General features: G+C 44.5%; 1 protein-coding gene, 1 long non-coding RNA gene and 1 pseudogene across 3 annotated transcripts; 1 reads left to right on the top strand and 2 right to left on the bottom strand.

Moving 5' to 3' along the window:
- Positions 1–2,334: 2,334 nt before the first annotated feature.
- LOC134937119 (5S ribosomal RNA) lies at positions 2,335–2,453 on the bottom strand (annotated as a pseudogene).
- Positions 2,454–74,769: 72,316 nt separating this feature from the next.
- Positions 74,770–283,921, top strand: SLC38A4 (solute carrier family 38 member 4). Of its 2 annotated transcripts, none has more exons than XM_063927359.1 (16): positions 74,770–74,853; positions 197,177–197,405; positions 198,544–198,637; positions 200,600–200,715; positions 211,208–211,281; positions 211,491–211,583; positions 213,916–213,997; positions 214,088–214,170; positions 214,613–214,671; positions 218,157–218,426; positions 219,946–220,025; positions 221,536–221,636; positions 240,177–240,301; positions 276,519–276,663; positions 278,590–278,687; positions 279,949–283,921. In XM_063927359.1, exons 2-16 carry the CDS (start codon positions 197,287–197,289, stop codon positions 280,048–280,050), a joined length of 1,641 nt encoding a protein of 546 aa, XP_063783429.1. In that variant the 5' UTR covers positions 74,770–74,853; positions 197,177–197,286; the 3' UTR covers positions 280,051–283,921. The 2 variants fall into 2 exon arrangements, with proteins under 2 accessions (XP_063783429.1, XP_063783428.1); XM_063927358.1 differs by lacking the exon at positions 74,770–74,853 and adding an exon at positions 194,134–194,217.
- Positions 214,559–216,363, bottom strand: LOC134932707 (uncharacterized). Its single transcript, XR_010179457.1, has 3 exons — positions 216,203–216,363; positions 215,763–215,869; positions 214,559–214,736 (listed from the first exon to the last, which is right to left on the bottom strand). It is a non-coding gene; the product is annotated as an uncharacterized LOC134932707 (long non-coding RNA).
- Positions 283,922–288,358: the final 4,437 nt, after the last annotated feature.

Genomic DNA, 288,358 nt, shown 5'->3' with positions numbered 1-288,358 from the left:
CCTGTGTTTGCCGCACCACTCCCAGAAAATGGTCAGTTGACACCCCGGAACACCTTCCTTCTGTCAGTCTTCTTGCTGTCTTCAGTCTTCTTGTCGTTACCCAGCGACGGCCGCCGCTGGGCAAAAAGCGCTTGCGCATTGCAGCCGCCGCGCATGCGCAGAACCAACCCATTCGCACCGCTGTGAAAAACAGCAGCGAGCGAACGGGTCGGAATGACCCATTATGCGCACGCACGTGTACACATACACACGACACAGTGTATAGGGACACAACTGTATTTCATAAGATATAAGTATTTTGGCTGCATTACTTTTAAATGTTATGCTATTGGTGTTTTATTTTTTAAGTAGTGCAGTGGGATGACTACACAGTTATCTAAAATGTTTTCTGTAAAGTATATGACATAATTCAAAGGGAGAAGAAAACCCACAGAGCTGAAGTGTATTCCCTAATGTGAAGTGTCTAGTAAGCTAGTATATATATATATATATATATATATATATATACATACAGAATCTGAGGGCGCTAGTCACTTAATTCAGACAATCAGTATAATTTAAAATTTATTCTTAAAAATCGATCTATATCATTACTTCATCTTTTCCAATACCATTGTTAACATACAAGATGGATACAACATCAAAAGATTTCGATATACACCAATCAGGTTTTTTGCTCAGTTACAATACCCAATTCAAATATAAACCAATCAGGTTTTAATCAGATGTAGAACCCAACGCGTTTCGTCCCTTGGGACTTCTTCAGGGGTATTAGATCGACATAAGTCTGAGGCTAATAACTCCAGACGGTATCCATAATAGTGAGATCAAAAAGAGCCTACACCAAGATCAGACCCAATAGACTCATTAGATTGGAACCAGAGAGAATTCCTTTGACTGATATTTATAAAAACAGTCAAATAATGGTGAAGTAAGTCTATAAAATTAGATCAGACCCATATACTAGGTGCTTTGTACACCACTGGATAGATAAAAGATTTTAGTTGGCCTCAAATCATGTAGTTTGAGTGCTTCAGTACTGCCACCTCTCACAAAATCCAGTGCATATATATATATCCTATGATGCAACATTCGCGGCTTTTTCTCTTACTTACACACTTATACATACAAACACATATACATACACACACATATAAATACACAAAACACATACACACACACACATTACATATACATACATACATACACTTTCTCTCACTTTCTTTCCATCCACTTACCACAGTCTGGTTAGCTCCGCCCCTTTTTGGGTGTGTGACTCCACCCCATTTGTCCGCATGACTCCGTCCGTTCCTGCACATGTAGCTCCGCCCCCTTTCATCTGGTGACTGTCACTGGAGGAGGGGATGGGGGAGGGCAACAAGCTGTCGGTGCTACTGCCTGTCATACAGTGACAGGCACAGCAGCCGGCAGCAGCAGACTCAGAGGGGACAGGGCGGCGCAGCAGCAGGGATGCAAAGCAGGGAGAGTGCCTCACCAGCCAGGCGCCTACCTGCTTTGCATCCCTTTGCTGAGCGGGTAGTGCCGGGCCTTACTGTGACTATATTATTGATAGAGTTAATACTCAAGTGCAAAAAATTGCATAAATCAGTGTATAGGGTCAAACAGATTTGACCGTCACATAGGACCCCAGGCCACGTCCGTATCCTGCTTGTTCACACTAGGAAAATCCTAAATTTGTCTTAAATCCTGTGCAAATAATGAAAATTATTCCATTGTGCAATATGGATTATGGATTAGGCCAATAAGTGGAAATAAAAGTTTTGGTGCATACACACGGTGAGATTCGGGCTAACCCCGATTCTCACTATGCGACAGGGGCTAGGTCGGCATCGCAAGCACATAATGAGTGTGCTTGTGATACTGACTATGTGCGATTTTGGCTGTCAGTTTTGACTATCTTTTATACTAGATAGTCAAAATTGACTTGCCTGCACAGTCTATCTAGGCTTGTGATGCCGACCGCGCGGGACCACGCATCGGCATCGAATCGAGATCGCAAGGTGACTTTCACCTTGCGATCTGCCCTAACTTTTCTTACGATTTTGACTATATAGTCAAAATCGTAAGAAAATATCTCGCCATGTGTACACACCATTTGAAGGAAGTTGTAGAGGGAGGATCTGCTGTTAGTGTTAAGGGGTGTACTCACGGAGCGATATTCTAAGCAATCTGACTAGATTGCTTAGAATTTGAGCAGTATCGCTCTGTGTGTACCCCCTACAGCGATAGCGATGCTCAGCCCCGCGCATCGCTATCGCTGATGCTAGATTGGCCTGCATGCAGGCCAATCGGCACAAATTCAAACGAATATCAAATCTACAACTCTCAGTATTCCCTGGAGGTCTCCCATTCAAGTACTAACCGAGCCCAACACTGTTTAGTTTCCAAGGTCAGATGGTATTGGGTGTTGACAGTGTGGTATGATAGTAGTAATGATCAAAATCTGACTTAGGGATTACTAATGAGAGTCCTCCTTGCTCTGAAGAAGTGCTGAAACTGGAGTGGTGTCAATAGATATACTCTGGATAACAATAGGCAAGGAATAGTTGGAAAAAAGTATTAGAGCGGAATCTGCTGTCTCTGTTAGACACGGGGTCCCGCACTGCATATTATGCCCCTGAATCAGAGATGAGAGTCTGTAATGATTAGAGGAATATAGGTTAAAACAGATATATGCAATATTAATTTTTGCCTATTTGTGATTTAAAGCTGGGTATTATCTCAAGGTTTGAGGAGGATATAAACCTCCAGAATTAGCACTTTCTGGAGAGATAGTTCATATGAAAACCAGAATAAGGTACAATTAAAAAGATCACATCCACTTTGAATATACCGAATGATGACAAGACATTCACTTGTAACATCCACACGTGCTAATGTTACTATGTAATCAGGCTGCAGCTTTGTATATTGTCATTGTTACCAGAAAGATTGGATACTAACAGAATCAACACGTTCTAAAGAAAGGTTACAAGAACCCAATAAAAAATCAATATTAGATCCACATTGAATATACAGAATGATGACAGGCCGTCCACCCGTGCTGATGTTGTTTAATAATCAAACCACAACTTTATACTGTATATTGGGGGTCATTCCGAGTTGTTTGCTCGGTAAATTTCATCGCATCGCAGCGATTTTCCGCTTAGTGCGCATGCGCATTGTTCGCACTGTGACTGCGCCAAGTAAATTTGCTATGAAGTTAGGTATTTTACTCACGGCTTTTTCTTCGTTCAGGCTATCGTAATGTGATTGACAGGAAGTGGGTGTTTCTGGGCGGAAACTGGCCATTTTATGGGCGTGTGGGAAAAAACGCTACCGTTTCTGGGAAAAACGCGGGAGTGGCTGAAGAAACGGAGGAGTGGCTGGGCGAACGCTGGGTGTGTTTGTGACGTCAAACCAGGAACGACAAGCTCTGAACTGATCGCAGATGCCGAGTAAGTCTGGAGCTACTCAGAAACTGCACAGAGATGTCTTTTCGCAATATTGCGAATCTTTCGTTCGCAATTTTACTATGCTAAGATTCACTCCCAGTAGGCGTAGGCTTAGCGTGTGCAAAGCTGCTAAAAACGGCTTGCGAGCTGATAAAGCTAAATATTTATCTTATATAAAACCCTTTATGAGGTCTAAGAACACTGTACGCTATTTACGTATGGAGTACCGTAAGGGTACGCTCGTTGCGTAATGATCGCTTAGCCGTGGTCGAGACGCTCAAGCGTCACGTTCGCTCACGGCCGAGAGATCACAGGCAGGCACGCTATTGGCTGCCGATTAACGTAATGATTCGCTATAGCGTAGCGGACGCTCGGGACCACGAGGAGATCACCAGCGGCGCTGACGCTCACAATGTTAAACCTTTAAATCTAAATCATAAACAATGTAATATGCTGTAAAACCTTAGTGTAGAGATAGGGTGTAGATGCAACACAGTGTAACCTTATTAACTTAATACTATAAGAAATACACAGATACCGTGCTTAGGGTCCAACGCCTAATATATATATTATGGATGTTATACTTGCAAAAGAATTAATACAATACAAGTCATACACTACAATATAACATAGACTACCTAACCAGATAACTACACAGGAAATACAATACAATACTATTACGTTTAGGAGAGTACGAGAGAAAGAAGAGAAGAGAGAGAGAGAGAGAAATGGCCCATAACATCAAGAAAGACAATATGATTGCGGAGAAAACTTACGCACAAAGGAAACGATCGCATGCGCCTCTGGACATCCAGCTCCCGATTTTCAGCAATGATAACCGTTGAAGAGTGAGAGCTGGATGTGATCGGCTTGTCTATTTATGCCCCACACACAATACAATTCAATGGTCCCTACAATCTCATTGTTCATTGGACACAGGAATTCCTCCTCGCATTATAACAAAAGGTCATAGGTTGATTCATACAGGTGGGCTGTGACTATTTCCAACAGCTCAGGTGGGAGGGAAACTGGGTTTCCCGCCGCATGGATAAGTAAGTGCAAATACAGTAAATGTTCATAAACTTCTTATGTCCATAACTATTCGCACGAGCGATTAATCTGCTTCAAACCAACACCGGAATATTGCTAATTAAATACTCTTCCGATGGGTACTAAACACCACTGTATTACTCCTGTCTGACCCTTCGTATCAAACAAAGGGGGATTTCTCTGTTCATGAACATTCTATATTAACCAAACTTTCAGAATCTATCAAAGGGACCATGATCTACAAAATACATTATATAGTGGAAATATGTAACGAAAGAGTCGCACGCTACGAACACATGAACTCTACCGTAAATGCACATACCGCGCACCCGCGGGTGCCCGCAACAGCGAGTATGCGCACGCACGAGAGAGCGCACGCATGCGCAGCGCAGACCTGTGTGAGGTGCAAATATGGCAGTGTGCATAGAGATATTTTTCTGACTTTGACAGTCCACCCTTTGGCAGTCAACAATAACTGCCACTTCCTAAAACATTTCAAAAAGAGAAAAATATATGTCAGGGGTTAATACATTTACATGGTTGGGTAGGGGAGGAGAGGAGAAGGTAGGAAAAGGGTATGACCTAGTGTGATAGCAGAAGCATGTGTGTATGAATCCGTGCTTGGGGGTCATGTATCATCGTGCCGTACGTGTTTTAAATCAAGCTTCGAGGCATTGCGAAGTATACATTTGAATTCCTTCTTATCCCGTGGTACGGGTCTGTGGATGGGCTGTCAAACTTTACCGAGCTCTTTTCGGATTTTGAACAAAATGGGGAGCACATTTTAGTTGATGATACATGAATGGGGGAATATGTGATTGCTGGTATCTGTGCCTGTATTCCCTATACTATGTGTGTAATTACCTGAAGGTTGTAGAGATGAAGAAAAGACATAATTACGGTAAATGCAGTGGTATTCTATGTCAGGTAAATGAACATTTGTCGGTTGAAGTCTTGTTCGGTGTCTGTTGAATGCAGTCTTCTTTGTGCTTTTGCCCATAAGGTGCGAGCAAAAGCTTTGTCAATGTCCATAGATTTACAAAAGTGTTGGGCTAGCGTAATTTTAAAATTTCTAGGGAAACTGGGGATCTATGGCAAAGTTCATCAAAAATCTGCGTATCAGGTTGTCAAAACTTCTTCTTTAATCCATCTGTTGTCTGTATATCGGCTCATCAAATTCCTCGTCCAAGTGGGTCTTTTTACCTTGGAGAAAACGGAAAAACAGGTGAAAGAAACGGACCGTAGAAATCGCATTTTCATCACATCATTGTTTCTACATTTGGGTCATAAATCAAATCCATTGGAATTACAATTTCCTCACTCCTTAAACTCATCACCCTGGTACTTCGTTTGCACTTCGTTAAAGCCTGACCGCATCTAAATATCAAGCCAATCGTTATGATAACACCTAAGATACATAGGAGAAACTTCCCTACATCCATTATGACTCCTTGGGCCCATTCTCCTAAACAGTAGAACCAATTTCGCGGGTTCAACCATGACACCCAACCAGTCAGCTCATTACTCACAGCAGCAAGGGTGAGATTGTGTCTCCTGCGAAATTCCCACTTCAGTTGGAGAATATCGTCCATCTTTTGGTCTATGACCTCGACCGGGTCCTCGGTACTATTTGTAATATATGTGCAACATTTCACGCCGTACTGCGTTGCCATTGTGACACAATATCCACCTGTTACTGCCGTGAAATAATTGAGAATCATTCTATGCTGAACCAGTTCTGTTTTATAAGCTTGAAGTTCTCTTCCAGTATACCTAAACGTGTCATCATACATTTCTGTGATATTGTCTAACAAATTTGCGAGCGCAGATATGTATTTATAATTCAACACTCCTCTGGCGGTGCGAGTGAAATCTAACGCGATTAGAACCTGAATCCCGGTGGATTCATGGATCATGTCAGAGGCCGGATGCTCTGTTCTTTCTATCAGGTGCCGTTTAACTACGTGCTCGTAATGGGTGTGAGTATAAGGAGCTTGGGCAACACGGTGTATATCCTTCATTTTGGCATGTGATACAGTCATTACTTCAGGCAGTACTTTTCCAATATAACACAATCCTTCAGAGTTTGGGGCAAGCCACTTATACGCCTTCCTCCCGCATATGAAATATGCATCATCGGGGAGAACATATGGGACGGAGTAGGACATAACCATATTACACATCTTCCATGTGAAATCTCCTAACCCTAATTCTCCCATCTGTCTAGTACACGTATCAGCTTGTACGATATGTGCACAGTATCCTGGTGATACCTCTCCAACTCTCGTAATCCTATTTCCTAGGGTATACCTATATCGGAAAGATTTTCCTCTACTGGCTATGTGGCGTATAAGCTCTGTATCTGTCGGCATTCTATCTGCTCTATATGAAAAGGTCATGGTTTGGTTACTCCATGACACTTCCCAATTTCCCGGCTTTCGGGAATTGGAAATGTTAAAACATATGAGGGATCTATCCACATGATATTGGTGGAGCTTCAAACTAGGAGGACTGGAGATATTAAACCTCCTGTCCACCGGCCTCCCACCACTTAGCTCAAGTACCTCCCCTATCGTTAAAGGAAATGGTACTAGTCCTGATTTGCTATGACCTTGAGGTACTTGAGAGCATACCCAACAATCTGTTTGATTTAACACACTACCCACTAAGGAGTGATAGTCACTCAAGGGATGCCGGTCCATGTGGATATTAAAACTGGATTGGCATTTCTTAATGCACCCATCCTCAACTACGTTGTCACAGAGCCTACAGATACAGTTTTCTTCAGCTAACAATCCTTCACAATTCCTTCTATGGTCAATGCTATCGGATCGTTTTCTGATACTCGCCTTTGCTTGTTGATTATGTTGTTCTTGGGAAACTACGCCTCCATCTCTGTCATCAGAACCCATTCCAGAACCTCTCTCGACCTCCATGGTACTCTCGCCGGAACAGACTGCTCTGGTCAACATCATGGTCAACAGGAAAATCCGGATCACAGTCTCTTGGGGCAAGTCCATCTTATAGGAGGAAACGAAGAAGAATGAGAAGGGGGAAAAATAATTTGAGGGAGGGGGGATGGGAAGTGGAGAAAAACAATAAAAGGGAACAGGGAATCGACAACTGCTTTTGATCTTGTGATTCTCAATGCTCAGGTGCCGCCTCAGTCCTCCTGGAACAGACACTCCAGTGATACAACTTCCTCTACCGTCTGTTCCTTATCACGGGACCTCTCTGGATCAGCAACCTTCTTACAATGGGACAAATGAACCCAAGTCTCTCTCTCGGCAACTTTCAATGCTGTAGTGCTAGTCAATAAGACTTGGTATGGTCCTTCCCATCTGTCAATAAGGCAACCTGAGCGTAGAAAATTCCGTATCATTACATAATCCCCAGGTTCAATGTCATGACAATTACTATCTGGTAAATCAGGAATCACCAACTTCAAATTATCATTTTGATTCCTTAGCTGTTTACTCATGTTAATCAAGTACTTTACAGTCACTTCATTGTTACACTTCAAATCATCCTGAGGGTTAATCATAACATGTGGTTGTCGACCAAACAAGATTTCAAAGGGAGACAGATTAAGAGGGGACCTGGGAGTGGTTCTGATGCTGTACAGTACAATGGGTAGAGCTTCTGGCCATGTCAATCCTGTCTCTGCCATAACTTTGCTCAGTTTATTTTTAATAGTGCTGTTCACTCTTTCTACCTTCGCACTCGCCTGTGGACGGTATGGAGTGTGCAGCTTGCTATCAATTCCCATCAACTTACACATTCCTTGAAAGACATCACCTGTAAAATAGGTACCCCTATCACTTTCAATTATTCTAGGGATACCATATCTACATACAAATTCCTGCACAATTTTCTTAGCAGTAAACATAGCGGTATTTGTGGCCGCAGGAAATGCTTCGACCCAATTTGAGAAAACATCTATACAAACAAGTACATATTTCAAATTTCGACAAGGGGGTAATTGAATGAAGTCAATCTCTATTACCTGGAAAGGGCCGCCTGCAGGTGGGATATGAGATGGTTCTGTTGGTATTGCTTTTCCGATGTTCTTTCTCAAACAGGTAAGGCATGACATTGCTCTCTTACTTGCATGAGATGAAAATCCTGGGGCGCACCAATATGCTCTTACCAACTTGCACATTCCCTCCTTGCCCAGATGAGTCAGCCCGTGAGCTGCCTCAGCTAAACATGGGAGATATGTTCTGGGGGCCACCGGTTTACCTTGTCCATCCGTCCAGAGTCCTGAGGACTCCTGGCCATATCCCTTTGCCTTCCAGACTGCCTTTTCCTGTGTGGAACACAAATTTTGCATCTCACACAACTTCTGTGTGTTGATGGTATTAAATACCATCAGTTGTGTGGTGTCTGTCTGTCTGGGGGTACCAGCTGCTAACTTAGCTGCTTCATCTGCTCGGCTGTTACCAAGTGATACTGGGTCCTGGCTATATGTGTGTGCTTTACACTTGATAACAGCCACTCTGTCGGGTTCCTGTATCGCTGTTAGAAGCCTTTTGATGTGAGCTGCATGCGCTACCGGTGTACCAGCTGCCGTCATGAAATTTCTGAGGCGCCATAGGGCTCCGAAATCATGGACTACCCCGAATGCGTATCTAGAGTCGGTGTAGATATTGGCTGATTTGCCCTTAGCCAATTCACATGCTCTGGTTAGGGCGACCAGTTCAGCAACCTGGGCTGAGTGAGGTGGGCCTAGCGGTTCCGCTTCTATGGTGCCTTGGTCATCTACGACTGCGTATCCAGTACACAAGTCTCCCGAGTCTGACTGTCTGTGACAACTACCGTCCGTGTAGAAAGTTAGATCTACATCTTCCAGTGGATTGTCACTGATGTCAGGCCTTGCGGTAAAATTTTGGGTCAAATATTCCATACAATCATGTGTGTCTTCCTTTGTGTTAAATTCTCCTTCCCCACCACTCTCATCCTCCACCCATTGTGCCTGTCCAGGCACACCTGGGAGATATGTTGCAGGATTTAATGCACTGCATCTCCTTATGGTGATGTTTACGGGGGCCATTAGTGCCAATTCCCATCTTGTAAACCGCGCTGATGAGACGTGCCTGGTTTGGGCAGAATTTAGCAAGGCTGACACTGCATGTGGTGTATGAATTGTGAGGTTGTGACCTAGCACTACATCTTCGCTTTTCGTTACTAGCAATGCTATCGCAGCAACGCTTCGCAAGCATGTGGGGAGGGATCGCGCTACCGTGTCTAGCTGAGCGCTGTAGTATGCTACCGGCCTGCTGGCATCACCGTGCTTTTGGGTTAAGACGCCTGCCGCGCAACCAGCACTTTCTGTTCCGTACAGCTCAAAGGGTTTCCCATCGTCTGGCATACCTAATGCTGGTGCCTGCGTTAGGCACTGTTTAAGTCTCTCAAATGCCATCTCTGACTCATCTGTATGCGAAATCCGATCAGGTTTGTTTGAGGAGACCATCTCCTGCAAAGGTAACGCCAGAATGGAAAATCCTGGGATCCAGTTACGGCAATACCCACACATTCCTAAAAATGTTCTGATCTGTTGCTGGGTTTGTGGCAGAGTCATGTCTCTAATTACTTGAATTCTATCAGCGGTCAGGTGTCTCAGTCCTTGTGTTAGACAGTGTCCCAAATATTTTACCTTAGTTTGGCATAATTGCAACTTGTCTTTGGAAACCTTGTGTCCTGTGTCTGAAAGATGAAACAGGAGCTGTTTCGTATCCTTCAGGGATGCTTCCAATGAATCAGAACACAGTAGTAGATCATCCACGTACTGTATTAATACTGATCCACTCTCTGGTTGGAAAGACTGTAAACAATCATGCAAAGCCTGGGAAAAGATACTTGGACTGTCTATGAAACCTTGTGGTAATCGAGTCCATGTGTATTGGACTCCTCTGTATGTGAATGCAAACAAATATTGACTGTCAGGGTGCAGAGGTACCGAAAAAGCGGAGCAGAGGTCAATAACAGTGAAAAATTTCGCAGTGGGAGGGATTTGCATTAGGATGACAGCTGGATTTGGCACTACGGGGAACTGACTCTCAACTATTTTGTTAATCCCCCTTAGATCCTGCACTAGCCGGTAACCCCTCCCCCCACTCTTTTTAACAGGGAAGATGGGACTATTGGCAGTGCTGGACGTTCTTACCAGAATGCCCTGTTGTAGCAAGCGCTCTATTACGGGATAAACTCCTAACTCCACCTCTGGCTTCAGAGGATACTGTGGGATTTTTGGAGCTATCCTACCATCTTTTACTTGTACAACTACCGGAGCTACGTTTGCCATTAATCCAGTGTCCTGTCCATCTTTAGTCCAAAGTGACTCTGGTATCTGGGATGTCATTTCCTCTACTTGGGATGGAGTCCTATTTGTCATAATGGTATGTGACATTAATTTTGACGGGGAGTCTAACATGTCTCGCACTTCCTGAGCGTGATTCTCAGGTATGTCCAAGAATACACCTTCAGGAGTACAATAAATGACGCACCCCATTTTACACAATAAGTCTCTTCCCAGGAGATTAGTCGGTGCCGATGCAGCTAGCAAAAAGGAATGCTTGGTATGTAACGGCCCTACTGTAATCTCGGCTGGTTTGCTAACAGGGTAGTGCTGGACTACTCCCGTTACCCCTATGGCTGGAATTGTCTTACCAGTGGTTCTCATGCCCACTGTCGAATTTATCACTGATTTGGCCGCCCCTGTATCTACAAGAAAGTTTAATGATTTACCAGCTACATTGATTGCAATTTCTGGTTCACTTCCAAGATTTGCAATCAATTTTACTGGCTGCAGATTACAGGTATGGCCACACCCCTATTGGGTATGGTGACCTCCCTGAATCCCGCTGGCAGCAACTACTTGTGAAGGGGTGCAATGGGAACTACCAGTGGCTTGCCAGTCTCTGTTCGGGGGGTATCTTTTTGTTTCCCCTGTATGTTGCTCATAACTCCGTCTCTGCGGACCTTGCTCCCAATGTCGTGTGTCGTGTCGTTGTCTAGGGGGTTGATATGAGTTTTGTGAATTTTTCACTCTACAGTCTCGTGCCATGTGTCCCTGTCTATGACATGAAAAACAAGTTACCACATTTGACTTACCCACAGGGTTTGGTGATTTATACAAAGGCTGCCTTGTGGTCAGGGCCTGTATACTTACGGCCATTAACTTATCACCTTGTGACTCCCTGTGTCGGGTGATATTCCGGTCGTGATCAATAGCAGCCTCTCTCAAAGTAGCCACCGACAGACCTCGCCAACATGGTTGCGTGGTCTGTACTCTTGTCTTTAATGTCTCTTTTAACCCATCCATTAGTACAGATACTGCTACTTCTCGATGGTTTATGTTTGTTTTAATGTCCTCTATACCTGTGTACTTTGCCATTTCTAGTAATGCCCTGTGAAAATATTCTGCAGCAGTTTCTGACTCTTTCTGTCTAATGGAGAAAATCTTGTTCCACTTAACTACTGCTGGGAAATACTCCTTTAACTGTAAACTTATTCTTTTTACGTTATCTTTGTTGTACACATCTGTAAGAGGTACATCCTGATCTAATCCACAGTCAGCCAAAAATTGAGCTGCGTCGACATTTGAGGGTAAACATGCCCTCAGCAATACCTGCCAGTCTTTGTTATTGGGCTCTAAAGTGTTCCCTAGGTCTCTGATGTATTTCTGGCTGGCAACTAAGTCTTTCCTAGGGTCAGGGAACTCAGACACTATGGTTCTTAATTCCATTCGGGAAAATGGGCTGTACATGGCAATGTTCCTAACAGGTGTGATTCCTGTCGTGTCAGTTTTCCCATTTGGCACTGCTATTACCCTAACAGGATTAAGTTTACTAACATCACTCTGTATAGGTTCTACAGCCTGTGGTGAAATGGTTTCAGCATAGTGTATGGTGCCGTACTTACCTGTAGATACGACCTCACCTATCCCTCCGCTAGGGGCTTTTGTTACTAATCTCGTGGGTGGAGCCGTGCCTACTGTTGTCTCTGCTATGGTGGCTGCTAGAGAGAGCGCCGATATTGTTGCCGATTCGTCTTCTTGATCACACTCCTGGGGAAAGTTCAAAACAGGGTACAACTTGCACGGGTTAATACTTGCATTAGTTAACTTATTAACATTTACACAGTTGCTAAGTGTTTGTTTGTTACACCCTAGTGCGTCATTCTCCGCAACCAATTTCTCTCCCGATATGTATGGTGGCGGCGGGGCTGTCGCTATCAATTTCTTGATAGGATCAGATCCCGCCGCTAGAGCCAATCCTCTCTGTATTTCACCCTCCTGTTGCCATAACTGCAAATAATCATAATGTTGGATTCGTCTCTTTGTTGATTTAATGAGACATATCCTCCTCCTTAAATTTTGCAACACTTCTGATCTAAAGCTACCTACTCTTGGGAATTTCTCCCCGTCATGCACTGTCATTCTCTCCCATTCATCACATAAAACCTCTGTATGTGAGCCATATTTTTCACACATTACGTACCTTGCCGACCCGACTGGTCGGTTTACTGAATCAACCCGAACCGAGGTTGATCGCCCCCTTCCTGAACAATTGGCCCCCATAACTTGCAGGCGTTGCTTTCACCACCTCTGACCTTATTTCAGGGTCTTCAGCGAACCCTTACAAAAACCAAAATGTTCACGATAGGCTGACGGTGGCGGTTTACCGAGTACCCCACTCACTCGCCCACGCCGACCAATACGACCCACACACTGCCTTAGTGCTGGCGTACTCGACCCAGGGCCCCTATGAACCTCTATTTACTGGAACATGCGAGGGATATCCGCAGAACACTTACTCTTTCCAGTAACTATTGGTTGTTGGACAATTCCTGAGTGACCAGCGAACTTCCCTTCAGAAAATAAAAAATTACACAAATCACATCAGAGTGTACAAATAGTTTTATGACCGGGTTTGTACACAAATGGTACTGGTCAGATTAACTAATGTACACAATTACGTGCGGTACAATCGTTCAGCACATAAGCAACTAATCTTATGTGCTGAGCGACCAGTGGAATCGAAAATTTCGGCTGCGAATTCCTTCAGCCAGAGCTTTATTGGCCTATATGGGTTTTGCACCAACCCCCTGGGTTGTGCCCTTTTCTCTTTTATGGCAGACTTCTTAGTCTGCTGTACCTGGACCTCCCGATCTGTAGTATGACCTCCTGGTCTACTATTCTCTACTGCTCAAATTTTATGTTTAACCAGAGATGCCTCCCTAGCCACCATGCACGTCACTTACATGTATGTACCTCTGCGAGAACTCGACTTCTTGTGGTTCAACCTGTAAAATTGTATAAACTTATATATACAAAACACTCACTCACCACACGTACACTTTTGCTTCTATTTCTATTTCTGCGCAGAAATTTTCTTTAGACCAGATGTGTTGTGAATTTGGAGAAGGATCTGTTAATCTAAATTTCGGACACTAAAATAGATTTTGCGCTATTTATCGCCTGATGCGCTACTTATCGCCTGTTGTGCTACTTATCGCCTGTTGCGCTACTTAAAAATCAACTGTCGTGTGACTTGAGTTACGTGGGCGTACCCAGACGCTCCGTTGCGTAATTTACGCTGCGTGCGTCGGCCTTGGCGTACGCGAGTCTCAGCCCTTTGTTAGAGACACGTGTACACAAAACCAATGTCCACCGCAACACAACTAACACTTTTATCAATGTAGATGATCCTCGATCGTCTACCGCGCAACACACCAATCTCTCCTTTTACCTTGGGTAGAGTTGCATGTGGGTTTTACACTTTAACTATGAAATAGCGACAAATCTCTCTTAGCACGTTTTATCAATTATAAAATGGCAGACAGGAGAGTGATATATGAAAATACACGAATGAAAAAGAAATGCAGATATGTGCGTGTGTACGCAAGACAGAAATAAACAGTTTTTAAAAGACACTAGCGTGTTGTTCTTACCTCCGGTTCCGGATTCCTTCAGCACCCTTTACTAAGTGAAGCAGACGCTTATCCAAACAGCACTACGAGGAATATGACCTCCCGCCCTTTGCTGCTGGATAATGTCTGCTGAAATTACCTAGCAGAGATATGTGAAGGACAGGACGAGCCGCCAATTGATAAAGCTAAATATTTATCTTATATAAAACCCTTTATGAGGTCTAAGAACACTGTACGCTATTTACGTATGGAGTACCGTAAGGGTACGCTCGTTGCGTAATGATCGCTTAGCAGTGGTCGAGACGCTCAAGCGTCACGTTCGCTCACGGCCGAGAGATCACAGGCAGGCACGCTATTGGCTGCCGATTAACGTAATGATTCGCTATAGCGTAGCGGACGCTCGGGACCACGAGGAGATCACCAGCAGCGCTGACGCTCACAGTGTTAAACCTTTAAATCTAAATCATAAACAATGTAATATGCTGTAAAACCTTAGTGTAGAGATAGGGTGTAGATGCAACACAGTGTAACCTTATTAACTTAATACTATAAGAAATACACAGATACCGTGCTTAGGGTCCAACGCCTAATATATATATTATGGATGCTATACTTGCAAAAGAATTAATACAATACAAGTCATACACTACAATATAACATAGACTACCTAACCAGATAACTACACAGGAAATACAATACAATACTATTACGTTTAGGAGAGTACGAGAGAAAGAAGAGAAGAGAGAGAGAGAGAGAGAAATGGCCCATAACATCAAGAAAGACAATATGATTGCGGAGAAAACTTACGCACAAAGGAAACGATCGCATGCGCCTCTGGACATCCAGCTCCCGATTTTCAGCAATGATAACCGTTGAAGAGTGAGAGCTGGATGTGATCGGCTTGTCTATTTATGCCCCACACACAATACAATTCAATGGTCCCTACAATCTCATTGTTCATTGGACACAGGAATTCCTCCTCGCATTATAACAAAAGGTCATAGGTTGATTCATACAGGTGGGCTGTGACTATTTCCAACAGCTCAGGTGGGAGGGAAACTGGGTTTCCCGCCGCATGGATAAGTAAGTGCAAATACAGTAAATGTTCATAAACTTCTTATGTCCATAACTATTCGCACGAGCGATTAATCTGCTTCAAACCAACACCGGAATATTGCTAATTAAATACTCTTACGATGGGTACTAAACACCACTGTATTACTCCTGTCTGACCCTTCGTATCAAACAAAGGGGGATTTCTCTGTTCATGAACATTCTATATTAACCAAACTTTCAGAATCTATCAAAGGGACCATGATCTACAAAATACATTATATAGTGGAAATATGTAACGAAAGAGTCGCACGCTACGAACACATGAACTCTACCGTAAATGCACATACCGCGCACCCGCGGGTGCCCGCAACAGCGAGTATGCGCACGCACGGGAGAGCGCACGCATGCGCAGCGCAGACCTGTGTGAGGTGCAAATATGGCAGTGTGCATAGAGATATTTTTCTGACTTTGACAGAGCGAACAACTCGGAATGACCCCCATTAACATTTTCACCAGAGAAAATGAATACTAGCACAATCAACATAACCCCATAATATTGCTACAATGATATGGATAGATCACACTCTCATTTATCTCCATTACTGTAACAAAATAGATGCTGGCCGATGTATATTACCATGCCCGTGGAGGCAACAATTTGTATCCTATTGAAAGTTCAGTTTATGTAGCAAATATTGGTAATAAGCATTTACGGCTAAAGCATTACACAGAAAAAGGGAGGCCGTATGTACTGAAAACACTCTGTATATTACATGCAGAGACAACAATTTGTATCCCACTGAGAGCTCTGTTGAGGTAGCATCTATTATGGTAAACATATATTGTTAGCACATTGTAAAAAAACAAAGGCCGGCTGTGCTGAAGACACAGTAAGTGCCCATACACCACACAGCTGGTTTTGACCTGTCAGATGCTGCAGGGACTAAGAGCTGATCAAAGGGTGGCTGCTGTAGTTGTTGCACCGCGGATCCTAGGCGGCAGTTTGGACGTGACGATGCTGTGGATCTTGAAGACGCATTTCGCCTGGTATACAGGCTTGCTCACTTCCGGATTAGCAAGCCCATTATGTTAATATATAAAATTGTGGTTTGATTATTAAACAACATCAGCATGGCCTGTCATCATTCTGTATATTCAAAGTGGATCTAATATTGATTTTTTATTTTGTTGTCTCCGCATGTAATATACATAGTGTTTTCAGCACAGACGGCTGCCCTTTTTCTGTGCATACACATGTCTCTGGAAACATGGTGCCCATGACTAATCTCTATTGAGCATACACCAATCACAGGGAAAAAGACCACCACAATATTTTCCTATTGATTTCAGCTGAAGTAGCATTACCGACGTGGGACTCCGGAGAGGTAAGCAACTGCACTGGGTGCACCCATTATAGATATGTCTATGGCAGGCCCAATGATCATGGTAAGTCACTTACCAGATTCTCTCTCTAGTGCAATGATTGAGCACTCAGATCCATAGACATACACACACAGCAGACTTGGTAGGAAAATCTGCTGAAACTGGGCATGTGCAGCAGCTTCATTCTGCCCTTTATAGTTTATACTGCATGTAGTGGTCATGGCAAAGCTGTGGGGTAGGGGTTCTCCAGGCAATTAGAAAGCATTAATGAGACTGAGGCACGGTCCAAAATTATAATGTTGTGCAAATTTGTGTTGAGGAGATTGTTTACCAATGTATTGAAATCGCCCCAATTATCAGTGGGAAATTATCTTACTGCCTCAAAGTCTGGAGCAATGTATAAAACAATGAGTGTCACGATCCAGGTAATTCCTTATCAGTGTTTACCTTCCAAATGCCTCTTGAGACTGTCCCAGCGTTCCAAGCCTGGATTCCATCTGCACTGTCTGCGTGCAGCACGCTGCATCTCATTGTCTCAAGTCTTTTCACTGTGATTCTGCTACTGCGGCCTCCCCGCCATTGTTACACATTCCTATAGTAGTTAATTCCCCTTCTGTGTCTGTTCATGGGCGCAGCCATGTTGGACTTCAGTCACATGACATTGTTCCTCCTATCCGCAGTACTGACAGTGCTGGAGCCTAATTGCCCACCAATCCATGCTAATCTGTGGGTATAAATATCCTGTATCCACACCCAGAAGATTGTCAGTGCTTCAATTGTCTTCAGTGATTCCAGTGTGCAGTTCTCCCATGGACTTTCTCTGCAGTACAGCCTAACTCCCTGGTGATTACACTCTGCAGTGTAACCTGACTCTCCAGTGATTAACCCTCTACAGTCTACCCTGATTCACCTGTGTCTGAACTCTGGCTTTCCAGCAGCCATTCTCCAGCTTCTTCTACAGCTCTCCAGCGATCCCCAGCATCACTTCATGCTTCATCTGTGCTTCTAAGTACAGTAGTGCATTTCTATCTGCGAACCCCAGCTTCACTCAAAGCTTACCAACGATCCCCAGCATCACTTTATGCTTCACCTGTGCTTCTAAGTACAATAATGCATACCACTTATACTTCAGATTACTGGTCACAACCAGTAATATTTCAGAGACTCACTTGTTACTGTTTTGTTTGGTTGCACATTATCTGACTTTTCGTTTAATAAAGGCACTTAAAGATATTCCTGTTGTCGTGGTCACGACTTCGGGCATTTGGTATACAGCTTCTACGTATGTCCAGAAGTCCTCTCGCACCTCCTACATTCCGGTACCCGTCAGCCCCTGCAATTGAGGCTTCCAGTCACAGTCACCAGCCCTCAGTTGTGACAGAGAGTGGGTGTCTACAGTGCATTTATGTTAACCAGGGTGTAATTAGAGCCGTGTGTAGTTACATCTAAGATTATATATCTTCCTCTCGGGTCTATGATCTGGTTTATTATAGTGCAATTATTGGTGGTCATTCCGAGTTGTTCGCTCTGTAATTTTCTTCGCATGAAGGGATGAACCATCCCCCAATTTCCAGTGTGTCTCTTGGATAAACATTGCATCAGGGTGAAATTTGAGAAGGTACGTGACTATGTGTTTGCTTTTGATGGGACTATTAGCTCTGCCCATATTCCATGACAATAGATAAATGGAGTATTGGAAGTGGAATTGTCACAGGACACTGAGTGATATTTTGACAGGTGATTCTCACATTGAGGTTTCCCTGTAATAGTGTCCCCAGCCCAACTTGTTATAGCCTAGTCCTGGTAGTGGCTTTTTCAAGAAGATTCCATGCTGTACTGTAAGTCCACCCCCCACCCAATTTGCCGCTACCAGCCTGGGCTATAAGTGCAGGGGCTGGGTAACCTATATCTGTCAGCCCTTTTCCTGGCTAATTCTGCTTCAATAAGCAAAATAAGTCAGAAGTGTAACATGCTTCTGTATATGTATATGGATGTGCACATTTTGTTATTTGCATATGCAGTAAAAAATGATGTATGCTACTCTTAGAAAATAGGCGTAGTCACAATTCAGCATGAGCTCCATCATACGCAAATCATTTGCAGATTTATAGTGCACAAATTTCCCATTGTGCAGACCCCATTTTTATTGCAGTTGTAGCTATTAAGCAGCCACTACTGCATTCATACTTGCAGCTTTCCGTTAATGCCACATGAAGCCTCACCATCAGCAAGTTCCAGTTCACTTAAAACCTAGCATTGCAGGATCTGGATGGAAGCATTTAGAGATCTAGCAAAACTACTTCAGATCTGTACTACATCTAGAAGCCAGCTCAAAGCATAATATAGTAACATAGTATCTAAGGTTGAAAAAAGACAATTGTCCATCGAGTTCAACCTATTTGTGGTCTCCTATGCAGGATTATTTTTGTATAAAATTTTGACTGATGTTGATGACTGCCGTTACATTTGACCCCTCTTTTTTAAAATAACCATAGTGCGTGACTATGCCCCGTAACCCTGGATATCCTTATCCATTAGGAATTTATCTAACCCAGCTTTATCTACTGCCGAGGCAGATATACAGGACCGGTAGCTTTAGATGGCTGCCTAGGGGCGCCGGCCACTGAAGGGCACCACCGAACTCATGTAGCAAAAAACTGAAGGCTGTCTCTGTATGTGGGTTAGTAATAAACTTACAGATGGTGGGATGGAACACAATAAGGAGCATACAAATATATGTATGTCTGTGGATATATATAAATATATATGTATACACATACAATAAAAGGGATGTAGTTGGCATCCCAGCAGATGGGATGTTGGCGTTCAGAATATGGTGGCAAAATCCCAACAGCCGGCATCCAGAATGTTAGTATGGCGGGAAGGGTTAGGGTTAGGCTGCGGTGAGGGAGTGTTAGGGTAACAAGTTAGTTTAATTTATTTTATTCAAAATGTCAGTATTGTGGTGGTTGAGACGCCGCTGTCTGCATTCTGAGTGGTGGCATTCTGTACCCAACCCCAATTAAACATCTCCAGCAGACCCCATATACAATATTGTACAGTATATAAAGAATAGTAGTATATTGTAAACAAAGGGGGTAATTCCAAGTTGATCGCAGCAGGAATTTTGTTAGCAGCTGGGCAAAACCATGTGCACTGCAGGGGAGGCAGATATAACATGTGCAGAAAGAGTTAGATTTGGGTGGGTTATTTTGTTTCTGTGCAGGGTAAATACTGGCTGCTTTATTTTTACACTGCAAATTAGATTGCAGATTGAACACACCACACCCAAATCTAACTCTCTCTGCACATGTTATATCTCCCCTGCAGTGCACATGGTTTTGCCCAACTGGAACTTGGAATTACCCCCAAAGTCATAACATTTTGTGATGTGCTTGCAATATCCTTTATTACTTGAAAAATCCTTGAGTGTTGTCCCTTTTCTCTGTATATGTATAATGATGCAATTTACCTCAGCCTACCTAGTGGCCACCTGCATCTCCCCTCCAGGAGGTGGTGGGGGCTTTGCAGATTAAGGGGCGCTAGGCTGAAGCTTTGCCTAGGGTGCAGAGAGACCTTGCGCCGACCCTGTGTATATGCCGACTGATACCTGGTGCCCAGTCTGATATGTGGTGCCCTTTCCAATATCCAGACCCATTTCTGGTGCTATATAAAAGCACTTTCTAACCCAAGGCTGGGTGGAACCTATGGACCCTGAAGAAGAAATCAAGAGTTATGGAAGACTTACTATTGTTAACTACTGTATGTTTCTTTGAGGTCCATAGGCTCCATAGGGCACCCACCCTGATGCACCTGGCTTATGAGTAATATTATTATATGGTCACTAGTTCTCCTCTTCTAATATGAGTGTGTCTTGTGTTTTCCATTCTACCTTCTCCTTTGTCCTGCTCCTGCCTTGAGATTGTTTACTAAACTGGATAGTCTGAGTCTGGGGGTGGGATACAGGGGAGGAAGGTTTAACTGTTTGGTACCTGGTTCTCTCCAAACCACCTATACCTATACTAATGGGCCCCTACCACTGCAGTCCCCAGGTGGGCCCTTCATGCCCCAGTCCGACACTGGCTGCTAGTCAGACAAGGAAGGTAACACTTGCTGTAGCCCATCACTGCAGTCAGGGAGGTTATGGATCCTTTGCTCCCAGATGCATTGATGTCAATGCAGATTCTAACAGCGCCCTCATGTGAAGGAGTGACCTGAAAGCCTGCAGTGACTTCTGGTGTCTAGCTGTGATCTATAAAACAGGAGGTGCCCAATATTGGGTGCCCCTGCGTGGCCATCCATCCACTAGTAATGGTCCTGGTCATATAGATGATAAGCCATACAGTAGGGATTTTTATGTTTTGGCTTTTTGCATTATTAGGTAAGACAAGATGGAGTAGATTATTTTGTGTCTGGTAATTAGTGGAATCGGGAGAAGATATAGGTCTTGTGCCCTACCCAGATTGTTTCTTTTCAAATATTTTTGTTGTTCTCTTCTAAAATATGTTCTCTATGTGAAGATTTATATCCTACTGCTATATTTATTTTTACTTGTAGCATTAAAGAAACATACTGACGTAGTGAAACAGATGTTAGGCAGCAAGAGGCTAGCAATATGAGGTACAAGGCCACTAGTAAACAAGTGCAACATGTGCTCTGCAGCTGTCCTCAAAGGTCCTTCTCCAAAGCCCTTATTGAGCAAACACCTTCTCTATGCTTTATCTTTATTCTTCAGAATCTTACTGTATGCAGTGCTCCTTCCTTTGCACTGCATTACGGAGTTTACATGGACTCTAATTGAAAATTATATTCCCTCAACTCTTCTTTTATTAATCACTCTCCTCACCACTTCCTTCAACACATTTTGTTAATTATTTCAGTAACCTAGAATTGCTGTTACAAAATACCTTTGGGCACCTGTCATGTGGAATCAGAAACTGGGGTAGGCTGCCCATTGCTATAACTTTGTTCATTTTTAACATAGAGCACAATAATAGACCATACAAAGGAGCCGCAATCCCTTTGTAGGTTCTACACATTCATGCAATATATAGACAGTGACATCCACATCTTTACAACGATCAGATACGTACATTAATTTCCAGTGAGTTTTATTTATTAACATTTACCATAAACCATAGCAATTACTTACAGTAGCAATTAGCTTTCATCTGTCGGGATGTAGTCATGTGACCAGCAGTCGGTAGACCGCCGGTCACTATTAGAGATGAGCGGGTTCGGTTCCCTGAGAACCAAACCCCCCTGAACTTCACTACCCGAGCCCGGATCCCATTCAGGCTCGGGTTTTCCCGCCTGACTCGGAAACCAGAACGAGGCAAGACGTCATCATCCCGCTGTCGGATTCTCGCGGGGTTTGGATTCCATATAAGGAGCTACGCCATTTTTACTCCGGCATTGGAGAGTGCAGAGAGATGACGTGTCTCCGTCCTCAGTGTCCTGCATCAGTTCAGTGTTAGTGTATTGTGCTGCATCAGTCCAGTCACAGTGGTTGTGTCCTCTGCTGCCATATATTCAGTGCTGCTGTATAAGTCCAGTCCAGTGGTGCTGTGTTGCATCAGTTCAGTGGTGGTGTGTTGTGCTGCATCAGTCCAGTCACAGTGGTGGTGTCCTTTGCTGCCATATGTCCAGTGCTGCTGTATAACTCCAGTCTATTGCAGTGGTGCTGTGTTGTCCTGCATCAGTACAGTGAAAGTGTATTGTGCTGCATCAGTCCAGTCACAATGATGGTTTCCTCTGCTGCCATATGTCCAGTGCTGCTGTATAAGTCCAGTCCATTGCAGTGGTGCTGTGTTGCCCTGCATCAGTCCAGTGGTGGTGTCCCTGTGCTGTTGTATATGTCCAGCAGTACTGCCGTATATGTTCAGTGATACTGCTGTATATGTATATTGATACTGCCATATATGTACAGCGGTACTGCCGTATAAATCCAGTGATCCTGCCGTATAATTCCAGTGATCCTGCCGTAACTTTGCCTACATGAGAATGCATTTGTGTGCGCTCATTTTTCTGAGCATCCACAAAGAAAAGTCACAGTACACAACTAGGGGTATATGCAATTCCGGGCGAATTGCGGCACTTTTTCACCCGTTTTTAAATTCGACACAATTCGACCGTTGAATTCCGGCAGGTGGGTGCCGGAATTCGACATATTCAATAAAAAACGAATTAGACAGTCCCGCTGTCGAAAAACGGCCGATTTGACGGATTTTGATTCGATTTTTAAAAATGTTTAAAAAACGGTAAAAAACCCGAAAGAAATTTGCGTGGGGTCCCCCCTCCTAAGCATAACCAGCCTCGGGCTCTTTGAGCCGGTCCTGGTTGCCAAAATACGGGGGGGGAAATTACAGGGGATCCCCCGTATATTAACAACCAGCACCGGGCTCTGCGCCTGGTCCTGGTGCAAAAAATACGGGGGACAAAAAGAGTAGGGGTCCCCCGTATTTTTTGTACCAGCACTGGGCTCCACTAGCTGGACAGATAATGCCACAGCCGGGGGACACTTTTATACCGCTCCCTGCGGCCGTGGCATTAAATACCCAACTAGTCACCCCTGGCCAGTGTACCCTGGAGGAGTGGGGACCCCTTCAATCAAGGGGTCCCCCCCAGCCACCCAAGGACCAGGGGTGAAGCCCGAGGCTGTCCCCCCCCATCCAAGGGCTGCGGATGGGGGGCTGATAGCCATGTGTAAAAATGTAAAAATATTGTTTTTTTGCAGAAGAACTACAAGTCCCAGCAAGCCTCCACCGCAAGCTGGTACTTGGAGAACCACAAGTACCAGCATGCGGTGGAAAAACGGGTCCGCTGGTACCTGTAGTTCTTCTGGAAAAAAAATACCCAAATAAAAACAGGACACGCACACCGTGAAAATACAACTTTATTTCACACATGCCGACACATACATACTTACCTATGTTGACACGCCGACTCTGGCCACTTCTCCAATGTCGACGAATCCGGGGTACCTGAAAATAAACTTAATACTCACCTAAATCCAGTGTCCTGTGATATTTGTAATCCACGTACTTGGCAAAACAAAAAAACGCATTTAACCGATATACACGGACTGAAAGGGGTCCCATGTTTACACATGGGACCCCTTTCCCCGAATACAGAGACCCCCCGTGACTGCTGTCACAGAAGGTCCCTTCAGCCAATCAGAGAGCGCCACATCGTGGCACTCTCCTGATTGGCTGTATGCACGTCGGAGCTGTCAGACGCGCATCGCACAGCCCCCTCCATTATCTTCAATGGTGGGAACTTTGCGGTCAGCGGTGAGGTCCCCCACCGCTGACCGCAAAGTTCCCACCATTGAAGCTAATGGAGGGAGCTGTGCGATGTGCTGTCTGCCAGCTCAGACGCGCTAAGCCAATCAGGAGAGTGCCACGAAGTGGCGCTTCCTGATTGGCTGAAGGGACCATCTGTGACAGTACTCACAGGGGGTCTCTGCATTCGGGGAAAGGGGTCCCATGTGTAAACATGGGACCCCTTTCAGTCCGTCTGGTTCGGGCATGCGTTTTTTTGTTTTGCCAAGTACGTGGATTACAATAAAAGAACCGGACACTGGATCATGTGAGTATAATTTTATTTTCAGGTACCCCGGATTCGTCGACATTGGAGACGTGGCCAGAGTCGGCGTGTCAACATAGGTAAGTATGTGTGTCGGCATGTATGTAATAAAGTTATACTTTCACTTTGTCTGTGTCCTGTTTTTATTTGGGTATTTTTTTTTGCAGTAGAACTACAGGTACCAGCGGGCCTGTTTCCCCCCCGCATGCTGGTACTTGTGGTTCTCCAAGTACCGGCTTGCGGGTAGCTTGCTGGGACTTGTAGTTCTTCTGCAAAAAAATATTCTTACATTTTCAACAAGGCTATCAGCCCCCCATCCGCAGCCCATGGATGGGGGGGACAGCCTCGGGCTTCACCCCTGGCCCTTGGGTGGCTAGGGGGGGACCCCTTGATTGAAGGGGTCCCCACTCCTCCAGGGTACCACGGCCAGGGGTGACTAGTTGGGTGTTTAATGCCACGGCCGCAGGGAGCGGTATAAAAGTGTCCCCCGGCTGTGGCATTATCTGTCCAGCTAGTGGAGCCCGGTGCTGGTACAAAAAATATGGGGGACCCCTACTCTTTTTGTCCCCTGTATTTTTTGCACCAGGACCAGGCGCAGAGCCCGGTGCTGGTTGTTAAAATACGGGGGATCCCCTGTCATTTCCCCCCCCCGTATTTTGGCAACCAGGACCGGCTCAAAGAGCCCGAGGCTGGTTATGCTTAGGAGGGGGGACCCCACGCATTTTTTTTTCTGATTTTTACCTCATTCCATTAAAAAAACAAAACAATTTAATATAGAAATAATACTTGTGCCTCCTAAATAGACAAATCAAGCACCTAATCCCTTCTAATATAAATAGATATGCTATTACCAATAAAAAAAACACCAAAAAAAACATGTTTTTGAAAAAAAATTATTAGATTCCGCCAGCAAAGTGTGGTGGATTGAAAATGACGAATTTACTGTCTAAAAGCACTGTTGTCGAATTCACAATCTTCAATTGAATATACTTTTGTCAAAATGCCGCATTTGTACCATTGCAGAAATGTCGAATTTGACAAATGTCGAATTTCAAAAAGTCGAATTTGGAAAGTCCGTTTTTTTGACGAAAAGTACTGAATTGCATTGTCGATTTTTTTTCAGGAATTCGACCGCAATTGCATATACCCCTAAGTGTTCATCCAGCTCTGCGTCAGTCACACAGGGACTGATTCGGAGGAGTACATAAAGTGTCTGTTGCTGCAGCTCCAGAAGCCGATGTATTACCTTATGTTAAAATGAAAATAGATAGAGCTAAAATGAAGGTTTGTGTATCTGCAAGCAAAAACTGTGTCGCCCTTTGATTTTATGCCAGCTGCTGCTACTGTCAATATTAGTATCGGCACTTGCACAGTCCCATGCGAGGTGAAAGAGATCTGTTAAAAGCAGGGCTTTTCCATGCACTTGCATTGCTGCCTCCGCAAAACGCCAAATTTTAGAGAAAGACTGATGCACCCAACTTCCATATAACTCAGAAAAGGAGACAGATATGACAAAAGGCATACAATTGCATCTGTACAAGTGCTTCATGCAAAAACTTTGCACACGAGAACAGAGATCCATCCAACTCAAATCATCATCCCTGTGTGCAAGTAAACTAAGAATTAATGGATGCTATGTTTTTTTTCACAAAATTGGAATGTTTATATTCAGATATGTTAGGGACCCAACCACAAGATAAGCTCAGCATGGGGAGGCATTTGATATGCCGGCTGTCGGGATCCTGGCATTCACCATACCGACGCCGGAATCCTGACAGCCATTATACCGGCAACTATTCTCTCCCTTGGGGTGTCGACGACACCCCTGGAGGGAGAATAAATAGCGTGGCGCGCTTAGCGCACAATCGTGTCCGCAGCATGGCGAGCACAGCGAGCCTGCAAGGGGCTCTTTTGCGCTCACCCCACTGCCTGCATGCCGGTGGTCGGGATCCCGGCACTGGTATTCTGGGAACCGGTATCCCAAGCGCCGGCATAACATACTACACCAATCCTGTGAATGAAAAGAACATTAGTTGTGATCACCACATTGCATACTTTTTCTACAGGGAAAATATATCAAAACAATACGTTTAATATTAAAGGTTTTGTGAGAGCTCTGTGCAGGTCTGTAAATAGTTAAATAGGCACAAGACATGTGTCATCAACATCATAACAAAGATATAGAATAATGTATTTTACCAATAAATCCAACTAGCATATTCATGTTTCCTATACATGTGTGAGTAATCATAACATGAATATTGAACTCATTATTATATCGCTGCTATGTTCCAGTTTAACGACATCACATTTATAAAATTAATTAACAAATTGGAACAAACGAGGCAATTAATGCAGTTCTAAAACCACTCAGCATACTCACAAAGGAAGAGTGGTGTGCAAGAAAGATTTCTTAAAATGATTTTCTGTGAGTCAGTCTGCTACTGTGCAGCTGTTATTAATTTAGTATTTCCCAGCTAACAGATTACATGAAAATGATATGCATTTTCTGTTTCAGTTTTCATTCCTATTTATTTTAATAAACCATTTTTCGTTTGTATTTCTGTATGTCAATTTGTTACACTTTTTATAAAATAACCATTGTAGCTTTCATTATCACGTTACATTTCTTTTAATAATGCTCTGTTCTTAAAACATTCACATGCCAAATAAGCCAGGTTTTTATAAAGGTAAATTTAATGCACGTAATTGTTTGGTTTACAATAATTGATTAAATTAGGTTTACTGTACTGTAGATTGTATATTGGGATGAGTCAGGGAGTAATAACTCATTTCTACACATGCCAGATATTTTGGTTTTGCTTAAGTCTTTCACACCCATAAGTCACACATGCCCAGGTGGGTCTTATCATAAAAAAAGACCTGCATAACCCAATTTAGCTTCAACATGAAGTCATCCTCTTAAGGAAACTATTGCGGTATCAAAGGTATAAGAACCACAAAAGTATTTGGTGAAAGTGAAGTTTTAAAAAAAGCCTGGAAAATATCAGACACTTTCATGTATGAAGCCGTTTCAAAAAAGTGTTTAACATTATTTAGGGGAATATGTACTGAAAAATGCAAAGCCACTTTTAAATGGTACATCGGAGCAGGGATAATCAGGGATTACCGTATCTCCATATATGCTAAGTGTAACTGTCAGGGACAGTGGTAGCAGTAACCTCTGACCCTGCGAGTTACATCCCAGTGGTATAGTAGGAGTCGTTTACATTTTTGCAAGACTCCTCCTGGGAAACTGGTACTGCTCATAGGCACAGTGTGAGCTTCCAGAATCTGCAGGAGAGGGATCCTAAAATCTCTCTTCTCTGAATATGCCAACATCTGAGCATGGAGTAAACCAATGGGACCAAATATGCCAACATCTGAGCATGGAGTAAACCAATGGGACCAAACTAAGTTTGGTACATAGGGTTCAGACCATAGTCCCCATTGATAATAATGGAACTGTAGTCTGCATACATAGTGAGCTTTTTGCAGGAGATATATCATTTACAAATGAATGCCTTTAAATTTGTTAGATCAAACAAGTACAACACACAATAGTATTTCCTTCACAGTATATTTAGTTTCTGCCAATATTTAGATCACATAATTGTTCTTTAAAAATGTCCAGTGTTAATTTTGACAAGGGTTTTAAATTTAGTTTTAGTCTTAGTCACTATGTCACTCATTTTAGTCTAATTTTAGGGCCTAAAGTATCTGAAGCAGCTTCTGATTCCTTACTGCTCTACTCGATTACTGTGATCTGCAGAAGAAGGACTACTAGCAGTACCTAGAATGTCCCTGAATTTATCTGGGAGTCGAGCTTTCAGCTTTGCGACCCCAACTCTATGGAACTTACTTCCCTGCACAGTTCGAGAGTACCCCACTCTAGAATCCTTCAAAAATACACTCAAGACTTTCCTGTTTACTCAGCAATTCACTAATGTCTCTTCATAAGCTTGTATTGTATTTTGTTTGATAATGGCAAATGTAAAGCATTTTGAGTCCTATTGAAAGAAAAGTGCTATATATAAATTACATTATTGCTGTTACTATTACAGGTTGAGTATCCCATATCCAAATATTCCGAAATATGGAATATTCCAAAATACGGAATTTTTGGAGTGAGACTGAGATACCTTTGTTTTCTGATGGCTCAATGTACACAAACTTTGTTTAATATACAAAGTTATTAAACATATTGTATTAAATGATCTTCAGGCTGTGTATATAAGGTGTATATGAAACATTAATGAATTGCGTGAATGTCCACACACTTTGATTAATGCACAAAGTTATTAAAAATATTTATTAAAATTTCCTTCAGGCTGTGTGTATAAGGTGTATATGAAACATAAATGTATTATGTAAATGTGCTTAGACTTAGGTCCCATCGCCATGATATCTCATTATGGTATGCAATTATTCCAAAATATGGAAAAACCCGATATCGAAAAATACCTCTGGTCCCAAGCATTTTGGATATGGTATACTTAACCTGTATTATTATTATTATTATTATTATTATTATTATTATAAACCATCTTGATTAAAAGAACACTTAATGTTTGTTAGATAATTAAAATATTTTATGTGTAATACATTATTCTACTAACACAATTCAGTTTAATATAATAAAATAATATGTAATACACTTTTAATTTATTATTGTTGTAGCATATAGTCCATTTGAATGTATCTAATAAAATAGCACTTTAGAATATATATGTAAAATATAATAACCTATAAGGGACTCTAATTACATAATACTGCAAGTCTGCAATGTCCAACAGCTGTGAGCTACAAATCAAGGCTTCAGAGATGCTTTGTACAACAATCACGCAGCAATCCATTATCTCCAAGCAACACCTAGCAGCACTTGCTTAGTTTGAGAAATGCAAATACAAATCAGTAAAAACATACTGTAGAAAGCAGTGGACACAGAGAGCATTCTAATTAAAAGAGTTTAGCATTATTAAAATGAGTGTAGTCTATACTTTGGTGTAAAAGCAATTACATTTAAAAAGAGCTAACAACCTAAAGGGGGTACTCACGGAGAGATCGCTGCTTAAAATCTAAGCAATCTGACTAGATTGCTTAGATTTTAAGCAGTGATCTCTCCGTGTGTACCCCTCACAGCGATAGCGATGCGCAGCCCCGCTATCACTGGTGCTAGATTGGCCTGCATGCAGGCAAATCTAGCGGGTCGCTCACTTCACCCGGTGGGTGAAATGAGTGCCCCCCTCCCTGCTCAGCACACATCGCGCTGTGCTGAGCGGGGGGAGAGATGTGTGCTGAGCGGTTCGCTCAGCACACATCTCTCCCCACATCTGCCAGTGAGTACTGGCCTTAAGTGGAATGAGGAATGTAAATTAACGTTGTGGGATACATGTAAGAAACTATGTGCACATCTGTAAAGGAAACAAGTAAGAGGGGGAATTAGAAACAATTGCACTTAAAGGTCAATACGATATCATAGGCATTACGGAGACATGGTGGGAAAATTCTCATGACTGGACAGCAAATTTGGAAGGATATAGGGCCTAATTCAGACGTGATTGCAAAAGCAAAATTGTTCTCTAATGGGCAAAACCATGGCCCTCATTCCGAGTCGTTCGCTCGGTATTTTTCATCGCATCGCAATGAAAATCCGCTTAGTACGCATGCGCAATATTCGCACTGCGACTGCGCCAAGTAATTTAACAATGAAGATAGTATTTTTACTCACAGCTTTTTCATCGCTCCGGCGATCGTAATGTGATTGACAGGAAATGGGTGTTACTGGGCGGAAACACTGCGTTTTATGGGCGTGTGGATGAAAACGCTACCGTTTCCGGAAAAAACGCAGGAGTGGCTGGAGAAACGGAGGAGTGGCTGGGCGAACGCTGGGTGTGTTTGTGACGTCAAACCAGGAACGACAAGCACTGAACTGATCGCACAGGCAGAGTAAGGTTGAAGTTACTCAGAAACTGCAAAGTAGTTTGTAATCGCAATATTGCGAATACATCGGTCGCAATTTTAAGAAGCTAAGATACACTCCCAGTAGGCGTAGGCTTAGCGTGTGTAACTCTGCTAAATTCGCCTTGCGACCGATCAACTCGGAATGAGGGCCCATGTGCACTGCAGGGGGGGCAGATATAACATTTTCAGAGAGAGTTAGATTTGAGTGGGTTATATTGTTTCTGTGCAGGGTAAATACTGACTGCTTTATTTTTACACTGCAATCTAGATTTTAGTTTAAACACACCCCACCCAAATCTAACTGTCTCTGCACATGTTATATTTGCCCCACCTGCAGTGCACATGGTTTTGCCCATTAGAGAACAATTTTGCTGCTGCGATAAGGTCTGAATTAGGCCCTTACTCTTTTCAGGAGAGATAGGACAAACAAAAAGGGAGGAGGTGTATGTCTTTATGTTAAGCCATTTATAAAACCGTATTTAAAGGAGTTTATTTACGAGGGTACTGGAGGTAACGTGGAGTCATTATGGGTTGAGATTTCTAGTGGGGGGAAAGATACAAAAAAATCTATTAATAGGGACAAACCACCAGATATTAGTGTGACTGAAGAATTACAACTCTTGCAGCAAATCGAAAAACCTGCAGAACTGGGGAAAGTTCTAATCATTGGGGATTTGAATTATCCAGAAATAAATTGGAACATGTAAAACAGCTATGGGATGCTAAAAGAACACTACTTGTCTCAGGTAATCAAGAAACCAACTAGACTTAGGACTATACTGGATCTAGTACTAACAGGCTTGGACTGGCCCACAGGGGTACAGGGGAAACCACTGATGGGCCCCACTGTCTAGGGGGACACCTCCTCCTCTAAGGATCAGGTTCCAAACTGTGCACTTGAATTATACATTATACATATGTTACTTTATACTGGATTATGGTGTATTTTATACAGTGCATTGCTGTTATTAATCTGTTATTAATCTGGTACATTGTCATGCATGCAGCAGCGGAATTGACTGTATATATTTATGAAGGGGCCCAGGCCTTGCACTCTCTAATGGTTAGTCAAACCAATGTGATGGGTGCAGACTGGCCACACCCCTATACATGAGTTCCTACCACTGCATTCCTCCGGTGGGTCTTACTTGCCTCAGTACGACACTGAGTAATAACCAATAATGTTGAGATTACATCAAATATTAAGGTAGGGTAGACCTTGGTAAATAGCGATCATAATGTGAACAGATTCAATATTAGCTTTCAAAAACATCATTATAAGGGTCAAAGTAAGATTTTTTACTTTAGAAAAGCTAATTTCATCATGCTGAAATGAGCACTAAAGGACATTATTTGGGAAATTCTATTTCATGGTAAGAATACTGCTGACATGTGGGATGCTTTTAAAATGTTGCTCTATAAGTACACTCATATGTTCATTCCTATGGGCAGCAAACGCAGGAGTATTAGATTAAAACCTATGTCGCTTAATAAAAAGGTTAAGGAAGAAATGGATAAAAAGAGGTGTGCTTTCAAATCGTTTAAATCCAACTGTAAAACAGGTTCATTCCAGTACTACAAGGAATGTAACAAAAAATGTAAAAAATAATTCAGAATGGCTAAAATAGAAAACAAAAAGTGAATCGCCACGGAGAGTAAAACAAACCCTAAAAAGTTTTTTAAGTTTATAAACGGTAAAAGGTTAAATAAGGAAAATATAGGACCATTAAAGGGCGAGTTGGGTGTCTTGATAAATGATGACAAAGCAGATTTATTGAACACATTTTTTTCATCCGTGTTTACTAGAGAGGACCAGTTGGTGGGAGTAGTGCACAACAAAAGCTGTGATAATGTACCATTGCTAAGTACTTTGTTAAATGAGGAAGTAATCTGGGAGAGACTAAATAAAATTAAGATAAATAAATCTCCAGGTCCAGAGGGACTTCACCCAAGGGTGCTTGTAGAGCTTAACTCACAACTAGTAAGACCTTTATATTTGATTTTCTATGATTCAATTACTTCAGGCATGATACCGAAGGACTAGCGAATAGCAGAGGTAGTCCCAATATTTAAAAAGGGAATTAAATGTCATCCAGGAAACTATAGCCCAGTAAGCTTGACATCTATAGTGGGGAAATTACTGGAAGGTATAATAAGGGATAGTGTTCAGGAATACCTGGAAACCTCTAAGGTTATTAATAATTAGCTTCTATGAGAAAGTGAGCAAAAATATTGATCAAGGCAATGGATGTGGTCTATTTAGACTTTGCAAAAGCCTTTAACACAGTGCCACATATGAGATTGATTTTCAAATTTTGGGCGGAATGTACTAACCTCTCCTGCTTCAGAAACACCCCTGTATGCGCTCCCGTTTCTTTCTCCACACTAACTGCTCCCCACCGACTGGCTGGCGCTGCCTGTCACTCCCCTGTAGTTTTCTCATCTCTCGTTATACCTCCTCACCGCCGCGGCCACTCTGGACTCTATGTTGTCTCTTGCACATGCGCATATGACACAGCCTTCCGTCATGCGCACACTGGACTGAGTTCCGGCGTCCACATTGTGGGGGGGAAACAATAGCCCTAAATCTGAAACATAAATTTTAAATTAACTAAAAAAAAAATTATACACTTTGACAGCCATGCAACTTGTGTAGATGAATGTGTCCACTGACTGACCTGACCAATCAGCATTAGGTCAGTATTGACAGTGGTACAGAGTGTAAGATGTCACAAAATAGTGTCCTGCTGTGCTGCTGTGTGATCTGCACCTGAAGTCCTCAGTCACATAGCCCCTGGGGGCTGGTGGGTGCAGCCAAGGTGTGGGGAACCAATGGGTGTGTGGGCACATATCGTGACAGCCAGCATGACAACTTATTGGCACAGTCACTCAGAGTCGTTGGAGAGGTATATAACTTTATGACAGTAAATAATTAGATATGTGCTAATATATGCAATTAGTAACTCAAAGGTTAGCTGTCCCATTAAGAGCTGTCCTTTGCGATATTGGAACTTCCGTGTCTCAGCCCCAGGAGTCCCTCTGCACATGTGCGTAGTGACTTGGCTGCCATGGTTGCAGGAGAGAGAGGGGGGGGTGGTGCTACGAGTGACCCAATTGGTTGGATTCTTCTCAGAGGACACTGCGGAGAGAAGCCCATAGGCTAATGGCAACAACAGCTGGCGTTACACACCACATCTAAGCCCGAGAGTGCATCCCGTTATGGTGCTTTGTGCATGTGGCAAATGCTGGCAAAGTCCAAAAATTGCAGTTCTGAGGGTTTTGACAGCAATTTCCATTCAGTACATCCCGCCCTGTGGCTGAGGAACAAACAGTGTGTGAGCAGTGGCGTAACTAGGGCCCCGCAGCCACTGCGATCACTTGGAGGTGCAGGGCTGCGGGGGCGCCGCCGCCACTGATTGTGCTGTTTTGGGAAGGACACGGAAGGCACAGTGCGCGCCTCTCCTGTGTGTCCCTCCTGGGTCTCCGGCGGCAACGGCGTGTTTGCTAAATGAACTGCCAGTTCGTGAGCTCTGATTGGCTCACGAACTGGCAGTTCATTTAACAGACACGCCGCTGTCGGCGGAGACTCAGGAGGGACACATAGGAGAGGCGCGTATTGTGCCCTCCATGTCCTTCCCAAAACGCACTGCAGCAGGGGGGGGTGTACCTGGCTCTGGTGGAGCATATTTGGCACTGGGGGGTATATCTGTACCTGGCACTGGGGAGAGCATATTTGGCACTGGGGGGGGTATATTTGTACCTGGCACTGGGGAGGCATATTTGGCACTGGGGAGTATATCTGCACCTGCCACTGGGGGAGCATATGTGGCACTGGTGGGGTATATGTGTACCTTGCACTGGGGAGCATATTTGGACTGGGGGGTATATGTGTACCTGGCACTGGGGGAGCATATTTGGCACTGGGGGGTATATGTGTACATGGCACTGGGGGGGGGGCATATTTGGCACTGGGGGGGTATATGTGTACCTAAAACTGGGGGGGATATTTGGCACTGGGGGGTATATGTGTACCTGGCACTGGGGGGCATATTTGGCATTGAGGGGGTATATGTGTACCTGGCACTGGGGGCGCATATTTGGCACTCGGGGAGGTATATGTGTACCTGGCACTGGGGGGGTGGGCATATGTGTACCTGGCACTGGGGGGGGGCATATTTGGCAATGAGGGGGTATATGTGTACCCTGCACTGGGGGGGCATGTTTGGCAATGGGGAATATATCTGTACCTGGCACTGGGGGGCATAATTGGCACTGGGGGTATATGTGTAGCTGGCACTGGGGGGGGGTGCAAATTTGGCACTGGGTGTATATGTGTACCTGGCACTGAGGGGGCATATTTGGCACTGGGGGCATATGTGTATCTGGCACTGTGGGGGAATATCAGGCCTAGCAACAAGCATTACCCCCTGGTTACATGCACAACACCCAGCTCATGAAATCCCTGGCAACAAGCATTACCCCCTAGCAACGAGTATGACACCCAGTGCATGAAACCCCTGGCAACGAATATTACCCCCTGGCAACAACTTGGAACCCAGCACTGATATCTCTGACAACAAGCATAACACCCAGCATATGAAACCCTTGGCAACTAGCATGACACCCTGAGCATGAAAACCCCTGGCACCATGCGTAGAACCAAGAGCATGAAACCCCTGGCAACGAGCAGGTAATTTAAAAGTAATTAGAAGCCTTACTGTAGGACTTAATGTGTAATGGGCATTGCGGTGTGTGGCATAATGTATCACGGACATTGCGGTGTGTGTCATAATGTGTCACAGGCATTATGGTGTGTGGTATACTATATCACGGGCATTGTGGTATGTGGTATAATGTCTTTGGGGCATTGCAGTGTGTGGCATAATGTATAACGGGCATTGCAGTGTGTGGCATAGGGTATAACAAGTATTGCTGTATGTGTCACAGGCATTACGGTGTTTGGTATACTATATCACGGGCATTTTGGTATGTGGTATAATGTCTCAGGGGCATTGCAGTGTGTGGCATAATGTATAACGGGCATTGCGGTGTGTGGCATAGGGTATAACGGGCATTGCGGTATGTGTCACAGGCATTACGGTGTGTGGTATACTATATCACGGGCATTGTGGTATGTGGTATAATGTCTCAGGGTCATTGCAGTGTGTGGCATAATGTATCACGGACATTGCGGTGTGTGTCATAATGTGTCACAGGCATTGTATGTGCTATAATGTATCAGGGGCATTGCAGTGTGTAACATAATGTATAACGGGCATTGCGATGCGTGTCATAATGTGTCACAGGCATTACGGTGTGTGGCATAATGTGTCAGGGGCATTATGGTGTGTGGCATATTGTGTCATGGGCATTATTGTGTGTGGCATAATGTGTAAGGGCCATTGCAGTATGTGGCATAATGTATAAGGGACATTACTATAAGGAGGAAAAATGACAAATAATGTAAGGGGCATGAATCAGGATTATTTTTTTCCTGTGGTGGCCAACGTCTGGGCGTGCAGGTTGCAAAACTGGGGTATAAGGTAGTCTTTTCCTGTAATACCACGCCCCTTTATGCAAAACCACGCCCATTTCAGCAAGGACACAACCCTTTTTGGTGACCTCATTAGTCGGGCAAATCCCTAACATTTTGGGGGGGTAGAAATCTAAGGCGCGGGACACCCCAAAATGAAGCAGCTGAGTGACCCCAGGGCAACACTTAAGTGAAAAACATATAGTGAAAAAAGTGAAGAGAGGTTAGTGAGAGAGGCTGCTGAAAACAGCAGGGGTAAATTAGTGAGAGGAAACGAGGTGAGAAATAAGGTAGTGAGAGGTAAAGTAGTGAGAAGCAGAGCCGGATTAAGAGCATGGGGGGCCCGGGGCACTTAAGACAGAGGGGCCCCTATTCAAGAGAAGGGAAGGGGGGGGGTTGCGCTACTGTACCCGCCAACCGCACAGACAGCTGAGCGACGGCTCAGCTCTCCAATCATGTATGAGTGAAGCAGCCTGCCACTCAGCCATTGGGGCAGACTACTTCAGTCATACATTATTGGACAGCTGAGCCGTCGCTCAGCTGTCCTGTCTGTACGGCTGCAGTGTGGACGAGAGCGCAGCACCACAGATCGTATCGGAAGAGAGATCCGATCTGTGGTGTGACAGGGGGCCCTTTTGGAAAGGGGGGCCCGGGGTACGTATCCCCGGGACCCCCCCTTAATCCGGCTCTGGTGAGAAGTAATGGTGGGAAATGAGTTACATTGAAACAAAACACACGATAGGGATGAAAGTAAATATGAAAATAAATGTTAATCTGTGTTGCTCCTGAGGCCAAACAGCCACAGCAGTCCAGTGACGTGCGGTGCGGTCAGAGGCTGGGGAGGCACAAATGGTGGAGGCTCTCAGTGCCAGGAGCCTTTCTCACCCCCTACACAATTTAACTCTTATGTCCCTGCACTACATCCATGCAAACACAGGGAGAACATACGTACAATAATAGCCAAGTCACAGCCATCACCCTAGTGTTGTGAGTAAACTGGAGCGGTGAGGTGCCCCCCTATTGCCTCCTCACCTGCAGAAACACAGCTGGCCTGGTGCAGCAGGTTACACAGGACAATACAGTCATCAGTAATATTGTCAGCAGCACCTGGGGAGGGAGGGAACTCAATACAGATGTCACACACATACATACACACACAGAGTCCTGTCCCCACACTCACTACAGATTACACACACACACGGTCTTGTCCCCACACTCGCTACAAATTACACACACACACACACACACACACACACACACACACACACACACACAGTCCTGTCCCCACACTCACTACAAATGATACACACATAGACACACACACACACACACACACAGTCCTATCCCCACACTCACTACAGATTACACACACACACACACACACAGTCCTGTCCCCACACTCACTACAAATGCTACACACATAGACAGACACACACACACACACACACACACACACACACACACACAGTCCTGTTCCCACACTCACTACAAATGCTACACACACACACAGTCCTGTCCCCACACTCACTACAAATGTTACACACACACACACACACACACACACACACACACACAGTCCAGGTTCTGGCTGCTACTTACCCCAGTCACTGTGCACGGGTGGCTGCTGCTGGCACAGCGGGTTCCCATTTCCCTCCTCCCCTGCCATGCTGCTCAGCTTCGGTGTCTGTCTTCCTTCACTTCCTGGATTGGTCACATGACCAATCCAAGCTGTCCATCAGAGCTCACACATGCCCCCACTGTGAGGCTTGCCTCACATTTCTCTGTTCTATGTGGTCTGATTGGCCGCTGTGTAGCCCCACCCATCTGTACAGTCTACGACAGTGTGAGAGATGAGGCTGAGCTGTAGCTGCCTCATCTCTATCTCTCCCTGCAATTAAAGGAGCTCTGCAACCGTGGTAAGATTTATCTATAAAGATGATTGCATTAGTACAAAGAAGATGCTTATACTGCAAATTATAAATATCTTCTTTGTGTTCTTCCAATCGTTTTTATAGTGAGAACTCTGAGCATGATAGAGAGCATAACAGGTGAGGCTCTGCCTCCCCTGACTGCACGTCCCTGCAGCAGTCCAGCAGTCATGGGGGACCCACACCCCAGAAATCCACCCCCCCATCTGATAATCCGATATACATTTGTGCAGGACTCACCTTGCTCTGCATGCAGTCTAAAAAATGTCAGGAACCTAATTAAATCCAATATATAGGACAGGTGGGCATGGGTACTACCACCAGGCAGAAGGGGTCTCTGGCCTTCTATTGTGTATGTAAATTCACAACATTAGGTATACAGGGGAGAGGTCCTGGGGTGCACACTGGTATTGAGAGGTAATGAGGACACCTAGACGCGGTGGGCAAGCTGTTACTTATGGCCATAACTATGCGAAGAACCTCGCTCAAAATGCAAAATTTTATTGCAATGATTATTATTAATAAATTGGTAGTGTTTGAATTGTGCACCTGCAACCTTTGTCTTTGTATGCAGTACTACTGAAAGGTCTCCGCAGGGTCGCACCTCTCATTACCGGTGTGCACCCCAGTACCCCTCCCCTGTATACCATTTGTGAGGAGAAGTTGGTAGAGGTAGGGACATTAATAATCTAGGTAACTCTTCCTTGTTGCATCATTTGCAATGAGTTCATGCAAGTTATTTAGCAAAATCTGATCCTGGTCACACCTGCCCCGTGTCCTCCATTTCCAACATTGTGGGCCCAATTTTGTAAAGTTTTTTTGTACATTGTATGTCACTCCCACAGTGTTTCTCACTATTAATTGGTTGAACACAGAGAATTTTTGTTTACAACGAGGCACTAGACAGGATTGTCACCTTTCCCCCTTCTCTTTAATTTAGCTTTAGACCCTCTTATTCGTCATTTTTACTTGAATATCATGTGGTGTGGGGTTGAGATTGGCCTTCATGTTTTATAGGTGTCAGCGTAAGACCTTGTGGTCTCCAGCTTATTGTTGAGCCCCTAATGTTGGAGGTTTAAGTCCAGGGGGCCCGCTAAGTACCAGTATGCATATCAAGTACTAAGGGAACAGCGGAGGGTTGCTATTGCAGAAGACCCTTTTGAGGGCTCTAGGGGTCTCACACACATAGTGCTGGAGTTCCCTAACAGATGCTGACTTTAACGTTTTGGCCAAAGCTATTAGCAAGTTCATCTGGTCGGATAAAAAGTCCAGAATATCTTTATTTAAATAGCGTCAGCTTCCAACACTCATTAATCTCCCATGTATTAGAAGTTATGTCCTAGCCTCAAATTATTTCTATGCTATGGATTGGCTCTGAGACTCTGATACCTTTACTAATACTAGCAAAGAACAGGCCTTCTGTCTGAAAATTCTGCTCCTTAGTCTTCTGCATGTGAGACCTTCAGCATTCCCTCCTTCAGTTACTAATAACCATTGCTAACTACTACTTTTTGTTGCATGGCGATTGCCTGCGCTAGGATGGGTGTCTCCGCTCATGACATTGTTTTTCTTCCTTTACTTCATAATACTGGGTTTCAGGGTACCTCTGTTCTATTTCAACCTTATTATACTTGTGGAGCCTTCAGGGTGTTTGCTTAATTTATCAGCTTCTAGACCAACAGACCCTTAAACTGCTCTCTCATAAACATTTGGGTGAGGTGTTTCCTCACCTTCATATTCCTTTATTTGCATACTATCAAATTCATAGTTATGTTGCTAAATAACTTTCCAAATTAACCAACACTGATAGAGGACATGAGCTTGTTGGTGTACCACACCACATTTGTGTGATGCCCTGGGGTGGTATGGCTGGGGTGATTTCGGGGTGCTCTGTGCCCTGGAGGCGAACCCCTATAATGTTAGGGACCTGTCCGACGGGGTAACTGTGAAGCAGATGGGCAGGCTCATATATTGCCAATATATGCCAATTATCTCAGAAATGAAAGTTGTTATAATTATAATTTAATGATGTATGGTGCACCTGCACCCTTGTTCCTATATTGTAGTACTAAGTCCCAGCAAGGTAGCACATCCCATTATAAGAAGCTAGGGTGTGCAGTCCAGGCCCCCTCTCCACAATAGACCTCCATTGGGTCATCATCTTTTATTGGCTACATTTGCCGAAGTGGGAAAGAAGACAGTCTTATCCAAATGGATATCCTCAGACATTTCAACTTTAACTTTATAAATGCATCGACTCTCCTATTTATTCCACATGGACTGGCTGGAAATGGCATTTAATAGGGAAAAAAGAGCAAAATAGTTCTTTGTGCATACATTACCTACTGTATACCTGTGAAAGAGTCACTCTGCAAGACTGTAGCACTGACCACATTATTCAATTTAGAAATGCTCTCCTTGGGCCGTACACCATTTTGGGTAATATGCTTTTCCTCATTTTATGTTTAGTCTCCTACTCCTCATGGTCTAATAGAAAGCATGTGGTTCTCTCACTCCATCTTTTTTTATTGGTGTCCTTTTCTGTGCATATTGCTTAACATTTGCTGAAATACAATATTGTTTTGATGCACATATGTCTTTATATACATGCATATATTTTTATTGTATTGTGCAGTTCTCACACTTAAAAAAAAATATCTGAATCTGACCCTTTTGGATCCCTCCATCCCTGTTAAGTTCCCTCTGCTGCCCAAGTTCACGCATGTGCACTAGCACTGTCAGACTTGGCAGTGCTACTGTAAGTTCCACTGCTACTTTAGGGATCACAAGACAACTGAGCTTTGAATCAGCTGTCTCCGCATTGGAGCAATGTTGAATTGCTTCATTGATTTTATATATACTGCTGTAAGTAGCAACGAGTTGGATACTAAATTATCGGGGACCACCTGAACCTTGATAATGAATAGGCCCATATACTTAGATAAGCAGGAGAAGTGAAGGAATAGAACAGAGAGCCCGTAATCAGAAGCTTGGTGGATCAGACAAGACGAGAGCCAATGAAGGGGTATAGGAGACAAGGAAGGTATGGAATATGGATACTAGGCAGTAATAGCCCAGGGAGGAGATGAAGGATGTAGTTCAGCTGGTGACATGGATGGAGGGAGATAAGGGACATGAAGAACTGAGGACTTGCTCTTGGAAATTTCAATATGAAGACTGTATCTGCCAAACTATATTTTGTCCTACTTTGTCTTAGCCAAAATACACATACATGATGGTTTCTACTGCACTGAAGAAATAAGTACAACAAATGACTGTCAAAAATATGAAAACATTTACATTTGTGTTTGAGTGTTTGGAATGTGCTCTTTAAGTTTTGTCTGATCTTCTCTGCTGGAAATTTATTGGCCTTAGCGAATCGTCCAACATAAAAGACAAACCTGTATTGGCTTTGAAATTATGACCAGTTTGTACTTCACTAAATCTGTAAAGAAATATTCCCTTTTCAGCCCTTTTGCAGGATTATTAAAGCGTATTTGCCTGCAATTTAACTTTGATTGCATTTATTATAAGAATAATTACATGAACTTTACAGCGTAGGTTAGTAAAACTATTTCCTGTGGTTTGTATCTTCTGTTGTGTTCCAACATGCACAGCATGTGAATGTTTATACAGATGATCATGCAGAGAAGCATCTATGTGAAAATATATATACAGTATACAGCAGAAGATGGATACAAAAGAGAACATCTGTGTAACTGTGAGATTCCAATTATGTGCAAAGCAAAGTTTTCCCCAAAGCTGTGACCTGTTGTCCAATTAAATTTGAAACACAGAGATGAGCGAACTATCAAACAATCTGGTAATACTGGTTTGTATTGTAATAGCCAATAATTTAATATACAACCAGTTTGGCACGATTTATGAATAGATAATCCTAATACTGTAGACTGCTGAGAAATCTTATTTCCAAAGTCACGTACTGTTACTGTATGTGTAACAGAAAATGTTGAGTGAGAAGATAAATTACAACTGCATATGGGAGTTTTACACTCGAAATGGCATGACTTGGTAATGCTATTGGCTCATCCCATATACAGTACATTACAAAAGCTATACAGTAAGGCCCTGTGCATTCAGGCATTCATTTTACACATTTGACATGGGTCTACAAAATTCAGTAATAGCCTGATATGTAAATTAGTAGTGGATTAATAAATATATATATATATATATATATATATATATATATATATTCAAGAGTGCCATGAAATTCTATATGGAAAATAGCAAATCCTAAAAGTATAAGAAAAGTGCAAACTTATAACAGTGTTACGTTATGTTTTTTTCACCCTGCCAGCCGACTAGTCCTCCTGTAATTCAGCCTTATGCATCACTTCTGATCTTCATAGCACTCAAACATTGCAAATAAATCACCTAGGCAAACAGTGGGTGAAAAATTCAATCTTTTATTACACTGTATAGAAATATCTACTTGAACAAATGCCACAATACTAGTTAATTCACTTTACTGTAAATTCCAACTCATATACATTACCAGTGTCTTTGTACCATTCACTTTGATGTGCAATTTAGGCTGCTGAGAAACACTCTTCACTTCTCTTCCCAGATGGCTGGGACTGAGCTCAATGGGGGTCATTCTGAGTTGATCGCTCGCTAGCAACTTTTTGCAGCACTATGATCAGGTTAAATCTCGCCAAAACTGCGCATGCACCGCAATGCGCAGGCACGTCGTACGGGTACAATGAGGATCGGTGCTGGGCGATGGATTTAACAAAGAATTCATTTGCACAGCCGATCGCAAGGTGATTGATAGAAAGAGGGCGTTTGCAGGTGTCAACTATTTTCTGGGAGCGTTTGCAGGACAGGTGTCTAACGTCAATTCCGGGACCAAAAAGACTGAAGTGATCGCAGCGGCTGAGTTAGTCCAGAGCTACTCAGAAACTACAAAAAACTTTTTAGTGCCATCGGCTGAAAAAGCGTTCACACACTTGCAAAGCGAAAATACACTCCCCCATAGGCGGCGACTATCTGATCGCAGCGCTGCAAAAAGTTGCTAGCGAGCGAACATCTCGGAATGACCCTGTAGTTCTCTTGCATCTTTGGCCCACAAAGAAATCTAAGTTTCTGGAGACTTTGATATCAACACAGCCATGATCCTGGAACATTTCCAATAGGAGTTGTGTCTCCTTGCCTACTAGTCAACACTGTTCTGCAGTAAGTGAGACCGATCTTACATTTCCACTTACCACTGGTAGACCATGGAGTTTCACAGTCCTTAGTTGACTTGTACAGTACAAGCAATTTTAAACATATTTTGGGGCTGTCCAGCAGGCTAACCAATGTATTAAATGCCCTGACACCCCACCTCATCACAGTAATCACTACATGCAGTCGTTTAACCAGAGAAAAAAATGAAAGTTACACTATAATTGAGGGTGCATTTAATTTAGCAGGGATTAATATGGGGAGGCAGTCGTTAGGTCGACAAGCCTTAGGTTGACATACATTGGGTCGACCACTGCAGGTCAACATGCATTAGGTCGACATGGTCACTAGGTCGACGTGTACTAGGTCGACATGCAAAAGGGTCGACATGAGTTTTTCACATTTTTTTTATTTTTTCACCTTTTTCATACTTAACAATCCACATGGACTACAATTGGGAACAGGTACCTGTGCATGTGAGGGGACATGGTGCACTAATTGAGGTTACCCGTCACTTTACGAAGAAAACGACAGCAATAACAGTCAAAAAACGAATGCCGACATTGTACATGTCGACTTAATGACCATGTAGACCTAATGACCATGTCGACCTTCAGTGGTTGACCCAATGTATGTTGACCTAATGAACCACACCCTTAAAATGCAGGATAGTGGTCAATAACGTGACAAGGGTGAGGCCCTTGGGGCAAAATATCTTTATTGGGAGCACTCATGTGACCAGACTGTAATCAGCACCCAAGACTCACCTCCTGGCAGCAGCAAGTAAATAAAATACTGACACATGAAGTACAGTATATAACGCAATGCCTGTCAGACAGGAGGATGGAAGTAATGGAATCCCATCTTTGGTAAGTAAACTACTTGCGGGAACCGGGTTGCAAAATATGGAATGTGGATGGGGAGTTGGGAGGCCTGAAAGAGATGGGGGAAATGGTAATTACAGATAGGGTGGTAATGAGGAGTAACTTAATGACATTAAAGAACATAAAGACTGGATTAAAAGAAGTATGGGTAAGAAGCACAATAAGGAACTATCAGCAGGTGGTAGATACATTTGAGGAAATCAGTAAGCACAATAGAGATGGGGGGCTTGTTAGAAAAAAACAGACAAGGGGATCACTCTAAGGATAATATAGACAAGGAGGGCACTATAAGCAATATACATGGGGGGCACTATAAGGAAAATGTAAACAAGGGGAGCACTATAAGGAATATACAGATATGTGGGGGGGGGGCTCCATACGAAAATACAGACAATGTGGGTCACGTTAAGGATAACACAGACAAGGAGGGCACTATATAGACACATGGGGGCACTATAAGGAATATTTGAACAAGGAAAGCACTACAAGGAATGTACAGATATGTGGGGGCACAATAGGGTAAAAACAGACAATTGGGGGGCACTATAAGGATAATACAGGTGGGCACTACAATAGCCAACGTATGTGTCACCCGAGACAGGTCCTTCATTTGGCACCCAGCCGCCAGTATGCTCCAGTTTCTCCCTGAATATGCACCACAGTGCCCACCCCTGTCTGCCACACAGTGCCTCCTCTTATATGCTCCACAGTGCCCCCTATATCCTGCACAATACCGCCCCTCCAGTGTCCTAGAGTACCCACTTTTTGTGACCAGTTCTTCTACATGCACAGTGCATACACCTCAGAGTGGCTCCCGAGTCCCCTCATTAGCATCATGTACATGATGTGTCATGTAATGCTGCTTAGGGGACTTGCTAGCCAAACTGCCCTATATGCACTGTGCATGCAATACGCAGAGCCATGGCAGCCCCATCCAGGAACAGGTGATTCTGAGCACCTGTTCCCAGCTACTACAGGGTCAGACCAACCCTCGGTGGGGTCCCTGGGTCGCTCACCCTTCATCTGGCCCTGCTCATCACCCAGGGCAGACTGTCTAGGGCAGGGGTGTCAAACTTTGTGCCCGCGAGGCTGCATGTGGCCCCTACTACATCTTTTTGTGGCCCCAGGTAGGTTGGAATGGGGCAGAACTTTGTCCCCGGCGTTCTGCCTCCATCTGCCCGCAGTGACATTGGCCGACTGCCTGCACCCCCCACCAGCACCCATGCGGCAGTGTGAAGCAGGGAACAAGGGAGCCCTGACAGACAGCTGCAGCACTTCAAGCCGCAACCGTGACCGCCAGAGCCCTTAAAGTCGCAGCCCTTCCATCCGGAGCCCTGACGCCCTGAGCACTAAAGTAGCATGCCCATGAAGGAGCATCCTGCTAATATAAGTCTCTGGGGCATGCTGCAGAGGGGATGGGGGTGCTTTTGGAAACATTATGTGTAGCAGGCACTATACTATGGGACAATATATGTAACTGGCACTATATTGGAAGAAATGTGTAACTGGCAGTATACTGGAAGACATTATGTGTAACTGTCACTATAATGGGAGACATTATGTGTAACTGGCACTATACTAGGAGACATTATGTGTAACTGGCATTATATTTGGAGAACTATGTAACTGGCACTATACTTTTGGCATTACTTGTAACCAGCACTATGGGCCTAATTCAGACCTGATCATAGCTGTGCTAAATTTAGCACATCTACGATCAGCTTCCCTGACATGCGGGCAGATGCCCAGCAGAGGGCTAGTCCACCCCACATGTCAGGCCGTACCCCGCCGCACAAGTACAAAAGCATTGCACAGCGGCGATGCTGTTTTACTTGAAAAGTAGCTCCCTACCAGCGCAGCTCCTGTGCGCTGACAGGGAGCTACTCATCGCTGTTCAGATCACATCGGCTGTGTGTGATGTCACACAGCTGCAAAAGGCCGCACCCCGCATGGTCCAGGCACGCCTGCGTTGCCCGGACCGTGCCCCTAAAACGGCGGCCAAATGCCACCAGCCCACTCCCTCCTTCTCAGCAACCACCTCTGCCTGTCAATCAATGAAATACGGAGTAATCTGTTATCCAAAATGCTTCTGGTCCCAAGCATTTTGGAAAAGGAATATTCGACCTGTATATATATAAATACTTTGTTCTTTACATAGTTGAATGTGCTGACAACAAAATCACACAAAAATGATCAATGGAAATCAAATTTATTAAACCATGGAGGTCTGGATTTGGAGTCACACTCAAAATTAAAGTGGAAAAACACACTACAGGCTGATCCAACTTTGATGTAATGTCCTTAAAACAAGTCAAAATGAGGCTCAGTAGTGTGTGTGGCCTCCACGTGCCTGTATGACCTCCCTACAACGCCTGGGCATGCTCCTGATGAGGTGGCGGATGGTCTCCTGAGGGATCTCCTCCCAGACCTGGACTAAAGCATCCGCCAACTCCTGGACAGTCTGTGGTGCAACGTGGCGTTGGTGGATGGAGCGAGACATGATGTCCCAGATGTGCTCAATTGGATTCAGGTCTAGGGAACGGGCGGGCCAGTCCATAGCATCAATGCCTTCGTCTTGCAGGAACTGCTGACAAACTCCAGCCACATGAGGTCTAGCATTGTCTTGCATTAGGAGGAACCCAGGGCCAACCGCACCAGCATATGGTCTCACAAGGGGTCTGAGGATCTCATCTCGGTACCTAATGGCAGTCAGGCTACCTCTGGCGAGCACATGGAGGGCTGTGCGGCCCCCCAAAGTAATGCCACCCCACACCATTACTGACCCACTGCCAAACCGGTCATGCTGGAGGATGTTGCAGGCAGCAGAACGTTCTCTTTGGCGTCTCCGGACTCTGTCACTTCTGTCACATGTGCTCAGTGAGAACCTGCTTTCATCTGTGAAGAGCAAAGGGCGCCAGTGCCGAATTTGCCAATCTTGGTTCTCTGGCAAATGCCAAACGTCCTTGTTGGGCTGTAAGCACAACCCCCACCTGTGGATGTCAGGCCCTCATACCACTCTCATGGAGTCTGTTTCTGATCGTTTGAGTAGACACATGCATATTTGTGGCTTGCTGGAGGTCATTTTGCAGGGCTTTGGCAGTGCTCCTCCTGTTCCTCCTTGCACAAAGGTGGAGGTAGCGGTCTTGCTGCTGGGTTGTTGCCCTCCTACGGCCTCCTCCACATCTCCTGATGTACTGGCCTGTCTCCTAGTAGCGCCTCCATGTTCTGGACACTACGCTGACAGACACAGCAAACCTTCTTGCCACAGCTCGCATTGATGTGCCATCCTGGATGAGCTGCACTACCTGAGCCACTTGTGTGGGTTGTAGACACCATCTCATGCTACCACTAGAGTGAAAGCACCGCCAGCTTTCAAAAGAGACCAAAACATCAGCCAGAAAGCATAGGAGCTGAGAAGTGGTCTGTGGTCACCACCTGCAGAACAACTCCTTTATTGGGGGTGTCTTGCTAATTGCCTATAATTTCCACCTGTTGTCTATTCCATTTGCACACCAGCATGTGAAACTGATTGTCAATCAGTGTTGCTTCCTAAGTGGACAGTTTGATTTCACAGAAGTTTGATTGACTTGGAGTTACATTGTGTTGTTTAAGTGTTCCCTTTATTTTTTTGAGCAGTGTATACATGTTTATTTATTTATTTTTTATTATTATTATTATTATTATTATTATTATTATTATTTTTTACTATTAATATTTTTATTTTAGTTTTTTCTTGCGGTCCGCACAAGACTTAGACCAGGGGCGTTTTAAGAGAGGAGGAGTCCCGTGTTCAGCATCATCCGTTCGGGCCCCCTCCTCTCTGCCCGGAGCGCTGTAGAGTCTGAGCACTAAAGGGCTTAGAGTCTACTGTGCATGCGCAGGTCTCCGGGAAAATGGCCGTTGCGACATTTTCCAGGACACCTGCGCATGCGCAGTAGAGTCTGAGCCCTCTGGTGCTCAGATTCTACAGCGCGGCGCGGTGACCATTTTCCCTGAGATTTCTCTACTGCGCATTAGCAGAACTCCGTGAAAATGGCCGCTGAGCCATTTTTACTGTGTTCTAACAGCACTGCTGGACTTTGGAGGGGTGAGTATTTTAAAAATGGGTGCAGTGTGTGTGGTGGGGGCCCCCTCTGGACTCAGGGGCCCGTGTGCACCGCACACACTGCACCCATAATAGAAACGCCAGTGACTTAGACCTTGATAATTCAGTCCAGTTGGGATTTTGAGCGTGACATGCCTGGTAACAGGATGCAGAGGACACCAGTGATGTCAGAAAAAATATTTATTCATATAACTAGCTGGAGTACCCGGCGTTGCCCGGGATTTTTTAAGAATGTCTGTTTACAAAAATAAATGTAAATATTAAACACACAGTATAAATAACATTGTAGATAGCTGAATACCAGTGCTTCACTACGGGATGAGGATGGTAAATTAGAATGTTAGTTGTTTGTTAATTTACGTTTGTTGGAAATCTAGTATATAGGCATATCTTGCTTCCCTGATGCACTTTGTGTAGTGGCCGGACCCCTTTTTGGTCCCCCAAGGGACCCTGCTCTTCCCACTACACAACTCTCAGTCTGTGGCTTCCTGCTGCCTCCATTCCCCTCCTCACATCATGTCAGTGTCCCTGTGAAATTATCGATTTATTTACAGTTTCTTATATAGCGTAGCACGTTATGTATCTCCTGATATACTCTGTGCTGCTGGGGGACCGTGCTACTTCCACTATATAACTGTCAGTGTGTGGGTTCTTGCTACCTCCATTCCCCTCCTCACATCATGTCACTGCCCCTGTCACATGTAGCCCTGTCATCACTGACATATCATGCATGTCCTGATATAGTCTGTGCTGCTGATCCACCGCTAGGGGTGCTAGTGGTGTGTTACCCCCACAGTGTTTGTTCCCAGAGTATAAGTCATATGTGTAGCAAGTTTGTTGTAAATTGCTCCAGGCATTCCAGAGTTATGCTGTCTGCTGAAAAACTCTGTGCTGCTGCCTCACCCCTAGGGGTGCTAGTGGTGTCTTATCCACACAGTGTTTGTTCCCAGCTTGTAAGTCATATGTGTAGCAAGTTTGTTGTAAATTGGTCCAGGCCTGCGGGAGTTATGCTGTCTTCTGAAATACTCTGTGCTGCTGTCCCACCCCTAGGGGTGCTAGGGGTGTCTAACCCCCACAGAGTTTGTTCCCAGATTGTAAGTCAGATGTGTACCAAGTTTGGTGTAAATTGCTGCAGGCCTTCTACAGTTATGCTGTCTGCTGACATACTCTGTGCTGCTGTCCCACCCCTAGGGGTGCTAGGGGTGTCTGACTCCCACAGTGTTTGTTTCCAGAGTTTAAGTCATATGTGTACCAAGTATGTTGTCAATTGCTGCAGGCATTCCAGAGTTATGCTGCCTGCTGAAATACTCAGTGCTGCTGCCACACCCCTATGGGTGCTAGGGGTGGCTTCACCCACAATGTTTGTTCCCAGATTGTAAGGCATATGTGTACCAATTTTTTAGTACATTGCTCCAGCAATTCCGGAGTTGTGCTGTCTCCTGATATACTCTGTGCTGCTGTCTACCCCCCTAGGGGTGCTAGGGATTTCTAATTGTTTTAGTTGCCTCGCCGTGTTTTAATATGCTCGTATGTAAAATTTCACAATCATAGCTTGTAAACTGTGGATTTGTATAGAAAGACAGAAGAACAGAAGGACAGAAGGATAAATGTTCGCTTTTTTATAGTAGATTAGTGTATGCTGGGAGCAGACACAAATGGGTATTTAACATAGTTTCAGAAAAAGTTGCTTCCCGTCAGACACCATCTAAGTGATAAGCGGTACGTGTGGAGTGGAGATGAGATGAGCAGAGTGATGTTACATATGTGTTCTCATACTGTACAGTGTTCTAGGAAAACACTGTAGCATAGTAATTTGTATGCAGATACAGCCACAGTCACACACAGACTATAGGCGTGCCACATATCATTTTAATCAGCAAAATCTGCTTGTACATCGTATTTGCACCATTTTGCAAATATTATGCACTTTAATGGAAAAGGTCACACGAAAAGAGGCTCAGCTCTACCAAGTCATGCCACAGCATGGTGTGACTAGAAGAGCTGTTTAACATGCAGGGAGACTAGATGTACAACTTACCAGTGGTGGGATTCAGCCGGTTCTGCAGAAACGATGCCTAATGTTAAGTATGGTTCTGAGAACCGTTTGCTAATGAGCGCCGCCCACACACCCGCCCGCCAGCACAGACCGGCGACAGCAACAGGGCCGATGTTCTCTGTTTGTGTACCACTGCAAAGTTCCTCCGCGACCGGCCTTGGCCTGCTGACTCCTCCTCTCCCTAGTGTCCTGAGTCCTGACATGCGCAGTAAGCATGTCAAGATGCTGAGAGAGGGTGGGCTGGGCACAGAGGAACTCTGCAGTGCTACACAGAGACGCTCGACCCTGTTGCGGTCTGTGCTGGCGGCCGGGTGTGACTGCGTGCGGCAGCTCAGGCTAAGCATTTTTGCCCCTCTGCTAGTCCCACTTCACTGCAATGGGGATACTGGGGGGCCATGGGTGCCTGGTCACATGATGGCAGATACTGTGGGGACTACTGGATACCTGATGGGGGATGCTGGGGGGACTGGACACAAGATGGGGGATGCTGAGGGAACTAGGCATATGATGAGGGCTACTGGGGGGACTTGCCTGAAGAAGTTGGAGCATCGTTCATGATGGTGTAACTAAGCTGTTGTGCGTATAACTGCATGGAATGTTATAAGAAAGGAGGAAGTATTACTTGTTAGAATATTTTTGACTTTATTTTGACTTTTATTTTAACAGTAATTATTGCCTACTTTTTATTCTATAGAACCTGTTGTTAATTTATTTGAATCCCACCACTGGTCATAACCCCTGTCACTGTAAAGCCTGTTACACGCTGTCTGCTGTGCCGAGCCCTCCACCCTACCTTATGGTGAAGGAGAAGGAATTCTCCTCACACCTGCCAGGAATGTTAGGTGTCACTGACTGATTTACAGCCCAAACCATCACATATCTGTTGAGAATGCAGTAATCTATGGAAAATGATTCCAGGTACTAATATATATATATATATATAGTATTTGCAGTGGTCAGCAGCACTCCATACTAGGCAATACAAGTAAATAAGGCCGGTGCCCTCCGTATAACATCCCCAGCAGGGGTGTCTCCAAACATAGCACACAGTCGGCGGCACTCACGGCTCCCTCAGCGGGGAATAAAACGAGACGAAGAGAGTCATATACATATATCAAAACAGTGTTAGAGCGGCACTCCCATTGATAAACGTTATGTCAGCATCCGGAGTCTTACCTCCGGTTCTGGTCCCTGCGGCCTTCTTGTTAGCCAGCTTGTGTGGCTGATGGTGCTCACAGCGATCTTCTCTTCAACATCGTTCTTCAAGTCATCACTTCATTCAGTGTTCTTAAGCATTGTTTACAAATCACAAGTCATCGCTTCATTCAGTGTTCTTCAGCATCAGTTACACATCATCAGCATCAGTTACACATCACAAGTCATCTCTTCATTCAGTGTTCTTCAGCATCGTTTACAAATCACAAGTCATCTCTTCATTCAGTGTTCTTCAGCAACGTTTACAAGTCACAAACATTTCGTCTTCCAGAATTCACTCAGACTTATCTCCTAGTCGTTGTGTATGATTGAGTTCTCAGTAAAGCTGAATTAATCTTTCTTCAGTGTATCGTTCTCATTTCCTTCCTTTGCCGAAAGCTGCTCCCTCAGTCAATTTTCAGTCTTCAGATCCTCAACTCAAGCCAAGCATGACAGTAAGCATTGGCCCCATGGATCCGACGAGTGATCAGGCTTCTGGGGGTGACACAGCCTGAAACATCCTGTCACGTTTAAATAAGCAGGAAGCTACGCAAACTCAAATCGTGCAGTTTATGCAAAGTATGTCAGCTTGTCTAGGCTCTCTCCATGCACTCATATCCATATCTCAAGTGCCAGCTCCCGTTCCTGCCACTCCAGTTCTAACAGCTCCTGTGCCAGTTCCACTTCCATGGTTGCAATTACCTTCACCTAGTAAGTTTGACGGTACTCCAAATCAATGCCGCGGTTTCCTCAACCAATGTGAGATTCAGTTTGAGTTACAGTCGGTGAATTTCCAAACCGCCCGGACCAGGATAGCTTATATTATTTCTCTGCTGACCGGTCAGGCGTTAGAATGGGCATCTCCTCTGTGGGAGAGAGCGGATCCCATTCTTTCAAATTACTCCGAATTTGTATCAACTTTCCGAAAGATTTTTGACGAACCAGCCAGGACTTCTTCAGCTTCTTTGGAGATTCTGCATTGCGACAGGGAACTCGAACCGTCAGTCAATAAGTTATCCAGTTTTATACCCTCTTTTCTGAACTTGGTTGGAACAAAGAAGCTCTCATAGCAGCTGGAATGGTCTTTCAGACAAGTTCCAGGGCGATCTAGCCACTCTAAACATTCCAGACAAGATGGACAAACTAGTCTCTCTGTGCATCTGGATCTGAGGTATACAGAGAGATCAAAGTCGGACCATCCAAGACCTCAGGTTGCTCCTCTTCCTAGACCATCTTCTCCATCTGCAGAGGAACCCATGCAGGTTAACTGGTCCCGTCTCACTGATGAAGAACAACAAAGGCGGAGACGAGGAAACTGTATTGCAGAGCGGCTGATCACTTTGTAAAGTCCTGCAGTCATAAGTCGGGAAACTCCCTCTCCTAACTTACGCAGGAGAGGTTAAGTTAGGAGTCTCCTCGGAATTACCTCTCAGGAAAGAATCTGGGCTTACCACTTGTCAAAAGCTCTCCTCTTCTTCCTTCTCTTTTTGTTTCTGCACTACTCGACTCTGGAGTAGCTGAGAGTTTTATCACCTTGGCATTAGTCAAGCGAACTGGAATTCAGACAGTGAAGTTGGATCGTCCTATTTCAATCACTGCAGTTGATGGAAGTTACATCCCAGAAGGAATCATTACTCCCCGCACTGTTACTCTCAAATTAAAGATTGAAGCTCTTAATTCAGAAAACATCCCTTTCCTAGTAATTCTTAAAGCCTCTCGGATTCCCTTGGCTACAAAGACATAATCCCCACATCGATTGGCAGACTATGGATGTGCTCACTTGGGGCGAGTCTTGCTTCCATGAGTGCTTGGCGTCTGTGAAACCTCTTTGTAATTTGAATCCTGCTGAACTCCCAGTAGTCTATCAGGACTTTCAAGATGTCTTTAGCAAACAGGGAGCTGACACTCTGCCTCCCCATCATAGTTGGGACTGTCCCATTGATTTGATACCTGGCAAGACTCCTCCAAGAGGTCGAATATACCCGTTATCCCTTCCAGAGACCCAGGCCATGTCAGACTACATTTTGGAAAATCTCAGTAAAGGTTTTATCCGCTCCTCTTCCTCTCCGGCCGGGGCAGGTTTCTTTTTCGTGAAAAAGAAGTATGGGAGTCTGCGGCCATGCATAGACTACCAGGGGTTAAATGAGATCGCTGTGAAGAACAGATATCCTCTGCCCCTGATTCCTTAGTTATTCGATCGAGTGAAAGGTGCCACCGTTTTTACTAAGCTGGACCTTGGAGGGGCTTATAACCTGATATGTATTCATTCTGGAGATGAGTGGAAGACCGCCTTTAACACCCGGGAGGGGCATTACGATTATCTAGTGATGCCCTTCGGTCTTTGCAAGCTCTGGCGGTCTTCCAGAACTTCGTGAACAAGATATTAAGAGATCTTCTTTACAGTTGTCTAGTGGTATATTTGGACGATATTCTCATTGTTTCTAAAGATTTGAAGATCCATCGTAAGCAAGTCAAAGAGGTCTTAAGCCATCTTAGGAAAAAATCATCTTTTTTGCAAGTTGGAAAAGTGCACTTTTGAGGTACCCTCCATCGCCTTTCTCGGTTACGTCATCTCCTGACAGGAGCTACAGATGGATTCAACCAAGGTCCAAGCGATTTGTGATTGGACTCTTCCTACTACTCTAAAAGGGATCCAATGATTTCTTGGCTTTGCCAACTTTTACAGGAAATTTATCAAGAACTACTCCACTGTCATTGCCCCAATTACCATGTTAACCAGGAAAGGAAACAGTTCTTCAATGTGGCCACCCGAGGCTCTGGAAGCCTTCACGTTCTTAAAAGAGGCCTTCATGTCCACTCCAATTCTTCGCCAACCTGATCTCAATTCCCCTTTCAGGTGGAAGTAGATGCTTCTTCGGTGGCAGTCGGGGGGCAGTTCTATCTTAGCTCTTCGAAGATAAGAAAAGTCATCCTTGTGAATATTTTTCTCGAAGATTCTCCCAAGCAGAGCAAAATTATCCTATTGGTGAAGAAGAACTGTTGGCCATAAAATTTGCTTTTGAAGAGTGGCGATATTTATTAGAGGGAGCTCAACACCCTATTTCTGTTATCACAGATCACAAGAATCTTCTGTACCTTCAGACAGCTCGTCGTTTAAACCCACGGCAAGCCAGGTGGGCTCTCTTCTTCTCTCAGTTCTCCTTCAAACTCTCTTACCACCCAGGAACCTTATATCGAAGAGCAGATGCACTTTCTCGTTCTTTTCAAATGGATGATTCACTCGACTCCTCTGAGAAACAATTTATTCTGAATCCAGCTTCATTTGCTTCAACTCATACTGTTCCTTTTCTTCCTCCGGGGAGAACCTTTGTGGCACCAAATCTTCACAGGAAATTGCTTATGTGGGCTCATTGTTCGCCTTTCATGGGTCATGCCGGTGGTCTTAAGACTCTAAAGTTCATTCAATGATTCTACTGGTGGCCTCATCTTAAAACAGATGTCTTTGAATCTGTAGCAGCCTGTTCCAAGTGTGCTCAACATAAAAGTCCACGAACAACTCCTTCGGGTCTCCTTCATCCATTTCCAACACCCTTAAAAGCCTTGGACTCACATCTCTATGGATTTCATAACTGATTTGCCAGTCTCCAGAGGGCACAACAGCATTTGGGTCATTGTGGACCGATTTTCGAAGATGGCTCACTTCATACCCCTCACCGGTCTTCCCTCTGCTCCCCAGCTATCCAAATTGTTTTTCTCAGAAATTTTCCGCTTGCATTGTCTCCCACAGGAAATAGTTTCTGATCTGGGTCCTCAATTCGTGGCCAAGTTCTGGAAAGCTCTCAGCTCTGTTCTAGGTATCAAGTTGAACTTCTCTTCAGCCTATCATCCCCAGAATGATGGACAGACTGAAAGAGTCAACCAAGATCTGTAAACTTTCTTATGGATGTTCATGTCCCCTGTTTAGAATGACTGGATGGATTACCTTCAATTTGCTGAGTTCGCACACAATAACCAATATCATTCTTCTACAAATTCCACTCCTTTCTTTATTAACTATGGTTTTCATCCATGAGTTCCTTCCTTCGAATCTCTCCCAGCTCTCAAAGTTCCTGCTGCTGCATCCGCTCTTCGTCAGTTCACTAAGATTTGGGGACAAATTCATAAGGCGCTACTTAAGACTTCCCAGAAATATAAGACCTACGCCAATCGGAAACGAAGGGCTGTTCCTAGTCTCAAAGTGGGAGATCATGTTTGGATATCCACCAAAAACCTCAGACTTAAAGTTCCTACCAAACAGTTCACTCCAAGATTCATCGGTCCGTATCCTATTGAAAGAGTGTTGAATCCTGTTTCTTACAAGGTGAAACTGCCTCCCTATTTGAAAATTCCCAATGCCTTTCACATTTCTCTGTTAAAGCTATTTGTTCTAAATAGCTTTCGGGCAGCTTTCCCTAAACTTCCCAAGGTTCAAGACACTCAAAATGAGGAATTCGAGGTTCATAAGATTCTTGACTCCCACAAGAGGGATGGTCGTCTCCAGTATTTCATAGATTGGAGAGGATATGGTCCAGAGGAAAGATCTTTGGTGGCTGCAGAGGACGTTCATGTTCCAAGACTGATTCATGCCTTTCATGCCAAGAATCCCACTAAGCAGTGTGGGTGTTTGGAGACCACTTTAAAATGGGGGGGTACGGTCAGCATCCGGAGTCTTACCTCCGGTTCTGGTCCCTGCGGCCTTCCTGTTAGCCAGCTTGTGTAGCTTCGGCGGATAGGAGCTGTGGCAGCAAAGTCCTCTGGTGTGGCTACCGGGTGTCTGGAGGCCGGAGTCCAGGTCCTGGGGAGCAGAGCATGGCAGCCAGAGGTGTCTGTTTCCAAGTGTTCTGTTGCTGGAGTGCGGCGTCTGGGAGGCTGAGGCCTGAGGTAGTGGCTGAGTGCTGGTTCCACATGTGTCCTCTGTGCAGGGAGCCACCATGTTGTAAACCAAGCCAAGCCAATAGGTATCCTAGTTCGCATCCAGACAATCCGGTGCAGTCTTCTCTTATGAAAAGGGGTTGATGCTTAGTCATGGTGCCAGTGCTTTAAGCTACTTGATGCTGTAAGGTGCTCAAGCTCTGTGCTCCCAGGTTAACCCCTGGTATCCTGGTTCTGTGGAGGCCACCCGGTGGCCAGTTCTGTTATTGCAGTCCTTTGCTCCCAGTCCACCTGCTCTTGCGGTTTAACCGCTGGGTCCTCTATCTGGTAGAGGGTCTCCGTTTGCTGACGGTGCTCACAGCGATCGTCTCTTTAACATCGTTCTTCAAGTCATCACTTCATTCACTGTTCTTCAGCATCATTTACAAATCACAAGTCATCTCTTCATTCAGTGTTCTTCAGCATCGTTTATAACTTAATAGTCATCTCTTCATTCAGTATTCTTCAGCAATGTTTACAAGTCACAAACATTTTGTCTCTCAGAATTCACTCAGACTTATCTCCTAGTCGTTGTGTATGATTGAGGTCTCAGTAAATCTTTCTTCAGTGTATCGTTCTTGTTTCCTTCCTTTGCTGAAAGCTGCTCCCTCAGTCAATTGTCAGTCGTCAGATCCTCAACTCAAGCCGAGTGTGACACATTACTGTCCCGGTGCCCTCCTAGGTACCTTGGTATGTCCACAATATAACATACTTGCGGCGGCACTCTGATAAATCACCATGAAGAGCACAGTTATTACAACGTTTCGGAAACTTCAATTTTACTCCACCACCTGATGACGGAGTGAAATCAAAGTCTCCGATTTCCCCTCTCTTCCCCTCCACTCCCCTCCTATAACTCAGTTGTGGAGTGGAGTGTAATGGCGTGCAGCCAAAGAGGAGCCTGAGCTCCGCCTTCCAGCTTTGCAGTGTCTGTAGGGAGAGATGTCATGGCATCTTTCCTATAGTGCCGTGTGTGAGGAGCTGTCGGATGGCAGCTGGCACAGGAGCGGGGCTTTAGGTAAGTACAGTGCTGTGTCTGTGTGGCATAATGTGTAAGTGAAATTACTGTGGGCATTATGTGTAGGGGGCACTACTACTGTGGGCACGTGTATAAGGGCAACTATTGTATGGCATAACGTGAATAAGTGGCACTACTGCAAGGTGTAACATGAATTAAGGACAATACTATGTGGTGTAATATGAATCGGACAATACGTACGGTGTAACATGAATATGATTGTGCTACTCTGTGGTGTAATTTGAATATTGTGTATCCACACCCCTTCCTTGAGAGACCACAACACTTTTTGCATCACACTCCTTTGGCGCACACTGTCCCTATATAATGTTTGGGAAGGAGGGCGCATATTTATATTTTGCAGGGGGGCGCCAAACACCCTAGCATCTGCCCTGACTGAAACATTCAATCAGCAGAAGTCAAAGAACCAAGCAAGATTCTAACTACACCTGCAGTAATTAGGAGTCAGAGTGAAGCCCAGCACAATGAATCCTAATCTGCACATCTGACTTGTGAGCTATGGATGGCCATCAACCATCGATGATTCAAAATCATTGGTCGTCTATGGCTGGTGTAGAATGGTTCTTTGTCATAGATGATAAACAAACACAGATTTTTTTTGTCAAAATGCTGGTACACGAAGCTTAGCTCCACCCTCAACCCTGGGCTCTCATTGGCCCACAGCCTAATGCAGTGCAAGATATGCGTGACCATCAGTGGGTAAAACCATCAATGGTTTCATTGCAAATGGTTTAACACCATCCAAGTTACCCATCAATGGTGACCATCGATGGGTAACCCACCGATATCCATCCCTAATTGGAGCTCACAGAAATAACTTGAGGATGATCTACAAAATTGTGCTTATAACAAATGCTAACAATATTACCAGAGTATTTCAAGATTAAACCATTGTGGGGACAGCTGTTCTCATAAGCAACTGTCCCTGCAATCACTATCACTGCTAGCAATTAGCAACAGAACTTTAAACAGCAGTGTTAGTGGGCATGAATGAACTACCAGCAGTGTGAAAGGGGCAGAGGTATTACTTTTCACAACACTGTGTTCCTTCCAGTAAGAATACATGGAGCTCTGGGATCCAACACCATGTAAAGATTGTTGATACGTGCATACTAGATATTATTAGTAGAAACCAGTGGATAATACTGTAGTTTGGTAGCCATGACAGACAGACTTAACTGGGAACTAGTGTTTATTGTAGTCCTCAGTGATAGTACAGCTGTACTCACACTTCTGACAGCGATGATGAAGTGGAGCATACAAAGGAGGTGGTGCAGAGCATACAGAGGACCAGACAGTCATGTACTGTATGTAGATATGTTCACAGAACACACAGGAATTACAGGTCCCGCATGTGTGTGTACCACTGAGGCATACAGACACAGTGAACAAGAAGATGCTGCGCATTTGTGCAGACTAAACAATTGTGGCCATCCTGATAAATGTGAATGCTTCAGGTATTACACAACATGGAGGAAAGCACAGTAGAACATGCCATATACCAAAAAGAAGGCATGGGTTCCTGCAGGCAAACTCCAAAAGCTTTCTGCGTTCTAAATTTGATGAATATTAGATGGCCTTATAAGGCCCCAAATAATGAATGTGCCTGTCACAAAAAGCAGGCAGTAACAAGTGTTTCCGCATGTGTAATGGGCCCATTAGTGATGATGAATAGGCCATTGAGGGAGGTAATTAGAGGGTTAATATAAATAGAATTAATGATGTGAGGGTAAACTAATAATGAGGATGAGGGACTTAATGATTGTAAATGGGTTAATAACATTGAATGTTGTTGTTTTGATGATGTTAAAGGCATTATTGAAATTTTAATGATTAATTACTGATTAGAGATGATACTGAGTGACAACTACAGGGATCTTCTCTGTATAGTATGGCAGTCATTAGGATGCCCTCTGTATTGTATATTGATCACTACAATGCTGTCTGTGTTGTGTTATATTTACTGGCTTATTGCACAAGTATGTTTATACCATTCCTATAGATATCCTGTATAGGAATTATGATAATCCTTTTCTGATCCCCAATCGGCATAAAAGATCGACTTGAGTGTAGAATTTCCATATTTGGCAAATTCTAATTTCATGGAAGATGTATCTTTTAGGTATAGCAGAATTATTTTGACTGCTTTCCATTGCTGTCTCCCGCAATTAGTAGTACAGTAAATTTACTGCATGTGTGATGTCAGGGTGAGTTCCAATACTTGCGTGCATTACATGCCCAATAGCATTTTGATTAGGAATTTTCTTCATGCTTTCTGCTTCCTCTTCTCTCATTAGTGACATGGCTTTAATTAGTTTCACCCCTTTGTCAATGGGAATGCTAATTGGATTAACATCTGACATTCCATGCTTTGTAAGTATATATTCAATTTAGGTTTGCTGGTCAATGGATATGATTCCTTTATCTTGATCTTGGTTGATTCTCAGGCTTAGCAAGTTGCATGCAGGACATTAGTCCTTTATCTTGAACGTAATCGTAACAGCTGCTTGACATCTTTGATGTGCTGTTAGTAACCGATCATCCACATACATAATGATAATGAAGATTTTCTCTTTTATGCATTTGTGGTGACAATTCATAAAAGAGACAATGATCAGTCTTTGAACACACAAAGTCCATTTATTGAAGTACAGCATTCTAGTTTGATCCACCAACAACGACCACTTTGCTTCAACCGCTTTTTTAAGAGACAAACTTCTCCTTCTTGGAATATGTTTTCACAGTAATGCACTTGAGGTTCCATGTAATTCTCTTCTGTTAGATCTCTATTCAAGAAAGCTGAGTCAACGTCAAACTGGTATAACAGCATTTTGTACAAGGTAGACATAGTAATAATCACCAACTGTAATGTACTGTATCTTGGTACTGGACAGTAAATTTCACCGTAGTCAACACCAGATTTCCGTATATAGCCTTTTGCAACAAAATGAGCTTTGTAACGGGTTATAATCCTATCTGCTTTCATCTTTTTGCAAAAAATCCACTTAAATTACTTATTTTTGACTTGATCACGCAACTAAAGTTCATGTTTTGTTGTTATTGAGTAATATTATCTCCTTGTCTATTGTTGATTTCCACTCACACCTTCTGGATACTTTAGGGTTCATAGTATGATATTTGCCAACTCCTCATAGTACCCTTTGGGTCGTTTTCCACTATTTGATTTTGCAGAAATTATTTTCTACAGTTAAATGTCCCTGCTGGTAGGTTCATTTTCAAACATGTCTCCAGCTGCTGGCATATCCAATTACACATATTTATTCTGCTATCAAGGGTAAATTTGGGGATAAGGCCACCCATAAGCACAATATTATTGCGGGATAAAAATCTCCTCTTCTGGGCTTCTGGCTGCATATGTGAGTGCTCCCAAACGTTCCACAATATAAACCTAATCTTTTGGGCTCCTGGACAGCACATGCTCCCACTCCTGAGACTCCCCTTGATGCATAATGGGGGATGTAGTCTTTGCTCTGTGTCCAAATAGTTGAATGTGGGTCACTGGAAAGCTGATGCAGGGGGACTGCTGTGCTGCCCCCAGCTAGTGGTGCCCCCAGGCATGTGCCTCATGTGCCTAGTGGGAAATTCAGCTCTATCTGCAATTCCAACTCCAGCTTTGTTTTAAGTGGTGCTGATCTTGCAATAAAACATCTCTTAACTTTATTAACTTTGTGTTCTTGGAATCCCAAAGTCAGTATCTGTTGGTCTATTGGCAGTATCCAAGCATAATGCACTTCACAGGGATCCAGCTTATATCTGCTTTGGATACACCCAAAGACTCTGAGGTATTTGATTGGTTTTCTTCTAGACCATGCCTTTATTGGTGTTTTGTGTTTTAGAGCAACTGTCGGAGCATGATTCTTAGAATACACTGCTGTAGATACTGCTTCTGCCCAAAAGCACTTGTTCAGTCTGGCATCAGTCAGCATAGATCAAGTCTTGTCTACTATGATACAATCTACACTCTCACTTGCACCATACACCAGTATGCTCAGGTGTGCATGCAATGGGCAGCTGATGAACAATGCCATGCTTCTTTAAATTGTTAGTATTATGGGAAGGGCAGTGTTTTTAGACAATTTGGCTCCCCATGCAAAAAATCTAAATGCCCCCCTCCCCCCCCCAGGGGCGTCTCTAGAGAGGAGGGGACCCATGTGCAGACTCCGTGTGTGTGCCCCCTCCCCCCCTCCTCTCCCATAGCCATCACACCACTGCTAGCGCTCTGAGCGCTGTAGACTCTGGCACAGTGCCGGAGTCTCTAGTGGTTAGTGCGCTAGCAGTGGAGCGACGGCTACAGGAGAGGAGGGGGCCCACACACGTTCAGCGATGGACTCCGGAAAGGTAAGTATAGGAGAAATGGGTGCAGTGTGTGCGGTGTGGGCCCCCCCGGGACTCAGGGGCACCACACACACTGCACCCATTATAGAAACGCCAATGCCCCCGCCACACACACACACACACACACACACACACACACACACACACACACACACACACACCACCACCAGAAAGCAAAGGATTGCTTTATGAATGCCATCTAAAGAAGGGGCATGGTCTCATGAGGGAGGGTGTGACCTTATGGGGAAGGGTGTAGCTACGCTGCAAAACCCAATTTTCATCACTCTGTGGGTGACGCTGACTGACATGACTAACACATAAAGGCATGTAAAAGACCTACGTAGCAGCCAACAGTAGTGTTAACTAGAGATGAGCGGGTTCGGTTTCTCTGAAACCGAACCCGCACGAACTTCATGTTTTTTTTACGGGTCCGAGCAGACTCGGATCCTCCCGCCTTGCTCGGTTAACCCGAGCGCGCCCGAACGTCATCATGACGCTGTCGGATTCTCGCGAGACTCGGATTCTATATAAGGAGCCGCGCGTCGCCGCCATTTTCACACGTGCATTGAGATTGATAGGGAGAGGACGTGGCTGGCGTCCTCTCCATTAGAAATTAGATTAGAAGAGAGAGAGAGATTGTGCAGAGTCAGACAGAGTTTACCACAGTGACCAGTGCAGTTGTTGTTAGTTAACTTTTATTTATTTTAATATAATATATCCGTTCTCTGCTATATCCGTTCTCTGCCTGAAAAAAAACGATACACAGCAGCAGCCAGTCACACAGTGTGACTCAGTCTGTGTGCACTCAGCTCAGCCCAGTGTGCTGCACATCAATGTATAAAAGGCAAAGCTTATAATAATTGTGGGGGAGACTGGGGAGCACTGCAGGTTGTTATAGCAGGAGCCCCCAGGAGTACATAATATTATATTAATTTAAAATTAAACAGTGCACACTTTTGCTGCAGGAGTGCCACTGCCAGTGTGACTAGTGGTGACCAGTGCCTGACCACCAGTATAGTAGTATATTGTTGTATGTATTGTATACTATCTCTTTATCAACCAGTCTATATTAGCAGCAGACACAGTACAGTGCGGTAGTTCACGGCTGTGGCTACCTCTGTGTCGGCAGTCGGAACTCGGCAGGCAGTCCGTCCATCCATAATTGTATTACAATATATACCACCTAACCGTGGTATTTTTTTTTCTTTCTTTATACCGTCGTCATAGTGTCATACTAGTTGTTACGAGTATACTACTATCTCTTTATCAACCAGTGTACAGTGCGGTAGTTCACGGCTGTGGCTACCTCTGTGTCGGCAGTCGGCAGGCAGTCCGTCCATCCATAATTGTATTATTATTATAATATATACCACCTAACCGTGGTTTTTTTTTCATTCTTTATACCGTCATAGTGTCATACTAGTTGTTACGAGTATACTACTATCTCTTTATCAACCAGTGTACAGTGCGGTAGTTCACGGCTGTGGCTACCTCTGTGTCGGCAGTCGGAACTCGGCAGGCAGTCCGTCCATCCATAATTGTATTACAATATATACCACCTAACCGTGGTATTTTTTTTTCTTTCTTTATACCGTCGTCATAGTGTCATACTAGTTGTTACGAGTATACTACTATCTCTTTATCAACCAGTGTACAGTGCGGTAGTTCACGGCTGTGGCTACCTCTGTGTCGGCAGTCGGCAGGCAGTCCGTCCATCCATAATTGTATTATTATTATAATATATACCACCTAACCGTGGTTTTTTTTTCATTCTTTATACCGTCATAGTGTCATACTAGTTGTTACGAGTATACTACTATCTCTTTATCAACCAGTGTACAGTGCGGTAGTTCACGGCTGTGGCTACCTCTGTGTCGGCAGTCGGCAGGCAGTCCGTCCATCCATAATTGTATTATTATTATAATATATACCACCTAACCGTGTTTTTTTTTTCATTCTTTATACCGTCGTCATAGTGTCATACTAGTTGTTACGAGTATACTACTATCTCTTTATCAACCAGTGTACAGTGCGGTAGTTCACGGCTGTGGCTACCTCTGTGTCGGCAGTCGGCAGGCAGTCCGTCCATCCATAATTGTATTATTATTATAATATATACCACCTAACCGTGGTTTTTTTTTCATTCTTTATACCGTCGTCATAGTGTCATACTAGTTGTTACGAGTATACTACTATCTCTTTATCAACCAGTGTACAGTGCGGTAGTTCACGGCTGTGGCTACCTCTGTGTCGGCAGTCGGCAGGCAGTCCGTCCATCCATAATTGTATTATTATTATAATATATACCACCTAACTGTGGTATTTTTTTTTCTTTCTTTATACCGTCGTCATAGTGTCATACTAGTTGTTACGAGTATACTACTATCTCTTTATCAACCAGTGTACAGTGCGGTAGTTCACGGCTGTGGCTACCTCTGTGTCGGCAGTCGGCAGGCAGTCCGTCCATCCATAATTGTATTATTATTATAATATATACCACCTAACTGTGGTATTTTTTTTTCTTTCTTTATACCGTCGTCATAGTGTCATACTAGTTGTTACGAGTATACTACTATCTCTTTATCAACCAGTGTACAGTGCGGTAGTTCACGGCTGTGGCTACCTCTGTGTCGGCAGTCGGCAGGCAGTCCGTCCATCCATAATTGTATTATTATTATAATATATACCACCTAACCGTGGTTTTTTTTTCATTCTTTATACCGTCGTCATAGTGTCATACTAGTTGTTACGAGTATACTACTATCTCTTTATCAACCAGTGTACAGTGCGGTAGTTCACGGCTGTGGCTACCTCTGTGTCGGCAGTCGGCAGGCAGTCCGTCCATCCATAATTGTATTATTATTATAATATATACCACCTAACTGTGGTATTTTTTTTTCTTTCTTTATACCGTCGTCATAGTGTCATACTAGTTGTTACGAGTATACTACTATCTCTTTATCAACCAGTGTACAGTGCGGTAGTTCACGGCTGTGGCTACCTCTGTGTCGGCAGTCGGCAGGCAGTCCGTCCATCCATAATTGTATTATTATTATAATATATACCACCTAACCGTGGTTTTTTTATACCACCTAACCGTGGCAGTCCGTCCATAATTGTATACTAGTATCCAATCCATCCATCTCCATTGTTTACCTGAGGTGCCTTTTAGTTCTGCCTATAAAATATGGAGAACAAAAAAGTTGAGGTTCCAAAATTAGGGAAAGATCAAGATCCACTTCCACCTCGTGCTGAAGCTGCTGCCACTAGTCATGGCCGAGACGATGAAATGCCAGCAACGTCGTCTGCCAAGGCCGATGCCCAATGTCATAGTACAGAGCATGTCAAATCCAAAACACCAAATATCAGAAAAAAAAGGACTCCAAAACCTAAAATAAAATTGTCGGAGGAGAAGCGTAAACTTGCCAATATGCCATTTACCACACGGAGTGGCAAGGAACGGCTGAGGCCCTGGCCTATGTTCATGGCTAGTGGTTCAGCTTCACATGAGGATGGAAGCACTCAGCCTCTCGCTAGAAAACTGAAAAGACTCAAGCTGGCAAAAGCACCGCAAAGAACTGTGCGTTCTTTGAAATCCCAAATCCACAAGGAGAGTCCAATTGTGTCGTTTGCGATGCCTGACCTTCCCAACACTGGACGTGAAGAGCATGCGCCTTCCACTATTTGCATGCCCCCTGCAAGTGCTGGAAGGAGCACCCGCAGTCCAGTTCCTGATAGTCAGATTGAAGATGTCAGTGTTGAAGTACACCAGGATGAGGAGGATATGGGTGTTGCTGGCGCTGGGGAGGAAATTGACCAGGAGGATTCTGATGGTGAGGTGGTTTGTTTAAGTCAGGCACCCGGGGAGACACCTGTTGTCCGTGGGAGGAATATGGCCGTTGACATGCCAGGTGAAAATACCAAAAAAATCAGCTCTTCGGTGTGGAGGTATTTCACCAGAAATGCGGACAACAGGTGTCAAGCCGTGTGTTCCCTTTGTCAAGCTGTAATAAGTAGGGGTAAGGACGTTAACCACCTCGGAACATCCTCCCTTATACGTCACCTGCAGCGCATTCATAATAAGTCAGTGACAAGTTCAAAAACTTTGGGTGACAGCGGAAGCAGTCCACTGACCAGTAAATCCCTTCCTCTTGTAACCAAGCTCACGCAAACCACCCCACCAACTCCCTCAGTGTCAATTTCCTCCTTCCCCAGGAATGCCAATAGTCCTGCAGGCCATGTCACTGGCAAGTCTGACGAGTCCTCTCCTGCCTGTGATTCCTCCGATGCATCCTTGCGTGTAACGCCTACTGCTGCTGGCGCTGCTGTTGTTGCCGCTGGGAGTCGATGGTCATCCCAGAGGGGAAGTCGTAAGCCCACTTGTACTACTTCCAGTAAGCAATTGACTGTTCAACAGTCCTTTGCGAGGAAGATGAAATATCACAGCAGTCATCCTACTGCAAAGCGGATAACTGAGTCCTTGACAACTATGTTGGTGTTAGACGTGCGTCCGGTATCCGCCGTTAGTTCACAGGGAACTAGACAATTTATTGAGGCAGTGTGCCCCCGTTACCAAATACCATCTAGGTTCCACTTCTCTAGGCAGGCGATACCGAGAATGTACACGGACGTCAGAAAAAGACTCACCAGTGTCCTAAAAAATGCAGTTGTACCCAATGTCCACTTAACCACGGACATGTGGACAAGTGGAGCAGGGCAGGGTCAGGACTATATGACTGTGACAGCCCACTGGGTAGATGTATGGACTCCCGCCGCAAGAACAGCAGCGGCGGCACCAGTAGCAGCATCTCGCAAACGCCAACTCTTTCCTAGGCAGGCTACGCTTTGTATCACCGCTTTCCAGAATACGCACACAGCTGAAAACCTCTTACGGCAACTGAGGAAGATCATCGCGGAATGGCTTACCCCAATTGGACTCTCCTGTGGATTTGTGGCATCGGACAACGCCAGCAATATTGTGTGTGCATTAAATATGGGCAAATTCCAGCACGTCCCATGTTTTGCACATACCTTGAATTTGGTGGTGCAGAATTTTTTAAAAAACGACAGGGGCGTGCAAGAGATGCTGTCGGTGGCCAGAAAAATTGCGGGACACTTTCGGCGTACAGGCACCACGTACAGAAGACTGGAGCACCACCAAAAACTACTGAACCTGCCCTGCCATCATCTGAAGCAAGAAGTGGTAACGAGGTGGAATTCAACCCTCTATATGCTTCAGAGGTTGGAGGAGCAGCAAAAGGCCATTCAAGCCTATACAATTGAGCACGATATAGGAGATGGAATGCACCTGTCTCAAGTGCAGTGGAGAATGATTTCAACGTTGTGCAAGGTTCTGATGCCCTTTGAACTTGCCACACGTGAAGTCAGTTCAGACACTGCCAGCCTGAGTCAGGTCATTCCCCTCATCAGGCTTTTGCAGAAGAAGCTGGAGGCATTGAAGAAGGAGCTAACACGGAGCGATTCCGCTAGGCATGTGGGACTTGTGGATGCAGCCCTTAATTCGCTTAACAAGGATTCACGGGTGGTCAATCTGTTGAAATCAGAGCACTACATTTTGGCCACCGTGCTCGATCCTAGATTTAAAGCCTACCTTGGATCTCTCTTTCCGGCAGACACAGGTCTGCAGGGGTTGAAAGACCTGCTGGTGACAAAATTGTCAAGTCAAGCGGAACGCGACCTGTCAACATCTCCTCCTTCACATTCTCCCGCAACTGGGGGTGCGAGGAAAAGGCTCAGAATTCCGAGCCCACCCGCTGGCGGTGATGCAGGGCAGTCTGGAGCGACTGCTGATGCTGACATCTGGTCCGGACTGAAGGACCTGACAACGATTACGGACATGTCGTCTACTGTCACTGCATATGATTCTCTCAACATTGATAGAATGGTGGAGGATTATATGAGTGACCGCATCCAAGTAGGCACGTCACACAGTCCGTACTTATACTGGCAGGAAAAAGAGGCAATTTGGAGGCCCTTGCACAAACTGGCTTTATTCTACCTAAGTTGCCCTCCCACAAGTGTGTACTCCGAAAGAGTGTTTAGTGCCGCCGCTCACCTTGTCAGCAATCGGCGTACGAGGTTACATCCAGAAAATGTGGAGAAGATGATGTTCATTAAAATGAATTATAATCAATTCCTCCGCGGAGACATTGACCAGCAGCAATTGCCTCCACAAAGTACACAGGGAGCTGAGATGGTGGATTCCAGTGGGGACGAATTGATAATCTGTGAGGAGGGGGATGTACACGGTGATATATCGGAGGGTGAAGATGAGGTGGACATCTTGCCTCTGTAGAGCCAGTTTGTGCAAGGAGAGATTAATTGCTTCTTTTTTGGGGGGGGTCCAAACCAACCCGTCATATCAGTCACAGTCGTGTGGCAGACCCTGTCACTGAAATGATGGGTTGGTTAAAGTGTGCATGTCCTGTTTTGTTTATACAACATAAGGGTGGGTGGGAGGGCCCAAGGATAATTCCATCTTGCACCTCTTTTTTCTTTTCTTTTTCTTTGCATCATGTGCTGATTGGGGAGGGTTTTTTGGAAGGGACATCCTGCGTGACACTGCAGTGCCACTCCTAGATGGGCCCGGTGTTTGTGTCGGCCACTAGGGTCGCTTATCTTTCTCACACAGTCAGCTACCTCATTGCGCCTCTTTTTTTCTTTGCGTCATGTGCTGTTTGGGGAGGGTTTTTTGGAAGGGACATCCTGCGTGACACTGCAGTGCCACTCCTAGATGGGCCCGGTGTTTGTGTCGGCCACTAGGGTCGCTTATCTTACTCACACAGCGACCTCGGTGCAAATTTTAGGACTAAAAATAATATTGTGAGGTGTGATGTGTTCAGAATAGGCTGAAAATGAGTGTAAATTATGTTTTTTGAGGTTAATAATACTTTGGGATCAAAATTACCCCCAAATTCTATGATTTAAGCTGTTTTTTAGGGTTTTTTGAAAAAAACACCCGAATCCAAAACACACCCGAATCCGACAAAAAAAATTCGGTGAGGTTTTGCCAAAACGCGGTCGAACCCAAAACACGGCCGCGGAACCGAACCCAAAACCAAAACACAAAACCCGAAAAATTTCAGGCGCTCATCTCTAGTGTTAACACCATGTCACAAAGCCCAGCTCAGTAACCCCATCACACACTTCCCGCCCAGCGGCTCTCTTATCTCAATCCTCCCATTCTGTCACAGAACACCGGTGTCCACTGGATTCCACCCCCAGATGTGCCAACATTACCTGCTTGGAGATAAGTCCTCAGCAACCAAGCACCTAACACACCACCGCCTCCTTTACATCCCAGTAAATGTACTGCCTGCTCTGGAGTCCAGACATTTCCCTAGACAACAGAAGTCACGGCCCCTTCATGCCTTGTCACCACAGTCCACAATACAGAGTAACATAGTAACATAGTAATTGAGGTTGAAAAGAGGCAAAACCTGTATTTTGTATTAAGTTGAGTTGATTTTACTGTACCTGCTGAAGTAATGTTTTATGACTAGTTAACAACTACAAATCATGTTACACCCGGATTAACAAAGTCAATATTTTAAATGTTGTAACCTTAGATATCCTTTTCAATCAGAAATTCATCCAATCCCCTTTTAAATGCATTTACAGAGTCCGCCATTACCACCTTCCCTGGCAAGGAATTCCAAATCCTTATTGCCCTAACAGTGAAGAACCCTTTCCTCCATTGCCTGCAGAATTTTCTGTCCTCCAGCCTCAGCGAGTGCCCACGTGTCCTAAACAGAGTTCTTTTAATAAATTATTCCTCTGATAACTCTTTGTAGTGCCCCTTTACATATTTGAAGACATTAATAATGTCTCCTCTTAGACGCCTCTTTTCCAGTGTATACATGTTCAACCTAGTAAGCCTTTCCTTGTAAAACAGTCCCTCTAGCCCTTTAATCAATTTAGTAGCTCGCCTTTGAACACTTGCGAGTTCACGGATATATTTTTTATACAGCGGTGCCCAAAACTGAACACAATATTCTAGGTGCGGACGTACCAATGATTTGTACAGCGGCAGAATTACATCCTCGTCCCTTGTCTCAATTCCCCGTTTTATGCACGTAACACCTTACTTGCCTTCTTTACTGCGCTTTGACATTATATACGGTTATTAAGTTTATTATCAATGAGTACCCCCAAATCCTTTTCCAAAAATGTTACCCCTAGACTTTCCCCATTTAATATGTAGGATGCAAGTTTGTTTTTAGTCCCGAAATGCATAACCTTGCATTTTTCTATATTGAACCTCATTCTCCATTTAGACGCCCAGATGTCAAGTTTAGATAAGTCATTCTGCAGAGACTCCACATCTATTTCTGAATTAATTACCCTACACAGTTTAGTATCATCTGCAAAGATTGACACAATGATTGGACAAAATGTCTCTTCAGCTACTGGCAGAGAGTAACGACTGCAGCTGAGAGTTTCCGCACTGGCTAAACAGCCCTTCTTACGCCCAGTGGCAGAACTAGTTAGTAACAGGCCAAGGTGCAAAAATATGCTGGGTTCCCCACTCTGAAGGCCCACTCCCTTCCCCAAAAGTAAAATAAAATTTGGGCAGTAACTTCTGTGCATATGCATAATGTTTCATTTTATAGACAATAGGGGTCATTCCGAGTTTAACACTCTCCGCCGATTTACGCAGCGCAGCGATCAGGTGAAAAAACGGCATTTCTGCGCATGCGTAAGCCCCGCAATGCGTACGCGTGACGTACGGGTACAAAGCTCTGTGTGGTTGTGCTCAGGTTCTAGCAAAGTTTTCAGTCGCACCGGCGGTCGCAAGAAGATTGACAGGAAAGGGGCGTTTCTGGGTGTCAACTGACCGTTTTCAGGGAGTGTTTGCAAAAACGCAGGCGTGTCTGAAATAACGCAGGCATGGCTGGGCATTTGCTGAACGGGTATATGATGTCAAATCCGGACATGAATAGGCTGAAGTGATCGCAAGCGCTGAGTAGGTTTAGAGCTACTCTGAAACTGCACAAACTGTTTTTGCAGAGCTCCGCTGCACAAGTGTTCGCACTTCTGCTAAGCTAAAATACACTCCCCAGTGGGCGGCGGCATAGCATTTGCACGGCTGCTAAAACTAGCTAGCGAGCGATCAACTCGGAATGACCCCCAATGTTCAGTCATTAACATCAGTCCCTGCCCATGTGGAGCTTGCAATCTGTATTCCCTATCACATGGACACACACGCACTACTGTAGGTGTCATTTTTTGTTTGTCAGGAGCCTACTAACATACCAGTATATATTTGGGTTGTGGAAGGAAACTGGTGCAAGTTTGGTGCATTGTGGAGCATGCTGGAGAGATAATAGGGAGTGTCAGAATGGTGTGTTGGAGAGATAGAAGGCCTTTTGCTCCACAGCAGGTTTCTTTCCTACTTGTGTTTGCCTTAGGACACCTGCGTTATGGTCTTACAAGTGTACCAGCCCAGTCAAACTCCCCACCAGATGTCACAGAATGGGGTACTCAGAGTCGGCTGGGGGTGTAAGAGAATGGTGTGCTGAGACATGGCTGGTGGTGTCAGATAATGGGGTGCTGGAAACATGGCTGGGGATGCCAGAAATTGCGGTGTTGGAGAGATGGCTAGGAGTGTCATAGAATGGGGTGCTGGAGATGGCTCCAGTGTTCCAAGGTGTCACATTAAGTAGAAGCTTTAAAAAAAACATAAAAACCTTTAAGGTCTTACCCTGAAATACCTCACCCCCTGGTCCTATCTTGGTACAGTACCTTTGGCATTACCTCCAGGCTAGGTAACAATCAACTGTTCCATTTTGCATGCTACACTCCCTGTCCACCATTCTCCATCTCCGGCATCTGAGCCAAAAGAGTGGGAAGGTCTAACTCCCAACAGGTGGATTGGACCAGCAGAGAGGACTGGCCTGGGACTCACTGACATCAACGGCACTGTGTTCCACCATGGGAATCATGGTCAGTGCTCTCAATGGAATCCCAGCTAGAGTTGCCACTGGTAGTTCTGCCCCTACGGTTCTGGGGTTGAACTCCCCTAGAAACTGCACCAATTCTGGGACCCCAAATTTCACAATCAAGATTCTGGAACATACTAAATATATAGGCTCTAGAAGCTAATGGGCTAGCAGACCTAAACCCATGAAAAAAATCCTAACTTGTGTATACAATCTGTTTGATACCTGGTGGCAAATGATGTAGGGACTGGCCAGAAGTAAACGTTGGCGTAAATTGACCTGCTTCACAAATTATTGCAATATTTTGGAACCAACATTCCCTGAATTTAAATGAAATACAATATGGCAGCACATGGATTTTTGAACTGTTTTCTGTGTAATGTTTTCCATAACATGACCAGTAAACCCAATTAGTGTACCATGTCCCCTTACATTGATAGCTTTGCTCGGTTACTATTCCCAATCGTAGTCCACGTGGATGGTAAAGTATGAAAAAGTAAAAAATCTATTTTTAAATTATTATTTTTTACAAAAAAGCTATGTCGATCTTTTCATGTGTCGACCTGTCCTGTGTCGACAATTTTCATATGCCGACCATTTGTCCATGTCGACCATGTCAAAGTTGACCAATAGTGGTCGACCTAGTGACTGTCAACCTAAGTAGGGTCGACCTGCCAAACGGATACCGGTCACATACCTCAGGCAATCACAAATCAGCACAATCTGCACAGGCTGTGAACTCTCTGAAACATTGACAGATACCGGCTTTGTAGACTGTGCTGTTTTATGAATCCAGAGTGCTGTCCTTCACTGTCCAGTTACGGTTTACCCTCGGAGGGGCACATGGTGAGGCTGCATTTAATAAGCAGGCAGAGTATCAGGCATTGTGCTTGGATATATATAGACATAAAGGGGTTAATGTTTCAACAGGTTTTTTTTTCATAAAAGAAAATACTGAATAGCCATTTTCCGGATGTTCTATGTGATATTTAAGATATGCTTCAGGTACCATTGCTGAAATGTAGGAGATATCGCAGGTATCTCCTACTATATCTTAACATTTGCAATTTATCGCATAACCTCACTGGAACCATAGAACTCAGTGGTTTTTGCGATATTAAATAAATTTATCAAACACAGGAAAAAGATTTTCTTTGGAAACTGCATGCAATAAATGACTGCATCTTGAGCGGTCATAATCTATATCTATATCATATCTTTTATAACAAAGTCCAGCATGAGGGAGACTTTTTCAAAAGTCCCAATAATTGATGCATTGGCCCCAGAGACAAAGATATTTACATGGTTGAGTTACAATTTTAGAACCACATTCTATATTTGACGTTGGCAGCGCGTAGCCCATGAAGTACGTCACGTGTCTGAGCTGGATTGGTGGGTATATAAAGTGTGCTATAGGCCATCTGCACATATATCATTGCTGTCATTGGGAAAATGGGAGATTTATCCGAGTTGCAAAAAGGGGTGATTAACGGCTTTCGGGCCAAGGGTGGCAGTATTTCTGAAACAGTGCAGTTTGTGAACTGTTCGCGTGCTGCTGTGGTGAAGGTGTATCGTGACTGGACAAATGGCACTATTGTAAATAACCAACGTGGAAACTGTGGAGCACCATGTACCACTGATATAAGAGGTTAACGTCAGCTATGAAGGTGGGTGCGGGCTGACCAACATACTACAGTGGAGCAGCTCACCATCTAAAATGACAGATCAGCCCGTCTAGATACTGTCCGTGCTGCACACTGTGGTTAAGTTGGCTATTAGCTGGTGATCATATTAATGTGACTTGACCGTGTGTATGGATAGATAGATAGATAGATAGATAGATAGATAGATAGATAGATAGATAGATAGATAGATAGATAGATAGATAGATAGATAGATAGATTGATTCCAGGGGTCCAGCACTCTTATCCAACCTTATTCCTACTGGGGTGTATCACAAAATTTGTCCACACAGCGTGGTTAACCCAGTATACAAAAAAGGTATATTATCCCTTGTGTCAAGGGACTGGAGGGCACTCACCAGATTTATAGTCCACAGCAATACATATTTTGTGTGTCCGTCTCATGTTGTTTGGACTCTAGTTGCCCTATTATCTGCATTGCGGATCCTTGACAAAGTCCTACAATGGGACAGAAATTTTGGAATAAAACACTTAATTTACTCATTGGCTGATGCTGTGGACTATAAATCTAACAAGTGCCCTCCGGTCTCTTGACACAGGGTATTATATATATATATTTGCAAGCACTCCACCACAACTAGCAGATGTAATACATGCTCTACTGCCCTCCTAGGTCATCACAGGCCAATTATACATTATCAGCGGTGGCACATACTGGTCTTCCCACAAGCTGTGTTAGCAGTTCAAAGTTTCACTGTTGCAACTTTTATCAGGAGCATACATATAATATAACAAACTATATATATATATATATATATATATTTTTTTTTTATATATATATATATATATATTTAAATGTAGATAGATAGATAGATAGATAGATAGATAGATAGATAGATAGATAGATTATTATTTATTATTTATTACCAGTTATTTATATAGCGCACACATATTCCGCAGCGCTTTACAGAGAATATTTGGCCATTCACATCAGTCCCTGCTCCAGTGGAGCTTACAATCTATATTCCCTATCACATGTACACACAGACACATTCACACTAGGGTTAATTTTGTTGAGATCCAATTAACCTACCAGTATATTTTTGGATTGTGGGAGGAAACCGGAGTACCCGGAGGAAACCCACGCAAGTACGGGGAGAATATACAAACTCCACACAGTTAGGGCCATGGTGGGAATATAGATATGTATATAAATAGAGAGAGAGAGAGAGAGAGAGAGAGAGAGAGAGAGAGAGAGAGAGAGAGAGAGTTTATATAACAGCTTCTTTGTGTAAGTCAGGTTGTGTTGTTTGGTTATTTTAGTCATTGATATGCCTATGGCATTGGGATGTGTACAGGACATTTGCATGGTTTATTTAAGAAAACTGCCTAGAAAACATTACAGTTTTTACCTGAAAGAAGTGATTGATGATGGTTAGTAAATGTCAAAGATTACAAGAAAATTGTGGGTTCCTTTAAGAGTAGGTTTGCCTAGTGTGAAATGTGATGCTGAGAGAGGCAGACCCTTCTCTCTTCAGCAAAAGCAACTGAGTGCAAGTAGGATCACTACAGACACAGGCTTTACATACTGTAGCTGGCTCAGCTGTGGACTTCACAGCACAAGGTGGGTGCTTCTCTCCTTCAGTACAGTGTTTGCAGATAATGCATGTGATAATGTTAGATAATATAATCAAAGCTCTATTTTATTTAGATTGTAAATATACGCATATGTATTTAATGCAAATAATAGAACCTTGGATTCAGGACTCAGGAGATGTATTTCTTTTCTGGAATTAATGTAATTTACTATGTATTATACAAGTCTGGATAGATACCAGTGATCATATACTGTATATGTCAAAGGAAAATAAAATTATAACTTCGGTATAATTATCTTTGGATTATAACATGTTTCATTAAAACTCATTAGTAAACTGTGTAGCACTAGGCAGACTGCTTGAGAATTATTATTATTATTATTATTATTTTTAGTATTATTATAATTATTATTATTATTATTATTATTATTGTTATTGCTGTTGTTGTTATTATTACTATTATTATTATTATTATTATTATTATTATTATTATTATTATTATTATCTTGCTGTAAATGTTGTGATTGCTGTTATCTAACCCTCTGAAACTTTTCCTGGTCTTCTCATGTACACTATTATGAAGAGTATGTGATGAACTTAGATCTGTAAGCACTGCTACAGCATGAGTGATGGCATTACAGCATAGGGGGGGAGGGGGGGGGGGGGGTGGCATTGGAGTTACACACACTGTAATAATTCATGTTTCAGTGGCATATTTATGGATAGCCATGTGTCACATAATTATAGATGGGACCAAGATTGCATGTCCTGGACATACCTCCCTGAGGAAGAGCATTGGCCATTCACAATGCCTGACAATTTTTAGTCCTGGGCTCTCTCTTCTTTCTTCTTTAGAGATTGATTATTAAACCACCAACATGAAAAACTCTAAGCATTAATCGAGAGTGAATTGTAACAAAATGAATGCCCACTTACGTGAATATGTGAAATAATATCTTCCGCGTTCAAAAAGTCTCTCATGGGTGGCTCTGTATATAGCCATGGAGCATTGACCGAGAAAGTGCCCCTTGTCTTCTAGACACTCTCTTTACTGCCATGGACTTGCTCATGCAGTAGCAGTGCTAGAAAATGGGCAATGTTACTAAAACTCCAGAATGAATTTTAGGCTTTGTGACTAAAGGTGAGATGTATCACACCTTGTAGAGAGATAAAGTGGAGTACTTGCCTAAAGCAACAAATCAGCCTGTAGCCATCATTACAGACTGTGCTAGGTAAATAACAAAAGTTGATTGGTTAGTTTGTGCAACTTTTCCACTTTATTTCTCCAAGGCTTGATACATTTCCCCCTATCGGCATAATTAAATTAGCTGCGAAATTGCGTAATTTACAGTGATTCCGTTTTCGCCATTTTCACAATAAAAATTGACTTTTTGCAGGAATGCGTGCTACCGTTATTCACCCTATTCCATCGCAAATTCGCAAAAGGGGGATTACCGCAAATATTGGTAAAAAAATGTTACCCATGCTACCCCTAAATGGGTTCACTGCGGCTGGCCGGCGGTCGGGCTCCCGGCGACCAGCATACCGGCGCCGGGAGCCCGACCGCCGGCTTACCGACAGTGTGGCGAGCGCAAATGAGCCCTTTGTGGGCTCGCTGCGCTCGCCACGCTACGGGCATGGTGGCGCGCTATGCGCGCCACACTATTTTATTCTCCCTCTATGGGGGTCGTGGACCCCCACGAGGGAAAATAAGTGTCGGTATGCCGGCTGTCGGGCTCCCAGCGCCGGTATACTGAGCGCCGGGAGCACGACCGCCGGCATACAGAAGACCACCCCCCTAAATAAAGCTAAACTAACATAGGATAAATGTATAAAAGTTTATTATTGGTTAAAACAAACATATTTCTGGTACTTAAATAGGGTCAAGTGTCTGTTATATGAATTTTTTTTAAAATGGCAAAAAATTATAGAAAGTTATTTTTAACAGCAAAATAAGTGTTAAAATTAAAATCCGGGTACATAAAAATGGGTATAAGTTTATATTTGGGTAATTTTAGGGGATTTTTAAAAAAAAGTGGAAACAGACTGATTCTCCCAACTGCAAGTCTAAAAACACTTGTCCCACTCACAAAGCACCCCAATATAATTGTCCCATACCTTGTACCCCAATTTCCAAGTAATTCCAAGTTGATCGCAGCAGGAATTCTGTTAGCAGTTGGGCAAAACCATGTGCACTGCAGGGGAGGCAGATATAACATGTGCAGAGAAAGTTAGATTTGGGTGGGTTATTTTATTTCTGTGCAGGGTAAATACTGGCTGCTTTATTTTTACACTGCAAATTAGATTGCAGATTGAACACACCCCACCCAAATCTATCTCTCTCTGCACATGTTATATCTGCCTCCCCTGCAGTGCACATGGTTTTGCCCAATTGCTAACAGAATTCCTGCTGTGATCAACTTGGAATTATGACAGACACAAATAAAAGTAATACTATTTTTAATCTGTTTGGATCCACATTAAAAACATTAAAAACATAAAAAAGCATGTGGGTAAGTGCAGTATCCTACCATATTCATACGAAATGCACACAACCTCAGTCAGATCTAAACAAAAAGGTGGATCCATGCTACATCACATACAGATCCAGATATTTGCAGCTACACAATACATTGACTAAATACCTTCAGGATCAAAAATATGGTGTTTGTGGGAATTTAGTTTAGATCTGGCCAAATCATTGTGTGTTTATATACTGTATTTGGTATTGATTGGCTTTAGTGCATCCTTGGGAGTATAATTACTGTACTTACAGTAAGTGCTGGTTTTTAGAAGTGAAGATGTTGTCCATAGCAACCAGTTTCTGCTTATCATTTATCTAGCACCTTCTGGAAGATAATAGCTAGAATTTGATTGGTTGCTATGGACAACATCTCCACATCCATAAACCCGCACTTTGGTAAAATATACTCCTTAGTTTGGTTCAGCTTTTACCCATGGCTCATATATAATAGATATGCTTATCAAATAAAATAGACGGGATGCAGTTACTATACAGGCTGTCTGGATCCCTGCGTTCAGGAGACTGATGTCGGAATCCCGACAGCCGATGAAATGCCACTGGACGAAATCCCGACAAACGCGGGTTATTCCCTCTCAGTTGGTGGGTTCATGCCACCAACCGAGTGGGAATATAAACCTGTGGTGAGAGAAGCAAGCCACCAGGCCCAATGTGCGGCAAGCACAGCGAGCCTGCTAGGGGACTCACTGCCTCGCTGCTGGAATTCCGACAGATGGGATGCCACTGTCGGTATAGTGACAGATGGCATCCTGTCTGCCGGGTATCATATGTATTCCAAATAGACAATTAACAAGTATAAAATGTGTACAGACCATTCATAATAATAAAGGGGGTAATTCCAAGTTGATCGCAGCAGGAATTCTGTTAGCAATTGGGCAAAACCATGTGCACTGCAGGGGAGGCAGATATAACATGTGCAGAGAGAGTTAGATTTGGGTGTGGTGTGTTCAATCTGCAATCTAATTTGCAGTGTAAAAATAAAGCAGCCAGTATTTACCCTGCAGAGAAACAAAATAACCCACCCAAATCTAACTCTCTCTGCACATGTTGTATCTGCCCCCCCTGCAGTGCACATGGTATTGCCCAAATGCTAAAAAATTTCCTGCTGCGATCAACTTGGAATTACCCCCAAAATGCAGTCAGCTTAAATAAACTTTTGTAAATTCCCACCTCCAACATCATGTCTGTGTACAGTACTTATCAATATGCTTTGTCATACAACATGTGATTTTATCTCAACACAGATAAGTCTTTCCCTACTCCTATATGTCTATACACATTTACCTGTGTACACCTAGAATAATAAACTGCTTGAAATAGACACTTGGGAAGCACATGATTACCTGTTTGTCCATCCCATGCACTGAGCTTCAGGCGCGCAGGGCGTTGTGTCACCTGTGCACCGGGCTGCCCTCCCGCTCTGCTCCCAGATCTTCGCCCACCTCTACTTCTGCTTTCACATTCAACTTCAGCTTCTTTTCTTTATTGTCAGCATGTACTGTACAGCAACTTGTTCAGTGTGTTTTCCACAGTTCCCTACATTACAGTGTGGTGTTATTCTCTGTGGTATGTGCAGTATGACTGCTAGGAGGTATATAGGTGCTGGCCTGTTACAGGACAGAGTGGACAGCATAAGAGAAATGGAGGAAGTACACTGGACTGGCAGCTTCACGATTCCTACATGGTGGTACAGTAAGAAGCGGTACTACTGATCAGACATGCTGGTCGCCCAATCCCCCGTTGTTGAGGACCACATGACTTGTCCCTGGTCTGGCCAGATTGCAGTACATCCTGGAAATTAAACATTGCTTATTTTAATTGTACTGTGTTAGGGAAGTTAATTTAACATGACCTATTCAATTTTGTGGTATAACAGTAATATCATATAATATAATAATAATAATAATAATAATAATAATAATAATAATAATAATATCATAAAAGTCAACGTTTTAAAAATGTTCTAAGAATGCCACAAATGGTACTTTCCGAATTTTCCTTGGAGTCTACAATTCTCACAATGACCTGTTCAATAATACACGTAAAAAAAGGTTCTTAAACATTTACAGGAATACGTTTTTAATACCAGTAGTATTTTTGGAAATTAGGTTCAATTGGCAGATTTGGTGATTGTAAGGGTAACTATTAAGCATATGGGGACCATGGAGTAGTTACGACGACAAGGGGGACCTGTCCCACTCCTCTGGCCCTCCCTCTCATGTCAGCACTGGCCCAGGGGCTCATCCAGGGAGTGGGGGTGATTGATCTGTGAGATTGCCCCCTATAACACATCTTACCTGTCCACTACAACTGGCCGTTACATAATAGCACAGCGACAAAGCGTCAGCAGCCTCTCTCCCCGGACCAACAGCATGTGCTGGACTGTGGAGGGTCCAGTGAGGCTGCTGTCAATGAGCAACAGACGTCTCCTCTCTCCCTGCATGACGGACTGCTGCTGTGGTAGTAAATGGGTAGTATGCTCTAGCTGCCATCTCCCCCCCCCCCCCCCTCCCCCTTTTCCTTGCTCTGGGTGTTACCAATTAATTTCATAATCACTCAAATACAGAGAACATTAGGGGTGAATTTAGTAATCAGTGAATTCAAAGTAATCTCAAACCCGGTGGACCAGCCTTGGATTGACAGTGGATTTTATTCACCAAAGGCAGCAAGGGTAGTTTTGTCCTTCTAAATACTGCATAACCCGCCATTGTTCAGTCTGTAAAGTCCTATTCTGCTAGATTCCCACTGCAAACCAGCCGGTATTGCGCCATGGTTTACAAGCTTGCACAGATCCCTAAGATCCCTTGGTGCCGATAAGTATGGAAGAAATGAATCAGAGATATCTCACGCTTTCAGCTAAATAATAAAGACAACAGCACCATTCCAATCACACTTATTTTGAATGGAGAATGCGGTCTGGCCTAATTTTGCACACTCTGTATAATGCGAGCACGTGTGGCACAATGGCCGCTCATGTGCACTAGATATGGTGGATCAGTGACCTGGCAGTATAGTGATAGTAAAAGCTTTCAATTTACTATTCATTCTTTGTTGCAACAGACTCTAATCAGAGTAAGACATTTCTGTTATTTAGGGGGACATGTACTAAGCAGTGATAAAAGTGGAGAAGTGAGCCAGTGGAGAAGTCACGCATGGCAACCAATCAGCTGCTCTGTATACTTTTATAGTATGCAAATGATAAATGTTATGTCAATGCTGATTGGTTGCCATGGGAAACTTCTCCACTAGCTCACTTCTCCACTTTTATCACTGTTTAGTACATCTCCCCCTAAATCCTTAAAAATCACTGCATATTGCTGCAATGTGGGGCAATAAGAATGTATACAGTTAGGACACTGGCACAATTTTCATAATTTCGAGACTATACGCCACTGCAGTGGATTTGAAAGGAAACAATGGAAATGGAATTGAACTGCAGACTTTCACCTTTAATTCAAGGGTTGAACAAAAATATAGTAAGAAATGTTTAGAAATGACAACCATTTTTATATACAATCCCCTATGCTCAGGAGCTGAAAAGTAATTGAACAAATTAACATAATCTTAAATAAAATGTACATTTTTAATACTTTGCCGAGAGTCTTTTGCAGGCAAGACTGTCTGAAGTCTAGGACCCATGGACATCACCAAATGCTGGGCTTCCTCTGTTATGCTTTGCCAGGCCTTTACTGCAGATGTCTTCAGTCGTTGTTTGTTTGGGTATCCCGATGATAAATATACAATGTCTAGGTATAGATCAACACCATATGGTCGACATGCATTTGGTCAACAGGTCTACAAGGTCAAAAGGTCAACAAGTAAAAAGTAGACAGTGCTAAAAGGTCAACAGGTACAAAAGGTCAACAGGTTCAATGGTCGACATGTCAATGGTCAACACACATATGGTGGTTCTTCTCATAGTTTTCAACTTTTGCTTGATTGAACATCCACATGGACTACAATTAGGAATACTGTAGTAACCTGTGCTGAGCGCAGAGTGTTGAGCGCAGTGATCCCTTAAAAGTAAATATTGTACTAGTTGTGGTCACATTGGATGAAACATGAAAATGACACCCAAAAAAAGTAAGAAAAAACTTGTGTCGACCATTTCCATTAAGACCTATTGTACCTGTAGACCTTTTCTACCTTTTCCATGTCGACCTTTTGACCATGTCAACCTTATGCATGTCGACCATATGGGGTCGAACTATTGACTGTCTTTCTAATTAATGTGTATCTATTATACCACACCGCTTGTTCGTGTGTCTTTCTGTCTTTAGTTTTGTCCTCAGCAAGTGAAATGCATGCTTGATTGGGGTGAAATCAGGTGAATGACCCGGCCTTTGCAGAATATTCTAGTTCTTTGCCTCAAAAAACTCCTCGATTGCTTTTGCAGTATGTTTTGGGTCACTGCCCATCTGTACTGTTTAGCGCTGAGTAATCAACTTTGCTCAATTTGTTTCAATCTGAACAGACGTTATATCCCTATACACATCAGAATTCATTTGGCTGCTTCTGTTACATCATCAAACACTAGTGACCCAGTGCCATTAATGCATGCCCATGCCATCACACTGCCTCCACAGTGTTTTATAGATCATATGTTATGCTTCGGATCATAAGCCATTCTTAGCCTTCTCCATACTTTTTTTCTTCCCATCATACTGGTACAGATTGGTTTTAGTTTCATCTATCCACAGAATACTGTTCCAGAACTGGCCTTTTTAGATGTTTATTGGCAAAGACTAATCTGACCTTTCTATTCTTGAGGTTTATGAATGGTGTGCATCTTTTGGTGAACCCTCTGTATTTGCTCTTGTGAAATTCTCTCTTTATAGTAGACTTGGATAATGATATGTCTACCTCCTGGAGAGTGTTCTTCACCTGGCTGGATGTAGTGATTTTTTTTTCTTTACAATGCAAAGGTTCCTGTAGCCATTTACCATTGTTGTCTTCAGTGGACGTTCAGGCCTTTTTGTATTGCCAAGCTCACCAGCGCAGTTTTCTTTATTATCTCAGAATGTACCTGGGGTCAAGGTGCCAGCTGCCCCAGGCACGTTATACTACTGCTGTTTGGGGCTGCAGTCATGCTGTGCGTGCACATACATTGCAGCCAGAAGGCACGTAGAGTGTGCTTCCGGGTGCTCTAATCCTCTGACATACACACTGAGTCTCACTCTGGCCTCAGATGCAGAGGAATTTTGGGTGCCTGCGAAGCAGTTAGGTCAGGATTAGTGATGTGCACCGGAAATTTTTCGTGTTTTGTGTTTTGGTTTTGGATTCGGTTCCACGGCCGTCTTTTGGATTCGTACGCGTTTTGGCAAAACCTCCCTGAAATTTTTTTGTCAGATTCGGGTGTGTTTTGGATTCGGGTGTTTTTTTACAAAAACCCCTCAAAAACAGCTTAAATCATAGCATTTGGGGGTCATTTTGATCCCATAGTATTATTAACCTCAATAACCATAATTTCCACTCATTTCCAGTCTATTCTGAACACCTCACACCTCACAATATTATTTTTAGTCCTAAAATTTGCACTGAGGTCGCTGGATGGCTAAGCTAAGCGACCCAAGTGGCCGACACAAACACCTGGCCCATCTAGGAGTGGCACTGCAGTGTCAGACAGGATGGCAAATTTAAAAAATAGTCCCCAAACAGCACATGATGCAAAGAAAAAAAGAGGTGCAATGAGGTATCTGTGTGGCTAAGCTAAGCGACCCAAGTGGCCGACACAAACACCTGGCCCATCTAGGAGTGGCACTGCAGTTTTCTAGCGAGAGGATGAGTGCTTCCATCCTCATGTGAATCTGAACCACTAGCCATGAACATAGGCCAGGGCCTCAGCCGTTCCTTGCCACTCCGTGTCGTAAATGGCATATTGGCAAGTTCACGCTTCTCATCAGACGCTTTTAATTTTGATTTTTGGGTCATTTTACTGAACTTTTGTAGTATACTTGATGACACAGAGGTAGAGCAATGGACTACTGTACCGTACTGCTATATATATACTGGTGGTCACAGCAACATTCTGCACTGTCCCCTCTTACTATATACTGCGCACAACTAAAATGCAGCACAGGTATGGATGCACAGTATACTTGACGACACAGAGGTAGAGCAGTGGACTACTGTACCGTACTGCTATATATATACTGGTGGTCATAGCAACATTCTGCACTGTCCCCTCCTACTATATACTGCGCACAACTAAAATGCAGCACAGGTATGGATGCATAGTATACTTGACGACACAGAGGTAGAGCAGTGGACTACTGTACCGTACTACTATAGGTCACAGCAACATTCTGCACCGTCTCCTCCTACTATATACTGCGCACAACTAAAATGCAGCACAGGTATGGATGCATAATATACTTGACGACACAGAGGTAGAGCAGTGGACTACTGTACCGTACTGCTATATATATACTGGTGGTCACAGCAACATTCTGCACTGTCCCCTCCTACTATATACTGCGCACAACTAAAATGCAGCACAGGTATGGATGCATAGTATACTTGACGACACAGAGGTAGAGCAGTGGACTACTGTACCGTACTACTATAGGTCACAGCAACATTCTGCACCGTCCCCTCCTACTATATACTGCGCACAACTAAAATGCAGCACAGGTATGGATGCATAGTATACTTGACGACACAGAGGTAGAGCAGTGGACTACTGTACCGTACTGCTATATATATACTGGTGGTCACAGCAAAATTCTGCACTGTCCTCCTACTATATACTACAATGCAGCACAGATATGGAGCGTTTTTCAGGCAGAGAACGTAGATATTTTCAGCACACTGAGCACAGATATTTGCAAGCACACTGAGCACAGATATTTGCAGCACACTGAGCAGATATTTGCAGCACACTGAACACAGAAACTGAGAGAACGCAGTCACGTCCTCTCGCTATCATCTCCAAAGCACGAGTGAAAATGGCGGCGACGCGCGGCTCATTATCCGAATCTCGCGAGAATCCGACAGCGGGATTATGACGTTTGGGGGCGCTCGGGTTAACCGAGCAAGGCGGGAAGATTCGAGTCTGCCTCGGAACCGTGTAAAATGGGTGAAGTTCGGGGGGGGTTCGGATCCCGAGGAACCGAACCCGCTCATCACTAGTCAGGATCATAGTTCCCTTTTCTGCACTGGAGCTGTCCGATATTATTAAGACCAGCCAGCCACCAGCCCCTATGCTAGGAGTTAATCGTGGCTGGCACCTCCTCTGTGACTAGCAACCAATAAACTCAGTTTCTTAGCAGGCTTGTCTCTCCTCTCCTGTCTCCCTCCCAACCTGCTCCCTTCTATTCCACTCATCTTAGTCTCCTCCCTGCAGGCTCAGTATCTACTCTGCGGCCTTTCCTCTCCTCCACCTTTTCAGAAACTATATATATAAAACTTTGGAGAGGGGTTGTTATGTTGTTGATTGCAGAAGAAATCTGGATAGATAGATAGATAGATAGATAGATAGATAGATAGATAGATAGATAGATGTGGCATCCAGTCAGAAAACCTACGCTAGAATCCTGATACTATTCAGAATACTGACACCGGTTAGGGTTAGGTTGCACGGGAAGGAAGGGGGGGTGTAATATTCTGACCGCCTGCATCATCCCAACCGCCAGCATTTCATAGCCAACAAATACATATGTAGTATGTAAAACCAGCGGCCGGGATCCTAGCCATAAGCGGGGTCCTGGACACCAGTATCAAGTTCTAGCGAGCCCCTTGCGGGCATGTTGGCTCTCTGCACTCGCCACAGGATTTATTCTCCCTCTATGGGTGTTGTAGACATCCCAACTAGCGGTATGGTAACCGCCTCTCATATATACATCCATATATATATATATATATATATATATATATATAGATAGATAGATAGATAGATAGATAGACACACATACACCAGAGTAATGCAACCGGCATATGACAGGCCATCACAACATCCCACCACTCTCTCTGTGGTACTCTTCTACAGAGGCATCGGAGCGGTGGGGGGGGGGGGGGGGGCAGCATGAACCCCCCCCCCCCAAACATGTCAGTGGCGCAGGTGCAGGGGAGGGAAAGCACTTACATCTGGATCCTCGCGGAGACTCCTACTTTAAAAAGTCTGCCAGCGGTGCCGCAGCATTCTGCCCTATGTCCTTTCCTAACCGGCTCTTCACAGATGCATTACTAGGACGAGGCGGGGATGTCCACGTTCCTCCCAGTAATGCATCCCTGAAGAGTGAAGAGCCAGCTAGGACAGGACATGAGGCAGCAGGCTGCGACGCCGGCGGCAGCCTTTTTCAAGTATGAGTCTCCGCGGGGATCTGGAGTTAAGCGTCCCTGCACGGTAGGGGGGGGTGAATCAGGGGGGAGCCAAAATGTATTTTTTACTACACCCCCCCAATCACAAAACATTCTGGCACCCCTGCTCCTCTATTTCAGCTTTGTCCCTCCCATCCACATTACAGCTTTATCCTGACACTCCACCCCCTCCTCCGCAGCTCCCTTCCAACAGTCCTCCTCCATGCACTCCATATCTACCCCAGCGGCTAGTCTTCCTCTCCTAAGACTGTTCTATCTTTTTTTCAGTGGGAGCTGTTGAGGCTCACGCTTTGAAGAGGCAGGATATATATAGAAGTCTGAGAGACGAAACGCGTTGGTACTTTCCCTAGAGACCTCCTGCTAAATCAGTTAAGACTTTTTAGCTTTAATTTTTGTACTTGGAATTTTTAGATTATCTTGCAAAATTGCATTTTAATAGAATTCCCCTATATCATATTGCACACTTTTAATAATTGTATTTTTTATTCCTATTTATATGTATACTCTTTTATAAAAAAAACTTTTCTTGCTATATATATTTTTATACAGTACTGTAAAATTAAAATTAAATGTTTTTATTTAAATTATGTACTCCAGTGTATTGATAGACCTGGTAGAAGTTTGCTAACACCACACCACTGGTCGCTAGAACCCCTATCTGATATATATATATATATATATATATATATATAGAGAGAGAGAGAAGAGAGAGAGAGAGAGAGAGAGTTGGGACAGTACAGTATCTTACCGATAGGCTATGGAGCAAGCTGAGCCTCATGGCTGAATGCTCTTGGGCAGTATACAGCTGGACAGGCATTATAAGATGCTACACACACAAGCTGCGGATCATTTCTGAATTGTTAGTGTGAGGCTTGAGCAGAGACAAGGGCGGACTGGTGGGTAAACACAGACAGACGGTATCACCACAGCTGGAAAACACCTCACTAAGAAAATATTCATGGGTAGTAGATGGAGGCAAGTGATTTTTTAGAAGTGTTTTGGACAGGGCCGGTGCTAGGTTGTTCGGTGCCCCCCTGCAAACTATAAATTTGCGCCCCTCCCATATTCCTTTGGCGTGCGGCGGAAAAAGGGGTGTGTTCTCACAAGTAAGGGGCATGGCCTCTCAGTAGTAACCCCATTTAAAATTACGCCACAATGTAGCACAATCTTATTAATCTTATCCGTAATGCCCCACCCATAATAGTAGCGTCCTTATATGTAATGCCCCCCCAGTAGTAGTAGCATCCTTATACATAATGCACCCACAGTAGTAGTAGCATCCTTATACATAATGCACCCACAGTAGTAGTAGCATCCTTATACATAATGCCCCCCCAGTAGTAGTAGCATCCTTATACATAATGCACCCCCAGTAGTAGTAGCATCCTTATATATAATGCACCCACAGTAGTAGTAGCATCCTTATACATAATGCCCCCCCAGTAGTAGTAGCATCCTTATACATAATGCCCCCCATAGTAGTGGCATCCTTATACATTGTGCCCCCCCAGTAGTAGTAGCATCCTTATATATAATGCCCCACCAGTAGTAGTAGCATCCTTATACATAATGCACCCCCAGTAGTAGTAGCATCCTTATACATAATGCCCCCCCAGTAGTAGTAACATCCTTATACATAATGCTCCCCCTAGTAGTAGCATCCTTATACATAATGCCCCCCGTAGTAGTAGCATCCTTATACATAATGCCCCCCTAGTAGTAGTAGCGTCCTTATACATAATGCCCCCCCAGTAGTAGTAGCGTCCTTATATGTAATGCCCCCCCAGTAGTAGTAGCGTCCTTATATGTAATGCCCCCCCAGTAGTAGTAGCGTCCTTATATGTAATGCCCCCCCAGTAGTAGTAGCGTCCTTATACATAATGCCCCCCCAGTAGTAGTAGCATCCTTATACATAATTCCCCACCGTAGTAGTAGTGTCCTTATACATAATGCCCCCCCAGTAGTAGTAGCAGCAGCATCCTTATACATAATGCCCCCCCAGTAGTAGACGCGTCCTTATATGTAATACCCCCCCCAGTAGTAGATGCGTCCCTATACGTAATACCCCCCAGTAGTAGTAGCGTCCTTATACATAATGCACCCCCAGTAGTAGTACCGTCCTTATACATAATGCCCCCCGCAGCAGTAGCATCCTTATACGTAATGCCCTCCCCCCAGTAGTAGTAGCATTGTTATACGTAATGCCCTCCCAGTAATAGTAGCATCCTTATACATAATGCCCCCAAGTAGTAGTATCGTCCATATATGTAATGCCCCCCCCAGTAGTAGTAGCGTCCTTATACGTAATGCCCCCAGCCCCAGTAGTAGTAGCGTCCTTACACGTAATGGCCCCCCCAGTAGTAGCGTTGTTACACGTAATGCCCCCCCTGTAGTAATAGCGTCCTTATATATAATGCCCCCCCGTAGTAGTAGCATCCTTATATGTAATGCCCCCACCAGTAGTAGTAGCGTCCTTATATGTAATGCCCCCACCAGTAGTAGTAGCGTCGTTATACATAATGCCCTCCCCAGTAGTAGTAGCATCATTATATGCAATGCCCCCCCAGTAGTAGTAGGATCATTATATGTAATGCCCCCCAGTAGTAGTAGCGTCGTTATACATAATGCCCCCCCAGTAGTAGTAGCATCATTATATGTAATGCCCCCCAGTAGTAGTAGTGTCGTTATACATAATGCCCCCCCACGTAGAGATGAGCGCCTGAAATTTTTCGGGTTTTGTGTTTTGGTTTTGGGTTCGGTTCCGCGGCCGTGTTTTGGGTTCGAACGCGTTTTGGCAAAACCTCACCGAATTTTTTTTGTCGGATTCGGGTGTGTTTTGGATTCGGGTGTTTTTTTCAAAAAACCCTAAAAAACAGCTTAAATCATAGAATTTGGGGGTCATTTTGATCCCAAAGTATTATTAACCTCAAAAACCATAATTTACACTCATTTTCAGTCTATTCTGAATACCTCACACCTCACAATATTATTTTTAGTCCTAAAATTTGCACCGAGGTCGCTGTGTGAGTAAGATAAGCGACCCTAGTGGCCGACACAAACACCGGGCCCATCTAGGAGTGGCACTGCAGTGTCACGCAGGATGTCCCTTCCAAAAAACCCTCCCCAAACAGCACATGACGCAAAGAAAAAAAGAGGCGCAATGAGGTAGCTGTGTGAGTAAGATTAGCGACCCTAGTGGCCGACACAAACACCGGGCCCATCTAGGAGTGGCACTGCAGTGTCACGCAGGATGTCCCTTCCAAAAAACCCTCCCCAAACAGCACATGACGCAAAGAAAAAAAGAGGCGCAATGAGGTAGCTGTGTGAGTAAGATTAGCGACCCTAGTGGCCGACACAAACACCGGGCCCATCTAGGAGTGGCACTGCAGTGTCACGCAGGATGTCCCTTCCAAAAAACCCTCCCCAAACAGCACATGACGCAAAGAAAAAAAGAGGCGCAATGAGGTAGCTGTGTGAGTAAGATTAGCGACCCTAGTGGCCGACACAAACACCGGGCCCATCTAGGAGTGGCACTGCAGTGTCACGCAGGATGTCCCTTCCAAAAAACCCTCCCCAAACAGCACATGACGCAAAGAAAAAAAGAGGCGCAATGAGGTAGCTGTGTGAGTAAGATTAGCGACCCTAGTGGCCGACACAAACACCGGGCCCATCTAGGAGTGGCACTGCAGTGTCACGCAGGATGTCCCTTCCAAAAAACCCTCCCCAATCAGCACATGATGCAAAGAAAAAGAAAAGAAAAAAGAGGTGCAAGATGGAATTGTCCTTGGGCCCTCCCACCCACCCTTATGTTGTATAAACAAAACAGGACATGCACACTTTAACCAACCCATCATTTCAGTGACAGGGTCTGCCACACGACTGTGACTGATATGACGGGTTGGTTTGGACCCCCCCCAAAAAAGAAGCAATTAATCTCTCCTTGCACAAACTGGCTCTACAGAGGCAAGATGTCCACCTCATCTTCACCCTCCGATATATCACCGTGTACATCCCCCTCCTCACAGATTATCAATTCGTCCCCACTGGAATCCACCATCTCAGCTCCCTGTGTACTTTGTGGAGGCAATTGCTGCTGGTCAATGTCTCCGCGGAGGAATTGATTATAATTCATTTTAATGAACATCATCTTCTCCACATTTTCTGGATGTAACCTCGTACGCCGATTGCTGACAAGGTGAGCGGCGGCACTAAACACTCTTTCGGAGTACACACTTGTGGGAGGGCAACTTAGGTAGAATAAAGCCAGTTTGTGCAAGGGCCTCCAAATTGCCTCTTTTTCCTGCCAGTATAAGTACGGACTGTGTGACGTGCCTACTTGGATGCGGTCACTCATATAATCCTCCACCATTCTATCAATGTTGAGAGAATCATATGCAGTGACAGTAGACGACATGTCCGTAATCGTTGTCAGGTCCTTCAGTCCGGACCAGATGTCAGCATCAGCAGTCGCTCCAGACTGCCCTGCATCACCGCCAGCGGGTGGGCTCGGAATTCTGAGCCTTTTCCTCGCACCCCCAGTTGCGGGAGAATGTGAAGGAGGAGATGTTGACAGGTCGCGTTCCGCTTGACTTGACAATTTTGTCACCAGCAGGTCTTTCAACCCCAGCAGATTTGTGTCTGCCGGAAAGAGAGATCCAAGGTAGGCTTTAAATCTAGGATCGAGCACGGTGGCCAAAATGTAGTGCTCTGATTTCAACAGATTGACCACCCGTGAATCCTTGTTAAGCGAATTAAGGGCTGCATCCACAAGTCCCACATGCCTAGCGGAATCGCTCCCTTTTAGCTCCTTCTTCAATGCCTCCAGCTTCTTCTGCAAAAGCCTGATGAGGGGAATGACCTGACTCAGGCTGGCAGTGTCTGAACTGACTTCACGTGTGGCAAGTTCAAAGGGCATCAGAACCTTGCACAACGTTGAAATCATTCTCCACTGCACTTGAGACAGGTGCATTCCACCTCCTATATCGTGCTCAATTGTATAGGCTTGAATGGCCTTTTGCTGCTCCTCCAACCTCTGAAGCATATAGAGGGTTGAATTCCACCTCGTTACCACTTCTTGCTTCAGATGATGGCAGGGCAGGTTCAGTAGTTTTTGGTGGTGCTCCAGTCTTCTGTACGTGGTGCCTGTACGCCGAAAGTGTCCCGCAATTCTTCTGGCCACCGACAGCATCTCTTGCACGCCCCTGTCGTTTTTTTAAAAATTCTGCACCACCAAATTCAAGGTATGTGCAAAACATGGGACGTGCTGGAATTTGCCCATATTTAATGCACACACAATATTGCTGGCGTTGTCCGATGCCACAAATCCACAGGAGAGTCCAATTGGGGTAAGCCATTCCGCGATGATCTTCCTCAGTTGCCGTAAGAGGTTTTCAGCTGTGTGCGTATTCTGGAAAGCGGTGATACAAAGCGTAGCCTGCCTAGGAAAGAGTTGGCGTTTGCGAGATGCTGCTACTGGTGCCGCCGCTGCTGTTCTTGCGGCGGGAGTCCATACATCTACCCAGTGGGCTGTCACAGTCATATAGTCCTGACCCTGCCCTGCTCCACTTGTCCACATGTCCGTGGTTAAGTGGACATTGGGTACAACTGCATTTTTTAGGACACTGGTGAGTCTTTTTCTGACGTCCGTGTACATTCTCGGTATCGCCTGCCTAGAGAAGTGGAACCTAGATGGTATTTGGTAACGGGGGCACACTGCCTCAATAAATTGTCTAGTTCCCTGTGAACTAACGGCGGATACCGGACGCACGTCTAACACCAACATAGTTGTCAAGGCCTCAGTTATCCGCTTTGCAGTAGGATGACTGCTGTGATATTTCATCTTCCTCGCAAAGGACTGTTGAACAGTCAATTGCTTACTGGAAGTAGTACAAGTGGGCTTACGACTTCCCCTCTGGGATGACCATCGACTCCCAGCGGCAACAACAGCAGCGCCAGCAGCAGTAGGCGTTACACGCAAGGATGCATCGGAGGAATCCCAGGCAGGAGAGGACTCGTCAGAATTGCCAGTGACATGGCCTGCAGGACTATTGGCATTCCTGGGGAAGGAGGAAATTGACACTGAGGGAGTTGGTGGGGTGGTTTGCGTGAGCTTGGTTACAAGAGGAAGGGATTTACTGGTCAGTGGACTGCTTCCGCTGTCACCCAAAGTTTTTGAACTTGTCACTGACTTATTATGAATGCGCTGCAGGTGACGTATAAGGGAGGATGTTCCGAGGTGGTTAACGTCCTTACCCCTACTTATTACAGCTTGACAAAGGGAACACACGGCTTGACACCTGTTGTCCGCATTTCTGGTGAAATACCTCCACACCGAAGAGCTGATTTTTTTGGTATTTTCACCTGGCATGTCAACGGCCATATTCCTCCCACGGACAACAGGTGTCTCCCCGGGTGCCTGACTTAAACAAACCACCTCACCATCAGAATCCTCCTGGTCAATTTCCTCCCCAGCGCCAGCAACACCCATATCCTCCTCATCCTGGTGTACTTCAACACTGACATCTTCAATCTGACTATCAGGAACTGGACTGCGGGTGCTCCTTCCAGCACTTGCAGGGGGCGTGCAAATGGTGGAAGGCGCATGCTCTTCACGTCCAGTGTTGGGAAGGTCAGGCATCGCAACCGACACAATTGGACTCTCCTTGTGGATTTGGGATTTCGAAGAATGCACAGTTCTTTGCTGTGCTGCTTTTGCCAGCTTGAGTCTTTTCATTTTTCTAGCGAGAGGCTGAGTGCTTCCATCCTCATGTGAAGCTGAACCACTAGCCATGAACATAGGCCAGGGCCTCAGCCGTTCCTTGCCACTCCGTGTGGTAAATGGCATATTGGCAAGTTTACGCTTCTCCTCCGACAATTTTATTTTAGGTTTTGGAGTCCTTTTTTTTCTGATATTTGGTGTTTTGGATTTGACATGCTCTGTACTATGACATTGGGCATCGGCCTTGGCAGACGACGTTGCTGGCATTTCATCGTCTCGGCCATGACTAGTGGCAGCAGCTTCAGCACGAGGTGGAAGTGGATCTTGATCTTTCCCTAATTTTGGAACCTCAACATTTTTGTTCTCCATATTTTAATAGGCACAACTAAAAGGCACCTCAGGTAAACAATGGAGATGGATACTAGTATACAATTATGGACTGCCTGCCGACTGCAGACACAGAGGTAGCCACAGCCGTGAACTACCGTACTGTACTGTGTCTGCAGCTAATATAGACTGGTTGATAAAGAGAAGATGTCTATGTAACTATGTATGTATAAAGAAGAATGAAAAAAAACCACGGTTAGGTGGTATACAATTATGGACGGACTGCCTGCCGAGTGCAGACACAGAGGTAGCCACAGCCGTGAACTACCGTACTGTACTGTGTCTGCAGCTAATATAGACTGGTTGATAAAGAGAAGATGTCTATGTAACTATGTATGTATAAAGAAGAATGAAAAAAATCCACGGTTAGGTGGTATTACAATTATGGACGGACTGCCTGCCGAGTGCAGAGACACAGAGGTAGCCACAGCCGTGAACTACCGTACTGTGTCTGCTGCGACTGGATGATAAATGATATAAAAAATATATATATATCACTACTGCAGCCGGACAGGTATATATTATATATTATATAATGACGGACCTGCTGGACACTGTCTGTCAGCAGAATGAGTTTTATTTTTATAGAATAAAAAAAAAAAAAACACACAAGTGAAGTCACACGACGAGTGTTTAACTTTTTCAGGCAATCACAATATAAGTATACTACTAACTATACTGGTGGTCAGTGTGGTCAGGTCACTGGTCAGTCACACTGGCAGTGGCACTCCTGCAGCAAAAGTGTGCACTGTTTAATTTTAATATAATATGTACTCCTGGCTCCTGCTATAACCTATAACTGGCACTGCAGTAGTGCTCCCCAGTCTCCCCCACAATTATAAGCTGTGTGAGCTGAGCAGTCAGACAGATATATAATATATATAGATGATGCAGCACACTGGCCTGAGCCTGAGCAGTGCACACAGATATGGTATGTGACTGACTGAGTCACTGTGTGTATCGCTTTTTTCAGGCAGAGAACGGATATATTAAATAAACTGCACTGTGTGTCTGGTGGTCACTCACTATATAATATATTATGTACTCCTGGCTCCTGCTATAACCTATAACTGGCACTGCAGTAGTGCTCCCCAGTCTCCCCCACAATTATAAGCTGTGTGAGCTGAGCAGTCAGACAGATATATATAATATTATATATAGATAATAGATGATGCAGCACACTGGCCTGAGCCTGAGCAGTGCACACAGATATGGTATGTGACTGACTGAGTCACTGTGTGTATCGCTTTTTTCAGGCAGAGAACGGATATATTAAATAAACTGCACTGTGTGTCTGGTGGTCACTCACTATATAATATATTATGTACTCCTGGCTCCTGCTATAACCTATAACTGGCACTGCAGTAGTGCTCCCCAGTCTCCCCCACAATTATAAGCTGTGTGAGCTGAGCAGTCAGACAGATATATATAATATTATATATAGATAATAGATGATGCAGCACACTGGCCTGAGCCTGAGCAGTGCACACAGATATGGTATGTGACTGACTGAGTCACTGTGTGTATCGCTTTTTTCAGGCAGAGAACGGATATATTAAATAAACTGCACTGTGTGTCTGGTGGTCACTCACTATATAATATATTATGTACTCCTGGCTCCTGCTATAACCTATAACTGGCACTGCAGTAGTGCTCCCCAGTCTCCCCCACAATTATAAGCTGTGTGAGCTGAGCAGTCAGACAGATATATATAATATTATATATAGATAATAGATGATGCAGCACACTGGCCTGAGCCTGAGCAGTGCACACAGATATGGTATGTGACTGAGTCACTGTGTGCTGTGTATCGCTTTTTTCAGGCAGAGAACGGATTATAAAGTAAACTGCACTGTCCTCACTAGTAAACTCTCTCCACTCAGTCTCTACACTTCTACAGTAACAGTACTCCTCCTAGTCAGCTCCAGTAAATCTCTCTCAGTCTCTTATAATCTAAATGGAGAGGACGCCAGCCACGTCCTCTCCCTATCAATCTCAATGCACGTGTGAAAATGGCGGCGACGCGCGGCTCCTTATATAGAATCCGAGTCTCGCGATAGAATCCGAGCCTCGCGAGAATCCGACAGCGTCATGATGACGTTCGGGCGCGCTCGGGTTAACCGAGCAAGGCGGGAAGATCCGAGTCGCTCGGACCCGTGAAAAAAAACATGAAGTTCTGGCGGGTTCGGATTCAGAGAAACCGAACCCGCTCATCTCTAAGTAGTAGTAGCATCATTATATGTAATGCCCCCCAGTAGTAGTAGCATCATTATACGTAATGCCCCCCAGTAGTAGTAGCGTCATTACACGTAATGCCCCCCCAGTAGTAGTAGCATCATTATATGTTGTGCCCCCCCAGTAGTAGTAGCAGCGTTGTTATACGTAATTCCACCCCCAGTAGTAGCGTCCATAAAGCGAGCGCACAGACATACCTCACACACACACACAATTCACACATATATACACACACATACACACCCACCATATGCACACACACACACACACACACACACACACTTCTCTCTCACCCTCCACATATCTAAGCCAGTCTCCCTCTGTACAGCAGCCTGGTCCGTGTAGCTCCGCCCCCTTCTGGCCCATTTAGCCATGCCCCCTTCTGTCCCATTTAGCTCCGCCCCCTTCTGACCCATACTCGGCGCTGTCACACAGGTGAGGGGAGGGGAGGGAGGAAGCTTTTCATACTGCAGGTGCCAGCTGCTAGTGCCTGTCATACAGTGACAGACACAGCACTGGCAGCAGCAGCAGCAGGAGGGGGGACAGGATGGCGCAGCAGGGAAGGGATGCAGAGCAGGGGAAGCGCCTATCCGTCCCAGCGCCTCCCTGCACTGCATCCTTTCGCTGAGCGGGTAGCGCCGGGCCTGTTTTGGATTTACCATTCCTAGATTCTTCATTGTTTATTTTTCTTTCATTTGGACAGATCTGGCGGTATGTGGGGAACTCATATTTTAGATGGGATTTCAGTAGTTAAAGTATGTGTGTGTGTGTGTGGGGGGGGGGGGGGGGACGAGGCCAAACTGAGTTCTGTCACCTGTAATGGTAGGTGGAACTAGTTCCACCTCCACTATGGCCCTGCACATAGAAAAGCCTGCCCTGCCACTCACGTCAGTAGATGATGCGGGCAGCGCTGGTCACTGATGATCTGCAGCCACCTCCTCCTTCCTCGGGTCCTGGCAGCTCCATAATCCTCCTCCACCTGCGTCCTGCCCCTCCTGGTACTCACACATGCTGTGTCTGTCAGACAGCATTCGCCCTCTCCTCTGGTCCCAATGGATTCCTTTTTCGCATTGCGTATGTGATGTTATACCATCAACACCGCTGAAGTTAAGAAGGGGCACTACTATTGTAAGCATTATGTGTAAGGGGCACTACTACTGTGAGCATTATGTGTATAAACAGCACTACTACTGTGAGCATTTTGTGTAAGGGGCACTACTACTGTGGGCATTGTGTATAAGGGGCACTATTGGCATTGTGTATAAGGGACACTACTGTGTGGCATAATGGGTATAAATGGTACTACTGTGCAGCATGGCATGAATAAAGGACACTACTAAGTGATGTAACCTGAATAAGGGGCATTACTCTGTGTCACATTACTTTTTAATGAGGGAGTTGGTGGAGTGTCAGTCTGGATTTTTAATGCATAAGAGGGGGAAGGGGAGACGTGGACTTTTAAGTAAATAAAAGAAAACTGGTGATAATGATGCATTAGTGTTCATAACATCAATATACAGTAATGTCATTATTTTGTGCTGACATTTTTTGTGTATATCTAGAAGACTTGTTTTTAAGGTGAAAATAAACAGTTTTATGTCAAGTTAGTATGGTCCCTGCCTGCATTGTATGTTTGTCATCAGGATGGTTCTTGCATTGTCTATCGTTCACTATAATTGTCCCTGTATTGTGAATCGGTTACTAGAATAATCTCAGTTTATGATGTGCATACACATGCCTGTCAGAGCGATAGGCATTTTATCTGTTGCTGCAGATATCCGGGACCTACACTGCAGTCTCTCACAGTGTAGATTCAGGTCTCACAGTGTAGGCCCATCATATCGGTGCTACATCCCCAGGGAGGAGACATTTCCCTATCCCTTCCCATGTGGAGGAACGGTGGAAATGTCCTTCGGCTGGCCGACATGACATCTTCAAAATATCGTATGGACATGCTGGACGATTCGGCTTGCCCGACTTATCATTATTACCAGATATGTCGCTTGCATACATGCTTTAATTATCTGGCAGATCCGCTGATATTGTGCGGATCAGCCAGATAATTGTAGCGCATATGCCCAGCATTAGTTAGATGGGGCTGGTACATGCTGTATTTGTTTATAGCTCTTTGTCTTAGCAATTTTTCAGATATTTCATTAGCTATTTAAACCACGCCCACATTAAGAAAACCACACCCCCAACATTGTTGCATGAATTGTTAGATCGCATTCGCTGGTAGAAAAGCTGGGCCACTTGCTTGTGTCTGCCCCCCTGGCTAAAATTTATCAGCCAGCCCCTGACAGAAAGTTTACTGGAAATCTTGATAAATATTAGAGATGAGCGGGTTCGGGTTTTACTCGGTTTTACTCGGTTCTCAAAACGGCATCTTATTGGCTATCCAAAACAAGAGACATCCGTGAGCCAATAAGATGCCGTTTTGAGAACCGAGTAAATCCGAGTAAAACCGAGTAAAACTGAACTTGCTTATCTCTAATAAATATCTGACTTAAATGTAGAACATTGAAATATTACATCATGGAAGGTAAATTAAATTACTTAATAAAGAACTACGCTTTCTGTATTAGGAAATCCTGCTGGGGAAATACTCTTTCTCAGTTGGAGTCAATCTATTATTCCCTTTACTTACGATAGCTCTGTCAGAATTAGAAATGTGTGGCACGCACTTTTCGTGTTTTGTGTTTTGGCTTTGGATCTGGATCCCCGCTCGTGTTTTGAATCTGGATTGGTTTTGCCTAAACAACCCTTTGTTTTTGGATCTGGGTGATTTTTAAAAAAACCCCACAAAAACAGCTAAAATCACAGAATTTGGGGGTAATTTTTTGATCCTACGGTATTATTAACCTCAATAACAGTCATTTCCACTCATTTCCAGTCTATTCCTCACACCTCACACCTCACAATATTGTTTTAGGCCGGAAGGTTGCACCGAGGTGGCTGGATGACTAAGCTAAGCGACACAAGTGGGCAGCACAAACACCTGGCCCATCTAGGAGTGGCACTGCAGTGTCAGACAGGAAGGCAGTTTTAAAACCTAGGCCCCAAAGAGCACATAATGCAAAGAAAAAAGGTGCAATGAGGTAGCTGGATGACTAAGCTAAGCAACACAAGTTGGCGGCACAAACACCTGGCCCATCTAGGAGTGGCACTGCAGTGTCAGACAGGATGGCACTTTTAAAACCTAGGCCCCAAAGAGCACATAATGCAAAGAAGAAAAAGAGGTGCAAGATGGACCCCACCCTTATGTTGTATAAACAGGACGTGCACACTTTAACAAACCAATAATTTCAGCCACAGGGTCTGCCACACGACTGTGGCTGAAATGATTGGTTTGTTTGGGCCTCCATAGTGGCAAGATGTCGTCCTCATCTTCAGATTTCCACCGCCCCCCCTTTAGTGTTTACATCCTCATCCTCACAGATAAATAATATTCAAACAAACAAAACAACATCATTTAGATGTCAGTGGACTGCTTACGCTATTACCCAAAGTTTCTGAACTTGACAATGACTTATGATGAATATGCTGCAGGTGACGTATAAGGGAGGGTGTTCCAAGGTGGTTAACGTCCTTACCCCTACTTATTATGGATTGACAAAGGCAACAGATGGCTTGACACCTGTTGTCCAGATATGTGGAGAAATAATTCCACAACGAAGAGGTGGCTTTTTTGGTATTTTGCCTAGGTTTGACAATGGGCTTTTTCAGCCCATGGACAACAACTGTCTCTACTGGTGCCATATTCAAACAAACCACATCACCATCAGAATCCTCATCGTCAACTTCCTCCGCAGCGACAGCTACACCCATATCCTCCTCATCCTGGTGTACTTCTACAGTCACATCCTCAATTTCAATATCAGCAACTGGACCGGCGGTCAGTAGTGGCTCTTGCCATGGGGTACCGCTGTTCCGAGGGTGCCGCCGCCGTCCCGAGGGCCCCGCCACCGTGGCAAGATCCGCTACTGGTGCCGATGCCGTACGGTGCACAATGACATCATCGCACACTGCATGGCATTGTGGGAGCGGCCATAGACGCTAGAGGTCATAATTGACCTCTAGTGTCTGTGCGGTGTTATGGGAAAGACGTCATGATGTCTCTCCCATAGATCCGAGGAGCGGCGTTGGCGGCCGGAGACGGAGGGCAGCAGCGGTCGGGAAGCAGGAGTGGGGATGGTGAGTATTTATTTATTTATTTATTTTGGTAAGCGGCGCTACTAGCGGCACTGCTACAGGGGGCACAGTATTGGGGGCACAACTACTGAGGGCACAGCTACAGGGGGCACAGTACTGTTGGCACAACTACTGAGGGCACAGCTACATGGGGCACAACTACTGAGGGCACAGCTACAGGGGGCATAACTGTGACCACGGCCCTTTCGCCATGAAGCCATGCCCCTATTTTTTTTGACACGTGCCTACGGCATGCATTAACCCTGTTTTACCTGTCGGTCGGGGGGTGGGGGGGCACCAAAGGAAACTTTCGCCGTGGGCGCCACGAGGTCTGGAACCGGCCCTGCTGACGGTGCTTCACCCAGCACTTGCAGGGGGCATGCAGTGTTGTGAAGGTCCGGCCTAGACATCGCAACCGCAGACAGTGCCAGTACCCCTGTATTTTCACTGCACCCTAGAAAAATTACAGCATACAAGACAGGGCCAGTGTACATTGATATTCACTGCACCCTACAATAATTACAGCATACAAGACAGGGCCAGTGTACATTGATTTTCACTGCACCCTGGAATAATTACAGCATACAAGACAGGGCCAGTGTACACTGATTTTCACTGAACACTAGAATGCTTTTAATTTTTAACAACTGCACCCCTGGATTTTTACAACATACAGGGCCAGTGTAATGTTATTTGAACAGCAACACTGCTATATTTTACAGCATACAGTAGTGTGCTTTTAAATTTTAACAACTGCACCCCTGAATTTTTATAGCATACAGGGCCAGTGTAATGTTATTTGAACAGCAACACCCCTATATTTGACAGCATATAGCAGTGTGCTTTTAATTTTTAACAACTGCACTTCTGAATTTTTATAGCATACAGGGCCAGTGTAATGTTATTTGAACAGCAACACCCCTATATTTTACAGAATACAGCAGTGTGCTTTTAATTTTTAACAACTGCACCTCTGAATAACATACAGGGACAGCAGCACCCCTGTATTTTAAAGCATACAGGAGCAGTGTGCTTTTAAATTTTAACATCTGCACCCCTGAATTTTTATAACATACAGGGCCAGTGTAATGTTATTTGAACAGCAACACCACTATATTTTACAGCATACAGCAGTGTGCTTTTAATTTTGAACTGCACCCCTGAATTTTTACAACATACAAGGCCAGCAGCACCCCATTATTTGACAGCATACAGGAGCAGTGTGCTTTTAATTTTTAACAACTGCACTCATGAATTTGTACAACATACAGGGCCAGCAACACCCCTATATTTTCCAGCATACAGGAGGACAGTGCCCCTGCACCTTGTACAACACAGTGACAGCCAGGACAGCAACATCAATGTACAGTTGCAGTGCATGAAACACTAGTGACAGCCAGGACAGCACCCTAACACAGCACAGGTACACCACAGTGACTGCAGAAGCACCCCTACAGAGCACACACTAACTCCACCAGACGCCACCACCCACAGAGAGATACAGAGGTCTGTCTGTCTCACTCTCCAAGTCCGGAGTAAAAATGGCGGTTACGTGCGGCTGTTTATATGGGATCCAAATCCCGAGAGAATCCGACAGCGGGATGAGGACGTTTTGCCTCATTCTGGTTTCCGAGTATGGAAGTCCCGAACACGGTTAGGAGCGTGAAGTTCGGGCGAGGTTCGGTTCTCAGGTAACCGAACTCATTGTGAGGGCAATGCTTCTGTAGTTAATAAACCCAAAAGGGGATCATGTAGAACAGGACCAGCACTCATTCTCCAGAACCCTTTAGTACATTGCATTCAGGTACTAAGAGGTTTATTCATCATAGTGCCCCATCTAACCCAAGTTAATTATGCATCCAACTCACAGCAAGTTGTGGCTGTGGATACAATAATAACAGAACAGAGCAATTCCGTAACTATATATATTGATTCCACCACAAATTACTAGCATTTCAATGTTAGTGCACATGCGTGAACTGAGATCATGTATGCGCACTGTTGGAGGGGGTGTAGGGCTGATGGGGAGTGGAGGAAGAAACAAGCCCACCTTCCCATCTGTAGCTGCCATAAGTTCCCCAATCAAATTACGAAAATGATGACTGAAAGTCCCCATTCTAGCATATGGAGACATACTAGCATGACATGCTAGCATATGGAGACACATTAGCATATGGAGACATGTTAGCATATGGAGACATACTAGCATATGGAGACATACTAGCATATGGAGACATGCTAGCATATGGAGACATATTACCATATGGAGACATACTAGCATATAGAGATATGTTAGCATATGGAGACATGCTAGCATATGGAGACATACTAGCATATGGAGACATATTACCATATGGAGACATACTAGCATATGGAGACATGCTAGCATATGGAGACATACTAGAATATGGAGACATGTTAGCATATGGAGACATGTTAGCATATGGAGACATGTTAGCATATGGAGACATATTACCATATGGGGACATACAAGCATATGGAGACATGTTAGAATATGGAGACATGCTAGCATATGGAGACATGTTAGCATATGGAGACATACTAGCATATGGAGATGGCAGACCACACTGGCAATGCCGTAACTAGACATTTTAGCGCTGTGTGCAAGAAACGACATCGGTGCCCCCCCTAACGCAAACCTGCCGCAGTGCACGCCATAGGCGCGCACAAAAAATATAGGGGCGTGGCTTTATGGGAAAGGGGTGTGGCCACAAAATAATACCAATTCATATAATAGTGCACAGTAGTCTCCATTATTCAAATTACGCCACACAGTAGCGCCACTACACCAGGTAGAGCCCCTTTTACACATTCACATTACGGCAGACAGCGTCCTCCTTTTACACATTACGGCAGACAGCGTCCTCTTATTACACATTACAGCAGACAGCGTCCCCTTTTTTACACATTACGGCAGACAGAGTCCCCTTTTTTTACACATTACGGCAGACAGAGTCCCCTTTTTACTAGAGATGAGCGCCGGAAATTTTTCGGGTTTTGTGTTTTGGTTTTGGGTTCGGTTCCGCGGCCGTGTTTTGGGTTCGACCGCGTTTTGGCAAAACCTAACCGAATTTTTTTTGTCGGATTCGGGTGTGTTTTGGATTCGGGTGTTTTTTTCAAAAAACACTAAAAAACAGCTTAAATCATAGAATTTGGGGGTCATTTTGATCCCAAAGTATTATTAACCTCAAAAACCATAATTTACACTCATTTTCAGTCTATTCTGAATACCTCACACCTCACAATATTATTTTTAGTCCTAAAATTTGCACCTAGGTCGCTGGATGACTAAGCTAAGCGACCCTAGTGGCCGACACAAACACCGGGCCCATCTAGGAGTGTCACTGCAGTGTCACGCAGGATGTCCCTTCCAAAAAACCCTCCCCAAACAGCACATGACGCAAAGAAAGAAGAGGCGCAATGAGGTAGCTGTGTGAGTAAGATAAGCGACCCTAGTGGCCGACACAAACACCGGGCCCATCTAGGAGTGGCACTGCAGTGTCACGCAGGATGTCCCTTCCAAAAAACCCTCCCCAAACAGCACATGACGCAAAGAAAGAAGAGGCGCAATGAGGTAGCTGTGTGAGTAAGATAAGCGACCCTAGTGGCCGACACAAACACCGGGCCCATCTAGGAGTGGCACTGCAGTGTCACGCAGGATGTCCCTTCCAAAAAACCCTCCCCAAACAGCACATGACGCAAAGAAAAAAAGAGGCGCAATGAGGTAGCTGTGTAAGTAAGATAAGCGACCCTAGTGGCCGACACAAACACCGGGCCCATCTAGGAGTGGCACTGCAGTGTCACGCAGGATGTCCCTTCCAAAAAACCCTCCCCAAACAGCACATGACGCAAAGAAAAATTAAAGAAAAAAGAGGTGCAAGATGGAATTGTCCTTGGGCCCTCCCACCCACCCTTATGTTGTATAAACAGGACATGCACACTTTAACCAACCCATCATTTCAGTGACAGGGTCTGCCACACGACTGTGACTGAAATGACGGGTTGGTTTGGACCCCCACCAAAAAAGAAGCAATTAATCTCTCCTTGCACAAACTGGCTCTACAGAGGCAAGATGTCCACCTCATCATCATCCTCCGATATATCACCGTGTACATCCCCCTCCTCACAGATTATCAATTCGTCCCCACTGGAATCCACCATCTCAGCTCCCTGTGTACTTTGTGGAGGCAATTGCTGCTGGTCAATGTCTCCGCGGAGGAATTGATTATAATTAATTTTAATGAACATCATCTTCTCCACATTTTCTGGATGTAACCTCGTACGCCGATTGCTGACAAGGTGAGCGGCGGCACTAAACACTCTTTCGGAGTACACACTTGTGGGAGGGCAACTTAGGTAGAATAAAGCCAGTTTGAGCAAGGGCCTCCAAATTGCCTCTTTTTCCTGCCAGTATAAGTACGGACTGTGTGACGTGCCTACTTGGATGCGGTCACTCATATAATCCTCCACCATTCTTTCAATGGTGAGAGAATCATATGCAGTTACAGTAGACGACATGTCCGTAATCGTTGTCAGGTCCTTCAGTCCGGACCAGATGTCAGCATCAGCAGTCGCTCCAGACTGCCCTGCATCACCGCCAGCGGGTGGGCTCGGAATTCTGAGCCTTTTCCTCGCACCCCCAGTTGCGGGAGAATGTGAAGGAGGAGATGTTGACAGGTCGCGTTCCGCTTGACTTGACAATTTTCTCACCAGCAGGTCTTTCAACCCCAGCAGACTTGTGTCTGCCGGAAAGAGAGATCCAAGGTAGGCTTTAAATCTAGGATCGAGCACGGTGGCCAAAATGTAGTGCTCTGATTTCAACAGATTGACCACCCGTGAATCCTTGTTAAGCGAATTAAGGGCTCCATCCACAAGTCCCACATGCCTAGCGGAATCGCTCCGTGTTAGCTCCTCCTTCAATGTCTCCAGCTTCTTCTGCAAAAGCCTGATGAGGGGAATGACCTGACTCAGGCTGGCAGTGTCTGAACTGACTTCACGTGTGGCAAGTTCAAAGGGCATCAGAACCTTGCACAACGTTGAAATCATTCTCCACTGCACTTGAGACAGGTGCATTCCACCTCCTATATCGTGCTCAATTGTATAGGCTTGAATGGCCTCTTGCTGCTCCTCCAACCTCTGAAGCATATAGAGGGTTGAATTCCACCTCGTTACCACTTCTTGCTTCAGATGATGGCAGGGCAGGTTCAGTAGTTTTTGGTGGTGCTCCAGTCTTCTGTACGTGGTGCCTGTACGCCGAAAGTGTCCCGCAATTCTTCTGGCCACCGACAGCATCTCTTGCACGCCCCTGTCGTTTTTTAAAAAATTCTGCACCACCAAATTCAAGGTATGTGCAAAACATGGGACGTGCTGGAATTTGCCCATATTTAATGCACACACAATATTGCTGGCGTTGTCCGATGCCACAAATCCACAGGAGAGTCCAATTGGGGTAAGCCATTCCGCGATGATCTTCCTCAGTTGCCGTAAGAGGTTTTCAGCTGTGTGCGTATTCTGGAAAGCGGTGATACAAAGCGTAGCCTGCCTAGGAAAGAGTTGGCGTTTGCGAGATGCTGCTACTGGTGCCGCCGCTGCTGTTCTTGTGGCGGGAGTCCATACATCTACCCAGTGGGCTGTCACAGTCATATAGTCCTGACCCTGCCCTGCTCCACTTGTCCACATGTCCGTGGTTAAGTGGACATTGGGTACAACTGCATTTTTTAGGACACTGGTGAGTCTTTTTCTGACGTCCGTGTACATTCTCGGTATCGCCTGCCTAGAGAAGTGGAACCTAGATGGTATTTGGTAACGGGGGCACACTGCCTCAATAAATTGTCTAGTTCCCTGTGAACTAACGGCGGATACCGGACGCACGTCTAACACCAACATAGTTGTCAAGGCCTCAGTTATCCGCTTTGCAGCAGGATGACTGCTGTGATATTTCATCTTCCTCGCAAAGGACTGTTGGACAGTCAATTGCTTACTGGAAGTAGTACAAGTGGGCTTACGACTTCCCCTCTGGGATGACCATCGACTCCCAGCAGCAACAACAGCAGCGCCAGCAGCAGTAGGCGTTACACGCAAGGATGCATCGGAGAAATCCCAGGCAGGAGAGGACTCGTCAGAATTGCCAGTGACATGGCCTGCAGGACTATTGGCATTCCTGGGGAAGGAGGAAATTGACACTGAGGGAGTTGGTGGGGTGGTTTGCGTGAGCTTGGTTACAAGAGGAAGGGATTTACTGGTCAGTGGACTGCTTCCACTGTCGCCCAAAGTTTTTGAACTTGTCACTGACTTATTATGAATGCGCTGCAGGTGACGTATAAGGGAGGATGTTCCGAGGTGGTTAACGTCCTTACCCCTACTTATTACAGCTTGACAAAGGCAACACACGGCTTGACACCTGTTGTCCGCTTTTCTGTTGAAATACCTCCACACTGAAGAGCTGATTTTTTTGGTATTTTCACCAGGCATGTCAACGGCCATATTCCTCCCACGGACAACAGGTGTCTCCCCGGGTGCCTGACTTAAACAAACCACCTCACCATCAGAATCCTCCTGGTCAATTTCCTCCCCAGCGCCAGCAACACCCATATCCTCCTCATCCTGGTGTACTTCAACACTGACATCTTCAATCTGACTATCAGGAACTGGACTGCGGGTGCTCCTTCCAGCACTTGCAGGGGGCGTGCAAATGGTGGAAGGCGCATGCTCTTCACGTCCAGTGTTGGGAAGGTCAGGCATCGCAACCGACACAATTGGACTCTCCTTGTGGATTTGGGATTTCGAAGAACGCACAGTTCTTTGCGGTGCTTTTGCCAGCTTGAGTCTTTTCAGTTTTCTAGCGAGAGGCTGAGTGCTTCCATCCTCATGTGAAGCTGAACCACTAGCCATGAACATAGGCCAGGGCCTCAGCCGTTCCTTGCCACTCCGTGTGGTAAATGGCATATTGGCAAGTTTACGCTTCTCCTCCGACAATTTTATTTTAGGTTTTGGAGTCCTTTTTTTACTGATATTTGGTGTTTTGGATTTGACATGCTCTGTACTATGACATTGGGCATCGGCCTTGGCAGACGACGTTGCTGGCATTTCATCATCTCGGCCATGACTAGTGGCAGCAGCTTCAGCACGAGGTGGAAGTGGATCTTGATCTTTCCCTAATTTTGGAACCTCAACATTTTTGTTCTCCATATTTTAATAGGCACAACTAAAAGGCACCTCAGGTAAACAATGGAGATGGATGGATGCTAGTATACTTATGGATGGACTGCCGAGTGCCGACACAGAGGTAGCTACAGCCGTGGACTACCGTACTGTGTCTGCTGCTAATATAGACTGGATGATAATGAGATGAAATCAATATATATATATATATGTATGTATATATAATATCACTAGTACTGCAGCCGGACAGGTAGATAATATATTTATTAGGTAATGATGACTGATGACGGACCTGCTGGACACTGTCAGCTCAGCAGCACCGCAGACTGCTACAGTAAGCTACTATACTATAGTAGTATGTACAAAGAAGAAAGAAAAAAAAAAACCACGGGTAGGTGGTATACAATTATGGATGGACTGCCGAGTGCCGACACAGAGGTAGCTACAGCCGTGGACTAACGTACTGTGTCTGCTGCTAATATTGACTGGATGATTGATAATGAGATGAAATCAATATATATATATGTATGTATATATAATATCACTAGTACTGCAGCCGGACAGGTAGATAATATATTTATTAGGTAATGATGACTGATGACGGACCTGCTGGACACTGTCAGCTCAGCAGCACCGCAGACTGCTACAGTAAGCTACTATACTATAGTAGTATGTACAAAGAAGAAAGAAAAAAAAAACCACGGGTAGGTGGTATACAATTATGGATGGACTGCCGAGTGCCGACACAGAGGTAGCTACAGCCGTGGACTAACGTACTGTGTCTGCTGCTAATATAGAGTCTAGACTGGATGATAAATTATTGATAATGAGATGAAATCAATATAATATCACTAGTACTGCAGCCGGACAGGTACTATTTATATTTATTATGTAATGACTGATGACGGACCTGCTGGACACTGTCAGGTCAGCACAGCACCGCAGACTGCTACAGTAAGCTACATTTTTGTTCTCCATATTTTAATAGGCACAACTAAAAGGCACCTCAGGTAAACAATGGAGATGGATGGATACTAGTATACAATTATGGATGGACTGCCGAGTGCCAACACAGAGGTAGCTACAGCCGTGAACTACCGTACTGTGTCTGCTGCTAATATAGACTGGTTGATAATGAGATGTAGTATGTATAAAGAAGAAAGAAAAAAAACCACGGGTAGGTGGTATACAATTATGGATGGACTGCCGAGTGCCGACACAGAGCTAGCTACAGCCGTGAACTACCGTACTGTGTCTGCTGCTAATATAGACTGGTTGATAATGAGATGTAGTATGTATAAAGAAGAAAGAAAAAAAAAACCACGGGTAGGTGGTATACAATTATGGATGGACTGCCGAGTGCCGACACAGAGGTAGCTACAGCCGTGGACTACCGTACTGTACTGTGTCTGCTGCTAATATAGACTGGATGATAATGAGATGTAGTATGTATAAAGAAGAAAGAAAAAAAAACCACGGGTAGGTGGTATACAATTATGGATGGACTGCCGAGTGCTGACACAGAGGTAGCTACAGCCGTGGACTACCGTACTGTACTGTGTCTGCTGCTAATATAGACTGGATGATAATGAGATGTAGTATGTATAAAGAAGAAAGAAAAAAAACCACGGGTAGGTGGTATACAATTATGGATGGACTGCCGAGTGCCGACACAGAGGTAGCTACAGCTGTGAACTACCGTACTGTGTCTGCTGCTAATATAGACTGGTTGATAATGAGATGTAGTATGTATAAAGAAGAAAGAAAAAAAAACCACGGGTAGGTGGTATACAATTATGGATGGACTGCCGAGTGCCGACACAGAGGTAGCTACAGCTGTGGACTACCGTACTGTACTGTGTCTGCTGCTAATATAGACTGGATGATAATGAGATGTAGTATGTATAAAGAAGAAAGAAAAAAAAACCCACGGGTAGGTGGTATACAATTATGGATGGACTGCCGAGTGCCGACACAGAGGTAGCTACAGCCGTGAACTACCGTACTGTGTCTGCTGCTAATATAGACTGGTTGATAATGAGATGTAGTATGTATAAAGAAGAAAGAAAAAAAAAACCACGGGTAGGTGGTATACAATTATGGATGGACTGCCGAGTGCCGACACAGAGATAGCTACAGCCGTGGACTACCGTACTGTACTGTGTCTGCTGCTAATATAGACTGGATGATAATGAGATGTAGTATGTATAAAGAAGAAAGAAAAAAAAACCACGGGTAGGTGGTATACAATTATGGATGGACTGCCGAGTGCCGACACAGAGGTAGCTACAGCCGTGGACTACCGTACTGTACTGTGTCTGCTGCTAATATAGACTGGATGATAATGAGATGTAGTATGTATAAAGAAGAAAGAAAAAAAAAACCACGGGTAGGTGGTATACAATTATGGATGGACTGCCGAGTGCCGACACAGAGGTAGCTACAGCCGTGGACTACCGTACTGTACTGTGTCTGCTGCTAATATAGACTGGATGATAATGAGATGTAGTATGTATAAAGAAGAAAGAAAAAAAAAACCACGGGTAGGTGGTATACAATTATGGATGGACTGCCGAGTGCCGACACAGAGGTAGCTACAGCCGTGAACTACCGTACTGTGTCTGCTGCTAGTATAGACTGGATGATAAATAATGATATAAAAATATATATATATATCACTACTGCAGCCGGACAGGTATATATTATATAATGAGGGACCTGCTGGACACTGTCTGTCAGCAGAATGAGTTTTTTTATTTTTATAGAATAAAAAAACACCACACAAGTCACACGACGAGTGTACTTTTTCAGGCAGACAATCACAATATACTATACTGGTGGTCAGTGTGGTCAGGTCACTGGTCACAGTGGTCAGTGGTCAGTCACACTGGCAGTGGCACTCTGGCAGCAAAAGTGTGCACTGTTTAATATGTACTCCTGGCTCCTGCTATAACCTATAACTGCTCCCCAGTCTCCCCCACAATTAAGCTGTGTGAGCACAGTCAGATATTATACATAGATGATGCAGCACACTGGGCTGAGCACAGATATGGTATGTGAGTGTGACTGAGTCACTGTGTATCGTTTTTTTCAGGCAGAGAACAAGAACAGAACGGATTATTAAATAATAATAAATTATAAAACTGCACTGGTGGGTCAGGTCACTGGTCATCAGTCACTAGTATAACTCCTCCTAAGCTCCAGTAAGTAAATGAAGTGTCTCACTCTCACTCTCCTATCTATTTTAATTTCTAAACGGAGAGGACGCCAGCCACGTCCTCTCCCTATCAATCTCAATGCACGTGTGAAAATGGCCGCGACGCGCGGCTCCTTATATAGAATCCGAGTCTCGCGATAGAATCCGAGCCTCGCGAGAATCTGACAGCGTGATGATGACGTTCGGGCGCGCTCGGGTTAACCGAGCAAGGCGGGAAGATCCGAGTCGCTCGGACCCGTGTAAAAAAACATGAAGTTCGGGCGGGTTCGGATTCAGAGAAACCGAACCCGCTCATCTCTACTTTTTACACATTACGGCAGACAGCGTTCCCGTTTTTGACACATTACGGCAGACAGCGTCCCCTTTTTTTACACATTATGGCAGACAGAGTCCCCATTTTAACACATTACAGCAGACATATTTCCCTTTTTTAACACATTACGGCAGACAGAGTACCCTTTTTGCACATTACGGCAGACAGCGTCCCCATTTTTTACACATTACGGCAGACAGCGTCCCCTTTTTTTACACATTACGGCAGACAGAGTCCCCATTTTAACACATTACAGCAGACAGAGTCCCCTTTTTACACATTACGGCAGACAGCGTCCCCGTTTTTTACACATCACGGCAGACAGCGTACCCTTTTTTTTTACGTATTACGGCAGACAGAGTCCCCATTTTTACACATTACGGCAGACAGAGTCCCCTTTTTTACACATTACGGCAGACAGCGTCCCCTTTTTTACACATTACAGCAGACAGCGACCCCTTTTTTCTTTTAAACATTACGGCAGACAGAGTCCCCATTTTTACACATTACGGCAGACAGCGTCCCCTTTTTTACACATTACGGCAGACAGCGTCCCCCTTTTTTTTACACATTACGGCAGACAGAGTCCCCATTTTAACACATTACGGCAGACAGAGTCCCCTTTTTTACACATTACGGCAGACAGCGTCCCCTTTTTTACACATTACGGCAGACAGCATCCCTTTTTTTTTACACATTACGGCAGACAGAGTCCCCATTTTTACACATTACGGCAGACAGCGTCCCCCTTTTTTACACATTACGGCAGACAGCGTCCCCTTTTTTTTTTACACATTATGGCAGACAGAGTCCCCTTTTTTACACATTACGGCAGACAGAGTCCCCTTTTTTTACACATTACGGCAGACAGCGTCCCCCTTTTTTACACTTTACGGCAGACAGTGTCCCCTTTTTTTTTTACACATTACGGCTGACAGAGTCCCCTTTTCTACACATTACGGCAAACAGCGTCCCTTTTTTACACATTACGGCAGACAGCGTCCCCTTTTTTACACATTACGGCAGACAGCATCCCCCTTTTTTACACATTACGGCAGACAGCATCCCCTTTTTATACATTACGGCAGACAGCGTCTGCTTTTTTACACATTACGGCAGACAGAGTCCCCTTTTTACACATTACGGCAGACAGCGTCCCCCTTTTACATGTTACGGCAGACAGCGTCTCCTTTTTTACACATTATGGCAGAGAGCGTCGCCCTTTTACACATTATGGCAGGCAGAGTCCCCCTTTCCCCCTTTAACACAGGAGCATGGCTTCACGGGAAAGGGGTGTGGCCACAAAATAATACCAATTCATATAATGGTGCACAGTAGTCTCCATTATTCAAATTACGCCGCACAGTAGCACCACTACACCAGGGAGAGTCCCTTTTACACATTACGGCAGACAGCGTCCTCTTATTGCACATTACGGCAGACAGCGTCTCCTTTTTTACACATTACAGCAGACAGAGTCCCCTTTTTTACACATTACGGCAGACAGCATCCCCCTTTTTTACACATTATGGCAGACAGCGTCCCCTTTTTTTTACACATTACGGCAGACAGAGTACCCTTTTTTACACATTACGGCATTTAACACAGGAGCATGGCTTCACGGAAAAGGGGTGTGGCCACAAAATAATACCAATTCATATAATGGTGCACAGTAGTCTCCATTATTCAAATTACGCCGCACAGTAGCACCACTACACCAGGGAGAGTCCCTTTTACACATTACGGCAGACAGCGTCCTCTTATTGCACATTACGGCAGACAGCGTCTCCTTTTTTACACATTACAGCAGACAGAGTCCCCTTTTTTACACATTACGGCAGACAGCATCCACCTTTTTTACACATTATGGCAGACAGCGTCCCCTTTTTTTTTACACATTACGGCAGACAGAGTACCCTTTTTTTACACATTACGGCAGACAGCGTCCAGTTTTTTACACATTACGGCAGACAGCATCCCCTTTTTTACACATTATGGCAGACAGCGCCCCTTTTTTATGTAAAACTGTTTTTATTTTCTAATTTTTATGATATAAAATTTTACATACAGTGGTGAGTCAAAATGAAAAAATATAGGAATGGCAAAGATACATACATACATTTCAGCATTAACAGAACTGCGAGTGTCTCTGTGCCTTGCAACTCGTACCACTTAATTTCGCATATCCTATACTTATACACTGTAAACTGTCATCACCCACTTATAAACATCATAAAATAATAAGGGAGAACACAAGAAGGGAGAAGGTAAGGGGGGAGACAAGACAAGACAATTCACTCCTTAGTCGTGTGGCATACATACATTACCCCATTCCATGTGCCCATCAACCTCAATACAGCAAAGTATTAACTCATATCAATTAGCATCTACATGTTTGTGAAGAACCCAGGAGGTATTTTCAAAAAGCCTTTCAATATGGCCCTGTGTATCAATGTCTAGACTGTCAATGTAAGGCTCCCATTTCGAGTAAAAGCGAGCGACTCCCCTCTCAATGTCTGGCAAGGTGGCTTGGCGCTCGAAGTAGAGAACCCGTAAAAGAACATTTTTTAATTCCCCCAAAGAGGGAGATGACTTCTTCGTCCAATGGTTCAAAATAACCTTGTTAGCCACCGTGAGGATGACCGTGAGAATGGGCGTAACTCGCTTCCTATCCGGGCCAAGAGGCCAACCCTCAAAACAGTTGCATAAACAAGCTATGGGGTCTCTGGCAACCCCCAATGAGAGAGTTCTATTAATAAATACAATAACTTTGTTCCAAAACGTAGCAATCTTCCTACATGTCCAAAAACAATGAAAATAGGAGGCCCTTGACATGTGGCATTTTAAACATTCACTATTCCCATCCGGGATCATATGTACTCTTTGGGCCGGGGCTATGTAAGCCCTGTGTAATAACTTAAAGTACACTTCCTGAAGCTGAGCCGAGTGTAGATATTTAAATGTATACTGACAGGATTTCAGTAGAATTGGTTGCGCCAGGAAGTCCGGTACATCCCCCTCCCAATTAGAAACCATACGTTTCCATAGCTTTTCCGTCTGTATCACCCGTAAATGGTCATAATAATAAGATAAACGATAAGCAGAGGCATTCGTGAGAGTGAGGAGAGTAGCTATCGGATCCTGTTTGTCTGGCGAGGTCATAGGGACAGCCATAGTAATGACAAAATGTCGGGCTTGCAGGTACATATAAAAATTTGAGTTTGCTATACCATATTTGAACTTTAATTCCTCAAAGGAGAGCATATGCCTTCCCCCAGGGTCAAATACGTCTCTAATAGACGAAAATTCCCCGCTCCCGCCACTGCTTAAAGTTAGCATTTTCCAGCCCAGGACTGAAGCAGGGATTCCCCCAGAAAGTTGTGTAACAGGAGGAGGCCGGGTTTCTATGTAATTTTTAATTGGAATAGTGCCAGGCTCCATGAGTATCTGAAAGGATAATATTCGTCTTAAGTGATGCCGGCAGCTTGTTCCTTGGGGTGTGAAGGAGGGCGCTGGGAGAGAAGGGGGCAAACAGTTCCTCCTCCAATGTATAATTGGTAAAACAAGAACGCTGCCATAACCAGTCTGTGACATAGCGGAACATCACCGCTCTACTAAACGCTTCCAAGTCTGGAATCCCCAGCCCCCCCTCCGCCCTTGGCATCTGAAGTTTAGCATAAGAAATCCTTGGTTTCCTCCCCCCCCATAAGAATTTAGAGAACATGGAATTTACAGACCTACAGTCTTTTTTTGTAAGGCGTAATGGCAGCATCTGCAAAATATATGAGAGTTTCGGGAACACTACACTTTTAAGGACCGTGGCCCTTCCCAGCAAGGACAAGGGCAAATTAACCCACCCATCTAGGAGAACCCGGACAGCCGTCAGGACCGGGGCAACGTTAACTGTATACAACAGTTCCAGTGATGTGGGTATCATTATCCCCAAATACTTAAGAGCCCTCTGGGTCCTAGGGAACTGGGATAATATCGGGTGCCTATTAAAGAAGGACGCATCTCCCGATAGAGGCATGAGTTCTGATTTGGAATAATTAACTTTGTAACCCGCAAAGGATCCAAAGCCATCAATGATGGAGACTATAGGTCCTATCGACCTGCTGGGGTCAGCGATAAATAGCAACATATCGTCAGCAAACAACGCTATCTTAACCTCCAGCCTGCCCACCAAAATGCCTCTAAAGGAAGATGCGCCACGGAGGGCTATCGCCAGTGGCTCCAAGGCCAGGGCAAATAGCAGAGGGGATAGAGGGCAGCCCTGACGGGTGCCTCTCTGGATGTAGAAGGGGGAAGAAATATAGCCATTGCCTAATACTTGTGTTGCCGGGTCTGTGTATAGGTGGACCAACATTTCTACAAAGGCTGACGGGGCCCCGAACCTATGTAGGGTATCAAATAAATGGTCCCAAGTCACCATATCAAATGCCTTTTCGGCGTCAAGTGATAAGATTACATTGGTGCCCGTATCTGAGGAAGACTGTAACCTCTTCATTACTGTTAAGACTTTTCTTATATTAACAACCGCCTGGCGGCCCCAAATGAATCCCGACTGATCTGGGTGGACAATGGAGGGCAATACAAGTTTTAACCTGTCAGCTAATATCTTGGTAAACAGCTTATAGTCCGTATTAAGCAGGGAAATAGGCCTATAAGATTCCGGGAGTTCCGGATCCCTGCCAGGCTTCGGCAACACCCTGAGGAACGCTGAGTTAAAGAAACCAGGCAGGGCCCGACCGGAGAGTAATTCATTAAAAGATACCTGTAATCAGAGCCAGCCTTAGGCATAGGCAAACTAGGCAAATGCCTAGGGCATTTGGTATGCTTAGGGGCACCAGCAGCTTCTGCTGATTAAAATGATATGCGGCATGCCTATATTCTGTGTGTGACTGCGGCTCTATCTGCATACGAAATCCTACATTGCATGTATTCCTGGAAATTACTGTAATGTAGCATTTCGTATGCAGATACAGCCGCAGTCGCACACAGAATATAGGCATGCTGCATATAATTTTAATCAGCAGAAGCTGGTTGTGCATCCTAGCCACATAGTAATGCAAATAAGATGCATTTTCATAAACAATAGGCGCCCGACGTTAGCAGAGCTGCCAGCTGACTCATGCCAGGCATCTCCTGCAGTACTAGCGGTGGTGTTAGGGGGCACTAGCCAAAATCTTGCCTAGGGCATCATATTGGTTAGGGCCGGCTCTGCCTGTAATGTGTCCCGGATATGGGGCATTAGGATTTTATAATAATCATTGGAGAGGCCGTCCGGTCCCGGCGCCTTTTCAGTTTTCAGTGCCTTAATCACCCTCTCCACCTCCTCCCCCGAGATGGGTGTCATAAGGGGTGAGGCCTGGCTGTCAGACATCTGAGGTAAACTCATATTAGCCCAAAAGGCCTCTTTATTGGGCAGATGCTAGGAGGCTGAGAATACAGCTGGGCATAAAAAGAGCTCAGCACCTCCGTTATTTTGGCATTAGACCTGACCCTAGTACCGTCACTAGTGCGGAGGGATTTAATTACTGAGGAAGAATGGCGCCCTTTCAATAAGAAGGACATTAATTTACCCGGTTTATTACCATATCTGTGAAAAGAAGCAGTCCTATAGAAAGTGTGCTTGGCTTCTAATTCATTCAGAATATTTTCAAAAACGGACTTTTTGTTATTATAATCAGCCCTATTAGTTGGAGTAGGTGAATGCTTAAACCTCTGAAAGGAAGTCGTTAAGTTTGCCTGGGCTTCCAAGTATGAGCCGTCTAATTGCCTATCCCTATGTGCACAGTAAGACATAATTACCCCTCTCATGACGGGTTTAGATGCCTGCCAGAATGTCAGAGGCTTCTCGGACTCATAACTTGCGTTATTACTCTTATAATCTAGCCACGCCGCCACCAACATGTTACGAAATTTCAATGAATTAGCCAGATGTGCCGGGAACCGCCACTGCCGCACCGGACCCTTATCCACCTGCACCGCCAGCTTAATCCAACATAAGGCATGATCCGAAATACTTATAGCTTCGATCCCAGCATCCATAACCTTAGGGAACATATGTTCTGACAACAGCAAGTAATCAATGCGGGAGAGCGTACCATATGCAGCTGACAGGCAAGTATAATCCCGTTCTAGCGGATAGCACGCCCTCCACACATCCACCACCCACAGCCGGCGGGTTATATAGTTAACCCCCACTTTAGGGTCACTATGCGCCCGACTGGAAGCCACACTCCTATCCATAACATGAGACAAAACCACATTGAAATCCCCCCTAACACAATGTTGGAATCTATATGACCATACAGTTTGTTCAGCATTTCTAGAAAAAACACTTTGGGGCGATTATTCGGAGCATATATGTTACATAGCAACAGGCGTGTGCAGTCTACTGTGACGTCTGCAATAATATACCGACCCTGCGGGTCCACCTTTACAGAATAAACAGTATAAGAAAGAGACTGTCTAATCAATATGGCTACCCCCGTGCCTTAGAGGAGTATGGGGCCGAGGCCAACACTGACCACCGAAGTGTGTTAAGTTTGGCCATCTCTAGAGGAAGGAGATGCGTTTCCTGCAGGAAAGCTATATCCATACGGAGCTTGTTCAGATACATAAGAATTTTTTTCCTCTTAGCCGGGGAGTTATTACCCCCCACATTCCATGTGCTAATCGTTAAAGACGACATGCAGACAATCTAAATAACCCCAAGTGAAGTAATGATGACGAGCACATAAATGCAATGGTGGTCCAGCCACCGCTGCTCCACCCACCACGCTATTTGAGCAAACCTACAGGGGGGACTAGACAAGACACAGAGAGGGTAACAACATATAGAAACAAAAAAGCAGAACAGGACAGGAGGCTGCAACTCGCCTCCATCATCCAAGAAATAAGGACTTCCAGCCATTTAGAAATCCGTAATGTTAACTTCAAACATGGCGTGCTTACCCCTAGCACACCCCGGTCAATAGCTACTTTCAATGAAAAAATGAAAATCCCAGCTTCCCCCCAGCCCAACTGAGCAAACTAAACTGAGATTAAGGAAAAGAGGGTGTTTAGTATTTGTAAACTGGATGAGAATCACTTAAGCAGTTTTTCCCCCGCATATGGATACCATACAAATAGCAGGCATGCAAGCAGTCCCATCCGGAACCTCCAGGCCTTCCATCAAGTAACGCGTGAATCTCTCAGCACAGGGCCTATGATGTGGAACGTGGAGAAGCAGGAGAGGATGAGTGTCCCGACTTTCTTCCTTCAGACAGGTAGCCAGCTGCGTCAGCCGCATTAGAAAAGTCACGAAATGAGTCCCCTTCAAAGAGCCGTAATCGTGCAGGGTACTACAGTGCAAATTTCTTGCCCTCCTGGACCAGGCGGGAACAAATCTGGGAAAAATCCTTGCGGGCTCGGGAGACTTCTGCAGAGTAATCCTGAAAGAGACGAATGTCCCTACCATCCCATGCCAGAGCTCTGTGTCTCCTGGAAGCAGACCAAATAGCCTCTTTATGCAGAAAGTTTAAACAGCGAAAAAATCACCACACGTGGTCTCGCGTACTGACCCGTCCTGGGCGGTCCGAGACGGCCCTCTCCACTACCATGTCTGTACATGTATCCTTAATGTCCAGCAACTCCGGAAGAGACTCCTGTAGAAAACGGTATAGGTCTGGCCCTTTAAGAGATTCTGCTATGACCCTGAGGTTATTCCTCCTCGATCTGTTCTCCAGGTCGTCTAATTTATTCATAACTTGGTAATAAGATTTCTGCATAGTGTCAGCATTTGTTTTCAATTCTGCTACATCTTGGAACACTTCCCCCAATCTCTGCTCCGTGACTAATACCCTCTGGGACAGCTGTTTCATCTGAGACTTAATGTCCTGTGCCACCTGCGTTAACTTAGCAGCGTGTGTGTCCATGAGGGGCCCCATCGTTACCCTGATAGCTTTCACAACATCCTCATATGAGACTGGGGCTGCAGGGTCAGGAGAGGCAGGCCGAGACCCATCGTCCAGCTGCGAACCATCCCGTGTGTCCGGTGCGGTGGCCATATTGGATTCTGCCCGGCACCGCTCAGAGCGGGATCTTTGCTGCTTTGCTGGCATGGAAGAGGTGAGAACTTCTCCATATGTTGGAGGAGACCTTCCCCTCACTGAGGCTGCAGGAACCGCCGGGTTTGCGTCCGCGAGCACGGCGCTGCTTGCTGTGCTGGCCGGGGCAGCAACGGAGCTCTCACGCCAGACTCCCAATCACATGGGAGCCGGAACCGGAGGTCCAGCGTCCCTTTTTTACACATTACGGCAGACAGCGTCCCCTTTTTTTTTACACATTACGGCAGAGTTCCCTTTTTTACACATTACGGCAGACAGAGTCCCCTTTTTTACACATTACGGCAGACAGAGTCCCCTTTTTTACACATTACGGCAGACAGCGTCTCCTTTTTTACACATTACGGCAGACAGAGTCCCCTTTTTTACACATTACGGCAAACAGCATCCCTTTTTTGCACATTACGGCAGACAGCGTCCCCTTTTTTACACATTACGGCAGACAGCGTCCCCTTTTTTACACATTACGGCAGACAGCATCCCCCTTTTTTACACATTACGGCAGACAGCGTCCCCTTTTTAAACATTACGGCAGACAGCGTCTCCTTTTTTACACATTACGGCAGACAGAGTCCCCTTTTTACACATTACGGCAGACAGCGTCCCCCTTTTACACGTTACGGCAGACAGCGTCTCCTTTTTTACACATTATGGCAGAGAGCGTCCCCCTTTTACACATTATGGCAGGCAGAGTCCCCCTTTCCCCCTTTAACACAGGGGCGTGGCTTCACGGGAAAGGGGTGTGGTCACAAAATAATACCAATTCATATAATGGTGCACAGTAGTCTCCATTATTCAAATTACGCCGCACAGTAGCGCCACTACACCAGGTAGAGCCCCTTTTACACATTACGGCAGACAGCGTCCTCTTATTGCACATTACGGCAGACAGCGTCTCCTTTTTTACACATTACGGCAGACAGAGTCCTCTTTTTTACACATTACGGCAGACAGCATCCCCCTTTTTTACACATTACGGCAGATAGCGTCCCCTTTTTTTTACACATTACGGCAGACAGAGTCCCCTTTTTTACACATTACGGCAGACAATGTCCAGTTTTTTACACATTACGGCAGACAGCGTCCCTTTTTTACACATTACGGCAGACAGTGTCCCCCTTTTTTATACATTACGGCAGACAGAGTCCCCTTTTTACACATTACGGCAGACAGCGTCCCTTTTTACACATTACGGCAGACAGCATCTCCTTTTTTACACATTACGGCAGACAGAGTCCCCTTTTTACACATTACAGCAGACAGCGTCCCCCTTTTACACGTTACGGCAGACAGCGTCTCCTTTTTTACACATTATGGCAGAGAGCGTCCCCCTTTTACACATTATGGCAGGGAGAGTCCCTCTTTCCCCCTTTAATACAGTATGGCAGCCGGTCCCCCTTAGACCCCCCCTCCTACCCTTAGGGTGTAGTGTAGTGTAGTGAAGTGTATTGTGGTGTAGTGTAGTGAAATATAGTGTAGTGTAGTGTAGCATACTGTAGTGAAGTGTAGTGTAATATAGTGTAGTGCAGAGCTGGCCATAGGCATAGGCAAACTAGGCAATTGCCTAGGGCATTTGATATGCCTAGGGGCATCAGCAGCTTCTGCTGATTAAAATGATATGTGGCATGCCTATATTCTGTGTGTAGAGCATTTCATATGCAGATACAGTCACAGTTTCACACAGTATATAGGCATGCTGCATATCATTTTAATCAGCAGAAGCTGCTTGTGCATCCTAGCCACATAGCAATGCAAATAAGATGCATTTTCATAAAAAAGGTGCCCTACGTTAGCATTGAGGCAAGATTTATGAGGACACATCTGTATCCAAGCAGAGGCCGAGGTCATAGTGTTATTGGCAGTGTGAGTGCTGTGTGCATGTGAGTGGGTTGGTTGTGCAGTAGTGTTCGGAATATGTGTAAGGAGCATTTTGTGTGTCATGTAAAAATGCATTAATAATGTGCAACATATGTGTAAGGGGCACTATGTGTGTCATTATGTGTATACGGGCATTAATAATGTGCGGCATATGTGTAAGGGACATTATGTGTAAAAGGGCATTAATAAAGGTTGTCATAATGTGTAAGGCACATTATGTTTATAAGGACATTAATAAGGTGTCTCATGTGTAAGGGGCATTACTGTGTGGAATGTGTGTAAATGCATTACTAATGTGTGGCATTATGTGTATAAGGTGCTCTACTAGATGGCGTTGTGTATAGAAAGGGCACTACTGTGTCATCTAATGTGAATAAAGAGCAATAGGGTGTGGTGTAATGTGAATAAGGAGCAATTCAGTGTGATGTAATGTGAATAAGGGGCACTACTGTGAGGAGTAACGTTTATAAGGTAAAGTAATACTACTGTGGGATGTAATATGAATTATGGACACTATCGCATGATCATATGTGAAAAAAGTTGCAGTACTGTGTGGAGTAATTGGAATTGGGGTTATTGTGTGGCCATGCCCCTTGCCAGCAAAAACACACCCCTTTTTGGGCTGTGCGCCAAATGTGCGAACTGTTCCTATTTAAAATATAGGGGGTACAACGTCAGAGGCGCTAGGGGGCACCAGCCAAAATCTTGCCTAGGGCATCATACTGATTAGGGCCGGCTCTGGTGTAGTGTAGTCACTTACGTGCTGTTGCGGGCGGGCGGCGCCTTCACGGGGACACGGGCGGGCGGGTGGCGGCTTCAGCAGCAGGAGTCTGGTGGGTGGCAGCAGCTTCCGTATTGCTGGGGAGGATGGCCGGGCTGCCGCTGGGCCATTGAGAAGGCTGCACAGACGCTGCATCGGCTTGAAAACTTCCTCTGAACTTGAAGCCGCCGCCCGCCCGCCTGTGTCCGCAACTTCCTCTGAGCTTGAAGCCGCGGCAGCGTCTTCAAGTTCAGAGGAAGTTGCGGAACACAGGTAGGCGGGTGGCGGCGGCTTCAGAGAGACACGGGCTGGCGGCTCCGCCGTCAGCGGGACACAGGCTGCGCCGCCTTCAGCAGTCTGGGCTCGGAGCTAGCAGGCGTGATGCCCAATGGTGCGCCCTCAGTGCATTTGCGCTGTGGGCAAGGCACCATCGGCACAGACCTAGTTACGGCTCTGCGCACTGGAGATGAAAGTTAGGCAGGACATATCAGTAATGCAGTATCCCCTGTACAGGGCCGGTGCAAGGTTTTTCAACACCCTAGGCAAATCTTCAGCGCACCTCACCCCCCCCCCCCCCCCCCCCCAATATCCAGCTCCTCAGATGAAACAGCCTGGAGGTTCCACAGCCCAGCTTGATAAATGTGAGTTAGTGCCATACCAAAGAATATTTTCCTCATGTATGGTGTTCAGTTAGGTACGGAGAAACCTGGGGAGCGATAAACTGACTTTTTAGTGCTTTTTACCGGTTCTCAGATTTTTTTTTCAGGTCATCCCGAAAAGAAAAAAAAAATTCTCCCGAAAACACACAGATTCTGTTTTCGTTAAAAGCAGAACCGTTTTCGGACGAGAATAGGGTTGTTTTCGGGGATTTGGTTTCACCTGGAGAAGACACAATATCCCTGATAAGTGGCGGCTCACGCCAGCTTATCATGCTAATTGAATTTAACAGCAGATAAGAACCATACGGCCCATCCAGTCTGCCATTCAGAGTTAGGGGCTAGAGTATTAGGGTTAGGTTAGGGATTTGTGTTAAGGGCTAGGGTATTAGGGTTAGTTTGCTAGACTGGGTTAGGATATTAGGGACAGGGTAATAGAGTTGCTTACGGTTGGGTTAGGGTATTAGGGATATGATATTAGGGCTGGTTTATCAGTTTTGGTTAAGGTATTACAGTTACGGGTTATGATTAGTCAGAGGTTTGTATATGTGTATATATATCATCAGGGTTGTTGTTCTCTGAAACGTTGCAATAGACACCTGATCTTTCACTGATTTGAAGACTTGGGACCTGGTTCAGAGATGGACACAGAGATCGCTGCATACACAGCAATATCTGCGTCCATGTCCGCACATGCTGGGGGCCGCATAGCACAGGGCAAGGCCACCCCGCATGTGTGGCACCGCCTCCTGATGCATCCACAAGTAAATTGTGGACGCATCAAATTAAGATTGATCCCTGACGGCGGAGCCTGGCTGCGCTGTCAGTCGGTCAGCTGCCATATTTTTAATCAGAGCTGCTGCGTGTGACACCACACAGCTGCCCCGAAAACACTCCCGACATGCCCCAGTTTAAAACGCGATGTCAACGATCTCCGATGGCCATGACTGTCAGTCACCTTGCGGCCGCATGGAAGGATGCAGCCACAAGGTGTGGGGTCGCGCATGTGCATTGCGGCTACTCTGCATGCACAGAACACCCAAATGCAGCCCTATGTTTATATCTCTACTGGTGATGATTTTCTTCCATGGGAGGGCACAGACGTTACAGTATGTATGTATGTATGTATGTATATATATATATATATATATATATATATATATAAATATATATATATCCCAAAAATATATATATATATATATATATATATATTTATGTGTGTGTATGTATATACAGACAGTAGGGGCCACAGCAGCTGCAGCAGAACCTTCTGTTGGTCACATAACAACCAAGTGTGATGTGAGGCACTTACCATGGTTGTTCTTCTGCCTGATGTGGCTCCATATGAGGGAGGACAGCAGACAGATGTCCCCTCCCCTGACGGTACACAGGGTAGCTGCCGCTGGTCAGCGCCGGCAGGGAGGGAGGTCAGATCAGCCGGGAGTTGAGGAAGGACATACAGCTCTTCTTGCCGCCCGTGTGAAGATGCCGCCCACTGTCTCCTTCTCGGGTTCCAGCAGGCAGCTTCTTGGATGGCTTGTGGTCCTGGCAGAGGCGGAGGTAGCGGATCTGCACCCCAGTTATCGGTGCGGGTAAGCAACCAATGCAGGAGGGGGAGGCCTGGATGCGCTACGGACATGCGGCTCCGGCTCGGCAGATACAACTACGGGTGAACAGGAATCGGGCGCCTTACATCCCACATCACTGCACGCATCCTGTCACATGCAATTTGTGTGCTCCATTCAGTGCCGCCCAGTAAGTGCCGGCGCCCATAGGCAGCTGCCTAATGCTGCCTAATGGTGGCGCCGGCCCTGCCTGTGTATTACCTATATAATGAATGAATCCGTAACTTAATTCCTTCAAAAGTAAATGACAAATAATGTTTTCATTTACTTTAAGGAATGAGTAATGAGCACCATAGTCATAAGCATGGACTTTTTAGTTTTGTATTTGGAATTGCAGGTAATGTATACAATAGTTCCATACTGCAATAAATATCCTTTTAACAAAAGGGACAGAGGGGGTAATTCCAAGTTGATCGCAGCAGGATTTTTGTTAGCAATTGGGCAAAACCATGTGCACTGCAGGGGAGGCAGATATAACATGTGCAGAGAGAGTTAGATTTGGGTGTGGTGAGTTCAATCTGCAATCTAAATTGCAGTGTAAAAATAAAGCAGCCAGTATTTACCCTGCACAGAAATAAAATAACCCACCCAAATCTAACTCTCTCTGCACATGTTATATCTGCCTCCCCTGCAGTGCACATGGTTTTGCCCAATTGCTATCAAAAATCCTGCTGCGATCAACTTGGAATTACCCCCAGAGTGCAGTTTTGCACTGGAATATTTTCATTTCTCCTAAAAAGATTCTAAAGACACAACTGACAATTTGCTGGCATCAGCACTTAAGTTATTCACCTTTAGGCTTTAAAGATCTTCGTGCACATTTTGTTACTGTATGTCAATCATACTATTTTGTCATGCTCTTAGAATATTAATAGCTCTGTTACAAGGGTAAATAAGTGTTTCTGTTCCTACAGTATTTATTGTAGAAATATTTTTGGGTTGCAAAAATTGCATAGTAAGTGTTTTTCTACAGTATAGATCTTGATATATTAGGCAGCAGGCTTCTTAAATCCAGGATTACATAAGGCATCACATTAGTTTCTATCACTGATAATGCTGTCCACAGCTAATGGCAGGGCTGTGCTTCCTTCTCTCTAACCCTGGAGCTGATCTCCTAGAAAGGCCTGGAATGTCGTTTGTAAAATATAAAAAGGCAGGAGATTGAGGCACCAGACTTTCTGTCTTGCTAGAATTTATGAATGTTTCTTCTAATACTGGACATTAATGGAAGGGTTCTTTCCTATAGGTACATTAGGAATAAACGTGAAAACAAAATCATATTTAGCAACCATTGATGGTCTATAGCCGATGGCAGGGTTTTTTTTATTTGCCATTGATGGCACATCACCAGTGTTTCACCATTAATGGGGGCACCCGATATTTAGATAATATCGGCAGCGCCTGTCCAGGGGCCAAGGTCTGCCAATACACACCAATTAGCAATAAATGGCTAAAACATCAGTGGATTTCTACCAACGGTTTAAAACCATTGGCCATCAATGGTACAGTTTTTGATAGCCATCACTACAAGTATCTCACTGCACTTCATTTCTGGTATGGTCTTGGTTGACAGCTGAGATTTGCAGACATGTTTACTAAACTTGGGTATAATGTTATTTGTTGTGCGAATGCTCATATTAAATTAATACTGACTTACAGTATAAATACAATGAAATATAAATAAATAGTGCATTCATTATATGACTTTAGAGGAACTGTAATGTGCGGTAGTTAATATCTAAAAGCAATTACATTTCCAGGTTTCCACAGCTAAGAAATTCCATGGACAAGTCTTTAAAACTTTTGATAGTGACTGCAAATAAGTGGCAGGTGGCAACTATGTTTGTAGGGATGGAACTGAGCATTGTGGGTTTCATAACAAAATTTGACTAGGGGCGCGGCCAGGCCCTCTGGTTTGGTGACAGGGAGAGCGAAGACCTCAGAGGGGGTGTGACAAACTGGCATTGCCAGTTCCACCTCAGTTCATGTAGTGACCACACACCCTACAGTTCTGCCACTAGAGTTCTATGCAGAGTTGAACATAAGTTGGACACATTGTTCCCTTAACTTGCATATCTTCAAACTCTTGTTGTCTGTACCAACTCACCAGTCCACTGTTGTTGCCATCTCCAGTCAGCTGTGATATCCTACTGTACCTAATACTAGTACAATTTATCAGTTTTAGGGATGAGTTTGGGGCGTAGGGCCAGTGCCATTTCTTGCGGTGGGCGACATGTGCCGTTGCACGGAACGCCCGCTGCGGCACTTTTGGTGGCTCCTGGTGCTCCCCCTCCTCTCCATCATTACTACTCTGCTTGGGGGGGGGGGGGGGGGGTGCATCGTGGCTCCCCAGAGTGGAGTACTAATGATGGGGAAGAGAGGGAGAACTAGGACTCAGGAGCAACTGGCGAGCAGGAGGAGGAGGAGAGAGATGCTGGTGGGCTGGTGGGCGCTGTAAACACCCCTGACAACGAGCACTACACAGCCCTGGGAAATGGCATTAAACAGCCTTGGCAACTAGCATTACACCGACCTGGCAACCTGCATTACACAGCCCCTGCAACTGGAATTACACAGCCCTGGCAACTAGCATTACACAGCCCTGGCAACTGGCATTACACAGCCCTGGCAACGATCATGACACCCGCCCCAGAGCATGAAACCCCTGGCAACAGCATAGATCCCAGAGCATGAAACCCCAGGCAACCAGCACGACACCCAGCACGTGAAACCCTTGACAACGAGCAGGTAATTTAAAAGTAATTAGAAGCTTTACTGTAGGGCATAATGTATCAAGGGCATTGCAGTGTGTGTTATAATATGGTGCAGGGGGCATTACTGTGTGGGGCTTAATATGTTGGAATTAATTTTTTTGCCCTGTGGTGGCTGTGATCTGTTGGTGCGGGGTCAAAAACTGGGGTGTAAGGTAGTCTTTTCAGGTGAGACCATGCCCATGTTAGTGAGACCACGCCCATTTTAGCGAGACCATACCCCCTTGCCTGGAGCGCGCACGCAAATTTGTGTTTTTTTATATCTATGGGGGGCGCTTTTTTATGTCAATAGGGGGCGCATTTTTAAATCTCACACTGGGAACCAAATTGTCTAGAAACAGCCCTGCGTGGGGCCCCCTGGGTTGGTGTGGCCTGGCTGCTTTGGGGAATCACATTGCAACACTTGATCTAGCACTTTATTAGCACCTAAATTGTTTTTTTTTACCAATGTAACAATTTTTAACACTCTAATTATACCTCTCATCTATGTAACACTCTCAACACATAGCTGCTGCTGCTGCTACTGCTCACTAATGTAACACCTTTTAACACTTAAAATTCTCACTAGTCTGATACCTTGGGTGGTTGGCTTGTGCTGGCCTGGGGGATCCTGTGTCGCGGACTTGAACCTTAGTGTTAGGGACCCACCAGATGAGCCCATATATCTCCTTTATCCACTAGGGGACACTGGGTTATACACTGGGAAATAGATGGGTGATAAATGGAGCCTGGCACTTTAGGAATTCATTAGAATTGATGTGGGCTCCTCCCCCTCTGTACCCCACTGAACTCAGGTTTAGATTAGTGCTGGAGGGAGCCATGTGCTTGTTGGGCTCTCTCCAACCCATTTTATATTAACATTTTTTAAATATTTTCTTTTGGATGATCTTCACAAGCAGACTGCATGCTACACCATTGGAAGCCGCCGGAGGGGACTCACCATAGCTTACTGTGGTTTATGTCCGCGTCTCTGGCCATATGACATTAAACCACCTGCACACCGGCGGCCAGCAGCTATAAGTATAAACCCCCCCCCCACACACACACCCTTGATTAGCAAGAGTGGTGGGCATGCCAGGCGCAAGTACCCCAGCCAGATTTTTGAATATCGGCCCTGGGGAACCAGAGATATCCGAGTTCAAAGCAGTGGTCCCCATCTGAACCTGTTAATTGCTCTTCCCAGTCAGATATCTCTGTTTCTGTCTCCAGTTTCTGCCTCCAAAATTTGGGACACTCCCCTTTCGTGGACACTGGCAGCTTGTCTCTACTATGCCCAGAACCAGTGATATCAGCCTTCCAGCAGCTGGTCCCTGCTCCAGTTCCACACGCCTGGTATGCAATGTTATATTTTCATCGGTGGATTGCTCTTGCTCCTGAATGCTGATCCTCAAGTCCCCAGTACCTCCTGAAAGGTGGTCCTCTATAGTTTTTATGCAATTGAAAGCTAAGAAATCTATTTCCAGGAACTGGAGATATCTGCCGTCAAACAAGCTAACGAATATTAAGCCCACTCCACTATCCACCCCTCCCCTGAGTATTAAACACCCCCTAACACCCTTGAAGACATGTACTGGGGCCCCTTCATTCAGCCCAATGCCTCCTTCTACTGTTTAGTGTTCTCCCTCCGGACCTTTCTCCCACTATCTGTTCAGAAAAGTAGTAATTAGCAGAAATTACTGCTCCATGTCCTACATGCTGAGCTCAAGATAGAACAAGAACACCACCTACCGCCCACGGGACATCATAGCTGCCGCTGATAGCACCATCCACGCCTAACGCTGGAGGATGGTACACCTAACGCCCAGGGTTCTACACTGCTGCCAAGATGGCCGTGAGTGCACTCATTCCGTGCATTTAAGAGACTAAGATTTACCCTAAAACAGAACATACAAAGTGCAAGGAGCGGACACAAACCTGTTACCATGCCCAGGGCTTTGAGGACTTCAAGTGATGAATGTCCCACTGAAGTAAACTACTCCACGGATATGCAATCATGGTGTGGTATGCGTACACTTCACCACAGATAATCACTACTGTGAGTGCACAAGATAGCATGGTGACACAGTCTCACACTTACATCGAGTAGGTGTATGCTGCAGTTTTGCAGATTTTGACACTCTAATTTACCTTTCCATCCTTATGAATGACAGGCTTTATCTACCTTACCTTCACTAGGGTTAGATTTTGTCTGACATTCCCTATTGGTCCATTGTAACTAGAGCATGTGGGATTCAGATCCTGACTATGACAGAATTTTATTTTAGTCACTGTTCCTCCATAGGGGGATCACTATATTGTCCATACACTATATTACATGCCTTCCTGATGGTGGTGATAGTATTAAATGTTTATGAAATGTAATTCCATATGGGTGTGTATTGATCTGCTGTACTGCTGGGACTCTCTACACAAAGAAGCACTCTCACGGCACTGGGCTGTATAACTGGGTCTGACACCTGTTCCTGTTAACCTTTAACCTGAGAGTTTACTTATCCTCACATGTGAGTAGATAAGATCTGACTAGTTATGTGCACTGTTTTTACTTTGATGCATAGAGTGTGGTCTCTTAGTGTAGCCATACATATCTCAGCTGACACCTATACCTCTCTTAGTTTTTCTAGACAAGGCACTTCTTCTACTGATTCAGCTTCAGTCCAAAGACCAAGATGTAGATTGTGGGGTCTCGGACCTACTAAAGCAAGACTTTGGTACTCTACCTGCCTAAAGATGTTTGTGTCTGAAACATTAAACACAGGTCAGTTCATCTACAAGGTAACCAGACAGCTCCTGGTCAGTTGCAGATAGAAGCTTACTCCAACCATCCTTATGCCGACACTCTGGCCAGAGGACCTTTTTAGAACCCTTCGTCTGGTGCACCACATGAGCTTGTTAAATTCACATTGTCATCTCACCTCTCCAGCCGTACCTTACTGCAATGCCTCCTGCATTGTACCTGCCCTGGTTGTACCTCTAGTGTATCTAACTACACTGAACTATAGTGTGCAGTGTAGTTTATTGATACAATGTATCAATGCACTTTGGTTTGCGTATTCAAGGCTTGTATGGGGCAGGGCAATCGGATAACTCTAACTCAGAAATAATTACTTCTGAATCCGTTCTTTTCTCTTCTCACCTTTTTGTTTGTCCTTTTGTTTGGTATCTCTGAATGGTTATAACAAAAAAAAAGAACAATTTAGGAGAACAAACTGAACAGGATGCAACAGGAGTTTGCTAGGTAGAAGGAGTTTGTTTAGTTTTCGTAGATTTCTATCTGCTCTACATGACACCTTTGGGGCATGTCATTTTGCTACCTGTTTTTGTTGCAATTGGGCCTTGAAGTTCTGGTGTACAGGTGTGGGTGGTAATATAGGCTGTTTACATTGTCTCCTTGTTACTTTTTTAGTTTCTGTTATCCAGGAAATTGGTGGTTGTTGGTGAGGAACTTTTGTGTGTCTACTTTGTCCGCTCCTAGGTTCTCTCTTCGGGTTTAACTCCTATAGCCATTGTTTTTGGCTGGTGTTCCTAGCTGGTGTATTCCAATTAATCCACTATCATAATCCACAGTTGCTCTCTCAATGGGCGGGATTCAAATCTTCTATTGCCCCCGATCTCCCATCTAAAGTGACGGGAGATTGCGGGGCGATATTCTAATGACCCCCGTTTTCGCGCTGATTGCGCCCATAAGAGATGGGTTTAGCCACGTATAGCGGCTAAACCCGACTAAAGACATGGGCACGATTGTGAAAAGTCCCATTTGGGCATCCAAACGGGTCACTTTTCACGCATTTCAGCTCACCACCCCTGGGGGTAGCGAGCTGAAATGCTGATATCGCACCCATCGGCAGTAACATTTGAATACTGCCGGCAGGCGCGATGGGGGCGGGAGGGGGCAGAGAAGATTTGAATCCCGCCCAAAGAGTTTTCAATTGACTCGGCGGATGCTGCTTAACGAGCAGCTTATTATGTCCACCCTATCATGACTAACTGTAGGTTTTAGGCAGACATCTACCCGTATACAGTAGACTCTCCTATGGGTCCAGTGGTCCCAGATTCCCCAGCGCATCTCCTATGAGTTCACAACAGTCCTCCTGATGGCTCTGGTTCGGTTTAGCAGCACCTGGTACTCAATTCTTCTGCAACTTCTTGCAGAAGGCCTGTGATTGTCACCGTTCTGGCTGGATTTTCTTCAGTTGGGCCTGGCGCATACCACATTACCACCTCTTTGTCCCCAGGTGTGTCTATTCATGCTGCGTTCCTGCAGAGCAATGATATCCTGTAAGCTGTTGAGCTTCAGGTCAGGTAACAGATGTTGGCTACACACTAGCTTCATGTTTTGAAGTCCTATGTCGATTGGTGGGAAGGTCGCAGTTCTCAACTACCTCTTTCTGGCTGTACCGTTGTCTTCTGTTCTGCAGGTGGAAGTAAATGCTGGACTTTGCCCGGATTCACTCAAAGTGCAGGTTGCTGCCTTATCCATTTTTTTTAGCATCAGTTGACCTTGCTTCCAGGTTTTCTACTTTTCTGCAGAGAGTTTTTAGGGCCAGTCACTTAGGTGCCTGCTGAACCATGCAATCTCAAACTGGTGTTGAATTTTCTTCAATAAGGATGTGTTTGAGCACCTAAATGCTGTACCTTTCCACTTTCGTCCTGGAGCACTATTTTATTGTTGATATTTGTTTCAGCTTGGTGGATGTCATGTTGCTCTACCTCCCTCAGTGTTTCATTAGGGTCAGGATGGACGTTTGGACCAGAGGTGATCTCTGCCTTCCACATTAATCAACCTATTGTTATTCTTGTTTTGTTGGCTGATGATGCATTCTCACCATCTCTGAATGTGTTAGGCCCTTCAAGTCTGTTTCTCCTTCTGCTTCAAGGGGCAAAGCTGGTTCTTTGTTTGTGCTCTATAAGGCCTTCAAACTCGGCGGGCCTTCTTCTATGCAGACCTTTTCCAGGTGGATCTTTCTGTTTATTTGTCGGACTTCTGTAGCCAATGGTCAGTTTTCCTCTTGTTATGACTGCTTATTCTATGCATTCAGTGGTTCTTACCATTGCTGGGTGGCTACTTGGTCCACATTTCATACTTTTGTTACATTCTACCCGTACACTTGTTATGTTCTGCTGTGTTGCTTCCTTGCAACCACTGTCTTATGAGTTAGTTGTAGGGTTCGGCAGATTTTTAGATCAGCTTTGGGATGTTCCCAGTGTATACTCCAGTGTCCCCTACTGTTTGAAGGAGAAAATAGGATTTTTGTGTGCTTACTGATAAATCCCTTTCTCTGATTCCTTAGGGGACTCCCTCCCACCACTGTTTTTAGATAGTGTTCTTTGGAGAGTTTTCAGCTGCATCTTGGTTGTCTGCAGAATATCAGTTTGTTGTACTGTAGCTAATACTAGCTGTTTTAAGTCCTTGGACCTTCTTTCATAGTTTGATCTTCTTTCTCCTCTTCTCTCCTTTCTCTGTTGTCTCTTCTCTCTGTCTCCGCTGGGGCCTGGTTAAACTTAACTGAGTTGCAGTGTGGTATGTGTGCAGTGGGGGATTCTAATGAAGTGCCAGGCTCCACTCTGTACCCCAGTGTATACTGCAGTGTCCACTACTGAATTGGAGAAAGGGAGTTATTAGAACAGTAAGTACTAAAATCCAATTTTTTTGGCCAAATTATGCTAAGCACCTCAAACTTAGTCTATGTTATTTTGCATAGTTTATTATAGTTATTCTGATTAAGTATGAGTGCGCACCTGCATTTTCTAATTTTTTAATGCTTAACTAGCAAAATACATCTAATAATAGCAGGATCCTGGCAGTCAAAATACCAATGCCGGAATCCCGACACTGCTCAGAATGCCGGCAACGATATCCCACCTAGGGACACAATCCCTGCACCAGAATCCCGACCGCTGGGATCCCGATCAAGTGTTTGTAGGGACACTGTACAGGTAAGTCGCAAGGGGGGGTTAAGTTTAGGCTGTGGGGGAAGGTTTAGTGTTAGGCTGCGGGGAGGGGAGGGTTAGGCACTCTGTGTGAAGGGTTAGGGTTGGGCTGTGGGGGGGCAGGATTAGGCTTCAGGAATGGGGGGGTTAGGCTTAGACACCACCGGGGAGGGTTAGGCTGCAAGAGGTGGGAAGAGAATGTTAGGTTTAGGCTGCGGGAAGAAAGGGTTAGGGTTAGGGGGCATTGGGGGGTGGGAAGTATACTTACCTTTCCCCTGTTGGGATTCTCAACATCAGGATACCGTTGCCGCAGTCGCTATTTTGCCCGCCGGCATCCCGAGCGCCGTCATATGGAACCCAACCCGTAAAAGCACTGCTCTTTTAAATATTGGGCATAACACTCTCATAAGTGTCGGGTTTTACAATCCGACTCCTCTTAAATAACGTCGACATGTAAATTTGACATTTCTAACATCCAGTGATTTTGTATTACAAACTGTGAAAAAATTGGGATGGCTACGAGCAGTGATTTGCATTTGAAAATGGCAGATTTCTGGTGATTTTCTCAGATTTAGCATATTGGGCATAACACTCTCATAAGTGTCGGGTTTTACAATCCGACTCCTCTTAAATAACGTCGACATGTGAATTCGACATTTCTTACATCCAGTGATTTTGTATTACAAACTGTGAAAAAATCGGGATGGCTACGAGCAGTGATTTGCATTTGAAAATGGCAGATTTCTGGTGATTTTTTTCAGATTTAGCATCTATTACATACAGCAAAGGGTATTTCAAAGCCTCTGGCTTTGCTAGATCCCTACTGGGTTAAACAGCTATGCACATTTCACATTGACCCTACACTGACAGCGTCAGTCTGTGAACAACCAAGAAGAGGGAAATACCATTAAAGAGGGACACACCTCCACATTCCCCGTATAGGATTTGTATTGATGACCAGGGCCGTAACTATGTGGGAAGGGGCATCATAGCATACGCTTTCTCTGGGATCAATTTTGTCATGCCTCTTCCCCAAGAGACATGCGCCTTATGTCCCTATTGGAAAAATGGGGGGGGGGTTAGGTGGGGTGCCAAATCTCTTTCTGGCACAGGGCACCAAAAAGTCTAGTTACGGCTCTGTTGATGACTATTGGTGATGAAATGTATCATGTAACAATATCATACAAATTTAAAGGTTGCAGATAATATGTTAGGGTATATACAGCCCTAAGCAATGCTTGAGAAGCTACAATGGAGAAAACAGTGTTTATTGTGTAGTTTCTTTTTGTTGTAATAGTGCATTATTTCCTTGCATTCTCTTGTGTTAGAGGGAGATACCAGGCACATTCCCCCCTTTCAACATCCTAGTTGCTAGGATCATTTTTTTATTTTTTGTAGGTTGGGATTTTTTTCATTGTAGATGTACTTGGTAAAATTAGGGTGTCCGGGTGATAGGTTGGCAGTTAAAAGGTCGAAAACCAATAGATGGACACCAAATGGTCTACAAGTGTATTTTTAACATGGTCAAAAGGTCGACAGGTTCAAATGGCCGACATGACAGTGGTCGACACATCATATGTTTTTTTTTATTTGTTTTAATTTGTAGACTGTTTTAGACTTTTCCATCCAAGTGGACTGCTTTTGGGAATAGTAACTTGTGCCGAGCAAAGTGGAGTGAGGCACTTTGCCCGAAGCATGGTGAGTGAAGGGAGCCATGCAAAGGGATGTAGTGCACTAATTGGGGGTCCATGTGGTGGAAGGGAAATTTTGACACGAAAAAAAAAACATGTTGACCTTTTCATGTGTTGACCATTTCCTGGTCGACCATGTTGACCTTTTGACCATGTTGATCTTGTGCATTTCGATCATTTGGTGTCGACCTTCTGACTGTAGATCTTTTGATACATAACTAAAATTCAGATATACAAATGCTCAGATCTTAGCACTCCACTGCAACAGAGCTGTTTCTTCTTTACCATAGAAATACTTTGTAGAATACTTGTACATTCTGGTATGCTGCATAAACAAATCCAGCTTCTTTTGTGGTAGACTTTCCAGGAGTTCATAATAAATCTGAAAGGGCATGCAATTAAAATTTGTGTTGCAATGTTTTTTGATATATGTATTCTACCTTTCTAAGTTCATGCACCCATATGAAAGGGTACTAAGCACTCATTTCCATAACACTTAACCGCTTAACTGACGATTTATTTCGTCAAAAACTGCTCCGAAATTGTCGGGGGTTTTTATGAGTGAATTAGGTGAAGAACATGAATTTAACCCTATCCCAAATGATTTTAGTTAAAAAAAAATAAAAAAAAAATATTTTTTTGTCAAACATCGAAAGGGAACATCGTGACCATTGGAACATTGGGAACAGTGAGGGAGAGTGCAGGGAGGCAGAGGGACCTTCTGGTCCCTCTGACAGCAGCAGCGGAGGGAAGTTTCTCTATCTTGTCACTGCTAACACTCTCTATCTGACTGGTCACATCCTGTGCGACCAGGTCAGATAGAGCACTTGCAGGCAAGTGGTTAAGAGAGTCAAGGTGCATACACACGGAGAGATTTTGACTATGAGACATTTTGACTGAGCGATTTCCCTTGAACTGGCAGTAGGAGATTTTGACTAACTTTACCAGAGATTTTGACTAACTTTTCCAGTGATTTTGGCTATGGGCGATTTTGGCTAACTCATTCAAGCAAGGGGATGCTTCTTCTTTTCCAGCGACATAGCCAAAATTGACTTGCTTGCACAGTCTATTTATAGCAGCGATAGCGACCTGGCGGGACGCGCATCGCTATCGCTGGCTGTGTACACATGGAGAGATATGCACTAACTTTCTGAGCGATTTTGACTATATAGTCAAAATCTCTCAGTTATATCTCTCCGTGTGTATGCACCTTTAAGGTGTATACACGGAGAGATTTTGTCTATGGGAGATTTTGACTGAGTGTTTTCCCTTGAACTGGCAGTAGGAGATTTTGACTAACTTTTCAGCGATTTTGACTAACTTTACCAGCAATTTTGGCTATGGGCGATTTTGGCTAACTTATTTTAGCAAGGGGACGCTTTTTCTTTTCCAGTGACATAGCCAAAATTGACTTGCCTGCGCAGTCTATTTTTAGCAGCAATAGCGACCTGGCGGGGACGCGCATCGCTATCGCTGGCTGTGTACACACAGAGCGATGTGCACTAACTTTCTGAGCAATTTTGACTATATAGCCAAAATCGCTCAGCTATATCGCTCCGTGTGTATGGACCTTTAGATTGCTTATCTGAAATAATATGATGTTATGCTATTGGAGAAAGAGTGCTATATAAATAAAAAATATTATTATTATTATTATTATTAATATGCATTATGAGTAAAATAAAATGCAGAGTGAAGGACTTTTCCCACTTGATTATAAACACGGGGCACTGACAATTACCATTTCATACTTTTGCTTCTATTGTCTCAGCATTAACATCTCCCTGTAGATTATAAGCAATAACAAGTAGCAATCTCTGTATCTTATATATTGTGGCAGAAGCTCAATTAGCTTAGTGATATCATTCAGGTGCTTGAAAGGGAGGAGTATTTCTAAACAAGAAAAAAAGGCATTTTGTTTCCCCAAGCACCCTGAATGATAACAGTAACCAGATTTAAATCCCACATAATATTGGAATTCAGAGATCTCAGTTACATATATTTGCGCAAATGTATGATTAAGCCCCAAAGCTGCGTCAAGGCCTCTCTGTATATTTGGGGTTCCTAGCACTATATCTAGGTTCAGGGTGTGGCACCCAAAACAAAATCAGCATAAACCAGAAATCCCAGTGCAGCATACCAGTGAAATAACTATAGAGTTAATAAATTAGTGTTAGGAAGCTAAAGCTATAAAGGAAGTGATACAAAAATGAGATGTAATTAAAATGAAGAAATAGTGTTAAAGAAATGAGTAAGTGATAAGTGTTAATAGAATGTAAAGGTATGCCACACTAAAGCCATCCAGCTCAGCCAGCCCAGAGGCACCACACCCCACTATAGCATCCACCACTATATATGTCTGTGTGAGAGGCAGAGAGGTTCCAGCATTAGGAGGAGGTGCAGGACCTGACATGCCATATGGAGCATTATGGGGTTGCTCCAAGGTAGGTAGCTCTTAGCTTAGATATATTTAAGTAAGGAGCCATTATCATGTGGCTCCCTGCTGGTTAAACATAGACCCAGATTGGGGTAATGGAGGTGTGGGGTGTGGTGCCTCTGGACTGGATGAGCTGGATGGCTTTAGTGTGGCATACCTGTTATCCAGGGGTGGATTGGGAACAAAAAGTGGCCCTGGAAAAAGTTGTACTAGTGGCCCCACATGGGCAGCACCAGAGGTGTAAGGTCTAGCCATGGGCCATGGCAGCAGCACCCTCCCCCCAAGGCTTTCCAGATAGTGGGCATGTCCAGCATCAAAGGGGAAGTTAAAAAGAAATAAAATTAAATATTATGAGCCCATTATATGATACACCTTCAGAATTTAGGAAACTATATAATTCTTTAGAAAGATATATTTTCTTGCTTATTACACCAACCGTATCCCAATCACTATTCACTCAATCTTATATGTCAGCCAAGCAGGCAGACAGAGGTCTAGATCATCTGCAATCACAGGCTAAGTGGCAAAGTAATTTTCATATATGCAAATTATTTTACATCTTATTCATTATGTCTATAAAAAGGACCACATGTCCTCAAACAAAACAGGCCCCACGGGTGTCTTGGCCCACCGGGAATCTTCCCTGTAAACCCTATGGCCAATCCGCCTCTGCTGTTATCATTCATGGTGCTGGGGGAAACAAAATGCATCTTATATCTTGTGTCTGTGCCCTCTGGATCTGGGACTCCAGGTTGACAATAAAAAGGTTGACACACCTTAGATTGACACCAATTGGTCGACACCTTAGGTCGACGTGGCCAAAAGGTCGACATGAACAAGGTCGACATTAGTTTATTATGTTTTTTTGGTGTCGTTTTCTTCGTAGAGTGACCGGGAACCCCAATTAGTGCACTGCTTCGCTCACCATGCTTCAGGCAAGGTGCCTCAGATTACCGTTCCCAATCGTAGTCCACGTGGATCGTAAAGTTCAAAATATAAAAAAAAATGTGAAAAACTCATGTTTACCTTTTTCCATGTCGACCTTGTTCATGTTGACCTTTTGTCTATGCCGACATTTTGTCCATGTCAACCTAAGGTGTGTCGACCTTTTGGTGTCGACCTGGAGTCCGGATATCGTGCCCTCTATATCAACCTTGTATTATGTCCTTGTTTTGTTTCTTTATTTGCTTGTTTTTGTTTGATTAGTTAAACAGTTGATGATGATATTTCTGCTGTACCTCATGAAACATGTTGAAATCGCTTCCCATCCATTACTGGCTTTGTCCCATTTCTCAACAACTTCAAAATAGTTTGAAACTTCCTGCTTGGAAGTTGTATTTACGTTTCTACCAACTCAGCCGATTAAAATAACTGTCCAATTTTCAAGTTATTTAAAATTTTAGTTTAAACTGTGATATACTTCAAAGCACAATTTAATAGTATACCATTTACATTTTTAGGCGGGCTTTGCAGCTGGGACAGATTGGCCATTTGACAAATGCACAATGGGGCTTACCTCCCTTAGCAATGTCTGACAATAATTGTTACACTTCCTTTCTGCCAACACATGAGTTGTTTCTCAGCAAATTTGTCCTGTATTCAGGTTAGCTCCAACAGGCAAGGGATTTGTGCACCTTACCGAAAATAACTTTCATTTAAATCCCCATATTGTTAAAACACACAAAGCTAAGCATGCCATGGAGGGGACTCAAACTCACAACCTCCTTTACTGCAGTCAGATGCTTAGCACATGAGTTATTTACTGCTTTGTAGCCAGCTTTGTAATTCTAACTATGGCCCTGATTCAGGGGTAACACAAAAGGAACAACAGCAGCTGCTGCGGCAGCATTCTCATGCTGATGCCCTATGCAGTGTGCGCACGTGCTGAAGGCTCACTGCGCATACACACACAGTGAGATGCGATGCCCCCTCCCGTCCCACAAACTCCTCTGCCTGTCAATCAGGCAGAGGCGTTCATGGGGTGGAAGGAGTCATCATGGCGGTGTTGGGGGGGTGGGCGGTCCAGACATCAAAGGCGTGTCCGGACTGTTTGCGGGGCGGGCCACGGTGGCTGTGTGTGACGTCACAGATGCGACCCAAAAGATGGCGGGTTGCCATCTGATTAGCAGGTAGGCTGTGAAGGCAGAGGGCAACCCTAAACATGCAAAAGCATCGCAGCCGTGCGATGCTTTCACATGTATGTTGCGGGGGGGGGGGGTGCAGACTTGAATAGAAAAGGATGGGGTCTCTATAATTGTTAAAATGCCCCTCTAAATGATAAGTCTAGATCCTCTCTTCAGTCACCAGCCAGAGGGTAAGCTTTTTTGGAGACCTGACTAAGCAGCTCTGCATACTGGTGCTCTACTTGGCGGGATAGATAGATTGTAATGATGTCACACTGCACATACTATGAACTGTCCCCTAGATTGGGACTGTGTGCCAGGGCCAATTTTAAGTCCCAGTCTGGCACTGCTTTGAAGTGTTGTATAACCTTTTATCTTGAAACGGTACATCTGTGTCCTCATACAACCTATTCCATTTGCTCCATACGGTGCGAAAGAAATATAGTGATTTCTGTGCCGCTTACTCTTTCCTTAACTTTGCTACTTATTCCTCAGTTTTGCATCTTAGCATGTTTATAGGTACCAGAAACGTGTGGTGAGGTGAATTGCTGGGGAGGCACACATGGTTACTCACTGTAACTCTCTTCTCACTACAGTAAAATACAGTGTCTATTGGAGTCTCCTCCCTGCATTCCTGTGCCTTTACTTGCTGCTGCGACTGAGTTCTGACTACAGTGCACTTTCTGGTCACATGACACATTCAAGTGTCCATACATAGTAACATAGTAACATAGTTTTTGAGGTTGAAAAAAAACAATTTGTCCATCGAGTTCAATCTATTGGTGGTCCCCTCCACTGTATTATTTTTAGGACTAATTTTTATCTGTTGTGAATGTCGGCCGTTGTGTTTATTCCTCTTTTGTTTACTATAGTGCGTGATCCACCCACCATAACCCTGTATAGTCTTATCCATTAGGAATTTATCTGGCCCATTCTTAAAAGTATTGACTGAGTCTGCCATCACTACTTTCTCAGGCAGGGAATTCCAATAACGTATTGTCCTTACTGTGAAGAAACCTTTTCGCCTCTGTGTGCGATATCTCCTCTCCTCTAACCTAAGCGGATGTCCATGTGTCCTCTGTGTCGATCTTATAAAAAACAGAACCTCCGCAAGCTCTGTATATTGTCCCCTTATATATTTGTAAATGTTAATCATGTCCCCTCTTAATCTCCTCTTTTCCATGCCTAGCCTAGCAAGCCTTTCCTCGTATTCCAGCGCCTCCATCCCCTTAATCAGTTTGGTCTCCCGCCTCTGAACCTTTTCTAGTTTTAGGATATCCTTTTTGTAGTATAGTGCCCAAAATTGTGCACAGTATTCAAGATGAGGCCTCACTAGTGATTTATATAATGGGAGTATAACACTCTCAACCCTTGCATCAATTCCCTGTTTTATGCATGCTAATACCCTGTTTGCCTTCTTTGCTGCAATCCTACTTTGGGTACTGCTGCTGAGTTTGTTATCTATGTGAACACCGAAGTCTTTTTCCAGTATAGAATCCGCTAATTTTACCCCATTTAGTATGTAGGTGGTATTTTTTTCCTTGCTACCAAAGTGCATTACCTTACACTTGTCTGTATTGTACCCCATTCTCCATTTTGCTGCCCATGCTTACAGTTTAAATAAGTTGTTCTGCATAGACTCAGCATCTCCCTCCGAATTTATAACCTTACACAGTTTGGTATCGTCTGCAAAAATGTCACCATGCTCTCTAGACCTACTGCTAGATAATTTATGAAAATGTTGAATAATAGTGGTCCAAGTACAGACCCTTGTGGCACTTAGTACTTCAGTCTAATTTGAAAAAGTTCCATTTACCACTACTCGCTGCTCCCTATTATATAACCAATTTCTAACCCAAGTGCATATTGTACTCCCTAGCCCCAATTCTTGTAACTTGTAGATAAGTCTCATGTGCAGTACTGTGTTGAAGCTTTTGCAAAGTCTAAAAAGATCACATCCACTTCCTTACCCTGAGCTAGGTTTGCGCTAACTGTTTCATAGAAGCCTAATAAGTTTGTTTGACAAGCTCTATCCTTCACAAATCTATGTTGGTTCCTATTAATGACCTTATTAGCTTCAAGGAACTTCTGTATACTATCCCTTAAAATACCTTCCAGTACTTTCCCCACTATAGATGTAAGACTAACTGGTCTATAGTTACCCGGTTCAGATTTACTTCCCTTTTTGAATATCGACACTACTTCCGCTATACGCCAGTCTTTGGGAACCATGCCTGATGTAAGCGAGTCATTGAAGATCAAAAATAGCGGTCTTGCTAGTTCGGACTGTAGTTCCATGAGATCCCTAGGGTGAATTCCGTCAGGACAAGGTGATTTATTAATCGTAATTTTTTTAATTGGTCACAGACTACTTCCTTCCTTAAATAAGCACTTAGTAGTGGAACATTATCATTGCTGAGGTTATGGGGTATATGCAATTGCGGTTGAATTGCCGCAAATGTCAAAAAACGGGGCATTTTCGACACATAAAAATGTGACGTTTTTTCGTCGTGGCACTCTCCGGATTGGCTGTGCGCGTCTGAGCTGTCAGACGGCACATCGGACAGCCACTCCATTATCTTCAATGGTGGGAACTTTGCGGTCAGCGGTGAGGTTACTCGCGGTCAGCCGCTGACCGTGAGTAACCTCACCGCTGACCGCAAAGTTCCCACCATTGAAGATAAAGGAGCGGCTGTGCGATGTGCCGTCTGACAGCTCAGACGCGCACAGCCAATCAGGAGAGTGCCACGATGTGGCGCTCCCTGATTGGCTGAAGGGACCCTCTGTGACAAGAGTCACGGGGGTTCCCGGCATTCGGGGAAAGGGGTCCCATGTGTAAACATGGGACCCCTTTCAGTGCGTGGTTCGGGTAAATGTGATTTGTTTTTTTGCCAAGTATGTGGATTACAAAATAGAAGAGGACAGATCTACACTGGATTTTGGTGAGTATAATTTTAGTTTCAGGTACACCGTGGATTCTACTTGGAGAAGTGGACCGAACCTCATGTCAACATAGGTAAGTATGTGTGTGTCGGCATGTATGTAATAAAGTTTTACTTTCACGGTGTGCGTGTACTGTTTTTATTTGGGTATTTTTTTTGTAGTAGAACTACAGGTACCTGTGGGCCCATTCCCCCCCCCGCATGCTGGTACTTGTGGTTCTCCAAGTACCAGCTTGCTGGGGAGGCTTGCTGGGACTTGTAGTTCTGCTACAAAAACCAATATTCTTTCTTTGTGTCACTTGGCTATCAGCCTCCCATCCGCAGCCCATGGATGGGGGGGACAGCCTCGGGCTTCACCCCTGGCCCTTGGGTGGCTGGAGGGGGGACCCCTTGATTTAAGGGGTCCCCACTCCTCCAGGGTACCCCGGCCAGGGGTGACTAGTTGGGGATGTAATGCCACGGCCGCAGGGACCAGTATAAAAGTGTCCCCCGGCTGTGGCATTATCTCTCCAGCTAGTGGAGCCCGTTGCTGGTGTTAAAAATACGGGGGACCCCTATGCTTTTTGTCCCCCGTATTTTTGGCACCAGGACCGGACGCAGAGCCCGGTGCTGGTTGTGAAAATACGGGGGATCCCCTGTCATTTTTTCCCCGTATTTTTACAACCAGGACTGGTTTAAAGAGCCCGAGGCTGGTTATGCTTAGGAGGGGGGACCCCACGCATTTTTTTCTGGGTTTTTTTAAACACTTTTGTGCCATCAAAAAAGTCGAATCCAGGACGCACACTATCCGTCAATTGGTCAGTTTTTCGACAGCGGGACTGTTGAATCCGTTTTTTATTGAATATGTCGAATTCGGGTCCCAGCGGCAGGGTGTCTGACTGTCGAATTGTGTCGAATTAAAAAACGGTCGAATTCCAGCCAGAATTCGACCGCAATTGCATATACCCCTATGTGTTAATCCCGCCATCTGGTCCTCTGATGTGAATACAGATGAGAAAAACTCATTACATTTTTCTGCTATGTCATTATTGTCTTTGATTAAGATGCGAAACTTGTCCTTTAAAGGGCCTATACTCTCCTTTTGCTGTCGATGTATTTAAAAAAACTTGTTGATTTACTTTCCTTTGCTACTAGCTGTTCAGTTTCTATTTTAGCCACTCATTTCTTTTTTGCATATTTTGTTACAATCCTTATAGTACTGGAATGACTCTGCTTTCCCGTCTGATTTATATTTTTTGAATGCTTGCCTTTTTTTGCCCATTAGTTCCTTAATATTTTTGTTAAGCCACATTGCTTTGGAATTATTACTCCTTTGTTTGCTGGCCATGGGAATACATTTACAAGTATAATTAATCATCATTTGACAAGGCCCCTCACACACACACTCTATTAGCTCCCTTTCTGTGCAGCTTTACTGCCCGTGGTGTGACCCCACCGACAGCTCTGCAAAGCAGTGTCTGACTGTAGAACTGAGGCAGAGCTGTTGCTGTCTCATCTCTCGTCTCCCTGCAAGTCCAGGGATTTCCACAAAGCTGGTGAGTGTTAACTATAATAAGGATTACAATAAATAAAGAAGATGTATATGTCTCCTCTCCCCCATCCTGTGCCCCTTGAGGGTCCTCCCTTACCATGTGTCCCCTGAGCATCCCCTATTACTCTTTGCTCCCTGAGTGTGTCCCCCTTACTCTCTGTCCCCATGGACTCCCTATCACAATCCTGTGCCCCTTACCCTGTTACCTCTGAGAGTTCCCACCCTTACACTGTGTTCCCCTGAACTCTCCTTCCCCAACCTGTGCCCCTTGAGCATCTCCCCCTTAACCTGTACCCCCTGAGAACCCCACACTTACCTTGCATTTCTCCATGCTTACCTCTCCCATCCTGTGCCCCCTGAGTAAACCCCCTTACATTGTGCCCCCTAAGAGTCCCCTGCTTACCTTGTTCCTCTGAGCTTTTCTCCCCATCCTGTGCCCCCTGGCTAGCCCCCCTTACAGTGTGCTCCCCTATGTCCATCTTGACTCCCCTCCCCAATCATGTGCCCCTTGAGCAACCCCCTCAACCGTGTGCCTCCTTGAGTGTCCCCCACAATCCTGTGCCCCCTGACCTTCCTCCTCCACCCTGATCTCCCTCCCCCATCCTCCTAACCTTGCTCCTCCCTGAACGCCCCCTACCCCTGCCATGTTATGTTTAAGGGTTGTTATCGGCCCTCACCTATCCAAATTCACTGGAAATAAATGTTATTAAGTCTCGCAATACTGTAAGAGCAAAAATAGTCCCAAATTACATGATTTAAGCAGTTTTTAGCATTTAAAACAAAAATACAGATCCAAAACATGCAAGGTTTTTCCCCCAGCCCCATCATCATCCTCAACCCACAGCCACCATAACCTTCCTCAGCCCCCAGCCCCATCACCTTCCACTGACCTATGACATTATGCTGCTAAATGTAGGGCCACGCCCAGCCAACCCATGTCTGTGAAAATACCAGTGCTGCCACAGCCAGACTGCAAGGAAACTGCGCCATGGGCAAGGGTCCCGGCAGCGGGCGCACAATGCCCTGGGAGGTAATCGTGGTGGGTGAGGGTTGAAGAGCAACTGGTCTGGAGCACATACCCCTTTAGCCCCCCCCCCCTAGTTGCAGCCCCGCCCTAGTGACCCTAGTGTCTCTAGTGCCCAGAATCAACAGTGCTGTTAGCTAGAGAGGAGGGGCCCAGAAGGAAGCAGCACACGGGCCTCCTCCTCTCTTATGACCCCCCCTGACACAATGCAAAGATATTTCTGTTAACTATAGATTACACTTTCTTCTTATACTTACAGTATACTACAGTGAACTAGCCTTTATTATCTAGCCTTTTGCAGGTAGCCCTTTTGTAGGTAATACACTGCAATTTTGATCTGAGCTAGGACACAACCCTTCCAAACCTAAATCTGTCACATTTTAAATTGCCCTCCCCATGCAAAGTAACATGGTTTTATTGAGCTATACAATGCTATGGGCTTCTATATGAATAGACAATTGTAAATGTTCCATACTTCTCAACTTTGCTAATGTACAAATCAGCATTGTGCATGCTCTGAAGGGGCTGGAGTCTCACTGAAATTGGGCATGGTCTCATCCCATAAGGCCACACCCTGATGCGTGACATTTTAGTGTCAGCATGTCATGTCCCCTTTGCTCATCATGTTGGAGGCAGCACAGCACTATGGCAGCTGCTGGGCTACCTCCAGCACAGGATGTGCATTCACCTGCTCTGCAGGCTGCAGTGCAGCTAGAGCAGTTGTGATACACAGTGTCTCCCAGCCTCCCAACTGCCCGCAGGACACTGTCGCCCGCGTGTCGGACAGGAGGACAGTGCCTGAAAAACGGGACTATCCCACTGAAATCGGGATGGTTTTGAGGTATGATGTACTTATATAACATTTATGCAATTATTCATTTGTAGGCTAATCATAATATCTCTTTAATCAACCTAAGGGTCCATACACGCGGTGAGATTCGGGCTCTGCCCGATTCTCACTATGCGAAATGGACTGTGGTCGGTATTGCAAGCACAGATGACTGTGCTTGCGCTACCGATTTTGGCTAAGTGACAATTTTGATTATCTTTTACACGAGATAGTCAAAATTGACTTGCCTGGACAATCTATTTTTGCTTGCGATGGCGATCCCGCGGGACCGCGCATCGGCATGGCAAGCTGTGTACACATGGGCCCTTATTCCGAGATGATCGTAGCTGTGCTAAATTTAGCACAGCTACGATCATTCACACTGAATGATCTAGTCCGCCCCGCGGAATGGCTAGTCCGCCCCGCATGTCAGTGCCGCTTCCCCCGCAGAAGTGCAAAGGCATCGCACAGCGGCGATGCCTTTGTACTTCAAGAGTAGCTCCCGACCAGCGCAGCTTTAGCGTGCTGGCCGGGAGCTACTCGTCGCTCCTCGGCCCGCAGCGGCTGTGTATGACGTCACGCAGCCGATGCGGACCGCCCCCCGCACGGGCCAGCCACGCCTGCGTTGGCTGGACTGCGCCCACGACACGGCACCAGTGCACTAACTTTTCTTACGATTTTGATAGGTGTCCTGGTTTAAAGGGATATTATGCAAAGCCTATTTATATGAGGACATTTTTTTTAAAAAAGCATTAATTTTCCTTATTTTTTTGTTTGCTTTTTCCCATATGTAATAAGGGTTATTGATGCCTAATAGCTAATATGTATGTAAAAAACGAGCAAATAGCTAGAACCATTTGAGTAGGTATATGTAACATATGCATGTCATCAGCCAGTGCATATGCTACTGGTGCCACCTGTAGGTATTTTGTAACGTGCAGACTTCCATATACATGCTATTGCCCATCTTAAAGAATACAAATTGTTCCTGCATCTTGGAGCACAATTACAGCCAACTCTACATCATATATGTAAAACTTAAGCCTAATGCAGCTACCTTAGGGGCTTTGTAGTTTTTACGTTGTAGTGGTGGACAGTTTATAGAAATTGGTTTTATAGAACGTGTTAACCTGACCATAGAATACATGATAGTGCAGCTGACCAGCCAACAGGTTTACTCATCAGAGACATATCTCGTCATTGTAGCGTCCTTTAGTCGATGTGTATATTACTCAGAAAAGTATGAAATTGCCTCTTTTGTTATAGCCTCATCAGCTAAATCTTCTCTGGTTAGTGCAATGCTAACGTGTTTATGCTTGTGCTGCAAAAAGCCTTTGGTTGAAAACACCATATGTCTGTCTGTGTGAGTGACGTCGAAGTTGTGCAAGTTGTGCATACAGTCAGAGGGTTATTCCTGGGATCATGTCAACTACATTTTTTGTCGAAAAATGAAGTGTGGTCAGTAAATTTGCTTACATCCGATGCTGCAGTAAAGCCAATGAAAATAATGAATTAGAAAATATTTACAATGACTGCATTTTCTGATAATCATTAACCTCTTTATGACCAGAAGTACAGTAGTTTTCACCTTAATGACCGGAACAAATCTTGTGTTTTCGCGCTACATTGGATTTGCTGGGAATAACTTTATTTCCTGACCTAATTTAGCAAGTTTTATCCTTTAGCTTTCAAATTGTGCATATTGGATTAAATAATGTTTTGTTTGATGGGCTATAGACAGTGGCGTAACTCCCAGAGACAATGGAGGCATTTGCCACCGGGCTCCAGCTGTCAGAGATGCACTAAGAAAGAAAGACTGAGGGGGCTGCTGAACTAGAAAATATCTGTCTCCACTCATTTCATAGTGATTTCTTGCAGTCACTGCTAACTGCTGCCCAAGCTTACAAACCCCCTTGAAGACTCCTTCAGCTGAAGAGTCTGGAATGTGTCTGAGAACAGATCAAAGTGTGTACATTCAGGGGCGTAGGGAGGGTGGAACAAGTGGAGCTCGAGCTCCAGGCACCTCTGGGGATAGAAGGTGCCGGCTCACTGCACAGCTGAGAGCCGGGAGATCGGGCAGGGGTAGGAGGAGATGACTAGAAGAGAGGGAAGGGGTGGCCACCACACTGCCTGCATGTTCCATATCACTGATTGCACAATGCGGAGAGCCCCGTGCAGTGCAGTGTGGTGTGTTGTTAGGGAAGTGGGGAGGTTTGAAGGCTTGTCAGAAGAACTTTCCTGGCTGTCAGGGATCTGCATTCAGTGATCTGGAACATGCAGGCAGTGTGGTGGCCAACCCTTCCCTTTCCTCAGTCCTTTCCTTCTACCCAGAGGTCCAGCCTGTCAATCACATAGAAGCTCAGCCCCTCCAGGCTGGAACGAGGAGCTGCTGCTCTGCTGCTGTCCACTTGGTGAGAATTACTGTATGTATACTGTGTGTTTATGTGTATGTCTGTGTATACTGGTGGTCATTCCGAGTTGTTCGCTCGGTAAAAATCTTCGCATCGCAGCGATTTTCCGCTTAATGCGCATGCGCAATGTCCGCAGTGCGACTGCGCCAAGTAAATTTGCTATGCAGTTAGGAATTTTACTCACGGCTTTTTCATCGTTCTGGCGATCGTAATGTGATTGACAGGAAATGGGTGTTACTGGGCGGAAACAGGCCGTTTTATGGGCATGTGGGAAAAAACGCTACCGTTTCCGGAAAAAACGCAGGAGTGGCCGGAGAAACGGAGGAGTGTCTGGCCGAACGCTTGGTGTGTTTGTGACGTCAAACCAGGAACGACAAGCACTGAAATGATCGCAGATGCCGAGTAAGTCTGGAGCTACTCAGAAACTGCTACGAGGTGTGTAATCGCAATATTGCGAATACATCGTTCGCAATTTTAAGATGCTAAGATTCACTCCCAGTAGGCGGCGGCTTAGCATGAGCAAATCTGCTAAAATCCGCTTGCGAGCGAACAACTCGGAATGACCCCCACTGTGTGTATATGTGTATATGTCTGTGTTTGTGTGTAAATGGTGCCTGGAAGCGGTTTATCGCTGTGGTGCGAACGGGTCCGGAATGCACATGCGCGGCGGCCGCAATGCGCATGCGCACCGTTGCCCGACGACAGGGGTCGCCGGGTTACGTCGCGTCTAACGAAGGAAGTGGTCGCAGAGCCGAACGCAAAGAAGATTAACGAGAAGAAGGCGTACCTAGGCGGATCTGGACCGATGGAGACTGGTTTTTGGGGAGTGGTAAGGAAAACGCAGGAGTGTCCAGCAGAACGGAGGGCGGATGTCTGACGTCAAAGCCGGTTCCAGCATCGCAGTGATCGTCGCACAGGGTAAGGAGGTATAGGGCTGGTCTTCTTCTGCTTGAAATATTTTTAGCTTAGCAGGGCTGCACAAGCAATCGCAGCCCTGCTAAGCTAAAATACACTCCCCCATAGGCGTGTACTAGTTGATCACAGCAGCAGCAAAAAGTTGCTGGCTGCGATCAACTCGGAATGACCACCACAGTATGTGTGAGTATATGTGTGTGTTTATGTATGTCTGTGTATATCTGTGTGTGTATATTTGTGTGTTTATGTGTGTGTATATATCTGTGTATACTGTATTTGTGTGTTTATGTATGTTTGTGCCTAAATGTGTGCAATCTATGTATGTATGTATGTATGTATGTGTGTGTGGTGGTGGTGGGTGGGGGTGCCGTGACATGACCCTGCTCCGGGTGTCATGTCTCCACGCTACACCTCTGTGTACACTGAGATACAGCTTCTGCTGCTGTGTCTTATGTGAGGAAAGAAAGGAGAGCAGAGGTTGGTTTTAAGAAAATGCACTAATTATTATGATAAAACTTATATTTATCAAAGCTTGGAGAGAGACAGGGCAGTCTTAGCAGCAGTGTAGGCCCCTAGGCAAAGCAATTCAATGGGGCCCCTACTCATCCTCCAGCGGTAGGGGTGGAGGGTGCTATCAGCTGCAGCTTTGATGTCCCATGGGCAGTAAGGAGTGTTTTATCTTCCACTCAGCATGTAGGACTTGGAGCAGTACTAATTACTCCTTTACTGCACAGATTGCGGGAGATGGGGTGGGATGGAGAACACTAAACTGTAGAAGGTGGCTCTGGGTTGAATGAAGGGGCCCAGCACATGACTTCCATGTAGGGGGTGTTTAATGCACAAAGGAGGGGTGGATAGTGGAGTGTGCTTAATATTCATTATTTTTCGGTTGGAGGGCAGCTTACTTGACTGCAGATATCTCCTGGAAATAGAAATAGATTTATTAGCTTTCTATGTGATAAAAAAAAAAAAACTAGAGAGCCTCACCTTTCATGTACTGGGTACTTGGGGATCAGAGGTCAGGAGCCAGAGCAATCCACCAATGAAAATATAAAACTGCTGGAAGGCTGATATCAATTGTTCTGTACATAGTAGAGACAAGTTGCTATTGTCCACCGAAGGGGAAGAGTCCCAGATTTTGGAGAATAACCTCAGAAAAACTCTAAGTCAGCCAGAACCCGAGATATCTGGCTGGGAAGAACAATTAACAGGCTTGGATAGGGACCACTGCTTTGTATTTGGATATCTCCGGTTCCCCAGGGCCGATATTAAAAAATCTGGTACCCCTGGAAAAGGGGAACTAACAGCTATAAGCATATGCCCTTATACTACTGGGACCTTGGGCAACTGCTCATTGAGCCAATCTGAAAAGACGGCCCTGGAGAGAGATAAAGTACCAACCAATCCGCTCCTGTCATTTTTCAAACACAGCCTGTAAAATGTAAGGCAGAAATGATTGGCTGGTACTTTGTCTCTCACAATTTTATCTCTCTCCAAGCTTTGATTAAACCCCTCCTCAGGGCTCTATTTATTATCATTTGCAGCCAATACCCAAAAATGATTCCTTATTGCAACAGTTAGCTCCAAAAAGGAATCTTTATTCTCCCAGATGTACTATTGGTAAATCGCTAGGATGCCAGCACATGTGCAAGCCTGAGCCACTGGGGGGAAGGGGGGGGGGCACCACCTTCCATTTCGCTTCCAGGCACCTAGCATGAACTTATGCCCCTGGATATAGATAGCTACTTGTATTCAGTTTGCACAATGCTAAAATATTCTTCTCAACAATCATGATGCCAGCGGTCAGAGACCGGCACCAGAGTCCCAACACACTCAGAATCCTGATGCCAGAATCCCAACAGCCAGAATCCCGAACATAAATATGCCAGAGAGGGTTAGGGGTAGGCTGAAGGTAGGTTAGGGTTAGGGAGAGGGTAAGGGATAGGGTTAGCTAACCTTTCAAAAAGTGTCAAGATTCCAACCGTCGGGATGCCACTGTATGTATATTGATCGTTGGCATCCTGACTGTCGGGTTCCCATACCCAACCAAAGCCTACTGTAGATTTAGCACCAAGATCAAAGAAATTCCCACCTTTTCGTCCCCACGCTATTTATTATTTTGACCAGTAAGACATTGAGGAGTCACTTGAGGTTCTCTATTTCAGAACTAATAAATCCATGACAAATAGCAAATGTAATACCAGGTCCAGCTTCACCTCACTGCAGGCTGTATACTAAAGTGGCATGTTTTTTGCAGCATACAGTATGAGCAACATTTACATCAAGTGCAAAAATAGTGTATTTACTCCCAGAGATGCAGAGATATCCGACTCTGGATTCAAAGCATATTTCTACCCCACCAGTTTGTCCAGGAGCACAGTTACTAATTTTTAGTTTACTCCCACCTCAGAATCAGACCCTTAGGGTGCACTGCCACATCAGCATTATTACTGTATTATGGGAGTTATTCAGGTTGGTTTGCAAACCAAAAAAAGAAGCAATTGGGCAAAACCATGTTGCACTGCAGGTGGGGGTAACATGTGCAGCGAGAGTTAGATTTGGGTGGGAAATATTGTTTCTGTGCATGGTAAATACTGGCTGCTTTATATGTATACTGCAATTTAGATTTCAGTTTGAACACACCCCACCCAAATCAAAATCTCTATGTACATGTTACATCTTCCCCACCTGCTGTGCAACATGGTTTGCCCAATTGCTTACTTTTTGGTTTGCTAACAAACCTAAATAAGGCCCTGTGTTTCAGAACCATTTCTCATGTGTTTGATTAGAAACAAAAAGTTGTTAATGTATTTAAGCACCATAACTATCCTTATATACTGTAATGGCGCTATCTTCTGGACAACCAGACACATCTAGTGGCGACTGGATGTGGGCTGCAGCTTACACCACACCATGCAGTTCACTCTACACGATGCAGGAGGGAGAGTGATAGCACATACTGTATGAACATACTGTATGCAGGCATGTAACATGTGGTGGCTGCAGGTCTCCGGGAATCGGCAGCACTGCGTGTGGTCTTACGGACACCGCTGAACCCGGAGCTCAGCATTCAGTATAACACCGCCCCACTCTCCTGGTAAGCCCACTCCCAGGCTCCCATTGCCTAGTTTTCACAAGAGTCTGGGGGCGGGCTTTGTAGGAGAGAGTAGAGCCGAATGTAGCATCCCGGGTTCAGCAGCAGCAGTAAGACACGCAGCGCTGACCATCCCAGGGACCTGTCTTCAGCACATATGTTACATACATCCCTGCATGTATGTTCATATGTGCTATTCCTCTCCCCCCTGCTGCCGCCACTGGACACATCCTATGTATTGTAGACAGTAGCGGCTCTTGCCATGGGCAAGCAGGCTTTTTGCCCGGGGCGCCGCTACCCTGAGGGCGCCGCCGTGGCAAGAGCCGCTACAAATCCTCCCTCTCTCCCCGCTCCCCATCACTGGCTGCAGCGAGCGCCGTGTGCGCCCGCTGCAGCCGGTGTCCCTGACTGACACTAGAGGTCAAAATTGACCCCTAGTGTCAGTGTGGCGCTGCTATGGGAGAGACGTCATGACGTCTCTCTCATAGAGAGGAGCCGGCGCCCGGAGACAGCAGCAGCGGTCCGGATGCAGGAGCGAGGCTGGTAAGTATATATATTTTTCTTTTAGGATTTTAAATTGTCGCTACTACAGGGGGCACTACTACAGGGGGCATATACAGGGGGCACAGCTACTGGGGACAGATCTACAGGGGGCATATACTGGGGGCACTGCTACAGGGGGAACAGCTTCTGGGGGCAAATCAACTGGGGGCACAGCTACAAGGGGCACAGCTACTGGGAGCAGATCTACAGGGGGCACATACTGGGGGCACTGCTACAGGGGGAACAGCTACTGGGGGCAAATCAACTGGGGGCATAGCTACTGGGGGCACTGCTACAGGGGGCACAGTTACTGGGGGCAGATCTACAGGGGGCACGTATTGGGGGCACTGCTACAGGGGAAGCAGCTACTGGGGGCAAATTAACTGGGGGCACAGCTGCTGGGGACACAACTACTGTGGGCACAGCTGCTGGGGACACAACTACTGCGGGCACAGCTACTGGGGGCAAATCTACAGGGGGCACAAGAACAGGGGGCAAATCAACTGAGGGGCACAACTACTTGGCGCAAATCTGGGGGCACAGCTACTGGGGGCATAACAGTGGCCACGCCCCTCCCCTATGAAGCCGCACCCCTATTTTCCGCAAACTAACTGTTTTGCCGTGGCGGGGGGGGGGGGGCAGTGGAAACGTATGCACTGGGTGCCGCAAGGTGTAGAACCGACCCTGATTGTAGACTGCGCCCCCCACCATATACTGCCCCTATATACACTGCATCCCCCTCCATACACTGTCCCTATATACACACTGCACCACCATACCTCTCCATATAGTGCCTCTTATATATATGGAAACTCCCTCCTCCATATACTGCTACCGCCATATGCCACATACTCTGCACCTCTTTCTCCATATACTATGCTGCAACCCCAGGTTACTTGCCATCATGGGACAAGTACCTGCAGTAACCAGGAAACGGATGCAGGAACCACCAGACATTCCCACTTATGGCCACTTACCAGTGGGGAGAAAAGGTGAATCAGTCCAGCAGGAAGAGATGAGACCCTGTGTGAGGTGAGCAGTGCGGTGACCGGGAGGAGATGGGGTCGGTGCTGTGGCTGCAGATGATGTGGGTGAGAAGGAGGCAGATAATCGGCTCAGCTGCTTTATATATACTGCATGCCGGCGGAGGGGCAGGATCCTGTGCTCACCCCTCCCACACCCATAGCCATATTATGGGAGAGATGCAGGGCATACTGTACCCCGGGCCCCACTATGTCAGGGGGGCCCCCGGCCAGAGCACACTGACATCACTAGCTTTCCCTCATAAGCAGCAGCAGCAGCAGAACCAGCAGCCAGAATGCGAGCAGGACAGTATGCAGTGCAGGCAGAGATACAGGAATATCATGTTTTATGAGCTATCGACAGAGCTTTCTGACCAGAGGAGAGATAGGAGGGTGGAGAGAGCTGTAAGTGACACAGGGATCCCAACTTCTCCTCCTCCCCGCCTGGGTGTCTGAGTCCTGTGTAGACTGTTATGCAACTAAGCCATTTGGGTCTAGCAATAGAGATACACTCAGAGAGTCCTCCTGAGTCCTGTCCCAGTGTGTAATTAGTACAGAGGCTGCTGCTATTCTTGCATGTGACAAGATAAATTATTTTATTTTTCTATGTGTATTTTAAGGTTAAGTTGTCTTTTTTCCACTACAAGGCCATGCCCAGACCCCTCCGGCCAGCTGCTGGCTACTGGTGTCCTCTACCCCAGACTGGCCGGGAGCTCTGCGGGGACTGGTGAGCTTACATGTACCAGTACTGGTGTATACAGTGCAGCATCATTATTACCTGCCCATTACAGATATACAGTGTCTATATTAATATATATATATATATATATATATATAAGGCTAACGCTACACACATCCAGACACACACAAACAAGCAAGCACACACACACCTGCTCAGCATAAAAACCGGCTCCCATCAGCAGGACTTCCAGAAACCCGGCAGATCCTGTGTTAGTAGTGACCCCCCACCCCCCACCCATAATCCGGCCACCGGTGTACATCATATTGACAGGCTTTTAACTAGTACATAATATTGGCTCAATGTCTTATATAGTTTTATAATCTGTTTATGACCCTTTTCCATATTTTTTAAAAGGTAATTTATTTTTATTAATCATTATCATTATTATAATCCTTTATTTTTTTGGTGCCAAAGTACATAAATGAGCAAAACAAGAAAAACAGTGGCTTAGAGTACAAAACAATGTACAGTAGGACAAATACATGGTATATAAACATTCAAACAACAGCTGACATGACACTAAAATAACCATCATAGTGGCCGAAACCAAGGGCTAGGTGCCAATATATGGAGTAGAAGATAGTCTAAGTAAGAGAAGGAAAAACACATGAGGGAAGAGGGCCCTGCTCGTCACAGTTTATATTCTAAAGGGGAGCAACAGACAGACAAAGGTTACACAGATGGCATACACAGTGAGCAAGGAACAGAGAGTTTGGATGAGAGACAGAGCTTGCAAGGATGTGATTGGACTTTTCAAAAAGCTGTGTGTCAGACATGCACAGGAGAGAGTGATGGAGCAATGATAGAGAAGAGGAACTGGTGGGAGGGAGATTGATAGGAAAGGAGAAAGTGCTGGGTAAGGAAGAGAGAAAGCGGGAGAGAAAAGGGTGGGAGGGCAGAGAGAGAGAGTTGGGGGAAGAAAGAGGGGTGGAGACAGAGAGAAAATAAAAGCCAAGCTGTGCTGGCATATGAAGACATTTTTTAAATAAATTGCTAATTGTACATATGTGCAGAGGCAGAACTCTGGGAGGCAACGGAGTCGGCTGCCGCCGGGCTCCTGCTTTAAAGGGGGCACCTTGCCTTTGTTGTCTCTAGTTACGTGATGGCAGCAATGAGTCCAACTGACTCATTCCTGTACAGTAAGCCCGCCGGCCGCAGACTGTGATGCGGTCCCTCCAGCACTCACCTCCAGGAAGGCATGGCACTTGTGTGCGACTGCAGTGGTTGTGAAAGTTGGGAGAGGAGCTTCTGCTGCTGCAGGAGGGACGGGGGGACGGACGTGCGAGGCACTGTTATGATAAGAACAGCCGGTACAGCTACAGCGCTCACCTCGGATTCCTTATTGTGGCTGGCGCTCTGTGGGGAGAGCAGAGCCTTCTTTCACTAGTGCAGAGGAAGAGGAGTAAAAGGGGCACCAGGAGAAGATTAGGAACGAGGTGTCTGTGTTCTGTACATGCCTATATAAAAGGTATGCTCCCTTTCTCCCTCACTGAGTGCACTGCCATATTCTAGTAACTATATTTTGTGATATACTGTGAGATGTACACAGTACATGTTTTATATATATACATATACATATATATATATATATATATATATATATATACACTGCTCAAGAAAATAAAGGGAACACTAAAATAACAACTCCTGGACAGTCTGTGGTGCAACGTGGCGGACGTTGGTGGATGGAGCGAGACATGATGTCCCAGATGTGCTCAATTGGATTCAGGTCTGGGGAACGGGCAGGCCAGTCCACAGCATCAATGTCTTCACCTTGCTGGAACTGCTGACACACTCCAGCCACATGAGGTCTAGCATTGTCTTGCATTAGGAGGAACCCAGGGCCAGCATATGGTCTCACAAGGGGTGTGAGTATCTCATCTCGGTACCTAATGGCAGTCAGGCTACCTCTGGCGAGCACATGGAGGGCTGTGTGGCCCCCCAAAGAAATTCCACCCCACACCATTACTGACCCACTGCCAAACCGATCATGCTGGAGGATGTTGCAGGCAGCAGAAAGTTCTCCTTGGCGTCTCCAGACTCTGTCACGTCTGTCACATGTGCTCAGTGAGAACCTGCTTTCATCTGTGAAGAGCACAGGGCGCCAGTGCCGAATTTGCCAATCTTGGTGTTCTCTGGCAAATGCCAAACATCCTGCACGGTGTTGGGCTGTAAGCAAAATGACCTCCAGCAAGCCACAACCCCCAACTGTGGATGTTGGGTCCTCATACCACCCTCATGGAGTCTGTTTCTGATCGTTTGAGTAGACACATGGACATTTGTGGCTTGCTGGAGGTCATTTTGCAGGGCTCTGGCAGTGCTCCTCCTGTTCCTCCTTGCACAAAGGCGGAGGTAGCGGTCCTGCTGCTGGGTTGTTGCCCTCCTACGGCCTCCTCCACGTCTCCTGATGTACTGGCCTGTCTCCTGGTAGCGCCTCCATGCTCTGGACACTACGCTGACAGACACAGCAAACCTTCTTGCCACAGCTCGCATTGATGTGCCATCCTGGATGAGCTGCGCTACCTGAGCCACTTGTGGGGTTGTAGACTCCGTCTCATGCTACCACTAGAGTGAAAGCACTGCCAGCTTTCAAAAGTGACCAAAACATCAGCCAGAAAGCATATGAGCTGAGAAGTGGTCTGTGGTCACCACCTGCAGAACAACTCCTTTATTGGGGGTGTCTTGCTAATTGCCTATAATTTCCACCTGTTGTCTATTCCATTTGCACAACAGCATGTGAAATTGATTGTCAATCAGTGTTGCTTTCTAAGTGGACAGTTTGATTTCACAGAAGTGTGATTGACTTGGAGTTACATTGTGTTGTTTAAGTGTTCCCTTCATTTTTTATATATATATATATATATATATATATATATATATATACTAGTCACCAATGACCCCCATTCTGCCTCATCCTGTCCCCCACTCTGGTCTGCTACCCCCCCCCCCCAGTCTGACCTCCATTGCCTCCGCTTGCCCCCCCCACCTTGGCTAAGATGGTGTCTATGGGCTTCTCCCGCGTTTCCCCACTTCCCCATTGAGTGGGATTCAATTAGATGCCTCCCAGTGGCACGTTTCTGCCCACACATGCGCAGATAGGACTCCAGGAATTCCTATCATAGCCAAAGAACAGCTCTTACCGCAAGAGCTGTCCTTTGGAATTTTCTTCAAGCATACGCCGTTATGCCTGCGAAGAATGGTGGAATATATATATATTTGTCAAGATAAATATGGGTGCCTCTCCACCTCTCTCTCTCTCTCTATATATATTTGTCTATATATGGGGGGGGCACCGATATTTATCTTGCCTCCGGGACAAACTTACGCCACTGCATATGTGTATTGTATTTTTGCAAGATGGCACCATGTGTTAACAGTGTATGTAGCAGAAATAAAAAATAAAAAAAAATGAAGGACAAACTTAACACAAAATCTTTATATTATGTCTAAAGAATTAAGAATTGTACACAGTGCACGGCTGTACATTCATTATATGTGACAACAAAGACTAGAGAGGCTCTTCGATGCCACTGCTCCAAAAATAATGTAACCATTGCATCAATCTAGATGTTACCTGCAGCTTTTATAACCAATGGAGTTTTATGAAAGTGTCTGACAAAGCATAAAGTGGAACACAGTGCAGCATTGAAATGCCTTTATTAAAGGTCCCATTAAATGTGATCAAAAATCTGTACAGTGTGATTCAGTTAATGTTATTTTTCAACTGTTTATATACAGTAGCCATCTAGTACTTCAGGATTTCATTGTAATGCTTTGGCCTTAGTTCAAATGGTTATTTTGTTTCATTACTTTATTTTGATCAGTTTGCAAGAAAAAATGCAAAACAAGTACATCAACATGTTTAAATAACAGGCTGATTTCAAGCAAATATGTACTATGGCACAGTGCAGTTACACACCTTAAAACATAAGTATCAAAGTTCAAGTAAGAGATGAACACATATGTTATGCACTCATTTTTCATTTTGTGTACATTTGTGTGTTATTTAGAGCTTATCTAGCTACTTTCAACAAAAATAATCTGTTTGAGAGTTACGTTGTTTTTGAAACATATTTCATAATTTCTCTATTTTCCATTATTAGATAAAGAAGTGTGACTTGAGCCAGACAGGCACATCCACAGAATTCTGTAAGCAAAGTGGTTAAATGAAAACTCTTCATTGAATATAGATATGTCCTCATACATCTTTGCTGCATTTGTGCCAAACGGGATCGGTATGGGATACCAGCGCACAGGATGCCGGCTGTCACTATACCGACAGTGACATCCCATCCGCCAGAATGCTGACAGCAGGGTGAGTGCATCGAGGCCCGTTGTTGGCTCACTGTGCTCGGCGCTCGCCACTCTGCCGGCACGGTGCTCGCTTTGCTTGCCACAGGTTCTTTTCTCCCTCTATGGGTGTCAGGGACACCCACAGTGGAAGAATCACCTACGCATTGTACCCCCCTTGGGATTCCGGCGGCGGTATTTTGACAGCTGGGATCCCGACGGTCGGTATGTTAAACACATACCTGCCAAACAGAACTTCTTGGCACCCCAGGTGAGACTGCTAGTGTTGGCCATCTTTTTTGTTTGTTTTTTGCACAAAATACATCTTAGTCGCAAAGCATTGTGACTAGAATGCACCTCGAGACTGTGCTAATTACTTTTATACTGTACCTGTATATCTGTGTGCGACTGAGTCTCTGATTATGCATACGAAGTGCAACGATGCAGTGGCAGCATCTTTTTTCCATATCTATATATCATATACAGACTCAGTCACACACATACAGTATGTAAGTATTGCATATCAGATTAATCAGCAGAGTCTCCTGGTGCATCCTGGTTGCATTGCATTGTGAATAAGATTTTCTGCAACACTAGTGGAGGTACATGGGACCTGTCAGCTCACTCACACCAGGCATCTCCCACTGTGTGGTATATTGAGGCTAGATGTACTGTATGAGGACAGATTTATAGATTGAGCAGCATGGCTAGTGTAATGGTTAGCATTACTGCCTCACAGCACTAAGTTCATGGGTTTAATTCCCACCACAGCACTAACTGTGTCTAGTTTGCATATTCTACCCGTGCTTATGGGGGTTTCCTCCAGGTACCCCAATTTCCTACCACAGTCCAAAACTATACTTGTAGGTTAATTGGCTCTGGACAAAAATGATCCCTAGTGTGTACAGATAAGTCCGCCGTCATCGTACCCGCGATTGATTAAGTATCACAATTGTGACGAGCCACACCCTCGTGCAACTTATTTGCGGGAGCATGCTCACCATGAAACCCTACAGGTTGTGGGTGCATATACAGCTCATGCACACATATGCAGGCATGCTAGCTGAGGCAAATGACCCGCGATTGCCGTGACAGTAGACACATCAGTACATGTGGTAAGGAATACTGGGCCCAATTCTGAGATGTATGTAAGTTCAATATTTAGGTAATTCTCTCATGCTTACAGATCTGCTCATGTGCAGATGATTCTGCGACATCAGTTGCAGTGCCCCAAAGTCACAGCATGATCAATACAAAGAGATCAATACATGTGCCGACCATTTCCGTGTCGACCTTTTGTTTGTGTCAACCTTTTTCACATGTCGGCCTTGTGCACGTCGACCTTTTGGAGTAGACCTAGACACTGTCGAACTTTTAACTGTCGGCCTTCTATACCACACCGCTACAGGCACTCCAATTTCCTCCCACAGTCCAAAACTATATGAGCGAGTATATCTACCTCTTACAATAAAAGAAAATGTAATTTATTTGGTACTACTCTAATAGTCATTTAATACATATTACATTACTAAAACATATTTGACAAGTTTTGGAGGAATAGATGATACAGATGCAGTAAAAGTCACTTCGCATATTTAATTAGATTAAAAGCCCAGTTGTACCATATGTTCAAACTCCAACCAAAATGTATGTCATTTATTTGTGGATGAAGTAATGCACAAGTGAATCCAACTTGATAAGGAGTTTTTTTCCCACTCCTCAGGTGAATATATCCAACAGTGGTATTCAGCTTCTACTTACCTATAGTAGGAGGGCTGCCACTGGTGAGAGGAATGGAGACAGCCAGCTCCGGGTCCTGGCACCTGCGCAATGGACCCAGCAGGTGCCGGGACCGGCGCATGCGCAGACACCGCGGTGTAACTACACATGTGCCTGCACCACAATCAGGTTACTGTTTTCAGCATGGCTATAGATAGTAGCTGTATGGGGGCACACTGAGAGCTGCCTCCTGAGGCTACAATTCAACCTCCATATACGTTTAATTTAAGTGCCTTCCATGTGAAAGGTGCTTAAACTCTGTACATTGAGCCTCATGGCACTATATCGCCACTTCTGATTAGCTGATTATGTATTGATCTCTCCAATTGAATTAATTAGCGTGGCGGCTACTGAATGTACTGTATAACGTTATAACCATCACCATTTCCATGTGGATGACTGCATGTATGAAGATTCCTATTGCTTTTTTGCATCCAAAACTAAATGAACCACATTATCTGTAGGGCAGAAGCATATCTTGGTGCTACTCAATATCTTTGGCAATTACTTGGCCTTGTTTACTATAAACAGTAAAAAAAAAAAATATTGAATAGTACAGGTTGAGTATCCCATATCCAAATATTCCGAAATACGGAATATTCCGAAATACGGACTTTTTTGTGTGAGACTGATATAGTGAAACCTTTGTTTTTTGATGGCTCAATGTACGCAAACTTTGTTTAATACACAAAGTTATTAAAAATATTGTATTAAATGACCTTCAGGCTGTGTGTATAAGGTGTATATGAAACATAAATGAATTGTGTGAATGTAGACACACTTTGTTTAATGCACAAAATTATAAAAAATATTGGCTAAAATGACCTTCAGGCTGTGTGTATAAGGTGTATATGTAACATAAATGCATTCTGTGCTTAGATTTAGGTCCCATCACCATGATATCTCATTATGGTATGCAATTATTCCAAAATACGGAAAAATCCCATATCCAAAATACCTCTGGTCCCAAACATTTTGGATAAGGGAGACTCAACCTGTATAATTTTCTGAACTATCTGCGACTTTGAAGATAATAAAGGTGATTGCGTGACTGGTCTGAGCACAGATGAATTCATAAATAGCCTGACTGACTTCTCAGACTTTGTAAGCCAAAATAAACATTACAGCAGTTCACTGAAGAGCAAATTATAGATTTGCTTCAAACTGTTAGTTATGGTCCATTGTTAACATGTAACTCTGGGGTAAATGTATGAAGCAGTGATAAGAGCGGAGAAGTGAGCCAGTTGAGAAGTTGCCCATGGCAACCAATCAGCACTGAAGTAACATTTATAATTTGCATACTATCAAATTATACAGAGCAGCTAATTAGTTGCCATGGGCAACTTCTCCACTGGCTCACTTCTCCACTCTTATCACTGCTTCATACATTTACCCCTCTGTGCTAAGCAATGAAAAGAGTGGAGAAGGGAGCCAGTGGAGAAGTTGTCCATGGCAACCAATCAGCACTGAAGTAACATTTATAATTTGCATACTATAAAATTATGCAGAGCAGCTGATTGGTTGCCATGGGCAACTTCTCCCCTGGCTCACTTCTCCACTATTTTAACAGCTTAGTACTTGATCTCCCATTTGTAATAATAATTCACTATTCAAAGCATTCATTTTGCATGACATTTTGCATTTCAAATAATATAAGTGACCTTCATAATAATAATTGGGTCATTTCATTTAAAGTGATAACATTTGGAGAGCTATTATGTAGTATAGATCTCACTACATTTTAATTATATAATTAAATATGGGAATTATGGATGAAAAAAAGTTAAAGCTATGCTACTTTCCTGATCTTTGAAAATTAGCAAATTGTCTTAAATTTAGAAAAAAAAATAACTAACTGATGCAACAACAAGTATAATTATTCTTTTCCAGATGATGTCCCATTCATTTTACTCTGAACATTAATTTATTGTGCCCCCATGTTTTCGGTATAAATAATACACTCTTTTAGGGTTAAAAAATGCTATGATAAAAATGTTGTTTTTGTTTTGTTGCTAGTGCAACAAGTGCATTAATGGTGCAAACCTGCCATTTACACCCTTCTGTATGTGACTGTATGGAATGTGAAAATTGTGGAGACTGGAGACCTAGAATTTTCTTCTGGTGCATGGAGCTGGGAATTAAGGAATTTCTTGCTAGATATGTGCTGGTCACAGTAATGTTCCATTGTGCTGAACTGAAATGCAAAATTAAGATTCCTTTTTTCGGTATGAAATATTCCATTGAATTTTGAGGCGTGCATTTAGGCTGGTCACTGCTGGCCCTTTTACCCCTGAAAAAAGACTTGGGGCCTAGAGGTCAGTGTAGTCCAACTATGGGCTGCAAAAGTTAGCTTTATGTTACCTGCTGCTGTGTATAGAAGTGAATAGGGGGAGTGTGGGGTGTGGTGTCAGTGACCGGCAGTCGGGAGACCACCGGTCAGCATACCAATGCTGGGATCCCGGCAGGGGGTGGCGAGTGCAGCAACCCCCTTGCGGGCTCGGTGGCAACCTATGGTAGCCACGGGATCTATTCCTACTCTATGGGTGTCGTGGACACCCACGAGTGGGAATAGTCCCTGTTGGTCGGGATTGTAAGTGGGCGGGATGTAGGGGGAGGTTTCCTGACCGCCGGTCACATAACTACATTCCGGAGTATGGGCTACCAAATTGTCTACAGTAGAAGTTTGCACATTTAATTATTGCGTCCCCTGAAGATGAAGCCTATTTATTTTTCGGTTCCTGAGGTATTGCTGTAAAGATATTTGCTAAACATAACAATTAACGAGCACAATGGCATCTCCTGCACCCATTGCTGGTGGTATGTTAAATGGGATGCGGTCGGATCGGCAGTCAGAATTCCGATGGCTGCTGGCGGTAAGCAGGGGGAAGGTTAGTCTGCGGGAGGGGATGGTTACAGTCAGGCTGTGGGAGAAGAAAGTTAGGGTTAGGGGAAAGGTTAAAATAGTTCTCGGGATCCATCGGGCTTTTAACTGCGGGGATACTGCTGTCGGCATCCTGACCATCAGGAATGTGAGTGCCAGGATTTCATACCCAACTCATGTTAACGTTATTACGTTTCTCTTACGTCCTAGAGGATGCTGGGGACTCCGTAAGGACCATGGGGATAGACGGGCTCCACAGGAGACATGGGCACTTTAAGAAAGACTTTAGATCTGGTGTGCACTGGCTCCTCCCTCTATGCCCCTCCTCCAGACCTCAGTTTGATACTGTGCCTAGAGGAGATGGGTGCACTTCAGGGAGCTCTCCCGAGCTTCCTGACAGAAAGTATATTTGTTAGGTTTTTTATTTTCAGGGAGCCTGCTGGCAACAGACTCCCTGCATCGAGGGACTGAGGGGAGAGAAGCAGCCCTACTTAAATGATAGGCTCTGCTTCTTAGGCTACTGGACACCATTAGCTCCAGAGGGAGTCAGAACACAGGTCTCACCCTGGAGTTCGTCCCGGAGCCGCGCCGCCATCCTCCTCACAGAGCCGGAAGATAGAAGCCGGGTGAGTATGAGAAGAAAAAGAAGACTTCAGAGGCGGCAGAAGACTTCATGATCTTCACTGAGGTAACGCACAGCAGTGCAGCTGTGCGCCATTGCTCCCACACACCTCACACACGGCAGTCACTGTAAGGGTGCAGGGCGCAGGGGGGGTGCCCTGGACAGCAATATAAACCTCATTTCTGGCAAAAGAGATATATATATATACAGCTAGGCACTGTATATATAAACACCCCCCGCCAGTTTTTATCATATTTAAGCGGGACAGAAGCCCGCCGCCGAGGGGGCGGGGCTTCTCCCTCAGCACTCACCAGCGCCATTTTCTCCACAGCACAGCTGAGAGGAAGCTCCCCGGACTCTCCCCTGCTCCACGGTGAAAGGGGGTTTCAGAGAAGAGGGGGGGGGGGCACATAATTGGCAGCAAATAATAGTATTACAGCGCTACTGGGTAAACACATTGTGTGTTTTTCCTGGGGTGTTAGCGCTGGGTGTGTGCTGGCATACTCTCTCTCTGTCTCTCCAAAGGGCCTTGTGAGGGAACTGTCTTCAGATAAGAGGATTCCCTGAGTGTGTGGTGTGTCGGTACGTGTGTGTCGACATGTCTGAGGTAAAAGACTCTTCTAAGGAAGAGATGGAGCAAATGTGTGTGTGTGGTGTCTCCGTCGACAACGCCGACACCTGACTGGATATGTGGAATTAAGTGCTGAGGTAAATTTATTGCACAAAAGATTAGAGAACAGACAGGGAATCTACCCATGTCTGTCCCTATGTCTCAGGGACCTTCAGAGTCTCAAAACGCCCACTATCCAAAATAATAGACACTGATACCGACACAGAGTTTGACTCCAGTGTCGACTACGATGATACAAAGTTACAGCCAAAACTGGCAGAAAAGTATTCAATATATGATTATTGTAATAAAAGATGTTTAAATACTAAATAAAAGATTTTGCATATCACTGATGACCCATCTGTCCCTGACACGAGGGTACACATGTTTAAGGGGAAGAAAGCTGAGATAACATTTCCCCCCTCTCATGAACCAAATGAATTGTGTGAAAAAGAGCGGGAATCTCCAGACAAGAAACTGCAGTTTCCCAAAAGAATTCTCATGGCGTATCCTTTCCCTGTTAGGGCCAGGATACTATGGGAATCCTCCCCTAGGGTGGACAAGGCGTTGACAGGTTTACCCAAAAGGTAGCGCTGACATACCAAGATACAGCTACCCTCAGGGATCCTGCAGATAGCATGCCGATAAGTACTTTGAAGTCCATTTACACACATTCTGGTACACTACTCAGACCGGCGATTGTGTCGGCAGGGGTTTATAGCGCTGTAGCAGCGTGGACAGATACCTTATCAGCGGAGATTGAAACCTTAGATAAGGATACCATGTTATTGACCCTAGGATATATAAAAGATGCTGTCTTATATATAAGACATGCTCAAAGAGACATTGGTCTACTGGGTTCTAGAGTCAACGCTATGTCGATTTCTGGTAGACGTGTCCTGTGGAACATGCAATGGACAGGTGATGCCGACTAAAAGAGGCATATGGAGGTTTTACCTTACAAGGGTGAGGAATTGTGTGGAGAAGGGCTCTTGGACCTGGTCTCCACAGCTATAGCTAGTAAATCTGATCTTTTGCCTTATATTCCCTCACAGCCTAAGAAAGCACAACATTATCAAATGCAGTCCTTTCGGTCGCAGAAAAACAAGAAAGTATGAGGAGCGTCCTTTCTTACCAGAGGTAAGGGCGCAGGGCACAGCTAGTTCCCAGGAACTGAAGTCCTCCCCGGCCTCTACTAAATCCACCGCATGACGCTGGGGCTCCGCTAAGGGAGTCCACCCCAGTGGGAGCACGTCTTCGACTCTTCAGCCACATCTGAGTTCACTCACAGGTGGATCCCTGGGCAATAGAAATTGTTTCTCAGGTTTACAAGCTGGAATTCGAAGAGGTGCCTCCTCGCCGGTTTTCCTTATCTGCCCTACCGACTTCTCCCCCAGAAAGGGATATAATATTAAATACAATTCACACATTGTATCTCCAACAGGTGGTGCTCAAGGTTCCCCTCCTTCAACAAGGAAGGGGATATTACTCAACCTTGGCTGTAGTCCCGAAACCGGACGGTTCGGTCAGACCTATTTTAAAATTAAAATCTCTGAACCTATACTTGAAAAGGTTCAAATTCAAAGTGGAATCGCTCAGAGCGATCATCGCCAGCCTGGAAGAGGGGGGATTTTATGGTGTATCTAGACATAAAGGCTGCATACCTTCATGTTCCCATTTATCTACCCCATCAGGCGTACCTGAGAATTATGGTACAGTATTGTCATTACCAATTTCAGGGTAATTGGCGGAAATGATGGTGCTCCTACGCAAGCAAGGAGTCACAATTATCCCATACTTGGACGATCTCCTAATGAGGGCTAGATCAAAAGAGCAGTTGTTGAACAGTGTGTCACTTTCGCTGAAGGTGTCACAGCAACTCGGCTGGATTCTCAATATCCCGAAGTCACAGTTGGTTCCTATGACTCGTCTGCCCTACTTGGGTATGATTCTGAATACGGACCAGAAATGGGTTTATCTTCCGATAGAGAAGGCCCAGGAATTAATGATTCTGGTAAAACACCTATTAAAGCCAAAACAGGTGTCAGTGCATCACTGCACTCGGGTCCTGGGAAAGATGGTGGCATCTTACAGGGCCATTCCCTTTGGCAGGTTCCATGCGAGGACTTTCCAATGGGATCTACGGAACAAGTGGTCCGGATCACATCTACAGATGCATCATTTAATCACCCTGTCCCCCAGGGCCAGGGTGTCTCTCCTATGGTGGCTGCAGAGTGCTCACCTTCTGCAGGGTCGCAGGTTCGCCATCCAGGACTGGATTCTGGTAGCCACGGACGCGAGCCTCTGAGGTGGGGGAGCAGTCACACAGGGAAGAAACTTCCAAGGTCTTTGGGTCAAGTTAAAAAACTTGTATTCAAATCAACATCCTGGAGCTGAGGGCCATATACAATGCCATTCGGCAAGCGGAAACATTGCTTCGCGACCTACCGGTTCTGATCCAGTCAGACAACATCACTGCAGTGGCTCATGTAAACCGCCAAGGCGGCACAAAGAGCAGAGTGGAAATGGCAGAAGCCACCAGGATTCTCCGCTGGGCGGAAAATCATGTAAGCGCATTTTCAGCAGTTCATTCCGGGAGTGGACAACTGAGAAGCAGACTTCCTCAGCAAACACGACCTGCATCCAAGAGAGGACTTCTTTAGGAAGCCTTTGCACAGATTGCAAGTCAGTGGGAACTGCCACAGATAGACATGATGGCGTCCCGCCTCAACAAGAAGCTACAGAGGTATTACACCAGGTCAAGAGACCCTCAGGCAGTAGCTGTAGATGCCCTAGTGACACCGTGGGTGTTCCAGTCGGTCTATGTATTTCCCCCTCTTCCTCTCATACCCAAGGTGTTGAGAATGGTAGGAGGGAGAGGAATGAGAACAATCCTCATTGTTCCAGATTGGCCACGAAGGACCTGGTATCTGGATCTGCAGGAAATGCTCACAGAAGATCAGTGGCTTCTTCCTCTAAGACAGGACCGGTTGCAACAGGGGCCATGTCTATTCCAAGACTTACCGTGGCTGCGTTGGACGGCATGGCGGGTGAACGCCGGATCCTAGCGGATAAGGGTATTCCGGATGAGGTCATTCCTACACTAATAAAGGCTAGGAAGGACATGACATCTAAACATTATGGCGAAAATATGTTTCTTGGTGTGAGGCCAGGAATGCTCCTACGGAAGAATTCCATCTGGGCCGTTTCCTTCACTTCCTGCAAACTGGAGTGAATTTCGGCCTAAAATTAGGATCTATTAAGGTTCAGATTTCGGCCTTATCCATTTTCTTTCAAAAGGAATTGGCCTCTCTCCCTGAAGTACAAAACTTTGTGAAGGGAGTACTGCATATTCAGCCTCCTTTTGTACCTCCGGTGACGCCTTGGGACCTTAACGTGGTGTTAAGTTTCATTAAGTCACACTGGTTTGAACCACTTAAAATGGTGGAGTTGAAAAATCTCACTTGGAAGGTGGTCATGTTATTAGCCTTGGCTTCGGCTAGGCGAGTGTCGGAATTAGCGGCTTTATCACATAAAAGCCCATATCTGGTTTTCCATATGGATAGAGCGGAATTGCGGACCCGTCCTCAATTCCTGCCAAAAGTGGTTTCATCCTTTCATATGAACTATTGTGGTGCCTGTGGCTACGCGTGACTTGGAGGATCACGAGTCCCTTGATGTGGTCAGGGCTTTGAAAATTTTACGTGGCCAGTTCGGCTACAGTCAGAAAAACAGAAGCACTGTTTGTCATGTATGCAACCAACAAGATTGGTGCCCCTGCTTCAAAGTAGACTATTGCTCGCTGGATCTGTAACACGATTCAGCAGGCGCATTCTACGGCGGGATTGCCGTTACCTAAATCGGTCAAGGCCCATTCCACTAGGAAGGTGGGCTCTTCTTGGGCGGCTGCCAGAGGGGTCTCGGCGCTACAGCTGTGCCGAGCTACTACTTAGTCGGGTTCAAACTCCTTTGCAAAGTTCTATAAGTTTGATACCCTGGCTGAGGAGGACCTCCTGTTTGCTCAATCGGTGCTGCAGAGTCATCCGCACTCTCCCGCCCGTTTGGGAGCTTTGGTATAATCCCCATGGTCCTTACGGAGTCCCCAGCATCCTCTAGGACGTAAGAGAAATTAAGATTTTAAACCTACCGGTAAATCTTTTTCTCGTAGTCCGTAGAGGATGCTGGGCGCCCGTCCCAAGTGCGGACTACTTCTGCAAGACTTGTATATAGTTATTGCTTAAATAAGGGTTATGTTATAGTCTCATCGGTCTTGGACTGATGCTATGTCATTTTCATACTGTTAACTGGATAGTATATCACAAGTTATACGGTGTGATTGGTGTGGCTGGTATGAATCTTGCCCTTGGATTAACAAAAATCCTTTCCTCGTACTGTCCGTCTCCTCTGGGCACAGTTTCTCTAACTAAGGTCTGGAGGAGGGGCATAGAGGGAGGAGCCAGTACACACCAGATCTAAAGTCTTTCTTAAAGTGCACATGTCTCCTGCGGAGCCCGTCTATCCCCATGGTCCTTACGTATGTCCCCAGCATCCTCTACGGACTACGAGAAAAAGATTTACCGGTAGGTTTAAAATCTTATTTTTGCTGTGGAACTACAATTCACATTGACAGTTTCAGTACTGCATGTTGGTGCTTGTGAATATGTACAATAAGTCGCAATTGTGACTATGATGTAGATGTATCCCAACTTTAAAAGAGATACAGTGGAGGGAGATAAAGTATCAACCAACCAGCTCCTGTCATTTTTCAAACACAGCTTGTAACATGGCAGTTAGGAGCTGATTTTCTCTGATACTTTATCTCTCTCCTAGGCTTAGTAAATAGACCCCAGAGCACCAGCAAATTAGCTCTGTCATTTACCAGGTTGTGTTTAAAAAAAGACAGTTAGGAAATGATTGGTTGGTACTTTATCTCTCTTCAAGCTTTGATACATCTCTCCCTGTAAGTAAAAAAACACTTACACCGCATGCTTAAAATTTTAAAAAAATTCTCACTCAAATCCCTTGTTTTCCCATTTATTACTCCCCTAATAATCTTTTTTTTTGCTATTCTGAAGTGATTCCATAGAAAATAAAAATAAACATAATTTATGCAACATTACATATTGAACAAATCTGAGTAGATATAATAACTTAATAAGTGACCTCTTGACAATTAAGGGCCTAATAATTCATATCTGATTTCAGCAGCAAATTTGTTAGCTAATGGACAAAACCATGGGGGTAATTCCAAGTTGAACGCAGCAGGAATTTTTTTAGCAATTGGGCAAAACCATGGCCCTCATTCCAAGTTATTCGCTCGCAAGCTGCTTTTAGCAGCATTGCACACGCTAAGCAGCCGCCTACTGGGAGTGAATCTTAGCTTAGCAAAATTGCGAACGAAAGATTCGCAATATTGCGAAAAGATTTCTCTGTGCAGTTTCTGAGTAGCTCGAGACTTACTCTTCCAGTGCGATCAGTTCAGTGCTTGTCGTTCCTGGTTTGACGTCACAAACACACCCAGCGTTCGCCCAGACACTCCCCCGTTTCTCCAGCCACTCCCGCGTTTTTCCCAGAAACGGCAGCGTTTTTTCACACACTCCCCTAAAACGGTCAGTTTTCCGCCCAGAAACACCCACTTCCTGTCAATCACACTCCGATCACCAGAACGAAGAAAAAACCTTGTAATGCCGTGAGTAAAATACCAAACTTCTTAGCAAATTTACTTGGCGCAGTCGCAGTGCGAACATTGCTCATGCGCAATTAGTGGAAAATCGCTGCAATGCGAAGAAAATTACCGAGCGAACAACTCGGAATGAGGGCCCATGTGCACTGCAGGGGTGGCAGATATAACATGTGCAGAGAGAGTTAGATTTGGGTGTGGTGTGTTCAATCTGCAATCTAATTTGCAGTGTAAAAATAAAGCAGCCAGTATTTACCTTGCACAGAAATAAAATAACCCACCCAAATCTAACTCTCTCTGCACATGTTATATCTGCCTCAACTGCAGTGCACATGGTTTTGCCCAACTGCTAAAAAAATTTCCTGCTGCGATCAACTTGGAATTACCCCCCATGTGCACTGCAGGGGGACAGATATAACATGTACAGAGAGAGTTAGATTTGGGTGTGGTGTGTTCAATCTGCAATCTAAATTGCAGTGTAAAAATAAAGTGGCCAGTATTTATCCTGCACAGAAACAATATTACCCATCCAAATCTCAAGCTGGGTACATACGGGACGATCTAGCCAACTATTTTGGCTAGATAGATCGTTGAACAATAATATTGTTCCGTGTGCATTATTATTTATTACCAGTTATTTATATAGCGCACACATATTCCGCAGCGCTTTACAGAGAGAATATTTGCATCAGCACAGGCTAGATCGTTCACTAGGCGCGCTCCCGTGGGTAAACGACAAAATCATTGATAGACTGTGCAGCAAGGTCAATTTTGGTTAGATCGTTCATGATCGTTCACTGTCTACACAGTGTGTATGAACGATGAACAATTTTGGCTAGATGATGTCATCTAGCCACTAAGAAAACGTTTAAATTTGGAGCCAAAAACCATCTAGCCAAGATCTTTGAAAGACTGAAAGATTTGGCTAGATCTTTCCATGTGTACACTCTTGATCTTTGCTTTTATCTTTCGGTCTTTCAGTCTTTTGGTCTTTCCGTGTGTACCCAGTTTAACTCTCTCTGCAAATGTTATATCTGCCACACCTGCAGTGCATATGGTTTTGCCAATTAGCTAACAAATATGCTGCTGCAATCAGGTCTGAATTAGGCCCTAAGTTCAATAATTTACTATGAGCAAACAACCAATCAGAGCAAGTCCAATTTCTCTTGGGAATTCAAGCTGATGATGACAACAGTAATTGCTGGATCTTTACTCGGGATGCGCCAAAAGCTTACATCATCAATTCCCCTAGAGCATATCTTTATACCAGCATCTTTGCTGAGCACCTGTTTATTCTGTCTGCTAAAAGCACTGGATGCTACTGTAATTAATACTAGTAAACAACACCTATCACTAGTTAATTATTAACAATGCACATATTGCCCAGAGGAGTCATTCATTTGGAATTCTGTACACTAGACTGCATATGGACTGTATAATTAGCCAGCATGTTGGCCAATTAGTGTCTCTAATACTATCCAAACAAATAGCGCCAGGAGCTGTTCTTGACCTTATAGTCTTGGAAAGTTGCACGGCAGATATTAATTTGCTTATAGTCTAAAGTATAAATTCCTCAATCTGTAATTCTAATGAAATCAACACCCTGTTCATCATTAGAAATATGCCTGCATGTCTCAAGCTACTTCCCTATTTTCCCTTACAAGACATTGGGGGTCAATCCGAGTTGATAGCTCGCTAGCAACTTTTTGCAGTGCTGCAATCAGGTTAAAGCTCAGCAAAAATGCGCATGCGTATGCCCCGTATGCGTATGCGTATGTATGGTTACAAAGAGTATCGGTGCTGGGCAATGGATTTAATGAAGAATCCATTCGCAAAGCCGATCACAAGGTGATTGACAGAAAGAGGGCGTTCGTGGGTATCAACTGATAGTTTTCTGGGAGTGTTTGGAAAAACGCAGGCCTGTCCATTCGTTTGCAGGGTGGGTGTCTGACGTCAGTTCCGGGACCAAAAAGACTGAAGTGATCGCAGCGGCTGAGTAAGTCCAGAGCTACTCAGAAACTACAAAAACCTTTTTTTGTGCCGGCGGCTGCAAAAGCGTTCGCACACTTGCAAAGTGAAAATACACTCCCCCATAGGCGGCGATTATCTGATCGCAGCAAAAAGTTGCTAGCGAGCGAACAACTCGGAATGACCCCCATTGACCCTAATTATAGGAGCACTCAGTTTATATTGTTACTTGGCTTACTCCTAGCACATTAGCAGTTAAAGTGTTTCCATAGTAACTCTAAATAGAAAAATAAAGAGAACAAATTTTTGGTTTCTTTTACTGCTGACTAATTTTTAAAGCTTGCCAGCTTTACTGACTGGACATCACAATGAACTGAAAATTCAGAGTACTGGCATTGATCTACCAGAACAACAAATACTAATCTGGCATTGTAAATACGTTTGCACTTTATATTTAAGTAAAAAGAACACTTCTCAGAATGATGGTTTTATTAGACACAGCAGTTCATTTAGGGGCGTAATAAGAGAGAAGGGGGCCTGTATGCAGCCTACATGTGAGCCCCCTGCTTTCTCTCGGGAGGCGCAGGTAAGTAGTCTCTGGCACCAGGAAGCAGTTAAAATACCGCTAGTCGAGATTCCAGTAGTCACAATGCCAACGCCAGAATCCTGACTAGCGGTAAAATCTCGCTTGCCAGAATACCGGCGCCACAGGCTGTTCTCCCTCTGTGGGTGTGTACGACACCCATAGAGGGAGAATATAATCTGGGGCGAGTACAGCGAGCTTGCAAGGGGCTTTCAAGCACTCGCCCTGCTGGCGGCTGGGATGCCGCTGTCAATATACTGATGTCCAGCATCCTGGCTGCCGGTAATTCATACTGAACCCCTGGCACCTTGCCAGAGTCTACTGCTCATGTGCAGCTCTTTGGAAATGTCACGATGAGCAGGTCCATTATATATAAGTATAAATCTGCTGTTTCGTAGTGGAATCAGATTGTGAAGAGGGTTCCCATGACCTCCTCCAGCCTTCACAGTGTACATGCATGACCTTAAGTCATGCATGTGCAGCAACCCTTCCAGGAGGAAACCTGGCCTTGTAAACCATAGCCACTAGTAATTAGCCACAAAAGAGTGGCTTTCAGGGACTGAGGGCCAAACGCTTTTTAGAGCTACAATTTTTTCCATAGATTTGGATCTGCTGCTGCAAATCACTGCAAGTAGAGCCCAAACTTGTACTGAACTACAATAAGAATATGCTATATACAACATATATCTCAAAAGATACTTCATAGTGTAAATACCCAAATAAAGAGATTCAGCAGCACTCTAACACACTCTGGAGCAGATGCATTAAGCCTTGGCGACAGGGCCATCTTAACGTATAGGCTTACTGGGCAGCTGCCCAAGTGCATTGCTTTGCCCAGGGCCTAGAATGCTGTTGAGACAGCCCTGCTTGGAGAGAGATAAACTGGAGAGAGATAAAGTACCAGCCAGTCAGCTCCAAACTGCCATGTTGCAGGCTGTGTTTGAAAAATGACAGTTAGGAGCTGACCGATTGGTACTTTATCACTCTCCAAGGCTTAGTACATCTGCCCCTCTGTAACAAGAGTAATGCAAGAGTCCAGTGTTCTAGAACTCATAAAACAAAAAAATAATAATAATTATAGGTTCTGAAACATTGGGCAGAGACTTCACATCTGTTATAGAGTGTCTTTGGGTGCCACCAAATCTCTCTTTGTGTAGTATTAGGATATATACTATTAGGATATATTTTGTTGCATATATCATCATGTCACTTTTGACGCTTTGCTTTATATATGTATCTCATCAAGGGGTACACCTGAAACATATTTGGGCATATAGCTACCCAAGAATCACCATAATCTCAATCCACTTAACAAAATCAAGGTAATGTGGGGTATTAGGAGGGGTTTTGTCATTGCCGGCTCTCTTATTTGGGAAAAGTACATTTAATAAAAATGATCTTTTGTCAAATATATATAATCTCCAGACACTACCAATATTGTACCCAAAGAGACACATCAGGCATTGAGATGGTGCTTCACCCCTTTATGTGTAGTGGTAAAAACTATGTGTGGTATGAGGGAATGGCACAGCCACAGGCGCTAATACGCTTACAAAAAAATATAAATGTGTAACATAAAGTTCATTGATATGGAATATATAAATGTCATTAATATGGAATATTACGGAATGATGTTCCATATTAATGAACTTTCTATATCCCATATCAATGGACTTTGTTACACTATTATACTTTTTTGTAAGTGTATTACCGCTTGTGACTGTTCCATTCCCTCACACCACATATCTTGTTAAACCATTGTTTGGAAGTGTCTGGAAAAAAGGAAGCGTTCCCAAGCGTTTTTAGGGAGGGTGTGCAACGTCAGCTCTGGCCTCATCATCCTGTGTCTTTCACACTGGAGGAGTAAGTCCTGGGCTACGCACAGACTGCATTGACTGGAAAAATCATTTAATGTTGAGTGAGTTGCGAACAGATTTGCAGCTGACCGGCGTATGCAAAGCTTTTCTCACGGCATACACAGATTTGCACGGGGTGTTTTTTTACTCTGTCTGGACAACGACTATCCGATCGCAAACCTCTGCAAATTGACCAAGGAGCAATCAGGTCTGAATTAGGCCCTAGATCCATTAGGCATGATGACCAAAAAAAGCTAACATTCTGCAGTGACACAAAGGGGCCACAAGGAATCCCACAAGGAATATTTGTGAGATATCTCCACAAAACACCCTCTTTTCTGGGGGATCCTACAAATATTAAGTATCCCTTAGTTCAGAGGTTCCCAAACTGTGTGCCGTGGCTCCCTGGGGTGCCTCGGGACACTTGCAGGGGTGCCCTGGTTTGGTGGTCCAGGACCAATTCAAATTATTCATGGTCAATATAATAGGCAAAACTAGTGCTGGTGGCTGCCAGTCATAAAATATGTGGTCAAACAGAAGCAAATCCTGTCCCTTACCGAACAACTGACCCTAAGGATGACATACAGTATAAACGCGATCTACTTAATGTAATATTTCTTTCTAAATTTCTCAATAAGAAATTTTTGGCCTAGGGGTGCCGTGAAAAAAATTCTGATATTCTAGGGTGCCGTGATTCCAAAAAGTTTGGAATCCACTGCCTTAGGTGTATCTATTGGGGACTGCAGCAATTATGAAATATTCTGTATTTGAATGCAATACATTATTTAAATAATATTTTTTTTCCAACTAAATCTAATTTATTTTTTAATTTTATGCACATATGCACAACTGGAGATGCTTCTGACACCTCAGCTGTCTTATCAATAGTTTCCCCTTAAATAAAAGAAAAATAGCTGAGAATATTTTGATAAATACTGTATGCCCAAAAGTGTCAGATTGTACTAAAATATCAGGGCTCTCACTCTAATTACAGTGATAACTGTGTCACTCAACATTCAGCCTGTAATGCCATGTTAAAGATATATCCTGAGAAATATAGAAAGCTGTTAGATTTCCACTAGTTATGTGCACCGGAAATTTTTCGGGTTTTGTGTTTTGGTTTTGGATTCGGTTCCGCGGCCGTGTTTTGGATTCGGACGCGTTTTGGCAAAACCTCCCTGAAAATTTTTTGTCGGATTCGGGTGTGTTTTGGATTTGGGTGTTTTTTTACAAAAAAACCCCCTCAAAAACAGCTTAAATTATAGAATTTGGGGGTCATTTTGATCCCATAGTATTATTAACCTCAATAACCATAATTTCCACTCATTTTCAGTCTAGTCTGAACACCTCACACCTCACAATATTATTTTTAGTCCTAAAATTTGCACTGAGGTCGCTGGATGACTAAGCTAAGCGACCCAAGTGGCTGACACAAACACCTGGCCCATCTAGGAGTGGCACTGCAGTGTCAGACAGGATGGCACTTCAAAAAAATAGTCCCCAAACAGCACATGATGCAAAGAAAAAAAGAGGCGCAATGAGGTAGCTGTGTGACTAAGCTAAGCGACACAAGTGGCCGACAAAAACACCTGGCCCATTTAGGAGTGGCACTGCAGTGTCAGACAGGATGGCACTTCAAAAAAATTGTCCCCAAACAGCATATGATGCAAAGAAAAAAAGAGGCGCAATGAGGTAGCTGTGTGACTAAGCTAAGCGACCCAAGTGGCCGACACAAACACCTGGCCCATCTAGGAGTGGCACTGCAGTGTCAGACAGGATGGCAGATTTAAAAAATAGTCCCCAAACAGCACATGATGCAAAGAAAAAAAGAGGTGCACCAAGGTCGCTGGATGGCTAAGCTAAGCGACACAAGTGGCCGACACAAACACCGGGCCCATCTAGGAGTGGCACTGCAGTGTCAGACAGGATGGCACTTCCAAAAATAGTCCCCAAACAGCACATGATGCAAAGAAAAATGAAAGAAAAAAGAGGTGCAAGATGGAATTGTCCTTGGGCCCTCCCACCCACCCTTATGTTGTATAAACAGGACATGCAAACTTTAACAAACCCATCATTTCAGCGACAGGGTCAGCCACACGACTGTAACTGAAATGACTGGTTGGTTTGGGCCCCCACCAAAAAAAGAAGCAATCAATCTCTCCTTGCACAAACTGGCTCTACAGAGGCAAGATGTCCACCTCCTCCTCTTCCTCCAATTCCTCACCCCTTTCACTGTGTACATCCCCCTCCTCACAGATTATTAGTTCGTCCCCACTGGAATCCACCATCTCAGGTCCCTGTGTACTTTCAGGAGGCAATTGCTGATGAATGTCTCCACGGAGGTATTAATTATAATTCATTTTGATGAACATCATCTTCTCCACATTTTCTGGAAGTAACCTCGTACGCCGATTGCTGACAAGGTGAGCGGCTGCACTAAACACTCTTTCGGAGTACACACTGGAGGGGGGGCAACTTAGGTAAAATAAAGCCAGTTTATGCAAGGGCCTCCAAATTGCCTCTTTTTCCTGCCAGGATATGTACGGACTGTCTGATGTGCCTACTTGGATGCGGTCACTCATATAATCCTCCACCATTCTTTCAATGGTGACAGAATCATATGCATTGACAGTAGACGATATGTCAGTAATCGTTGGCAGGTCCTTCAGTCCGGACCAGATGTCAGCACTCACTCCAGACTGTCCTGCATCACCGCCAGCGGGTGGGCTCGGAATTCTTAGCCTTTTCCTCGCACCCCCAGTTGCGGGAGAATGTGAAGGAGGAGCTGTTGACGGGTCACGTTCCGCTTGACTTGACAATTTTCTCACCAGCAGGTCTTTGAACCTCTGCAGACTTGTGTCTGCCGGAAAGAGAGATACAACGTAGGTTTTAAATCTAGGATCGAGCACGGTGGCCAAAATGTAGTGCTCTGATTTCAACAGATTGACCACCCGTGAATCCTGGTTAAGCGAATTAAGGGCTCCATCCACAAGTCCCACATGCCTAGCGGAATCGCTCTGTTTTAGCTCCTCCTTCAATGTCTCCAGCTTCTTCTGCAAAAGCCTGATGAGGGGAATGACCTGACTCAGGCTGGCAGTGTCTGAACTGACTTCACGTGTGGCAAGTTCAAAGGGTTGCAGAACCTTGCACAACGTTGAAATCATTCTCCACTGCGCTTGAGTCAGGTGCATTCCCCCTCCTTTGCCTTTATTGTAGGCAGATGTATAGGCTTGAATGGCCTTTTGCTGCTCCTCCATCCTCTGAAGCATATAGAGGTTTGAATTCCACCTCGTTACCACCTCTTGCTTCAGATGATGGCAGGGCAGGTTCAGGACTGTTTGCTGGTGCTCCAGTCTTCGGCACGCAGTGGCTGAATGCCGAAAGTGGCCCGCAATTCTTCGGGCCACCGACAGCATCTCTTGCACGCCCCTGTCGTTTTTTAAATAATTCAATGTATGTGCAAAACATGGGACGTGCTGGAATTAGCCCAGATGTAATGCACGCACAATATTGGTGGCGTTGTCCGATGTCACAAATCCCCAGGAGAGTCCAATTGGGGTAAGCCATTCTGCGATGATGTTCCTCAGTTTCCGTAAGAGGTTTTCAGCTGTGTGCCTCTTATGGAAAGCGGTGATACAAAGTGTAGCCTGCCTAGGAACGAGTTGGCGTTTGCGAGATGCTGCTACTGGTGCCGCCGCTGCTGTTCTTGCTGCGGGAGGCAATACATCTACCCAGTGGGCTGTCACAGTCATATAGTCCTGAGTCTGCCCTGCTTCACTTGTCCACATGTCCGTGGTTAAGTGGACATTGGGTACAACTGCATTTTTTAGGACCCTGGTGACTCTTTTTCTGACGTCTGTGTACATTTTCAGTATCGCCTGCCTAGAGAAATGGAACCTAGATGGTATTTGGTACCGGGGACACAGTACCTCAATCAAGTCTCTAGTTCCCTGTGAATTAACGGTGGATACTGGAAACACGTTTCTCACCACCCAGGCTGCCAAGGCCTGAGTTATCCGCTTTGCAGCAGGATGACTGCTGTGATATTTCATCTTCCTCGCAAAGGACTGTTGGACAGTCAGTTGCTTACTGGAAGTAGTACAAGTGGTCTTCCGACTTCCCCTCTGGGATGACGATCGACTCCCAGCAGCAACAACAGCAGCGCCAGCAGCAGTAGGCGTTACACTCAAGGATGCATCGGAGGAATCCCAGGCAGGAGAGGACTCGTCAGACTTGACAGTGACATGGCCTGCAGGACTATTGGCTTTCCTGTCTAAGGAGGAAATTGACACTGAGGGAGTTGGTGGTGTGGTTTGCAGGAGCTTGGTTACAAGAGGAAAGGATTTAGTGGTCAGTGGACTGCTTCCGCTGTCATCCAAAGTTTTTGAACTTGTCACTGACTTCTGATGAATGCGGTCCAGGTGACGTATAAGGGAGGATGTTCCTAGGTGGTTAACGTCCTTACCCCTACTTATTACAGCTTGACAAAGGCAACACACGGCTTGACACCAGTTGTCCGCATTTCTGTTGAAATAATTCCACCCCGAAGAGGTGATTTTTTTGGTATTTTGACGAGGCATGTCAATGGCCATATTCGTCCCACGGACAACAGGTGTCTCCCCGGGTGCCTGACTTAAACATACCACCTCACCATCAGAATCCTCCTTGTCAATTTCTTCCCCAGCGCCAGCAACACCTATATCCTCATCCTGGTGTACTTCAACAGTGACATCTTCAATTTGACTATCAGGAACTGGACTGCGGGTGCTCCTTCCAGCACTTGCAGGGGGCGTGCAAATGGTGGAAGGCGCAACCTCTTCCCGTCCAGTGTTGGGAAGGTCAGGCATCGCAACCGACACAATTGGACTCTCCTTGGGGATTTGTGATTTAGAAGAATGCAAAGTTCTTTGCTGTGCTTTTGCCATCTTAACTCTTTTAAGTTTTCTAGCGAGAGGATGAGTGCTTCCATCCTCATGTGAAGCTGAACAACTAGCCATGAACATAGGCCAGGCCCTCAGCCGTTCCTTGCCACTCCATGTCGTAAATGGCACATTGGCAAGTTTACGCTTCTCCTCAGACAATTTTGATTTAGATTTTTGGGTCATTTTACTGAGCTTTATTTTTATTTTATTTTACATGCTCTCTACTATGACATTGGGCATTGGCCTTGGCAGGCGACGTTGATGGCATTTCATCGTCTCGGCCATGACTAGTGGCAGCAGCTTCAGCACGAGGTGGAAGTGGATCTTGATCTTTCCCTATTTTATCCTCCACATTTTTGTTCTCCATTTTTTAATGTGTGGAATTATATGCCAGCAATATATCAATAGCAATGGCCTACTACTATATATACTGCGCACAACTGAAATGCACCACAGGTATGGATGGATAGTATACTTGACGACACAGAGGTAGGTAGAGCAGTGGCCTACTGTACCGTACTGCTATATATTATATACTGGTGGTCAGCAAACTGTGCAAAACTGAAATGCACCACAGGTATGGATGGATAGTATACTTGACGACACAGAGGTAGGTAGAGCAGTGGCCTTCTGTACCGTACTGCTATATATTATATACTGGTGGTCAGCAAACTGTGCAAAACTGAAATGCACCACAGGTATGGATGGATAGTATACTTGACGACACAGAGGTAGGTAGAGCATTGGCCTTCAGTACCGTACTGCTATATATTATATACTGGTGGTCAGCAAACTGTCCAAAACTGAAATGCACCACAGGTATGGATGGATAGTATACTTGACGACACAGAGGTAGGTAGAGCAGTGGCCTTCTGTACCGTACTGCTATATATTATATACTGGTGGTCAGCAAACTGCAAAACTGAAAAGCACCACAGGTATGGATGGATAGTATACTTGACGACACAGAGGTAGGTAGAGCAGTGGCCTACTGTACCGTACTGCTATATATTATATACTGGTGGTCAGCAAACTGTGCAAAACTGAAAAGCACCACAGGTATGGATGGATAGTATACTTGACGACACAGAGGTAGGTAGAGCAGTGGCCTACTGTACCGTACTGCTATATATTATATACTGGTGGTCAGCAAACTGTCCAAAACTGAAATGCACCACAGGTATGGATGGATAGTATACTTGACGACACAGAGGTAGGTAGAGCAGTGGCCTACTGTACCGTACTGCTATATATTATATACTGGTGGTCAGCAAACTGCAAAACTGAAAAGCACCACAGGTATGGATGGATAGTATACTTGACGACACAGAGGTAGGTAGAGCAGTGGCCTACTGTACCGTACTGCTATATATTATATACTGGTGGTCAGCAAACTGTGCAAAACTGAAAAGCACCACAGGTATGGATGGATAGTATACTTGACGACACAGAGGTAGGTAGAGCATTGGCCTTCTGTACCGTACTGCTATATATTATATACTGGTGGTCAGCAAACTGTGCAAAACTGAAATGCACCACAGGTATGGATGGATAGTATACTTGACGACACAGAGGTAGGTAGAGCATTGGCCTTCTGTACCGTACTGCTATATATTATATACTGGTGGTCAGCAAACTGTCCAAAACTGAAATGCACCACAGGTATGGATGGATAGTATACTTGACGACACAGAGGTAGGTAGAGGATCCAAACCCGCTCATCACTAATTTTCACTAAGCGAAACACAGTACTGTATAATGAAACATGTTTCAAGAAAATGAAACCAAACTAATCTCCTATATAATAGCTAAGATCTGTGACTCTGTGACTTTGTGTCTAACATTGGGCGTGGCTAGGAGCTCTCATCGGGTTAGCAACAGGTCTATCACACCCAGTCCACAGCTGATTGGGCGAGAAACTAGAGATGAGCGGGTTCGGTTTCTCTGAATCCGAACCCGCCAGAACTTCATGTTTTTTTTCACGGGTCCGAGCGACTCGGATCTTCCCGCCTTGCTCGGTTAACCCGAGCGCGCCCGAACGTCATCCTGACGCTGTCGGATTCTCGCGAGGCTCGGATTCTATCGCGAGACTCGGATTCTATATAAGGAGCCGCGCGTCGCCGCCATTTTCACACGTGCATTGAGATTGATAGGGAGAGGACGTGGCTGGCGTCCTCTCCATTTAGATTATAAGAGACTGAGAGAGATTTACTGGAGCTGACTAGGAGGAGTACTGTTACTGTAGAAGTGTAGAGACTGAGTGGAGAGAGTTTACTAGTGAGGACAGTGCAGTTTACTTTATAATCCGTTCTCTGCCTGAAAAAAGCGATACACAGCACACAGTGACTCAGTCACATACCATATCTGTGTGCACTGCTCAGGCTCAGGCCAGTGTGCTGCATCATCTATTATCTATATATAATATTATATATATCTGTCTGACTGCTCAGCTCACACAGCTTATAATTGTGGGGGAGACTGGGGAGCACTACTGCAGTGCCAGTTATAGGTTATAGCAGGAGCCAGGAGTACATAATATATTATATAGTGAGTGACCACCAGACACACAGTGCAGTTTATTTAATATATCCGTTCTCTGCCTGAAAAAAGCGATACACACAGTGACTCAGTCAGTCACATACCATATCTGTGTGCACTGCTCAGGCTCAGGCCAGTGTGCTGCATCATCTATATATATTATATATCTGTCTGACTGCTCAGCTCACACAGCTTATAATTGTTGGGGAGACTGGGGAGAACTACTGCAGTGCCAGTTATAGGTTATAGCAGGAGCCAGGAGTACATAATATTATATTAAAATTAAACAGTGCACACTTTTGCTGCAGGAGTGCCACTGCCAGTGTGACTAGTGACCAGTGACCTGACCACCAGTATATATATTAGTAGTATACTATCTCTTTATCAACCAGTCTATATTAGCAGCAGACACAGTACAGTGCGGTAGTTCACGGCTGTGGCTACCTCTGTGTCGGCACTCGGCAGCCCGTCCATAATTGTATATACCACCTAACCGTGGTTTTTTTTTCTTTCTTTATACATACATACTAGTTACGAGTATACTATCTCTTTATCAACCAGTCTATATATTAGCAGCAGACACAGTACAGTGCGGTAGTTCACGGCTGTGGCTACCTCTGTGTCGGCACTCGGCAGCCCGTCCATAATTGTATATACCACCTAACCGTGGTTTTTTTTTCTTTCTTTATAGTCATACTAGTTACGAGTATACTATCTCTTTATCAACCAGTCTATATTAGCAGCAGACACAGTACAGTGCGGTAGTTCACGGCTGTGGCTACCTCTGTGTCGGCACTCGGCAGCCCGTCCATAATTGTATATACCACCTAACCGTGGTTTTTTTTTCTTTCTTTATACATACATACTAGTTACGAGTATACTATCTCTTTATCAACCAGTCTATATTAGCAGCAGACACAGTACAGTGCGGTAGTTCACGGCTGTGGCTACCTCTGTGTCGGCACTCGGCAGCCCGTCCATAATTGTATATACCACCTAACCGTGTTTTTTTTTTCTTTCTTTATACATACATACTAGTTACGAGTATACTATCTCTTTATCAACCAGTCTATATATTAGCAGCAGACACAGTACAGTGCGGTAGTTCACGGCTGTGGCTACCTCTGTGTCGGCACTCGGCAGCCCGTCCATAATTGTATATACCACCTAACCGTGGTTTTTTTTTCTTTCTTTATACATACATACTAGTTACGAGTATACTATCTCTTTATCAACCAGTCTATATTAGCAGCAGACACAGTACAGTGCGGTAGTTCACGGCTGTGGCTACCTCTGTGTCGGCACTCGGCAGCCCGTCCATAATTGTATATACCACCTAACCGTGGTTTTTTTTTCTTTCTTTATACATACATACTAGTTACGAGTATACTATCTCTTTATCAACCAGTCTATATTAGCAGCAGACACAGTACAGTGCGGTAGTTCACGGCTGTGGCTACCTCTGTGTCGGCACTCGGCAGCCCGTCCATAATTGTATATACCACCTAACCGTGGTTTTTTTTTCTTTCTTTATACATACATACTAGTTACGAGTATACTATCTCTTTATCAACCAGTCTATATATTAGCAGCAGACACAGTACAGTGCGGTAGTTCACGGCTGTGGCTACCTCTGTGTCGGCACTCGGCAGCCCGTCCATAATTGTATATACCACCTAACCGTGGTTTTTTTTTCTTTCTTTATAGTCATACTAGTTACGAGTATACTATCTCTTTATCAACCAGTCTATATTAGCAGCAGACACAGTACAGTGCGGTAGTTCACGGCTGTGGCTACCTCTGTGTCGGCACTCGGCAGCCCGTCCATAATTGTATATACCACCTAACCGTGTTTTTTTTTTCTTTCTTTATACATACATACTAGTTACGAGTATACTATCTCTTTATCAACCAGTCTATATTAGCAGCAGACACAGTACAGTGCGGTAGTTCACGGCTGTGGCTACCTCTGTGTCGGCACTCGGCAGCCCGTCCATAATTGTATATACCACCTAACCGTGGTTTTTTTTTCTTTCTTTATACATACATACTAGTTACGAGTATACTATCTCTTTATCAACCAGTCTATATATTAGCAGCAGACACAGTACAGTGCGGTAGTTCACGGCTGTGGCTACCTCTGTGTCGGCACTCGGCAGCCCGTCCATAATTGTATACTAGTAACCAATCCATCCATCTCCATTGTTTACCTGAGGTGCCTTTTAGTTGTGCCTAATAAAATATGGAGAACAAAAATGTTGAGGTTCCAAAATTAGGGAAAGATCAAGATCCACTTCCACCTCGTGCTGAAGCTGCTGCCACTAGTCATGGCCGAGACGATGAAATGCCAGCAACGTCGTCTGCCAAGGCCGATGCCCAATGTCATAGTACAGAGCATGTCAAATCCAAAACACCAAATATCAGTAAAAAAAGGACTCCAAAACCTAAAATAAAATTGTCGGAGGAGAAGCGTAAACTTGCCAATATGCCATTTACCACACGGAGTGGCAAGGAACGGCTGAGGCCCTGGCCTATGTTCATGGCTAGTGGTTCAGCTTCACATGAGGATGGAAGCACTCAGCCTCTCGCTAGAAAAATGAAAAGACTCAAGCTGGCAAAAGCAGCACAGCAAAGAACTGTGCATTCTTCGAAATCCCAAATCCACAAGGAGAGTCCAATTGTGTCGGTTGCGATGCCTGACCTTCCCAACACTGGACGTGAAGAGCATGCGCCTTCCACCATTTGCACGCCCCCTGCAAGTGCTGGAAGGAGCACCCGCAGTCCAGTTCCTGATAGTCAGATTGAAGATGTCAGTGTTGAAGTACACCAGGATGAGGAGGATATGGGTGTTGCTGGCGCTGGGGAGGAAATTGACCAGGAGGATTCTGATGGTGAGGTGGTTTGTTTAAGTCAGGCACCCGGGGAGACACCTGTTGTCCGTGGGAGGAATATGGCCGTTGACATGCCAGGTGAAAATACCAAAAAAATCAGCTCTTCGGTGTGGAGGTATTTCACCAGAAATGCGGACAACAGGTGTCAAGCCGTGTGTTCCCTTTGTCAAGCTGTAATAAGTAGGGGTAAGGACGTTAACCACCTCGGAACATCCTCCCTTATACGTCACCTGCAGCGCATTCATAATAAGTCAGTGACAAGTTCAAAAACTTTGGGTGACAGCGGAAGCAGTCCACTGACCAGTAAATCCCTTCCTCTTGTAACCAAGCTCACGCAAACCACCCCACCAACTCCCTCAGTGTCAATTTCCTCCTTCCCCAGGAATGCCAATAGTCCTGCAGGCCATGTCACTGGCAATTCTGACGAGTCCTCTCCTGCCTGGGATTCCTCCGATGCATCCTTGCGTGTAACGCCTACTGCTGCTGGCGCTGCTGTTGTTGCCGCTGGGAGTCGATGGTCATCCCAGAGGGGAAGTCGTAAGCCCACTTGTACTACTTCCAGTAAGCAATTGACTGTTCAACAGTCCTTTGCGAGGAAGATGAAATATCACAGCAGTCATCCTACTGCAAAGCGGATAACTGAGGCCTTGACAACTATGTTGGTGTTAGACGTGCGTCCGGTATCCGCCGTTAGTTCACAGGGAACTAGACAATTTATTGAGGCAGTGTGCCCCCGTTACCAAATACCATCTAGGTTCCACTTCTCTAGGCAGGCGATACCGAGAATGTACACGGACGTCAGAAAAAGACTCACCAGTGTCCTAAAAAATGTAGTTGTACCCAATGTCCACTTAACCACGGACATGTGGACAAGTGGAGCAGGGCAGGGTCAGGACTATATGACTGTGACAGCCCACTGGGTAGATGTATGGACTCCCGCCGCAAGAACAGCAGCGGCGGCACCAGTAGCAGCATCTCGCAAACGCCAACTCTTTCCTAGGCAGGCTACGCTTTGTATCACCGCTTTCCAGAATACGCACACAGCTGAAAACCTCTTACGGCAACTGAGGAAGATCATCGCGGAATGGCTTACCCCAATTGGACTCTCCTGTGGATTTGTGGCATCGGACAACGCCAGCAATATTGTGTGTGCATTAAATATGGGCAAATTCCAGCACGTCCCATGTTTTGCACATACCTTGAATTTGGTGGTGCAGAATTTTAAAAAAAACGACAGGGGCGTGCAAGAGATGCTGTCGGTGGCCAGAAAAATTGCGGGACACTTTCGGCGTACAGGCACCACGTACAGAAGACTGGAGCACCACCAAAAACTACTGAACCTGCCCTGCCATCATCTGAAGCAAGAAGTGGTAACGAGGTGGAATTCAACCCTCTATATGCTTCAGAGGTTGGAGGAGCAGCAAAAGGCCATTCAAGCCTATACAATTGAGCACGATATAGGAGGTGGAATGCACCTGTCTCAAGTGCAGTGGAGAATGATTTCAACGTTGTGCAAGGTTCTGATGCCCTTTGAACTTGCCACACGTGAAGTCAGTTCAGACACTGCCAGCCTGAGTCAGGTCATTCCCCTCATCAGGCTTTTGCAGAAGAAGCTGGAGGCATTGAAGAAGGAGCTAAAAGGGAGCGATTCCGCTAGGCATGTGGGACTTGTGGATGCAGCCCTTAATTCGCTTAACAAGGATTCACGGGTGGTCAATCTGTTGAAATCAGAGCACTACATTTTGGCCACCGTGCTCGATCCTAGATTTAAAGCCTACCTTGGATCTCTCTTTCCGGCAGACACAAGTCTGCTGGGGTTGAAAGATCTGCTGGTGACAAAATTGTCAAGTCAAGCGGAACGCGACCTGTCAACATCTCCTCCTTCACATTCTCCCGCAACTGGGGGTGCGAGGAAAAGGCTCAGAATTCCGAGCCCACCCGCTGGCGGTGATGCAGGGCAGTCTGGAGCGACTGCTGATGCTGACATCTGGTCCGGACTGAAGGACCTGACAACGATTACGGACATGTCGTCTACTGTCACTGCATATGATTCTCTCAACATTGATAGAATGGTGGAGGATTATATGAGTGACCGCATCCAAGTAGGCACGTCACACAGTCCGTACTTATACTGGCAGGAAAAAGAGGCAATTTGGAGGCCCTTGCACAAACTGGCTTTATTCTACCTAAGTTGCCCTCCCACAAGTGTGTACTCCGAAAGAGTGTTTAGTGCCGCCGCTCACCTTGTCAGCAATCGGCGTACGAGGTTACATCCAGAAAATGTGGAGAAGATGATGTTCATTAAAATTAATTATAATCAATTCCTCCGCGGAGACATTGACCAGCAGCAATTGCCTCCACAAAGTACACAGGGAGCTGAGATGGTGGATTCCAGTGGGGACGAATTGATAATCTGTGAGGAGGGGGATGTACACGGTGATATATCGGAGGGTGAAGATGAGGTGGACATCTTGCCTCTGTAGAGCCAGTTTGTGCAAGGAGAGATTAATTGCTTCTTTTTTGGGGGGGGTCCAAACCAACCCGTCATATCAGTCACAGTCGTGTGGCAGACCCTGTCACTGAAATGATGGGTTGGTTAAAGTGTGCATGTCCTGTTTTGTTTATACAACATAAGGGTGGGTGGGAGGGCCCAAGGACAATTCCATCTTGCACCTCTTTTTTCTTTTCTTTTTCTTTGCATCATGTGCTGATTGGGGAGGGTTTTTTGGAAGGGACATCCTGCGTGACACTGCAGTGCCACTCCTAGATGGGCCCGGTGTTTGTGTCGGCCACTAGGGTCGCTAATCTTACTCACACAGTCAGCTACCTCATTGCGCCTCTTTTTTTCTTTGCGTCATGTGCTGTTTGGGGAGGGTTTTTTGGAAGGGACATCCTGCGTGACACTGCAGTGCCACTCCTAGATGGGCCCGGTGTTTGTGTCGGCCACTAGGGTCGCTAATCTTACTCACACAGCTACCTCATTGCGCCTCTTTTTTTCTTTGCGTCATGTGCTGTTTGGGGAGGGTTTTTTGGAAGGGACATCCTGCATGACACTGCAGTGCCACTCCTAGATGGGCCCGGTGTTTGTGTCGGCCACTAGGGTCGCTAATCTTACTCACACAGCTACCTCATTGCGCCTCTTTTTTTCTTTGCGTCATGTGCTGTTTGGGGAGGGTTTTTTGGAAGGGCCATCCTGCGTGACACTGCAGTGCCACTCCTAGATGGGCCCGGTGTTTGTGTCGGCCACTAGGGTCGCTAATCTTACTCACACAGCTACCTCATTGCGCCTCTTTTTTTCTTTGCGTCATGTGCTGTTTGGGGAGGGTTTTTTGGAAGGGACATCCTGCGTGACACTGCAGTGCCACTCCTAGATGGGCCCGGTGTTTGTGTCGGCCACTAGGGTCGCTTATCTTACTCACACAGCGACCTCGGTGCAAATTTTAGGACTAAAAATAATATTGTGAGGTGTGAGGTATTCAGAATAGACTGAAAATGAGTGTAAATTATGGTTTTTGAGGTTAATAATACTTTGGGATCAAAATGACCCCCAAATTCTATGATTTAAGCTGTTTTTTAGTGTTTTTTGAAAAAAACACCCGAATCCAAAACACACCCGAATCCGACAAAAAAAATTCGGTGAGGTTTTGCCAAAACGCGTTCGAACCCAAAACACGGCCGCGGAACCGAACCCAAAACCAAAACACAAAACCCGAAAAATTTCAGGCGCTCATCTCTACGAGAAACGCCCTCTCACACAGGTTTCATCCAATGGGAGGCTCTGCCCTTTGGCTGCTGTGTGTTCCCAGAGCACGATTAACAATGGGGCTGATGGACCTGCAGCTCCAGGTCCAGACCACAAAATAGGCACCCTGCATCTACAGCAACATACCCTACAACAATTTATACATAAAAATTGGAATAAATTTGAAAAGGAGGCGTGGCCAAAGGTAATGTGGAGTGGCCACTCCCCTTTTCCTATACTGTCAATGGAAGTTTGGAAAACCAAAAATCGGTACAGACCATAAAAAAAGGTACTGTACTTGCCAAAAACGTACATGGAGGGTAGGCCATTGCATCTGCAGCAAGTCTCTGCGCTGTAGATAGGGGGAACAAAATTATTTTACTGCAGCGTCCTATGTCCTGATGCCAGTCCGCCTGTCCCCTTTGGCATCAACAATCCCTACTCCCTAGCCGCGGCGCAGGTGGAACAAAAGCTGCTGCGGCCACTGGCATAGATGTGTATGAAAGCGGCGCAGCAGAAGGCTTTCATAGCCCTCCCTGCGCTGCATACTCTCTGAGCCCCGGAGCCTCCTCTGCGCTTGATGTCACAGAAGTGCCTCCTCGCCATAGCCGCACCCAGATCCCCAGAGGCCCAACTCCGCAACACAGCACCTGGGCTGCCGGCCTGGAAGCCCCGAGATGGCTAATGTAACGGATAGAGTGGGTGATATCGCGGAGGGTAATGTCTGGACGCTGAATCAATGTAAAAGGTGACAGTGCTGTGCAGTGCAGTGGGTATGCAGTGTCACTGACACTGCACAGCACTCTCACCTTTTACATTGATTCAGCGAGTCAGTCAGTTCTACCAGCCAGTCACTATTGTTAGCACCGGTGTCCCAACGCGCCACATTACAGGGAAGTAGACGCGCTAAATAAACTACAGCTCCCAGCAGCCCTTAGCGCCAAAGCATTCTGGTGCTAAGGCCTGTTGGGAGCTGTAGTTTATTGAGTGTATCTTCTTCCCTGTAATGCGAAGCGTTGGGACACCGGCGCTAACAATAGTGACTGGCTGCTTGGCTGCTGTGCGAGTTTCTGGGAGAGCAACTGCCAAAGGGAGGACATCAGCTTTGCTGCTTCCAGGAGGAGAAGCAGGAGAAGCATTATCCGCCTCTCCCCCACTCGCAGTACCTCCGGGCCCCATCCACTGCACCCCCACGCACCTCCCTCCACCTTCTATGGTGGCTCCGGACCCCCTCCCCCACCCGCAGCACCCCTGCACCCGACCCTCCCCCATCTGCGGCACCACCGCACCCACCCCTCCCCCACCCACGGCACCCCCGCAACTGATCCTTCCCCACCCACAGTGGCCCCAGACACCCTCCCCCACCCGTGGCACCACCGTACCAGCCCCTCCCCCACCCGCGCCACCACCGCAACCCCCAGATCCCTTTCCTCCATCCGCGTCTCCCCTGCACCCGCCACTCCCCCTACCACAGCACCTACTAGGTGATTCAGCAGGCCCTGCGTGCACTGTTCACGCCGTTGCAAGGGGCTACTACCCCTTAACCATCGCACGACCTTTGTCTGTGCAATATTTAACCACTCACACAATTATGATTGGAGGTAATGCTCCATATAATACAAATATTGCACGCCACAAGGGCGTACAAGGGTTAAGGGGGCGTAGCCCCTTACGACGGTGTGAAGAGCACCCGTAGGGTGCGATGAATCACCTAGTTTTTATATAATATTTGAACCTAATAGTGAATGGGTATTTCATTAGCATAACAAATGCTACATCTAAGGGTACATGATAAATACCAGATGCATATGGTGCTGGGGCAGAGTAGCACCCATCTTCTGATTCTTACAACTTTGTGTGTACATCTATGATATCTCCTGCGTTACCCTTATAATGAATAAATGTTGGCAAAAATGCAGGCATGTTGCAACCGCTTTCGAGACATGTCTGCCTACATCTATGATCCCATAGGCACAAAAAATGGTGCCAGCATCTCAGTTCCGCAGCCATTCTGCACAACCATAGTGTTACTCAGGGAGTCTGTTATGGAAGGATCTGAGACCATTTTATGCTTATTTGTATGCAGTTACTTGGATTTGCGATGCCGCCAGTGTGCATCTTAATACTTCCCCAGATGGCCACAGCATCAGCATAGTTTCGTACACCCGCTATGTATGGGATCACAGCTGCTAATGCATTAGTGTACATCTATGACTCTCATTAGTGACATCTCAGTTTGCAATCTGATTTCCCAAAATGTATAAAACAGGCGCTATGTCAGAGCTGTAACTACGTGTGTGCCAGGTGTGCCTGGCATACAGCGCAGTCGCCCTGAGGGCGCAACTGGCCTCATCCATATGGCTTTAGTCAGCGGCATTGTAATGAGTGAAACTGACTCACTACAAGCTGCCTGAGAGGAGAGGAGCAGCGCTGGAGGCAGGGAAGAAGAAGGAGGAGGAGGGGGAGGAGGGAGCCGCAGCAGTGCACTTTAATTGGTGGCGGCAGCGCTGCAGCTGTCCCTCTCCTTCCACATAGGCTGGCTGTCACCACTATGAATGCTGGAATGCGCTTCCCTCATCCCAGCATTCACAGCAGCGGCGGCCAGCCAATGTGGAAGGAGAGGGACAGCTACAGCGGCTCCACCACCATCTATTCTGTCTGTCTGCCGTAATGTGTACAAAGGGGGACTGTCTGCCGTAATGTGTAAAAAGGGGGACTGGCTACCGTAATGTGTAAAAAGTGGGACTATCTGCCGTAATGTGTAAGGGGGACTGACTGCCGTAATGTGTAAAAATGGGGACTGGCTGCCGTAATGTGTAAAAAGGGGAACTCTGTCTGCCGAAATGTGTAAAAAGGGAACACTGTCTGCCGTAATGTGTAAAAAAGGGGACGCTGTCTGCCGTAATGTGTAAAAAGGGGATGCTGTCTGCCATAATGTGTAAAAGGTAGACGCTGTCTGCCGTAATGTGTAAAAATTGGGACTGGCTGCCGTAATGTGTAAAAAGGGGGACTCTGTCTGCCGAAATGTGTAAAAAGGGAACGCTGTCTGCCGTAATGTGTAAAAAAGGGGACGCTGTCTGCCGTAATGTGTAAAAAAGGGGATGCTGTCTGCCGTAATGTGTAAAAAAGGGGACTCTGCCGTAATGTGTAAAAAGGGGGACTGTCTGCCATAATGTGTAAATAAGGGGACGCTGTCTGCTGTAATGTGTAAAAAGGGTGACTGTCTGTCATATGTAAAAAGGGGACGCTGTCTGCCGTAATGTGTAAAAGGTGGACTCTGTCTGCCGTAATGTATAAAAAGGGGGATTCTGTATGCCGTAATGTGTATAAAGGGGATGCTGTCTGCCGTAATATGTAAAAAGATGGACTGTCTGCCGTAATGTGTAAAAAAGGGGACTCTGTCTGCCGTAATGTGTAAAAGGTAGACTCTGTCTGCCGTAGTGTGTAAAAAGGGGGACGCTGTCTGCTGTAATGTATAAAAAGGGGACGCTGTCTGCCGTAATGTGTAAAAGGTGGACTCTGTCTGCCGTAATGTGTAAAAGGGGCTCTACCTGGTGTAGTGGTGCTACTGTGTTGGCGTAATTTGAATAATGGAGACTACTGTGCACCGTAATATGAATTGGTATTATGTTGTGGCCACACCCCTTCCCCCATGAAGCCACGCCCCTATATATTTTTCTGTGCACCTACGGTGCGCACTGCCCCTATTTTACGTAAAGGGGGGCGCCAATGGTGTTTCTTGCACACAGCGCTAAAATGTCTAGTTGCGGCACTGCGCTATGTACAGTATAAAAGTGTTGATACAAGATTATGCACTACAGTAGGTTTACGTTGCTATTTAGGCGAAGGACATTTTATTACTAAGATCATTTTCTTTTTCCAAGGATTATTACATTGTTGTAATCAGAACACAGTTGTGCATGATATTTTTAGATTTTGTTTGTTATAGGCAAATAACTATGACGCAATCCCACAGCATTAAGTCACAGACACTTGCTCAGCTCTTTCATTACCTGTGATGAACCTAGTCTGACACAGAGCCCATTATTTCTGGAAGCATTGCTTCTTCCCTTTGTTTTTCAATGCACATTTCACATGATGGAGGGTTCCTCTGGAGCACCAGATGCACAGGTGTGTGTGTTTAGGCTTTATGGATAATATCCCAGTTTATTCTGCTCAAGGACCAACCCTCTGCCAGATGTTTTATAAGCACATTTTTATGCACTTAGGTCTCACAACAAATCACAAGCTGTTTACATCTGTTATGCTTACCAATATTTCATTGCAAATATTTTCTCAGCTACTAAAGCTTTATAGTTTCTTCAGTTCTAAAGTTATCTACTTATCTTCTATCAGTAAGAGGACTTTAAACTTTTAACCTCCTTTACAGTATACACAGTATGCACGATAGTTTTATTTATTCCTACAAAACAACTGTCAGACTACGGAATTTGTTTCTATGCAAGTTAAACTGAAAAAGGTGTTTATGATTTACACCCGAGCCCACGCAGCTTTGGCTGCTTCTGTGTTATGCTCATTTTCCACCTGTAGCTTTATGGGCGTAACTGGGTAGTAACAAGTCTCACACACTGAGGTGTATTGAGTGCATGAATTGCAGGCTATACTGAGCTGTACATCTACAGGGTGATTTCAGAGATATCGCTTACACCAAGCTTAGATCTGGTATAAGTGTGCACTAATAATGATAACGGCTATGAAAGCAATCATATGGAGAGGGTAGCATAGAGCCGTACATTAAAGCATAATGTGTGCGCAAATGTCTTAATTTAGGGCCAGATTCGGATGTGGTTGTTATTGCACAAGGAAGAGACTGTGCAATAACACACAACTAAAATTCAAAGCAGGAGGCGTCTCTAGGAAAGAAGAAAGATAATGTACCTCCGTTGCGCACGAAAGGAGCAGATAGAAAATATCACCAGATGCTATCACCACCTGGACATAAACTTAATAATATAGAAAAGGAAATTATCAGCGCTCGACTGGTAGGTAATCAATGCTGGGTTCAGTGGTGCGTGATAATACACTAAAATCAATCACAAAATACTCCCCTGTTCAGATGAAAGGAATAAGTTCAACCTTCTGTTAAGAATAGTATAAGTAGTACTTCTCCCTTAAATAATTTACCGGTACAGGACTTCAACAAAAGAGGGGATATTCTCCAAATGATACAAAAAGTCTTACCAGATGGTACAGGAGATGGAAGTTCCCAAAAAGTCACTGGATGTTCTCTGCAGGCACCGCACCAACGCGTTTCGACCAGATGTTCTTTATCAAGGGACTTTTCCCAAGACCTTTTACATCACTCCCAGTGGTCCTTTAGAGATGGAGACTTATCAACATTTCCTGTATGAAAAACTGGATGCCTGTTATTACATTGAGATTACATTGATGGTCAGTATTATTGGATGAGCAGTGGGTACTGCGATAAAGGTACCTTGATATGCAGATTACATAGAACAAAGAAGAAAACATTCATGTGAGCACCTTATCAGAAAGATACCTTTTATATGTTTATCGCCTCACTTTTAAGTAAGAAAAAAAGTGAGCAGCTTTTTTCGGGTGAATTGCACATGTTGAACCTCTAAAAATCATTAGGAAATTACCAACGCATATGAATACTGGTTCATTATAAACCAGCTGTACAGTATATACACTTTCATATAATATCTGAAAGATTTTACACTATGTGTGATTTACCTCTCTCTTCATGTGTACCAGTTGCAGAATATCCCCTCTTTTGTTGAAGTCCTGTACCGGCAAAGGATTTATACTATTCTTCTTAACAGAAGGTTGAACATAGTCTTTTCATCTGAACATGGGAGTATTTTGTGTTTGATTTTAGTGTATTATTACGCACCACTGAATCCTGCATTGATTACTGTACCTACAAGTGGAGCGCTGAGAATTTCCCTTTCTGTTATCTTATGTCTATAGGAAATAGACACCTCCTGCATGCATCTGCAATATGTTGTGTTTGAATACGCAGCAATGGACCACCATCGTGACAATCGGATGTGATGGTCACAGCACTTGGACAGTCTGTGTAAGCAGAGCTTTCTCAAACTGGCAATTGGACCCTCTTTGCCGAGTACATGATGCCTTCGTCCAACGATGCAGACCCTGGGCTCAGCATACCTACAAAATGGGGTTGACATGCTCACGATTTGTAGAATGGTCCTGGTAGCTGCCTACTCTCCGCCCCCCAAACATCACAGCAAGATAGTCATGCTGTAGCTAAGGGGTACTGTGAGCGATCGCACTGGATCCATTCTACACAAGTGCAGACCCCAAACCATCGGATTTGTATGTAAATAATCAGGTTTGCATAGAAATCTGAATGAGGCTTAGTTCCATGCATGCAATGCGAGTATAATTGCAGGCGTATGCAACTTTGAATTGCCCCCCTCGTCTCTAAGCCTCATTATCACTATTCAATGTTCTAGTGAGTCTACAATATATTGAAACCTTCATACAAGGTGTACAGTAAAGAGTAAAAGCTTCAAACATTCCTAGCCCATACTGTCAGGAGATGTATAGGTTAACAAGGGCATGTAATGTAGTCTAGTAAACTAATGGTTATCTATATTTGTTTCATGACCCATCCAGTTTTTTTTTGAAGATGTACAATGCCAAATTTATTGAGTACACAGTAGCTGGCGTAATCAGGTTTTATCTACAAAATCTGACGCAACTTGAATAGGCTTGGTCTTATATGTCCCTTCTGATTGGTCTAGAACATACACTCCCTCTTGTCTTTAAGTATTACACTGCTGAATGACACTAGAAACCTCTTCTATAGGTACAGTATAAGCAGCCAAAAAAACTATTTCTAAACTAGTTACCTAGAAAGTGTACAAACTGGATTTGAAGGTAAAATTCTGTTTTGTTTATTTTCCATGCTTCTTTGATTTTTATTTTAACTTATTATTTATAAATATTTTGTTTTATACATTTTATAATCAAAATTCATATGTATGTTTTAAGAGATGTGTTGATTTTATTTTGGTCTTTTGTATAAACCTGGTGCTAAATTAAATTATAACCTTATTTACTGACTTTTGATAAGCAGCTTCTTACTTTTAAGCTTTAACCAGTTACATTATTTGATATATTTAGTTGTCTTGTGTAAAAATGATTTTCTACTACATTACTTGCCTTTAAAAATGCCTGCATGCAGGCTATGATCTATTTCATATCTTATGTATTCAAAATTAGAGAAGTGCGGGTTCCGATTTACTCGGTTCTTAAGGCTAAAGTACCGCTAGTTCAGATTTATCTGAATTTTTCTTATTGGTTATTCAAAACACGTGACAGCCAGATAGGCAAAAAGATGCCGTTTTTGAAATCTGATTAAAACCGAATAAATCCGAATCCGCACATCTGTCATCTGTACATTATTTTTTCTATACTGTAGCTTATTCCTGAATTTTTAAATGATAAAGTAATAATACTTGCTTTTTTTGTGTATACAAACGTATTTTCTGTTACTGGTGTGGGAAATGTGATCAGCGTTTGTTATAGATGCAAATTTTAGGGCATTTTGGAGATTTGTGTAAAATCTTCTCTAAAAGTCCTTTGATACATTAAAGAGTTGCTTAATCCAATGAAGAGTCTGAAAACAATCAGATAATATTAGTCTTCATTTTTTTTGGATAAATATGCCCCTACTGTATATGTCACTTGTACTGTACATTCTAAAATCAGCAATTCAGAAAAGATTTTGAGATGTGTAAAAATATATATTTAAGTTGTGCATCTAATATTTGTATTATTAATATATCACAGACTATTCTGCCGTACATGCCATTCTCAGGCCAGTGTTTCCCAAATTCAGTCCTCAAGGCACCTTAAAAGTGAATGTTTTCCAGGTCTCCTCACAGAATCAAAATAATTAGAACTAATTGTGGATCTGTGAAAAAGTGTCAGTCAGTAATGAATACACCTGTGCTCCAACATGGAGATAAGGAAAACATGCACTGTTAGGGTGCCCTGAAGTCTGGATTTGGGAAACATTGAGTTAGGTGATATAAATATGAACGTTGTGGTCTTTGTCTAGAATATTAGAAGAATAAATGATTTTACAAGCAGATAACACATAAAGGAGTCCTTGTGCATTCAGACACATGGAAGTATACCAGGGAGGGTCATTGTAGCAACATTCGCTTTACGCAGCCACATCTGTGTCCATCTCTGACTTAGACCTATTATATTCATTGCTGGCAAAGCACAAAGGGTTACATTTTACTATTTTATTGTTATAACAAACGTCTACATGGTTGAACGTCGATTGTTATAAAAGTAGTTTTTCTATGTCAGATTTAATTACTGTATAATTTCTGTTTAGCTAATCATTTCTATATACAGATGCCACAATTGTTTAGGTAATTTTTTTTAAGCCACTTTGCGGGTGTGTCATTCAAGCATAGTCCTGCTCTGCTACCACCATAGCAGCACTGCCCATCTGGCACTTCTGGCAAATGCCAGAAGGGCTGATGACCTGATGGGCTGGTCTGGCATAAAAGCCTGGCTGAACAGCTCTTCTTGGCCGTACGGCACACAGAGGGACAGGGCTAGCTGAGTATCTATGCCTTTCGGCGCTTTGCTCAGCCACCCCAGCATACAGAGAGACAGGGGCTTGCCACAAAGCCAAGCCCCCCATGACTTGTGGCTTGCCCCTGTGAGACATGACTGCATCCCCTTGTCACGCGTAGATTCACTGAAAACCATCCCATTCACTATACATTGTTGGTTGCCACTTTGCACCACCTAGATCAGAGGTTCTCAAACTCTGTCCTCAGGACCCCACACAGTGCATGTTTTGCAGGTCTCCTCAAAGAATCGCAAGTTAAATAATTAGCTCCACCTGTGGACCTTTTAAAATGTGTCAGTGAGTAATTATTAATAATACACCTGTGCACCTGCTGGGTTACCTGCAAAACATGCACTGTGTGGGCTCCCGAGGACCGAGTTTGAGAACCTCTAACCTAGATAAAAGAATTTGCTTCACAAACAGTTTAAGTAACCTTAGGCAATGTAAATTATTCAGTAGACTAAAACCGGAGTTTCAAAAGTGGGTGGTGCTGGGAGGGGGGTTACCTAAGGTGACATACTGTATGCAATCGCACTGAACTATCCTGACTTGTGGGAGTGACATGGGAGTGTGGTGGGCATGTACAATTCTGTTACAGGCACGATGAGAGGAAACATGCTTCTGATGGATCTCTAGCACCTAGCGTGTGACTAATGCAAGTGCTGCTACTAATGACAGTTAATGGGCATACACACGGATCCTCGCATTAGCTAAATGCAGTCATGCATTAGCATATGGCAGTAATTCAGGCTTCCACGGCTGCCCGCAGATAGAGTCACTTTGGGGGATATTCAACTGTTTGAAAAGTCAGTTGGGTGTCTGTTTTTTCCTATCTAATAGACAGGGAAAAAACAAACACCCAACCGACTTTTCAAACATTTGAATTCCCCCCTTTGTGTCTGACTCAGCCCCACAGCAAAACAAATCATTTTATATTTTCAATATTATATTAATGTATTCTGTAGTAAAATGAACATGTTTTATTATAACATTCCAAGTGTGTAGTTTAAATGGCAAAATTCTATTACAAATAACCAGGTTAGCTAAATAACTTTTAACGCACACAAAAGAAATATATACAGTAGTTCAATGTAGTTCATTAGTTGGTCTATTGCATTTCAGTTCATATAATACTGTAGATAAGCTGAAAAGGCTTTCAGGATTTTCACGGCACAGAGGAAGATCAATTAGTAATCAACACTCATCTGAGAAATTGCTTTCTTTATGTCTTGTTTGCAGAACATAGTGTGCTGGAGCCAATAAATGGTGCGATAAGCCCTAATAAGAACACTAGTATTTGTTCTGAAGTAAAAAGTGGGAGTCTGTTCATTGACTGCTGACTGTTTAAAATGGACCGCATGGAGCTGCAAAGAGTCAACACGGATCTTGATGATGACAGCAACAGTGGAGAGAGCACTGAAGATGGATATTGCAAAGATATAGACTGTGAGAAAGTTACTATAAGCAGGTGGGGTTTTAAAATAAAGTGGACCTCAAATACATTAAAAAATAATGTATTCTACTGTTATTACAATATAGTTTGTCAATGTCGCAGTCAAGCACCTAAAGAATGATATTTTAACATTAGAGCATGTCATAAAATTCTATATTAAAAGCAAGTTAATGGAGTGATTCTGAGTTCATGCAGCTCCTCTCTATACATGAAGGTTTAAAGTTGAAGCTTAGAGAAACCATTCTGATTTATTGTAGTAGTTGGTGCACTGCCATACCTTTACTGGAATCATATCCTTCCCATAGCCTTATTTGTAAGACTTTTATCAAAGCCTACAATCCCTATGGGCATTTCACTTGTGACGCATCCCACCACTCTTCACAAGCACAACAGTGTTTATTAACAATATATGCTTGAAGTAAATCCCAAAGGACAGCTCGTGTGGTAAGAGCTGTCCTTTGTGATGATAGGACATCCAAGTTTATGACCCAGAGTTCAATCTGTGCATGAATGGGCTGATGCACGGGCCAAGAGGGGTGTTGGGAGGGATCCCTCTCAGGGGAAAAAATGTAAAAGAAGCACATAGATGTCTATTGGGTAACGCCATCTAAAGATGGTTTTGCCCACCGCATCCAAGCTCAGGGATGTATTGCATACTGGGGCTTGATGCATTTGCGATAAGTGGCCAAACCTCTGAAAATGCCATTTTCGGAGGTTTGGACGCATTTAAAGGTTGGTGCATTCCACTCTAGTATAACTACACTATAGCTATAAAAGTTACATTAAAATCCAAGAGTGATTTTCAGGATGGTCTTGTCTGTTTCATAACCATGATACTGAAAAATGCATTCAAGATTATCAGGGTCATTCCCAGGGGTCATTGTTGGACACTGTCTGAGGAACTGTCACTTTCTGCACAAAAGGCAGACTGCACCTACTGCCTACTTACATGTACTCACCTAACCACCTAGAGGTCTGCACAACCCCAAAGATCACTGCTTTTATAATTTTTTTGTTGTAGTATTACCTGGTTACCTTTGTACAATAAACACCTACTTACTGCATTCAAGTAAAAAGCATGACCAGTAAATCACATTTTTTATTTAATGCTAACATTGTAAATATGATGACATGTTATTGTTGCCTCATATAGTCAATATGTTGATGAGGAAGATGCTGAAAGTCAGAAGTTTCTGACAAATGGGATGGGTGGAAAGAAGAAATTGGAAGAATACACAGAGGAGAATGTAAGTATCACTGGTAGCTGAACTAACAGAATGATTGTGGGCTACAACACGTCATTGTAAATTATAAAGATTGTAAATGTTGATTTGTTTTTGTATTTTTATTTTTGTACAATTCTGTTACAAACTTACGGGTAAATTTAATGATGAAAATTGCCGCCATTATTGTGGCTAGAAATACAGTATTTGCTATTGGGCCTGATTCAGGTCACCAAAATTTTCTCAGTCGGGGCATCTGTGCGCATGCGCATGCGCAGGTCCTGTCCTGCATGTGCGCGAGCAGTTAATGCGATTGGGTCACATTAACTGAGAACTCCTCTGCCTGATTGATGGGCAGAGTCGTTCGCGGGGAGGTCGGGGGGCGTTTGTTGACCATTGTGGGTGCGGCGTGGAGGAAACGAGGGCTTGCCGGTGGCATTTTCGGGGCAGCTGCATGTCGTAACATGCAGATGCTCCGATCGACAAAATGACAGCGGGATTCCTGCGGCCATGCACTAATTGCAGTGCGAACGCAATTAGAGCGTGGTCGCAGTTGGTGGGCGGTGGGTAGCATGCTGGTCGACCTTGCCCTGCGATGGGCGGCCCGTAGAATGCAAAAATGACATTGCAAATTATGCTTTTTAGCAGAATTTGCAATCTATACTGAATAGGGTCCATTGTTTTGTAAACCATTATCCCAATCCAAAAATGTTGAAAATTCAGTAGATTTTTGTTGTTGAAATTTAAATGATTGCTCATAGTATGGGAGGTGCTGTGCTCTCACCAATCAGAGTACTCTCATTCATTCATTTCAATGGCAGTGTCTGCTCTTTCAGTCAGTTATCAGGACGTCTATGTTGGCAGGTTCAAAATCCACTGTTTAGTAAATCAGGCGTTTCAATACTTTTCATCCAGTTAAATTGGAATGACCAATTCTGTTAAGTGTGGTTTCTCAGCGGGACTGTGGCGCTGTGTGTTTAATAAATTCGTGAAATGCAGTCATGTCAGAAAACCCCATTGCAGTCCCACTGAAAAAGCAGAGTAATTTTTCTCCTTAGGCCAGAGGTTCTCAAACGTGGTCCTTAAGACATCCCAATGGTCCAGGTTTTTAGTGTATCCATGTTTCGCCACAGGTGACTTAATTAGCACCTCAGTTAATTTGATTTAACCTTCTGTGCTGAGCAATGGATATACCTAAACCTGAACTGTTGGGGTGCTTTGAGGACCACGTTTGAGAACCTCGGCCTTAAGGCCCATACACACTTGCCGATAAAATGAGCGACGTCGCTCATTTTCCCCCTCCCTGAGTAACGTCGCTCATTTTATCGACAAATGTGATGACCGATGCGCGGCCCCACGGGTCGGCAACGATCGTCACTGTCGGCAGTGCATGCATGCAGGATCTGGACTGTCGTCCAGGATCTGCATGCAAGGCTGGCTGAGGCGTGACGTCACTGAGCGATATGAGCGGTCATATCGCTCAGTGTGTACAGTCGGACGCCGACCGGCCGGCCCGGGAGGTGAAACATTAGACGACGTCGCTCATAGAGTGACATCGTCTAATGTGTACAGACATTTAGGTTCATCTTTAAATCTGTTCCTTTATATTACTTTTTTGCTGAATAACATTAATATGGTTAATAATAAATAAGACAAGATATTTACCACATTATCTGGCTTTTTATTTATGTAATTAAACTAAGCCCTATAATTTTATCTATGATGCCAGACTCAAATATCGAGTGTGGAATACTGTCCTTAACCCTGTGACATGATCATCTATGTTTCATTGACACAGTGAGTCTAAGCAAATGTAGAACAGTGTCAGTAAGTTTGAATTATGTGTAATTATTAACTCGCTACAGCTCTGCACACGTCATACAGAAAGGTCATCAGCTCATTGAGAAATCCATGACCTGTATTTTCAGGATATGTCTCTGTGCAGTTCTCAACTGTTATAACATCTGTCCTTATTTTTACCAAAAGCATCCTGGGACGACTTCAGTTGGAATATCGGTGTTCAACCTCAGCAATGCCATCATGGGCAGTGGAATTCTCGGACTTTCTTATGCCATGGCTAATACAGGCATCATACTGTTTTTGTGAGTAGTAGCGTATACACTAAAATGTTACAAAATGGGCATTTTCGAGTTTACCTCACTTGTAGTTAAACAAAGGTTTAAAAAAGATATAGAACATCTTAGCCCACTATTTTCTTTCTCCAGTCTTTCATTGAAATGTATCTTTGCCCCATTCCTTATATACATTTTTATGTGTCTGTCTTATATTGGCCAAGTTACAACTACTTGATATCATACTACAGTGCTGCTGTCAACTATTCTCTGCCTGCCTCCCAGCTGCCAGGTATATGACATACTGTATCCACCTACCATTAAGGTTGGCCATTGACCATCGCTGGTTAGCAATCATCAATGGTTTCCACCTAATGTTCAATGGGTTTACCATTGATAGGGAGGTCTAATAGTAAAAAAAATACTTCTCTGTATTGAGCGTGTATGGCCATGCCCCCTTTAATTTGCACTTAGCGGCCATGAACATTTAAAGTTTCAACCATGGATGGTTTACTGTCAATGGTTAAAACTACTGATCATCAATTCTTAACTCATCCTACCTTCCTGGTGGGCAGAAGGTGATGACATCATCACACTGTGCCCCTCCCATCTCACCTCTGTCTGATCTAATTTCCTGGAGTCCAAGATATCATCTACAAGTTTGAGAGAGTCCCTGAGTCAGCAACTATGGTAAATGTTTAACTATGAAAAATTAAAAAAATATACATTATTCACCATAGACTGACATTCCACTGCAGCTCTGTTCTTTTAGACAGTGATTTTATGGGATCTGTAGCTGGTAAATAAGATGAGACTGAGACAGTTAAACTTCTATGACATAAATGGCATTGACTCTGTTTCTGAATCAGCAAATTCCCGTGAAGTATTTCAGCATGGCACATCTGCCAGTCATTTTCTGCCACACTTTGCTATCTTTGGGGCTTCCCCTATGGAAGATTCCAGAGGAGAGCTAGATGTTAATTTAGCCTGGCCCAGGCTGCGCAATGCCGCAGTTTCCCATCACCATGCAGTAGGGGCAGGGCCACGATGATGTCAATTATCTCATCAAACTTCATCGAGCATTATAATGAAATGAGCAGGAAACTCTCTGAAGTTCTAGAGTCTCCCTGATATTATAGGGGAGTATGTAAGTATGCACTCTACTAACAGTAATGCATCTCTCCCCTGACATGATAACTTGCTGCAGGAGGGTGAAAAAATCATGGTGGAAACATATATCTCTGAATAAACACTCCAAGAATGTAATGTGTGTTATTAAGCTTGGTATTGCAGTCTTAGTTAGCGATGGTTGCTTACCTTAAGGGATGTAGTAGGCATTCCGACGGTCAAGATACCAGTGGTCAGAAGACTGGTGCCGGAATTCTGACAGTGCTTAGAATCCTCACACTGGAAGTGCTATAGTCAGCATTCTGAATTTAAGTATGAGGGTGAGGGTTAGGATGCGGGTAGGAAGGGTAAGCAGAAGGGTTATCTGACTTACTAAAATGTGTTGGGATTCTGACTGTCAGGATGCCACTGCTGGTATTCTGAAGGCCAGCTTCCTGACTGTCAAGATCCCGTACCCAACCCTATCTTACTCTTGAAGAGGTGTTGTCCCTTTGGGAAATTCTAGATGAATGTTATGTTGTTGTAGCCATGTGTCATGTAAACAGAACTGGAGATCTTTAATGAGAAAATTACAAAGTACCAACACTATAATTAGGATTTACAGCTACTAAAATTGTTTGTCCATGCTCATCTTAGACCAGGGCTGGATTGCCCATCTGGTACTTTTGGCAAATTCCAGAAGGGTCAATGGACCGGTCCGACCACACAGAGAGACCAGGGCTGGCCAAGCAGCGCAGTCTCCAAGCACTCTAATCGGCTTCCTAGAACATGGACAAAGGGGTTGGATTAGCAGCTCCACCTCCCGACATTCTGCCTGGCCGCCCGGCATGCCACAAGGCCAGGCCCGAGTGAATTGTGGCACCTCCCTATGATCCATGACCATGCCCTATGAGCCATGATTGTAGCAGCCATGTGCCCTGTAAGCCATGACCGTGCCCCCTGGTCATGTGTGCAGAGTAATATGACAGGGCTGTTTTGCAGCCTTAGTCCCTCCGTGTCTTAGACCTAATGAACTAAGTAATTGTGCAAAATGGCAGTCCTCAGGCTGTACATTATAACTATCATCCTAGCTGTAATACAATCTAACTTCCAAAAGAAACAGTGAACAGTGCTGTTCATTAGTCACATTCAGGTACACTTGTGCAGCTAATATTTCTCTAAAGCAATCAAATATAACTGGGACTGATACTAAGGCTGACTTCATTTGTGTTCAAATTCTCAGCATACAGTAAGATGCTTTTAAAAAAAAAAGAAATGCATTTGCATGCATATGAAAGTTGCAAGATACACAGTATACACTGCTCAAAAAAATAAAGGGAACACTTAAACAACACAATGTAACTCCAAGTCAATCACACTTCTGTGAAATCAAACTGTCCACTTAGGAAGCAACACTGATTGACAATCAATTTCACATGCTGTTGTGCAAATGGAATAGACAACAGGTGGAAATTATAGGCAATTAGCAAGACACCCCCAGTAAAGGAGTTGTTCTGCAGGTAGTGACCACAGACCACTTCTCAGCTCCTATGCTTTCTGGCTGATGTTTTGGTCACTTTTGAAAGCTGGCGGTACTTTCACTCTAGTGGTAGCATGAGACAGAGTCTACAACCCAGACAAGTGGCTCAGGTAGTGCAGCTCATCCAGGATGGCACATCAATGCGAGCTGTGGCAAGAAGGTTTGCTGTGTCTGTCAGCGTAGTGTCCAGAGCATGGAGGCGCTACCAGGAGACAGGCCAGTACATCAGGAGACGTGGAGAAGGCTGTAGGAGGGCAACAACCCAGCAGCAGGACCGCTACCTCCGCCTTTGTGCAAGGAGGAACAGTAGGAGCACTGCCAGAGCCCTGCAAAATGACCTCCAACAAGCCACAAATGTGCATGTGTCTACTCAAACGATCAGAAACAGACTCCATGAGGGTGGTATGAGGGCCTAACGTCCACAGGTGGGGGTTGTGCTTACAGCCCAACACCGTGCAGGACGTTTGGCATTTGCCAGAGAACACCAAGATTGGCAAATTCGCTACTGGCACCCTGTGCTCTTCACAGATGAAAGCAGGTTCTCACTGAGCACATGTGACAGATGTGACAGAGTCTGGAGACGCCAAGGAGAACGTTCTGCTGCCTGCAACATCCTCCAGCATGACCGGTTTGGCAGTGGGTCAGTAATGGTGTGGGATGGCATTTCTTTGGGGGGCCGCACAGCCCTCCATGTGCTCGCCAGAGGTAGCCTGACTGCCATTAGGTACCGAGATGAGATCCTCAGACCCCTTATGAGACCATATGCTGGTGCGGTTGGCCCTGGGTTCCTCCTAATGCAAGACAATGCTAGACCTCATGTGGCTGGAGTGTGTCAGCAGTTCCTGCAAGATGAAGGCATTGATACTATGGACTGGCCCACCTGTTCCCCAGACCTGAATCCAATTGAGCACATCTGGGACATCATGTCTCGCTCCATCCACCAACGCCACGTTGCACCACAGACTGTCCAGGAGTTGGCGGATGCTTTAGTCCAGGTCTGGGAGGAGATCCCTCAGGAGACCATCCGCCACCTCATCAGGCGCATGCCCAGGCATTGTAGGGAGGTCATACAGGCATGTGGAGGCCACACACACTACTGAGCCTCATTTTGACTTGTTTTAAGGACATTACATCAAAGTTGGATCAGCCTGTAGTGTGTTTTTCCACTTTCATTTTGAATGTGACTCCAAATCCAGACCTCCATGGGTTAATAAATTTGATTTCCATTGATAATTTTTGTGTGATTTTGTTGTCAGTACATTCAACTATGTAAAGAACAAAGTATTTAATAAGAATATTTCATTCATTCAGTTCTAGGATGTGTTACTTTAGTGTTCTCTTTATTTTTTTGAGCCGTGTATATATATATATATATATATATATATATAAGGCAAGGTCTTGATAAAAGGGGTAATACCCTGAAACGTTGACAGAAAACTGTGTCTCTAGTATATTTTGAAAGTCTTCATGAGTGCCAGCTTGTTTCCTTGCCTTATACTGTTTTCTGAGAGCAGGGCACTGGAGCATATTTGTTAACATTATTGGAGTGCCGGACATCTTAAATATATATATATATATATATATATATATATGGAATGGTGGTCTTGGGGAGCGCAAACACAATTGATACAGGTTCAAAAGTACCCTTAATTTCTTGTTAAATAATTTCTTGAAGAAGAGGGCGAAGGAGTCTTCTTAAAATATCTATAACGAGACCCTCACACCAGAGAACACCCAACAAAAGTCAATTAATATTCATCTGATTATTTGAAACATGGTTTAATTTAAAAAAAAATTTATTAAAAATATTAAAACCTTACATCACACATATATAACATGGCCATTGTGAGTAAGATTTTATAACTCACTGTCTCCCCTAAAAGGGGTGAGTTCGTTGAGCCTGACTCTGTCAGTAACGGAAACAATATCACCCAACGAGTTTCATTGATAACAACTTCCTCAGAGGTGTTTAGTTCAAATGTGAGATCTTTCAACAAAAAATAAACTTAAATCTTCAATCGAAAAAGCAAGTATGTTCTTAGAAAAGCACTTTTGGACGTACAGATGACACAGGTTACAATAAATAAGCTTATATAGAGGGGCATGAGAAAATGTGATCACAAAGAGGATAATGAAAAAATAATGAACCAAAATATATAAAAACTTAAAGTCACTGCACTCGCCAATCCCATGACTGGGATGCAAAACTGCACTTGCCATTTTCGGGTATAGGGTGCAAAGTGGCATGTGAACACATTGGGGGAGATTCAAATGTTTGAAAAGTCGGCTGGGTGTCTGGTTTTTCCTATCTATAAGATAGGAAAAAACAGACTCCCAACTGACTTTTCAAACATTTGAATCTCCCCCATTGTATAAATATAAAATCACAGAACTCAGCACTCACTATAATAAACTCACTCACCATAATTGACAGTGGGGTTTAGTTCATTAATTTATCAATGCTTATAAGCTTGCAGCCCACATCAATAGACCCCATTTCACAGCAAGTCCTACTTGCAGTGACTTGCAGTGAAATGGGGTCCCTTACTGTGGGCTGCAAGCTTAAATGCATTTATCGATACATGCTAAATCCCTTTGTCTATTATAGTGAGTGAATTTATTATGGTGAGTTCTGAGTTTTGTGATTTTTATTTATACAATGTGGTCACATGCCACTTTGTACCCCAAACCTTGTAATGGCAAGTGCAGTTTTGCACCACAAGCCTCAAAAGTATGTAATATATATATATATATATATATCACCAGCAGCATCTATTTGCACTCGTCCTCATGCACCGAAAATTCATACAGCTATCACAGACACATGAGTAGTGTTCACGATAGGCTGCCCAATTTTAAAAGACAAAATGCGCCCTGCTAAAGCAGCCAGCCCTGTGCCTTCCCTACCCACAGGACACAGTGTCCTGTGATTGGAAAAAGTTGGGGTTAATGATATCCACCGGGCATGCACATGGCATCTCTACCAGTATAAGCGGCACAATATAACAATGAGCTTATGTACGTCCCTTATTACTGCAGACGTTCCTTCTTCTGTTCCTTTGGTAATCCACTGGTTTGATTGTGTCAATTCAGCCTCAGCGGTTATATGGAAGCAAGGAAAAATAAAAACAATGTGTAGTATTGTTTCATTCAATCCTCCTTTTCCATCAGAAGAGTCCTTCTCCCATAGATATTAAGAGTGAAAAAGAAGAAGACTGGATGCATAGATGAGGAGCGTACCCCCACTCAAAAATTAAGACAAATTATTTGTGCATATAAAGGTTTCTTTAGCTTTTTTCACCCCTTTTGTGTACCTTCCACCATAAAGTGTTTAATGGGAGCGTACCCGACTCACTTTAAAGAATCAATATATAAATCATATAACGGTATCTTTTCTCCTGGTGTAACAATTAATATGCGTACCACACTCACAGGAAAGACGGCAAGGGAACACCCTTCTGGGTTTCTTTTTAGATCCACAGTCCCTCTTATTTGGAGAACAGGTAAGTAATTCCACTCATCCCAGATAAATGAATAAGGTGCAACTGTGCCAACTAGTCCATATGTTTGTAAAGGTCTATTGCACAGAAATTTCCATAGTTGGGATATATACAGTCACAAAAAATGATAGGAAAAAAGGTGGACACATATAACGGTGAAAATTATATAAAACTGCTCAAAAAAACAATCCAAAAAGAAAAGGAAAAATAAAAATAAAAGATATAAACATTAAAATCCGGATTGTTCACAATACAAATTTCGAAAAAGTAAAAATACCTTGACTGGTAATATCCTGAAATAAAACGTAGTATCACACTGCCCAGTATTGTCAACGCGTTTCAGCTCTACAGGAGCCTTCCTCAAGACATGTTTTGAGGAAATTTGTATTGTGAAGAATCCGGATTTTAATGTTTATATTTTTTTTTCCTTTTCTTTTTTTTTTTTTTTGCAGTTTTTGATCATTTTCACCGTTGTATGTGTCCACCTTTTTTTCCTATCATTTTTTGTGACTGTATATATCCCAACTATGGGAATTTCTGTGCAATAAACCTTTACAAACATATGAACTAGTTGGCACAGTTGCACTTTATTCATTTATCTGGGATGAGTGGAATTACTTACCTGTTATCCAAATAAGAGGGACTGTGAATCTAAAAAGAAACCCAGATGGGAGTTCCCTTGCCGTCTTTCCTGTGAGTGTGGTACGCATATTAATTGTTACACCAGGAGAAAATATATCTTTATATGATTTATTTATTGATTCTTTAAAGTGAGTCGGGTATGCTCCCATTAAACACTTTATGGTGGAAGATACACAAAAGGGGTGAAAAAAGCTAAAGAACCCTTTATATGCACAAATAAGTTGGCTTAATTGTGAGCGGGGGTACGCTCCTCATCTATACATCCAGCCTTCTTCTTATTCACTCTCAATATCTATGGGAGAAGGACTCTTCTGATAGAAAAGGAGGATTGAATGAAACAATACTACACATTGTTTGTTTTTATTTTTCCTTGCTTCCATATAACTGCTGAGGCTGAATTGACACAATCAAACCAGTGGATTACCAAAGGAACAGAAGAAGGAACGTCTGCAGTAATAAGGGACGTACATAAGTTCATTGTTATATTGTGGAGCTTATATTGGTAGAGATTACCTTTTCTTTGTGCTTTTAACCATTGTTTTGGGATATGGTGACATCTCCAGTGACGTGCAGTGGGGTGAGGCAGGTGGGGCAGAGCCTTTCCTTTCATACTTACGTTTAAACCAGAGTTTTGACTGAATAAAATATATGAAAAATACTGATAATTTGTTTGAAATATCTTCTTTGCATTATTCTAATCATTTTTATAGAGTGAAAAGTCTATGGCAGGTGAGGCAGTGCCTCACCTGTGTATCCTTTCCACACATCTCTAATCAAAACTCACCAGATTTCAAGGAGTTTATAATGCTGCACCTGTGCATAATACCCAGATGTACCCTTTGGCTCATATATTGCATGTAAATCTGGCTCTGGGGTTAGCCAGTGCCTCCTGAGCCATTTAACTCACCGCACGTCCCTGTCACATCTCATTAGGTAATCAAACTAGTTAAAGCTGCCTTGCGCACATTTCAAACACCCTAATTATTTGTTTCATGCACATGGCATCTACTAACAGTGAGGGGAGAGCTTGGGGGCAGCCTAGCATGTCTGTAAGTGCTGGAAATGCCCCCAAGAGTGATGATGATGGGGCAACATCCCCCTCCCTGGCTGGCCACACCCTCTTTGTAGTGCACGCTGGGATACAGTGCCCGGAAACTCAGCACCCTGCCAGAAGTCTAGCAGGAACACTACATGAGCATCTCTGTGAAGTCTGCATCTGTTTGCAATTAAGATAACATGCTCTTTCTCATACCTCCCAGCATTCAGAAATCTTGTTTTGGGATTTTTTGCACGCACCGAAAATGTACATGTTACAAGAGGTTGTGACCTTATGTCCTGCTATGCCATGCACCCTGGTGTGATTGTTTGCCATGCTTGTGGCGAGTCCAACACTCCGGCAGCTGCTGAGCTGCCCCCAGCCTTCTCCTGACACTAATCTGACACCATCTCATGTGCATTTCATCCATTCACCACTGCTCTGCCATGCTATGCTATGCAGAGCAGCGGTGCCAAGTGTCCCACAATCTCCCCCACCTGCAGAACACTGCGACCAATAGGTGGGACAACAAGACAATGCCCAAAAAGTGGGACTGTCCCACTAAATTGAGAAGGTTGGGATGTATGTCTTACTGTAATCAGGATATATTAGAATACCCCTTTCCTCACACAACCTACCAGGTTCTTGATGGAGTCATTGCTACTAATCATTGCTTAGTGATGCCATACTTGAAAGTTCATACAGGGTCTGTCCGGAAAGTAATGAGACTGATTTTTTCACACCATGCAGAACAGGGGCATGGAGGCGCTGTAGGGCGGGAAGGGTGGAGGGGATTCTCAGCTACACATTCCTGGCGGCAGCAGTTGCCTGTGAACCTTTACAGTGTAGGGGTGTACGGATTGAGCTGTAAACAAAGTTTCCTTTATTACCTAGGTCGATGTTTGAGATGGAGCGTACTATCGAGCAACGATATGCGATCAAGTTTTGTGTTAAACTCTGGAATTTGGATACCGATTAGCATTCCCCATGCTTCAAAAGGCCTTCGGGGAGGAATCATTGTCCAAGGTGCAAGTTTACTACTGGTTTAAATTCTTAGAGGAGGGCAGGGAAGACGTTAAGGATGAACCACGCTCTGGACGACCTTCAACAAGCCGAAATGAGCAAAATGTGGACAAAGTGCACAATGTTTTGAAAACTGACCATTGTTTGAGTGTTAGAATGGTAGCAGAAAGGTTGGGATTTCCAAAACTACTTTGCAAGAGATCTTGACAAAGAAATTAGCGTGCCCGATTGATTCCCAAGGATTTGACTCATGATCAAAAAGACAACCGTGAACTTTTGGAGTGCGTGCAAAGTGAGCCTAATTTTTTTGAGAGTGATAATAGGTGACGAAACTTGGATCTTTGAGTACGATCCGGAGACCAAAAGGCAAAGTGCAGAGTGGCACACACCAAAATGGACCGAATGAGCAAATCAAAGGGTGTGGTCCACAAGGAAATTCTACCTACCAACCAAACTGTCAACGGTGCATTTTACACGGGAGTGCTCAATCAGTTGAGAAACAAGGCCCTTCGCGGCCGCAAGCCAGATTGCCACTACCTGGGTCCTCCATCACAACAATACGCCAAGTCACATATCACTGCAAATGAGGGAGTTTTTGGCCAAGCACAATGTGACAACGCTGCCTCAACCACCATACAATCCAGATCTGTCACCGGCTGACTTCTTGTTGTTCCCCTGGATCAAACGTGGCCTGAAAGGACACCGTTTTTAGACTGTAGACAAAGTGGAAGCGGCCGTAACAAGGGCACTTAAGGACGTTCTGGTTAATGCCTTCCAGGAGGTGTATCAAGCTTGGCAGACATGCTGGCAACGGTAAATCGATGCTAAGGGTCATACTTTGAAGATTATTAACCCTATGTATCTGAAAGTTCAAAAAAAAAAATTCCCGGATTTAGTCTCATTACTTTCTGACAGACCCTGTATGTCCGTACATGTTGTACTTAAAAATGACAAAAAATATGCCATAGATTTGTGAAAATCTGTAAAAATAAAAGGAATAAGTGAGAAATATAGTAGTAAAATGCAAAGAAGGTTGGTTTGTCTCATCTACACGTCTGGTAAAACATTTACAGCTTTCCAGGCAGCCCAAGAGGCCCTATGCTCCGGAGATATTTTTCTTTCACCATACTAAAGCCTGTCATAAAAGACCAGCCTTGTTGACACTGCTGGCAAGCTTTAGAAATGCAATATTTATTGATTTCCGTGAATTATATTTTAATTCCCTTACAGTTAAAGGAGGACCCCTTCTTAATCAATAGAATCACCCACACATAGAAAATACTGTTGTTTCCAACTACTATAGTATGGAGGTATGAGCCATACAGTAGTTCTCATAGTTCATGGAGTGGTTCTAAACACAATGAGAGTCAATTCAACTGTAGTTCCAGAGCACATTTCTGTGGAAGCTATTTTATAATGTTCATACAGAAATTTGGTATTTTCTGTAAAGGCTTCTTTTTCCTGAAAGTGAAATCCAGCAATTCAATACTAGCTGTCACTCAGCTTCAAGTAATGGGAATTCTATCCTATACATAGCGGGCAAGTTTATGTAAGGTGCAGTTCTCCAAAAGCGGATAGCTTTTTTAACACATTTATTTTCCGTCAAAAAGTAGTATGAAAAGTATATTATATATTTAGTTCAGATAAAAGTAATTTGTTGTTCATTTGTTTTAGGATTCTTCTTCTCGCAGTGGCGATTTTATCACTGTACTCTGTACATCTTTTATTAAAAACAGCAAAAGAAGGAGGTAAGACTTTATATTTATTTTTCATTTATTTTCAAAACCCGAGTTGTATCCTGACTTTACTGCAGCTCTGCTTAAATAAAAAGTAAACCTGATATGATAAAGCATATGATACTTGCTGTGAGAGCTGAGACCCAATGAATGCTCTGTTCAATTAAACTAATTTAATGTGTGATTATGGAATTCACCACTTATTAATTTTTTTCTTATAGGTTCACTAATCTATGAAAAATTGGGTGAGAAAGCTTTTGGGTGGCCTGGAAAAATTGCAGCTTTTACATCTATCACAATGCAAAACATTGGTGGTAAGTTAACTTAATAATAATTACTGTATAACCACCATCATGATAACTTGTAGAGCAAGGCCATTGAATCTTGTATATCAGCATAGCATTTGCCCATTAAAAACTTCTCTGATTTCATATTTACTTTGACAGATGCATACTAATGATGCAGAGTATCTGAGTGACCCCATAACTTGATTTTTTTACTCCTTTAGTACCAAAACATTCACTGTTCCTTCGTACTATGTGGCCAATGCACAGTGTAGAGTATGCCTATTTGTGGCGTTAAATAGAAACACAGAATTTGATGGCAGATAAAGACCACTTGGCCCATCCAGTCTGCCCTAAACAAATGTACATGCACACACACACTGGGGTTCATTTTTGACAGGAACCAATTGGCCTACCAGTATATTTTTGGATTGTGGAAGGAAAACAGAGTATCCAGAGGAAACCCACGCAAGCACAGGGAGAATATACAAACTCCATACAGTTAGGGCCATGGTGGAAATCAATGCTAACCATTACACCATCCATACTGGTCTTGCATGTTTTTGCACTGTGCATGCTCCAAAACCAAACATATGGGTGATGCATAGACATACACATTTCAGTCCCATCTTTACTAGGCATAATTGAGCTATAAAGGATTATTCTCATGCAAGAGTGTTGGACCAAAGAGTAAATAAGCCTATTTACAACCAGATCTTTTGCACTAAGCATAGACTATTGTACATCCACCCTGGAAATAATGATGGCTATCTAGCTAAGCCACTAGAGATTGCTCTACCTGGGCCTGATTCGGAGGTGGATGCAGTATGGATGTTTACTCAGTTGAGAGATTATTTGCTACTGTGCATGCCCGAAAACTCTAAAAACCTCTTACGGCGCACATGCAAACCATAGTGTCTGATGGTCTTAATCATTTGCATATGACATTCCTTGTGCTTGAGACAGCTTATGAGATCCATGGACAGTCCAGGGTAGAGAATGGGATGTGACCTAAAGTCATCACAAAAATAGGTGGTGTCATGGGCGTGTTATTGGGGTGTCATGGGCATGTTTTAACATGCAGCTGTCATCTCTTTTGCACTAAAGCCACAGAGACCATATCTTAAGAACGTTACAAAGGAGAATATGCACCAGACAGGGGCAGCTCGAGGAGTTGATGCTGCATTGAAGGTGGAGTGATCAGATTCACCACCGCACTCAAGCACCAATCCCAGGATTCAAATCCCGTTGTTTTTAGTACAAAAGCACAGGATGCTACCAATTCTGATCCCAGGATTGGCCCCCCTCTTAATAACATTTAAAAATGTAAATTAGTGTTTTTTTACTCCTTTATTTTCAAACTAGACCAAAATATTTTGCAGATTTTTTTATATCGAATATAATTGCTTTATCATATCCTCGGTACAGTAAAATTATATATACTCCAATGAGTCCGACAAATTAGGAACATAAAAGACCAAGTAACATGGTGGAAAGCTTGTTGGCAAATAATGGCTGCTATCGTAAAAATCAATTATCATTGAATTTCGTGGTAGAATACACATATTTGTATTTTCACATGGGGCCTGATGCATAGCAAGTACTAGTCTGCACAGCATAATAAAATTAATATAAAAATAATAATAAAAATAACTAGCTGATGTACCCGGTTTCAACTGGGCAAAATTTTGCTGGGTGGAACATTTTGCCACTTTACTCCCCCTTAGGATTCAAATTAAAAAAAAACTTGCTTAGTGGTTGGCTGCAAATAACTGTCACAGTTTCCATACCCCCTAGCAGGTCTAAGTGTCACAGTTTCCAGACCACCCAGCAGGTCACATGTTCCAGGTCACCCAGCAGATGCACGGGAAAAGTTCACAAACTGTTACACCTTCCACAGCACAATGGTGCGCACATTTTTCCACATAACTCCGAAACAAAGCAACCAATTCAACCACCAATATTATCTGCAAAGCTACCTACCAAGCCCTTTATATGATATGCCATGCTTAGGCAATGGCATCGTAGAAATATGTCACTCATAAAAGTTGTCCTCCTGCTATTAATATATAGATAATAATAATAATAATAATAATAATAGTTTTATTTACATAGTAGGTGAATCCGGAATTTAATAATCTTGTCTGAAGAGGTGAGTTTTCAGGGAATGCTTGAAAGTTTGAAGACTAGAGGATAGTCTTATTGTGTCTGATGTTACCCAAACAAACAAATTAGAAGTATGCTTTCATTTATTAAATTGTACTGTTATGGGTTACCGTATAATTTTCACTCGGTTACCTTGTTTAGAAAATTAATAATCCTAATATACAGTATTTCTTTTCTGCTTCTCATTTCTTTTTAGCAATGTCCAGTTACTTGTTTATTGTTAAATATGAACTGCCTGAAGTTATAAAAACTTTCATGAATCTGGAAGAGAACTCTGGGTATGTACTTATACTGGATGTGTTACTGCATTATTATAGAGTGTGCGTGTGTTTGTGAGTTACAGTGTTCTAACATTCTCCCATATTTAGGCAATGGTACCTGAATGGAAACTATCTTGTCATATTTGTATCCATTGGAGTGATCTTACCACTAGCTCTTCTGAAGAACTTAGGTAATTATTTAAGATAATAAGCATTGCAGACAATGAGTGCCAAATTCTTTTAGCCACGTTCCTTAGTGTCATCTCAAGGGGTGTGGTATGCGTGACCGGCGGTCAGCATACTAACGCCGGTATCCTGGAAGTGGAATGGCAGGGGGGAAGGGGAGCCCAACAAGCACCTTGCGGGCTCGCTGCGCTTGCCATGATGTGAGCTTGGTGCAACCACTGAAAGCCAAGTCAGCTTAATAAATAACTATAAATAGCAAAACATCGTAGCAGCGGGTGTTACTGTAATGTTGCACAATCTAGTTAACAAATATTGAATCTGCCCTATAGTATACAATCTATAAGGAGACCACATTTTAAATATTGATGTTCATTTATAGCCTTAACCAATTTTACATTACATGTTTGAGATAATAATTCATAATGTTACTAATTATGCAATTAACAGGATACCTTGGATACACCAGTGGATTTTCTCTATCTTGCATGGTCTTCTTCGTCAGTGTGGTAAGAAACCCTATTTGATTGTGAACTCTGTTCAGTAAATTCATTAACTGCAGAATTTGTATGTACTGTATAAGTAAGGGAAAATGGTTAATATAGGATAACCTATGTACTATTACTCAGTGGCGTAAGTTCGTCCCAGTCGCCCGGAGGCATGATAAATGTTGGTGCCCCCCTACATATACACATACACACACATACCATATGTAGCTATCCGGCACTAAGGGTGAACAGTAGCAGCGTGCTCAGGTACCTTTCCCAGTAGTAATATAGATACACATACAAAGTGGATGCACACCAAGTCAGTTATTACAATAAAACAGACACCAGCATACCATTATAGTACACCTACAGTGCTCCCTCACCCGCCAGCAGGTCTCGATGGAGATGCTTTGGCGCAGTGGTGTGCCGATATAATTAGTGTTCACTGTAGGATTTTTTTTACGGCAGGGTGCTGATCACGGGGAGGGATGGGCAAACTTAGGTACATACTATAATGCTTGGTGCTCCCATACCTATGGGCCAAAACATGGACAGTCCGCGCCGAAGGCGCGCTCCAAAAATCTAGCGGCGTTGTTTCATAATAGTGGCAATTCACATTACACCACACGGTAGTGCACCTAATACACATTGCACCAGATAGAACCTCCTACACACTGCGACAGATAGAGCACGTTATACACATTGCGCCAGGTAGAGAGCACTGAGGCACACTGCACCAGGTAGAGAGCACTGAGGCACACTGCACCAGGTAGAGAGCACTGAGGCACACTGCACCAGGTAGAGAGCACTGAGGCACACTGCACCAGGTAGAGAGCACGGAGGCACACTGCACCAGGTAGAGAGCACTGAGGCACACTGCACCAGGTAGAGAGCACTGAGGCACACTGCACCAGGTAGAGAGCACTGAGGCACACTGCACCAGGTAGAGAGCACTGAGACACACTGCACCAGGTAGAGAGCACTGAGGCACACTGCACCAGGTAGAGAGCACTGAGGCACACTGCACCAGGTAGAGAGCACTGAGATTGAAGTTTACAGCTGCAAAATACTTACAAGGTTAATTTAGCCCAGGGGGACTCTCATGTGCTTACCGGGTCCGGCGGCGCACGGCTGGGTCTGGCGGCGTGGCGGGGTACGGCAGGCAGAAAACGGCGGGTTGGTAGGGCGCACAAAAACGGGCAGGGTGGGATTCATCTGTCTAAAAAAAGGTGCAGACACCTAGCGTGAACACTAGATATATATATAAAAAAAACACAAACGCCTCATTCACTTAAACACACACACACGTCTCTTTCACTTACACACACAAGTCTCTCTTACATACACATGCCTCCCACTTACACACACATACATGCCTCTCACTTACATACACATGTCTCTCACTTACACACATCACTCACACACATGCCTTTTACTTGAATGCACAACTTTCATTAAAAACACACACACACCTCACTTAAAAACAAGCACACACAAAACACAGTGCTTCCCCCCAAATACACCTCTCCCCTACCCCCCACACAGTGTCTACCTTTGGCTTTCATCATCAGGCTGACGGAGCAGAGAGCTTCCCTCGGCTGGCTAGAAGAGGAGCTGTGCTCTGGAGCTCCCCCTAGCTGCAGCCAGTGCCATCTCTCCCTACAGGAGGCAGCTTCCGTGTCAGTGACTGCTCCTCCGTCCACAATAGCAGCGCAGTTCTCAGGCTGCGGGAGACAGTGGAGGAGATGCGCCCCCTTGTGGTCAGGAGCCCGGCGGCAGCCGACTCCACTGCCTCCCACAGTTCCGCCCCTGCTATTACTGTAGCTGTACAATAATGCTTCTGTTGTTGCAGATAATATATATCACAATTTTATACATTAGATATTTCAAGTAGCTGATTAATACTCTTGCAGAAACATAGCATCAAGGAATAGGGGTGATCCTGCATTAATTACCTCTATGTATGCAGAATTGGTTATGAATTGTTCATTGTAATTTTTTTATTAATTGATGGATTACTCATTGGAATTTTTTATCTTTATATAATTAATTATACCCTTAGGGTAAAATATAGTAAGGTTTTATTACCGTACTAAGGTGAACTAAAATAATAATCCTAAAAAAATAAAAAACATACACATATGGTTTTAGTATAAATTTAATAAAAGTTACATTTTAACTACATAATTACATTTAAGAGTGCCCCCAAAAAGACAAAACTTCTGTTTTTTGTTCTCTTACAAAAACACCCCCCTAATGAGAAACATAGCTTCAGTAAGGGCATGGTATACACAGGCATGATTGCTTATAGATTCCGGCACTCATATGACGACAAGTTAATTCCTTGTAAAATGAGCAATGTTTCAAGTTAGAATATTAACTACTTGTAAGCAAGGCACACATAGGGGGTTACCCAATTAGAGCCTAAAAATCATTTAAGACGTGAAAAATGTAAAGATTTTCGTGATTTTTCTTTGTCATCACCAATTTTTTTTCTGGGCTATTCAATTAGCCCCTATTTTTTCCAACCCTAAACATTTTAAATTTTTGTGCGAAAACACATAGGATCCATGAAAAGTCATGGACCTATGTGTTTTCATGGCCACAATCAGATGGGGAAAGCCTGCTTACCGCAGGCTTGTTTCCAAAATCCCTGATAAGTGCCAGCTTTGGGGCTAAATGGATGATGTAATTAGCAGCTGTAAATCACTGCAACTAATTGGATACTGCCCTTACCGTGCTCAGAGCAAATATGACATTATTGGTATTGGCATAATGTTATGTCTATGTAAGGGTAGGGAAGAAAATGAATAGATTAATATTACATTTAGAATACTTATATTTATGTAATCTGACCCATGACATTAGAACAGCAGTGAATGCAAACAGTGAAATCTGTGTATTAAATACAGGTGTGAGAGGATGCACTAGCACTGATCTTTCTGGATTATACTGTATAGTCAGCATTAATTTTACAAAACTAAATCATATATTGTTTTTTTTTCTATGCTTAAACTTATCTAAAAAGTAGTCATAGGGAGTTTTGTTGTTTTACAAAACTTTAAGTGGCACACAGAGAAAGCTAAAGATTTACTAGCTAGGACCAATCTTTTTTAAATTCCAGGCGTAATTTTAGGTTTCAATATTTTATAATGAATAGAGCAGCTTGCTTACTTCAGTTACAGTTATCTATAAGCTTGTTTGGCTTATTGGATCTACTGGATGCCACCAACTTTTTTACCCTACCACTTTCACTAAACCTCACCCTTTATATTTCTGCGGTATGAAACGTTTTCCATATTTTGCAATTAAAAATATGAACATTGTTGTTCCGATTACTATTTTGTAATTGATAGTAAGCAGTTGTTGACCTTGGCCTAAACAAACAAAGAGCAGTCAAATGTGAAGTATTGCCCTCGGACAGATTCCTTATGAGAGCTGTATTGGAATTGGAATGTTTTTTGTTTCCATTAAAATTCATTAATTTCTAACATTGTGATTTACAGGTCATTTATAAGAAGACACAGATACCCTGTCCTTTACCTTTTTTGGATCATCCTTCTGGAAATGTAACAAGCAACAATACTTTTCACTCATACCCCCTTATGATACAGAATTACACTGTCAGTTCTGGAGTGAACTTTATGATGGATTATACGCAAGGAGAGACACCAGAGCTTAACCAGCACAAGGACAGTGACCATGAGAGTAAGGTGGAATTTGAAGCCCACACAGATGACAAATGCCAACCCAAATATTTTGTGTTCAATTCCCAGGTAGGATTACAGTGTGTCATTACAAGTTAAAAACTATTGACAACAATACAATAAAATATTATGCAGAAATGACATTTTATATAAAAAAAAGGTTATGTAACCTCCAGCGAACAATCAAATTTTGCTTTCATTTTCTACACTTTATTACAGAATTAGGCTTAGGGGGTGGATGCCAGGGTGACTGTTGACCCATTAGAGAAGGAGATAGGGATCCATATGCTTGATACGCCATGAAAAGCTTGGCCTGAGCAAAATTTCTGTACATTGAGTGTCCCATCAGTGACCTGAGAGCAGAAGGCGGCTCGGGTCACTTGGTGCCGCAACATGCTGGTCAGGTTTGATGGCGGTCACTCAAATTCTGTCTGGGAGATCATCAGTGGCGATGAATCCTGGATTTACAGTTTCAACCCTGAGATCAAACAACATTCGGCACAATGGCCCCCTGATGGCAGTGCAATGCAGCAGACGTTCTGTCGTGAGCAAGGCGTGGATAGCAGATGGTGGCTGGTAATGTAGCTACTGCTCCACTTGTGCAGCAGTGCACCGTCACTTTGGACTGATATGCCAACCAGTGCTTGCAGCAATTGCTGGAAGCCATTTCCAGGTGCTGTCCAGGAACTCATGCTCGTGGTGCCTTTCTTCAGCACGATAATGCACCTGCCCACAAGTCCGGGAAAGTGGTAGATTTTCTGGCCCATCAATGCATCCAGGAGCTTGGTCATCTCTGTACAGTCAAGTCATTTAATATTGGGGCAGTCACACTTTTCCTGGGCACCGAAATGTAAGCAAAAGAAAAAATGCTTTTAGTTGCTCTGTATCGGGCCAGCCCACTGGGGGAACTTCAGACGAGGCATATCGGCTATCTGCCTCTGCACACAGGCCTGTAGTTAATAAACATTAAAAAATGCTATAAAACTACACGGGGGACATGTTCTCTCCATGTATAAAAATCTATATGCTGGCTGACGGTTTGAAATAAAGTAGCTTGATTTGCATTTTACCCTTAAGTAAAACATTATTTACATCAGACTCAGACACATAAAAACCAATACAGAAAAAAATCTAACAAATATGCACTTTAGTAAATATTCCTCAAGAGTCTGCTTGGTTGTTATGGGTTACAGAATATTATTTTCCAGTAAACCATACACCAGCTTCATATGTCCTCTCTCTGTATGTAATAGCTTGAAGCTTATTTAGTAACATGATGCTTATACCAATAAAGCTGGTTTGATTGGTTGCTATGGGTTACAAAATACCTATGCTACTTGAATTTTACAAGTAGCTCTTTATTTCTTCCTTGACTTGATATTTTTTTCTTTGTTACTTGTTTTTGCTTTTATTTTGATTCTGTGTACTTTGTTTGTTTGTTTGTTTGTTTGTTTGTATGTATGTATGTTTTTTTAACCAGTAGATAATTTTGCTTGTTTAAATCACATTCTTTGTAGAATTATGCTTTATTTTCAATACTGCAATACTTTTGTTTGAAGAAAATAAAAATTGTCCTTTTATCTTTAAGACAGCCTATGCTATTCCTATCTTGGCTTTTGCATTTGTGTGCCATCCTGAAGTGTTACCAATCTACAGTGAGCTCAAAAGGTATGGCGGCATTTTTGCTTTATCACCCTTAAAAATCAGATGTAATTTTTACCTTGACATACCCATATTTAACTTGTAGGGATATAATCGTATAGCATAAGGAGAATGTAATATGTAGAGATGGATACAAGGTTGGGAGAGGTAAAATGGGAATTGTTTTTTTTTGTGGAAACAGGTTAAAGGTGAAATATAATATGCTGTGAGGGGTTAAATTTACTAAGGTGGTAGTTTTATTTAGAACTGGTGATGTTGCTGATAGCAACCAATAAGAGTCTGCTTAATATTTATCTAGCTTCTTCTAGAAGATAATAGATAGAATCTGATTGGTTGCTATGGGCAAAAAAAAAAACTCCCACCTTAGTAAATTGACCCCTAGGAAGGGGTTATTTAGGGGAGAATTTAATTATTTGCAATGCCCGCAAATTGCTGCTATTCTGACCATTTCCTCACCAACACCACACAGCTTTTCCTTTACAGGTCATAGTGGTGCACAACAAAATCTGCTACAGTATGTACTCTAATGGTGCATACACACGGTACAATGCACTCAATGCTCGACATTGACTATGCAATGTAGCCAGAGCCCAGAGCCACCGACATAGTCAATGTTGGGCTGCCTGCACAGTCTGTTTTTTCTTGCGATGCCGATCCCGTGGGACTGCGCATCGGCATCGCAAGCTGTGTACATATGGTGCGATATGCACTAACTTTCCTTACGATTTCATAAGGAAAGTTATTGCATGTCGCACCGTGTGTACACAGCTTATGCAAAATTCATGACAATGTGTATATTTGCACAGTCGCCATGACTTTAATCACTCTGTTAATACAGTATATTGTGGCAGGTAAAAACTGGAAATGTTGTATGCTAACTAAGTAGAGTAAGAAGGGGTAATTTAATAAGTGGTGATGGGTAAAAATGCGAAATTTAATATGCTAAGCAGGGAAAGAAGTGGTCATATAATATGTGTAGATGGGTAAAAAGTGGAAATATAATCTGCTAAGCAGGGTTTGTAGGAGTCAAATAATACATGGAGACAGGTAATATTTGATACAAAAAAAGTAAAAGTTGTAATATAAAATGTGGAGGAGTGTAAATAGTATGATTAGTGTGAAGAGAAGCATACACTGTTGATTAGATGGAGAAAATGTGGGTTTTGGCTGTGGGATTTGTTGTTGGAAGAAATGATAATATTATGGAGTAAGAAGAGCAATAATGAAAAAAGTATTTGATTCGGAATCATACATATGGACTCAATCAATTAGACAAATTTTCTATTATTGATTGTTACTAGGATCATGCTTTATAGCTGACTTTATAGTACCGTAACAATTATTTTACCGTTCTGCTTAAATGCTATTTTTTAGTAAAAAAAAAAAAAGGAAAGTGTATTGTTTTATAAGAATGCGGTAGATAGGTTTCCACACCGCCCACTTTATGTTTTCTAATTAGCTTCATAGAATCATGTTTGATGACAGACTGACACATACTTTAATTATCTTCTTCTAGCCGATCTCGAAGGAAAATGCAGAATGTTTCTAATTTATCAATAGCTGCAATGCTGGCAATGTATCTTTTTGCTGCACTTTTTGGTTATCTTACATTTTATGGTAAGAAATGTTTATTTGCATATGCAAAATCAATATAGCTTACAGTTTTATATGTAATTATTTGATGAGATGTTATTATTGGTATATTGTTTACAAACATGGAAATTATTTATTTGCTTGACAATTTACTGGATTTAAAATACTTTAGCGAGGCTTCCATTCATGCAGATGTAATTGTAATAAATAAAATCAACACTCGTGACAAAGCAACAAACAAATAAAAGTTTAATTGGCAATTAAATGATCAAAATCTGCCATCCTCTGACTTACTGACAATGGAGCTGATTCAGGGACGGCCGCAGATCGCTGCATACACAGCCAGTTCTGCGTCCATCTCCTATATCTGCATCCATCTCCTAACATGCAGGGCAAGGCCAGCCAGCATGTGTGACGGGCCACCTCCCAGTGCGTCCGAAAATAGATTGCGAGCGCATCAAACTAAGGTTGACCCGTGGTGGCGCAGTCTGACTGTGCTGTCAGGCCGTCAGCTGCCATTTTTTTTATTTGAGTTACTGCGTGTGACATTCGACCCGCCTCGCGAACGGCTGCCGCTGTCAATCACACTGCAGACGAATCCTTCCAGGGTGTGGCAGGAATGTGTAAGGTTGCACTAAAGCCAGTGCACATGCGCGGACTAGATGGGTGCAGCCGCTATGTATGGACGAGCGGCTGCGTCAATCTCAGAATCAGCCCCAATATCATTGATAGAGTATTTCATTTATTGTAATCAATTGTAATGCAAATCCGGGATACATTTGTTAGGTCGAAACAACTTAGGTCGACAGTCATTAGATCAATCACTAAAGGTCGACATGCATTAGGTCGACAGGGACATTCAGTCGACATGGTCATTAGTTTGACATGTACTAGAGCTCAACAGCATTTGCTGCGCTATATAAGAAACTGTTAATAAATAAAATAAATAAATACTAAGTTGACAGGTCAAAAGGTTGACATGAGTTTTTCACAATTTTTTAAAAAAAATGGGATTTTTTCATACTTTACGATCCACGTGCACTACAATTGGGAACAGTACCCTGTGCACGGTGCACTAATTGGGGTTCCCCGTCACTTTATGAAGAAAACGACACCAAAAAAGTCCAAAAACCCAAGTCGACCTTTTGACCTGTCGACCTAGTACATGTCGACCTAATGACCACGTCGACCTATTTCCACTGTCAACCTAATGCATGTCGACCTTCAGTGGTCGACCTAATGACTGTCAACCTAAGTTGAGTCGACCCAACGACCCATACCCGCAAATCCAAAGGATAACCATCTATAATAATTTGGATAAAGGAACATTAGCTGCAATAATGCTAATTTAAATCAGCAAGTAAAAATGCACACGTTTCCTATTTGTCTGGCTAAGAGCAACGTTCTCATTCATTTCACCTTTTCTCTTTACTCCTAAAATATTGCTCAGTTTATCTTATCAAATAATGAAAATGAAAGTGACAGATATGACAGATATGTGCAACTTTTGTGTATTTGTACATTATTATAATTTATTTATATAGCACCACAAGGGATCCACAATGCCCACTTACAGAGTACATAAACGAATAAGTAAAACAGGAAAATAGTGACTTAACTAAACATAGCTGCGTCAGCAGACAACACTGAAATACGTATCAGGGTGGCAGAAAACAGAGGGATCTGGTGCAGTCGAAGATGGTTAAAGTAAGAAAAGGATAAGTACATGAGGAGAGAGGGCCCTTCTCGTGAGAGCTTACATTCTAAAGTACATGTTGCGTGTACACATTTTGCACTACTTTATTTCAAGCTTCTATTTATATAATCCTGTTTTTGAATGTGGGTATAAAAGTAAGCATACTCATGGGTCGCATCATTACCAATTAGAGTCTGACTCAAAGAAATCCACTGCATTTGTGTATGCAGCAGCTGTGTTATAATATGCTAATGCCTCAGGAGACGTCTTTTCAAACGTTTCCTAGCGGCTTCTCTGATATGCTGCTACATCTGACTAATTTTTTAGTTTAATATTATTTCAGAAACTGCAGCACAAATAGAACATAATTAATGAGAAGGCCCATAAAGGTTTCGCTGACCATCCCTTGGGTTGTAATGGATTGACCTACAAAAGAATTCAGTGTGAACAACTTTAGGCTGCTTTTTTCTGCTCTAATCTCATTGTTCCAGACAGAGCCGTAACTAGACATTTTGGTGCCCTGGGCCAGAAAAACTACTGGCCCACTGCTAAGTGCTTATTTAAGGGAGAAAGTAGTCTGTGACCAATTTAAAAAAATTAAGATTAATAAATAACCTGCTCCCGACGGAATTAACCCTAGGGTTCTCATAGAGCTATAGAGCTTCACTCTGAACTAGCAAGACCGCTATTTTTTATTTTTTATTACTCACTTACATCAGGCATGGTTCCCAAAGACTGGCATATAGCGGAAGTTGTGCCGATATTCAAAAAGGGAAGTAAATCTGAACTGGGTAACTATAGACCAGCAAGTCTTACATCTATAGCAGGGAAAGTACTGGAAGGTATTTAAAGGGATTGTATACAGAAGTTCCTTGAAGCCAATAAGGTTATTAATAGGAAGCAACATGGATTTGTGAAGAATAGATCATGCCAAGCAAAATTATTAATCTTTTATGAAACAGTTAGCGCGAACCTAGATCATGGTAAGGAGGTGGATGTCATCTTTTTAGACTTTGCTAAAGCTTTTGGCACAGTACTGCACATGAGACTTATCTATAAGCTAGAAGAACTGGGGCTAGGAAGCACAATATGCACTTGGGTAAGAAATTGATTGGATAACAGGTAGCAGAGAGTTGTGGTAAATGGAACTTTTTCAAATTGGACTAAAGCACTAAGTGGCATGCCACAAGGGTCTGTACTTGGACCACTATTGTTCAAAATTTTCATAAATGATCTAGCAGTAGTTCTTGAGAGCATGGTGTCAATTTTTGCAGACGATACCAAACTGTGTAAGGTTATAAATTCAGAGGGGGATGCTGAGTCTCTGAAGAACGACTTATTTAAACTGGAAGCATGTGCAGCAAAATGGGGAATGAGGTTCAATACAGACAAGTGTAAGGTAATACACTTTGGTAGCAAGAACAAAAATACCAACTACATACTAAATGGGGAAAAATTAGGGGATTCTGTACTGGAAAAAGACTTAGGTGTTCACATAGATAATAAACTTAGCAGTAGTACCCGAAGTACAGCAAAGTGTAGCAAAGAAGGCAAACAAGGTATTAGCATGCATAAAGCAGGGAATTGATGCAATGGATGAGTGTGTTATGCTCCTATTATATAAATCCATAGTGAGGCCACATCTCGAATACTGTGCACAGTTTTGGGCACCATACTTCAAAAAGGATATCCTGGAACTAGAAAAGGTTCAGAGACGGGAGACCAAATTGATTAAGGGGATGGAGATGCTAGAATACAAGGAAAGGCTTGACAGGCTAGGCATGTCCACACTTGAAAAGAGAAGATTAAGAGGGGACATGATTAACATTTACAAATATATAAAGGAACAATACACAGAACTTGCGGAGGATTTGTTTTTGGTAAGATCAACGCAAAGGACACGTGGTCATCCATTTAGGTTCGAGGAGAGGAGATTTTGCACACAGCGACGAAAAGGTTCTTCACAGTAAGGACAATACGTGTTTGGAATTCCCTGCCTGAGAGAGTAGTAATGGCGGACTCGGTCATCTCTTTTAAAAATGGGCTAGATAAATTCCTAACGGATAAGGATATACAGGGTTATGGTGGGTAGATCACGCACTATAGTTAAAAAAAAAAAAAAAAAAGGAGAGGAATAAACAGAACGGTCGACATTCACACCAGATAAAATTAGTCCTAAAAATAGTACCTTGTAGGAGATCGCCACAACTAGGTTGAACTCGATAGACAAACTGTCTTTTTTTCAACCTCAGAAACTATGTTACTATAACAGTTGAATTATAGTGTAGCGCTCAGTCCTAGCTTTTGTTTTGTATATTATATATATTATATTCAATAGGTTTTTGGATTTCTCCAATGTTGTACAATAGCACAGAGTTTACCCATAACTCTCCTTTTAAAAATATTGACAAATAATAAACCAGCACCATCATTAATGACCTCTATGTGGACATTTTACTTGTAAAAATATAACTATTCTGTGCTATTGTACAACATTGGAGAAATCCAAAAACCTATTGAATATAATTAACCTAAGCACACTCACATAAAATATCACTTTCACTGAGACAACAAAACAAAAGCTAGGACTGAGCGCTACACTATAATTCAACTATTTCAGCAAACTGTAGTCCGGTCACCTACAAGTGTTAGCAGCTCGTCCACACTTTGAGAATCTCAGTGCGCAGATAAACCCTATATTAGCATATGTTACTATAACCATTTACTTTATTATGGCATATTCTTTCGATCAAAACTAAAAACATAATTTTCCTTTTTTGGTTTTCATTTGAAAATATCTATAGAAATGCTTTACTGTACATTGCAGCTCTAGAATATCTAATATTAATGAATTCCAATAAGAATAACCGGCTGTAGAAAAGAAATATAGAGCAAATAGAAAATAACCCTAAAAGATCCTTACCACAAAGTTAATGCATTTTAAAACTTTGTATTGAACAGTAAGCACGTTAGATTTTAGAGGTATATATTTTCCAAAAGCTTTTTGGTTTAAAAAAAACGCCTGGTCATAGCTAATGGATGCATGCCGTGAGTCACGGGGGCCTGGCCCCATGGCACACCCCATCTAGGGAGGCCAATCCTAGGCCATTTTTTGAATCCTGTGATACCCAGGATTGGCTGTGGAAAAAAAAAATACTCACCCTCCTGAGTTCCGGCTAACGGCGGTGCTGTCGACGGGTCCAGGCAGCAAGTGGCGGTGCTGTCTGCAAGTCTTGGCAGCAGGCCGTGGTGATGTTGGAGGGTTTAGTGGCAGATGTGGACATTCTGGATGGTGATGCTGCTTGCGCTGATCTGCACAGCGTGACCTCTCACACCACGTCACGCTGTGCAGTGCGCACAACAGGGGCAGAGGGAGCTGGGCAGCATCTAAACCATATGCTGAACTGGCTCAGATGCTGCCTGGCATTAAAAAAAGTATTGTCCCGAATCCCGGGATTAGAAATTCCAATACCGGGACTCAATCCCGGCCAATCCCTCTGATCCTGGGATCGGCCACCCTAACCCCATCTCTCTGTAGTATGCTGGGTGGCCGAGCAGATGCCCCGGGACTCAGAGCTGCTTGGCTGGCCCCGTCTCTGTGAGCTGGGGAGCCGAGCAAAGTTCAGGGAGGCTAAGCTGCTTGGCTAGCCGTAGTCTCTCTGCGTGGCCGGACCGGAAGCATTTGTGAGAAGTGCCAGGTGGGCAATCTAGCACTGGTGTTGGGTGAATGCAACTTACAGTATGCTATTAAAAATAACAAAAGTAACAAAATAAAGGGCCCCATACACTTATACAACATGACGGTCTGTCATGTCGTATAAGATTTCCCTTCAACGCCCCGGCTACCTCCCGGGCGGCAGGATAGTATAAGATACATCGTATGCGGTCCTTTTGCATACGATGTTTCATTTACTATTTGTCAGGAATCTGCATTTTCCATTGCATCACTGCTGTGGAACTACAGGTCCCAGCAGTTCCAGTTCTGTTCCAGTCTTCAGTCTCCTGCAGCCCACAGCTCACCGTGCTCCACCTAACCAGTTCAGTTCTGTTCCAGTTCTGGTTTTCAGTCCTCTGCAGCCTGGAATGCTTCAGCCAACTCACAGCTGATCTGGACACCTAATCCAGCTAGTATCTCTGCCTGCAGTTTGTGTCCAATCACTGCTGGGCAGGAGGTATAACTTCCAGTTTGTGGCTCTCTCACATCGCCTTGGACAACACGTCACATCCCGTGAACAGGTGGCTCCTGTTTGCAATCCTCTGTCTACAGAGATATCCTTGTGTAGTGGACCTGTGGAACAACAGGTCCCAGCTGTTCCAGTTCCCAGCAGTTCCTGTGTTCCTGTGGAACTACAAGTTCCAGCAACCACTCCAGCTCTCCTGCGACATTCCGTGTGCAAGTTCCTGTGTTCCTGTGGAACTACAAGTTCCAGCAACCCCTCCAGCTCTCCTGCGACATTCAGTGTGCAAGTTCCTGTGTTCCTGTGGAACTACAAGTTCCAGCAACCACTCCAGCTCTCCTGAGACATTCAGTGTGCAAGTTCCTGTGTTCCTGTGGAACTACAAGTTCCAGCAATCACTCCAGCTCTCCTGCTACATTCGGTGTGTCAAGTCTCCAGTGGTTCCCTGTGTTCCAGCCTCCAGTGGTTCCCTGTGTTCCAGTCTCCAGATCCCCTGTGTTCCTGGTTATCCTCCTGCATCTCCGTGGAACTACAAGCATCAGCAACCCCTGCTTCTGTATTTGGCTCCACACCTATCTACAACCACAGTGTGCTTCAGCCTCAGCAGTAGAGACTCTCTCCAGGTGCATTCCATCACCTCACCTGTGAAGCAGCTTGCTAGCTGCCTGTGCCTAACGAACTGCACTGTGAACATTCACCTGAGTCTCCTGCATCTGCTACCAGGTAGCTATACATTTATTACCATTCCTTCCATAGACTCTCAGCTTCCAAGCTGCACCATTTCCATTGCATACTTTTTATTGTTTATTCCTGCACGTTATTCTGCTGCCTTATTGTGTGAACTTTTATGTTAATAAATAACATTGCGCACATGCGCGGGAATCCAATCCAGTCTCCTCTCTTCCTCCATCCTGCCTCCACTGACCCACTGGCGCCCCCTCCGGGGACACAAACCAGACCGAACCTGACAGTTTGTCCAAGGCCCATGGACTCGGATGGTGGTCAGAATGTGGGGTCAGGGGCCTTACAAAATCTGGTCTCCCGTTTGGATGGTCAAGAGGCTGCGCAGCAGCAGATGATCCTGTTTCTACAGGGAATGTCTATCCGTTTGGATACCTTGCAGCAATCCCTTCCAAGTTCTGTTGTTTCTCCAGTTCCTGTTCAAGTCACTCCTGCTCCAGTCATTTCAACTTTCCCTGCACAATCCGTTCCTGTGGATGGCTGTTGCTCAAGTCAGTCCTATGGCAGTCCCTTCGCAGCGAATTCTCCTGAGAGAGCGACTTCCTCCTTTGAAAGCTTCAAGACTCCTTTGTTGTCTGCTGTGAACTCTGAACCACTAAGCACTCTTTATCATCTATTGGAACAACTTCAAAGTCTCCTAACAAAAATCATTCCGATAATGCCAGAAATCCTGAGTGGTGCTTTAAACGCAGTGAAGAGTACTGCTCAAAGTATTGAGACTAGTGCGACCTCCGTGTCAACTTTTCTTCAAGCTAAAGTCTCTTCTCCTATGCAGAGAGAGGGCAGATTCCAGAGCTACCCGCGCTCCAAACTCACGGAAGCTGAACGCCGGCATCGCAAGCAGCTTCACCTCTGCTTTTACTGTGGGAGTTCTAGTCATCTTATTAAGGACTGTTCCTTCCGTAACTCAAAAGTTGGTGACAGGTCCCAGCATCTCAGTGTTTTCACCTGCAAACCTTCCAACGTATCCTCTACAGTTTCAAGTTCCTTTACCCCGGACAGGAGTGTCCAAAAAGTATACGATTGGGGTCCTGTGACAAATAGACCCAATCCCAAGTTCAGAAATCAACAGAGACTATCTATGTTACCCATAACTAAAGTAGTTTCTGTGCCTACAGCCCGAGAAGGGGCGTCTGTGCCTACAGCCCGAGAAGGGGCGTCTGTGCCTACAGCCCGAGAAGGGGCGTCTGTGCCTACAGCCCGAGAAGGGGCGTCTGTGCCTACAGCCCGAGAAGGGGCGTCTGTGCCTACAGCCCGAGAAGGGGCGTCTGTGCCTACAGCCCGAGAAGGGGCGTCTGTGCCTACAGCCCGAGAAGGGGCGTCTGTGCCTACAGCCCGAGAAGGGGCGTCTGTGCCTACAGCCCGAGAAGGGGCGTCTGTGCCTACAGCCCGAGAAGGGGCGTCCGTGCCTACAGCCCGAGAAGGGGCGTCCGTGCCTACAGCCCGAGAAGGGGCGTCCGTGCCTACAGCCCGAGAAGGGGCGTCCGTGCCTACAGCCCGAGAAGGGGCATCTGTGATTACAGCCCCAGGAGGGGCATCTGATGTTGTGACCCCAGAAGGGGTATCTGATGTTCAGGTTCCAGAAGTGGCATCCGGGCATGCAACTCAAAGAAGTGTGTCTGATCTATTAACCCCAGGAGGGGTCTTTAGAGTTTCAGCCTCAAGCGAGGAATCCAGGGCCAAGATCCCAGGAGGAATTCTTAAAGTCACAGATACAGACATGAACTTTTGTTTGCCAACTTCAGAGAGTGCTACCAGCTCAGTACCACTCCAAGAGGGATCATTAGAACATCCGGATTCTGTCTATACAGAATCAAGTGTCAATGGACCTAGCCCGGTTCCAGCTGTCGGTCCAAAGTCTCCACTGGTTCCAGCCAGCCTGAGTGGCTCCAATGATGGGCTACCTCCTTCGGTTCCAGCCGATTCCAGCATCCTCGGATCAAATCCGGTCCTATCCGTCACTCCGAGGACTCCTTCGGTTCCAGCCGATTCCAGTCTCTTCATATCAAATCCGGTTCCAGCCGGTTCATGCTTATCTGGACCCAATCCGGTCCCATCCGTCTGTCCAGATCAGCCTCCTCTGGTTCCAGCCAGCCCGAGTAGCTCTGTTTCCAATGCTGAGCTACCTCCTTCGGTTCCAGCCGATTCCAGCATCCTCGGATCAAATCCGGTCCTATCCGTCAATCCGAGGACTCCTTCGGTTCCAGCCGATTCCAGTCTCTTTGTATCAAATCCGGTTCTATCCGTCAGTCTGAAGACTCCTGCGGTTCCAGCCGGTTCAAGCTTATCTGGACCCAATCCGGTCCCATCCGTCTGTCCAGATCAGACTCTTACAGTTCAAGTCAATTCAAGTAGTCCTGGACAAATCCCTGTTCCATCCATTTGTCTAAAGTTGCCATCGGTCCCTGCCGATTCCAGTTCCTCTGAACCCGATGTGGTTCTCTCCGGTGTTTCAAGTAAACAACTCCTGTCGCTATGTCCAGAGTCTACAGTTCTTGCAGATATTGCAGTTGCCTCAATCCAGATGGAGGCTCTAAGCATCTCACCCCAAGATGAAGCTTCTAGCGTTCGGTCAACCTCAGCTCAGAATTCCCGTCAGTCAATCCAGGAGATGACGTCCTCTCTCCACCCTCGAGCATTTCAAGTTGATTCTACTCCTGCTTCTGAATGCTTATTCCAGTCCTCAACTCTCAAGTGTCCTACATTGTCTTCCGAGACTTCAACTGACATTCAGCCTTCCAAGTGTCCACCAGATACACAAGCTCCAGTCTACTTTGATGGTGACTATGCTCAGTTTCGTGCAGTGGCGAGCCAATACCTCGCTTTTACTGAGTCTGAACCTTCAGTGACTATTTCTCCAGCCAATGCAATCAGATACTTCCTCCTGTTCTTCAAAGGTAGAGCACTGGACTGGGCGAATCCTCTCATTGAATCTAAAGATCCGTTACTGAGTGATCTTCCCGCTTTCTGCGAAGCCGTAAAACAGGAGTTTGCTCCAAAGTTTATGCATTCAGAGTCAACTGGGCATTCTGGCCAATTTGTCAACAGTTTGTCTACTGCTAAATCCTCTCCAACATCTCTGTCTGTGCAAGATCAGGATACATTAGACCAAGCTATTAAAGATTTCCAAGCTGTAAAGTCAAGACAAGGTTCTCAGACTTCAGATTTGAAAGTTGCATATACTCCCGTGTCTCCATCCTACAGCAACACTTCTGAAAGTATTGACTCTCCGGATTCAACATCTGATCAGTCTTCCAGTTTTCAGTTTTTCGACTCAACTCCTTCCAAACATGAACAGGTTCTGTTGAATCAATGTATCAGAGATTTCAAGAATTACAGGAATTGGAGAGCTCCAGAACCAGTTCAAAGTCTACCATCTGTTGACGTAAGTGTTGGCTATGCTGCCGTTACCCCTAGTCCTGGTGTCTCATATAGCTTCAAATTGACTGGTCCACAGATTGTCTCAGATTCTGTTGTTCCTAAACAAAAGGCTCCCATGACCACACTAGACCTGGACTCTGACTCTGAAAGTGAGTTTGTTGATGAAGACTCAAGTTACATTATGGGAGGTTCTATCCTTCCTAGCTATGCCTTTTCCCAGGAAGTAAATTCTGTCTCAAATGACCCTGAATGGTCTACTTGTTCTGACAAGGAAAATCTGTCTTCTGAAGATGAAAGTTGGGAAGACTTTTGAGGACCTCTGCTTTTGTGTTTTCCTAAGTTCTTTTTCAAGGTTCCTCCAAGTTCCAGCGTGGGTGTTCGGTGCCCACCCATAAAAGGGGGGGTACTGTCAGGAATCTGCATTTTCCATTGCATCACTGCTGTGGAACTACAGGTCCCAGCAGTTCCAGTTCTGTTCCAGTCTTCAGTCTCCTGCAGCCCACAGCTCACCGTGCTCCACCTAACCAGTTCAGTTCTGTTCCAGTTCTGGTTTTCAGTCCTCTGCAGCCTGGAATGCTTCAGCCAACTCACAGCTGATCTGGACACCTAATCCAGCTAGTATCTCTGCCTGCAGTTTGTGTCCAATCACTGCTGGGCAGGAGGTATAACTTCCAGTTTGTGGCTCTCTCACATCGCCTTGGACAACACGTCACATCCCGTGAACAGGTGGCTCCTGTTTGCAATCCTCTGTCTACAGAGATATCCTTGTGTAGTGGACCTGTGGAACAACAGGTCCCAGCTGTTCCAGTTCCCAGCAGTTCCTGTGTTCCTGTGGAACTACAAGTTCCAGCAACCACTCCAGCTCTCCTGCGACATTCCGTGTGCAAGTTCCTGTGTTCCTGTGGAACTACAAGTTCCAGCAACCCCTCCAGCTCTCCTGCGACATTCAGTGTGCAAGTTCCTGTGTTCCTGTGGAACTACAAGTTCCAGCAACCACTCCAGCTCTCCTGAGACATTCAGTGTGCAAGTTCCTGTGTTCCTGTGGAACTACAAGTTCCAGCAATCACTCCAGCTCTCCTGCTACATTCGGTGTGTCAAGTCTCCAGTGGTTCCCTGTGTTCCAGCCTCCAGTGGTTCCCTGTGTTCCAGTCTCCAGATCCCCTGTGTTCCTGGTTATCCTCCTGCATCTCCGTGGAACTACAAGCATCAGCAACCCCTGCTTCTGTATTTGGCTCCACACCTATCTACAACCACAGTGTGCTTCAGCCTCAGCAGTAGAGACTCTCTCCAGGTGCATTCCATCACCTCACCTGTGAAGCAGCTTGCTAGCTGCCTGTGCCTAACGAACTGCACTGTGAACATTCACCTGAGTCTCCTGCATCTGCTACCAGGTAGCTATACATTTATTACCATTCCTTCCATAGACTCTCAGCTTCCAAGCTGCACCATTTCCATTGCATACTTTTTATTGTTTATTCCTGCACGTTATTCTGCTGCCTTATTGTGTGAACTTTTATGTTAATAAATAACATTGCGCACATGCGCGGGAATCCAATCCAGTCTCCTCTCTTCCTCCATCCTGCCTCCACTGACCCACTGGCGCCCCCTCCGGGGACACAAACCAGACCGAACCTGACACTATTCCAGCCATTCCTGCGGGATCCGACATATCACGAGTGCAGCACTCGTGATATGTCGGACCTAGGGTGATGCTCACGGGAACGCGCATCGGATCGGATCAGGTGTAAAGCACAACGAAATGCCCGATTTCACCCAATATATCGGCCCAAATGCCCGAATTGGGCTGAAATCGGGCATTATCGTTCTAGTGTATAGGGCCCTTTAGACTCCTGTCAAACTGTCAAGGAACAACTTGCTAATGAAAATTGCTGTAAATCTGATATTGTGATCCTTAAACATAATCAGTGCAGAGTGAAAGTGAGGCATGTCTCCCTTACTGGTTTCAGATACTTTCCACATCGCTGCTCAAGTCATGCTCCTTCCACTTCAATGCACATAACATTGATTTTAAAGGAGTGCATTGCTAGAGTTGAAAGTGTGCCAGGGGTCAATCTCTGTGCAGGTTTAAGGTCTTTTATATAATGGCCAAAACGCTAATGTTTACAATAGTTTATTTCTCACAGCTACACCAAATAACATCACCATTTAATTTTTTTGTAATTTTTTTTTTTTTTTTTTTACTTCAGCACCACACTGTGCTGGGGTCATGCTGAGATCCTGCTGTCCACACCCCATTAGACCAATGAGAACATTCACAGTTAGCCGCTATGGCGCCACATTAAGACAACTATGCGCCTGAAGGTAGACTTTAGAGAATGTTTCGTTTTTTTCTGCCACAAATATATTTTGGTTGGCACTGTATGAAATAAAGCAAACAGAATTATTTATTATGTGTTAAATTAAAAATAACAAATGGAGGGTATCCTATTAGCCGCAATATCGTGGTTTTGCAATAAATTATCACAAATGCAAGAATTTGGTACCCTATTACTGGCTATAAGTCTCCATAAGGCTTATCACGGATTTTGCTTCACCAGCTCAGAGCTGGTGATAAGCAGTGCAAAATCCCTGTTTCAAGCTAAAAATTTGGGGGTTTTGTTCTGAACCCCTTGGACACCCCCTGAACAACTAATTAAGCACTTTAGAAGTTTTTTATTATTCTTAATTAGCTAATAATGACATGTCAGTTTTAGGGTCAAAAAATGCAAAAGTGATGGAAATTGGGGTACAAGGTATGGGACAGGTATACTGGAGTGCGTTATGACTGGGACAAGTGTTTTTAGAATTGCAGGTGGGAGTAACTGGTCTGTTTCCACTTTTTTTTAAAGTACCCTAAAATGACTGAAATATATACTTATACCCTTTTTTATGTACCCCAAATTTAATAAGAGCACTAATTTTGTTGGAAAAAAATAGCTTTCTATCATTTATTAACATGTTTTTAAAAATGCATATAACAGCCATTTGACCTAATTTAACTACACCAAATAGTTTTATTATAACCAATAATAGACTTCTATAATGTTATCCTATATTATTTTTGCTTTTTGGGGGGTACAGGCAGATTTCCCCATTTTCTTCTATACTTTTCACCGCTTTTGCCAGCTAGAATTATCACACGAATCCCGTTCCCAACTGCCCTCCCCCCCCTCTACACCGCTGGACACTGCGATTCACTTGTGGGACAGCAGGACAGTGCCCAACAAGCGGGACTGTCCTGCCAAAATCCAGTCAGTTGAGGAGGATGTTTTGCATGAAGCCCACAAGTACTAGGCAGCTTTAGTTTTACACTAAAATTTAGAATTAAACTAGGATACACCTTTTCCAACTATAAATTTTTCTGCACATTTTAAATATGCTCTACCCACTGTGCAGCATGGTTTTATCAAGGAGCAACTTACTCTGTTTTCTTTGCTCTTACTCCTAACTCGGAGCTGAGATGTATGTGGCTGATCCTGGTTCCTAGGCCCCAGACTGAAGAGAAAAACAGCATGTAGTGCGCTCTCTGCAATAGTTCCCTCATGCTAAAGCCCCTCCTCTCCTCCATCACCCTCCTCCTTTCCTCACATTCTGGCCTCTTGTTTCCTCTATCACCCTACTCCTTCCCTCACATTCCAATCCCATCCTCTCCTCCATTACCCTCCTCTCCTCCATCACCCTGCTCCTTCCCTCACACTCTGGCCCCTCCTCTTCTCCATCACCCTCCTCCTTTCCTCACGTTCCGGCCTCTCATCACCCTCCGCCTTCCTTTACACTCCAATCCCATCCTTTCCTCCATCATTCTGTTCCTTCCCTCACACTTTGACCCCTCCTCTCCTCCATCACCCTCCTCCTTCCCTCACACTCCAATCCCATCCTCTCTTCCATCATTCTGCTCCTTCCCTCACACTCTGGCCCCTCCCCTGTTTTATCACCCTCCTCCTTCCCCCACACTCCAATCCCATCATCTCCTCTATCATTCTGCTCCTTCCCTCACACTCTGGCCCCTCCCCTGTTCCACCGCTCTCCTCCTTCCCTCACACTTCAGCCCCTCATCTCCTCCATATTCCTTCTCATTCCCTCACACACCAATCCCATCTTCTTCTCCATCATTCTGCTCCTTCACTCACACTCTGGCCCCTTCCCTGTTCCATCACTCTCCTCCTTCCCTCACACTTCAGCCCCTCATCTCCTCCATCCTCCTCCTCCTTCCCTCACACACCAATCCCATCCTCTCCTCCATCATTCTCCATCTGTCCTCACATTTCGGCCCCTCCCCTCTTCCCTCCATCCCTCCCTCCTCCTTCCCTAACAGTTTGGCCCCATCCGCTCCTCCATCAATCTTCTACTTCCCTCAGACTGTGGCCCCATCCTCTCCTACACCACACTTCAGACCCATCCCATCCTCCATTATTCTGCTCGTTCCCTCACACTCCAGCCCCATGAACTCCTCCATCATCCTGCTCTTTCCCTCACACTCTGGCCCCATCCTCTACTCCATCACCCTGCTCCTCCCTTAACACTTTCGCCCCATCCTCTCCTCAATCACCCTCCTCCTTCCTTCACACTTCGGCCCATCCTCTTCTCCATCACCCTCCTCCTTCTCTCATACTCTGGCCCCATCCTCTCCTCCATCATTCTGCTCCTCTCCTTACACTTGGACCCCATCATCTTCTCCATCACCCTGCTCCTCCCATTGCACTCTAGCCACATCCTCTACTCAATCACCTATTTCTTCCCTCATACACTGGCCCTATCCTCTCCTATACTACACTCTATTCCCATCCCTTCCTCCATCATTCTGCTCCTTCCCTCACACTCAAGCCCCATGCACTCCTCCATCACCCTGCTCCTTCCCTCACACTTCGGCCCCATCCTCTCTGGCATCACCCTGCTCCTTCCTTCACACTCACAAAATAACACACGCAAAAAATTTGGTGTCGACCTTTTGACTGTCAGTCTTTGACCCTGTCGACTTTTTGACCCTGTTGGACTTTTGACCCTGTCGACCTTTTAAAGTTGACCATATGGTGTCTGTCTTTTAACCGTGTAACTTGTATACCAGACCCGTCACCCATCAGTCATGATCTAAAACATTTTTATCAGTGATGTTATGCAATTGGATTACAATATGTCTGTAAATTAAGTATATTATTGATACAGTTTAAATACTGTTTTATTTCTATATGCCCTATGCTGATACTGCCACCTGTTGTCTCTCCTTGGACTCCACCTCAACAGTTCTTTTTCTTTTCAGTGTACTTTCCTACTGCATGTTGCACTTCTGTGAATTGCTGATCCTGCTCCACTGTAACCTATGTAGTGGGCCCTAGATGGCTGCCTTGCCTGGTACTTATTAGGGCAGGTTGAGCAACTCACTGAACTATCTACAGTATGCAGTGGGTATTCTGTTCACTGTTCATTTTATCCTTGTATGTCTTATCTCCATGTAGTGCTTATTCGCACATTGTAAGCAATGTAGTGCACCAAACATGGCTACCTTGCCTGCTGCTCTGTGTAGAATGAAAAATACATAGTTCTGATGAACTTGCAAGGACCTTGCCTAGTATTTCTGTCTCTCCCATTATGTTTCATCAGTTCCACGCAATGCCTGTCCTGCCCAGTGTAATTCTGTGTAGTGCATCTTAAATGGCTGCTTCACCTGGACCCTTCATGTGTAGGATGAATAATCCTGCAACTGATGACCCAAACGGCTGCCACAGCCATCTCATTTGTAGCATCTCAATGGTCTCTGTATTTCATGCAAACCTAAACCTCTTTATAACGTCCATAGATTATGTACTGTATTACATTCATACTATCTGTTAAGTGTTGAGTCCTATTGGAGAAAGATCACTAAAGATGTAGCCATGCTTATCCTTGCCACGATGCGTACGTATGGGCATACGTATTGCAGCAAGCCGCAAGGTACGCTGTGCTGCGACTAGTCAACTAGTCGCAGCCGGCATTCGCTCCATAGAAGAATATGGTATATGCAAGCACACATTATAGATGTGAGCACACTAGTCGCGCCATTCATGTCACGGTGCGTACGGATGAGCATGATTGCATCTATATATAAATAAAATTATTATTTTTATTATTATAAGAAAGGCAATTATTAGGAAATTGGGAATTGTAAACTATTACAATTAGCGTATTACAAGTTATTAACATATTACCTAGTCCTACAGAATACCATTGTAATTGGCATAATGACCAATGTTGTAGGACCCAATATATCCATTTAGAACCCCAGAGTTAAGTGATAATAGTCACACAATGCTAGAGAGACACAAGGCCATAATTAGGGGTGGGTGAGCTGTACCACCATCCAGAGCGCAGCGCCTAGGGGTCCTGAACCGCCGCTTCCCTGTAGCTCCTCTGTTTGAGTTACAGGATACCTGGAACTCCACCCTGCAGACTAGAGAATTGGTGCAGAACCTCCAAGAGCATCCTTGGGTGCTCAGCTTCTTCATAGTGTCAGTGGCCCCGAGTCATGACATCACCCTGGTGTGATGTCAAGATGTCACATGTTTAGAGGAAGGGGCGTTACAGGGCAGTTTCTCGGCCTGTTGTGGGCCTGGGGGTCAGGTGGGGGGGGGGGGGGGGGAAGACACATCATACCTCCTTTTATTTAGAGTACACCTAGCTTGGTTCCATTCGCAGGCTCTCAAGGCCATATTTATTAATTATCGCAAATTAGTCCTGATTAGTAATTCTTATCGCCTCAATAATAAATTAGTGATCACCAGCATGTAACAAAAATTACATCCAGGGACACTGGGCCTGATTCAGAGGTGGACGCAACGTTGATTGCGGAAGCAGCGGAGCGATGTTTTGCTACGGATAATGCAGCAAAGTCACAATGTGCATACTCGGCAATGGATTAGCGATTGTGTACACACATAGGATTTATTCACAAAGTGAGTGACAGACAGTCTGCATCTGAGGAAGGTAACGGGGGGGATGGCTAGAAAAACGCAGGTTTTTCAGGACTGTTTCTGGGCGTGCCATAGTCAGCTATTATGAACTTGTACGCAGCTGGAGAGAGCCCTGGTGTCTTAGGAGAGATGCTCATTCTGAGATAGGGTTGTTCAGATGGTTCCTGATGTTCCCACGTTTTTTCATATACGGCCGATGTGAGAAGCCAGCAGTGGGCATCTCATACAGTAGTCAGTATATTTCCACCAGTCTGCTGCATATGAAATCACAGCTGCACACGTTACTGTGTGCACCTCTGAATCTGGCTCATTGGCTCCAAAAGGCCATGGCTGAGAAGGGATCCTTCAGATCCCTCTATCAGAAAGTTTGACCCATAGGCTGCAGTATCTAATGCCATCTGAAGATGGCATTCTCTACCAGGCCAAGCTTCGCATTCTGAAGCTTGGCAAATCTGACATTTTAGCAGCCTCTATAGGAAACTAAGGGAGATGGTTTTGTGCTAATAATACGGGAAATCATACATACATCCAGGCGATTCTCAGTATTTGCAGGCAGCCCTGAAAACAAGTGTTCTCTGGAGATATTATGCAAATATTTTCTGATAAATATGCTTCTCAGAACTCTCTCCTACAAAACCATAAAGATCCCAAATCACCCTCATATATACTGTTAAATGATATTGCAGTGGAGATGTATGAAGCAGTGAAAAGAGTGTAGAAGTAAGCCAGTGGAGAAGTTGCCCATGACAACCAATCAGCTGATACCTATAATTTTATTGAATGCACTTGATAAATGCTACCTCCAAGCTAATTGGTAGCCATGGGCAACTTCTTCACTGGCTCACTTCTCAAATCTTTTCACTCTTTTCTAAATCTCCCAGTGGGTGTCATTCCAACCCATTCGCATGCAGTGGTTCTTTGCTGCTGTGCGAATGGGTCAGGACTGCAGCTGCGCGATGCGACGCCACCAGTGCAGAAACTGATCGCAGCGGCGATTGCATGAAGACTGACAGGCGGGAGGCATTTCGGGGTGTCAACTGACCGTTTTTCAGGCCTGGTGAGGCGGACACAGTTGGATCCAGGCGTTTGGAGGCCGGATGTCTGACGTCAATCCTGGGACCTTCGTCGCTGGATCCGTCGCACAGGGTAAGTAAGTCTGACCATGGTCTTGTTTTGCAGGAAACTTTGTTAGCATAGCAGGGCTGCACAAGTGATCGCAGCGCTGCTATGCTAAAATACACTCCCCCATAGGCGGCGTCAGGTTGATCGCACGAGCAGCAAAAAGTTGCTACATGTGATCAACTCGGAATGAGGGCCAGTGTCTCTAAAGTTGCTTGTGTCTGTGCAGAAAGTCAGCATCATATCAAGGGGACTTGGAGCAGGATACAATACAGTACAGGCCCCATTACACTAATTATCAAATTCTTCTCTAGTCACAGCAATAGCAACACATATTTTATATAGTGACATTTCATTTCTGTTAAATTTCTTTAGATATTGAGTTTGATGAGTATTTTATCTTCTATTTTTTTAAGTATTTGGGTTCTGCAATTATTTGTTGTATTATTTTGTTTTTGCAAATAAACTGTGCACTAAATAATGTTTCTATTTGCCATGCTTGCAGGTGAAGTGCAAGATGAATTACTTCACACTTACACAAAAGTGTACAGATTTGACACCCTTCTTCTCTGCGTCCGTTTGGCAGTACTTGTGGCGGTAACCTTGACAGTTCCAATTGTTTTATTCCCAGTAAGTACACCATGAATTATGTTAATTTTATCCTTGTATATCTCCTCTCCATGTTGTCTATACCAGTGGTTCACAAACTTTTTTGAATCACGGCGCCCTAGAGTTTCAGAATTTTTTTCAAGGCACCCCATAGAACAACAGTTTCCTATTGATAAGTGTAGAAATAAATATTAAATTAAGTATATAATCCTAAGGTTCAATTGTGTGTTGAGGGACAAGATTTGCTTCTGTCCGCATATTTTATGATTGTTAGCCCACATCACTAGTTTTGCCTATTACAGTGACCATAAATAATTTGAATTGGTCTTGGACCACCAATCCATACACCCCTGCACAGAGGCGGATTGGGATACAAAATCAGCCCGGGAAATATGGAAGCAGCCCTAACTAGGGGGTGCGGTCAGGGCAGCGGATATGGATCAAAGTACTGGTGTGGTGTGGCCAAATATGGAGAAGCATGGCCACCCCCTTAAAAAAAAATTACTATTCATATGTCCCCCTCTGCAACTAACAAGGGCCACTACTGTATGTGCAGGGGGACACACTGTATGCTGATATATCCATGTGGGATGTAGTTAATATCACGGTGGTCAGAATCCCGACACCGAAATCCTGACAGCTGGGAATGCCGACAGCGCTCACCACGGCTATTCCCACTTGTACGTATCCACGACACCCATAGATCAGGAATAAAACCTGTGGCGAGCCCAGCAAACCATTGCACCTGCAGCGTTGCGAGAACAGCGAGCCTGCAAGGGGACTCTTTACGCTCGCCCCGCTGCTGGTACTATGGTGGCCGAGATGCCGCTGTCGGTATATTGACAGTCAGCATCCCATCCGCAGGGATATCATTACCATCCCATCCATGTGTGTAAGACCCTCTCATCCCTTCCTGTAAATATATTTAGCGATGAGTTATGTAGGGAAAGAGAGCTGTTTGGAGGAGCTGAGTGCGAGGGCGAGACCGAGCAGTTTGCGTGGAGGGGGGGTCTGTGTGAGAAGGGGAGAGTTCTATGAAGGGGGATCTAAATGAGGGGGAGAGCTGTGTAAGAGGGAGAGAGGTGTGTTGGGGGGATCTGAGTGGGAAGATGCAGAGCTGTGAGAGGGGGCAAAGCTGTGATTGGGGATCTGAGTGAAGGGGGTGTCTGTATGAGGAGGGGAGAGCTGTGTGTGGGGGGAGATCTGTTGGGGGTCCTGTGTGAGGAGGGTATGGCTGTGTGTGGGGATCTGTTATGCACACCAGTGCCAGCAGGAATGTACTGGTGACTGAACGGTGAGGGATGCAAAACAAATGAACTCACAGACAGACTGGGGAATATGACATTACATACACAGAAGGTGATAGGGTAACAAAATAAACACAAAGAGAACAGAGAAGCCCAAAGGCTAAGAAACTGGGTGTCTCCCTAGTATTAGGAATGCTCAGATGGAAAGAAGCGAGATGTAGTGATTTAATACGTAGAGAACCCGAAATGCTGTTGCTAAGGGCAACAGCAAAACCCTAAAGGGTTACCAACGGGTGTGGCAGTAAACTCCTTGGTCAGAGATGGAATAATAGACACAAGGAGAGTCTCCACAATCCTAGTCCTCACTTGCAGTGCACTGGTTCAGCTTACTGCCACTAAACTGACACCTGAACACCTTGCACAGTGAGAAAGGATTTTGGCAGGCAAGTCTGAGAATACAGCCGCAAACTTGCTAGGTTCACAGAGTAGCAAAAGAACCCCAGCAGGTTAAACGACTGACTCCAGTCTTACTGCTAGGTCTGGATTGGCAGAGTGTAATACCAAATCCCAAGGCCTATTTGCAGTAAGCAACAAACAAATACAAAGTTTACACAGTACTAGCTAGCTTTCAGGAACTGACTAACCAACAAAGATTCAGCAGCATCTGCCTAACCTGAGAAGAGGGTTTATATAGCAGGTGCTGTCCACGCCCCACTCAGACCTCACAGACTGTGAGCACAAAAACCAGCACCGGATCCCCTGCCGTGCACAGAGCCTGTAACCACTGCACAGCAAAAGACCCGAAGTGGAGTATCAGCTACGCTCAGGTTACTCCGCTAGCACTTGTCTCCCGGTTGCCATGACGACGTGGCAGCACAGAGCAGGAGACCCTAACAGTACCCCCCCTCTGACGAGGGGTCAAAGAACCCCTACCACCGGGTTTATTGGGAAACTGCGAGAAGAAAGAGCGTAACAGTCTGGGGGCATGAAGATCACAACTGCGCACCCACGACCGCTCCTCCGGGCCATACCCCTTCCAGTGCACCAAAAATGACAGCCGACCCCGAACCATCTTGGAGTCAAGAATCCTTTCAACAACAAACTCCCTCTGGCCACGTATCAGAAGAGGGGAAGGTCTTCCACTGGAAGAAGGATTACTAATCGCCCGTTTTAAAAGGGAACAATGAAATGTTTTATTGATACCCAAAGAACGGGGTAGATCTAACTGAAATGCCACCGGATTGATAACCCTAGTGATCTTATAAGGACTGATGAACCGGGGGCCTAACTTATGAGATGGCTGTCTCAACTTCAAATTCTTGGTAGACAACCAGACGAAGTCTCCTAATTTGAAGCTGCAGGGTCTTTTCCGCTTATCAAAAACCCTTTTGGTCACTAATGACACAGACACAAGGGCTTTCTTCACTTTCCTCCAAATACCTCTAAGGACCGAAACCACAGAGGAACCACCAGGCGTGGAGTCCAGGGGGTCAAAAGAATTGGCCTTAGGATGATGCCCATACACACAAAGGAAGGGAGAGATCCCTGTAGCAGAGTGAGCCGCGTTGTTATAGGCAAACTCCGCCATGGACAGATGAGCAACCCAGTCAGTCTAACACTTGGAGACATAACACCTGAGGAACTGCTCCAAGGACTGGTTCACCCTTTCAGTCTGCCCATTAGACTGCGGATGGTAGCCTGACGACAAGCTGACAGAAATCTGGAGATCGGAACAAAATGCCCTCCAGAATTTGGCCACAAACTGGGATCCGCGGTCAGAGACCACATCAAGTGGCAACCCGTGGAGGCGCACAACATGCAGCATAAATAATTCAGACAGGCATCTGGCCGATGGCAGCCCAACCAATGGAACGAAGTGCGCCATCTTCGAAAACCTGTCAACGACAACCCAGATGGCTGTCATCCCCGAGGATTTGGGCAAGTCAACCACAAAATCCATTGAAATGTGGGTCCATGGCTTAGATGGAATAGAGAGTGGATGTAATGGGCCAACAGGAACCCCTCTAGGAGTCTTATTTCGGGCACAGATGTCACATGCCCGAACCCACTGATCCACATCCCTAGCCACCGAGGGCCACCACACCGCCCTAGATAGCAACTCCCGAGTTCTGGCAATACCCAGGTGACCTGCCGACTTCTTGGCATGGAATTCCAGGAACACTCGCTGTCTTAACCTAGGAGGCACAAACAAAAGACCTACCGGAAGGTCTGGAGGAGCCTGTTCCTGTGCTCTAAGGACTAATGACAAGAGGTCCTGGGTAATGCCCACTTTAATACATGATGGGGACACAATGGAAAAAATTAAAGCGAGCAAAAAACAAAGCCCATCGTGCCTGCCTGGCATTGAGGCGCTTCGCTGACTCTAAATATGCCAAATTCTTATGGTCGGTGAGAATTGAGACCACAAACTTAGCCCCCTCAAGCCAGTGTCTCCACTCCTCGAGTGCATCCTTAATAGCCAACAATTCCCGGTTACCCACGTCATAATTCATCTCGGCAGGCGAAAATTTACGGGAAAAGTAAGCACAGGGATGAAGGCGATTATCAGACACCCCCATCTGAGAGAGCACTGCCCCAATACCCATCTCAGAGGCATCCACCTCCACCACAAAAGGACGCTCTGGATCTGGGTGTCGCAGCACCTTGGCCGAGACAAATGCCCTTTTGAGACGGGCAAAAGCCGCTTTTGCCTCACAAGACTAGTGAGCAACATCCGCCCCTTTCTTAGTGAGTGCCACCAAGGGCGCCACTATAGACGAAAATCCAGCGATAAATTGTCTATAAAAATTCGCAAAGCCCAGAAAACGCTGAAGCGCCTTCAAACTAGTGGGCTGCACCCAATCCAGGACTGCCTGTACCTTGGAACCCTCCATTTGGAAATCTTCTGGGGAGATAATATATCCTAGAAATGCGATTTGCTGAACTTCAATTCGCACTTCTCCAGCTTCGCCCCAAGCCGGTGGTCTCTGAGTTTCTGGAGGACTAAGCGTACATGCTTCCGATGTTCCTCCAGGGAATGGGAGAAGATTAGGATGTCATCTAAGTATACAACTAAGAATCTATCCAAATATTCCCTGAGCACATCGTTCATGAAGTCCTGGAAGACTGCCGGGGCATTACAGAGCCCAAAAGGCATCACCAAATATTCATAATGCCCTGAGTGGGTATTAAAGGCAGTCTTCCATTCATCCCCCTCTCTTATTCGGATTAGATTGTACGCACCGCGTAAGTCAATCTTAGGAAAAATGGTGGCAGTACGAAGCTGGTCAAACAAGACCGAAATGAGAGGCAGTGGGTATGAGTTTTTAATCGTGATACGGTTCAATTCCCTGAAGTCGATGCAGGGTCGCAACGAACCGTCCTTTTTACCCACGAAGAAGAACCCTGACCCAACTGGAGACTGTGAAGGTCTGATAAATCCCTTAGCCAAGTTCTCCTGAATGTACTCTGCCATAGCCTGAGTCTCAGGACGTGACAGGGAGTACAACCTGCTCTTGGGAAGCTTAGCATTCGGCAACAAATCACTGGCACAGTCATAGGGGCGATGGGGAGGTAGTACCTCTGCAACTCTTTTGGAGAACACGTCCGCAAAATCTGCATAACATCCTGGCAATCCTGGCAAACTTAGCTGCGAAAGCCTGACTGGAAGGCTCAAGCAACTCCTGAAACAATCAGTACCCCAACTAAGAATCTCCCCAGAGACCCAGTCAAATTGAGGATTGTGGGCCCTTAACCAGGGTAACCCCAACACCAATGGGGCAAAAGTACAGACAGTCACATAAAAGGACAATTTTTCAGAGTGTGTGGCTCCAATAAACAAAGAAATCTGGCTAGTGCAAGAGGTAATTTTACCCTGGGATAATGGTTCCCCGTTTAACCCACAAATCTCAATTTCCGATGCCAAGGGTACTAAGGGAACAGAGTGTTTCAGGGCGAATTGGCGGTCCATAAAAACTAGAGATGAGCGGGTTCGGTTCCTCGGAATCCGAACCCGCCCGAACTTCATGTTTTTTTTCACGGGTCCGAGCGACTCGGATCTTCCCGCCTTGCTCGGTTAACCCGAGCGCGCCCGAACGTCATCATGACGCTGTCGGATTCTCGCGAGGCTCGGATTCTATCGCGAGACTCGGATTCTATATAAGGAGCCGCGCGTCGCCGCCATTTTCACTCGTGCATTGAGATTGATAGGGAGAGGACGTGTCTGGCGTCCTCTCCATTAGAATAGAGATAGATAGATTAGATAGAGAGAGATTGTGCAGAGTCGCAGACAGAGTTAGTTTACCACAGTCAGTGACCAGTGCAGTTGCTAGTTAACTTTTATTTAATATAATATATCCGTTCACTTCTCTCTGCTATATCCGTTCTCTGCCTGAAAAAAAAAACGATACACAGCACAGTCAGTCACACAGTGTGACTCAGTCTGTGTGCACTCAGCTCAGCCCAGTGTGCTGCACAGTCATCAATGTATAAATTAAAAGCTTATAAGTTATAATTAATTGTGGGGGAGACTGGGGAGCACTGCAGGTTGTTAGCAGGAGCCAGGAGTACAATTATATTAATTAACAGTGCACACTTTTGCTGCAGGAGTGGTGACCAGTGCCTGACCACCAGTATAGTATTGTTGTATACTACTAATATCTCTTTAAATATCAACCAGTCTATATTAGCAGCAGACACAGTACAGTGCGGTAGTTCACGGCTGTGGCTACCTCTGTGTCGGCACACGGCAGGCAGTCCGTCCGACCAGAATTGTATTATTTATTATTATATACCTACCACCTAACCGTGGTTTTTTTTTCATTCTTTATACCGTCATAGTGTCATCCTAATTGTTACGAGTATACTACTATCTCTTTATCAACCAGTGTACAGTGCGGTAGTTCACGGCTGTGGCTACCTCTGTGTCGGCACACGGCAGGCAGTCCGTCCGACCAGAATTGTATTATTTATTATTATATACCTACCACCTAACCGTGGTTTTTTTTTCATTCTTTATACCGTCATAGTGTCATCCTAATTGTTACGAGTATACTACTATCTCTTTATCAACCAGTGTACAGTGCGGTAGTTCACGGCTGTGGCTACCTCTGTGTCGGCACACGGCAGGCAGTCCGTCCGACCAGAATTGTATTATTTATTATTATATACCTACCACCTAACCGTGGTTTTTTTTTCATTCTTTATACCGTCATAGTGTCATCCTAATTGTTACGAGTATACTACTATCTCTTTATCAACCAGTGTACAGTGCGGTAGTTCACGGCTGTGGCTACCTCTGTGTCGGCACACGGCAGGCAGTCCGTCCGACCAGAATTGTATTATTTATTATTATATACCTACCACCTAACCGTGGTTTTTTTTTCATTCTTTATACCGTCATAGTGTCATCCTAATTGTTACGAGTATACTACTATCTCTTTATCAACCAGTGTACAGTGCGGTAGTTCACGGCTGTGGCTACCTCTGTGTCGGCACACGGCAGGCAGTCCGTCCGACCAGAATTGTATTATTTATTATTATATACCTACCACCTAACCGTGGTTTTTTTTTCATTCTTTATACCGTCATAGTGTCATCCTAATTGTTACGAGTATACTACTATCTCTTTATCAACCAGTGTACAGTGCGGTAGTTCACGGCTGTGGCTACCTCTGTGTCGGCACACGGCAGGCAGTCCGTCCGACCAGAATTGTATTATTTATTATTATATACCTACCACCTAACCGTGGTTTTTTTTTCATTCTTTATACCGTCATAGTGTCATCCTAATTGTTACGAGTATACTACTATCTCTTTATCAACCAGTGTACAGTGCGGTAGTTCACGGCTGTGGCTACCTCTGTGTCGGCAGGCAGTCCGTCCATCCATAATTGTATTATTATTATAATATATACCACCTAACCGTGGTTTTTTTATACCACCTAACCGTGGCAGTCCGTCCATAATTGTATACTAGTATCCAATCCATCCATCTCCATTGTTTACCTGAGGTGCCTTTTAGTTCTGCCTATAAAATATGGAGAACAAAAAAGTTGAGGTTCCAAAATTAGGGAAAGATCAAGATCCACTTCCACCTCGTGCTGAAGCTGCTGCCACTAGTCATGGCCGAGACGATGAAATGCCAGCAACGTCGTCTGCCAAGGCCGATGCCCAATGTCATAGTACAGAGCATGTCAAATCCAAAACACCAAATATCAGAAAAAAAAGGACTCCAAAACCTAAAATAAAATTGTCGGAGGAGAAGCGTAAACTTGCCAATATGCCATTTACCACACGGAGTGGCAAGGAACGGCTGAGGCCCTGGCCTATGTTCATGGCTAGTGGTTCAGCTTCACATGAGGATGGAAGCACTCAGCCTCTCGCTAGAAAACTGAAAAGACTCAAGCTGGCAAAAGCACCGCAAAGAACTGTGCGTTCTTTGAAATCCCAAATCCACAAGGAGAGTCCAATTGTGTCGTTTGCGATGCCTGACCTTCCCAACACTGGACGTGAAGAGCATGCGCCTTCCACTATTTGCATGCCCCCTGCAAGTGCTGGAAGGAGCACCCGCAGTCCAGTTCCTGATAGTCAGATTGAAGATGTCAGTGTTGAAGTACACCAGGATGAGGAGGATATGGGTGTTGCTGGCGCTGGGGAGGAAATTGACCAGGAGGATTCTGATGGTGAGGTGGTTTGTTTAAGTCAGGCACCCGGGGAGACACCTGTTGTCCGTGGGAGGAATATGGCCGTTGACATGCCAGGTGAAAATACCAAAAAAATCAGCTCTTCGGTGTGGAGGTATTTCACCAGAAATGCGGACAACAGGTGTCAAGCCGTGTGTTCCCTTTGTCAAGCTGTAATAAGTAGGGGTAAGGACGTTAACCACCTCGGAACATCCTCCCTTATACGTCACCTGCAGCGCATTCATAATAAGTCAGTGACAAGTTCAAAAACTTTGGGTGACAGCGGAAGCAGTCCACTGACCAGTAAATCCCTTCCTCTTGTAACCAAGCTCACGCAAACCACCCCACCAACTCCCTCAGTGTCAATTTCCTCCTTCCCCAGGAATGCCAATAGTCCTGCAGGCCATGTCACTGGCAAGTCTGACGAGTCCTTTCCTGCCTGGGATTCCTCCGATGCATCCTTGCGTGTAACGCCTACTGCTGCTGGCGCTGCTGTTGTTGCCGCTGGGAGTCGATGGTCATCCCAGAGGGGAAGTCGTAAGCCCACTTGTACTACTTCCAGTAAGCAATTGACTGTTCAACAGTCCTTTGCGAGGAAGATGAAATATCACAGCAGTCATCCTACTGCAAAGCGGATAACTGAGTCCTTGACAACTATGTTGGTGTTAGACGTGCGTCCGGTATCCGCCGTTAGTTCACAGGGAACTAGACAATTTATTGAGGCAGTGTGCCCCCGTTACCAAATACCATCTAGGTTCCACTTCTCTAGGCAGGCGATACCGAGAATGTACACGGACGTCAGAAAAAGACTCACCAGTGTCCTAAAAAATGCAGTTGTACCCAATGTCCACTTAACCACGGACATGTGGACAAGTGGAGCAGGGCAGGGTCAGGACTATATGACTGTGACAGCCCACTGGGTAGATGTATGGACTCCCGCCGCAAGAACAGCAGCGGCGGCACCAGTAGCAGCATCTCGCAAACGCCAACTCTTTCCTAGGCAGGCTACGCTTTGTATCACCGCTTTCCAGAATACGCACACAGCTGAAAACCTCTTACGGCAACTGAGGAAGATCATCGCGGAATGGCTTACCCCAATTGGACTCTCCTGTGGATTTGTGGCATCGGACAACGCCAGCAATATTGTGTGTGCATTAAATATGGGCAAATTCCAGCACGTCCCATGTTTTGCACATACCTTGAATTTGGTGGTGCAGAATTTTTTAAAAAACGACAGGGGCGTGCAAGAGATGCTGTCGGTGGCCAGAAAAATTGCGGGACACTTTCGGCGTACAGGCACCACGTACAGAAGACTGGAGCACCACCAAAAACTACTGAACCTGCCCTGCCATCATCTGAAGCAAGAAGTGGTAACGAGGTGGAATTCAACCCTCTATATGCTTCAGAGGTTGGAGGAGCAGCAAAAGGCCATTCAAGCCTATACAATTGAGCACGATATAGGAGATGGAATGCACCTGTCTCAAGTGCAGTGGAGAATGATTTCAACGTTGTGCAAGGTTCTGATGCCCTTTGAACTTGCCACACGTGAAGTCAGTTCAGACACTGCCAGCCTGAGTCAGGTCATTCCCCTCATCAGGCTTTTGCAGAAGAAGCTGGAGGCATTGAAGAAGGAGCTAACACGGAGCGATTCCGCTAGGCATGTGGGACTTGTGGATGCAGCCCTTAATTCGCTTAACAAGGATTCACGGGTGGTCAATCTGTTGAAATCAGAGCACTACATTTTGGCCACCGTGCTCGATCCTAGATTTAAAGCCTACCTTGGATCTCTCTTTCCGGCAGACACAGGTCTGCTGGGGTTGAAAGACCTGCTGGTGACAAAATTGTCAAGTCAAGCGGAACGCGACCTGTCAACATCTCCTCCTTCACATTCTCCCGCAACTGGGGGTGCGAGGAAAAGGCTCAGAATTCCGAGCCCACCCGCTGGCGGTGATGCAGGGCAGTCTGGAGCGACTGCTGATGCTGACATCTGGTCCGGACTGAAGGACCTGACAACGATTACGGACATGTCGTCTACTGTCACTGCATATGATTCTCTCAACATTGATAGAATGGTGGAGGATTATATGAGTGACCGCATCCAAGTAGGCACGTCACACAGTCCGTACTTATACTGGCAGGAAAAAGAGGCAATTTGGAGGCCCTTGCACAAACTGGCTTTATTCTACCTAAGTTGCCCTCCCACAAGTGTGTACTCCGAAAGAGTGTTTAGTGCCGCCGCTCACCTTGTCAGCAATCGGCGTACGAGGTTACATCCAGAAAATGTGGAGAAGATGATGTTCATTAAAATGAATTATAATCAATTCCTCCGCGGAGACATTGACCAGCAGCAATTGCCTCCACAAAGTACACAGGGAGCTGAGATGGTGGATTCCAGTGGGGACGAATTGATAATCTGTGAGGAAGGGGATGTACACGGTGATATATCGGAGGGTGAAGATGAGGTGGACATCTTGCCTCTGTAGAGCCAGTTTGTGCAAGGAGAGATTAATTGCTTCTTTTTTTGGGGGGGTCCAAACCAACCCGTCATATCAGTCACAGTCGTGTGGCAGACCCTGTCACTGAAATGATGGGTTGGTTAAAGTGTGCATGTCCTGTTTTGTTTATACAACATAAGGGTGGGTGGGAGGGCCCAAGGATAATTCCATCTTGCACCTCTTTTTTCTTTTCTTTTTCTTTGCATCATGTGCTGATTGGGGAGGGTTTTTTGGAAGGGACATCCTGCGTGACACTGCAGTGCCACTCCTAGATGGGCCCGGTGTTTGTGTCGGCCACTAGGGTCGCTAATCTTACTCACACAGTCAGCTACCTCATTGCGCCTCTTTTTTTCTTTGCGTCATGTGCTGTTTGGGGAGGGTTTTTTGGAAGGGACATCCTGCGTGACACTGCAGTGCCACTCCTAGATGGGCCCGGTGTTTGTGTCGGCCACTAGGGTCGCTAATCTTACTCACACAGTCAGCTACCTCATTGCGCCTCTTTTTTTCTTTGCGTCATGTGCTGTTTGGGGAGGGTTTTTTGGAAGGGCCATCCTGCGTGACACTGCAGTGCCACTCCTAGATGGGCCCGGTGTTTGTGTCGGCCACTAGGGTCGCTTATCTTACTCACACAGCGACCTCGGTGCAAATTTTAGGACTAAAAATAATATTGTGAGGTGTGATGTGTTCAGAATAGGCTGAAAATGAGTGTAAATTATGTTTTTTGAGGTTAATAATACTTTGGGATCAAAATTACCCCCAAATTCTATGATTTAAGCTGTTTTTTAGGGTTTTTTGAAAAAAACACCCGAATCCAAAACACACCCGAATCCGACAAAAAAAATTCGGTGAGGTTTTGCCAAAACGCGGTCGAACCCAAAACACGGCCGCGGAACCGAACCCAAAACCAAAACACAAAACCCGAAAAATTTCCGGCGCTCATCTCTAATAAAAACCCCGTCGGCCCCACTGTCCACAAAGGCCTCAGTCTTGACAGTTTGACCGAGGATCTTCAAGGTCACCGGAATGATAAAAGTCTTCTTGGGAAATTCTGACTTCTGGCCTGACAGGATATTTCCCATCACCCTCAGGCCCTGAAGTTTTCCGGGTTTTCTGGGCATGATACTACCACATGACCTTTATTCCCACAGTACAAACATAACCCCTGCTGTCTCCTCCACGTCTTCTCACGCGAGGAGAGGCGGGTAGCCCCAATCTGCATAGGCTCCTCGGAAAATTCCTCAGAGTCTGAGGTTCCCTTGGGAAAGAAGGAAACCTCGGTCTCCCTTTCAAGCCTGCGCTCTCTCAGCCGTCTATCCACCCGAATGGATAACTGCATGAGCTGATCCAAGCTATCAGGCAAGGGATATTGTACCAAGTTCAAGTTCAAGTTCAAGTTTATTGTCATCAGCCAAAACAAATTGACAGACGAAATTACATTGTACAAGGCATCAAATAGTAGCAAGCGAGAACATAAAACAAACATAAAAATAAATCATTCGTTTAACATACGTACAGCAGATGGGATAAAACTAACCCTAAACCGGTTGGTACGAGCCATCAGAGAACGAAATCTCTTTAGTGACGGAAGTTTTACAAAGAGCATATTAAAAGGATGAGCACTATCTAGTAAAATACACCTGGCTTTGCTTAAAACCCTACTCCTATACAAATCATCAAAGCTAGGCAGTGGTGAACCAATAATTTTACTAGCCGATTTCCTTATCCTCTCTAATGCCCATCGATCTTTTAGAGTACAACCGCCATACCATGCCACGATCCCATAACTAAGAATGCTCTCTATCGAACACCTATAAAAATTTAACATGGTCTGAGCACCAACACCTGCGGCCCTTAAACGCCGCAGGAAGAAAAGTCGTTTGTTGAGCCTTTTTTCCTATCAATAGCAAGTGCTCAGACCAAGTCAAGCATGACGAGATCTGAATACCTAAAAACCGGAATGAGTTAACCATTTCCACTTCCTGATCGCCAACAAACACTGGTAACTTCGGTAGCTGCCTTCTCCTAAAATCAATAATCAGTTCTTTTGTCTTCCCACTATTTAAAAATAAATGATTTTCATTACTCCAATTAACTAACTTTGCAACTTCCGTCCTGTATGCCAGCTCATCATTACCACTAATTAACCCAACTACGGCAATATCATCCGCAAATTTAATCAATTTAACTGATGCGTCTGCTGATACACAATCATAAGTAAACAATGAATATAAAAAAGGACTAAGAACACAACCCTGGGGTACACCTGTATTAATTTGTGCCTCGTCAGACCTAATACTGCCCATTTTAACCACTTGAGGACGATTAGTCAAAAATGCTAAAATCCAATTACAAGTGAAACAATCAAGGCCTAATGCGGATAATTTATTAATTAGGGAGATTGGAATCACTGTGTTAAAAGCCGAACTAAAATCAACAAATAAAATCCTAACATAGGCATTACTCACTTCCAAATGGGACAGAGTAAAGTGCAACAGTGAAATAATCGCATCATCAGTGCATCGGTTTTGTCTGTAGGCAAACTGAAATGGGTCAAAATCGGCAGAGAAAAAAGATTTAATATGATTCAGTACCAGTCTCTCAAAGCATTTCGTTATGAGAGGTGTTAATGCTATAGGCCGATAGTCATTTAAGCCTTTTACTAACCCTTTCTTCGTAACGGGGACAATACTAGTCATCTTAAAGCACCTCGGTACTACACAGTGCGTGAGTGATAGATTAAACAAAATTGTCAATATTCCACACAATTGCTCCGCACAACCATGGAGAACCTTCCCTTGAATGCCGTCAGGCCCTGCTGCCTTACCAGGATTTATTTGACGCAGACATTTAGCCACAGTGGCCTCGTCAAGTACTAGGGGGGTATCACCCATACTAGGACATAGCGGTGACTGGGATAAGTTGTTACTCTCCTCAAATCTGCAATAAAATAAATTCAGATCCTCCACCAGTGCCTTACTAGTCACACCAAAATCATGCTTCTTAGCTTTACACCCCGTCACCTCATATATCAGTTGCCACAGACTCCTCGGATTCCTATTCAAGGAGCTAAGATCTTCGATCTTTTTTGAGTAGCTAATTTTCGCCTTTTTTATACCTACCCTAAGTTGAGCCCTAGCAAGTCTTAAAACAGCCTGATCACCAACCCTAAAAGCACTATCCCTAGCTTTAATCAAAGCACGAACCTCCCCGTTTAACCAAGGTTTCTCATTGGGGAAAGTTTTTATTACCTTCTTTATCGTAACACTCTCTATACATGTGTTAATATAACAAAAAATCAGAGAAGCCAATAAATCAGTCTCAATTGATCCATTGATCAAACTCTCTTCAATAAACAGTTCCCAATTTGTAAATTCCAACATATCCTGCAACCTCATCATTGCCCCATCAGGCCAGATAGTAACAATTTTAACCTCTTTTAACTGGTTAGAAAGACCTCTTCGGTACTGGTGTCTCAGGGCTGGGTCATTCCACTGGGTATCATGGGCCAACCTCCGAAACTTTGTACAATAAACCTCAACTGGCCTTCGCCCTTGCTTAGGGATCGAAATCTGAGTCTCGGCTGAGGCCGTCTTGTCAGGGTCATCATACAACATGCCCAGTGCCGTAAAAAAAACATCAACACTTTTAAGCGACGGACAGTCAGGCTGCAATCCATATGCCCAGACCTGTGGGTCTCCTTGTAGCAAGGAAATCACTATGCCCACCCGCTGAATCTCTGACCCAGAAGACTGAGGCCTAAGATGGAAATATAGCTTGCAGCTCTCCTTGAAACAAAAGAACTGCGAGCGATCTCCAGAGAAACGATCCGGGAGATTTACTTTCGGCTCCTTAACCCCTGAAGGTACTGCTGCTGCGGGAGCTCTGCCAGCGGCCTGCGAGGTGTGCATTTTAATGGACAAATCATTAAATTGTCAAGTCAGGACCTGCATCTGATCGACCACCTGTTGCAAAGTATTTTGAGGGGTATGCTCCATATTCCCACAAAATTTCAACAGGAGTATTTGGCTGCTGAATATGTTATGCACACCAGTGCCAGCAGGAATGTACTGGTGTCTGAACGGTGAGGGATGCAAAACAAATGAACTCACAGACAGACTGGGGAATATGACATTACATACACAGAAGGTGATAGGGTAACAAAATAAACACAAAGAGAACAGAGAAGCCCAAAGGCTAAGAAACTGGGTGTCTCCCTAGTATTAGGAATGCTCAGATGGAAAGAAGCGAGATGTAGTGATTTAATACGTAGAGAACCCGAAATGCTGTTGCTAAGGGCAACAGCAAAACCCTAAAGGGTTACCAACGGGTGTGGCAGTAAACTCCTTGGTCAGAGATGGAATAATAGACACAAGGAGAGTCTCCACAATCCTAGTCCTCACTTGCAGTGCACTGGTTCAGCTTACTGCCACTAAACTGACACCTGAACACCTTGCACAGTGAGAAAGGATTTTGGCAGGCAAGTCTGAGAATACAGCCGCAAACTTGCTAGGTTCACAGAGTAGCAAAAGAACCCCAGCAGGTTAAACGACTGACTCCAGTCTTACTGCTAGGTCTGGATTGGCAGAGTGTAATACCAAATCCCAAGGCCTATTTGCAGTAAGCAACAAACAAATACAAAGTTTACACAGTACAAGCTAGCTTTCAGGAACTGACTAACCAACAAAGATTCAGCAGCATCTGCCTAACCTGAGAAGAGGGTTTATATAGCAGGTGCTGTCCACGCCCCACTCAGACCTCACAGACTGTGAGCACAAAAACCAGCACCGGATCCCCTGCCGTGCACAGAGCCTGTAACCACTGCACAGCAAAAGACCCGAACCGGAGTATCAGCTACGCTCAGGTTACTCCGCTAGCACTTGTCTCCCGGTTGCCATGACGACGTGGCAGCACAGAGCAGGAGACCCTAACGGGATCTCAGTGGGAGGGAGAGCTGTGGGGGGGGGGGGGGGGGCTGTGTGAGGAGAGTATGGCTGTTTGTGTGGACCTGAGTGGGAGGAGAGCTGGGGGGCTGTGTGAGGAGGGTAGGGCTGTGTGTGGGGATGTGAGTGGGAAGGAGAGCTGTGGAAGGGGTTCTGTGTGAGAAGGGTAGGGCTGTGTGTGGGGATCTGAGTGAGGGGAGGAGAGCTGTGAGGAGGGGAAAGCTGTGTTTTTACCTTTAGTTGAATAGCTGTGGCTGGGGGCGGTTCCTCCGTGGTGGCCAGTTCCATTTGAAAGTGGCTGCAGGACTCAGAGATGGCAATTTGGTGGCAGTTCAGTGTGGTGGGTGGGCTGAGGCAGGCACCAGCCATGCTTCTCTCCCTGGGGCCCTACTCTACTTTCCTACATGCAGCGCAGACAGACACTGAGCCTGCGCTGCAGTGAGGTTTTATGCCGTGGACACCGCAGCCCGATCCCAAGACATGGAGAGCGGTGGCAGTGGGGACCTCCTGGCCTGTGAGTGCAGAGGGACGGAAGGTAGCGTGGCACATATGAGTCTACTTAAGCTTCTGCGCATGCGCAGAAGTTGTCTCCCAATGCTGCCGATCATGGCAGCCCGCCCAACACAGGGGTCAGTGAATGCCACTGAGGGGACGTCGGAACCGGCTAAGCAGAAACTGATCCAACGTCCCAGCGTCCCAATCCGCCCCTGCACATTCTCTGAGGCACTCCAGCTTGAGAACCACTGGTCTATACTATTAGTTGTTGTGTGATAGTGGTGGGATTAGAAAATTCTGTGGGCATAATGACCTGTCAGCTAGGCTCATTTGTGTTATAGGTACACTGCAAAACCACAAAACAAAAAACTTATGGAGCCAGATATAATGAAGTCCGAGTTGGCTGGAGGTGCGGGTTCCCTGCCGAACTCGGACGTTTTTTAAAGCGGCTATCATTTACAAGGCAAAACCAGGCCTTGTAAATGATTGGCGCTTTAAAAAAATGTCTGAGTTCAGCCGAGAACCCGCACCTCCAGCCAACTTGGACTTCATTACATCCGACCCATGGGGTCAGTTTAATTAGGTGCAATGCCAAAACTGCAGTATGCACATTAACTACACATATGGTAGCATACCTCCCAACTGTCTCGCGGTGGAGGGGGGAGGGGGGCAGTTGGGAGGCTCCTGTAGTCACTGCTCTGCGGTGAACAGACGCTGTGCACATGCACACAGCATCTACTCACGGGAGACAGAGTGGGGGAGATGTACTAAGCCTGAAAAGTGATAAATATCACTGTGATAAAGCACCAGCCAATCGGCTCCTAATTGTCATGTTACAGGCTGTGTTTGAAAAATGGCAGTTAGGAGCCAATTGGCTGGTACTTTATCACTGTGATATTTATCACTTTTCAGGCTTAGTACATCTGGCCCAGGGAGAGGGGGCATGCCAACTGCTCACTGAGCGCTGGCCATGACCCCTTCAGTGGCGAAAACGGGAGGCATGGCAAGTGGTTGTGGTATTGCCATGAAGCCATGCCCCTTTCCCCAAGGTCACATCCCCTTTTCGGACGGGCATAAAGGTCCCTCTTTCTATGAGATAGATGTTGAGAGGTATGTGGTAGTCCCAACATTGCATATCTTAATATGCACCCCTATGGAGTTACAAACAAAATTAGATATTTAGGGGCAAAACTGGGGTGATTTAGAGGCGATGAAGTGTCCTATTGCCAATGTTCCAATGCCATTAACAGCACCTTCCCATACCCTCCAACATTTTACACATGAAAACCGGTACAAATTAGGAAAGGGGGCATGGCCAGCGGGGGAAAGGGGCTTGGCCACGCCCCCTTTCCTATACTTTCAATGTTAATTTGGAGAGTCAAAAATCGGTACAAAGCCCTTTTTGGCAGGTACAGACCATAAAAAAAAAGGTTCAGTTGGAGGGTATGCTTTCCCCCTAGTTGAATTGAGCCCTTTATCTTTGTCCCCATTTATATGTTAATGGCATAAAACTAAAGTTCCACACTTTACATTTGCAGAAAGCTTCTGCATTCCACATTCACCTGACTGACTGTAGCACCCTCTGCTGTTTTGTTGGTCATTTTGCTTAAACCTGACTGAAGCTCAGTAATATTCCCAGCACTAGCTTTTGCTGAAGACTGCTGTGAAGATTTGAGGCAGCTGTTAGCTTGTTATGGCAGCATTACCTTTCATGTGCTATAAATATAATCTGGTTGTCGCAAAATGTTACAAGTGTTTTAACAGAAACTGTGCTGCCGTGTCTCATTTCCAGAGTCCTGCATTACATTACATAACATAGAAAAAGTGTAGTTCTTGTGGTACCCATTGGCTTACTGCACAGATTTCACTTGCAACATTTTCAGACTACAGTACTTTGGTTTTCAGACATTTTTAATCTGAAATGCCACATAGTTATAAACACAAAGATGAAGCAATGAAATTGCTATCCTTTTGCCACATTATGGTTGCACCGATATTTAATAGATCTGTATGGAAATGATGTGGCCCTGAGAAGAAAACTCTTGATACAGTTCATACAGTACGTATGTAATAATTATTAGTTCTGTGGTGACTACTAGTAGATCTGACAAAATGTTCCCAGAAGAGACCATATAACCTGAAAAACTAGTTGTGCAGAATATTGTTAAAGACCTATCAGAAAATGTACCATCTTCCCACCTGTACAGTAGGTGCAAACCTGGAACACGACATTCAGCAGACTGACCTTCGCCAATCGCATGCTAGCAGCAGAGTATGACAAATCACAGAAGAGCCTGCTATACCTCAACCTGGCCAGCGTGCAGCACCTCACTGTTACACGCTGCATGCATGGAAGTGGCTGGTGGCTGGGGGGCAGGCTGAGAATGCTTCCCAGCCACTCTGATTGTATTATAACACAATTGTGTGTCCATGGAACATGCACTGGTTGCCTACCAGCAGCCAGATGGGTGCGGATTATTAGTAGAGATGAGCGCCTGAAATTTTTCGGGTTTTGTGTTTTGGTTTTGGGTTCGGTTCCGCGGCCGTGTTTTGGGTTCGAACGCGTTTTGGCAAAACCTCACCGAATTATTTTTGTCGGATTCGGGTGTGTTTTGGATTCGGGTGTTTTTTTCCAAAAACACTAAAAAACAGCTTAAATCATAGAATTTGGGGGTCATTTTGATCCCAAAGTATTATTAACCTCAAAAACCATAATTTACACTCATTTTCAGTCTATTCTGAATACCTCACACCTCACAATATTATTTTTAGTCCTAAAATTTGCACCGAGGTCGCTGTGTGAGTAAGATAAGCGACCCTAGTGGCCGACACAAACACCGGGCCCATCTAGGAGTGGCACTGCAGTGTCACGCAGGATGTCCCTTCCAAAAAACCCTCCCCAAACAGCACATGACGCAAAGAAAAAAAGAGGCGCAATGAGGTAGCTGTGTGAGTAAGATTAGCGACCCTAGTGGCTGACACAAACACCGGGCCCATCTAGGAGTGGCACTGCAGTGTCACGCAGGATGGCCCTTCCAAAAAACCCTCCCCAAACAGCACATGACGCAAAGAAAAAAAGAGGCGCAATGAGGTAGCTGACTGTGTGAGTAAGATTAGCGACCCTAGTGGCCGACACAAACACCGGGCACATCTAGGAGTGGCACTGCAGTGTCACGCAGGATGTCCCTTCCAAAAAACCCTCCCCAAACAGCACATGACGCAAAGAAAAAAAGAGGCGCAATGAGGTAGCTGTGTGAGTAAGATTAGCGACCCTAGTGGCCGACACAAACACCGGGCACATCTAGGAGTGGCACTGCAGTGTCACGCAGGATGTCCCTTCCAAAAAACCCTCCCCAAACAGCACATGACGCAAAGAAAAAAAGAGGCGCAATGAGGTAGCTGTGTGAGTAAGATTAGCGACCCTAGTGGCCGACACAAACACCGGGCCCATCTAGGAGTGGCACTGCAGTGTCACGCAGGATGTCCCTTCCAAAAAACCCTCCCCAATCAGCACATGATGCAAAGAAAAAGAAAAGAAAAAAGAGGTGCAAGATGGAATTATCCTTGGGCCCTCCCACCCACCCTTATGTTGTATAAACAAAACAGGACATGCACACTTTAACCAACCCATCATTTCAGTGACAGGGTCTGCCACACGACTGTGACTGATATGACGGGTTGGTTTGGACCCCCCCCAAAAAAGAAGCAATTAATCTCTCCTTGCACAAACTGGCTCTACAGAGGCAAGATGTCCACCTCATCTTCACCCTCCGATATATCACCGTGTACATCCCCCTCCTCACAGATTATCAATTCGTCCCCACTGGAATCCACCATCTCAGCTCCCTGTGTACTTTGTGGAGGCAATTGCTGCTGGTCAATGTCTCCGCGGAGGAATTGATTATAATTCATTTTAATGAACATCATCTTCTCCACATTTTCTGGATGTAACCTCGTACGCCGATTGCTGACAAGGTGAGCGGCGGCACTAAACACTCTTTCGGAGTACACACTTGTGGGAGGGCAACTTAGGTAGAATAAAGCCAGTTTGTGCAAGGGCCTCCAAATTGCCTCTTTTTCCTGCCAGTATAAGTACGGACTGTGTGACGTGCCTACTTGGATGCGGTCACTCATATAATCCTCCACCATTCTATCAATGTTGAGAGAATCATATGCAGTGACAGTAGACGACATGTCCGTAATCGTTGTCAGGTCCTTCAGTCCGGACCAGATGTCAGCATCAGCAGTCGCTCCAGACTGCCCTGCATCACCGCCAGCGGGTGGGCTCGGAATTCTGAGCCTTTTCCTCGCACCCCCAGTTGCGGGAGAATGTGAAGGAGGAGATGTTGACAGGTCGCGTTCCGCTTGACTTGACAATTTTGTCACCAGCAGGTCTTTCAACCCCAGCAGACCTGTGTCTGCCGGAAAGAGAGATCCAAGGTAGGCTTTAAATCTAGGATCGAGCACGGTGGCCAAAATGTAGTGCTCTGATTTCAACAGATTGACCACCCGTGAATCCTTGTTAAGCGAATTAAGGGCTGCATCCACAAGTCCCACATGCCTAGCGGAATCGCTCCGTGTTAGCTCCTTCTTCAATGCCTCCAGCTTCTTCTGCAAAAGCCTGATGAGGGGAATGACCTGACTCAGGCTGGCAGTGTCTGAACTGACTTCACGTGTGGCAAGTTCAAAGGGCATCAGAACCTTGCACAACGTTGAAATCATTCTCCACTGCACTTGAGACAGGTGCATTCCATCTCCTATATCGTGCTCAATTGTATAGGCTTGAATGGCCTTTTGCTGCTCCTCCAACCTCTGAAGCATATAGAGGGTTGAATTCCACCTCGTTACCACTTCTTGCTTCAGATGATGGCAGGGCAGGTTCAGTAGTTTTTGGTGGTGCTCCAGTCTTCTGTACGTGGTGCCTGTACGCCGAAAGTGTCCCGCAATTTTTCTGGCCACCGACAGCATCTCTTGCACGCCCCTGTCGTTTTTTAAAAAATTCTGCACCACCAAATTCAAGGTATGTGCAAAACATGGGACGTGCTGGAATTTGCCCATATTTAATGCACACACAATATTGCTGGCGTTGTCCGATGCCACAAATCCACAGGAGAGTCCAATTGGGGTAAGCCATTCCGCGATGATCTTCCTCAGTTGCCGTAAGAGGTTTTCAGCTGTGTGCGTATTCTGGAAAGCGGTGATACAAAGCGTAGCCTGCCTAGGAAAGAGTTGGCGTTTGCGAGATGCTGCTACTGGTGCCGCCGCTGCTGTTCTTGCGGCGGGAGTCCATACATCTACCCAGTGGGCTGTCACAGTCATATAGTCCTGACCCTGCCCTGCTCCACTTGTCCACATGTCCGTGGTTAAGTGGACATTGGGTACAACTGCATTTTTTAGGACACTGGTGAGTCTTTTTCTGACGTCCGTGTACATTCTCGGTATCGCCTGCCTAGAGAAGTGGAACCTAGATGGTATTTGGTAACGGGGGCACACTGCCTCAATAAATTGTCTAGTTCCCTGTGAACTAACGGCGGATACCGGACGCACGTCTAACACCAACATAGTTGTCAAGGACTCAGTTATCCGCTTTGCAGTAGGATGACTGCTGTGATATTTCATCTTCCTCGCAAAGGACTGTTGAACAGTCAATTGCTTACTGGAAGTAGTACAAGTGGGCTTACGACTTCCCCTCTGGGATGACCATCGACTCCCAGCGGCAACAACAGCAGCGCCAGCAGCAGTAGGCGTTACACGCAAGGATGCATCGGAGGAATCCCAGGCAGGAGAGGACTCGTCAGACTTGCCAGTGACATGGCCTGCAGGACTATTGGCATTCCTGGGGAAGGAGGAAATTGACACTGAGGGAGTTGGTGGGGTGGTTTGCGTGAGCTTGGTTACAAGAGGAAGGGATTTACTGGTCAGTGGACTGCTTCCGCTGTCACCCAAAGTTTTTGAACTTGTCACTGACTTATTATGAATGCGCTGCAGGTGACGTATAAGGGAGGATGTTCCGAGGTGGTTAACGTCCTTACCCCTACTTATTACAGCTTGACAAAGGGAACACACGGCTTGACACCTGTTGTCCGCATTTCTGGTGAAATACCTCCACACCGAAGAGCTGATTTTTTTGGTATTTTCACCTGGCATGTCAACGGCCATATTCCTCCCACGGACAACAGGTGTCTCCCCGGGTGCCTGACTTAAACAAACCACCTCACCATCAGAATCCTCCTGGTCAATTTCCTCCCCAGCGCCAGCAACACCCATATCCTCCTCATCCTGGTGTACTTCAACACTGACATCTTCAATCTGACTATCAGGAACTGGACTGCGGGTGCTCCTTCCAGCACTTGCAGGGGGCATGCAAATAGTGGAAGGCGCATGCTCTTCACGTCCAGTGTTGGGAAGGTCAGGCATCGCAAACGACACAATTGGACTCTCCTTGTGGATTTGGGATTTCAAAGAACGCACAGTTCTTTGCGGTGCTTTTGCCAGCTTGAGTCTTTTCAGTTTTCTAGCGAGAGGCTGAGTGCTTCCATCCTCATGTGAAGCTGAACCACTAGCCATGAACATAGGCCAGGGCCTCAGCCGTTCCTTGCCACTCCGTGTGGTAAATGGCATATTGGCAAGTTTACGCTTCTCCTCCGACAATTTTATTTTAGGTTTTGGAGTCCTTTTTTTTCTGATATTTGGTGTTTTGGATTTGACATGCTCTGTACTATGACATTGGGCATCGGCCTTGGCAGACGACGTTGCTGGCATTTCATCGTCTCGGCCATGACTAGTGGCAGCAGCTTCAGCACGAGGTGGAAGTGGATCTTGATCTTTCCCTAATTTTGGAACCTCAACTTTTTTGTTCTCCATATTTTATAGGCAGAACTAAAAGGCACCTCAGGTAAACAATGGAGATGGATGGATTGGATACTAGTATACAATTATGGACGGACTGCCACGGTTAGGTGGTATAAAAAAACCACGGTTAGGTGGTATATAATACAATTATGGATGGACGGACTGCCTGCCGAGTGCCGACACAGAGGTAGCCACAGCCGTGAACTACCGCACTGTACACTGGTTGATAAAGAGATAGTAGTATACTCGTAACAACTAGTATGACGACGGTATAAAGAATGAAAAAAAAACCACGGTTAGGTGGTATATATTATAATACAATTATGGTTGGACGGACTGCCTGCCGAGTGCCGACACAGAGGTAGCCACAGCCGTGAACTACCGCACTGTACACTGGTTGATAAAGAGATAGTAGTATACTCGTAACAACTAGTATGACGACGGTATAAAGAATGAAAAAAAAACCACGGTTAGGTGGTATATAATACAATTATGGTTGGACGGACTGCCTGCCGAGTGCCGACACAGAGGTAGCCACAGCCGTGAACTACCGCACTGTACACTGGTTGATAAAGAGATAGTAGTATACTCGTAACAACTAGTATGACGACGGTATAAAGAATGAAAAAAAAACCACGGTTAGGTGGTATATATTATAATACAATTATGGTTGGACGGACTGCCTGCCGAGTGCCGACACAGAGGTAGCCACAGCCGTGAACTACCGCACTGTACACTGGTTGATAAAGAGATAGTAGTATACTCGTAACAACTAGTATGACGACGGTATAAAGAATGAAAAAAAAACCACGGTTAGGTGGTATATATTATAATACAATTATGGATGGACGGACTGCCTGCCGAGTGCCGACACAGAGGTAGCCACAGCCGTGAACTACCGCACTGTACACTGGTTGATAAAGAGATAGTAGTATACTCGTAACAACTAGTATGACGACGGTATAAAGAATGAAAAAAAAACCACGGTTAGGTGGTATATAATACAATTATGGTTGGACGGACTGCCTGCCGAGTGCCGACACAGAGGTAGCCACAGCCGTGAACTACCGCACTGTACACTGGTTGATAAAGAGATAGTAGTATACTCGTAACAACTAGTATGACGACGGTATAAAGAATGAAAAAAAAACCACGGTTAGGTGGTATATATTATAATACAATTATGGATGGACGGACTGCCTGCCGAGTGCCGACACAGAGGTAGCCACAGCCGTGAACTACCGCACTGTACTGTGTCTGCTGCTAATATAGACTGGTTGATAAAGAGATAGTATACAATACTACTAATATACTGGTGGTCAGGCACTGGTCACCACTAGTCACACTGGCAGTGGCACTCCTGCAGCAAAAGTGTGCACTGTTTAATTTTAATATAATATTATTTATCATGTACTCCTGGCTCCTGCTATAACAACCTGCAGTGCTCCCCAGTCTCCCCCACAATTATAAGCTTTATATACAATACATTGATGTGCAGCACACTGGACTGAGCAGTGCACACAGACTGAGTCACTGTGTGACTGTGTATCGTTTTTTTCAGGCAGAGAACGGATATATTAAATAAAACAAACAACTGCACTGTCTCTGGTGGTCACTGGTCACTGTGGTCGTCAGTCACTAAACTCTGTCTGCACTCTCTTCTAATCTACAGTATCACAGCAATCTCTCTCTCTCTCTCTCTTCTAAATCTAATCTAAATGGAGAGGACGCCAGCCACGTCCTCTCCCTATCAATCTCAATGCACGTGTGAAAATGGCGGCGACGCGCGGCTCCTTATATAGAATCCGAGTCTCGCGAGAATCCGACAGCGTCATGATGACGTTCGGGCGCGCTCGGGTTAACCGAGCAAGGCGGGAAGATCCGAGTCGCTCGGACCCGTGAAAAAAAAAGTGAAGTTCGTGCGGGTTCGGATTCAAAGAAACCGAACCCGCTCATCTCTAATTATTAGATCTACAATAAAAGGTCTACAGGCAATAGGTTACCACTAATAGTAGACATGCATTATGTCGTCAGGGTCGAAATGTCGACACAGAATAGGTAGACAGTAGGAAAGGTCGACAGGGTCAAAAGGCCGACATGGAAAGGGTCGACAAAAAAGTAAACACAATTTTTTGGAGCGGGTGTTTTGTCACTTTTCTGTCTCGCATGGCTCGCGAAGGTGCCTCACTCCACTACTACTGCGCTCAGCACAGGTTACTATTCCAAATCGCCGTCCAAGTAAATGATAAAGTAAGAAAGTTGGGGAAAAAACACAAAAACTTGTGTCTACCAAATGTGTGTCAACCATTGTCATATGGACCTTTTGACCCTGTCGACCTGTTAAACTGTCTACCTTTTACATGTCGACCATTTGAACCCTGCCAACTTTTTGACCCTGTCGGCCTTATGCATGTCTACCATTAGTGGTAGACTTATTGACTGTAGACCTTTTTACTGTAGATCTACAGTATAGTCCAGATACCCAGCCAGACATGTCCATGCAGAGCTGAAATGCAGACTGCAGGTGGCCACAAATTCCCTAAATTATACCTACCCACGTTTGTGTGTGTGCGTGTGCGTGTGTGTGTGTGTTACTTGTGTTTCAATGTTTCCAGCAATGACAATTTAATATTGATGTATAGACTAACGACGGGTTGCTGTAAATGATTAAAAATTGGGTATGAAAACATGATAATTGGGAATCCATCTAGGGAGCTATTAACCTCACTTTCATAAATATTCTGTGGTTACAATAGAACGTTTCACCTGTCACTCTGTATAAATATCGTCAGCAACTGTTTGACTGACAGTGATGCTAAAGAATGTAAAATGGCCTCTAGACATAGTCACAAAATATATATCTCATCCACATTATTAGGTGGTGGCATAATATATACGTATTACAGGTTGAGTATCCCTTATCCAAAATGCTTGGGACCAGAGGTATTTTGGATATGGGATTTTTCCGTATTTTGGAATAATTGCATACCATAATGAGATATCATGGTGATGGGACCTAAATCTAAGCACAGAATGCATTTATGTTACATATACTCCTTATACACACAGCCTGAAGGTCATTTTAGCCAATATTTTTTATAACTTTGTGCATTAAACAAAGTGTGTGTACATTCACACAATTCATTTATGTTTCATATACACCTTATATACACAGTCTGAAGGTCATTTAATACAATATTTTTAATAACTGTATGTATTAAACAAAGTTTGTGTACATTGAGCCATCAGAAAACAAAAGTTTCACTATCTCACTCTCGCTCAAAAAAGTCCGTATTTCGGAATATTCCGTATTTCGGATATTTGGATATGGGATACTCAACCTGTAATACACTGCTGTTTGTTATTTCTATCATTCTCACAAATTAGATAGAACATTAAGGAATGCAGTGCAACATATAAACTATACTGTTGCAAATAATACATTGAAAATAGGACTTATTTTAACTGTTTTATGCATGTACAATCCAGCCTGTGTATGCTGCCTGGGGCTTGCAAGGAGAATCTCTGTGCTAACGTCTGACACTGCAGTTATCCATCTCACCAGGGTAATAAATAACCCAGTCATACAGAAATACCTAGCAATGAAAAAAAACATGTTTTTGTAGATTCTTCAGGAAACAAAATCTTACTGGCCACCAAAAACCAAATGTATACAAAGACAAATAATTGGTTAGTTATTTAGATTAGCTGGATATATTAGGCATTGATTTATGATAGCTGCATAAGAGTATACATATGTTTATTTACATCATATGCAATTTGCAGCTATAAAAAAAAAATATATATATTGACTTGTGGACATTTTCATTTAGGTAGGGCCGCAGATTACCTCTCCCCCCAGCGCCACAACCACCACCACCCTCCCCTTCCCCACCTAGTGTGTTTATAATCCTCCTGTATACAACATAGTGGTAGAATCTTAGGTGATCTATTGAATTCCTAAAGCATAAAATGTTATAATCTGAAAAGGTCACACTTGATTTCAAATCTCGCAATTACTGTTCAGCTCCATAACCCAGCTATAACAAAAGTAGTGGTCCAATGCACAGAACCCACCCCAGTTAGGAGATTTTCACCAGCAGGAGCCTCTGCATTAGTTCATTTGTCTGCTGAGTTCATCACTCAAGACAGTTTTTCTGAAAGTACTGATAGGACAACTGTCTCCGCTCTGGTAGACATCTCCTTTAAAGAGTTTTGCTAAAGCTATTTGTTCATTTCCGAGTGACAAATTGTAGTGTTATGTAAGATAAAATGTCCAAGACAATGAAACAGAAAGAATTGCTGAGACATATAGGAAACAGCTGGTCACTCACTTTCATCTCTTGCTGATAACTCAACATATACTGTAGGTGGCAGAACTAGCATTTGTGATAGCGATTTATGATCATGTTATTTTAGCTAAATATTAGCCTGTACTCTTGCGTTCCTGATACCCTTAGTGGCATTAGCACTTGATAGTGACTGCTTTATGACCAGCAATGACTAGTTTCTAGCAATATATCATGTATTTTATTGTCTTGTTTTTCTGGATAAATACTTTTCATTGGAATATTTAAACCTTATACAGTAGATTCATTGCACATATACATTCATCACTTGACCCATGTTAGAAGTAGGAGTGGAGACTGTGAATATAATATCTCTTAAAAAGAAACATTGAAGGAAACGCCAGATAAGAGAGAATTCCCAGTGATGTTCCATATAAGAAAGAATTCCCATTGTTGTTGCATATCTAATACACACTCAAGGAAAACAACACATGTTGGCAATTAAGTAATAGAATATTCCATATCCATCTGCGGCAAACTATTAGGGATCACCATCTAAAAGAGATATCAACGCTTTTTTTGTTTTTTTTGCTGATGAAGTCGTGACTGACAGAACACCTTGGGTGACACACTAGCCTGACCAGAGAGGGATAAACAAGCTGTTGTTGAGCTTTCTCCTTAACACGGGTGGCAGCAAGTCTTATTCCACATCATTACCCACAAAGGCCATGTGTCTGTGTGATGTACTGTAAGGCTTTTTGACTAACATTTTAAAACTTTGATTTTTTTTCTAAAACATGTATCATTGAAGACAACAATCTGATATGAAATAATAATAATTTAATCATTTACAACTTTTGCTACCGTATCATTAAATAAAACTGTTTTATGTATCTCTAAACTGGGGGATCAGTATAATTTACCGGCGGCAGTGGCATCCCGGCCGCCAGTATGCCGGCAACGGAGCGAGCGCAAAGAGTCCCCTTGCGGGCTTGGTGGCTCGCTGCGCTCGCAACAGGTTCTATTCCCACTCTGTGGGAGTCATGGACACCCATGAGTGAGAATAGACCCTGTGCGCAGTGATTATGGCTGTCGGCATTGCCAGCTGTTGGGTTTCTGGCGTCAGTATCCTGACCACCAGTATCCCAACAGCCGGCAAATTAACTGCATCCCAGCTAGACACATCGGTACATCTACCCCATACTCATACCCTCCAACTGTACCTTTTTGGCAGGTATAGTACCTTTTCTTATGGTCTGTACCTGTCAAAAAGGACTTTGTACCGATTTTGACTCTCCAAATTTACATTGAAAGTATAGGAAAGGGGACATACCACACCCCCTCTACTCCTGGCCACACCCACTTTCCTAATTTGTACCGGTTTTTATGTGTAAAATGTTGGAGGGTATGCATACTTTGCAGGGAATGTCCTCACTCCAACCTACTCACATTGGAGTAAACTCTAAATTCTTGCCTCTCTTGACCCCTCCCAGTGTCCTCCGCAGACCGTGCATTCACAGTAGGACTTCTGGGTCATAAACCCGGAAGATCTCACATCGCAATGGACAGCTCTTGTCAGAAGCACTGTGCTTTATGTACTTATTCACAATTTCTCTAACGTCCTAGTGGATGCTGGGGACTCCGTAAGGTCCATGGGCAATAGACGGGCTCCGCAGGAGACATGGGCACTTTAAGAAAGAATTTAGATTCTGGTGTGCTCTGGCTCCTCCCTCTATGTCCCTCCTCCAGACCTCAGTTTCAGACTGTGCCCGGACGAGCTGGGTGCTGTTCAGTGAGCTCTCCTGAGCTTGCTGTGAGAAAGTATTTTGTTAGGTTTTTTATTTTCAGGGAGCTCTGCTGGCAACAGACTCCCTGCATCGTGGGACTGAGGGGAGAGAAGCAGCCCTACTCTCTGAAGCTAGGTCCTGCTTCTTAGGCTACTGGACACCATTAGCTCCAGAGGGATCGTAGGCAGGATCTCACCCTCGCCGTCCAATCCCAGAGCCGCGCCGCCGTCCCCCTCGCAGAGCCGGAAGACAGAAGCCGGGTGAGTATGAGAAGCAAGAAGACTTCGAAATCGGCGGCAGAAGACTCCGTTCTTCACTGAAGTAACGCACAGCACTGCAGCTGTGCGCCATTGCTCCCACACACCTCACATACTCCGGTCACTCACATACTCCGGTGCAGGGCGCAGGGGGGGGGCGCCCTGGGCAGCATATGGACCTCTTTTGGCAAAAGTACACATATATACAGTTGGGCACTGTATATATGTATGAGCCCCCGCCAAGAAAATGCATATTTGAGCGGGACAGAAGCCCGCCGTCGAGGGGGCGGGGCTTCTCCCTCAGCACTCACCAGCGCCATTTTTTCTCCACAGCTCCGCTGAGAAGAAGCTCCCCAGGCTCTCCCCTGCAGATTCACGGTAGAAGAGGGTAAAAAGAGAGGGGGGGGCACATAAATTAGGCGCAAAAACACAATATACAGCAGCTACTGGGATAACATTAAGTTACTGTGTTATTCCTGGGTTATAGCGCTGAGGTGTGTGCTGGCATACTCTCTCTCTGTCTCTCCAAAGGGCCTTGTGGGGAACTGTCTTCAAAAAGGGAATTCCCTGTGTGTGTGGTGTGTCGGTACGCTTGTGTCGACATGTCTGATGAGGAAGGCTATGTGGAAGCAGAGCGGGAGCAAATGAATGTGGTGTCTCCGCGGACGGCGCCGACACCTGATTGGATGGATATGTGGAAGGTTTTTAAATTATAGCGTGAATTCCTTACATAAAAGGTTAGAAAGAGCTGAAGCCTTAGGACAGTCAGGGTCCCTACCCATGCCTGATCCTATGTCGCAGAGACCGTCAGGGTCTCAGTAGCGCCCACTATCCCAAATTGTTGACACGAATACCGACATGGATTCTGACTCCAGTGTCGATTACGATGATGCAAAGTTACAGCTAAAATTGGCTAAATCCATCCGTTATATGATTATAGCAATTTAGGATGTGTTGCACATCACAGAGGAAACCCCAGTCCCTGACAGGAGGGTTCATATGTATGGGGAAAAGAAGCCGCAGGTAACCTTTCCCCCCTCACATGAGCTAAAAGAGTTATGTGAAAAGGCTTGGGAATCTCCAGATAAAAAACTGCAGATTTCCAAAAGGATTCTTATGGCGTATCCTTTCCCGCCAACGGACAGGTTACGCTGGGAATCCTCCCCTAGAGTGGACAAGGCTTTAACACGCTTGTCCAAGAAGGTAGCCCTGCCGTCACAGGATACGGCTACTCTCAAAGATGCTGCAGATAGAAAACAGAAGGGTACCCTGAAGTCCATTTATACACATTCAGGTACCTTACTGAGGCCGTCAATCGCGTCGGCCTGGGTGTGTAGTGCTGTAGCAGCATGGACGGATACCTTATCTGAGGAACTTGATACCTTAGTCAAGGATACTATATTAATGACCCTGGGGCATATTAAGGACGCTGTCCTATATATGAGAGATGCTCAAAGAGACATTAGTCTGCTGGGTTCTAGAATCAATGCTATGTCGATTTCTGCCAGAAGGGTCCTGTGGACGCGGCAATGGACAGGTGATGCCGACTCAAAAAGGCATATGGAGGTTTTACCTTACAAGGGTGAGGAATTGTTTGGGGAGGCTCTCTCGGACCTGGTCTCCACAGCTACTGCTGGAAAGTCAAATTTTTTGCCATATATTTCCTCACAGCCTAAGAAAGCACCGTATTATCAAATGCAGTCCTTTCGATCTCAGAAAAACAAGAAAGTCCGAGGTGCGTCCTTTCTTGCCAGAGGCAGGGGCAGAGGAAAGAAGCTGCATAACACAGCTAGTTCCCAAGAACAAAAGTCCTCCCCGGCCTCTACAAAATCCACCGCATGACGCTGGGGCTCTACAGGTGGAGCTAGACCCGGTGGGGGCGCGTCTTCGAAATTTCAGCCACAAGTGGGTTCACTCCCAGTTGGATACCTGGGCAATAGAGATTGTGTCTCAGGGATACAAGCTGGAATTCGAAGAGATGCCCCCTCACCGATACCTCAAATCGGCCCTGCCAGCTTCCCCCCACGAGAGGGAATTAGTGTTAACTGCAATTCACAAATTGTATCTTCAACAGGTGGTGGTCAAGGTTCCCCTCCTTCAACAAGGAAGGGGTTATTATTCGACCATGTTTGTAGTCCCGAAACCGGACGGTTCGGTCAGACCCATATTGAATTTAAAATCCCTGAACATGTACCTGAAAAGGTTCCGGTTCAAGATGGAATCGCTGAGAGCGTTTATCGCAAGCCTGGAAGGGGGGGATTTTATGGTGTCACTGGACATAAAGGATGCATACCTTCATGTTCCCATTTATCCACCTCATCAGGCGTACCTCAGATTTGTGGTACAGGATTGTCATTACCAATTTCAGACGTTGCCGTTTGGTCTCTCCACGGCACCGAGAATATTTACCAAGGTAATGGTAGAAATGATGGTACTCCTGCGGAAGCAAGGGGTCACAATTATCCCATACTTGGACGATCTCCTCATAAAAGCGAGATCAAGAGAGCAGTTGCTGATCAGCGTAGCACTTTCTCTGGAAGTGTTACGGCAACACGGCTGGATCCTAAATATTCCAAAGTCGCAGTTGATCCCTACGACTCGTCTGCCTTTCCTGGTCATGATCCTAGACACAGACCAGAAAAGGGTTTATCTCCCGATAGAGAAAGCTCAGGAACTCATGACACTGGTCAGGAACCTATTAAAACCAAAACAGGTGTCTGTGCATCACTGCACTCGAGTCCTGGGAAAGATGGAGGCATCATATGAGGCCATTCCCTTCAGCAGGTTCCATGCGAGGACCTTTCAATGGGACTTACTGGACAAGTGGTCCGGATCACATCTTCAGATGCATCGGTTAATCACCCTATCCCCCAGGGCCAGGGTGTCGCTCCTGTGGTGGCTGCAGAGTGCTCATCTTCTCGAGGGCCGCAGGTTCGGCATTCAGGACTGGGTCCTGGTGACCACGGATGCAAGCCTCCGAGGTTGGGGCGCAGTCACACAGGGCAGAAATTTCCAAGGTCTGTGGTCAAGTCAGGAGATTTGCCATCACATCAACATCCTGGAACTAAGGGCCATATACAACGCCCTACGTCAAGCGGAGACCCTGCTTCGTGACCAACCGGTTCTGATTCAATCAGACAACATCACCGCAGTGGCTCATGTGAACCGACAAGGCGGCACAAGGAGCAGGGTGGCGATGGCGGAAGCCACCAAAATTCTTCGCTGGGCGGAAAATCACGTAAGCGCACTGTCAGCAGTGTTCATCCCGGGAGTGGACAACTGGGAAGCAGACTTCCTCAGCAGACACGACCTCCACCCGGGAGAGTGGGGACTTCATCAGGAAGTCTTCGCACAGATTACAACGCGGTGGGAACTGCCACAGGTGGACATGATGGCATCCCGCCTCAACAAAAAAGCTACAGAGGTATTGCGCCAGGTCAAGAGACCCTCAGGTGGTAGCTGTGGACGCCCTGGTGACACCGTGGGTGTTTCAGTCGGTCTATGTGTTTCCTCCTCTTCCTCTCATTCCCAAGGTGCTAAGGATAATAAGAAAAGAGGAGTGCGAACAATCCTCATTGTTCCAGATTGGCCACGAAGGACTTGGTATCCAGATCTGCAAGAAATGCTCACAGAGGACCCGTGGCCTCTTCCTCTAAGACAGGACCTGTTGCAGCAGGGGCCCTGTCTGTTCCAAGACTTACCGCGGCTACGTTTGACGGCATGGTGGTTGAATGCCGGATACTAGCGGAGAAAGGCATTCCAGAGGAGGTCATTCCTACGCTGATAAAGGCTAGGAAGGACGTGACAGCTCAACATTATCACCGTATATGGAGAAAATATGTTTTCTGGTGTGAGGCCAGAAATGCTCCTACGGAGGAATTCCAGCTGGGCCGTTTCCTCCACTTCCTACAGTCCGGAGTGAATTTGGGCCTAAAATTGGGTTCCATTAAGGTCCAGATTTCGGCCCTATCCATTTTCTTTCAAAAAGAGCTGGCTTCTCTACCTGAAGTTCAGACGTTTGTAAAGGGAGTGCTGCATATTCAGCCCCCTTTTGTGCCTCCAGTGGCACCTTGGGATCTTAACGTGGTGTTGAGTTTCCTGAAATCCCACTGGTTTGAACCACTCAAAACGGTGGAATTGAAATATCTCACGTGGAAGGTGGTCATGCTGCTAGCCTTGGCTTCGGCTAGGCGTGTGTCAGAGTTGGCGGCTTTGTCACATAAAAGCCCCTATCTGGTTTTCCATGCGGATAGAGCAGAATTGCGTACCCGTCCACAATTCTTGCCGAAAGTGGTTTCATCCTTTCATATAAACCAAGCTATTGTGGTGCCTGTGGCTACTACTGACTTGGAGGATTCCGAGTTGCTTGATATGGTCAGGGCTTTGAAGGTTTATGTAGCCAGAACGGCTAGGGTCAGGAAAACAGAGTCTTTGTTTATCCTGTATGCTTCCAACAAGCTTGGTGCTCCTGCTTCAAAGCAAACTATTGCTCGCTGAATCTGTAACACGATTCAGCAGGCTCATTCTGCGGCTGGATTGCCGCTGCCAAAATCAGTTAAGGCCCATTCCACTAGGAAGGTGGGCTCTTCTTGGGCGGCTGCCCGAGGGGTCTCGGCATTACAGCTTTGCCGAGCGGCTACTTGGTCAGGTTCGAACACTTTTGCAAAGTTCTACAAGTTTGATACTCTGGCCGAGGAGGACCTTGTGTTTGCTCAATCGGTGCTGCAGAGTCATCCGCACTCTCCCGCCCATTTGGGAGCTTTGGTATAATCCCCATGGTCCTTACGGAGTCCCCAGCATCCACTAGGACGTTAGAGAAAATAAGATTTTACTTACCGGTAAATCTATTTCTCGTAGTCCGTAGTGGATGCTGGGCGCCCGTCCCAATTGCGGACTTCTTCTGCAATGCTTGTATATAGTTATTGCTTAAATAAGGGTTATGTTATGGTTGCATCAGGGTTGACCTGTTGCTCTGTTGTTGTTCATACTGTTGACTGGGTATGTTTATCTCAAGTTATACGGTGTGATTGGTGTGGCTGGTATGAATCTTGCCCTTGATTACCAAAATCCTTTCCTTGTACTGTCAGCTCTTCCGGGCACAGTTTCTCTAACTGAGGTCTGGAGGAGGGACATAGAGGGAGGAGCCAGAGCACACCAGAATCTAAATTCTTTCTTAAAGTGCCCATGTCTCCTGCGGAGCCCGTCTGTTCCCCATGGTCCTTACGGAGTCCCCAGCATCCACTACGGACTACGAGAAATAGATTTACCGGTAAGTAAAATCTTATTTTTTACATGCATACAGCTTATGCGATGCATGATATATCCCGCCCTAAATGCTCAGCATAGAAAGCAGCCATTAACAAAGAGAAAAGAAAAGCGTTTTTTCCTAATCTAATTAATGCTAATATAGTTTTAACCAATATCTAAAAACACGGGAACATTGCTTCTAGAAACGTGTGTGGCAAATATCCATATTTATAGGACAAAAACCACTAAACAAGTTACTCCAGTTACATTAATATAAAATACGATTACACCTTCTACAGATTATTTGTACAATTCAAGTTAATTATTATAGCAGCAGCAGCTTCCTCTCCACACCCAGAACATTCTCCTCAAAGTAATCTAATCTGCTGCTAACCACTTGTGAACTTTCACCTACTTTCATCCAGCTGATCTGAAAGTGTTACAGTACACTTTGTCTGGTGCATCCATTCCAGCCCAGCAGTAATGTGTAAATGTGGAGAAGAATGTTCTGCATGCTTGGAAAATATACTGCTGAGCCTTGTTGTGTTACTGCTTTGCACATATATATTTGCATGGATAAATTACTTCAGGCGACTTTCCCATTACCCGAAGCCTTTTCTGTGACACTGCTCATGCAGAGGAAATAGGATGCTGGGCTCTCCATTACATTATCAGCTGTCGTTTTAGTATACAGTCGCATTTTACTTAAACAAATCTGTTTTGTTATTTGGTGTGAATTAGAGTCACTTTTGGCATATTTTTATTATTTTTTCGATTTTTTTCTTATTATAATAGAACCTTCTTTGGCAGTGTTTTCTTATGCTAGTACAATATGACAGGCTTAAATAATACCCATGAGAAACTGTATATCCTATTTTGCAAGTGTGGTTTATCTTTCCTTGACTTTTATTAGAGATGTGCGATTGAGTTCTTTAGAAATCCAAACCCACACAAATTTTGCGGATCCGGGGGACTTGGTTTTGATCTTCCAGCAGTTCCGTATTTGGATTTAAATTGAATTCCGAACCAAAACATTTGAGAGTGGTTTTGCAAAACCAAAATGTGATGATGAAATTAGAACCAAAACAAGAGACTCCTCGCACATCTCTACTAGTTTTAGTGCATTTCAAAACAAATATGCACAGTCAGATATACATAATAATGTCAGTGCCGCATTTTGTTTCTCATATTATTATGAAATACTAGCTGTTGTCCACTACCATGCCTGTTTTGTTGTTTAATAGTAAGCTCCTATTTTCTTCCTGTCTTGCTATATTCCTATCTCTCTTCGGTGTTCACCCCTCTTTTCTTTTTCTAATAACTCTTGCCTTCAGACTTCATCTCTCTCCTCATCGCAACCATTTTCTCTTTTTCTCTCTGGCACTCTACGCCCTCTGTTTCTCTCCATTTCCTTTCGTTCCTTTACTCTGTCTCTCTTTTTCCTCCTCACTCTTTTTGTCATTGACATGGGTGGGAGGAGTGTCAAAGTTTTACAGAAACAAATGTACACACTTTTGTATCTCTGTCCGATTCTGAGTCAGAGGGATCTTTGGTGGATATGCATATACATGAAAAACGGGAATAGAACTGTTCTGTCTTATGGTAGTGCATTCAGAGAAGGGAAGCCAGTTTCAGACGGCTCTCTAGCGGTTGATGCAATTTTAGATTCTTGATTATGGTTGCAGCTGTGGATAGAAAAACATCCTGCGGAGTGTTTTCTCACTTGACACCACACTGATTCTTCCATTAGCTATACAGAAATTTGCATTAGTATCAGTCAGGCTCCAATATGTGGAATATTCAAAGTCCTAAAGCAATGTGAATATACTGTATATGCAGGTTTTTTGTTGTTGTTGTTTTTTTTTTTTTTTTTTTTGGGGGGGGGGGGATTTAGTAGCGTAATTTACCTATTTTTCAAGTGTCTTTGCACATCTTTTTTTTTCCAGATCCGTACTTCAATCACTGCATTGTTATTTCCTGGAAGACCATTCAGTTTGCTGAGGCATTTCCTCATAGCATTCGTTCTCTTGGCCCTAAACAACACTCTAGTTATATTTGTGCCCACTATTAAGGATATCTTTGGATTCATAGGTATGTTATTCTAATTATGTTCTATTTAATTGTGTGCATTGTTGTGTCATTGTGGCTATGGAGTCTATTTACTAAGTTTTGTAGAGAGATAAAGTGGATGGAGATAAAGTACCAGCCAATCAGCTCCTGACTGCCATGTTACAGGCTGTGTTTGAAAAATGACATATAAGAGCTGGTTGGTTGGTACTTTACCTCTGTCTACCTTATCTCTGTCTACTTTATCACTCTCCAAGGTCTTAGTACATAGACCCCTATATTACTAGGGGGACAGTTTATGCAAATATAAACATGCCATTGCCATGTTGTTCAGTTATTTCATATTCTGTGATACTATTTAGACCACAATTAGCGGATTCATAATCTGTGTTGCTAGAGGCAGATTATAATGCCGGGAAATATATAGTGAGCATTTTACAGTTCACATCACTTTATATTGACGAGTATTTACCTTTCATAGACTTTTTACAAAACAGAAACATTTTTTCAAAGGCAATAAAAAAATCAAAATAACAATAATAAATGGTTTCAAGTACAATCCTGGCTAGATTTTGGGAGGGACATGGGGGCAGATGCGCGATGGCACCACAGACAAGTATATCCTGCCCCCATAGCAATAACCCCCCAGAGACCCCCAGCACACACAAGACTCCCAGAGCCTCCAAGCCACCACGGGGTCTGCGGGGGGCTATTGCTACACTACTGGAAGTGTGGTTACTCCCTATGTACTCACTTAAATAATGTTTATTGAAAAAAAGTGAAAATCATATTTATCATATAAAGTTGAGTTAAATACCAAACATCAAAAAGTAATCTTTCCAGCTTCAGTCCACATGGAAATACCAATTAATGGGAATCACACAAATGCATTAAATAATACAAGTGGGAAGGATTAAAGACATAACCATCTAATCTGGGCGGATCCGTGAGACTTGCCCACTTTCCCAGGGGATCTGGAGCACCACGCGATTTTTGGGAGCCTCCCAGGAGTTCCAGGAGGGCAGGCAAATATGGGTTAAATTATGTATATATTTGAACAAGAGTAATGCCAAAATGTGAGACGGGATAAGTAATTTGTCTTTTCCTGTCGACATGTGTTACATCACAGTTTGTTATGTATTGGTCTACATAGGCACACGCAGGGGGGGTTTCTGGTTGCCCGGAAACCCCTCTCCTCTTGCCAAGTGGCTTAAATTATGACACTAGCAATTATATATAATACAAATACTAGAGCTGCTGTCACATCATGCAGTGTAAGGGACAGAGCAGAGCTGCTGCGCATGCCCAGTGTAGCAGCTTTATCTACCAAGTTTGTTGTGAGTGGAGCTGAGTCCTCAATCAGTGCAATGGACCAGAGAGCAGCTGCCGGGTTTGAAGAGACAGGAGCCTTATCATGATATGGGAGAATGTGTGCTTAGAAAGTGCAGTACTGGTTCTATTATGTTTGTATTTATTACGGTTTGTTTTTCCTTTTTCTGACCACTTATTTATATTATTTAAATACAGCCTATACTATAGACCATCTATAATGTTAAATATTAATATTGTATTCCATCCAGTATCCAGTGTATAAAAAGATCAATGTGAACAATAATGTCCAGGGTATGTATTAGGTACTTCTACTGCTCCCCGAGACTCCCACACTTGCTCCAATGTTCTACAGAGTAGGAGATTATGGACTGCATTTGGAAACCCCCCTCTAGAAATCCTGTGTTTGCCACTGGTCTAAAATGTAATAATAAAAGCTACAACAAAAATGAAAGTTCAAACAGTGATTCGTACTGATCCTGTATATTTAATTGACACATAATATGCTTTATGCAAATGTAAATTAGTTTTTTCTTTATAATAACATCACAGAAATCAGGTCAGAAAATTAAGACAAACTCTCCAAAAAAATTAAATTGTTGCTCTTCTTTTTCATTGTAGGGGCATCTGCAGCAACAATGTTGATTTTTATTCTTCCTGCTGCTTTTTATTTACGAATTGTGAAAAAGGAACCTTTCCGGTCACCACAGAAAATTGGGGTATGTATTAATGTTTAAAAAGATAAGACTGCTATAAAATAGCGTAGAAATTGTGAAATGCTGAATTGCCACAGTAAACTGTTGTTTAATCAAGCTAGTCTTATATCATTGTAATAAGGTTTCTAGTGCCAGGTAAGGTAAAACGTCTTTATAGTAGAGTAGACACTGCCTGCAATTTCACTATTAAAGTCCATTCTCTTACCAGCAGAGGGAGCTTTGCTCCTTAACGATGTCAAAGAACCATAATTTACTGTCACACTGTCTGCTTGCTGTCTGTACTGTATGTGTTATAATTTAAGGGTTAATTAAGCAAGTAACACAAATGTGTACTGGTTTTTAGTGTGAGAAAAAAAAAATCATATTCCACAAAATTCTATGACTAGAAATCTGTACAATGAAGTGCACCTTGCAGTAAATGCACTGTAAGGTCTCCTTTTCAGATTACTTAATTTACCGTACAGCCTGTCTTTAGTCTTTGTGTAGCAGCATATAAACTATACTTAATAACAACAGCTTCCTTTAAGTCATATGACTTCCATTTTTGTAATAACTGTATAAACGCTCCAGCTAGTCAATGTGTACAGACTTGATAATACTGTGTAACACACCCAAGGAATGTACAGGCAGAACATTTTAACAATTAATCATTCACTCCTGGAACAATTGGAGGCATGAGTGATGACCGTGTTATAAGAAATTCATAACAGTAGAGGGTGCTACTTTACCATTGGCTAGCTAAGATATTATAATATTATTATTATTATTATTATTATTATTATTATCAGTTATTTATATTTATATAGCGTACACATATTCTGCAGCGCTTTACAGAGAATATTTCTCCATTCAGATCAGTCCCTGCCCCAGTGGAGCTTACAATCTATATTCCCTACCACATGTACATGCGCACACATGCATGCTTGGGTTAATTTTGTTGGGAGCCAACTAACCTACCAGTATATTTTTGGATTGTGGAGAAAATCGCAGGAGAATATACAAACTCCACACAGTTAGGGTCATGGTGGAAATTGAACCCATGCACTCAATACTGTAAGGCAGCAATGCTAACCATTACATCATCCATGCTACCGATATTGTAAAATTTATGTTTACTTTTGTAAAATCCAGTCAAAATATTATCTTTATAATTATATTAGCAAGCTATCCTTTCTACAGTATATTATACAGTGTATACATACTGTATTTATTACATGTGAGAACAGTGAATAATTGACTCTTGTATTTATGCCTTGTCTTGTAGGCTCTCGTTTTCCTTATCGTTGGGGTCATATTTATGATTGGAAGCATGTCGCTCATTATATCTGACTGGATCCACAATTCACAATCTTCCAAACACCATTAACCCCCTCTGTTGCATAATGCATAAGCTATGTATATATGTGTGCCTTTAGCCGGATGTCAGCGTGGATGGCTGGAATTCCTCTAACACAAGATGCTAGATCAATCCAAAGACTGTTGCTGGCACCAACATGTGAACTATAAAACACTTTTTTTTTTTTGTACAAGGGTTTGTTATTTATACATTACACATGCCACTGTTTTTATTATTGGAAGTATTAACATGGAGTAGATGTTCTCTCTGGAGGGGATTCATGCAAGTCAGAAAGAAACAAACTGCTGGATTAAAGAAGATAATATTCATTTCTGCACTCATTGGAGGATATTAATGGACAGATTGTGCCATATACATATTGTCTTCATTATATGTGCCTTTAACAGAGTCTGACTGGGGGGGAATTGACCACAAGTAAATAATATGTACTTTCAGTGTTGTTTAGTATACATACAGCTTTTAGTTCAGGTTAAATGTAATAGTTACTTACAGTACCACCCTAATAGTTAAAAGAAATATTTTTTTACTACAGCTTTCATTCCCATTTATATAATAATGACTAAATGAGGGGTTACAAGCACAGGGCCTCCTCCAGTTCCCATGATGCACTCCCATGCTCCATATTTGATTGTTTCTGGCATCATGACTGAAGTCATCTTCTAAAACCAGTAGGACTCAGATGATTGGCTGATTTCATGGTTAGTTGTGACATTATACAGACAGAAAGTGATGAACTCCATAAGCACAATAATCATAGCTGGCTGGGAATGATGTTGCAGTGAGACAGTTTATAGAACTATCTCATACAATACAGATATGGGCCTGTTTCATATATTAGTTATTGCCTCAAACTTTAAGAAAACTACAAACATTCTACAATGCTGGGAGGTGCACTAGAAATAGTTATTTCTATGTGACGCTACAGTTGTTCTCTTTAAAACTGCATTAGGCACTTGTCTACACAGCTGAGATTTTTCAGGCTACGGACTTGCTAATCATCCCACATACGCAGCATCGATGCAATAACGAGGAACATTGACACCCCGAGTGAGTCTATGATCACGCAAACTGGCCGCGGCAGTAGCGACGCTGGCACCATATTGCTTTATGTACATGATCGCAGCTGAAGGCAGATATACACCCTGAAAATAGGCATGACACCCTGAAAACATGCCGCAACTTCCCAAATGGCCCCTTCCTGTCAATCAGTCTGCATTAAACATCTCACAGTGAGCGGCACTGTAAAGGTACCTTGGCGGGTGTACAGTGCGATCGCAGCGCATGTGCAGTCTGCTAATAATTGTTCAATTGCACAAACATTGGCATGAATTAGGCACTTTATACAGTGATTTATAGCAGGCTATATTACAGTAAGTATTTGCCTAGTGTAACCAGGGAAATAATGATGGCATAACATGCATCTTTATGTGTAAAGCAAATTCATCTTCTGCTGTTTCAGACGAATCATTCTGAAGTAGAAATATGAAAACCTCAGCTCAGTATGTCACTTTGTTATATAATAGTCTCCCGAATGCGCCATAGACTGTTATTTCCTACCTAATGCTATATCACCTGGTGTGTGGTATTGTTTATTTTGGAATTATCTGTTGGCAATGTCCATTCAGAGTATGACTGTGTGTCTTCCACAATGACTCAGGGAGTAATTCAGACCTGATCGTAGCAGCAAATTTGTTAGCAGTTGGGCAAAACCATGTGCACTGCACTTGGGAAGGGGGGGGGGGCAGATATAACGTGCAGAAAGAGTTCGATTTGGGTGGGGTGTGTTCAAACTGAAATCTAAATTGCAGTGTAAAAAAAAAAGCAGACAGTATTTACCCTGCACAGAAACAATATAACCCACCCAAATCTAACTCTCTCTGCAAATGTTATATCTGCTCCCCACCCCCTTGCAGTGCACATGGTTTTGCCCAACTGCTAACAAGTTTGCTGCTATGATCCTATCTGAATTACCCCCTCAGAGCGGTGCAGGGAGAGCTCCTATGGATATGGCTATATTAGTAATGAATGATTCCATTTATGCCATAAATATACTCGGTGTGAGGAAACTTTTAGAAAACACAGTATATATAAATATTTATGTATATAATACTGTACTTTCAACTGTTAGTTGCATTCAGCCTTCATATTGATTATACCATATATATTTCAGCAAAATTATTTGTATTTATTTTTAGTTGGGTGGGCTCTGTGATTATGCAGTGTGATTTTCTAATGGCATCTGTTCAAAATATTTACTTTGTATCACAAAATATAGGTTACATATTGATCCAGCCACTGTATCTCCATGTTGTAAAGAGGTGGAAGAGGTTGCATACGTGTGTAATGGACAATGCAGTAGATTTATCAATATCTAACTTTTCTAGGAGTTAATAAACACCCTGTATCGCCACTTATGGCAGCATCATAGGATGTGATAGCACTGCTATGTTTTATTAGTCCTGTCGTTGGAGAGGGCTTACTGTAAATCATCCCATCAGCAGTCTGTATCGTATCAGCATATGCCGATGCAATACATACTTGTCAGTACACAGCACCACGGTCACACGTGTGCGATACGCAATAGTATAATTCGAAGATATGTTGGGGAGTCATTAAAGGCGCACAATGGGTAAGCATAACAGATGTGTTATGAGTTTTAGACAAGCAATGAAAAGCTCAGCTTTTCATCAGTTGATAAGATGCCACCATAGCCAGCTATGGCAGTGCTATTACACAATCTGTTAGGCGCCACTAGAGAAATATCTGAATTCATCACAGAGGGGTCTGTTCACAAAGCAGTGAAAACAGTGGAAAACGGACGAGTGGAAGAGTTACCTATGGCAGCCAATCAGCATCTCCCTTACGTTTTATAGAATGTACTTGATAAAGGCTTCCTTCAAAGCTGATTGGTTGTCATGGGCAACTTCTCCACTGGTTCTTTTCTCCACTTTTTACACTACTTCATGAATAGACCCAGAATCCCTTTTGTTAAATATTGAGAAGTGGCAGAAACACCTATATAAAAGCCGTGCAAATGAGTTATCTCCTTTTTGATAAATCTTCTTAAATATGTATGATCATGTTTATTGCATATTATCTTTTCATATCTCTGTTTAGTGGTTTATGAATGGACCACTTTTAAGCGACACTGCAGCCTGTTGCAAATTGTTGCTAATATACTCCCCACCACACACTGGAGTTCGAGGGACATCTCCATGTACCCACTTTACATTGATAGGGGGGGGAGTGTGGGGAGGATGACGAATCACAAGCTGCATTGTTTAACAACTGCTGTGGTTCCAGCTAAGGGAAGGAGCACATTAGTAAAATCATTTCAGTATGCTTGAGCCTAACACAAATTTATGTAATTGTGCTGTGAATATTGGAAGTAGTCACAGGCAGCACTGAGCAGTGCTTACTTTCCAGAAGCAACAAACTGGAAGCATTTCTTGGATGAATTATCTATGTTAAATGCACCTATCCTAAAGAAGACTGGGAGCTGCTTTCTAATACCTTGTTTGGTATGTATCTTTAAGTTACATTGGAAGTAGGACCTAGTTTACATTGGTGATTTTCACACAGCAGAAAATATATTTATCCAGATAGTTTAATTCATATTACCAAGAATTTTGAAATCCGGTCTCTGCATGTCCCCTATCCCAGTGCGTATGTGATTTCACAGTTCTGATTGTGGTCAGATGACCTTCAGTTTTGCTTGCCAATTTACTGTCACTCATATGATTTGCCAATTGTTTTAGTGTTTTTTTTTAACTCAAGTGAAACAAAATGATTATATGTGAGATTTTTACTAGCGTAGTTACTAGCGTTTGGACCTTTTTATGTTCATATACAGTGGCCAGAGCCATATGCATCTTGAAAACTGGACTGTAAACAAAACGCTATTGGTGGTGGTGGGTATAATGCATCCACCAGGAGAGATTAGGGATGGTGGTCTATAGTTTTCCCATTGATGATGATGGTCCAGTGGTCCTCCTCCATCTATAGTAGAGAAGCAACAGTGTTTCTTTCCCCTCCATCTTTCCCAGTGCTCTACTCCTTACGCAGCCCACTTAGATCTGGCTCCTACCCTGACAGGCCCACTGCTTAGCTCCAACTCTGTCAAGCTACTCAGCCCTGCCCCCTTCCTTAATTGTCCTACAATGGCCATTGATGGTTCACATCAGCAATGGGTTTCTGTTGATGGTTCCATGCCATTATTGTAAAGCACTAATGGCACCATGGATACTACCCATCACAGTTACTATCCCTAGGGGAGATGCAGCTGATGGGCTTGTAGCCAGGCACTTCTCATCTTTAGGCCAAATATATGTGATTTTCCTAGAATAGCATCATAATGGCAGTGCCTCCTGCCCATTGACCCATGATTTGTGGAATTATGTTCTATGTCCCACCCATTTTACTAGGAAGTGGACAGGGTTGAGGAGGGTGGCCTACTCTTCTGGGAGTCTGGGAGACATCCTCAAAATTCTTAAATCTCTCAGACGTTGTATAAGTAAGTATGGTATGGCATTATAGAAACAATGGTTTCTAGAGTCATATCCATTGACAATTTCATGCATTTTACCAGAGTTATTGTATAAATGAAATGCATGCAATGAACAACAGTGGGTTTAAGGCCTAAAATTAAATTATTTATGACTGTGATATATAACCATAAATTTGATGTCATATTATTATAATAAAACAAATTATCACAGTCAACTTTAGTACGGAATATATTGTAGTATTTGTTACAAAAATAATACCTCAGACAAATGGTCACCTTCACCTTCTCATGTATAATGATCTGCCAATGTTTATGTACTGTAAGGGCCTGATCATAAGTTATTCATTCACCAGTTTGCATAGTATAGCATATTTTGCGTCTACTTGCGGTATGGATTCCCAAAAATTGGGTGCACGCATATGTGCCTACGCAGAGACTGTGCATTTCTGCCGCTTATGCCTGGAGGGGCTGGACCCTGGATGGAAGGGGCATTCTGTGATAGGCTGAGTACAGTAAGGCTGTGTTTCCAAAAAATGCAGCCCAAGCAGAACTGCAGAAAGACAGAAACACACATAAGCAGTGGATTTTTGGCAAATGCTACAGTGCAGGTGCAAATACACTACAATGATGATGACTTGTCCTAAATCAGGTGATTACACTGAGGCAGGCACATCTACAGATGTGCACAGTTCTGCCTACAGTATGTGCGCCGGAAATAGGCTCTTGTTACCTGGTCTGGTTGTTTTGGATTTTTTTGTGAGTAATTTACACCTACTTTGCCAGCTACTCTGTATCAGTCCCTGAGAACTGGTGGATAGGTTAGGGTCCAGGATTGTACTTTGTGTGTTTCCCTGTGTAGATTTCACTTCTCTTTTGTAGTAAAAAAAATGTTTTAATAAAATAATTTTAATACTTACATTAGATATAACTAACTTGGATTTTTTTTTTAAGGCATAATACAACTACTAGTGGTAGTATGTTTGTTGTCTTCAGAGAATGCACATAAAAACTTTAGATTGATTTGGGTAGATTTATTTTAAATTACAATTGTGATGTTTTCCTATATTAGTTTGTAATATACTGTAGTTTGACATGGTATTTTTTTATAGTAAAAAATATATATATTGAATAAAACACTTTTTGAACCAAATAAGATGTGGTTTATTTGTGTCACTAAAGAATTGTACTTTAATAGAAGGACACAACAAAATGAGTATTAAAATAGGGGATAAACAGTGATGGATTTTACCTGCATCCCTGCAGCCCCCCCCCCCCTCCAGTAAAATCTGAAAACCCCAGTAAGTCCATGCACAGACAGTGGCATCCAATTGAAAGTCCTACCTGCCAATCACTCACAGGACAGGAAGCTCCAGGGAGAGGTGTTTTCTCCCCCTGGGACTGCCAGTCCAGGCCACGATTAATAGAGTGAGGGCTTCCAATAGGCCACTCCCTGCCTGGGCTGACCAGTCTAGGGCTGGCTGACATTATGGCAGGGGGAGCCCATGCCTGATGTCTCTCTGCTATAGTGTGACCTTCTGCTATAGTGTGACCAGCTCTAACTGGGTCAGCCTAGCGCTTGATAGTGAAAAATAGGGGGGACTCTGCACCATTTTTCCCAATATTTTTCACTACTAGCCTACATTAAGACATGACAGGGAGAGGCAGAGGGTTGAGGTGGGAGGCAGAGGATGAGTAGGGAGAGCCAGGAGGTGACTAGGGAGAGACATTAGGTTACTAGGATGAGGCAGTGGATGGCAGTGGGAGGCAGAAGGTGACAGGTGGAAGCAGAACATGACAGGGAGAGACAAAGGGCGACATGGAGAGGCAGAGGGTGACAGGGAGAGGCAGAAGGTGGCAGTGGGAGGTGGGATGACCAAGGAGAGACAGTGGGTGTTGAACTAATGTGTGTTCTCCTTGAATTCTCTCCACATCCCACACTATGTGCTCCCCTGTATCCCCAGCCACAGACACATCACACAGGATCTGTGCTCAGTGTTCCCCCTTACGCTCCCCTACTGCAGTTTCATACCCCTCCTCCACATCAATCATCACACATCCTGTGCTCCTCCCCTTCAGCTGCTAGATGTACAGCTTTGTGCTTGTCTATAAGAAAAAAATGAGGAAACAAACGGAATGTGCCTCCTAACAGTGCTCCTGCTTTCCTTCTCAGCGAGAAGCTGCTCTGTTATGCCATCACCTATCTCTGCTTTGCACTCTGTTCAAAAGCACATGAAACACCACCTTATGTGACGTTTACCAGTAGGTATTCTGCAGGGTCTACTGCCACTGAGTGCTCTTAGGAAGATACAGTAGGCAGGTTTTCAGAGTCCACTCCTCCTCTCCTGACTCACTGAAGACTATGTAGCTGTTTGAGCTGATCACCCACAAATATCTGTGGTTCTGCAGCTACAACGGTGGTGCTGCTTTCAATGGTGATGTGGTTCTTCTCAGGTCTGGTTCAGGGCAGGTGCTAGGGTGTCCGGCGCCCCCCTGCAAACAATAAATTTGCGCCCTCCCTCCCATATGTAATAAAGGGACAGTGCTCGCCAAAGGGCCACATAATAGTGTCCCCAATTCAAATTACGCTACACAGTATCACAATCGTATTCACATTATACCACACGTAGTGCCTTTGATTCATAGTGCACCAGATAGTTCTGTACCTAATTCACATTACGACACACAGTAGTGCTCCTTATACACAATGGGGGTCATTCCGAGTTGATCGCTCGCTAGCTGTTTTTAGCAGCCGTGCAAACGCTATGCCGCCTCCCACTGGGAGTGTATTTTAGCTTAGCAGAAGTGCGAACGGTTGCATCGCAATTTTTGTGTAGTTTCAGAGTAGCTCAAAACCTACTCAGCGCTTGCGGTCACTTCAGACTAATCAGTTCCGGATTTGACGTGGCAACACCGAAATGTTTGACTAACAAGGACTTGTTAGTCGTGTGTGATTCTTTCTGTATAATGGTGGTAATTCCGAGTTGATCGCAGCCAGCAACTTTTTGCTGCTGGTGCGATCAACTAATCCACGCCTATGGGGGAGTGTATTTTAGCTTAGCAGGGCTGCGTTCGCTTGTGCAGCCCTGCTGAGCTAAAAAAGTTTTGTGCTGCTGAGGAGTAAGGCTGGTTATACTTACCCTGTGCGACAGATCCTCCCAACTCCCGGCGTTGATGTCAGACATCCGCCTCCATTTGCCTGCACACGCCTGTGATCGGATGACCACTCCACGAAAACGGCATCCAAAGGTGAGTATCCGCCCCGGAACGCCTCTCCACTGTCAATTTTCTTGCGTTCGGCGCTGCATTTTCTTTGTTCGCTGTGCGCGCCTCCGTCACCGGGCAACGACGCATGTGCGCAATGTGCACGCCACGCATGCGCAGTTCCAACTCGTTCGCACCGCAGAGAACCCCCTATGTCCAAGAGTGCCGCCATCAGTCACTGTGCTATATATATATATATATATATATATATACATACACACACACACATACACACTATATAGTATATATACACACAGTCACACATACATACTATATAGTGTGTGTGTGTGTGTGTGTGTGTGTGTGTGTGTGTGTGTGTGTGACCCACAGCCTAAGATGTACATTTTAATGTTAGCTGCAGGGCAAAGAAAAATCTTATTAAAAAGGCAGCCTTACTGTTTGCTGACAGGCTGCTGTGACACAGGGCTCCACATGCCGCCCGGGATCAGCCCTCCTCCTTCTTCTCTCTTCTGTGCAGCCTGCGCGCCCAGCCAATGACTGAGCCGCAGGCTGCTGTTTCACACGCTATTGGACAGCTGAGCCGTCGCT

The sequence above is a fragment of the Pseudophryne corroboree genome, chromosome 6 (genome assembly GCF_028390025.1).
Source record: "Pseudophryne corroboree isolate aPseCor3 chromosome 6, aPseCor3.hap2, whole genome shotgun sequence".
In the NCBI taxonomy this organism is placed as follows: Eukaryota; Metazoa; Chordata; class Amphibia; order Anura; family Myobatrachidae; genus Pseudophryne; species Pseudophryne corroboree.
This window is presented reverse-complemented; position numbering and strand designations above follow the sequence as displayed.

What these genes read in the sequence shown, in the direction of transcription:
- SLC38A4 (XM_063927359.1), top strand. Translation starts at nt 197,287, where the DNA reads ATGGACCGCATGGAGCTGCAAAGAGTCAACACGGATCTTGATGATGAC. An exon ending in TTCCAATTGTTTTATTCCCA is followed by an intron (nt 240,302 to 276,518) that starts GTAAGTACACCA and finishes TTTTTTTTCCAG; the next exon opens with ATCCGTACTTCAATCACTGC. An exon ending in GGATATCTTTGGATTCATAG is followed by an intron (nt 276,664 to 278,589) that starts GTATGTTATTCT and finishes TTTTCATTGTAG; the next exon opens with GGGCATCTGCAGCAACAATG.